The sequence below is a fragment of the Canis lupus genome, chromosome 10 (genome assembly GCF_011100685.1).
Source record: "Canis lupus familiaris isolate Mischka breed German Shepherd chromosome 10, alternate assembly UU_Cfam_GSD_1.0, whole genome shotgun sequence".
Taxonomy (NCBI): Eukaryota; Metazoa; Chordata; class Mammalia; order Carnivora; family Canidae; genus Canis; species Canis lupus.
Window position 1 is genome coordinate 24,387,403 of NC_049231.1, and position 281,746 is coordinate 24,669,148.

Here is a 281,746-nt window from a genome sequence, read left to right on the forward strand (position 1 = left end):
ATTAAAAATGATGTTCACGTAAGGAGTGCGTCCTGGCGCTCCGAGCACTTTCACATCTAGGTCTGGGGAGCGGGGCCTCGGTCTCCCCCGGGAATGCCCCCCACCCTTCCCACCCCCGCTTAGCACCCAGCGTATCCCACCGGCAGCTTCCTCCTTGCCCCCGGCGCCAGCCCCAGCCCCAGGCATGAAGGGCACAGGCCCTATCCTGGCTCCCCCGAAGCTGGGTCATCCCTGGCCCCTCAGAGCCCCTGCCTCACCATCTGGAAACCCGACATCATAGCGCCGCCCGTGTCCGGACCATTGGGAGGGTGTTTTGGGGGGAATTTGAGGGACAAAGATCATCAGAGACTCCTTTTCCCCCGAAAGACCCCAAATTAGTTATCTTTGTAAAACACTTCATCAGTGAACGAGAACATGAGAACACCGAGTGACACTCCGTGAGATGGGGTTTCAGCAGCAAAGTCCCTTCTTTCCTACTCAGTACCTTTGAGGTGATGATACCAAAGTGTTTAAAACTATCAGGTTCCGGCCTGGCTCAGTCGGTGGAGCGTGAGACTCTTGATCTCGGGGTTGTGAGTTCAAGCCCCACGTAGGGTGTAGGGATTATTTAAAAAAGTAACATCATAGGGTGCCTGAGTGAGCGAGCATGAGACTCGTGATCCCGGAGTCCTGGGATCGAGTCTCACATCGGGGTCCCCACAGGGAACCTGCTTCTCCCCCTCTGCCCGTGTCTCTGCCTCTCTCTGTGACTCTCATGAATAAATAAATAAAATCTGGGCAGCCCGGGTGGCTCAGCAGTTTAGCGCCGCCTTCAGCCCAGGGCCTGATCCTAGAGACCTGGGATCGAGTCCCACATCGGGCTCCCTGCATGGAGCCTGCTTTTCCCTCTGCCTGTGTCTCTGCCTCTCTCTCTGTGTGTCTCTCATGAATAAATAAACAAAATATATATTAAAATAAAATCTTAAAAAAAGAAATAATAATCTTGACTTCAGAGATGTAACCCCAAATAAGGAATCTGCTGAGGATTTAACCTAACATTTATCACCTTGGTCTGTTGGGGAAATTTTTTTTAACTGTGAAGTCGGGATTCAAGGCCTCCCTCTGCTTCTCATTCAGGAGTCACAAGTGACAAGGTTTGTCCGGGGTCAGGCACCTGCACACACCACCGACGCTAATCGCACACGCCTTTCGCCATGGCCTGTCCCTGACGCGTGCCTTCCTGGGCCCTAGGAGGCCGCGGGTAGATCACCACTCTGCCCCTCTGGCTTGGGCCCCTGAAGGCCGCCTCCCCCGCTTTGTGCTGGAGCAGGTGCAGCTGCCACATAGAAGTGGCTCCTGTAAGTGACCCCAGACCAGCCCCATGGGCCACCCTCTCCCAGGGACACCATCCTCACTCCAGATTCCCACAAGACTCAGTCTGCTCGGCCCAACGGCGGCGTGAGGGTTAACGAGGTGCCTGGCCCCGTGTAAGGGCTCCCAGGCAATACTGGCACCACCAGTGATGGGGGTGGCGATTTGGCCCCCCCTCCTCTCTGGGCTCCCGGCCCCCCCACCCCCTCACCACACACCCACACTCACACCCACACCCACCACCCCAGACCCACTTCTCCTTTGCAGCTGCCCTGACGCCTACACCTTCCTGCCCTGGAGTTGTTGGGCCGTGGGCAGAGGACAGAGAGGCAGTGGGCCAGGGCTCCTGGATGCCGGCCCACCCAGGGGGCTGCTGGAGTCCCTCGAGCCAGAAACCCGGGGCCAGCCTTGCTCCCCTTGCACCACAGCATCACTCTTTGCTCCTAAACAGCTTCTAGATGGTTCCCCTGCTCTGGACCGTGGAGTCCTGTCTCCAACTCCACAGCAGCCAGAGACAGGGTCGCTTCTGCAGCACAGCTCAGAGCATCTCTCCCTGCGCTCTGGTAGGGGCTCCCCAGGGCCCAGGAGCCTGACGCGGAGGCCCAGAGCATCCCTGCCTCCCCTCCTCTGCAGCATCCCCTTGCCTGTCTCCAGACTCAGCTTCCCCCTCTTCCCCCTCTTTGCCTTTGCCCTCGCCAGCGCCAGCTTCTCTGCTGGAAGCGTTCTCTCCCCCCTCGAAGCTGCTGAATCTGCTCCTGCCCCATCCAGGCAGCCCCTGCCTCTGTGCTCCCCAGCCCTGAGCTGGGATGGCCGACCCCATCCCCGCCGAAGCTCTCTGCCAGCCCCTGCAGACGGCAAGGGAGGCAGGAGGGGCCTGTGTGTGTGTCTGAGGCTCAATCTGAGAGACACGGGTGACAGGCCAAACACCAGAGAGTAGAGACAGAAGGGACCCCAGTGAGACTCAGAGGTAGGCAGGCCAGGACACACACAGCCCTGGGACCCATGGGTCTTGGTCTGTCTGTTCATCTATTGATCGGAGTCTCTCCCTCCTGCCTCGGATCTGGGAACTGAGCTGTCTGTCCTCGGGCCCTCGGCCACCGTCTCCCTCCCCCCGCTGTGTCCTCTACTCCAGCCAGAGCTTCCCCACTGTCACCCAAGTCTGACTATGGTGCCGTCTGCTGAAAGCTCTGCGTGGTTCCCTGGCTCCTTAACCCTCAGCCACGAGTCCAGCCCAGCCCCCGGGCCCAGCAGTCTCTGGGCCCCATCTCTGTCCTCTTCCGTCAGTCATGCTCCCCTAGATCTCGCTGGGCAGACACCTTCCCACCATCCCGTCCTTTCCGAAGCCTTCCAGCCCCCTCCATGACTGCTGCCGTGAGGCGCTGTCTCCCCAGCACCCTGGGCACTCGGGAAGCCTTGTGAACCGAACCTGCTCTGCCTGGGAAGGGCTGGAAGGAGCCCCAGAGGGGGACCAGGTGGGGTGAGGAGGACACGGCTGGTGGGGGTTGTCTGGGGCTGTGGGCTGGCCTTGGGGAGCAGGACAGAGGAGGCCACCCAGAGGTCCTGACTGCAGGGGCCCAACCTCTACTGCCCAGGAGCGCGGGGTCTGCGCCCCAGCACAGGGCCAGCCCAGCAGTCGTCTGGAGGTGATGGTTGAGTGGTTGAATGGAGGAACCACAGGTAGAAAGAGAAGGTGTGGGGTGCGGGGCCTTGCGAGTGGTCCCACCCCAGCAGGCAGGAGGGTGGGGCGGGGCCCAGTGGGTGGCGGCCCCTCCCGGTTTCCTCCTCTGGGAGCCGAAGCCAGGCTCAGTCCCCCGCGAGCGAGCGCTGGGCACGGCAGCATGGGCAGCGACAGGAGAGGCGCGCGGGGCCCGCGGGGCAGGGGCGCGCGGGGCAGGGACGGGCCGGTCCCCACGCGCTGCGTCCAGGCCGAGTGCTTTGACCCTCTGGTCCGAAACTGCGTGGCCTGCAAGCTGCTCCGGACGCCAGAACCCAGACCGGGTAAGAGCCGACCCACTCAGCCAGCTGGTCAGCAGGGGTGCAGCCCTGGGAAGGAGGGGGGGCCCCCACCGCGCAACCTGCGGGAGCCGCAGGCCACCCGGGACGGGGGCGGGGGGCGGTGACTGGTTTGATGGGGGGCTGCAAGCGGGGCCTCGTGGGGACCGGCGGTCACCATGTGGCCCTCACCTCTCCCTCTCTTGCCCTTCCCCCGCCCCCCGCCGGCCCTCCCTCCCCTCCCCCGCCCCCCTCCCCGGGCCCAGCCTCGCCTCCCTCCGCCCCTCCCCCTTCCCGGCCGCCCCTCCCCTCCGCCCCCTGCGCCCCCTCCCCGTCCGCCCCGCCAGCAGCCGGGCCCAGCAGCCTGGCGCCCGGGACGGCGCTGCAGCCGCAGGAGTCGGTGGGCCCGGGGGCCGCCGCGGAGGCCGAGGCCGCGCTGCCGCTGCCCGCGCTGCTCTTCGGCGCCCCCGCGCTGCTGGGCCTGGCGCTGGCCCTCGTGCTGCTGGGGCTGCTGGGCTGGAGGTGGCGGCGGCGGCTGCGCGCGGCGGCTCCCCCGGGGGCCCCGGACCCGCGCCCGCGCCCGCACCCGCGCGGTAAGTTCTGCGGGGCGGGGGGCAGGGAGGCGGGGCCGGGGCGCTCGGGAGGGGTGCAGCGGCTCGGGCCGGTTCCCCGGGAGGGACGCAGCCCTGGCCCCGGAGCCGCCGGAGCCCCACACAGGAGGCCGCTTCTCCCTTCCGCCGGCGCTTCCCATCTGCACTTCCTGTCCCGAGGGCCCAGCACAGGCCGCCCGTCCCCATCCCTGCCGGGGCTTGGGGTTTTTCTCAGTCGGGGCGGTCCCTCCACTGAGGCTTCCAGAACAGGGGTGGGGAAAAGCTGTCAGCCTTCCTGACCTTGCCTTCCCTGCGCCCCCTCCCCCAACTAGAGACCCTGGACAATGTCATCATCGTCCCCCCGGGGCCCCTTGATGCGACAGCTCCCGTGTGGCCTCCGGCCGGAGAAGACCCAGCCAACACCCCGCCTGCCCACAGCGTCCCTGTGCCAGCCACAGAGCTGGGCTCCACCGAGCTGGTGACCACCAAGACAGCCGGGCCTGAGCAACAGTAGCGCCGGAGGGGCCAGGAGGTGGCCCCTGTCCTCCCTGTGGGCTGTCAGCCAGCGGCCTGGAGGGTGGACTCAGGTCTTCATCACAGGGGCCACCTGCCCCTCTTCTGGGAACCAGGCTGCTCCTCAGCTAACCCTGCAGAACCACAGACTACAGGCCGGCCACAGGGCTCGGCGGCACAGAGCCTTTGGCTTCAAACCAGACCATCTCTGGCAGCCCTGGAAGGTTGTGGCTGAGCTCCTGTGCTTTTGAGTGGTGGGGGCGCGTCGCGAAGGAGGTTTCTCTTTCAGTGCCAGAAAGCCACCGTAAACCAGAATGAATCTAGGAAGAGGATCAAGTGGGAGGATGCTTAATTTATAGCTGGGTGTTGTATTTCTTTAATACTTGCTCTCAGAGTTGTCCCGCTTTTAACTGAGGCGAATGACAACCACAAGTAACCAACTGACTGGTTTGCTTCAGGATCTAATACAAGATGATTTGATTTTAACAAGTAGCCTGGGTTGTGCTAATTCTCAGGTATCTGTACCCGAGGGTCAACCCTGAGCTTGGCCCAATCTTCTAGGACCTGCGATGCCATTTTCACCCTCGTAGCAGCTCCCAGAGCCCCAGGCTTGCGCTTGGGAGGAAGTCTGGAGCTCCTCTGGGGCTGAACTGCGCACTCATGCTGGAGGCACACTGCCAGGCATCTCTGTCAGAGGCCACCTGGAGTCCCAGCTGCCTTCAAGGCACACTCAGCTGTACTCAGGGAAAGGCCCAGGATCCTCCAGAGGCTCCTTTGTTCAGAGGCCAGAGCAGGCCTGTGGCCTTGAACCAGCCTGACCTGACATCCTTTGAGCTCCCTCTCTGTATGGCCTGCACTCCTCAAGCACTAGGTCCCAAGTGCCGTGGTCACTTGGCCATTCTCTGCCAGCCCCTGGGGTCACCCATCATCCTGGTGGATTTGGTCCTCTGACAACAGCACCCCTTGCTCTCAGAATTCGGGCGAGACCATCTCCTCCAGTGGGCCACGCCGTACTCGGTCAGGCGCTGCCTCTCCTGCTGGCCCTCCTACACGGAGTTAGAACCTCCTGACCCGGACACTCCTTGGAACGTGTTGTAGTTTAGCACTCTCAGGAGAAGCACGGACTAGGAGTCAGAAGATGGAGTTTGGGGTACCATTAGGGCCTTGGCCATGTGCTGTTCCATGCGTCAGCTGCCTTCTGCCCACCTGTCCCTGACCTGCCCTTCCCGCCCCCCCTTCTCAGCCTAGAAGATGGTCTGGAGCCCCCAAATCCTGATACCCACATTTAAGTCTCCCCAGCCACCCTGTCCCTGAATGCATCCCAGGTGCCCCTCCCCCCGAGCTGCCAGGTGGCTGGGGCAAGGTCAGGTGGCCAGGCCTGTAGGCAGGAGGGTGGGAAGCAGGCCCAGGATGGGCCAGACATCCACTCCCCTTTGTCTCAGGACTGGGGAGTCTGGGCTGTTCCTGGCCCCTCCATCTCCAACTCACCTTTTCCACCACAGCCGCAGGCTGGGCCCTGGAGGTACAAATGGGTAAAACCCCTCTGGGGTCCAGACATGCAAACCTCTGGCCCCACTATGTCCCAGCCAAACCCCAGCTTCCCCTCTAGTCTCGGTTTCCATTTTTGAAAAGTTGTTGTGGGGGGGAGAGGTTGGATGCAAAGCGCTCCTCCAGGCCTGTGGCCCTCAGAGGAGAAGGACTTGAAAGAACCTTGAAGAAGCCTTGTCTCCACTCCCCCATTTTACAGACGAGGAGACTGAGCCCCAGGGAGGGAGAAGGCTCGGCATCATTGCTGTCCAGCAAATAACAGAAGGGTTCTCCCTTGGGGAAGAACCAGGAGCAGAGTGGGGGAAGATGTGGGCAAGAAGAGGGTCCCCGGGAAAGGACCCTACCACTCAGGGGCCTCCAGTCCCTGGTTCTCTGTCCTAATTAGCTTTCTAAGGAGACTTCATGAGGTTACTGCATTTGATCTTAGTGACAGCACCTGGAGGAGGGGCATGGGCATTTGTTTTTGTTTTTGGGTTTTTTTTTTTTTTTTTTTTTTTAAGATTTTATTTACCCATTTCAGACAGAGACAGAGACAGAGAGGACGAGCAGGGGGAGGGGCAGAGGAAGAGATGAGGGGAAGCCCATTCTGCTGAGCAGGGAGCCTGAGGACCACCACTGGGTGGGGTGGAGCCCGAGATCCTGACCTGAGCCCAAGTCAGACGCTTCACCGCCAGAGCCACCCAGGCGTCCCTTGTTTGCTTTTAAAAAAGTTTTCTTTTATTACAAAAAAATCGAGACATATATTTTATAGGCACTTTGGAAAGTTCAGGGCAGTAACCTAGGGTAGAGCCCATGGAGAAATGACCCATGACGCAGTGACATCAGGCCCCTGAGACATGGGTTCCATGTAATCGTATCTATCCCACACATATAAATTCGTATCTTGGCTATCATATCTGGTGAGTTTTCTCTTGTCTTTATTTATTTATTAATTTTTTTTTTTAGATCTTATTTATTTATTCATAAGAGACACAGAAAGAGAGGCAGAGACACAGGCAGAGGGAGAAACAGGCTCCCTGCGGGGAGTCCGATGTGGGACTCAACCCCTGGATGGGGATCACCCCCTGAGTGAAAGGCAGCCGCTCAACCGCTGAGCCACCCGGGCGTCCCCTCTCTTGTCTATAAACCCTTTGCCAACAAGGTTTTCAACATTTGCAAAGCTTTCCCCTTGAGCATTTGGTTGTTTTGGTGTTTGCTGTTGTAGTTGAGGCAGCAGCATCTCGTTGACATAAATCTTTGCCTGGGACTTTTTTTTTTTATGGCCCCCGTCAGTTGAATTGATGTCCTGAAAATCTAGACTAGTTCAAGTCCATGAACAGGGATTAGATGTCCCATTTTGCAGATAGGAACACAGAGGCCTAGAAGGTGAAAGAATCTGGCCCAAACTATGATATGCCGCGGCGGAGCTGAGCCAAACAGAGGCTCGTGCCCCTGCCCTGAGTGCCTGTGCAGAAGGCCAGTGGCCCTGGTGCCCTCCTTGGGAGCAAGCGACTCCAGGGATTGACTCCAGGCTTTACTCCTTGCTTTCATCACTACTCAAAGATTTCTCTGCCCAACCGGTCTCCTTTTGCTGTAAAAAGGACCCAAGATAGACTTTGGAAGAGCTGCCTGTTGGGGTGGGAGCTAAGAGAAGCAGCTCCCCCTCACCCACATCTGTGTTTCTGGCCCGTTTTTTTCCTGAAGGAGGGTCTGGTTTCCCTGAGGTCCCCAGGGCCCGGGCAGGTGGAGGCGGAGCTGGCTCAAGTCTCAGTTCCTCCTGGGGCTTCCTGCAGGCACCTTTCACTTCCTGCCCAGCAGCCCTTGGCTCCAGGCTCAGGGTGGGGGTGGGGAGGCCCAGCTGGGGAGGCCAGGGAGGAAAGACCTGACCTCTCACCTCTGGCTGTCTCAGCCCTTCCCTTCAGGAGCTGATGGCATCTCTCCGTGAGCCTGTCTCCTCATCTTCAAAATGGAGCCCAAGGGCCAACGAGCTTTCTGAGACTAAAGAGGTCATGTGGCAAGTAGGGTCTTCACCCTGGAGGGCCCCCATCTCCTTTCCCTGGGATGCAGACACTTCCTGCCTGGAGTCACCAACCATGAGAAATTCCTCTGGAAAGTGAGTTTCCCAGAGCTGGTCTGAGGCTCTGGACTCAGCACTTCCCATTCCTACCACTCATCCATGTGCTGCCCCATTGATCACACCAGAGTCGAACACACCTGCTCTGTGCCAGGGCCATTCTGGGCAATGCTTGGAGGTCAGTCTCAGGCCCTGCCATTAGGTCTAGTCCGGTGGGAGAGATGGAGCAGGACACGATGACAGGACAGGGTGATGATCCCTGCCAGGGCCAGGGGATGCTCCAAGCAGGTTGACTGATCCAGCATCTAGGGAGTGCTTTGGATAGTAGGAAGTATATGCCCTGAGTCTTGCCCAGTTTCCCTACTGGAATGGAGCAGAGAATTCCTGGTCCAGGGCACTGTGTGTAAAGGTGCAGAGAAGAGGCTGCAGAAGGGTCAAGAAGCAGAGCTCAGGTGGGGAGCTGGAGAGTCAGATACCTTGGCCTGGGAGTGCCAGGTGAGGCTGCATCAGAACTTGGCCTGTGCTCATGCCTGCCCCTTGGCACATGGGGGCACTGTCCTCAGGGAACCCCGGGTGCTTCTCCAGCCCCTCTGACTACCCTCTGGTCGCAGGGTGGGAATTCAGTCCATTTGCTCTCTTCTGGGTGGCTCAGGCCACATTCCTCCTCACTCAGAGCTGAAATCTGACCTCTCGGGTTCCCTGGGTGGCTCAGTGGTTTGGTGCCTGCCTTTGGCCCAGGGTGTGATCCTGGAGTCCCGATCGAGTCCCGCGTCAGGCTCCCTGTATGGAGCCTGCTTCTCCTTCTGCCTGTGTCTCTGCCTCTATCATGAATAAATAAATAAAATCTTAAAAAAAAAGAAAAAAAGAAATCTGACCTCTCTCCAATTTGTGCCTGCCCCCCAGATGCCTGGGGTGACCCCGAGGGTGGAGGTGGGGGTGGGGGAGGAACGACTGCCCAGGGTCCCGCAGAGGGCGGGTTGGGGAGGAGCCGGGAAGACGCGGGTGCCCCTGTCCCCGGGGTCTGTAGAGCGCAGGCAACGCTGCAGGGGTCCCGGGGCCAGAGGGCCTCTGAACCTCTCCTCCCTCCCCTGGGCTGCAGAGAATCTGGGACCCAGAAGATGACTCCGGGGCAGGCGAAAGTCTTATCTCCGCAGCTTCTGCGGTCAGCCCAGCTGGTGGCACCTAGACCTGCGGCCGCCGAGCGCCGGGGACAGGGGCTGCGGGACGGAGGGGGCGGGGCGGGGGGCGGGGCCAGGGACTGGGGCGCCGGAGGGCCCCTAGCCTCGGGGGAGGGGAGAGGAGCGGGGCCGCGGCGAGCAGAAGCGCGGGTTCAAGGCCGAGGGGCGAGGAGAAAGGGCTGCACCTGGCGAGCGGCGGGGCCAAGATCACCAGGACCCTCTCCAAACCCTGGATGCAGGGCATGGCCCCGGCTTTGGATCGAAGTGTCTGTGTCGAGGGGTGCAACACTGCCGGCCCCTCTCCTGGCTGCGGGCTCGGAGCCGATCTCAGAATTGTGTCCAGGGGCGGGCAGGCTGCGGGACAGGGAGGACTTGTTCCGGTGGGTGGACCGCGCTGTGTGGCCTCTGCTGAGCCCTGTCCTCTCTGAATCTATTCCTGTCGTTGGGACTCAGTGGCCAGCTCCAGATTTGCATGTTCACTGGGGCCTCTGCAGGGTCCAGAAGGGAGAGACTCTGGGGGGTAACCAGCGATTTCCAGGGGTGATGTTGGCTGGGCGACTCCTTGAGGCCGGGGAAGGGCTCGCAGGGGAGAGGGTGAGCAAGGACCTCGGACTGGAGGCTGAGCCCCAGCTCCCCTGCACCTCTTTCCCCCCATCCTGCTCCCCCTCGACCTCAGCCTGGGCGCCCCCTCCCTCCCACAGGCAGCTGGAGCCTGAGTCACAAGCTGCTCTCAGGAAGACAAAGGAGCCATGGGCCCTCCCCTCCCGACCCCCTCCCTCCCGGTACAGGCATAGGCATCTGTGCTATCTGTGCTAGCAGGGAGTCCAGAGCTCTCTAGAATCTCTGCTTTTTGGGTAACCCTCCATCATGGAAGAAATGGAAGCAAAATGGGCCTGGGAATGTGACCTTGGAGGCGTGCGGATGGTACCCATGGTGGCAATCACCATCTCAGCAGCCGGGTCAAAAAGGTGCAAGCAGCTCATCTTGCAAATGAGAAAAGAGGCCAAGAAAGGTTGTGGGTCCTATTAGAGCAGGAATTCCAACCCACCTTAGTCTGGCTCCAAAGGGAAGGATAAGTAGGTGCCGTCAGTGTGAGGGGCTGGAAGGGCGTTCCAGGAGCGGAGAGCCTGCGCAAGGCCTGGGAGCTCAGGGAGGAGGCGGGACGCATTAGGCCTCCTCTATCGTCTATCGGAGCCTAGGAACACTTCCCTGGGCCCTGGGCTGGGATCCTCCAGCTGCTCTCTCTCTTTATACTAAACTGGCCGGAAGGAGGTTTGGGACTCCGCACAGGTTCCAAGCCAGACCTTGGTCCTTCCTGGGTGTGTGCCAGTTACAGCAAGTCATTTCTGCTCACTGGGGCCTGGGTTTGTCTCTAGGAAATCCCAAGTTCCCTGGCCCAGGGCTGGACAGACTGGTCACTGGCCCACAGTCTAAAATGGGAACATTGAGGCCTGCCTCGAGCTTTCCTGAATGTCCATGACCTCTCAGGACCCGGAGCCTTGCACAGCCAGAGCTGGGCACCAGGCGAGGGCTCAGCTGTGAGGGGAGAACATGTGTGCACAGGCGCATCCACACCGACACACATGTGATGTGCGCACACATGTCCATGGTGGAAGGAAGACTCTCATGATCATGCAAGCCCCAGACATGCACTCGAGCTCACAGTCGTGAGCACACTTAGACAGCCTCGCACTCAAGCTGCCAGCGCTCAGAGCTGGGGGCGGGGCGGGTGCCCTTCAGGCACATAAATGCGGCTCCTCTGCCCTCCCCGTGGGGCTTGCTGCAGATGCCAGGGGTTATTTTAAGCTTGGATCAATGGGCGATTTTTGGTGACACAGGGTGTGTGGGGGGGTGGCAGGCAGAGGAGACAAGAGGCAGGTGCTCTGGTGCCTTGCTGTGGAGAGAGACCCCAGGGTCCGAGGAGGGCAGTTGGGCAAAGGGGTCACTCCTCAGCTGCACTGCTCCATTTCTAGATCACCTTGCCCAGCAAATGGCCAGACACCTGAAGGGCAGTGCCAGCTGAATGAATAGCCAAATCCCAGGGCTGAGTCAGCCAGCAGAGGCCTGTCTCTGCATTTGAACCCCCCTCCCCAGCCCCAGGCTGTGTGTTAATATTGAGAGGGCGGTAAGTGCCTGGGATAGGCCTGCCAGATGTGGGCATCTGTGGTTGCTGGCTGACCACCGAACCAGACTGAGATAGAGAGGAAGCCATTGGTGTGTGGAGGAGCTGGAGGCTGGACATCAGTCCTGGGGGTGGGGGGCTGGAATCCAGCCCCCAGCTCCTGCACTGGGCAAATATATATGGGCCCCGATGGCAGCGACAGGGGGTGGAAGCTCAGTGGAGCACCCAATGACGCCAGGACAGTGGGGTGAGAGAAGGGTCCAGGGAAGGGACATAACTCAGGGAAGAACATTGGGAGCTCAGGGCCCGGTAGGGTCACCCTACCTGAGAAGGGGCCACAGTCCTGGGAGGATGTGGGGCAGAAACAAGCCTGCTTAAACCTAGTGCGCAGCAATAGGGGAGGAAGGCGGAAGAAGCAGTCACCCTCAGGGTCCCAGTAACCAGGAGGGCAGTTTAGCAGGGCACGGTGGGGGCGCTGATACAAATCAGACAGTTGGTGCCATGGAGTCCTTTCTGGGACTACCCCACCCCACCCCACCCCGAGGAAGCAGGAATGAGTGCTCCAGAAAATAGAGCGACTAAATTCTAAACCGAATAATAAATGGAAAGTCTGATGGCAAAAAGTAAACCAGGCACTAAGAAACAGTATGTAAAGTGGGGCATATTTTAGCCTGTTGTCCCTGGTGATGGGATTAAGGCAATTTCATCTCATTGCTTTGCTCATCTATTTTCTTTGTCTCTAAAATTGCAGTAAAGGCTTCTAATGGGGTAGGGTCTTGGGACTGGATCCGAAGAGTTGCCGGTGGAGGAGGAGGGGGAGGCTACCTCCGGAGGAATGACCCTGAGGGGGAGGGCCTCTCAGCACTGAGACCTGAAAGGTGCCCGTCAGCCCCTCATCTCGGCAACACAGGGACTTGATCCTCCTTTACATGTAAATCCTCCCTCTTGCTCCCTCCACTTCCTCCATTTTAATAAGCTGATCCCAGTCTCCGAGGGAAGACCCGACGCAAAGGGGAGCAGGAAGGAGCCCAAATTCTTTATTTTACAAAAACTAGAGACTAAAGTCACTTCATTTGTTCATTCAGCAGATAGGACGCCGTGTGGGAGCACTGGGGAGAAGTGGACACTCCCCTGGCTCCCCTGGAGCTCCCATCCGGACGGTGGGGGGCATCATACTGGCCTCTGCCTCCTGAAAGGGATTATGAATCTGCCCTCCCCTCCCCCTCAAGAGTTTTTGATGTTAAGAAGAGAAACAGGCAGAGGGAAGCAAGGTGCCCGGTTCGGCCACATCTTCCAGTTAAATCTAGCTTCGAAACCCCAGAGAACAGCTCCGCACTGGGTGCACGGACCGTTCCACCTTCCGCCCCTCCTCCCGGGGCCGAGAGGGGACCCGAGCGTCCTGGGGGGCGGGGCGAGGGTCGGCGGATGGCCCCGCCCCCTGGCCCGGCCCCGCCCCCTCGCCCCAGTCCGGGTCCAGCCGGATCTCCTCCCCCTACGCCTGGGGTAGCGAGGACCCCCCGGGAGGACGCGGCCCAGGCCATGCCCATCGCCGCAGAAGTGGGGACACCTCAGGGCCCCAGGCCGGGGTCCACGGGCTTCTGGGACCCGGGCGCGCGCCTCGGGGCTAACGCAGCGCTCGGGGCGGCGCGGAGACGGCCGGCGCTTGGCCTCCGGCAGCGGCTCCGCGCGCGGGTCTCCTTCCCATTTGAGAGGCGGGAAAATCGAGGCGCAGAGAGGCCGAAGGGCCTGCCACCTGTCCCGCTTCTGTGTCGGCCAGAACTGACGGAGAGGACGGGAGGGGGCAGGGCGGGGGGCGGCAGCGACCCTCCGGGGCCTCGCGGTGCCCGGAGTCCCCGCACCTGTAAGGCAGAGGCGCACTCGCGCCCGCCTGTGTCCGAAGTCACAGCCCTGAGAGCCGGGGCCCGAAGGCCCTGGGGCTCCCCGTTTGAGGGGTGGCTTGGGGAGGCCTTCGGAGAGGGTCCCCGGCGGGGCGCCCCCTCCCTCCCCTGGCGGCGGCCGCGCTCCTCCCCCGGCCCTGCCTCCCGCCCGCCCGCCCTCCTCCCCCCGCTCCCTCCCTCCCCCGCCCGCCCGAGCCGCGCGGAGCCCCAGCCGCAGCCAGAGCGCGGGCAGCGCCGAGCGGGCGCGGGAAGGCAGCGGTGTCGGGCGGCCCGCCGCCCCCGCTAGGCCCGGGCCACGCACACCCGCCGGCCGGGGAGAGGCCGGGGGGCGCGCGGGCGAGGACTGGCCGCCCGGCCCGGGGCGTCCCGGGGTGAGGACGGCCGGCTGGGGTCCGAGGCAGCGCCGGCGGAGGACGCGCCCCCCGGAGGTGCGGCCCCGCGAGCCTCGGGCCGGGCTCCCCACCGCCCGCCCTGCGGCCCGGGAGGAGGGCGACGGCCGAGGAGGCGTGCGCGGGGCCGGCGCGGTCGGTGGGGGCTGGCGGGGCCGGCGCGGAGGCCGGGCGGCGGGGAGCCGCGGCGCGCAGCCATGCGCGGGGCGCTGTAGCCGAAGGCGCGGGCCCGATGGAGCGGGCCGGGGCGCCGGGGCTGCGCGGCGGCGGCGGCGGCGGGGGGGGCGGGGGCGGGGGCGGGGGCGGCCCGCCGGGGCTCCGGCTCGCGCTCGGGCTGGCGCTGCTGCTGGCGCGGCCGCCGTCGGGCCGCGCGGGGGCCCCCGAGGCGCAGGAGCCCGCGGCGCCCGCCACGGCGGCCCCGGCCGGGGGCGACCGCTGCCGCGGCTACTACGACGTGATGGGCCAGTGGGACCCGCCCTTCAACTGCAGCTCGGGCGCCTACAGCTTCTGCTGCGGCACGTGCGGCTACCGCTTCTGCTGCCACGACGGGCCGCGGCGCCTCGACCAGAGCCGCTGCTCCAACTACGACACGCCGGCCTGGGTGCAGACGGGCCGGCCACCCGCGCGCGCCCGCGACGCCACCGCGCCCCGGGACCCGGGCCGCGAGCGCAGCCACACGGCCGTCTACGCGGTGTGCGGCGTCGCTGCGCTGCTCGTGCTGGCCGGCATCGGGGCGCGCCTGGGCCTGGAGAGGGCGCACAGCCCGCGCGCGCGGCGCACGGTGACCAGGTGAGCGCGCCGGCCGGGCCGGGCCGGGCCGGGCCGGGATCCCCCCCACCCCGCCGCCTGGACAGCCCTCCCCGGCCCGTGGGCGCCCCCCTCGCCATCCTTCATCCTCCCCCGCCCCGCCCCGCCCCGTCCGCGAACTCTGGTCCTGTCCGCAGCCCCCTCCTGGTTTTTCCTTCCCATCTCTGTCTCCAGGCCCGTTACTCCCCCCACCCCCACTTCGTGGAGGGAGACAGCTGATACCGTCTCCCCTTGACCTTCCGGAGGGAGCTGGGTGCTGAGCCGCCCTCCCCCGCGGCTCCCTCCTCCTCCGGAGTGGGCGGGAGGGCACAGAGGCCGCACCCAGGAAAGGTCGGAGCCCACTAGCGGGGGGTGGGGGCGTGCGCTGATGTAGTGTTGGGCGTCTTGGGCCCCAGAGTAGGGTAGAGGAGGGAAGGGGCTTTTTCTGTAGCTCCCCTCCTGCTTCTTTCCCCACTTCCCTTCCACCCCATCCCCATAGCTGTGACTCAGGCCTGACCTTCTTTCCCTGGGGATAAGGCCTCCCCCACACGCCCCATTCAATACACCCCCCCATTCCAGGCAAGGGACAGGGTCTCTCCCTGTGTAGGAAGGCACTGGAAATGTGGGGGACACAGATTCATTGTTGCCGAGGCCAGGTGCTAGCTGAGCCTGAGCTTTGTGTTAAGTGGGGTCTTAGCTAGAATGACGACTCTGGGATCCTGTGTCCTCACCCTGGAACTCTCACCCACACCCCCACACTCATGCCCACATGCTTTGGGGCCTGTGCCTTCCTCACTTACCCAGGTCTGTGCTCCCTGGGGTGTGGGACAGGCTGGTTTTTAGAGGTGACAATGATAGAGAGAAGCCCCCATGCCTGGGTGGGCCTGCGTAGGCCAGGTATGGATGCTTCCGCCTCCTAGTCTTCAGGGGCACAGGATGAGGGTTTCCTTGGCTCCGCGCAGCACCCCCGTCTCCCAGACCACTTAACTTACTGTGTCCCGGCAGCCACAAGGTGGAACTGGGATTGGACCCCTGACCTCAGCCACTGTGCTGCTGCCTTGGCGATGTGGAGGCTCTGGTCCTGAGCCCTGGGTGCTGTGGGGGCAGGTCCTGAGCTTGAGTCCTTCATGTCCGGCAAAGAGAAGACAGGACATGTCCTTGACTAGAGTGAGGGCAGCAGGAGCTGAGAGCCGTGATGGTGTAGAGGGGGCGGCCGGGGCAGCCTAGCTGATACATTCACCTAGGGCCCTCTTCATCTGCAAGGGACGGGGAAGCAGGTCTGGTGATGCTTCTGGAAGAGCTGGCCCACCCATGATGTGCTGTGTGGCCTAGGCCAGTCCCTTCCTCTGTCTGGGCTTCAGCTCCCACATGCCCTCTTTTTTTTCTCCTCTGGGGAGATCTGAAGCCCCACTTAGGCTCATGTGTGGGTGTGTGCTGAACCCCTGTTCTCACTCTGTTGAGATGATGGTCAGCTCCCCAAGCTCACAGGGCTTGGAGGGGAGCTGGATCTGTCCCTTGAGAAGTTTGTGCAGAGGCATGAAAATTACTCAGGTGTTCGGGATCGATGGCAGAGGAGCGCAGAGCTGAGAACACAGGGGCGGGCAGCGGAGGGCTGGGGACCAGAGGTGCAGCTCGGGCAGGTGTGTGTGTGTGTGGGGGGGGGACACACGACTTCCCGACCCTGCCACATTGCAGCCAAACTGCACCTACCCCAGAGGGTCCCCGTGCTTCCTCCTGCTTCAGCCACTGAGGCCCCAGCCCCCTGAAGGAGGGAGGATCAAACTGCCCCAGAAGAAAATCAGAGATTCTGGGCACCAAAGGCAGCTGGGCGGAAAGGCTGGGACTGGCTGTCATCAGGGAAGGCTCAGTCAGACGCTGTCACACCTGGGTGGGGCTGGGTGTCCCGGTACCCAGGAGGCTACCCAGGAGGCGGCTGCCCAAGGTCACGTAGTCTTTGGTGCTGGGCTGCCAAGGCGGGATCTCCTGGCTCCTCCCTCCTTTCTCGTCTGTCTGTCCTCCCCTCTGCGACCATGTGGCAGCTTTGTGCCAGCGGAAGCCTCTGCTGCAGGAAGGGAGTTAGGTAGGCAGGTAAAGAAGGCTTCCTGGAAGAGGAGGGACTCTGGTGGGGTGTGAATGAGTAGGAGTTTTGTGGAAGGAGATGGAGGAAGGTCGTCGGCACAGAAAACAGCAGAAGCAAGGAGCCTGAGACGCTTGCAGAGCTCTCACTGGGAGAGGAGGCTCAACTCAGAAGGTCTTAGGGATTCTGAAGAGTCTTTGAAAAACAAGGTAGCCCAGGTGACAGGGGACCCATAGCATTTCCTGACCTGCTCTGGAAGTGGCCATGTTGGGGAAAGGAGATGTGGAAACCTGATGTGTAAGATCAACTGCAGGGCAGAGAGGAGGCCCAGGGAGGTTGAAAGAGTGACGGAGCGGTGGTGGCCGGCATTAGCTAGGCCGAGGGCGGGCCAGTGGGGAAGCAGGAGGTTGGGAGGACTGCCTCTCATCACTCTTTCCCCACAGGACACTCACAGAACTTCTAAAGCAGCCGGACTCCCAGGAGCCACTGCCTCCACCTCTGGGCCCACCTCTGGGTAGCTGTGTCCAGGTGCAGATGAGTGATGGCCCCCCCCGGGGCTCCCCCAACCACACAGGTGTGTAAGCGGGCACAGCGGCCTATGTCGGCCTATGTCACGGGCCTCCCTTGTCTTGCTGTGGGCCCGAGACCAGGGGAAGTGGGGCGCTGAGGGGCAAGAGGCTCTTGGCTGTTTCGAAATTTTAAGGAGCTGCCTGCCTCTGCAGGTGTGTGAGTGTGGGTGGGGCAAGCTGGTCAGCTCCCCGTGGTAAAGAGGGACCCTCCAAGGTGTCCTGCAACTTCCAGGCACAGGGATGCGGTGAGGAAGGAAGGTTCCAGGTTCAGGGATCCTTGGCTCAGGCTGTGGTTCTAGGCCTTGGCTCAGCAGTGCCCTGGGGGCTGCCTGGCACCAGCCTGTGGATTCCATGGGGTCTTTTTAAACTCCAGGCTGGAGTCTCCCTCTTGGCCTCTTGCTGGTGAGGCAGGCTTCACAGCAACTTCCCCTCCTCTCCCCTCTGCGGGTTGGAATTCTCAAACCTTAACTGTCTCCTGAGAAGCAGGTCCTGGGACTCCGTGCCTGGCCCAAGCTGGACAGGCTGGGAGCCATCCCTTAGGCTAGCAGCCACTCAGGGCTGGCTGCTATTATTCAGGTTATTCTGAGCCAGGCAGGCCCTGCCCCAGGCCCTGGAGAGTCTGTCAAGAAGGTGGTTTGGGCTCCCTCTCCTCCAAGCAGCCCTCCCACAGGCTCTCCTTGAAGTGCCGGTGGGGAGAGGACAGTGAAGAGGTGGTGGTGCAGGTGGAGAGTGTCCGCGGGTCTGCAGGCCGGGTCTCATTTCCCCTTCCCCTGCTCCAGACAGGAAGCGCCCCAACAACATGCCCCTGGGGTCAGCGACCCCCGGCCCCCAGCGTGGCCCCAGGCTGCAGGGCGGGGGCAGCATGACGCTGCAGCCCTATGCCAAGTATGCCACCCTCAAGGCCGCAGCGCTCAAGGTCGCAGGTGAGTGGCCAGAGAGCCCCGTGCCCCGAGGGGAGTGGGGAGCGCCGCACCCAGAATATCCAAGCTCCTAGGTTACAGGGCTCGGGGTCCCGATTCCAGTTCCACAGCTCCCACCCTTGTGGGCCAGCGCTCCGGCCAACTTCTGTGTCGTGCCTATGCAGCCAGTGGCACACCGGTCCCAGCCTGGCTGTCAGAGCCCAGGCCCTGCCCCCGCCCCCCGCCCCCGGGCCTGACCTCGCTCCCCGCGCCCTCACTGTCCCCGCAGAAGCCACCCCACAGGACTTCTACCAGCGTTTCCCCACGGCGGAAGCTGCCCCGCTGACCCTCCCGGCGCGGGCCCCGCGGCCCCGCGAGGACTTGCCTGCGCTGCTCGACGCCTGCCCCTGGGCCCCGCCGGGCTACGCGCCCCCCGCCGGCCTTGCCCCGTCGGGCCACTACAAGGCCTGGGTCGTCGGCCGCCAGCCCCGGCCCACCCCCCGTGGCCACCCGGCGGCTCAGGCCTCCCAGGCCTCCCCGGGGCCCCAGAGGCCCGGCCACGCGCCCCGGCGCCAGTTCAGCGTGGAGAAGCTGCCTGAAGCCTTCAGCCCGCAGCCCCCTGCCCTTTATGGCAGCGCCGGCCGCGGGCCCCGGCACCTGAGCACTAACAGCAAAGCCGAGGTCACCGTGTGAAGACGGGGCGCCGGTGCTTCTGGGGGCCCTCGCCTGCCTGGGGGGGCGCGGGCCGTGGAAGGCCAGCCTGCCCTTATGCCTGCCCCAGTGTACTGGGGCCTGGGAGCCTGCAGAGCTAAGGGGCCCACTGGGGAAGGCCAGGGGTTCCGATCTCCGGCCCTCGCCCGGGTTCCTCATGTAAATAAAGCCTTTTGTGGGGCTCCCATCCCTGAGAATAAAGGAGCCCTGGCTTGGCCCTGAGAGGCACTGATGGTGGAGGCGTTGGTCATTGACTGGACAGACGGCAGTATGGGCAGAGGGCACAGCATGTGCAAGAGCAAAGGACTGCTCCTGAGAGCTGCCAGGCAGGTGTCCTGGGAGCCGGGGAGAAGTGGCTGGAGAGGGTAGTCAGGGTCGATTGCCAAGCTTAATGTCCCACACCAGTGGGAGCCATGGGAGAGGGGGCAGTTGGGAGGCCCCCTGGGAGGGTCTGTGCCCCTTACCGGAGATGAGCCCCCTCCAGCCAGTCACTCTACATCTTGAGTTGGTTGAGCCCGGCTCATCCTCATTGACATAATCTGGCCCTGAGCCGGCACCTGGCTTGCAGGCCACTTGGCCAGCTTGGTCCAGGGCCGCCCCCCTAATGGGTGTGGGCGGTGGGCCAAGTGGACAGCTGGTGCTCAGGATGGGGGAGCCTCCTCCCAGTAGCTGCTCTGGGAGCAAAGAGAATGGGGATGCTGGACACGGAGCCTTGGCAGTGCCCCACTGGGGGTGCTCGCACATGCTCGGCACTGCCAGTGCTCCCCCTCCCCGCCAGGCCGGCTCCGGGTACCTAGCTGTGTCTCAGGGCATTGCCAGCAGCCTGGGTGTATTGAGTTTCTTTATGCCAGGGACAGTTGGGGAGGTTGAGGTCTGGGTTATGCCCTTCACTGTGTGGCATCAACGAAGCCGCCCAGTTGGCCCTCAGTTTCCCTCCCGTGTGCCCTGGGCATGGTATATACTGTTTTACTAACCGCAGCCACCATCTGTTGCTGCTTTCATTTAATTCTTACAAAAGCCCGGTGGGTGTGTTCCTTTACAGATGAGGAAATTGAGGTTTAGAGACCTAAGTAACTTACCAAGGTCACCCAGGTGATTAACTTAGGACTCTTCTGTCTTCTGTGACTGAATCGATGCATGGCAGGCAGGGCGGTCTGGGGACAGGAAAGGTAGTATGAAGGCATGTGCCGGGGGGTGGGGTGGTGGTGGTGCTCCTGAGGCACATGCAGTCTCAGACCCTCCTCCTGCCCGCAGGGCTGCCCTGAGGCCCCCCCACCCCCAGCTCTTCACCTGGAGGAGGGCCCGCCTCACTATCTCTTCTGGCTTTTGAGGAATCCAAGGCTCAGAAACCTCAGGACAGGAAAGAGCCAAGAGTCCACAGTCCCACCTGCAGCGAGGGCTCCTAGGGCTTGTAGGGGAGACAGTCCTCGCACCCTCAACTGGGGGTGAGGTGCCCCCGGGGCCTATCCTGCAGCTGTGTAGAGAGCCAGGGGAGGAGGGTGGGCGCTGAGTCACCGAGCCTGCAGACTCCTAAAAGGATCAGATTCCTGGGCACATGGGCCACCCACAGCTACCCACCCTGGTGACAAAGGCCCGAACTGGGCTTTGCTGGGAGGTGGGTGCAACCCCTGCTCATTTTCAGTCCCAAGGACCCTAGGTCTCCATCCCAAGGGGCACGAAGCTGAGGCTATGGGTAGGGCCTGGGCTGGACCTGCTGTAGCTGGGCCTCCTGGCTGCTCTGGCCCTTGGGGCAGTGGAGCTGCTGGGACCGCCCTCCTGTGACGGGGGCGGCTCATTTCTCAGCCAGGTCCGGTCGCAGACTTTGCCCTCCTTGACCCTGGCCCATCCCCAGTCACTTGTCTCCTCTTCCAGCCCGCTGCTCCTCGAGGTCTTACCCCTCGTCACTCACAAGGTACGGAGCTGTAAACCGGTACTTTGTGTGTCGTACCACTGACCCTGGCCAACAGGCATGTGGGGACTCAAAGGCAGAGACTGTCATCCCTGTTGTGCACACATGGCAAGAGGCTGAGGTGATGTCTCTCTGGGTGACCCAGCTAGGATGTGACTTGCAGGCCCGGGAGGGGACACTAGGGGGCAGCCCACCCAGGAGGGGAGGGATTTATCCTGGAGGCGGAAAACACGCCCGGGCTTAGCACCCAGAGTCCGAAACCACCGCAGCCATGAGCAGCCGGCTGTGTCCTGGACAGTGACCTCTGACCCCAGCAGCTCCTCCGGCTGCACTTTTATCCCAGACCCCGTCCCAGCCCTGCACTGTTGGGAAAGGGCCGCGTGAAGCCTTCCAGGGGCCTCTCAGCAGAGGGAGGGCATCCTCCGTCCCGGACCCACCAGAAGCCCAGCCACGCAGCCACCTGGCTGGTCATGACAGCAGTCACGCTACAGACCCTCACACGCCTCATGCTGGGTGGTACCAATCTGTGTTTATTGAATCACCTACATCCAGGACACAGTGAATGATTCCATATCAAGGAAGCCATAGGTGTATCCCCGTCAGTGAAAGACCACCCCCTCCCGCCCCTAAACACTAATGAGAAAAGGCACGGTATATACACATGACACAAGGGCTGGCTCACCCGGCGGGCACAGGCCACAAATTAGTGTGTGGGGGGATGGGGAGCAGGGAAAGACGGGTTCAGTCCAAGCTGAGCCACCTCAGCCCACACTTGGCGTCAGGGCAGCCCCTGCCATGTGCAACCCCCAGTCCATGCGGGGCGGGGGGGGGGGGGGGGGGGGGGGGGGGGGGGGCGGGAGGAGAGGCCCTGCCCTCTCTCTACCCCCACCCAGCCTGAGGTGGGAGGCGCACAGGCGGCCCCTCTCCGCCTCCCAGCAGGCTCTGGGGTCTCAGGCAGTCCTTGGGTCCTGGTAGAAACAGCCTCGGGGGAGGCACCAAGCCAGGGATCCAAAAAAGGGGATGCACTCTTCCTCCCAGGACCCCTAGGAAGGTAGAGAGCCTCATCACTAGCGTCCACCTCGCGGAGGGCCCTGTCCCTGGGGAGGGACTGGGGGTTGGTCCCGGCCACCCCCGCTTATTTTCAGGTCATGAATTAGGGATAAAAATCGGCCGTGGAGGTAGGAATTGGGGTGGGAGGGCCTCTGGTCCTCAGTCCTGATGGGTGGCTCCGTCTCTCCCAGCCCCCCGGGGCCTACCCTGAGCTTGGGCTGCCATCCCAGGGGGCGGGCAGTGGGAAGGAACAGGACAATTAAATACGATACCATTTATTTTTTAAAAAAATTAAAAAATAATGCCAACATTATTTCATCCAAGCCCAGGCCTGCCCCCTCCCGCCGCTCACTTGCCTCCCCAGGGCTGGGCTCCCCTCCTTCCCCCGCTGTCCTGTGTAATGAGGAGAAAACAATGAACTGGCTTTGTCAGGCACAGGGGAGGGGACACAGACCCAAGGAGAGAAATAAAGATGCCACAGCAGCTCAGCCCTGCATCACGGCAAACCCAAGCACATGGATATAAAAACATCTGTATAAAAAGGGGGAAGGGGCGAGGGGGCACCGAGCCGTGGGTGAAGCACTCTAGTGCCCAGGGGCCTCCGTCCCCCACAGGGAAAGCCTGATAAAAAACAAGGAAGCAGGAGAGAGGTGTTCAGAGAGAGAGAAGCTGGGGAGGGTGGCGGGCTGGGGGCAGGGGGCCAAGCAGCTTGGGAGCCCGCCTGCTCTCCCGTCAGGGAACTCAGCTCCTGCCTCCACCCTGGCTCTCTTCTCCCAGACCCACGGGGCCCTGGACCACAGGCACCTTCCCGCAGCAGCTTTGGGGCTCTGCCCAGGGGCCTGCCAGGCTCCGGTGGTCCAAGGGCCTCGGCAGGTGACAGCTCCGAAGACAAGGCTCAGCCCACCCCTCCCAGAGCGAGCAGGGAGAGAGAGACCGCTGGACAGGGAGGAGGGAGAGACTCAGAAGGAGGAGGGAGAGGGAGGCGGGGCGCTGAGGGGACAGCGCCCGGGGGGTCAGGAGGCGGCGATGGCCGTGCCGCCCCCCAACTTGACAATCATCTGCTGGCAGTCGTTGCAGGAGCGTCGGTCACCCGCCTTCTCCAGGGTGCGGGCCGCCTCAGCCAGCAGCACCGCCCGCTGGCCGGGGGAGGACAGGAAGGACAGGGGAAGGTGGCGGCAGGCCAGCAGGATGGCGGTGGCCCGCTCTCGCTGTCCGGGCCAGGTGTCCACCTCTCCTGTGGGAGTGAGCAGAGACGGACAGGAACCACTCACCCAGAGCCCTCCGTGATGCAGGCGCTGCTGCAAGGGCTTGCTGTGGGCTCGCTTATTTAACCTCGGCCCACTCAGGACGGTAGGCTCTGGTGCTCCCCTGGCTCCCGGAAGACAGGATGTGTGCGTGGCTAGCACCCCACATGGTGTGGCTCCAGGGCCCCGCACTGGGACAGTGTCTCCAGCCCTCCTGTCCCCACTCTTGAGGCTGGAGCCACAACCCGACCAAACTCCGGCCCCACAGGTTCGGGATCCTTCCCAGCAGCCCACGGAACCAGGCCTCAGCTGCTTCCATTCTCACACCACCTCTGAGACTCTGTAGGTGAGGACGTTCCCTGGGGCTCTGCCAAGGTAAGTGCTGGGCTGGGGCCCCACTTCCTCCCTCCCCTTCCTCCCTCCCCCACCAGGCCTAGAGCTGGGGCACAGGCACACTCACCGAAGGCACACTCACCGTGCTTGGTGCTCTGAGCAGTCCGCCGGCGCAGACTATGCTCCAGTAGCTGGTGGGTGCGGGTGGGGCTGGCTCCTGCCATCAGGCGCACAGTGGCTTCATGCAGGAACACCTGGGGGGTGCAGAGGGGGCCGCCTGTTTGTTCCCCCTTAGGTGCCTCTCTCTCGGCATCTTGTCTGCCACCCCCCATGGCCCTTCCCTCCACACCCCCTGCCCGGCTCTCCCCTGGGAAGTAACCACTGTCCTCACTCTGCCCTCCGATCCAAGCCAGACCCCTGGAGGAGCAGCAGGGAGACTGAGTCAAAAAAGAAGCAAAGGAACTGCTCCCCTCTCCTGGAGACAAAGAGCACTGACATGCCCCCCGGGGTCAGAGGACCAGAGGCCTGGGTGCAGCCTCAAGTCCTGGAGGGGGTGGGGGGGGGTCGGCTGGAGGAGAGGGAGAGCTGGGCTGGCACCAGGGAGTTTCCTTCAGAAAGCGAGGCCTGAAGAAGGTTTCCAGGTGAAAGTGCCGCTCTTCTGTGAACACAAGTCATTGGGGAACGGGAGGCAAGGCCTAGATCTGTAATTCTCTAACATCTCAAGGCTCCTCCCTACCTTCATGTCTCCATCTGTGGGGAGGGTCTGGGGTGCTACCCAGGAAGGCCATGGAGGGGGGGTGGAGGGGGGAGCCGCTAAAGAGATCAGCAGTGGGGGAGGTAGGACGGCAATGGTGCTTCACGAGGAGGAGGCCTTTGATGGCCCCTGAGCAGATCAGAGGCCCCTGAAACTTGGGGCGCACTTCCTCTTCTCCCCAGCGAGGGTTGGGTCAGTGCTGACTATGGATGTCTGCCCACTGTCTGCCCTGGCTCACCCCACACAGTGGCCAGTGCAACCCTGAGTGGGCCTGATGAGCAGCCTTGCTTTCTCAGGCCCTTCCTATCTCACTGATGCTTTTGGCGTTTTCACTTGAATTTTTAGAAAATAATTCAGGCAAGAATATGTTGAGTACATTACTCTAATTAGCAATAAAAATAAAACACACAAAAAAAGTATTTGGGTCCAATAAGCCCAATTATACAGCTACCCTCGGAGACTTCTCAGATCCCGTGGCCACCACCAAGGGGGTGCTGCGTGCAGCCAGGAGGCAGAACCAAAGCCCCCAGTGGCTCAGAAAAGAATTAGATGAAGTTGTAGGGTGATTTTCTCACTCTGATACCAGTTAGAAAAACCAGAGTAGAGCCTCGTCCGTGCCCTTCCCACCCATGCCAGTGTTTGACCTCGGAGGGCCAAGGCTGCGGCCCCACACTGGGCCCCCCGGGTTCCAGGGCCTCTGCCTGCCTTCCCCTGGCGGCCGGTGCGCCTCACCTTGCGGTATGCTGGGCGGAAGCCGTGAGCCAGCCTGCGTAGGCTGCCCAGGTCCCGCTGGAAGCCAGCCAGTTCAGCACCTGATGCGTGGTACGTCTCGCCCAGAGCCTGGCTGGCGCCTGCCTGCTTTTGCCAAAGTGCTGTCCTCAGTGACAGTAGCAGGTCACAGGTCAGGAGCTGGACCACCTGTGTGATGAGCCACAAGGGAGAAGGGTGACCGGCCCGTTGCTGGGACAGGCCCCGCCCAGCCCGCCACTCAGCAGCTCCGGGAGGAAGTGGAGTGTCCCCGAGGAGTAGCAGCCTGGAAGACACTCTGCAGAGAACAGCTGATGGGCGAACTCGAGTCACGGCACCTAGTCCTTCTCGTGGCCCCGGGTGGGAGATCTGTTCTTCCCATTCTGTGGATGAGGAAGTGAGGCCCAGAGAGGGGCAGTAGCTTGTGTGTGGGATACACACGGGGCAGGGCCAGGAAATAAATCTGACAGGATCTGACAGGAAGGCTGGGGTTCCTCCCACCTCGCAGGAGCATCCCATGGCTGGCCTGGAGGCTGAGATACACAAAAGGTGCCACGGCCCTGCCAGTACAACAAGTAGGATCAAAGGGCCTGAAATGGCAGCATAGCCAGGGGATGGAGGAGGGGAAGGAGGAGCGGCTCACTCCAACAGAAGGCAGCAAGGCTTAGCCCAGGTGGTCCCTGCAGCTGGGGAAACAGGAGCCCAAGAAGGCGGAACCACGGAGCCATGGAATGCTTGGGTTTGGACCCACTGACCTAAACCAATTGTGGTTTTGCCACTGACCAGCACACGACTGAAGCTCTCAGTCTCCTCATCCACAACATGGCACCACAGGCTGTTGTGTTACAAGAGAGCACTGTTGTGGGTACCATGCCCAGCCTTGGGAAGTACTGTAAATGCCAGCTGCTATTGGGCACGGATGCCACAGGTGTGGGGCACGGTAGAGAGATCCTCTTGTCTGCACGACACCCACGAGGCTGGGCTGCCTGCCTGCCTGGCTCCCACCAGCACCAGGGTGAGGAGACAGCCCAGTCCTTTTGGAGAGGGGTCACATGTGGACTCCCCCAGGACCTTCCTCTTCTTCTTTTTTTTTTTTTTTTTTAAGGACCTTCCTCTTCTTGCCCCTTCACCAGGGCACTGGACCCACCCTGGACCCTGCTTCATGTCCGCTCAGTGCCCCTGACCCTTTGCCACACTGTTTTCTGGCTGATGACAGCCTCAAGGGGACACAGGTAAGGCTTTCCTCTTCAAACAAAACCTGACATTTCTAAGAGGTGAGTGTTGGGGGAGCACCTCTGGGCAGGGGTGGCAGCCTGGGTTGGATTCTGTCCTTTGAGAGATGCCATGATCCAGGGGGTCTCTTTCTTCCCGGCCCATTCTCCCATAAAGAACCACCACCCGAGGGTGCTACGGCCTCTCTCATGTTCCCCAAACTCAGCTGAGACTACCCGGTTCCCTCACGAAGACAAACTCTACAGGAGACCAGCAGAGGACAGGTGCAATGTGAGATGTGGCTCTTCCACGGGCCTGTGCTCTTGGGCCCTCTCTGCACGTTGCCTGTCCTGCAGGGCGGGCCCGCTTCCTGGGTTCACCCCAGTATCTGAGACCACTGACCACCTCTAGCCATAAATGCCAGGCTGGCCACTCGGGACCAAACCTCGGTGAGTCTCAGAGTCTGACCATAGCTCGCCCCTCCCTCTATGGAGTAAAACCATGCCCCTCCTGAGGGAGCAGGTGACGTTTTGCTTTTAGTTGTGTGCATTCCTTCCCTCCCCTCTCCCAGGATGGCCATGCCTCGGGGTCCAACACTGACAGCAGTGCCCTCTAACAAGGCATAGGGAGAAGTCTCTCGAGGGCCAGGCAGGCCTCCATGATGCACTGTGGAAACATTGCACGGGTACCGCCAGAACATGCAATGCAACTACAATGCACCACAGCTGCCCGCTAGGAGGTGCCCGTCTGGCCACGGAGTGTCCGGGGTGGTCAGTCAGCTCAGGCTGCGTGTGTGGCAGGTAGGCGCCCATTCGCAGGCTGGCCCTCAGCAGCCTGGGGGAGTTGTGCAAGTGGCCTGGAGTAAACGCAGAGCCCTGGCCAGCAAGATCTGGGACCCAGCAAACTCAGCAAAAGTGCAGGTGAAAACATGCTTGCCTGAAGGACTCAAAGGGGCCCCGACTGAGCCAAGAGGCTATGTTTGGGGGAAAGGGACAGGTGGCTGGTTTGTCTCCTACGTAGCCCCACACACTGGGTCCGAGTGCTCTTACCCACCACAGCTAAGCACCTCCCCGAGGCACCAGACAAGCCCCACTCACGTGGTTGAGGGTGAGGTCGCAGGTGGCCCCGCTAACGTTGAGGCTGCTCCACAGGTGGCCGCTGGCCCTCTCACAGTGGCAGAAGGAACTCTGCTGCCCATCCGCCTTCCCCAAGAGTGAGGTGTGCATGGCTCTGCAGGTGTGGAAGACGGCCTTCACCAGGGGGCTCCTGGCCAGTGAGAGGGAGGCAAGAGGCAAGAGGTCAGTGAGCATCACCGGGGTAGCACGAGGAGGAGCCTGAGCTGGTGACACGTGGGCCTGTCCACTCCAATGCTGCCATGATGACCCCAGATCCGAAATACCAGCCCTGGATGAGGACGGGCACCTCCTTCATCCAAGGAATGCTGGCAGAGCCCAGGCCTGGCGATGCAGCGGTGAACAACCCAAGTCCCTGCCTGCGGGCACGCACTCTAGCACAGGAGTCAGGTAATAAATGCACTGGACACTGAAGATGGGACGCCAGGTGGTGTAAGCGCCAGGAAGGAAAGTCAGGCAGAGGAAGGAAGAGGCATCTTATAAAGGATGGTGGTCAAGGATGTCCTCTCTGGAAAAGTGATTTTAGCGGAGACCTTAACAAACAGAGGAGTGAGCTGTGTGGCTTTCTAGGGAGGATTCCGGGCAGAGGAGCAACAGGTGCAAAAGCCCCGAGTCTCTGACACACCGGAGAATATCCGGGGGCCAGCGTGGCTGGAGGGGAGGAAACAAGGAGAGCAGAAGGAGGGCAGGCCCTTCTCAGCCCAGCCGTGGCCCTGTTCCCCACTCCCACCCCCACCTCTGCCTGCTACAGGATGTGGGCATGCGGAGCTCACCTCCTTCCCTTTCACATTCCTGTGCCTCTGTTGGCGTGGATGCAGGGGCGTGCCCGTTCTCACCAGCCTGTCTCCTGAAACTTAGTCCTCCTGCTGTGCCCCTGGGCTGCCTTCTCCTGTCCTGCCCCCTATTAGCCTCCTCTGGGTGCCCACTGAGTCAGGCCCTTCGTACCCACCTCCGGTTCCCCTGACACCAACTTGTGGTTGATGGGCCTCCCTCCCTCTGGCCCAGACACCTCCCGGGGAAGAGAGGCGCCGGCTGCCTCACGGAAGTCACGGCTGGCCTGGCAAAGGCAATCGCACCAGGTGCCCACAGGAGAAGAGCCTGTGCAGGTCTGGCCACTATCTACCCGCTCCTGGCTGTAATTTGCTCGTGTTCCCTGCTGCCTCTCAGAGCCTAGAACCCAGCTGGCACTGAGGGGGCCCTCAGTTAAGCATCCACCAAATAAATGATGGAATCATGGAAGAGGTCCAGGAGGCCCGGAAACAGGGCATGTGGCCAAGAGGAAAGGATCAGAGACTTGGGCTCAACCACCAGGACTGTCACTAAGGAGCCATCTAACCGTCAAACAATCTATAAAGTGGCCAGAGTCCCACTTGCTGCCACCTCTGGGGGCATAAAGTATTGACTCCATGATTTGCACCTGCTGAGGGGCCATCCCCTCAGAAGCTGGGTGTTCAACTCTCTAGAGAAACTAGTGTCTTTTCATAGAGCAGACTGGGGAGAGGCTGGGGAGGGTGGGGGTGGGGTCCCACAGCATCATTATCCCTAAGGACCCCAGGGTGACTGAATTCTGGGTGAGGCATGTCTGCTGAGGGTCTTAGCTTGATGCCAGGGCTCTGCTGCTCACATGAGGGGATTTTGGACAATTTCCTGCCATGTCCTCAGACACACTGGCTGGGAGACAACACACACAGGGTAGGGTGCAAGGTAGGTGCTGACAGATCGGGGTGCCGACAACAGGTTACTTAAGTGAAATGGGGGTGTCAGACCTATCTTAGAGAATCTTTTTTTTTTTTTTTTAAGATTTTATTTATTTATTCATAGAGACACAGGCAGAGAGAGAAGCAGGCTCCATGCAGGGAGCCCGACGTGGGACTCAGTAACAGGTCTCCAGGATCACACCCCGGGCTGCAGGTGGCGCTAAACCGCTGTGCCACCAGGGCTGCCCTACCTTAGAGAATCTGCCTAGACATTCTTTTCTCAGCTCTTTCCTGCTCTCCTGGTTAATAGTCTGCTTGACAGGAAATGTTCCAGCCTTGGCTCAGAGGACAGGACCTGCTGGAGCATTTTACTATTTCTCTGGGGTTGCAGAAGATGTTAGGGACACTCAGTCAGAAACAGCCAGTGTCAGCAGGCGGTGCCAAAGGCATCCAAGAGGCAGGCGTGAGTCTCCCAGGAGGAAGGTCAAAAGCTCTCCAGTCATGCCTTGTGCTACAGGCCCAAGGCCCTTTGAGTGATGGCTAAGGTGGGTAGAAGGAAAATGGGTCCAGTGCTGGCCACAAGAGAGGGATCCTCGGGGCCCCTCACAGCCCGTGCTGGCTGGGAGCCACCTTCCATGAGCTTCCAAGGATGCCAGGAGCCACACTGCCCTCCCTCTAGCTTGTGGCTCCACAGACAATGGGGGAGGTGGCCCTGGAATCAGTAGATAGCTGCAAGGACAGCACAGGCACGGACGGGGTGCTTGCCAAGCTTGGTGTCTCCATGCCGCCCTCTTCCGCTGGCTCTCTCCTTCCATCTATCATGTAGTCCCTGGGCTGCCTGACCTTTCACTCCAACGACCACTCAGACTTGCCTGTTCCTGCTAACACAGAACAGTGGGCCTGGCACCCCTGGCTTTAGGGAATCCCCTGGAAAGAAGCAAGTAAGTCGTCAAGAAGGCTTACGTACTCTGTTACTTCCAGGGCTTTGGGGACACGCTCTACTTCGGTAAAATGAGTGCGTACAGCTGCGTCGTCTCCCTGGAGCCAGCTGATGGCCACAGTGATGGCGGATGTCCACCACCGACAGATGACATCTGGACCTAGGAGGGAATAGTACCAAACATTACTCTAGCACCATAGACCTCCGGCACTCAGCCTGGCTGCCTGCGCCGTGTGCACGAGCCATCACTACCATCTGGTAATGGGCTGGGGACCTTTGGGTTGCCCTCTCATGCAATTCTGGTGGGACACGAGTCAGTACCATCTTTTGGAAAGTGTTTGGCAATCTGTATGGAGAGCCTTAAAGATGCTCACTCCTATTAATCTAGTAATCCCATTTTGGGCAAGCTATCACAAAAAATTGGCCTAAATAGAGAAAAAAAGTAGAATAAAGATGTTTACTATAGTATAATTTTTTAAAAAAGATTTTATTTCTTCATGAGAGACACAGAGAGAGAGGGGCATAGACAGACACAGAGGGAGAAGCAGGCTCCATGCAGGGAGCCCGATGTGCGACTCGACCACGGGACCATGCGACCATGCCCTGAGCCAAAGGCAGATGACGCCCAACTACCGAGCCACCCAGGCATCCCTGTAGTATAATTTTTAAAAAAGATTTGAGAGAGAGAGAGAGAGAGAGAGAAAGCACATATGCACACGAACAGGGAGGAGGGGCAGAGGGAGAGAGAGAATCAAGCAGATTCCTCTCCCAGCAATCTCACCACCCTGAGATCATGACCTGAGCCAAAATCAAGAGTCAGATGCTCAACCAACTGAGCCACCCAGGTGCCCCTGTAGTGTACTTTTTCAGTAAAATGCTGGAAACCTGAATCTCTAAGAGTCATGAAAAACGGGGCTTCTCAAGTGTTTGCAGTAAGAAGCTCTTGTTAGAATCTTTAGTGTTTCCCTATCAGAGGCTCAGTTTTCTCAGCTGCAGGACGACGGTGCTAGTGGTCTCACAAAGCCAGGGGTGGGTGGTGGGTGGGGGGCGGAAGTGTTAAGTAAGATAAAAGGTGGAAGAGCCTTGCTTCTTTAAAGCTAGGCCATCCGGTTAGGGATCATGATGGGGCAGCTCCTTTTTTCTGAAATCCTTTCCTCCCTGGGGAGAATGGCCAGGAGAGAGCTTGACAGCCTCTGTCTCCCAGCAGCCTCGAAACAGCTGCTAGGCCATCATCCTGATGGCAGTCGAGAGATGGAAACAAAGAATGTCCTGGTGCCAATTCAGTCAGTGGCTTGCACCAGCTCAACCAATGGGTAGCTGCAGAGCAGTACAGATACCTGGATCAAAAAGTCTCTTCAGCAGACAGCGTCAGACCCAAAAGCAGCCCTGGGACCACTGTGCATCAGAGAGTGAGCCGCCACTACTTGGACCACTTGCTGCCCAGTCTGGGTGTTTGGGAAGATGTCTGCCCCACTCGGCTAGGGCCCGGGAAATATATTCACTGTTCACCGTCATACTTTGAGGAGAATCATTATTTCCTATCTCCAGAATCCCACCTAGCAGGGTAACTATGGGTGGGGGCTACGTGTGGGCCACAGACCAGGGAAGAGTCTCCGGTGCATACTCATCACTGCCCTGGAGCCCCTGGGACAAAGGGGCTGTGAGGAGTGAATTAAGCAACATGAGGCCCGCAGAGCCACCCTGTAGGGTGCTTACCAAGGGCCGACTTGAGCACGGAGCTGCTGGAGAAGGGCGGGGTCACAATCCCCACAGAGTCCACAAAAGAATTCAGTAATTTCAGGTACTCCAGAGCATTAGAGAATTCGCTAGAGAGAAAAGAAATGGCTTTACTGTATATTGGGATGTACAGAAGGCCCACCCTTGTGGCTGGCACCTGTGCCCCAGTTCTGAAAGCCAGTGGCCATTGTGGCCCCTTACCCAGCCCACACCAAGCACACCCTGAGCCCTGCCCCCAATGCCAGTCAGTCTCCACAGGCCTTCTTTGCCTGTCCCTGGGTCGCTCCTGATGCTCCAGCCTTTCTCTTTCTGACTCCTCCCCTCAAGGCCTAATTCAAACATCATCTCCTCCCACAAAGCTGCTGATGTCACAGGACAGAACTGCCCTCCCTGCCCTGCTCACGTGCACTCTGGGCAGGACCTGGGCTTTGTAGGGCAGTGACCCTGGCACCTGTCTGCCCTAAAGGTCTTGTTACTCTGAGGAGGAAAGACCATGCTCAATTGCTGTGTAAGAGAAAGAAACTGCTTGGCACACTGCGTCCCCCAGACGGCTGCCTTTTGCTCAGCCTTCCACATTCTACTCCTATGCCCCCTACAGGCCACCCCTCCCCACCCCAAAAAGCAGAGCAACCTAGCCACATCTCTGATCTGCTCCAAGAACTGCCTCTGCTTGGTGGAGGTATGGGGAAAGGAGGAGGGGAAAAGCAGCACACTTGGCGTGAGAGAGCAAAGAGGTCAGGTCAGAGCTCACTTGGGACTCTCACAGGGCTCCCAGGTTTGAGAAAAAAAGACCAAGGAATCATTCCATTTCCCTGCAGACCCTGCACAAAGGCTTGTTTCCTGCCAGGTGTGTGAGCCTGGCAGATGACCAAGGCAGGGGCGCATCCGGGGAACGTTACCAGCTCTCTTCTTCCTGGTCTCCAGCCTTCTTCTTGGCCTGAGGCTTCACCAGTGATTCAACTGCTCGCTCCAGTAGGTTCTTGCAGAAGGCCTGGTGGACCTGTGCGATGGGGTCAGCTGAAGAAGAGGGGAAAAGCCAAAAGGGTCAGCTGGTCTTATCGTGAGCCCATTTTGTCTTTGCAGAGAAATAAAGGGTGGGGAGAGGGACCTGAGGAACAGCTCTCCTCTCTGAATGAGGATCAAAGCCCCTTCTCAACCAAAGTCTGGAACCACCCTGTTAGGTGGCCGGAAGGTGGTGGAGAGGTGTGTGGTGCTGTCTCCTGGCATAGTACTTAGTACTTCAAGGTTGGGGCTGCAAGCCTCATCAGTAAACAGAAAATGGGAGGGACAGTCAGCCAAGGAGAACAAGGATGTGGCCACTGCCTTGACATGACACAGAAGACCTGTTTTCCAGACCTCTGTGGCCAGCGATGGTCTGCAGTGCTTGCAACAGCTGTCATTACCAAGTCCCCAATGGCAGGCCTGAAGCAGGGTGGCAGCAGCCCCTTCCTTCCCCTCACACGTGTAGATGTGGGGGCCTCCATCTGACAAGGATGGGGAGGCAGGGCACATTCTGGGCAATGAGGCCTAGAAAGAGCCTGTGCGAGGCGAGAAGGCCTGTGAAGTCTGAAGTGTAGACAAAGCAGACTGTGGGGATGGAGTTGAGACTAAGTATTGCTTTCACTTTTATCCTTTCTTTTTATGTCATGCACCATTCTTATATTGAGCAAAAAGTTATCATTAAAAAAAGGGGGTAGGGATCCCTGGGTGGCGCAGCGGTTTGGCGCCTGCCTTTGGCCCAGGGCACGATCCTGGAGACCTGGGATCGAATCCCACATCGGGCTCCTGGTGCATGGAGCCTGCTTCTCCCTCTGCCTGTGTCTCTGCCTTTCTCTCTCTCTCTCTCTCTCTGTGACTATCATAAATAAATAAGTTGAAAAAAAAAATTAAAAATATATATAAAAAAAAAGAAATTTAAAAAAAAAAGGGGGGGGGTAGCAGAGGCTCACACACAGACCATACCTGCAGAACATGCCTCACTCTCCCCAGGCTCCCACTTTAGAGCACGCGGGGAGCAGAAAGCCACTGGCTGCTCAAGTCTGAGAGTGGGACAAGTCGCCTCCAATCACTGTCAAACGCCAGGGACTGCAAGCCAGTGTCTCCTCTGCTGCCTGGAGCCCTGTCGCCACCACCACTGAGCACTTGATGACCGCTTGTCATCTACTGCTCTCTAACTGCTCCTTATACACATCTGCTTTCCAGGGGGCCCAGAAGGCGGGAGCCAGCGAATAGTAACTCCACACATCCTTCCTGTGTGTCTCCAAAGCAGCCAGAACGAGGGCAAGAACAGGGTGGGGAGGTATGGACCACAGGCTTTGAATGTCAGAGACAGGCAAGCTGCATACCGAGCCTAGCTAACCAGGCTTGTGGCGTCCCCGAGCTTTGGGGAAAACAAGACTGAGACCACCTGTGTCCCCATGTGTTTGGAGCACAGTCCCCCTGAAGTACTGGTGGCTCTCGTGGCTGCTGCCAATCCCCAGTGGCTGCAGAATTCTCACCTGGGTTCCTCTGAGCACAGTAGAGACTCTCCTTGGCAGCTGACTTCACCGACCAGCTCCGCTCCATGAAAAACTTCTGGCCCAGGGGGTGGCACAGCCAGCGCAGTGAGTCAGGGACGGCGCTGCGCTCCGGGCCACACAGGCTCTGGGCTCTACTGAGGAAGTAGCTCTGTGGACAGACAAGGACCAGGGGTGATTTCAGGGTGGCAGAATGCTGGCTGCAGCCACCCTGGGGTCATCAGAAAGCATGACGATGGTGGAAATAGGCTGGGGAAAGAGCAGCGGGAGGGGCGGGAACCCCACCCCCATCCCCGGGAGTAAACGCCACCAGTGAAACTAGAGCAAGTGGCTCTAGTAGAGCCTGCCGGGCACGGTGACCAGGCACAGCCTGCAGCAGGAGGGATGGACAGGGTTTCAGGGTACCTGTGGGGACCTGTGGCACCCTGCCCTGCTCCGTCTGCCTCACCCCTCCTGGAATCTCCCTCTGGCCCTGCTGGCATTCAACCTGCAGGGATCGGGAGGGGGTGGATCGTGGGGGAGAGGTCACAGGGGCCCCCCAGCTGCATTTCCACCTGCAGCCCTGTGAGGGCCTGTGTCCCAGCCAGGTGGCCCCTTGGATCCTGGGGCTTTTCCTTCTCTGTCCTTTCTATTACTTATCTCTTAGGATATTTTTAGGCAAAACTGTGTTCTGCTTTGACTGATTTTTCATCTCTTTTAGTTCTGAGTATGAAGAGTATAGAAAAGGCACACAGCAAGTGGCTAGTGTTATTTATGTCACAGTTACACTGGAAGGCACCAAAGTGAAGGGTAGCAGCCCCGAGGCTTGTCTAAGGACCCAAGCAGGCATGTATGCATATGATGATGTCTCCCCCCCACCCCCAGAACTGCCCCTGAAGGGCTTTATTTAACCCCCTAAAGGGACCACCACATCGTCCCTAGACGATTCCTGGATGTGAACACCAGCATGAGAGGGAAGGCCAGGAAAGACTTTGAGAGCCTCTTCGCTGGGCAGCTCGAAGCCAGTGCCCTCATCTTCCAGGATCCTCCTCTACCTGCAGGTAAGAGGCTCCCAGGAAGAACTGCAGACACGCTGTCTCTCCATGTTTTCAGAAATCCTGTCAATTACTGAGTGAGGATATTGTTACTCTAAAACCCATGATTTCCAACCCATAAAACTGCTCAATGCAGGCTCATCTGAATGAGGAGCTGAGCAGAGAAGGATGGGAGGGAGGGAGGCAGAAGTACAACCCCCAGGGCTCAGGAAGCCCAGAGGGGCCACTGGGACATGCTCTCGGCCTTCGGCCTTCGCACTTCCTCCCTGGCGCCCATGATGAGGGCAGCGCCTCTGTGTCTGGTTCAGCGTGATGGGTCTGACCTTTACTGGGCTCTAAGTAGCCATCAGCTAATATAACGGCTTCAGAAGACTTGAATGCCAGGGTCAGAAATAGCACCGCCAGCCAGAGTGCCACTCAGGGAACAGACAGAGATGATGGACTCTCCTGGGGTGGGGGCGGGAGATCTGGAGAGTGCTGCCTGAATCTGAGAGAAAATGACCCTGGCCAAACTGCTCTATGGAGAAACTCTAGTACAATCACAAATCTTCCCCGAAGTCTCTCATCATGGGGCCAGCAGCACTAATGGCCTCCCCTACTCTTTGCAGACCGCTGTATTTGAGATGGGACACTGGAGAACAAGTGCGGAGGAAATCCATGACCACCTCCTGACTGTCAACAGAGTGCTTTCTGAATCTGAGCCGGTAACTGCAGTGGAGGAGCCTGAACTGAACAGAGGTTAGGGGTGGGGTGGTGGCAATCCCGGGGCCTCTGAAGTCAGAGAACCTTCTACCACTTGCCTGATAAGCAAGGGAGCAGGGCGCTGCTTCAGGGTAAACTGAAAACCACTGGTTCCTCAGAAGGGCCCAAACGTCACCAAATGAAGCAGCAATAAAGCCTGGTAGGTGGTTTTACAAGAGGAACCCAAGGAATGATTAAGGAAATCATTAAGTTAGAGTACATTTTAAAGCTTAATTCTTAAGAAAAACCTTAGTTTTAAGACATCTGTCTCAGCGCCCGTGCGTGTGTGTGTGTGAGAGCTGGAGTTTAGTGGTTTGAATTAATAAGACATATAAATCCTGGGATATAATCATCTACAGTATAATTTCTAGAAGGCAAACTGAAAGAATAACTTCTGTTGCTCTTTTAATTTTCTTGGCATTATCACTCTATGATAATTTCCCTAAATTCTTTTTTTTTTAAGATTTTATTTATTTATTCATGACACACACACACACACACACACACAGAGGCACAGACACAGGCAGAGGGAGAAGCAGGCTTCATGCAGGGAGCCTGACGTGGGACTCAATCCTGGGTCTCCAGGATCACGCCTTGGGCTGAAGGCAGCACGTAACTGCTGAGCCACCTGGGCTGCCCTAATTTCTCTAAATTCTACAGACACCAGAATCCACCCAAGCTAGGCCTATGAGCCCCCCTTCCTCTAACTCATCTGCTAACTGCCAAACTGAGCAGCCATGTCAGGAGACTCAGAACTGCTTAGATCCTGAGAGCCACCCCGAAGTCCCAATTCCACATTGTCTTCCCACACCAGGCTTACCCTATGGTTCTCAAACTGTGTGCCAAGGTACCCCCAAGCACCACAGGGAGCCTGCAGGTGCACCACTGGATATTTCACATTTCTTTTTTTTTTTTTTTTTTATATTTCACATTTCTGAGGTAAATATAGCCGTGCTCCACATGAGTCAGACACCACTTAAACTACTAAGTGGTGGTAGTTTGAAGTCTCGATGTGAGACTGCACAACCTTCCTTTGGATGATGTCATAGCTTCACGAAGCTGAGTTTTTAGAGGCTGTTGTAGTAAAAAGCAAGCTTTGGTGGTGTTACCAGAAGTTGGTGGTGCTACTCTGATTTCAAGGCTTGAGAAGGTTTGCAACACCCAACAGGCACATGTATATACCCCAGCAATTATTTACAGTTATCAAGAATAAAAATACAGGATGCCTGGGTGGCTCAGTGGTTCAGCGTCTACCTTTGGCTCAGGTCGTGATCCCAGGGTCCTGGGATCGAGTCCCACATCAGACTTTCCACAGAGAGCCTGCTTCTCCCTCTGTCTATGTCTCTGCCTCTCTCTGTGTTTCTCATGAATAAATAAATAAAAATCTTTAAAAAAATAAAAATACTATTTCTTCTTTCAACTTTGTGTCTATTTCTTTATTGGCTACTAAATTGTTAAGATCTAAATGTGTATTAAGATGCCTGTACATAACTAATTAATAAACAGAACAGTTAGGTATTTCTTTTAGCCCAGGGCAACCATGTAAAAATTACTGAGGACACAAAGGGTGCCATGAACGGAGAAAGACTGGGAACCTCTGGTTTAAACCATCTTCATAGAGGCCAGCCTTCTGCTTGCCCTCAAAGCCCGACTCATCTGCTAGCTGACTGAATTCAGCTGCATTTGACTGAATTCAAAGTTTCTTCCTCTTTAAGTACTGTCTGGGTCTGCTAGTCTGGCACCTCTCAAGAGAAGCCAACAGATGAAAGGGGTGGTTACTTTCCTAGAAATCAGTTCCTCTTCTTTGTCCACCTTACTGAAATGCAAATCTGGCAATACCATCGGTGTTCCAGATATTTATGCCCTCTGAGCGAGCTTGCCACTTTGAGAGATTTCACCTCAGGGGAGACTCATACAAGTGGGTGAGGAGAGTGTGTGGTGACACTGCCGGCAGCACCGTAACTGCATCTATTAGAGGCAACTGAACATGCCCCGGCAAACGTGCTAGAGTACCAGGTACCTCTCTGTGGAGTAAGGAGGTAGCAAAGAAAGAGGCCCACGGCTCATTGTTTGGTTGACAAAGCAAGTGGCAGAACAGGGTTTCTGGTAGGATCACATATTTTTTTAAAGATTTATTTGTTTATTTATGATAGACATAGAGAGAGAGAGGCAGAGACACAGGCAGAGGGAGAAGCAGGCTCCATGCCGGGAGCCCGACATGGAACTCGATCCCGGGACCCAGGATTGCGCCCTGGGCCAAAGGCAGGCACCAAACCGTTAGGCCACCCAGGGGTCCCCTGGTAGGATCACATTAAATAGATAATGCGTGTATGTTAGTACATGCAAGGAGGAAACTCCGAGGAAATACACAGTGACTGCTTACCCTTTGTTAGACACATCAGATGTTTTTGGGGAGAGGGGCTCATGGGCAGGGACAGTTTCAAGAGCACCATCTTCCTGATCCTCGGCTGCCACACATATACCCTCCTCAAGCAGGCTGAGTCCCTCTGAAGCGTAGCTGCGTCTTGGCAGTAAGGACAGTCAAAACCCCAGGGGGGGGGGCTTTCAGTATGATAGGATGATCTCAACATTTATAGGGGAAGGTAAAGGGCATAAACTAGTCACTAAAGCTAGAGGGCTGACACTTCCAGATATCAGACACATTAGAAGACTCAACCATTAGGGTGTGTGGTGGTGGTACATCCAGAAGCAGACTCGTTACACATGGGCACTTGATTTATGACAAAAGTGCCAGTTGGTCCAGTGGGGCAATGACAAACATTTTAATAATAGAGCCTGGGGCAGGGAGATATCCATATAGGAAAAAAAGTAGATCTTGCATCTCTACCTTCACCTCACACAAAAGTCAATTCCAGGTGGATATGGGTTTGGGTGTGGAAACAGAAAGTACAGCGACTGGCAAAAAACCCAGTAGAGTGTCTGTAACTGAGACAGGACAAAAATGCACTGAACAGGACAGAAAGTGTCTGTGATAGGAAAGACTAAACGTCTGATTTCACGAACATTAACAACTTGTGCTCATCAACGGACATCATTAAGAGAGAGATTAGGCGGGACCCCTGGGTGGCTTAGTTCCTTGAAGGTCTGACTCTTGTTTTCGTCTCTGCTCATGATCTCAGGGTCGTGAGATAGAGCCCCAAGTCAGGCTCTGTGCTCAGGGTGGAGTCTGCTTGAGATTCTCTGCTCCTCCCCCCTTTCCCCCACCCCCGCTCTCTCTCTCTAATATAAATAGGGGCACCTGGGTGGCTCAGCTGGCTAAGCATTTGACTCTTGGTTTTGGCTCAGGTCATTATCTCAGTGAGGAGTCTGCTTGAGATTCTCTCTCCCTCTTTCCTCTCCCTGCTCGTGCTCTCTCTCAAATAAATCAATCTTAAAAAAAAAAAAATCTTAAAAAAAAAAGAGAAACTAGGCAAGCACAAGAGGGAGATACACACAAAGCACATATCCAACAAAGGATCAAAGCCAAAATAAATAACCTTGAATCAATAGACAGACATGTAAAATAAACAGGTAATACACTTGAACATGATTTTCACAAAAGAAATTATCCAAATGGCCAATGAAACGGTGCTCAACATCATTAATGCCCTGGAAATTACCAATGAAAACCAGAAAGGCCAGAAATGATACTATCATGTGTTTGGAGAGGATGTAGAACTGGAACTTTCTTTCATACACTGCGGGAGGAGTGGAAACTGGTATACCTGCTCTGGAAAACTGTTAGGGGGCAGCCCAGGTGGCTTGGCGGTTTAGCACCAACTTCAGCCCAGGGCCTGATCCTGGAGACCCAGGATCAAGTCCCACGTCGGGCTCCTTGCATGCAGCTTGCTTCTCCCTCTGCCTGTGTCTCTGCCTCCCACCCCCCGTCTCTCATTAATAAATAAAATCTTAAAAAAAAAAAAACAAAACTGTTAGGCGTTGTCTACTGAAGCTGAACATACGTGTAACCACTGACCTAGCAATACCATCTCTAGAAGTGCAATCACCTGCTCACCAAAGAACGAACAGGGATGTTCACAGCAGTGCTGTTCATAGTAACCAAGAATAGGAAACAACTCAAAAAGTCCATCTCTAAGTCTAGGCACAGAATGGAATACCGTAGAGCAATGAATCTTACACACGACACTGCGTGAAAGCAGCTGGACACATATACTACATGCTGTGTGACTCTCCTATAACGTTCCAACACAGGCAAAATACCTAAGTGATCCGGATGGTGGTTACCCTGGTGGGAGGCCTTGGCAGTAGGGGGAGTGTGCTGACTGCAGGGGGCCCAAGGGATGCTTCTGGGGTCCTGGTTCTGTTCTGTTCTTGATCTGTCTGCTGGCTGTATGAGTATATTCACTTTGTGAAGTCACTGAACTGTGTACTTAGGATTTGTGTACTTTTCTACATGGATATTATACTTCAGTAAAACGTTTACAGAAATAACAAATAAGAGGCAGATTAAATTATGGTGCCAGAATTCAGAATAACAGTTATCTTTGTAGGGGGCAGTGTGAACAAAAGCCCGTAAAAGCTTCTGGGGGTGATGGGAAGTTCTACTTCTTCTTTCAAAGATTTTATTTTTAAGTAATCTCCATACCTAATGTGGGGCTCGAACTCACAACATGAGATCAAGAGTCACGTGTTCCACTCACTGAACCGGCCAGGCGCCCCAGAAGTCCTACTTCTTGATCTGGACAACTGCTGTTACATGGGGGAGTTCACTTTGCGAAAATTCAACAAACTGTAAATTAAAATGCTCACATTTTTCTATATGTGCATTGTATTTTGATACAACTAATGTGTTCGAAATGCTTTCTGGGGGCAGAAAAGTTACAAGTGGGATGACATTGACCCAGAGCACTAGGACAGACAAACAGGATAGGGAAGCAGCCTAGCCCACACCTCCTGCTCTCAGCCTAGACTAACCTTGCCCAGAAAAGTCACCCTCACTTCCCTAAGCCTGGGTCAAGAACAGGGTGTTCTCTGGGCAGAACAAGAAGCCTCATTCCTAGTCTGGATTCCCTGCCAGACTGTGCGCTCCCTGAGGACAGGGTGAATGTTCTGCTCTCCACTGCATTTCCACTCTAGGGAATGCCTGGTACGGAGCAGGGACTCTGACATTTGCTGAATGAACATCAGTATCTAAGGTCCCTGAAACAGGACTGAGACACAGAGAGTACACTGGGCTTCCTCATGCCCTCTGTCACCTAGATGAGGGTGACACACTTCAGGAAACATCAGTGTCACCACAGGCCACGTTCCTATTCATCAGCTCATCGGTGCCATTCTGGAGATAAGGCAACAAATGGAGATGTCATCTTTCTGTGCTGAACATGGCTGATGCATTCAGCAGCCTCCTCGAAGCAGGCACCGAACAGAATGTGCCTCTTTCCGCTGAAGTAAGAGAAAGCCTGAGGTCAGCAGATGCTGTGAGCTAGCTGATAACAAGGACTGTGGATTCGCCAACAGTGAATTCCCAAGGCTGGCCCTATGCCAGGCACAATGGAGGCGCCTGAAAACAGCTGTTCCTGCCCTGGGGCTGACCTGGGCTCCTCCAAGACAGGCACCATTTTTCATTTCAGGACTCAGAGTGCTGGGATTACTATAAGGAATGCAACTGCTACCTTTGGTATGAGTAAAAACACCAAGAGACACAACCAGAAAATGTCAAAAATTTTTATGACCACTTGGAAGAGCAGGAGAGTCATATATTTAACCCCCTGAATATGGGTCACTGTATCACTGAAATCAATCTTCTTTCTTCAGGCACTGAAATGTCTGCTTATGCTTCTAAGGGCCAGGAGGGGTTCTGTTGGTTTTTTGCTTGTTTGTTTGTTTTTTTGTCTCTTTTGTTCAGTGCCTAAATATTTGTGAAACGACCCACTGACTGGCTATCTAACCCTCTAGGTAGTCGGCCCCCAAAGGCAGAGCCCACACCCATTTTTGTATCTTAGCTCCTGGGCAGGGAAGGGGGCTTCATGCAAGTCCCCAGAAGGGAGCTGCAGGGTACTCACCGCCAGGAAGCCAAGCTTGCCTCCACACTGGGTCTTGAGCCCCATGGCGGCAGTCAGATGGATCTCAACCAACGTGCTCGGTGGGATTTTCTCCTCTGCACATTCCGCCAGGTTCACGGCGCACAAAGCCATGTGTACATCTGAACAGGCGGATCCCGCAGGAAGCTTCCCTGTGGCAGGCAGAAACAGACACTGATGTGGCTGGATTCCTCCAAACCAAGCTTTTTTTTTCCTGTTTTCTGTAGTGCCATTGCAGCAAGAGCACAAGGACGGAAGAAAGTGCTTGAACTCTGTCATCAGATGGTCCTGGATGGGATGCGAGGCTCTGAGACCAAATAGCTGTGTGCTCCTTTCCACCTCACAGGTTGTTGGGACAAGTGAAAATGTATGTCAAGTGCCTGCCACGTGGCACATGGGCTGTGGAAATGAGAGCAATTATGACTGCAGGTCGTTGAATGGGACTCAGGTAGGCACTTCCACACTTTCCACATTCTGCTGAAACATCTTGCGTCTCCAAACATGGAGAGAGGTAATATAAATTAAAAAACAAAACAAGAGAAACCGACATGAATTTCTTTTCACTGTAAAAGAATGCACGGTATGTAATAAGCACATCCCTTTCCACGGGGGAAATAACACAAATCGGCGCTGATGGTGGACACGTCTTGGGTGAGCAGGTGGATGGCTAGAAAAGGCTTCCTACATGCTCCCGCGTGAGGGCTGCAGTCATGTGGTGTGACCCTGAAGGCAGGGGCCAAAGTGCCCCTGCACGGGTATGAGGGCCCATCGAAGCCATGAGGCTTCCACACTGTTGAGCTCGCTTTGGTCCTTGCTACGGGGCTGGGAAGGCACCAGGGCACACGAGCTTTACTGAGGGAGGCTGCACTTCGGGGGCGGCCCCTTGTCAAAGGTCCAGACAGTGGCCACGTCAGGCCTCCTGACCTCATCAGCCCCACGTTCTTCCCCCCTGGGGCCACCCTGTCTCCCTCATCTTTCTATCAGCCCCTACATTTTGTTCTGCACAGACATCAGGTATCTCTCTCCCCAGGAGACACCAGCTGGCTTTCTCTCTTCAGGAGAGGGAGGCTGGGCGGCAACAAGGGGATCACGTTTTAGTCACCTGTCCTCTCAGTGCCTTGAATAAAGCCAGGCCCACAGAGTGCTCAGCAAACGTGGAGGGAATGAGTGATGTGAACTACTCCAGCTGGAACTCTCCAGAACATGACAGCTGGGAGAACACAGGGAGGGAGCTGGTTCCATCCCCCAAGGGCACACTGAGAGGTCAGAGAAGAGTGATGCACGGTCTGCAGACAAGGGCCCTCTGTTGGAAATCACCATGACCCCAGGTGTGAAAACCCCACGGCTGGCCCCACAGGTCCCATCTCCCATTCATGTCACCTGGGGCCTGCTAAGGCCCCATTTCTGGGCTGCAGCTCCCTCATCACCAGGGCACTTCCATCACCTTCCTAGGACCACATCCCACTGCTGCTTTCTGACCTTCACTGGATATCCCCATGGCAACCTCCCTTCTCAAACCCTCTGACTTTGCTTCCCCAACACCAAACCTCTCGGGCAGCCTCTACCTGACTTGCCCTTGGCCTGCATGTAGTATGTGGTGTTTTCTGGGTCCCCTGAAGGTCCCCTTCACCAAAAGCCTCTCATCAGCAAACTCCGTTTTCTCACTGTAGGCCAGAGACCAAGCCCTATTCTTAGGCTGCGGAGCCAGCACATCCACCGCCGCTCATCATTCTCCACTAAACTGCTCACCTTCTCCCTGGAAAACTGCTCTTTGGCCTGTTTCCCTCACCTTTATTGGCAGCAACACCATTTCCCCAAACTCTCAAGCAAGAAACCAGGGAACCAACCTTGCCACTCCTTTCCTGCCCCTCTCATCCCATGGCTCCCCAAGTCCTATCAGCTTCTGCTCTCTCTCCTCCTGTCACCTCTCGTCTCCAGCTGTATTTGCTCCTACCTGGACTCCTCGACGCAATCCTTAATCCTCTCCACCCACCTCCTACTTGCCAGCAGAGTGAATCCACTCTCGTCAGAATCTGATGGTGTCATCACTGTCCGAATGCCCCTCACTGCCTGGCTCCCATCACCCTCCCCTTGCCTGGCAGCTGGCTCCAGGACAACTGAAATATTCTTCTCAAGAGCCACCCCAGATGGGGTTCCTCCCTGGGAACATCCCTCTGCCTGGAAGGCACACCCCCTTCCACACGGCTGGCAAACTCAACCCATCCTGTTATACAAAGCCAAGACTTTCCAGAAAGCCTTTCCTGAAACCCTCCTCAGCAGTACACCCCTGCCCTGCAACTGAAGCCCGATTCTTCTCCTACCTCTACCACACTAAATCATAATTCACTTGCTGACCTGCCTGCCTATTAGCAGAGCAGCAGTTGAATGAAATATTTCACTGAATCTAAGATGACATCAATTTTAAGTCTACTATTAAGAACCACTAAGGAAAAAACAGTGCCAACTCAACCATACCATGCCACCATATAAAGAACATAGCCTAAACGTAGAGACATTAATGTGAAAAGATGTGCATCTTAAACTGATGGGCTACAGTAATGAGCCACCTTTGTGGCCATGGTTGTGGGTGGAAGGTCCGTCCCACTGTTCTAGGGCAGCAGTGGGAAGAGGGCTCTGATGGGCCAGAGAACTAGCAAACCCAGCCAAGGTGGAGAGACGGCATCGGGCACCCTGAGGCCAGCCAGGAAGCAGTGGCCACCCCTCACCAGTGATGTGCAGCTGGTGCAGCCTGTGATAGGCCAGGGCCGCGTCCCGGGCGCTGGCCTTCGCCTCGTCCTCAAAGCCTGCGGTGGTGGCCGGGGCAGCCCGCCGGTGCTGGAAGACCTTCTTGAGCAGCCAGCGCACCAGGCGCAGCTTCTGCAGGCTGTAGCGGATCACGTTCCAGGAGAGGCTGCAGGCCAGGTCCAGGCGGGAGGTGGGCAGTGTGCGGCCCAACACCGACAGGCAGGTTTGCAGGTTGGCTGCAGCAGCTGCAAAATCCCCCTAGAAAGCAGCGAGAGGCGTGACATTCACTGGCCTTGCTGTGGCCTTTTTATTTTGCTTTATTTTTTAAATATTTATTTATTTTAGAGAGAGAAGGGCAGAGGGAGTCAGAATCTTAAGCAGACTCTCTCTGCTGAACTCAGAGCCTGATGCGGAGCTCAATCTCACGACCCTGAGATCATGACCTGAGCTGAAATCAAGAGTCGGACGCCTAATTGACTGCATCACTCAGGTGCCCCTTTTTATTTTATTTTCATTTTTAATTTTTAAAAAGATTTTATTTATTTATTTGAGAGATCACGAGCAGGGTGAAAGGGCAGAGGGAGAAGCAGACTCCCCGCTCAGCAGAGAGTCTGCTGTGGGATCAATCTCAGGAGCCTGGGATCATGACTTGAGCTGAAGTCAGACAGACTGTACCACTCAAGCACCCACCTCTTTTTATTTTAGCAAAAACTTTTACTTTCCCTTCACTCCCTAGTTTACCAGAGTAATACATGCTCATTGAAGAGTCCAGGAAAATTCATAAAGCTAAAAAAGCTAAAAAAGGGATCCTTGGGTGGCGCAGCGGTTTGGCGCCTGCCTTTGGCCCAGGGCGCGGTCCTGGAGACCCAGGATCAAATCCCATGTCGGGTTCCCGGTGCATGGAGCCTGCTTCTCCCTCTGCCTGTGTCTCTGCCTCTCTCTCTCTCTCTGTGACTATCATAAACAAATAAAAATTAAAAAAAAAAAAAAAAAAAAAAAAAGCTAAAACAGTAAAAAGAAATCACCTGTGACTTTACACCCCAGGAAGAATGATAGCTGACATTTACACGTATTTTCTTCTCGCCTTTTACTAAATTGGGATTGTACTCTGGTCTACGTTGGAACAAATACTACTCACAATTTCCCACAGTAGCTTTACACATAAGATGATAAAGTGGATATAAATGATCATTTTTCAGGCTAATGTTATCTTTTAGGCTTTTCGGTTCTCAAAGTGTGGTTCCCGGAACCAGTAGCATCAGCCCCTGGGATCTTGTCAGAAATGCAAATTCCTGGGCAGCCCGGGTGGCTCAGTGGTTTAGCGCCACCTTCAGCCCAGGGTGTGATCCTGGAGACCTGGGATCGAGTCCTACTTTGAGTCCCACTTCAAGTCCCACCTAGGGCTCCCTGCATGGAGCCTGCTTCCTCCCTCTGCCTGTGTGTGTCTCTCTCTCCCTCTCCCTCCCGCCCCCCTTCTCTCTCTCTCTGTGTCTCTCATGAATAAATAAATGAAATCTTAAAAAAAAAACAAAAAAGTAATGCAAATTCCTGGTGCTCTAGCCCGACCCTGCGCCACCTGCTGAATCAGAACCTCTGGGGTTGGGGCCCTCCAGGAGATTCTGTTGCCTGCTAAAGTCTGAGAACCACTGTTTTACACAAATACCTGGCTAGACTACTATAACCAAGGATCTAGATAAACTACTCTTGGCCAGCCTGAGAGGGTCTAGTGGAGAGTCTATGGCCCTGTACTGAACACCTGTTTCATCACTGGCAAACAAGGAGACTGTCCTCTCCCTTCCCCTGTCCTGCAGTGGGCACACCTGTACTTCCTTCTGGCATCACTACAGGAAGTGGTCAGTGCAGGGGCAGCACCTCTCTCCTGGCTGATGAGCAGCTTCCAGCACACTCTGGTCCCGACCCACCTCAGCCTTGCCTCCTGGTCCCTTCTCACCCCACTTGTGAGCAACATGGCTCAGACAGAGGCCACCACAGCTCCAGACTCCCCCACCCTGGTGTCAGTGTCCCATCACCTCCTCTCCACTTTACATCTCAAATATTTCTGGAATCAGTTTTTCCTTTCAATTCTGGGCTCTTGCCACCTCTCCTCTGGTCTATTCCAGGAGTCCCCAACTTACTTCTGTGCCCCCTCATGCACCCCATCCTTCACGCAGCTGCCAGAGTAACAATCCTGAAACATGGACCTGAATCTGCCTCTAGGATATACAGCTTGGAATGCTTTTTTTCTAGGAATAGTCTCACTTCAAGGGGTAGGCCCCTAACAATGACATCTGTATTCCAGGTGCCACAGCCCTAGGCATGGCTTACAGTTCCAGGCTGGTCAGTCTGGTTCTCTCTGGTGGCCATGGCATCCTGTAGGAGGGGAGAGCCGGCCTGTGGTTTACTGAAACTGAGGACTGTTCTGGCTCTTGTTTCTCTGAGATGTGACGTTGAACTCTTCTTTCGATGCTGTGAGTTGCCCCAGAATCCTTCCTATAAATTCTTTGTTGATTTCAACAGAAAACTTTCAGCTAATTTTTCTGCTCAAAAACCTTCCTGGATTTCTCCAGAGAACTGGGAAAAAAGCCCAGTTACTTCGACTACTAACTCCAATTTGGGCCAGAGATACAATATCAGCCTGAGACCTCATTTGTCCCAGATATATCCTGCACTCTGGACATACCTGTCTACCTGCTGGTCTCCAAGTACCCCATCTATTCATGACTTCTCCACCTAGAAGGTCCTTCCTGCTTCTGACCGTGTGGCTCAAGCCCCAGATCCTCTTGACCAGAACTCGTCCCTTCTGTCTGAACTCCCGTAGAACTTTACTTTTCCTCTGTCATAACCCAGACTATAAATTGATTATCTCGTGTTCATGCAATAATTTACACATAGAAGTCCTCTCCTCTGCTGCCTATGACCATCAGGGGCCAGGTCCCTTCCTACTCTTATCACCCACAAGCACCTACCACAGGGCATATTTATATACCAGGGTATTCGATATAAGTTGCTGAGTTATCAGCTGCAGAACTTACCCTGGCGAGGTCCAGGTCGGCCTGCTTCCGGTGTCTCCAGAAGGTGACTGAGGAGCGTGAATGTGGCCGGATCACTGGCTCTCCATGGACCAGCAGCTTCACAAAGACGCTCAGGACAATCACACCATTTATCAGCCATAAGAGAAGCGTTGGCATCATCCAATCAAACCAGCCCCCAGAACCTAAAAAGGAAGGTCTCCACTGAGCCCATGAGGAACGGCCTCCTAGAGCAGCCCTAGGGGACTGCAGGGCATCTGACTAACCCCCAGCATTTAACAGGTTAGAAGCCTTCTACCTCATTTTCAGAAGTGTGTGTAACAAGATTGCTTCATTTAGTAACAATGTCTAAATGCTTTCCATAAGAATAAGACATAACCTTAATCCACACAATAGGCAAATCTGGAACAGTTCTGTAGCCTAAATAGGAGCCCCGTAGCCCCTATCACTATGGAACTAGGTACCATAGCTAGATAACAAAGATAGCAAAAATCACCGTCAATCAAGGTGGGTTTGATTAGACCACTGATTTCATGACTCGGACAAAAATATCACATCTCCTTCAAATAGGTACCCTCCCTTCCCTTATCCCCAACCCCTATAATAATAGAAGTGTAGGTTCCTGATTTCTTCTGTTCTTACTGACGGAGCTTGGGTGTGCCCTGTTACTTCCAAATAGGGACTTATGCCAGTCCCTATCAGGCCTGCTACAAAAGCCCTTTGGAACCTGGTGGATAAGCTGAGCAGTTTGTACACATAGGGCCCATCTCCTGTCACAGCTGCCCACCCACGCTTGGGTGGTACAAGGGGTCCTCTGCCTACCTGACTCAAGTGACAGGATGCTGCGGCCAGAGCCGGAATATGGGTGCTGGTCAGAGCTGTGGGCCCCTCCCCACTGCAACAGGGCAGTCAGGGGGTTAAAGGAGAGGCAGAGGAAGGTGAGCACACAGAGCAGAATCCGAGAGCGGTCCACCATGCCCAGCGCCACGGGAGGAGAGTCTGGCTCATCTTTGACCTTCAAAACAGGGCCAAGAGGTTGGAATTAAATACTGCATGGGTTTTTATAGCATTTTGCTTTTATATGAACTGGAGGCAGACCATGAGATTTAAACTTGAGACTACAAAGTCAGACGGGAGGGCAGCCTGGGTGGCTCAGCGGTTTAGCACTCACTGCCTTAGCCCAGGGTGTGATCCTGGAGACCGGGGATCGAGTCCCACATCAGGCTCCCTTCATGGAGCCTGCTTCTCCCTCTCCCTGTGTCTGTGCCTCGTTCTCTCTCTCTCTCTCTCTCTCATGAATAAATAAATCTTAAAAACAAACAAACAAACAAAAAAACCAAAGTCAGACAGGAAAAGCATGGGACACAGGTAAGAAGCCCATAGCTCTCCCTCCGACTGCTTCTCAGACACTGGAACGCTCATCCTCTTGCCACCTGGGAAAAGAATATGTTCCGAAGACCAGAGGGAGAGGAGTCCTGTTTATAAAGGAGAGCACAAAAGAGAACGTTCTGCAGGATTCTGTTTCTGTTTGTTTTTTTTTTTAATAAATGTTCAATATCTTTTTTTTTTTAAGTTTTTAAAAAAATTTTTATGTATTTATGATAGTCACACACACACACACACACACACACACACACACACACACACACACACACACACAGGCAGAGACACAGGCAGAGGGAGAAGCAGGCTTCATGCAGGGAGCCCGACATGGGACTCGATCCTGGGTCTCCAGGATCATGCCCTGGACTGAAGGTAGTGCTAAACTGCTGAGCCACCGGGGCTGCTCTTCTGTTTCTGTTTAATTCCATAACAGGCAAGCTAATCTAATCTAAAGTGACGGCAATCAGAGCAATAGCTGTCTGAGGCTGGAGAGGGGTGTGGGAACTAACTGCCATGGTGTATGAAGGAGCTCTGTGGGTGATGGAAGTGTTCTATATCTTGATTATAGTGATAGTTATATATGTGTATACCCTTGCTTTTCAAAACTCCTCATACTGTATGCCACTACTTCATGCTACTGTAAAATAGGGGTTTTATCTCATGTAAATTAAACACCAACAGACCTGATTAAAGACCATACAACTGGGGTGCCTGAGTGGCTCAGTCAGTTGAGCGTCTGCCTTCAGCTCAGATCATGATCTCAGGGTCCTGGGACTGAGCCCTATGTCAGGCTCCCTGCGCAGTGGGGAGTCGGCTTCTGCCTCTCCCTGCAACTTGCGTGTACTCTACTCTCTCTCATGGTCTCTTCTCTCTCTCTCAAATAAACAAAATTTTTACCAAAAAAGAAACAAAACAAAACAAAACAAAAAACCATACAACTTCAGTATGGATCTATTTACAGGAGTTTGCCTGTGGTAAAACCAGGAGGCTGCTTTTCTTCCCATCCCCGTCCTACAGAGGGAGGACTGGAGAAAGGAGCCCTGTCTGCCCAGGGTGCCCAGAGAGAGAGGCAGGGAGGAAGGCTGGAGCCAGATCTCTCCCAACTTCCAGTGTGCACATACTACACCACTCCTTTTCAGTATTTTAAAGCCATCTGAAAATTTCTTCTGATGACAGATGCCTAGCTAATTCAATGTATACATCATATGGCCTTCTGTTACCAAACAGAATCACATTTACAAAGTATTTCACAAACAGAGCTTCGTCACTAAGATTAAGAACATGATACTATAAACAGTTTGATCAAAAACTCAGGCTAGAAGGGAAGTTTGTGCTTTTGAAGTTAGAAATTGCCAGTGGCCTCCACGGGTTCCCAGGACTACTAGATCATTAGGCTTGAGCCTCTATTGGCTAATTCCATTAAACCACAATTGCCAGGGGCTTTCTTTGACGATGAAAGGCCCTTGGCTGGAATGTTATTTGTTAGACTGGAAACTGTAATCATTTCCAGAAGAGGGCCCAGAGGCAGCCTTGCCCTAAACCAACCGAGCAACATCAAAAAATGGTCTTGCCAGGCCCATTATGAGTGAGGGATGTAATGAGGCGCCTCCGGCAACTCCTAGCACCCGCATGACAGCTGCTGTGTGTTCCCATTCTGGATCTGGCCCTTATTCCTCTCAGATGGGCTCTTTCAGCAAGGACCAGTTAAACTGGACTACACTGAACCAGTTAAGTGGATTTTGTGGGGGACACAGTAGGACCTAATTTCACAGAATTCCTATTCTCCTGCCCCAGTCCTCTCAACACCTGGCCTGCCTCCCTATCGGCAGCTTCTCCACAGTTAACTTAGGAGATATGGGAGAGATTCCAGGGATCAGAGGATTTCAAAAGCTCATACCTTTGCATCATCCAACAGAGGGCTTCCTGGCTCGGAGTCGATGGAGTAGGGGGAGAAACCAGCCTGGGACCCTGAGTCAGAGGCCGGAGGGGACATCAGAAGGATATTCTGATTGAAGTCTTCAATCTTTAGCTCCACATCATTGTCCACCAGGCTGCCTAGGTCGATGCCCTTCAGGAGCTCTGCAAAGAAAACCACATCTGGCAAACAGTCTGTTTGTAAAGAGCCCCCGCCTGGGTGCCTGGACCAGGGCTGAGCTGGGTAAGGGGCACATGGTCCTTGCTTCTGCTTCACCCCCAAAGGTACCTTGTACACAGCATCCGTGGGCTCTCCCCAGTGCCTAGCATAGAACTTCTACAACCAGAAGGCCTGATAACCCTTCTCTCAATGAGCACACACTCACTGTTTTTCTGATTTGCCAGCTTCAGCACCATGTTCTCCTGGCGTAGTTTATGATTGACTTGCTGCAAGTACTTGATGTAGTCAATGGCCTTCCTCAGAACACCAGACTTGTGCATCTGGGAAGGAAGCCAGGTAAAAACACAGTGGCATCACTGCAGGTGGCACAATGAGAGTGGGGAGGCCAGAGCTCATGGGGTGAAAGCATGGCTCCGGACTGAGATGCTGGGCTCAATCACTGGTTAGCTGTGCTACCCAGGACAAGTTACTCAGCATCTCTGAACCTCCTTAAAATGAGGATAATGATGATACATGAATCATGAACTTGTAGTGAGGGTAAAATGAGATAATACATGTACAGAGAGTAGCCCCCGATCTGGTACATAGTGACAATAAATAAATATTGTCACTCCTCTTTTCTTTTTTCTTTTTTCTTTTCTTTCTTTCTTTCTTTCTTTCTTTCTTTCTTTCTTTCTTTCTTTCTTTCTTTCTTTCTATTATTATTATTATTTTTTTTTTTTTTAATTTATGATAGTCACACAGAGAGAGAGAGAGAGAGAGAGAGGCAGAGACATAGGTAGAGGGAGAAGCAGGCTCCCGGTGGAGCCCGACGTGGGATTCAATCCCGGATCTCCAGGATTGCGCCCTGGGCCAAAGGCAGGCGCCAAACCGCTGCACCACCCAGGGATCCCTCTTTTTTTTTTTTTTTTTTTTTAAGATTTATTTATTTATTCAAGAGACACACACACACACACACACACACAGACACACACAGACACACACAGAGGCAGAGACACAGGCAGAGGGAGAAGCAGGCTCCATGCAGGGAGCCCGATGTGGGACTCAATCCTAGGACCCCAGGATCACGGCCTGAGCTGAAGACAGATGCCCAACCGCTGAGCCACCCAGGAGTCCCTAGTACTCCTCTTTCTTATAATAATCCTAGAACCAAAACAAACTTTAAAGAAAACAACTGACAAAAAACCGGAGCACTGTTGGATAGCCATCTTAAGTTATGTTAGCACATTTCAGATCTATAGGCTATGAGGAAAATCAAATTTTCTTTTAAAATAGAGATGATAGGGCAGCCCCGGTGGCTCAGCGGTTTAGCGCTTGGGGTGTGATCTTGGAGACCTGGGATCGAGTCCCACGTTGGGTTCCCTGCATGGAGCCTACTTCTCTCTCTCTCTCTGCCATGAATAAATAAATAAAATCTTTAATAAAATTTATAAATAAAATAAAATAAAATAAGAGATGATGAAGATAAATAGGTAAAACACAAAAACAAATAAACTATGTGACAGAAGACACATTCACTGAAAAACTCAAAATAATGAACAATCTATTCCCTCTATTTGCTGTTGGTTAAAGACCTGATCTCCATTTTCTTTCTTCCCTGCAAGGTAAAAATATTGCTAACCACCCATGAACACAATTAAACATATGCCAGCAACACCACCAGCTGATTCCAAGGTACATACAATCTGCACCTGACTGCCAGTGAGCAGTAGGCAGCCCTCCACCTGGGGTCCTGGGATCCATCATCACCACAGAGCAGAGTCAAAGGTCCAGCCAGGTTGCTACCTTCCCAAACCCAACAGTTCCCTTATGTTGGTTAATATTGTATAATCTTGAAAAAACCCCAAGATGCTACAGAAAGAAAGCACCTCTAACCATCCTTACATTCACTCACTTGGACCTGGGTTTTCCTAAATTCCTAAGGCAAAGATAGGTAGATGGGGAGATGATGGCCCATGAAATACCGTAATGCTTGGCACCCACCTTGGCATCTGTCCCCATGACCAGGTCCTTCAACTCAATGATTTTGTCATTAATAGAGGAACGATACCGCTTCTCAATGATGTTGTGTGTCGTCCGCCTCTCTCCTTCTTTGGGGGGCTCCAGCTGCTTGACTCCCCCAGGCACCTGCTTGATGGGCACTTTCTCTTGCCCCATCATCACAGGCATTGTGGTCAAAATGGTTCCATTGCTGCCCACAAGAGTCTAGAACAGGCACAGACACAGAGCAGAATTAGCCCATGGTTAGTCTGAATGAAGCAATCCCAGAACACAAACCTGCAGCCTTGGCCATGTGGCCTTGCCCGGTCTGATGCCCTTCTTGGCTGGATTAACTCAGGCCCCAAGAAACCTCAGGAGCCACAGTATCTGAGTTACTAAGCCCCATTCAGAACCGCTGTCAACAAATCACACCACAATAGGATTAATGTGGGTAAATATATTTTAACCTTTGGTCTCAGGGTACTTGAAAGATTATGATTTCTGCTTTGGTGTCAAACCATTTAGCCACCTCTGAGCTCGCATAAAATGTACCATATCATTCTGGCTCCAAGGCAGTTTCTCCTGGTGTAGGATACATCTCTTCCTCTCACATGACGGTAAAACCACTTGCTGCCTTTCCTTATATAATTTGGCCATCAACAAGCACAAGAGCAGAACCGATAGAGCCATTCTACTGAGTAAACAGGCCAACTGTAGAGGCTCCTCTTTCCTCAACTCTGCTTTCCCCTCTCTGTTTCTATTTTTTACTCATTTTAGCTTTATTTTCAAAAAATGGCTTCAATATCCAAATGGCTAACGAACAAATAAAAAACCACCCAACTTCATTAATCACTAAGAAATAATTCTCACATAATAAAAAAATACACATTTTAAGTATATAGCTTGATACATTTTTACATAGGGATATAATGTATGTAACCAAGATAACCCAGACCAAGACACAGACGATTCCTATCCCCTTAGAAAGTTCTCTTGTGCCTCTTTCCAGTTCTGTCTGCCCCTTCCCCCTCTGTGATCACTGCTCTGACCTCTATCACCACAGCTTAGTTTGGCCTCTTTTAAAACTTCATATAAATGCAATCATCAGCATGAACTCTTTTGTGATAGGCATCTTTTGCCCAACATACTATTTTTGAGGTTCAGCAGTCATATGTATCAATAGTTCTTTTTGTACATGTGTTATTTCCAGTTCTTGGCTCTTATGAATAAAGCTTACTTTCAAATTTTGATCACCTATTACTCTATCAGACTCTCTTGCCATAACATACCAAAGTGGCTGTGACCCTGCAACCCAAGGATGGGGGCCTTCCGTGTCCCTCAACTTATAGCCCCTCCCTGCCTGATGGGTGTAGGGTCCCTCAGAAGTCAAACCTCCATCAGCAGGACCTAAGAGGCAGACATTCCTGTGTGGAGCTGCTACATGGGAACCGGGGACCCTCTGCTAGTCCTCTCTCCTCCCTCAGTCCCTAGTACTCCCATATAACATGCATTGATGGTACTTCTCAAGGCAGTGGGGAGGGAACCTAAAAGGGGGTGATATTTGCAATCTGACACATTCCATAGAGCTTCTGCACCTACCCACTCTGTAGAGGTTTTGTTAACATCTCTGGGGCCTAACACCTCTAGGAAAGGAGGGGGTGGAGGGAGGAAGGCAGCTCTTACTGGTACTTGAAGGGCAGCTGTCTGGATGGGGGTGGTGAGGGCGGTGAGGGCTGGGTTCTGGACTGCGGCCATGACAGGGCTGCCATCTGTCTTTAAGGTGGTCAAAACAAGGGAATCTGTCTTGATGATCTGAGGCTGTACCAGGACCTGGACAGAGAATGAAGAAAAGGAAAAAGGAAGGCAGTGTTATTTTTTTTCTTTTGCTTTAGGTTCTTTCCCTCCAGGAAAGAAGAAAAAATAACATTTCCCTAAAACCAAGAACACAACTTGATGACAAGGAGAAAGAGTATAGCTAAAGAGGGTCTTGGATTGGAAGGCTGGAAGGCTTCAAGGAGAGTAACGCCAGGGCCTGGCAGGGGCAGAGTCTGGGGATGGAGGATGGGACAGAGGGCTGATTTTCGACAAACCCAGCAAAACCAGGAACAGGGCTGAGAAGCAGATAGGGGAAAAAAACCTGCGGTTTTTTTTTTTTTTTTTATAGATAAATTACCTTGTTAGTGAGAAACTACAATCCACCGTAATACATAAATTCAAGACATTTTGGCACATCCCTTTCCAGTTACCCATGACCGGGGTAAATAATCCACCTCCAGGGCAGCCCGGGTGGCTCAGCAGTTTAGCACCGCCTTCAGTCCAGGGCGTGATCCTGGAGACCCGGGATCCAGTCCCACGTCAGGCTCCCTGCATGGAGCCTGCTTCTCTCTCTGCCTGTGTCTCTGCCTCTCTCTCTCTGTCTGTCTCTCATGAATAAATAAATAAAAATCTTAAAAAAAAAAGATTAAAAAATAATAATCCACCTCCACTGGGACTGTGCGAGGGCCAGTGTACCTCCCCAGATGCCATCCCAGCTAGGTCTCCATGCCCAGCTCACCACGGCCTAAACGCTGCTCCCTTACACTCTGTTGGTCCTTCTTAGTATGTATACCACATCTTCAAGACCAGCCCCCAGCCCCACCCAGCACCCTCCTGAATCCTCATCGGCTACCTACCGGGACCTGTTGCACCTGGGGTGCAGCAACTGTCTGTACCGTGGCCGGGGCGAGGGTCTGCAGCGTGCCGTTGGCTGTCTGTGTCAGCACCCTTTGGGCCTGTACCGTCTGCACCTGCTGCTGGATGGTGACTGGCTGCACCTGGGAGGATGTCACTAGGCTTTGGACTTGAGGCTGAAGGACTTGGGAGAAGAGGAGGGAAAAGTCACACAGACGAGGAATGCATTATGTCACTGTAGCTGCAGTAGCCACCTCGGATGGGGTGCCTTAGAACGAGCCCGACTCCCCACCTGCTGCTGAAGAAGATGTACACAGCCATTTACAGGCTGGTCTAGATAACAAGAACATTCCATGGGAGCTGCATCAATTTCTGAGGGAATGAGAACAGATTATTTTATTACTCTGGGTGAGGGGTGGACGTGAGGGGAGCTTAATCAGCAAAAGACTGCACCCAGTAGAATTGATACAGAGAACCAACAATTCCATACGGCTCCATTGCTCCTCGTGGAAGGAAGAGAAAGTGCACTTTGGGATGACAGTGCATTTTGGGATGACAGTCTCAGCTTTTTGCTTTGCTGCCTCTCTGTAGGCCCTAAACCCTCAGAAGCCCACTGAAGAACTTTAAGATCCTTTGAAATTCAGAGTAATACTAATCCCACCTGGGGCTCCCCCAAAGGGTCCGAAAACGGATGGAGGTCTGGAGGGAGGTCTGCCGCAAAGGCACTGGGCACAGCCCAAAGAAAGTCACTCACTAGCTCACCACACACTGAGGGCCTGCTGAACGGAGATATAGCACCTGCTCTAATTCATAGTCTCTGTAGTGGCTGCTCAGGAGATGTTTGCTGAATGAATAGTTCTCAACTTCGAGGTGCCAAGATCTGGCTGTTGTTCAGGTAAGTCTCTAGACTCACTTTATTCAAGCCTCTAGCTCCAGTTACCAGCACGGCCCTGCACCTGCTCTGCTTGTTCCATTCTTTGACCCAATATCCTTGAAGCAGGCACAACAGATATTAGGGTATCTGAAGAGGCAGAGTGTGGACTATCCCCACACCACGGTCCTTGTTGCGATTACCCAAAACTCAATCAGAAGAGGACCAAATTGCCGATTCCATCATCCCCAGAGAGGGATGTGGTTGCAACGTGGCACATAAACTTTTGAACCAACCAACCACCATCATCTCTGACTTCTGAATCACCTTGAAAGCTGGTGGCTGCATTCTGGTATATCAAAGGCTGCTGGATGATCCTCGTCTGCGGAGCGGTGCTGAACGTGGGGGTGATCATCACCGTCTGCTGCGGCAGCTGGGCCGGGGGCGGGGCCGGGGGCTGGGGGCGGGGCTGAAGAACAGGCGTGGCCCGCGGCGGGGTAGGGACCGTGGTGGGGGGAGCCTTGACCTGCAGGGCGGGAGCCTGCGGGGAGGCGGCGGCGGGAGAGAAGGCAGGTAGCGGGACCTGGCTGAAGGACCGCGACATTGCGGGGTCCCCCACTCCGCCCCCAGCACTGCCGCTGCCATTGCCGCCGCCGCCGCCGCCGCCGCTGGGGAAGGAGCTACACAGCTGCTCGGAGAACAAGTCAGGGAACTCTCCAACTTGATTGCTGACAAACTGCAGCATCTCTGGAAAGAAACGAAAAGGAGTAATTTTATTGCCATCCAAAATATCTATTAACTTCCAAATTTGCTTAAGAAACTGAGGCATGGGGGCGCCTGGGTGGCTCAGATGCTTAAGCGTCTGCCTTGGGCTCAGGTCATGATGTGGGGGCGGGGGCTGGTCCTGGGGTGGAGCCCATAGTCGGGCTCCCTGCTCGGTGGGGAGTCTGCTTCTCCCTCCGCTCCTCCCCCCACTCCTGCTTTCAGGCTCTCTCTCAAACAAATAAAAAATCTTAGAAAAAGAAAAGAAAAGAAACCGAGGCATGCAAAGCTAAAGGCTTTCCCACGAGCACAGCAGAAATGGGTCAGGAGACCCTCACCTCCCTCTCAGGAGGAGAGCCTCCTGAGCTAAGGTGGCCAACCGAAGAACAACAGGTCAGGATTCATCTGTCTGATGTTCTTTCTCCCCACCCCACCTCCAGGCCCTTTCCACTAACTTTCCTGATTATATCAGGCCAAACAAGAGCCACCCCTGGGCTAGGTAAGTATTGCTTTTGGAGGTTATTGCTGGTCTCGTTTTACAGTTGGGGACACTGGGGGAGGAAAGTGGGTAGTCTCTGTCCTAAGGATTTCAAGCTCAGTAGCCTCAGGTGTGAGGCCACCGCCAACCCAGGACTGCTCCCCATGACAACGCATGGAATCAGGAGGTCAGGAGGTCTGGCCAGACCCTAAACTGCTCTCACCTCAGGCAGCCTTCCTTCCTCACCACAGGTAGCCTCTGGGGCTTCTCCCCAGAAAGCGCATAGCCCTGGGCACTTGGCACTGTTGGTACCCTCAGAAACACTCAGGGATGATGAAATCAATAGCCTCCAAGTCCTGGAACTTCAGGGGGTGGAGTGGATGGAAAGATCATAATGGAAGTCCAGAACAGGGAAATAACTTGGCCAAGGTCCTACAGCTCATCAGGGCACAGCAAGGACTAGGACCAGTTCCTTGCCTCCCAGCTTCAGGCTCTTCTACTGCACCAAGCACACTCACTGCCAGAAGGTTGGGGCAGAGCAACCCCGGCCCTGGATTCTGTGTTCTAGAGGGCCCACCCTGGCCATGCGCCTTTTCTCGGGGCAAAGAGTTGTGGGACCACTGGGATATGTGTTCCAAGTACCTGGGATCCCTAAAGTTCCCAGCCCAAAGGGCCCCAAATCTCTTCCCCTAGTTCACCCTTAAATTTACCAAAACCCAACTTAATCCACAACTAAAATTCATCTCTTGTGACTCTTGCCTCCCCACAGGGCTGGTCCCCATTAGAAGTCTGGAACCTTGGCTTTCTCATGGGTATTTTCAGACCCAAGGTTCTTCACACTGCTTCCATTCCCTCCCCTTTCCTCTCTAAGACATTCCCAAGGAGCTGCTGCTTGTTTCTGAACTGTACACCCTCCTCTCTAAACATTCAAGGTCGCTCGATGCTCTGACTTAGCCACCAAAACACCCCAAACCAAAAACAAACAAAAAACACACCAACTCTTTTCATTCTCCCAAACCTTTACCAGCCAAGTCCATCCCACCTTCCCAGGTCTCTAACAGTGTGTGGACGTGCATATGCATGCACATGCTCCTGTGTGGTGGTAGCGGGTTGGGGCTATGAAGAGTCCTGTGTTATGCAAGCAGAAAGCTACTGGGGGTTTCTAGGATGACCATACAGGACGACTGAAGTTTAGCAGTTCATTACTTCCAGCGTTTCATCAGTTCAGCCTGCTGACAAAACAGCATCTTATAAGATTAAATGACTATGTAGTAGTATTATTTACCAACACCTCAACACTGCTGTGTCCCCTCGACACTCAGCCTGCTGTGTGTGGGAAGGAGAAATGGGCACATTGCCACAGATATTGTAATTGGTACCAACCAATTCCAGTTCCTTGTAAATGATTAAACTAAGAAATGTCCTTAAACTCAGCACAGAATTTAAACAAAACACACTTTAGTGCTAAACAATCCAAGCACAACACAAGATTTATAAAAAGTTTTAAGAAAATGCTTAAAAAAAAAAAAAAGAAAAAAGAAAATGCTTAAGAGAAACCTAATAACCTGTTGAACTTTCCAGAATGCCCATAAAGTTCTTACCCTGTGGAATCAGCCCAGAGGTGTTTTGTGAGCCAAAAGAACGTCAATCCCTGATTGACTGTTTTCATCCATGGAAAGCTAAGGAGGGCACAAGGCAAGAGAGGCCAGAGGCCTGGCAGATGGGCACAGACTTCGGTACTAGGTAGGGTCTCAAGAGGGCAAGTCACCTCTCTACACGCGGGTTTCCTCACCACAAAAGGCTGCCTTAAGAATACTTGGCTTCTTTGTTGTGAGGATTGATAAATAATTTGTGCAAAGTGTCTGGTGAGAGGCAGACCCTTATAAGGGTCCCTGTCAGTGGTAATTCCAGAGCACCTACCGCCTGGGCACTTGGCTCCACTGATCTCATCTAGTTGAGTGTTCTCTAAAACCTTTTGCGGAGAAAGACTTGGGCTGGCATGGTGAAATAACCTGCAGAGGTCCTAAAGCTTGTTCACAAAGCAGGTTAAGAGAATGGAGGCAAATGGGATGCAACGACTTAAAAAAAATAAATCCTTTTCAACCCACACATGACAAGCTCCGGTGGTGTTATCTGCAGCAAGGCAGATAGGCACTGGGCTGAGACGCACAGAGGGGCCCCTTAAGACCAAGCATTTGAAGGAAGAAGTGATGGGAAGAGGCTCTTTGAGCCCCAGCTCCAGCAAGGCAGGTGGGGCCTTCCCAGGACCCCATCTGGTCTGCAGTGACAGAGGAGAGGAGGCCCCACCAGCCAGAACGAGGCCTGGAGAACCAAGATGCCAAAGGCCCACCTCAGGTACAGTTTTGCTCTAAAGCTCCAAGCTGTACCCGTGGGAGTATCCTAATGTCTCGTGTTCCCTGCTCCAATCACTGGAGTGCCGCAATTATAGAGGTTCTCATTTCCTCTGAGAGCAGTGAAACCCAGAAAAGAGAGGCCTGGAAGAAGGCACAAGCTTTATGGGGCTTTGAAAATGAAGTTCCAGATCCTGCACGATGAGCTGTGGTCACTAGAGCGGAAGGCCAAACTTGGGTGGGCCTCCTGGGAGCTAGGCAGGCCACCCTCTGGCCTGCAAATCCTAGCTTACCCAGCAGGGGTGCTCCTGGTAGTTACCCTCCTCAAACAAGCTACAGAACTATTTTTTAGCTGTTTTTTTTTTTTTTTCTTAAAGATTTTATTTATTTATTTATTCATGATAGACACACAGAGATGGAGAGGCAGAGACACAGGCAGAGGGAGAAGCAGGCCCCATGCAGGGAGCCCAACATGGGACTCGATCCCGGGTCTCCAGGATCACCCTTGGCTGAAGGCCGTGCTAAACTGCTAAACCACCCAGGCTGCCCTTTTTAGTTGCTTCTTGAAGGAATAATTTTGTTGCATCAAGGAAGCGGGGCCCCAAGAAATTACTCCTGAGTTTTGGTCTCTTTAAAGCTTGTGATCAAAATCCGAGACTGCAGCTGTCACCTGTGCATTGCAACCAGTCATGAGCCTCATCCGAAGAAACCCCAAGTTCATGTGCACTTTATGGAGCTTGCAACATGGAGGTAACATCAAGCACTTTGCCCTGCCCAGCTAGCAACATCTTCCTGAGAGGGAGGTGATCTGAAATCTGGGCAGATTAATTTTGGTCAGGAGTATAGAATCTAAAGCCCCCAAATGAGGTAACATAGTCTCCAAACTGCATAGTCATGTCAGCCAACATCCTTTAGCAGGAATTTGCTACCTAGCCCAGGTATGTGCTGAGAGAATGATTTTAAAAAGGTCACTGATGCTCTTATATTTCGTATTTATTACCCCCTTGTGTTAGATAATTTTTTTAAAAGATTTTATTTATTTATTTATGAGAGACACACACAGAGAGACAGAGGCAGAGACACAGGTAGAGTGAAGCAGGCTCCATGCAAGGAGCCTGATGTGGGACTTGATCCCGGGTCTCCAGGATCAGGCCCTGGGCTGAAGGTGGCACTAAACTGCTGAGCCACCCGGACTGCCCCTGCCCAGATAATTTTTTTAAAAAAGATTATTTATTGGCGAGGGAGAGAAGGATGGGAAGGGCAGAGGGAGAGGCAGGCTCCCCACTGAGCAGGGAGCCCCCATGTGGGACTCCATCCCAGGACCCTGAGATCATGACCTGAGCCGAAGGCAGATGCTTAACCAACTGAGCCACCCAGGCACCCCAGATAATGTTTTAAATAACTACCTTTTTTTTAAAAATCATAAAAGTAAACTATTAAAAAATTTAGAAAAAAGTTAAATGAAAAAAAAGTCCAGCAATTCCACCTCCCTGGGGCATCTACTTGTCAATGTTTTGATATGTCCTTCCTATACATAGGCATGGCTTGCTTGTGCACACAAGCACACGTGTGAGAACAGTTTTAAAAAAGTGGGATCACACTGAAGATGCTATTTTGTACCCTGCCCCCTTTATTTAATAAAACACAGAAAGTATTCAGTGTCAACCACTGTGGATTTAGCAGCATCCTTTGTTTGAGTCCCTCAGTACTGTATTGTAGCATATTGTATCAACACACTAGAATTTATTTATTTATTTTTTAAGATTTTATTTATTTATTCATGAGAGACACAGGGAGAGAGAGAGAGAGAGAGAGAGAGAGAGAGAGAGAGAGAGAGGCAGAGACACAGGCAGAGGGAGAGGCAGGCTTCATTCAGGGAGCCTGATGTGGGACTTGATCCTGGGACCCCAGGGTCATGCCCTGGGCTGAAGGTGACGCTAAACCACCGGGCCACCAGGGCTGCCCAACACACTAGAATTTAACCACTTAGTGATGACAAATGGCTGTTTTCAATTTTTTAGCGTTAGAAACTTTTTTTTTTTAAAGGATTTATTTAGGAGAGAGAGAACATGAGTGGAAGGAGCAGAGGGAGAGGGACAGCTCAAGCAGACTCTGAGCTGAGCACAGAGCCTGACGTGGGGCTTGATCTCACAACCCTGAGATCCTGACCTCAGCTGAAAGCAAGAGTCAGATGCTTAACCAACTGCACCACCCAGGTGGCCCCAGCATTACCAACTCTTACAAAAATCTTTTCCCACTGATTTGATGATTGGGATAAATTTCTAGAAATTGACTGGCTGGGTCAAAAGACAGGTATGTGTGCTTTGGGGAGGATGTAACAACCTATGCTTCTGCCAGCATTTCCCCACATCTGCTTCTGTCATCCAGACAGTGGGGAAAGAACATCAAACTGTTTCGGCTTGGATGAATGAGCGCTAATGAGGTTGGATGTCTCCTGCCAATTTTATTGACTATTTGTATTTCTTTCTTTCTAAATTGCCTGCTCTTGATCTTTATGCATTCTTCTATTGGGTTGTCTCTTTTTACTGATTCAAAAAAATTTCACATACTATGAGTATTTCCTCCTTATATATGTGCATATATCTGCCACACTGTTATTTTTATTGAAGTATGGTTGACATACAATCCACTTTATTTTTCTTTTAATTTGTTGAGAAAAAACAGGGGTGGGCTGGGTGGCTCAATTGGTTAAGCATCTGCCTTCGGCTCAGCTCAAGATCTCAGGGTCCTGGGATCCAGCCCAGCCTCAGGCTCTTTACTCTGTGGGGAATCTGTTTCTCTCCCCCCACCCCCATTTTCTCCCCCCTGCTCACTGCTCTCTCACTCTCAAGTAAGATCTTCAAAAAAATTTTTTTTGTTGAGAAAATGTAATGCCACAGTGATTACGTTATCATGCCCTAGCCCTATAACTTGGGGTAAGTTTTACTTTTTTGGGTCAGTTTTCTCATCTATAAAATGGGGTTGAAATTATACTTACCTCATGGGGCTGCTAAGAGAGAGGTTGCATGGAATCTAAAGCACAGTGCCTGGCACTCAGTAGTATCTAGTGCATGTTATTTGTGGCAGGTTTTTTTGACAGTCAGTTTTGCAAATGTGAATTTGTTCCAATGCATTTGGCTATATTAGGGAACAATTTGGGCATGTCACGAATTTTGTGTTTACTTATGCATGAGAGAAACACTAGGAAATGCAAAACACACCCAGCTGAAATGAGCCACATAGGGGTACACAAAATGAGCACAGGTGCACACCTCAAACATCTACCAGCTTTGTCAGGTCACAGCATGTATTATGAATCATAACCATCCACATCTGGATCAGAACTTTCCATCGGACTGCAGACATCCCTTCGTCCATCACCTCACAATAACTCAGAAGCTACAACTTCTAACACTCACTTCCACAAGCAAACCTCAGGTCTTTTTTAGGGTAAGGGGCCCCATTTCTTGTGGTATTTCATATTTCTTACTGACTTAATAATCTATAAAAGTAAGCTGTTTTTTTATTAGGTTTTTAGCTCTTAGTTTTTTCAGTTTTTTTTTCAATCACTTCTAAAGATTTTGAGTGTTGTGACCTGAATCCCATTTCCCGGGACGCCTGGGTGGCTCAGCGGTTTAGAGCCTGCCTTCGGCCCAGGGGCGTGATCCTGGAGTCCTGGGATCAAGTCCCAGATTGGGCTCACTGCATGGAGCCTGCTTCTCTCTCCGCCTCTCTCTGTCTCTCATGAATAAATGAATAAAAAATCTTAAAAAAAAAAAAGAGTCCATTTCCCTCATAAGCCTTTTGGTTTGCATCACATGATTTTGCTCAGTGCAGTGATTTTTAGGAATGTATATGTTGTATTATAGCAGAACTGACTATATGCAAATGCTAATACTGTGTAGTGTAATGAAATTACCTGGTTTTTGTGTTACACTGAAAAAGTTCCTCATCCCCAAGATTATAAGGACATTCATCTAAACTTTCTTAATTTAGTGTCGTTCATTTAATCTTTCACATTAGATCTGCCCAACCAACATAAAAGACAGAGTAAGTGTGGTATGTAATGTTTGTAGGCTACTGGGAATCAGATGGACCACAACCAGTGAGCAAGAGGTAAACACAAAAGTTAATCCCAACAAGTATGCTTCTTTAAGAAACAAGTATCCTGGGATCCCTGGGTGGCGCAGCGGTTTGGCGCCTGCCTTCGGCCCAGGGCGCAATCCTGGAGACCCGGGATCGAATCCCACATCGGGCTCCCGGTGCATGGAGCCTGCTTCTCCCTCTGCCTGTGTCTCTGCCTCTCTCTCTCTCTCTCTCTGTGACTATCATAAATAAATAAAAATTAAAAAAAAAAAAAAAATTAAAAAAAAAAAAAAAGAAACAAGTATCCTGCACTCAAGCTGATGATCCTATCTTCCCTCCTAGGATTTTTTTTTCTAATAATTAAAAAAGAAATCAAATGTAGACTAGTATCAATAGTATTGACCTGAAGATCAATAGTGAGATAGCTTTTCCTTTCTCTACCATTTTGCTATCTGTAATCACCACTGCTTTCTCAGGACCTCAAACATGAGTTACCCCCATTCAAGTCACCCAGAAGGGCAGTTCAGGAGCTGGGCTGACACCTACACCCTTTGCTGTAGAAACCTTGGAATGCAATAATATAAGGAACGCAGGGACAATTATAACAAATTCAAGCAAATTCGTGCCTAAAATCACTCGAAACACCAGGGAGCACATTTGCTAAGAAGCTCATAGCACAGGGACAGCATCATGTACATCAAGGGAATTCTGGGTCACCTTCCTGGGAGACAGGGAGTCTGGAGGAGGGCTGAATGACACCGGATGGCAAACTAGTGACTCAGGCATCCTATATTTTAGGCAAGGGATGAGTACACTCTTTTTACTGGCAAAGAAACCACAAAGGAAAATCGGGCAGGGAGGTGGGATTCTCAAATGCTCGTGTTACATAACACAAATGTATCACTGCATATATCAAATATTACATAATGAAATAAAACATTTGAAAATTAAGAGTAAAAGAAAGCATAAAGGGAAGCGAAAGTCATTCTCCAATGGTCTTCTGGTCTGCTCTGTCTGACTCTCTCTCCCTATCTGCCAGGCTGGGTGTCAGGGGCAGGTTCAGAGAGTCCCAGCTGGGCCGGCCAGTCCTAACTTCTCTGTCCAACACAGCAGGGCCCCCAAGCAGCTCTCAGTTTCAACCAGGAGAATGATCTTCAGCATCACCTTCAATTGGTCTTTCTTTCCTCTGCCAGAAGTTTTTTTTTTTTTTTGCCAGAAGTTTACTATGAACTTCTGGCAGGTCTCCTTTCATGGTATCAGAGTTCTCTTTGCTTAACTTGTATACTCTACCTTGATTTTAACTGCAACCTCCTCCCTAGTGACAACTGTCTTCTTTGAGTATCTTGTTGGTCCAACAGTCTCTCAAATCAAATCTCTCAAATCTCTCAAACACAAGCTTCAAAGCTTCCTACCGATTGCTCCCTCCTACTCCAAAGGATTTCACTTCCCACTCTCCTTAGCTCATCATCCACCTGGGGAAAATACCCACACCCTTTTCTGCACATACCTTTGGCGGGATTAGGGAGGGGATCCTTCTCTGTGACTGCCATGCCTCACCTTTTCTGCTCGTTACCACCCTCTTCCTTTCTGAATTTCACAATTCTATTTCAAAATCACTTAAAATTACTCTCAACCAGGACACTCTTCTCTATCTCAGATCCAGCCATCTTTGTGCTCTTGGACCCATCTGTGATTTATTTGTTAAGAAAAATTATCTGAGGGGGTGGCTCAGTTGGTTAAGCATACCCTTGATTTCGGCTCAGGCCTCAGGGTGGTGAGATCATGCCCTGGCTCCTTGCTAGATATGAAGCCAGCTTATGATTCTCTCTCCCTCTGCCGCCCGCCTAACTCCTGCTTGCACACGCGCGCGTGCTCTCTCTCTCTCTAAGATTTTATTTATTCATGAAAGACAGAAAGAGAGAGAGAGAGAGAGAGGCAGAGACACAGGCAGAGGGAGAAGCAGGCTCCATGCCAGGAGCCCTACGTGGGACTCGATCCCAGGACTCCAGGATTGCGCCCTGGGCCAAAGGCAGGCGCTAAACCACTGAGCCACCCAGGGATCCCACATGCTCTAAAAAAAAAAAAAAAAAAAAAAGAAAGAAAGAAAGAAAGAAAGAAAGAAAGAAAGAAAGAAAGAAAGAAAGAAAGAAAGAAAGAAAGAAAGAAAGAAAGAAAGAAAAAGAAAAGGAAAGGGAAAAAGAAAAAATTACCGAAACTTGAAAATAAGGCCAAAAAAAAAAAAAAAAAAAAAAAACTGTTCCTTTAGAGTCATACTAGAGGTAGTCATGTCTACCCTGTCTACACAAAGGTCATCTGATATGCTGTGTAAACATAAACTTGTTTTGACTTTTTATTTACTATGGATTAGGCCCACATTCTGTGAAGTTAGATGTTCACTTATAGAAAATCGATAAGCTGCAAATGATTTAAAAAAAGATGAATTCAAAGGCTTTGTTTTTTTATTGCCCTGTAGGACACTGACCAGTTTTGCATCTATATTTGCAATCTTATTACTGCATCCTCTTTTAAACTACATAAATATCAGTTTCTTACATTCTCTTTGGATCCAGTTTTGTCATCCTGACGGTTTTCTCATTAATAATGTTAATAAAAAAAAATAATAATGTTAATAAATCTCTGATATGTGCTGATATCAGTCTAAGAGTAGGTTTATAACATTAAACAATTTTTATTTTGCCACATTGCATGTAATAAGTTATATTTTTAAATGCTTTTCTTATATTTTATGCTTCACAAGTGCACAGACAAACTCTGTTCCCCTGTACCTTTCCAAGCACTAACCACTCTGGCAGTTAAAATAAAACTGGAATCAATTCACTGAAATGCTCCCCAAAGCAACTTTCAGGCAATCTGTAAAAATGGCAATTATGCTTTATGAACCAAAACTGGAAGGGACATATCACCTCACAATGGGACAAGATATTTTTGAAATCCAGGTTATCCTGGAAAATCTGGACAAATCTGCAATTTCTGCAAAGCTTCTACTTTTGGTGGAGTGGGTACGTAAATGCAAAAGGATTTAAACATGTTGAGCACCCACTGTGTGCTGGCCTAGAGAGATGATAAAAAAAACTCCTTAACCTCAATGAGTTAGTGCAAGTGACATAATCACAGCAGCAAGGAAGACACTGGGAAGGGACAATGGAACAGCTTCCTGAGGGAACTAGACTGAAGGCTGGTAGGCACCCAAAATGAATTCTAGGCCCAGGGAATCTCACAAGCCAAGGCTTGAAGGCACAAAGCTAGCATGGTGGGCTGTGGAAGAGAATGGGCAACTGGTAGGGCACCAGGCTGGCCAGGTAGGTCAAGGTCAAATCATGACAGGTTCTATAGCTCATGGTGATGAACTTGGTCTTTCTCCTCATTAAAACAGGAAATGCCACATCAAGTCATCCAACAATGCTTTAGGAAGGGGAGGCCTCTCTAGCTCAGTGGTTGCTCATGGCTGGTTTGTACAGGGAGGGTGCTGGCTTCCCTAGAACACATCATGAACACATTAAGTATCATCCTAAGCACAAACTTAGGACTGAATTCTGACTTGAGAAGATAATATCAGAATAGCTGGAACAAAAACTTGGGTAACTTCAACTGATGAAGAGAATCTTCTGAAAACTGATTCAAGAAAAGTTCTAGTTATATGCGAGATTCTAGAAAATGGCCCACACCAGGAAACAGGCCACCTCCTAGGGACTTTGTGAAGGGAAGTATGGCAAAGAATCATAGTAAGGGAGAAAAGCAGGAGGTCAAAAAGCTAAAAACCAAGAACGAACTGGAAGGCCAAACAGAAAAGGGATTCCCAAGTATAAATTCACATAGAACTGGCTGAAGAAGACCTGGCTATTGGATTAGCAACACTGGGCCATGAATCTAGCAGTGCAACTGTCAAGCTGCCTTTGGAAAAGAAATCTCCCTGAGCGTCCATTTCCTTTAGATACGGGAATTAACCAAACTCTGATACAGGTATATATATCACATACACACATGTGTATGTGTATACATAAATGCACACACACATATATATATTTTATAAACATATATATGAATATACCCAGAACATAAAAAAGTATTTGATTCTTTCATAGTGTTGTTTTATTTTTAAACATAACAAATATGAAAGGGCATCATCTCCAGGTTAGATTCTAATTTAACCCTTGAATAAAAGCCAATGGTCACGCTATGGATTTTTTTAAAAAAGATCTATTTATTTGAGAAAGAGACAGCATGAGCAGGAGGGGCAGAGTGGGGAGAAATTTAAGCAGTCTCTGTGCTCAGCACAGAGCCCTATATGAGGCTCGATACCACAACCCTGAGATCACAACCTGAGCTGAAACCAAGAGTCAGATGCTTAACCAACTGTGCCAACCAGGCGCTCCACATTATTGATGTTTAAAAGCAAAAGTAACTCAGTGATGAAGCTAATAAACTTATTTTCTAATTAGATATCACACTTATATTTTATTTAAAAGTATAGAGGTGGCTATGACTAAAATTAATTTCTTATTGATTCTAGGTGAACAACATAATAATAGCTATCACTGACACCTACTTAGTACTTTATATAAATCCTAAGACCAGTATTATTCTTTTGCTTTTCAAGTGGGGAAAATAAGGTTCAAATAAATTAAATTACTTGCTGGAGCCCCCCTCTTAAGATACAAAGTGGCTGAACCAAGATTTGAATTGAGATCGATTTAGGTTTATCTGAATCTCCCCTCTATGCACACAATTTTCCCCTATAAAACAAACATTTCTTGGATTTTACATTTATGCTCATCACAACCTGGAAGAGAGACGCAAGAGAGACTTGAAGTGACAATAAAATAAGGAGAATTTAGAGGTGTGTGTGTGTGGGGGGGAGTGCTTATGTAATCCATCTCATTATTTCCAATATTAAGTTCAATGTGAATGGAAGATTAATCTCAAGGTAAGCATGCATGTAACTGACTCACCGGGGGAAGAGGGGAGAGATATTTTTGCCTGGCTATTTGTGTTTTGTGAACATACCCTCCTACTCAAATTACATTATTCTCCAAATGAGACTTTCTGCCTCGACAAGATGCTTTTTCAAGTCTCTCTCCTTTAAAATACAAAGCAAATCAATAAAGACACATCCTTTAAGATATGCAGTCAACAAACATTAACAGAGTTTGCTATGTGCCAGACACAAAATTAAATGCCTTCAAGAGGCATGTGTTCTGATGGCAAAACCCTGTATAAAACATCTGCCATGGCCAGGTGCCAAATGTTAGGATAAAAAGAAGGTGCACAATGTGAAAAGTACCTGTAGCTTATGTTGCTTAAAAAGCTTTTGTTGTTGTTGATTTTTACTGCTATTTATCTGGTGTTTGTGTGTAAGTATACATTTATATGCAAAATTTAAACGTGACTTTTTTTTTTCTTAACTGGAAAAGAACCTCATTAGCACTGTCACTCAGTTGTTTTTGCTTTTAACACCTTGCTGGCACTTTCACACATATGGTGGTATATAATCTTCAAATCACCCTGTGACGTAACTGTTTCAAGTACTCTTTTTTTTTTTTTTTTAATTTTATTTATTTATTTACGATAGTCACAGAGAGAGAGAGAGAGAAGCAGAGACACAGGCAGAGAGAGAAGCAGGCTCCATACACCGGGAGCCCGACGTGGGATTCGATCCCGGGTCTCCAGGATCGTGCCCTGAGCCAAAGGCAGGCGCCAAACCGCTGCGCCACCCAGGGATCCCTCAAGTACTCTTTTTAAAAAGAGTTAGTATATATAAAGCCCAGAGAACAGTGCCTGACACAAAAGTTCTTGAAAGGTGGTGGTGGCGGTGGTTACACAGAAGAAACAAGTCCAAGTCCAAAGAGGCAGTGACCTGCACATGGTCGTAGGCAGGTGGGTAAGAGTGTCAGTCTTCTCTTCCAAAGCCTGTGATCGTTTTGCAAGCACCCTGCACCAGAAGTTGCCCCAACCATCACACCATGAAGCTTCCTTTCCGGATGCCCCGCCTCATGGCCTGGGCTCAGAATGAATGCTGCAGTCAATAACCAAAGGCCGTACCACCCATGCAAGAGCCCCACCCTAGGTCCCAGCCAGCAAACCCAGGCCTCCAATCCTTACCTAAGGTCAAATGAGAGGCGTCAGTTTATTGGCACCCCACGTTTGAAAGGCTGTCCCTCTTATTCCACTCATTACTTTGAAATGCCTACTCTTAGGAAGAGGTTAAGAAGAGACTCTAAGAACGACAACTAAGATGAAAAAATCTGAGCCAATTAGTGGTAGCAATAATATAGTACATAACTGTTAATATTTACCAAGCTCTCACTATGTGTCAGCAATTGTGTTAAGCGCTTTGCCTAGATTTCCTCATTTAATCTCCACAACATTCTGAGGTAGACACACACCAGTATCACCTCCATTTCGCAGACAAGGAAAATGAGGCACAGGGAGGTTAAGTAACTTGTCCAACATCACCCAGTCTGCAGGTGATGGTGCTGGAATTTGAGGTCAAGCTCTTAGTTGCCACACCGTACAGATGCTTCGGTTCTATTATTGAATGGACGTCACCAAACAGAACCTGGCACCGGGCAGATGGTCATTTAGTGCCTCACTCACAAATGAGAGCCAACATCCCCCACTGAGAAAGGGAAGGACTGTCATCTCTGGTCTTCCCTTATTTCCTGGCTCTTCACCTGCTCTGCCCTGCATCATATTGCTTTCACTCTCCTGGAAAGAGTGAAAAGTAAACAAATTGCAAAGAGTACAACTCCAAGGAACCGACCGATACTGTATGGTCCTGTTCTAGAAGACAAGGGCATCACACTTCACAGTGGCAGGTAACCAAGGGTCCATGAAATCAATAGCGAGCTGAAACCACCCTCCTGACTCTTTTGGGGGCAGAGTCTCCATTGAGGGGATTCTCAACCGTGTTCGGTCCTGAAACCAGCCAGGAAAAGGTGAAAGACCTCTATAACCCACCACCCCATCCTTCCACTCACTACCACCTCCAAACCTCCCTAAGACTAAGGACAAAACAAATACTTGCAAAGTAGGTTATTAAGTTGTGCTACAAATACCCAACCAGCACCTGCATATCCTGTGTGTTATGGTGTTGAGAGCTGGAGGATGCTAAGCACCTACCATGGCTCCAGCTCAGAGCAAGGACTCCAACGGGCTGGTTCCCTTCCCACCTCCCCATCTCACAGGGAAGAAAAAGCCAACCAACTCCCATGCACCGTGACAAGGGTGAGAACAGACAAGTGCCTCACAAAGAAAGGGCTGTCAGAGAGTAGAGACAGCATGGATCCATGCTGGAAGGCAGTGGATGAAGAGGTTTAGGAGTTAGAAGGAAGTATTGTAGGCAAAGGAAACAGGCTGAGCAAAACCACAGCACCAGGAAATGCCCTGCAAGCAGCTGAAGTGGAGAGATAGAAGGAGCTGCTTCTAATTAACTTGTGAAAGGCCTTAATGGCACCCTTAGGCATTTGGCTATTATTTTGGAGGTAAGGAGAGACATAGGGAATGTAGTGGACATTTGCTAGTGGACATTTGTGGGTTGTCCATCATTCAACGCATCAGCACCCTGATATTCCTAGTGGAGAACCCCCATCAAGTGGTCTTGGTAGGAGGTAAGGCTTTCTGTCACCCAGCCTGGATTCGTGCATACCCCCAACTGGGAGTGACCCAGGAAAGCAGTGGGGTCCTAACCCAGTTGCCCCTGGGCTATCCTTAGCTGAGCCTCCCTTGGTTCTGGCCCATTTTCCAAGTTTGGCTCTGCAGCTTCTCTGGCCAGTTCGTGCACCAGTGTCCTTCCAATAAATTCCTTTTCTGTTTAGGCTACCCAGAGGCAGTTTTTGCTGCTTATCACCCAGACTCTTGAGAGCACACTGAAGCAGCAGAGGGAGGGAGCTGATCAAAATCGTGTTTGAGAAAGATAACAGTTATCAGGACTGTGGCCAGCCCATGGCCTACACAGCCAGGCCGATGCCTTTCAGAAGGGCTAGTCCCTCAGCCTAGAGCATGACTCCTCTCTCCTGCCCCTTTAGCCTTGAGGCCTCAGCTTACAAAGTACCTCCATAAGAACCTTCTCTGATCCCACCTCTCCACTCATTCAGTGCCCCTCCTGGATGTCATCCCAGACCTGTGGGTTCTTAGACACTTGGCAGTTCAAGAACCTCAGTCCTACACTGTATTCTGGCCACCCTGAATCATGTTCTCAGAGTGTGCCAAATTATTCTCAATGAACACCCTGACCCTAAAGTTCTATCCCCTCATCCTTCACATCTCGGCTCAGATGCCAAAGTCTCTGTGAAAATTTTGCTAATTCTGTTCCTTAGTGCTCAAAAAACTTGGGAAGGTTTGTCCTTCTGTTAAGACCTCTGTTGCATTTCGCTTTGTATTTGGTCAGGTTGTTTGGAGCTCAGCTCCTTGAAAGTTGGGACTGTTTCACACTCACCTCCAATACCCCCAAAGAGTCTAACACCGTGCTGGGAATATGCTGGTACTCATTCATGCTGAACTGGTTTGAACAAATTTTAAAAATTATATTTAAAAATTTTTAAATAACTTCTGACCAGAGCAGGGGCTCCTAGACAGGCTTCCTGAGTCAGGACACCTCCCACCTCATTCCCACAGGGCAGGAAAGAGTATGGGAACCCACGTTAGAAGGCCCAAATACAACTCCTGACTCTGTCAGCATGGGAAACCTTGGGCAGTTCATTCTATTTCTCCGTCTCAGTGTCTCATCTGCAAAACAGGAATAAAAATCAAGCGTCTACCTCACGGCACTGTCAGGAAGATGAATGTATCTGAAGGACTTTTGTAAAGTCCAAGGCTTCACCATAAATTTCATACTTAGCAAGAAGCATTATCTTCCCCTGTTGCTGTGGGATGGTGAAGGCCTGAGCTGGGCAGACACCAGTTTAACAAGGCAGCTCTACATCTGGTTTGGCAGACGGAATTTCATCACTGGTCCAAACCAGACTCTGAACCAAACAGACAAGTTCCACAGGCCAGATGATAAAGCCAGATTATAAGGGCCATTTAGATACATATTCATTAGCAATTCCAAAGGGCCTAAGTAATGCAGAAAGAGCTCTGCTTTTCCAGTTTCCAAGCCTGTCAATGGTTTAGGATTAGTTTCTAAACAGAGGTTCCCCAGGGAGTCTTACCTGGAGGCCCAGCCTCTGAGATCCTGCTACTCTTTAAAAAATTCCATCATGTCAACAAGTTTAACCCTTGAATCCTGTGGTCCAAGAATGGAACACTTTCCCCTGCACTCTGTGACTACTCCTTTGTGTCCTGCCCACCACAACTACAAAAGCCCTTTCAAAAGGGAGAAATAAACATTTCAAAACCATATCCTAAAAAAGGCCCTTTGGTCCTAAGAGTCAACTTGAGATGTGAAGTTCCTCATTCATTCTCAGATATGGTCAAAAGAGAACGTCAGTTCCTGCCTTCTTCCTTTTATAGGCTTTGGCTCGATTACTTCTTGCGGCACATGTGACGTAGCTATCTCCAGCCTCCACCTCACAGCAGAAACTAAGACTCAGAGAAGTACTGTAGGACCCAGGGAAGTCACCTGAAGGGCAGCACAGAGCAGACCCTTCTAGATAAACACAAGTGAGAAGTGAGCAGAGGCTCCTCAGTCCCCCTGGCCTTAGCCCACCACACCATCTTGTGTTTGCAACTCGGAAGCTCACTTACATCAGACAGCACAAGGTGTAGGAAAAGGACACAGGTGTTGTTGGAGTGAGGCAGGTCTGGATTGAGGTCACCACTCTACCGTTTACTAGTTGTGTGGTCTGGGCCTCAGTTTCTCATCTGTAGCGTACCACAGAATTGGGAGAAAGGATTAAAAGCAAAAACATATTAGGAGACAACGTAGACAAAAGGCCATATGTGCTGTGTGAAGGACAGGGTCCTTGCTTCCCCTGCCAGCGCTGCACACAAAGCCCAGCACAACACATGCCCTGGGTAAAGGTCTCAGCTGCAGGGCTGCTTAGACACTGCGAGGCTCACGGCTGGTGCTGCAGACACAGTGATTTCAAAACCTGCTGAAGGATGGAAAAGTAGGGGCAACTGCAGAGGCAGTCAATAACAACAAAGAAAAAGACGAGTCACATTCTCTGAGAGAACACCAATGACTTTTAAAGTTCAAAGGAAGGTATGATGAGAACGGGGCTATTCATAACAAATGATACTTCCTAAAATGTCTGCCAATTTTGGTGAAAAGTCATCATAAGAGAATTCGGGTGAAAGGAAACAACTTCCAGGACACCATTTATAGTGATGGAAAGCCCCCAAAATTTTTTCTGAGAGGATGCACTGAAATTGCAGGGCAGCAAGGGTTGCCACCATGAAGCTATATGAAAGAGCACAGCCAGAGAAGAGAGTCCCAACGAAACAAGGTAAAACAAATCATTTTTCAAGTCCCCCAAAGTAGAGAGCTGAAAATGAGGAACTGCTGTACATTCAGGAGTTTTGTTTTGTTTTGTTTTTTAAGTAGAATCCACGCTGGGCCTGGGGCCCAAACCCACAAGCCTGAGATACAGACCCAAGCCGAGACCAAGAGTGGGAGGCTCAACAGACCAAGCCACCCTGCGCCCCAAGGATCAATTTGAAAAGTAAAGAGAGTGAGCAAACCAGATGAACGATCGCTCCAAGAAACCAAAAGTGGCAGAGGTCACAAGCACCAGGGTCCTGGGCAAGCAAAGAGAACATCTGAGGCACAGGACGGGATCATTCAGAAAGCTGGTTGCTACTCATTGACTATCCAGGAGCCTCAAATACAGAAATGTCAAGTGAGGCTCTGGAGGCCAGGACAGAGGGGTTTGTATATGTGTGTCGTCGGGGGCTGAGGGAGCGCTGTGAGCTCTAGAATGGCACACAGGTGGCAAAGACAGGCAGACTAAAGGGACAGAGTTCTGGACTCTATCAGGAAACTGAGGGGAAACAGGCCCTCTTCTACACGCTGATGGTGATGTGAATTGGTACATCCACTGTGGACAGAAGTTTCCTAGGATATCTTAAAAAAATTTTTTTTTAAATTTTTATTTATTTATGATAGTCACAGAGAGAGAGAGAGAGAGAGGCAGAGACATAGGCAGAGGGAGAAGCAGGCTCCATGCACCGGGAGCCCGATGTGGGATTCGATCCCGGGTCTCTAGGATCGCGCCCTGGGCCAAAGGCAGGCGCCAAACCGCTGCGCCACCCAGGGATCCCTCCTAGGATATCTTAAAACTGCAAACCCATGGGGCCAGAACAGAATGTTAGTTCCTGTCTCTTCCTTTTATACGTCTTATATCATCTGATTCTTGCAGCATCTGTGATGTAGGTATCACCACCCCCACTTTGACCCAGCAATCCCATTTTTTGTCATTTATCCCACACTTAGATCTGCATGTGTATGAAATTCTGAATTTACAAAGCTAGTTACCACAGCATTGTGTTTTTTTTTTTTTTTTTAAGTTTTTTTAAGTAGGCTCCACATCCAGTGTGGACCAGCCCAACACAGGGCTTGAACCCACAACCCTAAGGAACAACACCTGAGCTTAGATCAAGAGTTGGATGCTTAACTTACTGAGCCACCCAGCCGCCCCAGCATTGTTTGTAATAGCAGAACTAGAAACACCCTCAAATATCCACCATAAAGGGACTGGATGAATGTGTTACAGGCATCCATGCAATGGAAAACCATGCAGCAATGAAGACTGGAAAGATCTCTAATATATACGGTTAAGTGAAAAAAAACAAAGGTAAGATGCAGAAGAACAAAGCCTGTCACATGCTACCCATTTGTGCAGAAATAAAAAGGGGAGCGAATATTAAAATCCACACTTATCTGCTTATATTTGCATTAAGCAAGTTTTGAAAAAGGTAAAAGAAACTGAAAAATGAATTACTTATGAGGAGGCAGAGTTGGTAGATGCTAAGCACCAGGGGGAAGGGCTGGGAGCATGACTTTTCACAGTACCCTCTCACATTTTTTTATTTCACCATATGAACATCTTGCCTTTTTGAATAAATAAAAATATTTTCCGAGTAGTAAGTCCCAATCAGCACAGCAATCTCAGCAAATGTAAAGCCCTGGAGAGTTTCCAAACTGGAAGGGCCACAGCTGGTCTTGTGAAGGAGCTGTAACCCACCTCGTGATGGAGTCCTCTTTGGGAAACACACACCAATGAACTGACTCCAAAGTGACTTGCTCCTACGCATTCAGGACAATAGTACTTATGTTATGAAAAGCTGCAAATGACGCAAACGTTCCACGGGATGTGGATATGCAAGGGCCTGCCTATTTGGGTGGATTACACTGGATTATATGGCTATTCCACCTCAACTATTTCAACACCTAGCAACCCCTACGTAAAAATGTAACAATTTGTGCACACATTAATAGAACTCACACAGAATCCAGAGGATACTGACAATCTGATAGTCAGAAAGCGCTTTCTGAATCAAGCTGTTAAAGAACTTTTTAAATTATGAAATGGAGAAGAGAAATATATATATATTTTATGCCAATACATGAGCTGAGTAGGAGAACGACAGAAAAGATTGTTCAGGGGGTACCTGGGTCATTCAGTGGTTGAGCATCTGCCTCTGGCTCAGGTTGTGGGGTTCTGGGGTCGAGTCCCACATCAGGCTCCCCACTAGGAGTTTGCTTCTCCCTCTGCCTATGTCTCTGCCTCTCTGTGTCTTTCATGAACAAATAAATAAAATCTTAAAAAAAAAAAACAAAAAACTGTTCAGTAAACATTAGGCCAAAGGCCTGGGTGTGAATGCAGAACAGTGTTTGTCAAGGGCATACATAGCCAGACAGACCCCGGGAGGAGTCAGTGATCTGAGCAACCTCAGAAAACTTTATGTCCTAGGAAACTGAACTAGAGATCAGGAGCTAAAATGAGGTAGGAAATAAACAAGCTGTGAGCAACAGCAGCTCTTCCCACCCAAACATTAGCTACAGGGATCTATGTTCAAGAGTCAAAACAAAGTTTAGGTCTTGAAAATGATACACCCAAGGGTAAAAAGTAGATCTGTGCTTCACCTTACTGAGCAATTTCCCCAAATACACTCCCTAGAGAAGCCTGTAGTAGGTTTCCATCCCTCTCCTGACCTGGGCCTCCCAATGGTATGCTGGTCACACCAAACTCCCCATGGATGTGGACACCTGGCTGGGGGCCCACACAACACCCTGGGCTTGAGGTGCTATCCTTTATCAGACACACCTTTCCAGAGCGCCTCTCCAGTACTAGGTAGTGTCAGGGTCTCTGCCAAAGACGGGGCTGACTGCAAGAATGAAGACAGCAGAGGACAAGGCAGTGCTACCCAAAGGCTCAGGAACTGGAAGTTCCTTCGCAGGCTGGGGCTCAGCATGGACTAGCCATAGGAGGACTACATGAATGTAAGTGCCTGACAGAGTGAGCCCCCCAGAGCCCACCATGTAGGTACAGTGGCTGACAATCACTCACATCAGTGTATGTTACCATGGAATTCAGAATACCAAGGATAAAGAGCCTATAAACTTCCAGAGGAGAAAACAGGTGGCACACAAAAGATCAGGAATCAAATGGTATCATATTTCTCAACTACCAAAAGCTAGAAGACAATCAGGAAATGCCTTCCAACATCTGATATAAAATTACGTCCAACCTAAAATTCTATTTTTTTTTTTTATTTTTTATTTATTTATGATAGTCACAGAGAGAGAGAGAGAGAGGCAGAGACATAGGCAGAGGGAGAAGCAGGCTCCATGCACCGGGAGCCTGATGTTGGATTGGATCCCGGGTCTCCAGGATCGCGCCCTGGGCCAAAGGCAGGCGCCAAACCGCTGCGCCACCCAGGGATCCCAACCTAAAATTCTAAACTAGCAAACTGGCATGAAATCAGAATAAAGATGTTTTAAGATAGACAAGGCTCCATCCCACCCCCCAATTTCCCTCTAATGTAACCTTTTCTCAGGAAGCTACTCCAACAAAACTAGGGAATAAAAAAAACAAGAACCAGGGAATGGGGGCCTCAAGGTCACCGCTCCCTACTGATGGCTAAAGCAATCCCAGGATAAGTGTGGGACAGCAGGGGATCCCTGGGTGGCGCAGCGGTTTGGCGCCTGCCTTTGGCCCAGGGCGCGATCTTGGAGACTCGGGATCGAATCCCACGTCAGGCTCCCGGTGCATGGAGCCTGCTTCTCCCTCTGCCTGTGTCTCTGCCTCTCTCTCTCTCTCTCTCTCTCTCTCTGTGACTATCATAAATAAATAAAAAAATTAAAAAAAAAAAAAAAGTGTGGGACAGCAGAGCTAGACAAATATGACATGGGGCAAAAGGACGGAGGGCTTCAGAAGAGACAGTGACAAGGGGGATAAAATCAGATCAGGTGAGGAAAGTGTAATAAAAACTAAGGGAAGGAGAGCTTCCCTTTTTATCCCAATAGGGGGATAAAAGCAACTAACCCCCTATTGAGAATCTCTGTCACAAGAATTAGGGCTGAATTCATTGCAGGAACATGGAAAGTAAGCAAGTGAATAACTGATGCTATTGTAAGTCCGAGGAAAAACACAAACAGCAACAAAAAAAATGTAGAGGATCTACACAAGAGAAATAAAAACGTCTGCCCAAACAAAGCTTGTATACAAATGTCCCTAGCTGCTTCATTTATAACAGCCAAAAAGTGGAAACAACCTAGGTGTCCACTGACTGATGAATGGGTAAATAAGGCATGACGTATCCACACAAGGGAACACTATGCTGCAACACAGATGAACCTCAACATTATGCTAAGTGAAGGAAGCCACATCTTGTACGAGTCCACGTAGGTAAAATGTTCAGAATAGGGCAAATCCACAAAGACGAAGGTAAATGAGCTCACTGAGAGTGATCTTCAATCTTTTCCAAAGAAAACAGCTGCCTCAACTTGCTGTCACCCACTCATTCCTGACTTCCTTCTGGCTTACGTAGACTTGACCCCTTCATCCAACTGCTCTGTCCCATGTCAGCCTCCAAACTGCCAAATCCCGCAACTCCTTTCATGGCTTTGTCCTCCTTGCTGTCTCTGCAGCACTATCCCAGTCATCATCCACTACCCAGCCACTCCTTGAGAAGCTCTCCTTCCCTTAGTTTTCATTACACTTTCCTCACCTGATCTGACCTCTCCGTTCTATCTTCTCTCTCACCTCTAGCCTCAACTCCAGTGATGACTCCTCAATCTCCATCCTCAGTTTTGACCTCCTCCTGAGCACTGGCCTCGGATTACCTTGTGGATGACCACCCCACCCCCAGCACCTCAATTTCTGCCCACTTAAGACAAATGTTTATCATCTCCCTAGACCAGTTCTTCCTGCTGGCTCCTGAACTTTCCCAATGCCCCAGGATCAAAGCTGTGATGGAATCTTAGAATTCCACCTCTACTTTGCCTTCAGGGTGAGGCCTTCGCTGAGGCCCCATTGTGTTAGGTCCACCATCTTGCATGATGGCCACTTCCTATCCCAACCCCATCACCCTTAGTATCATCATCTCACACCTGGAAATGGCTGCAGTTCCCTCCCACTGACCTGGTCTCCCTGATTCTAATCTTCCTTGCCCATCGCCACAGTCAAATTTTCTTAAAATAAGTGGTTGGTGTGTCATCACCCTACTTAAAAATCCTCAGCAGTTCCCTCTGTACATTCCACAAAACATGTGCATCAGGTATGAAGACTCTCCAGTTTAGCTCCAACTCACCTCTCAGACCTTATCTTCTACCGTTTCCTTACACACATCATAAGAGTCCAAGAACTTGCAAGCAATCCTTTATCTCTAAGGCAGCTTGATCCTCCTCTGCCATGTGCTTGTCACACTGATTCTGCTACCCACCCTTTTGGGTCTCATAAGAAGGACACCTCTGTCACTGTGCTTTTCCTGATCCCAAAATGAGAAACCAGAAGACTTGGTTTATCACAATCCATGAGGCACTTTCTCATAATACAGCTATCTGCCACAAAAGAAAGTACTCTAGATATCCCATCATGGGAGGGGTGGTGCTGATAGCCTGGGACAACAGAGCATCCTGCAGTGGAACAAGGTCCTGGAGACCAACATGTTTCTTTGTTGGGCCTACAGTATGCTTCTTTAAAACAAACAAAAACTACTTTGAGCCAACATTTTAAAATGTGGATATTTCACAGATGACAGATCCCTTTTCCAAGAGGCTTCCCTTACCTACCTAGTCTAGTCTGCCCTAGTCATTCTCTAGAATACGGGTCCATTTTATTTTCTTCATGTATCCTGCCAGAGTGTTCATTTCAGTTATTTATTCAGCTTGTGTTTATTCCCTCAAGAATTTATGTTCCCTGAGGGAGAAGAGAATGTGTATGTCTTGTTCAAATCTCTCCTCGGCACTCTGTCCATCAAATGGGTCCTTAGAAGCCACCTAAGAGATGTGCTGGACAAATGAATGGATGCGGCCTCCTTGGACTCACATCCTCAAAGGACCCTCATGGATTACCGCTGGAATGATGTTGCCCAGTGAAGCATCCTTGCCCACCTGGTTCCTGGAGGTAGGCATGAGAGCTTGAGGTTCCAAGTACCACCCCCCAACCCCCATCACACACAAAGTATGCGTACTCATATTCATAGTCTTTTCTTCCTTACCTGACTAGCTCCTAGAAGCAACTGATCTAACCCAACCCCAGGGGCTGTGTCTATCTAGTATAACTTAGATAGTTCTGCCCAAGGTTGCTGGACTTATTCAGGCATTCGGCAAGTATTTAGTTCTAAGTGCAAGAAATACAGCATGAAGGAAACAGAAAGATCTGGCCCTCATGAAGCTGACATTCTGGAGGAGGAATGGATGTAGAATTCAGGGATATCTGTAATTGCAGACCACTGGCCTTCACCCCTGCCCAACCCTTCTTGTGCTCCAAGACCCCGGTCAAAGGCCACCTCCTTGGTGTGGTCTTCCTGGTATGAGTCTACCAAACTCCTTCAGTGATGACTTTCACTTACTGCTCTGAGCAAATATAAGCTATTCTATCCTGGCATTACTAGTTTTATTGTTGTTCATCTTAAGCTCCATGAGGCCATAAAATTCTCTTTCCTGTCTCTCATGTTCCCTACAGCTGAGAAACCACAGCTGGCACTTGAATACTTGTTGACCAGTTTGGACAGGGAGTCATTTTTTCCCAAATCTGGTATGGGGACCTGTGAAGCCACGGAACCACGGTGGTAGTTTCCATAAGGTATATTTTACTCAGAAGACTATAGGGGAAAGGTTAATATTTAACCACTTGGGAATTCAACACATTAGAAATTAATATAAATAGGAATCAGTTATGGAATGAGAAGGCAAAATGCACATGAGTTCCTTCGTGTGAGCTTGCTGGTGGGCAGCCTTGGACATACTTCTTACTGGCTAGGTAACCTTGGCTAATAAGTTAATGAACCACGTTGAGCCTCTGTTTCAGGATTTATGAAAGGAGATGAGAGTAGTATAACAGATGTTATTCTACCTGGCGAAAGTGTTGTCAAGGATTGAGACTATTAACATGTATGGAGTGCTTAACACCGTGCCTGGCACATAAATGCTTAAAATATGTTAGCTGTCCTTGTTAAGTTCCAAGAACCTCTCTTCTCCATTTGTTAATACATCTCTATTTAGGAGCACTTCATGGAAAAATCTGTGGTTAGATTTGGGGTTTCAATTAAGGGTCTTATTAGCTCACCGCCAAGAGGGCCAAAAACAGAAGGCAAGGACAAGCCAAGGGGTTAATCGTCACAGAAGCAAAATGAGAAACAGATCCTTTTCAATTAGCTGCTGCCACTTATCTCTCCCTCTAGAAGAGAATCTTCTGCTGCCTCAGTGTCTTCATCTGTACAATGGGGATGTAGCCACTGTTTCTGCCTGCAAGACTGTAGTGAAATCCTGGACACGACAGCACTTTATAAACTAAGAGCGCAATGCACTTGAGTCACTGCTTAAAAGCATGGGTTCTGGACAATCTCAGGTGAGTGACCTTAGACAAGCAAACATCTGGCCTCAGTCTCCCATGGGGCCCTAGTGAGAAGTGAAACAATAAAAAGAATTTGGGGACTACAACACCAGAAGAACCCAACTATTGAGTTACTATTATGATTATTAACCTATTCACTGGACTCCTCACTACCAAGAGTCAGATGAAAGCCTGATACAGTGACCCCAACACTAGCCCAGGAGATGGGCTCTCTAACCAGCTGGTTGACCTTGGGCAAGTAGCTGACCCTCTCCAAACACTGGGTTCCCATGGTCACAAAATGAGAGCATTGCAAGAGAGAATCCCTGGGCTCCTACCAGCTCTTCCACTCCGCTGTTAAGGTCTCCGGAACAAAGGCTACCCGCTCCCCAGCCTGTCCCCGAAGGGCCACAACTCAAAATTCTCGCTGCTCAATTCCCTTTGCAGCGCGGCAGCAGGAGCGCCCGGGTCTCCACCCCGGAGAGAAGTGTCCACACTCCGCCGCCACCGCTCGCTTCATCAGCAACTTGCTTCTGCAGCCGCTCCCTGCCCAAAGTTTCCCTGAGCGCCAGGGGACCCGGCGGCGGGTCAGCCCCGGGAAGCCCAGAGAGCAGCGCGCGGAGCCTGGGGACCCGGTTTCGGTGATCCCCAAGCCGCCCCCGCAGCCGGGCGGGGAGTGACAGGTGCGCCGCGGAGCTGCGGGCGGCGGGAGAGCGGGACCCCGGGCGGCGCGTGTAGGCGCGCAAGGGAGGCGGCGGCCGCGGCTCTCCTCAGGCTGCTCCCCCGGGGCTCGGGACGCCCCCGGCTCCGCGCCCCCGGTCCCACGACCCTAGCTCCGCTTCCGGACACGCGGCGCCGCAGAACCCGGCGGCCGCGCGGGGGCCCAAACTCGCAGCGCTCGGCAGGGCTGGGTTCCGCCGGGCCGACCGCGCGTGCCGAGCCTTCCCGCGCGCCAGGGCTTGCGGGGGGTGGGCGCACGCGCACCCGCGCGCCGCCGTAACCCCTTCCTCCCCGCGCGCCCCCGCACTCCCACCCACCCACCAGCACTCACCGTCGATGTCCCCCAGGGTCAGCTCATCGCCCAGCTCCGTGAGCGTCTCCATGGTCTCCAGATCGCCCAGCTCGCCGCTCTCGTCCATCGCCCGGCTCGGCGCGGAGGCCCCCCTGCCGTCCCGCTCAGGGAGACGCGGGGGCGGTGCAGCCGCCACCGCCCATGACACCCGACAGTCCCCTCCCGGTACCGCCTCACCGGCCGGTGCCAGCCGCCGCCATGTTTGCGCCGCGCGGGAGGGGCGGGGCGGGATTCCCCCGCCCCAACCCGCGCCCTCCGCGGCCCCGCCCCCAGGCCGCGCGCCCCCTTGTTTGTTGTCAATGGGACCAGGCCCATCGCGGCCAATCGGCGAGCGAAGCGGCGCGTGGGGTGATGGCGCGTCATCGATCAGCAGCTTAGATTTGCATAGCGAGGCCCCACCCCTCGCGGGCCCGTAGCAAATACAGAGAGTAGGCCCCAGGTCCTCGGCCCAGCCTTCCTCCCCACGGTTAAAGGCGCCGCTCCCTTTTCCGTTGGGTTTGCCTCGGCAAGCTCTCGCACCCACGGGCTGGGGGTTGAAGGGTTAACACTCTTCGCCCCCGCCCGCTGGCCGCCCCCGGAGCTGGGAGCACATTACGTCATCTTCCCAGCTGCTCCCCCGCCCAGCCTGCCCGGGAGAGCGGGTAGAATCAAACCTGGCCCCCCAACACTGGGGCCCCGAAGAGTCTGGATCTTTCAAGTCGCTATTCCTTGCAAGCTTCTTAAAAAGGTGGAAACGGAGGCTCGGCGCGGGCCGCGAGCTGTCCCGAGTGCGGAGTGCATCATACAACCTCTAAGCCTCAGCACCTGTCGCAACCACGCGCCCACTCCGACAGTCCTCACCCCGGGCGCCTCAGAAGGCGGCCCTGGGGCGCCCGAGACCACCAAAAGCCTCCTGAGGCGCGGCCCAGGCACGAGCGTTGTCACGGTGCCGCAGCCGCACAGAGTCCCACTCCTTCACGCGCCCTGTGGCCCCATCCTGCAGTTGATCACGGTATAAACAAATGTGCAAACTAATAGGAATTTACCCTATAGAATAAAAGCATGAGTGCTCAAAGAAGTGCCCAAACAGGTTAGTTCAAAGACGTTCATCACAGACCCTCTGTAACTGGGACAAATTGGGAAGCCCAATAAAGCAGTGGATGAACAAATTACAGCCACACGATGGGATACCATGGCATCATCAAAGATGAGGTACATAAATGTCTATTTATTGACCAAGACTCTCACAATATATTGTTAAAAAGGAAAAGTAGGTTTCTTGTGGTCAAGAGGGGAGAGCACATAGGCCACGTGGAGGCAGACAGGTGGATCCAGTGTGGCCTTGGGCTGGCTAAATAACTGCTCTAAGCCTCAGTTTTGTCATCTCAAATGCAGGGGAAACAGTGCTCTCTCAGTTTTGAAGATTAAACGAGATCATTTGCACATTCATTCGACAATATTTATTGAATGTCTCTGACAGGCAAAAAGTGGCAGTTCCTGACCCTCTGAGAGCTTCCGGTAGTGAAAGAACAGACATTAAACAGTAAAAAGCAGACAATGGCACAAATCATCAAGGGAAAGTAGTGGGTGTGATGCAACTAACAAAGGACTCTGACAATTCAGAAGAAACCTAAAATTTTGAGGAATCGTGTCTCACGTAGCCATGGGAACAGATATGGACAAAGACCCTAAGGCAGGAGCTGCTGCTGCCAGTGCACTCTTGGCATAAGGCCTGACATACTGTATGTGCCCATACACAGCAGCTATTGTAACCAACAAAATAGAGATGTGTTCACATTAAGAGTTAAAAGGCTGGAAAAAAAAAAAGTTAAAAGGCTGGAAGGTCCAACAGCTGACTGTCAGTCATTGATTACAGGGTGGTTGGATTTAGGGTTAATTTTATTTCCTCCTTGGTATTTCAGCATTGTTTAAATTACTTCTTATAATGAACATGTATAACAAGAAAAAGGTTGCCTATTTTGGGGGGAAAAAAGGACAAGAATGTTTCTTCATTGTTCACATGTAGAAGAGCTCACATGCAGACTACACCTACTAGTCTTACCCTGAGACAGAAAACCAAACCCTGCTGCTCTGCTCAGGACCAGGCATTGACTTGGGCAGTGCCACCTTTGACTAAGCCTCTTGCAGGGCTCCCCACACTGAAGGGTGACTGTCTGCTGGCCTACCATAAGTCACTTTGGTCTAGTGGTCTCCCAACCCAGAGAAGAGGGCTGCATGAACAGGGAAGTAGGCACACCCTACTCTCACTCTGTGCTGTCCCAACTCCCAACTGGACCTGTCCAGAGGCTGCAGTGCCTAACAAAGTGGCCTACAGAGGCACACATGAAGGCTCAGTAGAAACTGCCAAAGAAAGGTGGCTTTGCTGCACCCAGCCTCAGCAGAACACTGGCATTCTCCCTGTGGCCCTGGATCCCACCTAACTGAACATCTCTTCCAGTTGGCACTTTGTCCTGACTGGGAATACAGAGACTGGCTCTCGGGGCTGGAGCAGCCTTAGACACGTCACTCCTTAGGACCTAGGTTCTCAGGGATCCCTGGGTGGCTCGGCGGTTTGGCGCCTGCCTTTGGCCTGGGGCGCGATCCTGGAGTCCCAGGATCGAGTCCTGCGTCGGGCTCCTGCTTCTCCCTCCTCCTGTGTCTCTGCCTCTCTCTCTCTCTCTCTCTCTCTATCATAAATAAATAAATCTTAAAAAAAAAAAAAAAGGGACCTAGGTTCTCCACTTGAAAAGGGAGGGAGCAGACAACCATATATCCAGAGATATACCACATACTGGGCAATTACTACAGGCCAGAGGAAGTGAACTTTGCATATCCTTTTTCATTTACTACCTTTGACACCTCCCTTTTTAGGGCTTTGCTCACCGTGCCCCGTGCCCTTCCTCCTCCCCCAGATTTAGTTGTCACCTCCTCCAGGATTAGGCAAGAACATGTACCCTACGGATTGACACAGAGATTAGGCTTGGGGATGGGAACTAGTAAGTTTGGTTTTGGAAAAACTGAAACATAAGGACTTAGGGTTATAAGGGGCAAGAGGGCAGGTGCCATCAGCTTTGGAGTCTCAGAGGATGCAGCTACTAAGAAAAAAAGAGCAGAGAGGAGAGATTTAGCTTAAAATGTTTTGTTTAAGGGGCAGGTGAGGAAAGAGGAATCAGGAAGAGACAGAGCAGACTCAGACTGAGGGTAGAGAACCAGGACAACATACTAGCCCAGAAGCCTGGAAGGATCATCTCAGAGAGCTTCCAACAGCATCTCCCTGGGGGCACTGACTGAGGAACCAGGGACAGCAGACAAAGATGTGGGACTGGGATGAGGAGGAACAAGGGCTGTGGACCAGGGAGATTTTGCCCCCAGGGGTCATCTAGTAATGTCCAGAGACTGCTACTAGCATCTGGTAGGCAGAAGCTAAGAATGCTAATATCCTACAACACTCAGAACAGCCATCCTTATATACACAACAAAGAATTATCTGGCCCTAAAGGTAAATAAATGCCACTGTTGAAAAACCCTGCCTCTGAGGATATAGGGGAGCTCTGAGATTCTCCAGGGGTGCCTCAGATTGGACTCTGAAGCTCAGCAGACAGGAACAATATCTAAGACCATGCTGAAAACACCAGTGAAGACAGTGTGGCTACTAGAACCGCCCTCATCCCCTGCCCCACTGGTAACTCTAGTCCCAGCAGCCACTACCTCCACCAGCACAACTCCTATTATGGTTGGTACATCTGGTTAATGGCACTTTGCTCAGAGGACTGAATACTAGCTGCAAGGAACCACGGCCTCTATACTTCCTGACAAGGAAATCGGAAGGCTCTGCCTACAGTTAAGACTTGAGGTGGAGTTCCAGGAACAATTCACCAGTGGCATCAAAGGGAAGGAGAGAGGGGGAGAGCTGAGTGGTTCTGTTTCTTTCTTTGAAGGTGTCAGATGGGGAAACTTGGGCCCATTTGAGGATGGAGAGGCTGAAGGTGTAGAAGGTAGAGCCTAGAAGGAGAGGGGAGCCAGACAGGACAGAGGTGAAGATAGGTAAGACTGACCCCTCTTTAACTATACATACAGGGTGACATAAGACCCATCAGAAAAGAGCATCTGTCACTGAGAAGCCAGGCCCCAGACTCAAAGAAGCAGTTTAGGGCTGGGCAGAGGATTCAGACTAAAATTCATTTTGCCAATGAAGCCACAGCACAGGGAAGGGCTGGGTCAGGTCACTCAGCAAGTCTGAGGGGCGGAGACAAAACTCCCATCTCTCTTGGACTCTTATCAGAGGTGGGGGTGGTGGTGGAGGGTTCTGGGATAGTCATGTGTTTCTCCTCTTTTAAGAGACAGATATGACTTGGCAAGGTCAGAGAAACAACTGGAATTCCCATCGGAGTCCCTCCTTCCTCTGCCTGGGAGAAGCATGATTCAAGGGTAGCTGCCCATTCAGGGCCTAATTCCCTCTGCAGATTCCCTGCTCTATGGCCCCTGGTCTCTGCTATGGGGAACTCTCCATCTGACCAATCCAGTTTGGGGCAGCACTGCCATTGCAAAGCACAGCCTTCTGCAGAGCTACAGCCTGTCCCCTGACATCCTCTACCCACAGGCCAAGGGACTTCTAGGGTTGCCAGACACTACATGTTGACTCTACCCTGCACCTGCTCATGAACGGTCTCCAGAGATCTGAGGACAGAGATCATGTTGCTCACTCCTTCATGAAGGACAGTGCTGAGAAGGGAATAGGAGAGCTAAGCCAAGCCCCTGCTTCACTGCCTTGCCAGGGCCTAGGGCTCCTTGTAATGAGGTGGGAATATCCTTTAAGGTAGTCTCTACATCTTGGAGGATGCCTGGTCCCCCTACCCAGGCCCCTGCCCCACGAAAGGGTTCACAGCTCCCTGGGACCCAAACCAGCCTTGGTTAGCTCGGAGGGTTTGCTGGCTTTTATTATATCACTGCAGGGAGCTGGGACCTGTGCTGGGCAGCTTAGTGCCACAGTGGGGCCAGCAGCAGGCATGGCACTTCCACAAGTGGCTCAGAGCCTGGTTTTTGCTGCCTCCTCCAGAAAGGTGGCAGCCAGCTGGCCAGCAGTCCTAACCCAAAGGGAGAGTCCAGCTGGGATCCCTTCAGCATCCCCCAGCATCTTGATGTGGTTTGATTTGCAGCATGGCATCCTCTGAAGGCCCCCTTGGAACTCCCTCCAGGGAGGCCCCTGGGAGGAAATCCAGCCCTCTGTGGCCCAGTCACTTCTGTTAGGGCGCAGAGCCGGCTCCAGAGGGCTGAGGGAATGCCACCTCCTCTTTCACAAGGGCCAGCTCTCACCACCAGTCGATACCTCCACCTCTTCCTCTGGACTGGTCTCCTCCTGGCCCCTTGAGCCCTGGGCTGCTCATGGCTATAACTCAGACTGGGATCTTGAGATCCGTGGGCCTTTTCGGATCTCTTTCCGCTTCTCCTCTTTCTTCCTGCGTTTCTCCTCCTCCCTCAGGGCTTTCTGGAAAGGGTCGGTGCTGGAAATGAACTGAGAGAAGAGCAGAGCAGTCTGGTTTAGTCTGCAGGCAGCAAAGAGTTTGCTCTGAGCTAGGCTGCTGTAGGCTTGTGGTGGTGGGAAGATTGCTTAGACTCAGGCCCTGTCCTCATGGAGCCTACAGACAAGGAGATAGTTCAATAAGCTTGGGAAAAGCTGCTTAGAGCATTTTGAAAGATATCCAGGAGCTCACCAGGCAAACAGGATGAGAGAGGGGCAGGTGCTGAGGTGTGAACCTGCATGGGACATCTGCGAAACCATAAGCAGACTCCTCAAGGTGAGGCGGCTGAGTGCCCAAGATGACCATAGACCCACCCCTCTCCCCCACACCCTGAGGAGGGGAGGGCACCAGTGAGAGCAGGGACTGTGGGCATCCCGCTGCTTTCAAACAAGCTGCAGAGAAGCCCAAGCATTGGAGTACACAGAAAGCAGTGGGTCAGAGGTCAAACTGACAACCCTGAAAAGGAGGTGGAAAAGAAGATGGTAGTGCCCAGGCTCTCGGCTTCCATGGTACGTGGATGGTGGTCCTGGTGAAGAGACAGGAACACAGGGCAAGCCAGGGTGGGAAGAAGAGGATTTCAGTGGAGGCATTCCTCAACTGCAATCCCCAGGGCGTCTGCTCTCTGCAGACTAGCTCATCTAAACCCACGGCTTTTGTTACGTGTATATGTCAGTTGCTGCTCAAATCTACATCTCCATATCTAAACGCCACTAGGATATCCCAAATATGCCCCACACTTGGTATGCCTCCATCTCCCCAAAACCCAATCTTCTTCCAGTGTCCCTGTCCTCAAGAACAGCAGGGCTCCATGCTGCCCCCCTTCTCCCTCCACGTGGAGTCCTTGGCCAAGGCATGGCTCATTATAACTCTAAGTCTCTCCCAAACTCATCTATTTCTCTCCGTCTCTCCTATCACTAACCCCATCACCATCTCCACTTCCCTCCCAATGACTCTCCGGGCTTCCTAAGGCTCTCTCCACCCACTCTGGTCATTCTCTAGTCATTCTCCTCACTGCAGTTAGTTCTTTTCGAAATGCAAATCTGCGGGGATCCCTGGGTGGCTCAGCAGTTCAGCACCTGCCTTTGGCCCAGGGCGAGATCCTGGAGTCCCGGGATCGAGTCCTGCGTCGGGCTCCCGGCATGGAGCCTGCTTCTCCTTCTGCCTGTGTCTCTGCCTCTCTCTCTCTCTCTCTCTCTCTCTATCATGAATAAATAAAATCTTTTAAAAAAAGCAAAATGCAAATCTGACCATGTCACACTCCTGCTTAAACCCTTCTGTGACTCTACTCTGCATTACTCTCAGGATCAAGTTCCAAATGCTGCATCTGCAGGCCCATGCTGCCTACCCGTGTTCCTCCCTCACACTCCCTGCCTTGGGTTCTTGGATGCCCTGGTCGCTCCCACTTCAAGCCTCTGTACATGCTGTGGTCCTGTTCCTGCCCCCTTTGCTACATTAGCTCCTGCTCAGCAGTCACCACTCTCAGGGACCTGCCCTGACTCCTGGCTGGGGCTGGGGCTGGCTCCTCCCTCATGATCACATGCTTCGTGCCTGCCACCACCCCCCCCCACCCCCCCCCACCCCCACCCCGCAGGACAAGGACAAGAGGATCCTGTCAGGTGTTGCTCACTGCTATACCACCCCCTAGCACAGGACCTGCCTGGCTTATATATATATATATATATATATTTTTTTTTTTTAAAGGTCTTGTGTATTTATTTCTTGAGAGACACACAGAGAGAGGCAGAGACACAGGCAGAGGGAGGAGAAACGGGCTCCATGCAGGAGCCTGATGTGGGACTTGATCCCAGAACTCTGGGATCACGTCCTGAGCTGAAGGCAGATGCTCAACCACTGAGCCACCTAGGCATCCCCTGCCTGGCATATAGATGGCACTCAGTACGTTGTTGTTGTTTTTTAAGATTTTATTTGTTTATTTGAGAGAGAGAGAGAGAGAGAGAGAGAGAGAGAGAGCACACAAGCAGGGAGAGAGGCAGAGGCAGAGAGAGAAGCAGACTCCCCGCTGAGCAGGGACCCTAATGTGGGGCTGGATACCAGCACCCTGGGATCATGCCCTGGCGAACCAGATGCTCAACCACTGAGCCACCCGGGCATCCCAGTATGTATTTTTTAAATAAATGAATGAACCATGTTAGAATATGAAATGCAGCAATAGTACCCCAAACTCATGTTAACTCTGCTGTGAAATATCCCCATTTATTTAGGGCAAATGTGACAAATGTTGATCAAGGTAGAAATTAAAAACAAACGAAGGTCTACCTGCAGAGCAAAGTACCTGCCACATTAGATTGAATATCTGGAAGATGGGGTGAAATCAGAGAACTGTGGCCCAGAAAGGGTAAGTGATATGCTTAAGTCATATAGCAAGTGGGAGGCACAACTGGAACTAGTCCCCAGGGCCTCCCACCTCTCTGGACAGTGTTCCCCCCTACCACACTCTGCCTCTTATCCCTATTAATTAATTCTGATCTTCTTGAGATGGGTGAGGAGCTGGGAGACTCCCCAAGTCACAGAGGTGTGGCTTCTGGCTGGGGTAGAGGAAGTCAAAAGATCTGGGCCCGGCAACCCCAGAAGGCTCAGCCTCACCAGGGGAGCCCAAACCTGACTTGGTCAGAAGAGAAACACTGCCTCTCCTTTTCCCAGACCCCCTTCCCACTAGGCCTAATGCCTATTTTATTTTAAATTTTTTAAAGATTTTATTTATTTATTCATAGAGATACAGAGAGAGAGAGAGAGGCAGAGACACAGGCAGAGGGAGAAGCAGGCTCCATGCAGGGAGCCCAACGCGGGACTCGACTCAGGGTCTCCAGGATCACACCCAGCGCTGTAGGCGGCACTAAACCGCTGCACCACTGGGCCTGCCCTAATGCCTATTTTAAATTCCTGATGTTAGGGGTGCCTGGGTGGCTCAGTGGTTGACCATCTGCCTTTGGCTCAGGTCATGATCTCTGGGCCTGGGAATCAAGTCCCACATTGGGCTCCCCCAAGGGAGCCTGCTTCTCCCTCTGCCTATGTCTCTCCCTCTCTCTGTGTGTCTCTCATAAATAAATAAATAAATAAAAACGTTTAAAAAGAATTCCTGAGGTTAACCTCAAGTGGGCCCTTTGTGCTGCCTGGCAATCTGGGATGTCTCCTTGGTCTGCTCACTCAGCCATTCTCCTAGACACACTTTGAGCCCCCAACCCTACTCCACTCCTCCCCCACACACCATTGTAGAGGACAGAAACACTCACAAGACAACTTCCACAAGCTCCTACCTCCACATCCATCAACCCAGCTGCTTCTGTGCCCACACTGCTCTTCCAGGCACCAAATCTCCCCTGCCTTACTTGCTCAGGGATGAAGCTCCAGCAACTCTCCCGCTCCTGCACCATCCATTCTTCTTCCTTAATGTGCTATTTCCATCAACATGCCAAAATGCCTAGTCTCTCCTACCTAAAATTTCCCCTGGAATCCACACTCCTTCCAGCTATTCTCCCATTGGTCTGTTCCCCTTGAAAAGAAAGCTCTTCAAAGGTAGTCTGCATCTGCTGTGCTCACTTCCTTGACTCTCATTCTCTTGAAATCTAATCTCTGTCCCCACTGCTCCACCAAAACAGCTTATATTAGGATCTCTGATAGCCAGTGTCCATATTCCTAAAGCCAGGGGCCAGTTCTCAGGCCTCATGCTCCTCGGCCTTCCAGCAGATGCTTGCTACAAGCCATTCACTCTCTCTTTGCTACACTCTCCTCACAGGGACTCTGGGAAACAATCACCTCCTGGGTTTCTACTCTCACACTGTCATTCTAGGACTTCTTTGCTGGTTCCTCCCCAGCCTCCAGAGGGCTGACGTCTGGGACGTGCCTGCAGATAGAGGTGGGAGTTCATTCTAGTGATGGGTACCTAAGAAGGAGGAGAGGACATCCCAGAACACTCCCTGGCATGGAGAGTACATGAGGGGAGCTGAGTAAACCTGAACTGCTGCTGGTAGGACAGGTCCCTACTGAATGCCAAACAGTGGGTAAAATCTTGAGAATGTCCCCAGCCAACAAGAAGTAAGGCAAGCATGTTACTGCTATGGTAATTTCCAAGCAGAGCACACTGGGACAGAGCCAAACTAAATCTATCCTATATCCATTCTCTCTGGTGCATGCTCTCACCCTCCTCCTGTGTCAGAGGCATTCCTGATCTACAAGGCAAGGAGAGCCAGTGTCGCAGCAATAAAGCATCCCTGTGGGTGCCCCTCACTGAAAAAGGCAATTGGCCACGGCCTTGAGTGTCCCTGCATATTCTTGCTGGATATGCTCTGACTGCTCTTACACTGGCCATTTATCAGGGTTGCAATGGAAGCAAGCAACCTCGAGGGATGTTACATGACAGGGTGACAGCAACCCTAGTAGGAAAACCCACATCTCCCATTCTACTGCCTGAAGCAAAGCCTCTGGTTCAAAGGGGGCCTTGATTCAGAGGTTCCACTAAATACTGATGCCTGATCCACTAATTGTTCACCTAAATTAAGAGCTAATGGCACTGTCCAGAAGAGTTAAATAGCCAGTCTGACTGCTATCCTTTGAAAGGCCTGCTTCTAAAGTTGGATCTTGGCTGGTATCTGGAAACTTGGATTTTGGGAGGGCTCTCACCACCTTAAGTGATGAGTGACTCACTGAGCCTAAACTTTGCCAACAATGTGGTTTATGCTGAACACGTGCTTTTCCCCTGGTTGTCTGGAATTCTGGTATGCACTGGGCTGTAGGCGCTTAAGTGACCAGCTCCTGATAAAAACCCTAGGAACCGAGTCTTTAATGAACCTCCCTGACAGACAGCTTCTCACATGTCACATCTTGTTGCTGAGGGAATGAAGTATGTCCTGAAGAACTCTATTGGGAGAGGACTCTTGGAGGCTTATGCCTGGTTTCCCTCAAAATTCACCCTATGAGCCTTTTTCCCTCTCCTGATTTTGCATTGTATCCTAAATTACAGCCATGAGCAGAACTATACACTCATTCCTCATCAAACCTGGGGGTGCTCTTGGGAACCCTAGACACTCTTGTCTATTGGCAGCAGCAGCCCCAGTGACAATGCTGGAAGACTGACTGCAACAAGGCCAGTCAGATAATGATCAGAATTAGAAGCCACCAGCCTTGCCTAGATAATATTCCTAATATCATGCACATCATATTTCTACTGACTGTCATTATGCTAATGGCCTGCCACTCAGAAGACTATGGATGGGCAGATCAAAGACAACCATTCCTCTTTGAGGCCACAAACTATGAAAACAAATAGTGGTTGATAATTTAATAATCCAGATCACTTGTTTAGATGCCTGTCATAAGGCCCATTCCCTGATGAGACCAACCAGAATCAAAACACTGATCAAGACTATAATGCCCAGTTAACTAGCATTGCCACCTAAATGCATCATTGTACTAGACTGGCGACATACCTTCCACCAGGGACAGGAGCAAAGCAGAGGACTCTGTATTTCTGACTTGACCACCTAGAGTCCCTGGTTGGAATGGTATGACCTGAGATCGTTAGGATAATAACCACTTGGTTGGGTATGCTCCCTCTAGTACCCCTACAGTGGCCCATGTGGCCCATGATGGATCAGGCCCATGCAGAGAAGCATGGCCTGATCTCCCCAGGAAAATATGTGTCTTTGAATGTTTTGTAAAAATGCTCTTGTCCCATTCATATCTGACCCTTCTGGAGGAAAGAAAGTCCAGGTGAGAGTAGGGGACAATTAGAGAAAAAGTGGAATTGTGGGTACTGGGATGTGGCACACTGATTCTGTAGCAATAATCTTAGCATCTGGGGAAGGAACAATTAATCCTCTTGGTCTCTTAGATCTAGCCCTGCCATTTGGCAAATAATTCTAGAGTCTGCCCAAGCCAAGTGGCAGCTGCAGCTGACAATCTGATCAGCTGTTGGGTATGTTACTCTCAACCTTGTGATAGGAAAACTCTTATGGATATGGTCAGTAGTGAACTATTTTAATGTGCCCAATGCCATCAAAAGCAGTTCCCAAAATGACCCTGTGCAGACATAGATGGCAGTACAACCTGTTTTAATCTGATAGATAAAAATCCATCTGCTTCTCCTGATGCCTGAGTGCCCTTCCATTATGCCAAGTAGGGCAACTGAGGCTGCAACTCCATAGTGATATTGCCCTCAGGGCTCAGGTCAATAATATAACGATGATTCAAATCAAGTAGTAGTATGTGGGAAGCAGTGGGCCATGAAATGTCTCTTTACTGGGGTGCCTGGTGGCTCAGTTGATTAAGCATCAGACTCTTGATTTCGGCTCAGGTCATGATCTCTCAAACCCAGGGGTATGAAATGGAGCCCTGAGCCCCAATGTCAGGCTCCATGCTGGGCATGGAGCCGGCTTAAGATTCTCTTGCTCTCTCTCCTCCTCTGCCCTCCCACCCTGTCCACTAACACATGAATGTGCATACTCTCTCTCTAAATAGAAAAAAAAAAAAAAAGAAATGTCCTTTTGCTGGGGATAAGGGCTGCTTTGGGTCCATTTATTGCTCCCTGTAACTACTGACAATGACATCAAGGATGTGTGGACGGTAACGAGTAACTGACTGGCCTTAGAGCACATTCTGGTTGTCTAACTTAAGACCTACTGGCCCACCCACGACTTATCACAGCTAGCTGAATCTGCAACACTAGAGGGTTGAGCTCAACACTGCAGGCTGGCTTCATTCTGTTGCTCAGAGTCCTATTATGGAAGCTTTAATCTAATGGCAGTATGAAACAAACTGAACATATTTGGTCCTAGCCTCTACCTATCAGATCAATGAGACTGAATAGCACATTCATGTGGAAATTTAAGTTAAGCTAAGAGGGCTGGGGAGAGGGTGTGGGGAGGGATGGGGGACACTGTGGGGGAGGCAATCAACAAGAGCCCTGAATATCCCTCCATGTTCTCACTGGGTACACCAAGAAAGAAAAGCCCCGATCACTCTGTATCTGGGCCATTTGTCAGGAAAGCTTGCAGAAAACTGGGAAGGATGACATGACAACTGCCCCTCTAAGAGTAAGTTTGCTTCTATTCACTATAAAGGCTATAAATATTTCAAGCTTGGTATTTTTCAGATTCACACAAACCCACTGCATGCATAGCATCTGCACGGGTGACTTGGGGAACAAGGGGAACCCATATGACCAGGCCAACAGTCTGGATACTGTTTTTGCTATAATAAACTCTGATGTCTCTGACCTCTCAGCATCCATGGAACAGTAGCAGGCTAAAATCCTAGGTCCCTCGAAGACCCTGACACATCTCCCTACACCAGAGTTGAGAGCCTGTGATTTGACAAGTCCAGTCCTCCAGCCTTTCCTGCCCCTCTACCTGATTCCCTTCTCCCCTCTACTGTATGTGTCCCCATCTGTCATCCTACCCTGCAGCTTCAGCCCTCAGAGCCCACCTCTGGATGAAAGCATATGCAGGAATGTGAGACAGAAGCCTGGCTGAGTGCTCAGAAGCTCAAGGGCAGAGAAGCATGGCCTGATCTCCCCAGCATCCACTTGATGTTGGATGCCTATTATACATCGGGATGGGTGTGTTTGCAGCCTCTGACTGCCTCCCCTACAGCTGGGGTCCATATACCATGAAAAGACAGAGAGCCTGAAACGAAGACAGGGCTTACTCAAAGACACCAATGAGCAAGTGATGGAATATGGATTCAACCCCAAGTATGTCTGGCTCCAAGTTGAAAGCCCTCATGCTCCAGCCCCTATATGACCTGGCTTCCCATGACCTGGCAGAGGCAGACCACACATGGCCATAGGCCCCAAGAGCTTACCTCTGGGCGGTCTACTTTAAATGGGTTCTGGAAGTCAGAGTCTTTCTCACTGATCCCCAGCTCCTGGGCCATCTATGGATGAAGAAAAATTAGTCATCCTCTGCCTTCTCCTGACTCCTTACCCACAGCCACTCCCTCCATGGTGGGACCCAGGCCCAACGCTTAGGCAGATGTGAAAAAGGTGATGACCCCTAGGGACCCAGGTCACCACAGAACTCCCTGAGATAGCATCTCAAGGCGCCCTGAGGCTTATCACAGAAAGCACAACCAAGGGCTGACATTCAGGCCCAAATGAAGGCAGATTCAAGGTTCACAGTACACCACCAGGCAGAGGGCTCCTGAACCTCCTCTGCCCTAGTCCTTACCAGGCTAAGGATGGGCGAGTGGGGCCCCTGGTCAAACACGCCCGACTGGTTGCAGAAGCTGATGCCCCAGCGGATAAGGAGGTTCCAGTTGGAATTGTGGTCAAAGTAGTGGTGCACAATCCTCGGGAAGCGCAGCACCACATCACCGAAGAAGGCTGTGTTCTCCACTACTTGGGAGAAAGCTGGCAAGAGGATCCTGATGAGTGGCCTGGGCAGATGCCCTTCTGTTGCCCATCTGGCCAGCCCCAGCCACCCTACAGAGAGTAGAAGCCCACTAAGCCTACTAATCAGACAAGGGAACTGTGCCCACTATCCACAGGTGCTGACCACGTGTATAGTGTGTGCTAATGGCTGTAGGTCCACCAGATCAATGAATCCTCAAAGCCACCTTGAGGGAGATAAGGCTGCTGTTCCCATTTTACAGACAGAAAATGAGGCTCAGATGGCTGGTGAGTGGCAAATCTGGGCTGCAAACCCAGGTCTGACTCCAAAGGCCATGCTCTTCCCCCTGTATCTCATTTGTTGTGGGGACCAGAGAGACGGGTGCCATTCTGCACATGAAGACACATGCGTCACATGAGGCTTGGCTGGATCTTATTTCCCCAACTTGGCCTTTAAATATCCAGAGCCAGGCCCCACAGTTAACACAACTGTAGTATGTGTGAGGGGTCATGACTATTAGGACAACCAGGGAACACATTAGGGTTTTGGCGGTTTTTTAAATCGCTTTCCAGTTTTATTTTATTTTAAAGATTTTATTTATTTATTTGAGAGAGAAAGAGAGAGAGAGAGCACGTGGGCACGCAAGCAGGGCAGTGTCAGAGAGAAAGGAGAAGCAGACTTCCCACTGAGAAGGGAGCCCAATGTGGGGCTAGATTTCAGGACCTAGTATCATAACCTGAGCCAAAGGCAAATGCTTAACCAAACTGAGCCACCCAGGCACCTCCCAATTTTATTATGTTTTAACTACTTAAGTTCTTATATTAGGGGATCCCTGGGTGGCTAGGCGGTTCAGCACCTGCCTTTGGCCCAGGGCATGATCCTGGAGTCCCGGGATTGAGTTCCGTGAAGGGCTCCGGGCATGGAGCCTACTTCTCCCTCTGCCTGTGTCTCTGCCTCTCCCTCTCTATCATGAATAAATAAATAAAACCTTAAAAAAAAAAACAAACTTATATTAAAATAATTTTAGGCTTCCATCATATATTATAAAATTCCTTCACTTGGCTTCCCCTAATGTCTTCATCTAATATAACTATTGTACAACTATCCAAACAAAGAAATTAACATCGATATTAATTATTAGACCTTATCTGAATTTCACCAATTTTCCCATTAATGTCCTTCTTCTCATCAACAGATCAGTTCAGACTAAGTTAGTATGTCCATCATGGCAGCAGGTCCCCCCACAACCTAGGCTATAACTACATACCCAGCCCTGCTATAAGTCCCTGTTTGAGCCACCACTGCAGATAAAGCCCAGGCAGCCCTCACCAGCACTGGCCAGGCCACACAGAGAGATAAGTAGATGCCAGGTTGGGTCCAAGACAAGTGGAGTGGGAACCTCTGGGCTTCAGAACAATCTTGAACCTCAAAGAGCTCAGGAGTTAGCTTGGTTTACAGGTTTGCAAGAGCAAACTACTTGTCCTCTTTTATCTAGAAAATGGAGGCAATGGTGCCTTCCTCTGAGAGCAGAGATTTGAGGTGATGTTTGTAAAGTCCCCACCATTTGACATTTAAGTGCTATTTCCATCTTTTCCCAGACAGTATAATCTAACCAGTTTTATTGTTAGAATATAACCACTTAATGGGGGGGGGGGGGAATTACCACAGGAGAACAATTCTTGGAAGAGGAGATAAGAGGACACAGAACATTATCTTATCTGTTCTTCCCAGTGTCTCAAAAAGGATTTAAGGGAATTGGGGCTTTAAAACAGTAGTAAAGAGCACTCTTAACTGCCCACACTGGCCAGTCTCTTCAACAGAACTGCTTTTTCTCCTATAAATAGGAACAACCCTTGCCTTCTCTACAAGGGTCAGGATGGTAGAAAAGGCAAGAATCCCTGAGGTGGGGTCATGGGCAGAGGCTTCTCTGTTTCTCATGCCCCAAGCACAGTACAGGACAAAGGAATATACCCACATCAGGGGCCCAGAAAACTGGCTCTGAAGCCTAGAAATGCCTGGAGAAATATGGGACAAGGTGTTGTAAGAGGATACTTCCAGAGAAAAAAAGTGAGAAGAATAGGAGGGAAGAAGCAGCTGTAGAAGATTAAGGTAGTGGGGAGGAGGAAAGGGTAGGATTGGGAAGACCATACCATCCTTCAGTTTCTCGTCCTGGGGGAAGGGCCCATCTGGGAGCACATCTGCAGCAATGAGCACTGTCCGTGAGTCCTCCAGCACCTGAGGGAACCCCACCTAGGCTGAGCGGCTTTGCAGAACGCTTCACAGATGGCCCTATTTATTTAAACCCTATTTCAAATCTTGTGCATATAGTTCCCCCTCATTGAACACCATCCCCTTAGGGAACTCCTACCCATCATCAGTGCCCAGAACAAAGACTAGGCCTGCCATGAGCTACCCCGTGCCCACACGCACCTTAAAGAGCCCCTACGCACCTTAAAGAGCCCCTTGAGCATGACATCAAGAATCTTGTACTGCTGGTGAACATCGTTTAGCTGTGCCAGGTTTTTCAGTGCCAACAGCTGTTCTCGTCGTTTCACCTCAAACATCTTCTTGTCTGAATAGCATTAAGTTAAGGGGCTTACACCCATACTCCTGCCTGGATAATCCACTGGTCCCAGTCCAGAGGGCCCATTCCCAACCAGCAAGTATCTGCAAGGGCCATAGATGCCCATAGCTGAGACACTCCCCCTCCTCCCACCTCCAGGGAAGAAACAAACTGAGAGGCACAGATATCCTGCAATGTATCGTTTGTCCATTTCACACAAGATTCTATATCCAACACCCTGAACACATCCCTTAGGAACTGGCTCCTGTCCTCCCCTCCCATGGTCTTCCTGCCACCTTTTACAACCATTCACTATTCCCAGAACCTCCACTCCTCTGCTTATAATGTACACTTTGCCTGGAATGCCACCACCCCTTTCTCCATGAGTTTCTGTTCTTTTAAGACCCAGTTCCAAAGCCAAAGCACCGTGTATCTACATGCCTCTCCTTCCTGTCCATGGTTCATTAGTGCTGATTACAGAGTCCAGCGTAAGGCCTGTGAATTCCTCAAAGACAGGGACTGACTGGTCCTGACTCTTCTCTGTGTCCCCAAAGCCTGGCCAAAGTAGGGAGCCTAGTATACCAGGGCCTGAGTCTTACCCACAACATGCAAAACACATGCACAATCCTCAGAGCCCCTGTGGGGGTTGCCTTGCCTTCTCCATTTAACATATGCGGAACCTGAGGATCAGAAGAGAATTGACTTGATCAAAGTTTGGTTAGAGAACCTCACTTTTTCTCCCCTGTCCCCTTAGGCTGCGTCTGCTCCAACCCTGGAATCCAAGGGGTTGTGGGTACAGAAAGACTGTTTATAGATCTCCTTAGAAACAGCTCATTAACCCCCTTGCCATCCCAAAGGATACAGATTTCCAGACTAGGGTCCAGGGAGGTTTTCAGGGCGCCTGTGACTCCTGTCCCAGACAATAGCAGGATGAAGAAGAAGGCCAGGAACTGAAGAAGATCCATAGGTAAGATCCTAGAGCTAGGAAAGTAACCCAGAGAGAGGTGAGATCCAGAGCTTGGTTATATAAAACACAGAATGCAAGTGAATGGCAACTTCCTGACATAACATGGCCTCCAAATACCACAAATTCAGTTTTGGGAAGCCCTGGAGTACCAGTCTCGGCCCAGGGCCTGTGACCAACAGACACACAAACACTGTGGGATGGTAGAAAGGATGAAACAGGTAATATTGGTAATTTAGGGATGCTTAAGGCACAGGAGTCAGTGTCTAGAACTGTGGGCTGGAGCTCTGCCTCTGACTGTGGGCCCTCAGGCAAATTGCTCAGCCTCTGAGCCTCAGCTTTTCCACCTGTAAAACAGAGATAAGAAAGTCATCTCCTTGCTGTAGGGAGAAAGGACTGGGTGAGTATTAGCCTGGGGAAAGAGGGGCTGGTCATTATTTCCTTTCAACACATCCCATGCTGGATCCCAAGAAATTATCTGGTTAAGGAAGCCCAGGCAGTCAGGGGACATATGAAACTTGCAGTTTCCCTCCCTCTCTGACTTTTATCATCAGAACAAAAGAAATGAGGCACCTGCTTGGCTCACTCAGTGGAGCATGCAACTCTTGATCTTGAGGTTGTAAGTTCGAGCCCCACACTGGGTGTAGAGGTTATTTAAAAATAAAATCTTTAAGAAAAAAAGAACAGAAGAAGGGATGTAGGGCAGGAAAGGAGGCAGCACAGGCTTGGGTAAGAAGGCTGCCACTCATTCACTATGGAACCACGGGCACCACAACACCTGTTCCTACTGGAGCACCATTCCCTAATTATTTTCTGAGTACCACACTCATTTAGAGCTGGGAATACAGCAGTGTCTAATACAAACAAAATCACTGCATTCGTGGTACTTTTGTCTGTAGTAGGGGAAACAATCAATAAACTTGTAAAATAAGCAGAGAAGGATGAAGGAGTTGGTGGGATGCAATATGAAACCGTGGTCAGAGGAGGCCTCCCACTGAGATGAGAGCGGCACAATTTTACCAATGTGGAAACCAAGGCACAAAAAAAGTGAGGTGACTGCCCAAAGAACTCAGCTATCCGCAGGCTAAACCAAGATTCTAAATGTACACAGGCTACCTCAAAGCTGCCACTGTTCTATCAGGACACCTGCTCCAGGGGAAAGATGCTGTTATTGACAGAGCCTGCAGAGATCATTCAGAGAACCGCCTCGGAGCCATCCTACGAAGAGGAGACAACTGAAGCCTTAAAAATGGGAAGGAGTAGCCCAAGTGCACCCAGGACCACCTGCCTTCCACGTGAAGCTCTAAACTCAGGGAACCAGACCTGGGCTAGGGCAGAACTTGAAGCCTGGGGGTATTAGACAGCCGGTAATGACTGAAAGGGAAAAGAAGTTGGGAAGGAAAACCGAAAAAGCGGACTTCGTGGAGGCGGATTCTGCTTTTTCTAGTTACTCCCGCTCGCCCTGCCTCTCAATCCCGCCCCGTGCGCTCCCAGCGCTCCTCCTGGTTGGGTGCTGGGTACCTACTCCGAACCCATTCTGTGAGGGTGGATATGGCGACGGTGGGATCTGAGCCGGCCACGCGGGCTCGCGGACCCGGCTTGCTGCCCCGAGCCCTTTGGGTCTCCCCAGGGGAGAGAACGAGTCCTTCCAACAAGAAGTGTTCGGAGCCCCGAGTCTCATCCCCCTAACCCAGCAGCAGGTTCAGGGCCCCTGGTTCCTGCCTCCCCACCCCCCACCGGGAGCCCGCCCTCCCCCGACCCCTGCCCCCACCTACCTGGCCGGGCGCTGCGGGAAGGGGCGCGCGGGCAGGACTTCGGCGAGCAGCCCCGCTCCACGACCCGCGGGGCGAGTAGCAAAGGCGCGGGACCTCACACTAGGCGCCAGCGGTAGCGCAGGAACCTCCGAGCGCCGCTGCCGGCCAATGAGCGCGGGCCGCGACCGCCGCCCCGCTGACCTCACTTCCGGCCCCGCCCCCCGCGGGCCGAGCGCAGCGAAGGGGAGTCGTGTCCCGCCCACCCCGTGCCGGGCGCTCGGGCTGGCCGCCGCGTCTCCTTCAGGTTGGAGGAAGTGAAGTCTGCGTGGGGTCTGGGCCCGACTCAAAGGGCGCGTCAGCGGACTGGGGCCCTGACCGAAACTTTCCATCAGCTGACAGTGTTAAGCCGAAATTGACCGGATCGGTTCGGTGGGTCACGACTCGCTGTTGTTTTTCTAAGAACCCTGCAGTGCGAAGTTGGCGCCTCTGCTCCAGTCCCACCAGCTTCTAAACCCAGTCTCGGGGGCCTCCCTATCCGTTCATTAGGCCGGAGTTCAGTTTTGTGCAGGGTCGGTACAGCCAGACCCCAGGAGTAAGGGTGGGCTGCCCAGTTCCCGGCACCCAGAGGGGGTGGGGGTGGGGGACCGGGAGGCAGAGGCGCGGTGGGCTGAGCTGGGAGCAGGAAGCAGGCACAGGTGTGGAGAGCCGACAGTAAAAGAACCGCACACGTGGACATAGAAATACAAGTGCTGGGGAGAGCCCAGGGAAACACGAGGGGCCTGCTTCAGCCAGGGAACAGTGGGGGCTCGGCTAGCGAGGCAGATTTGCCCTGCTCAGCCTCCTTACCTGGGCATTGCACCTCTCTCCACCTTCACATGAGGTGAGGCAGCAGGTAGAGTGCCTCTAGGGCACTTGGATCGCACGGGTAGCAGTAGCAGGTAGCGAACACTTAGCCTTTCTCGCACTTCTAGCCCCGTGGATGGCCGGCCGGGTATTTTCTGAGTACAGCTGAGGCAACCGGCTGGTGCTTCTTACATGTTACCAGGACACATTCCTTTCTGAAGCAATCCACTATCTGACTGGCAGAGTTACCAGCTCCAGGGAGTCCAGAGAAGTTGAGACTGAAATGTTTTTACAGAGCCAACAGAGACATGCGAGTGTATCATTTTATTTCCTTATTCCATGTCAACAATGGAGTAAATGGCTACAATTGTCATCCATTTGCCCAATAATTCTGCTCTGATTTTCTCTTCTCTCTGTTTCTGGGCCTTCGAGTCATGAGGGTCAGTCTCTGATGTGGGACAGGGATACAGCCACTCCTCCCAGGTAACTGGCAGAACATGAGAGGAGAACAGCAGAAAGGTAGAGCCAACCATGGGAGAACCACACTTCCAGAGCCCAGAATTCTTCAGAATTGTGGGCTGGATTCTAACACTGGGACCTCAACACCTGGGTAGGTAGTTGCTATTTAACAGAACCGTTTCAGGCACAGGGGAAGGAGGAGGGACAAGGAGGTAGCCAGTGGGGGTGCGGAGGAAGCACGACCACACAACACCCACCAGCTCCACTGGTGTCTGGAGCACCACAACCACCCCAGAGGGCCTCTAGCCACTGCCCACAGCCCCAGTCTTTCTCGGGGACAGGTCAGTCATCAAGCGCGTGCATACATGCACCATTAGGCTGAGGGAAGCACCAGTATGAACTGGGTTTGGACTACTTTCTCTAAAACTCTTGGGGAAAGACTGGCTCCTTCCTGAGTTTGGTGATGTGGCTTTGGAGACAAACAGGGGTCACATCTTAATGCTATCACTGTGTGATTCTGGGCATGTCATTTAACCTCTCTGGTCTAAGTTACAGCTATGCTAACACCTCTACCTTCTGTGAGGATTAGACACAGTGCATGTAATGTGTCTGGTCCTTGGTGGGAATTTAAAACAGTAAGTCATTGTCCTTGCTATCACTATTAATTATCCTCATTAACACATATACTTTAAAGGACAAGGCTACAGAGAGTGTCACCCCTCTGAAGCATGATGCCACAGCCTCCCATAGCCTGGGTGACCTTGCCCAGACCAAGGCTCCCAGATGCAAGAAAGGATACAGCATGTCCAGGGGCGGCTGGGCGGAGGAGGTGCTGGGGGTAAGGCCCTCCAACGAGGTCTGCAAGGTCTGAGCCATGCTGTGATCAGCCAGGAGGCCCATGCTCTGGACCTGAGAGAAGGTGGCAGGGAATACAGGCCTCAGTGGCCACTCCATACAGACCCTCTCTACCCTCTACCCTCTGCATTCCTGGCTTCCCATTGGCCGCTGTGGCTAGAGCGCCCATTCTCCATAGTGAAGATGGTGGTGAGTGGATCTAGCCTTATGGTGGCTATACAGCATTCCCTTCCCACCCACCTGCAGGAAGAAGCTATGCAGAGCCTGAAGTGTGGTGTTCGACAGGGTGGAGAGGTCAGTCAAAGCTGCGCCTTGCAGAACATGATCCACCTCCTCGTGAGAGAGGACACTGCTGCTCTGGAACCGCACAAACTAGGCCAGGGAGAAAAGCCCCAAACACACAGAGATTTGGTATCTCCTTCATTCACTGACATTTCCTGTGCCTCTGCTGTGTTTGGCACTGGGCTGAGGGCATAGATCTGAAGCCCAGAGAACCCTGCCTTCAGGAGCTCAGGGTCAGTGGGCAGAGGTGGTGGGGTTGTATCATAGAAGAGTGGGGTAAATGAGGCAGACTGTGAAACCCTGAGAGTTGGTCCTGCTGACCCCTTCAGTACTCTTCCCCTCACTCCCTGGCCTGTCACCTCACACTCATGGCCAAAATAGAATACATGTGGTTACCCAAATATACCACCATGTGCTCGTGTCCCTGCTTTCACTTCCACTATCTGGAATATTTTTCTTCTTGGCCTATTAATCCTTCAAGTCTCAGCTAAAATGTTACCTTCCTGTTGAATGTTCTTTCATTTCATTAAAGAAATACAGGCATTAACTTAGTGCTTACTACATCCTTATTCACCTCTCCCTTCTGGCTCTGGCAGAAGCTATTACAGTTGACCTTTGAACAACACAGGAGTGAACTGCACAGGTCTGCTTATACACAGACCTGTATATTTATTTGGGGTAAATATAGTACAGTACTGTAAAAGTAGTTTCCCTTTATGATTTTAACATTTTTTCTAGCTTCCTTTATTGTAAGAATACAGTATTTAGTACATAGAACATGTGAAATACGTGTTTATGTTATCGGTAAGGCTTCCAGTCAACAGTGGGCTATTAGTAGTTAGTATGGGGAGGGGGAGTCAAAAGCTAACATGCAGATTTCCAACTGTGAGGGGGTCAGCACCCCTAACCCCCATAGTATTCAATGGTCAACTGTACTCTTCTCTGTGTTCCCATACCAAATACTGATTTATTCATTGATCCACTTCACTATCATTCACAGGCTCACTTTGTTGTTTATTCAATAGGCACTTACTGCATTCCAAGCACTTAGCATATCTTCTGTGCCACTAATACTGTCTTGTTTTAACTATTAGTTTCCTTATCTATATCCTTCTCTAGACTGAGGGACCCTTAAAAGCCAGAGCATTTGGCTCAGTGACCTCTTTGGTCCCTAACATAGGATCTAGATGTGGCAGCAGGCCCTGGCCAATGTTTCATGTGTGAATGAATTAGAGTATTTGGGTCTTTTGGGGTGAAAAGATGTGGGTGTTTACAGGAAATTCTCTGAGCAGGCCTCTTGTAAGGTAAAGGCCCACCCAGCCCCTCTACTTTCTACCCTTCTACCTGGACTCTTCAAAAACACCCAGCTAATGACATTCTTCACCCCACAGGACTATCCATTCTGTACTTACCAGGGTCATGAGCCTCAAGATTTCAGGTCTGAGGAAGGAACTCTCTCCAGCATCCAGGAGGGTAAACAGCAAAAACCGATTCCAGGGCTGGGAGACCACATGAAATGCTATAGGAAACATCAGTCGCCCTGGGTTGTTACTGCTTTTCCATAGGCCTTGGAACATTGATGAAGAGGAATTTCTTTTATTGGCTTAAAAAGGGGCTGCTCAGCTAGAGGCAGGGCATTGGACAAACTGGCCACTGGAAGTTTCTTTTTTCCCTGGGCTTCTATCCACCTATGCTGCATGGCTTAGGGAGACCACATATCCCACTATTGTGGGAAGGGTTCTGCAACTTTGGAGCTTTTGTGATTTTGGTTGGGCAGGTTACTTGACCTCTTTGGACCATAGTGTCCTCATCCATATAATGGGCATTGCAATGCCCTTGCATGTTGTGAAAAGAATTAAACAAAATGAATGTAAATCAAAAACCAGAGGTTGGGAGTCTGAGACAGAAAGGTGGCAGGGGCTGGCCAGCCCTATGGGAACATCAGAGAATGGGGAGGGCTTCTACCAATGTCTGGGCTCCGGGCATGCAGGTAGTCAAGCAAGGCTTCCAGGCAGCCAACACAGGCATAAGACAAAAGAGGGTCCTTCTGTAAAAAAAATAAACAAATAAAACCCATTCGTGTTAAGTTTTGCTACCAATGAGTTTTGATACCAACCAAGAAAAAATCATTTGGTTTTCAGAATAATTTGGATTTCAGAATTTCAGATTTGGGATTGTAACCCTGTAGATAATCAAGAAATGTTTGTTGCTTTCATCTCTAAACCACACATGGAGCATAGTGCTTATACTGACGATTTACCTACATTTATCTACATTCAAGAGACTGTTTCAGAAAAGGAGAGGCACCTGGGTGGCTCAGTTGCTTAAGCTGCTGCTGTTGGCTCAGGTCATGATCTCAGGGTTCTGGGATAGAGCCCCATGTCGAGCCCCACTTTGGGCTCCCTGATCAGCGAGGAGTCTGCTTCTCCCTCTCCCTCTGTACACGCCCCCACTCCTGCTCTCTTTCTCAAATAAATAAATAAAATCTTTAAAAAAAGAAAAGAGAGACTGTTTCACGGTTTCAGAAAAGTGGTTAAGCCCTGAGCCCCACTAAGAGATTCACAGATTACACTCTGTAAGAACCTCAGTTTATCTAAGCCAGTAGGTTTCAACCTTTTTTTTTTTTTAAGATTTTATTTATTTGACACAGAGAACACAAGCAGAGGAAGAGGAAGAAACAGGCTCCCCACTGAGCAGAGAGCCTGACACAGAGCTCCATCCCAGGACCTTGGGATCATGACCTGAGCTGAAGGCAAATGACAGACTGAGCCACCCAGGCACCCCTCTTTCAACCTTTTTTTCAAGCAGAACCTTACATCAAACAAAATTTTATGCTCTAATAAGGATACCAAAAGATCTCATTATCATCAGGCATTAGGGAAATCCAAATGAAAACTACCATGAGACACCACAAAAACCCACAAATAGTTAAAAAGACTGACAATACCATGTTGGCCAGAATCTGAAGCAACTGGAACTCTCAACTTCTGGTGGGAAAGTAGAATGGTGCAGTCATTTTGGAAAAACAGTTGGATGGTTTCTTATAAAGTAAACATATACTTACCTTATGTGGTAGGCAGAATTTTAAGACAAGTCAGTCTCCTGACCTTTGCCCCCAGATTTTACTCCTGTGATTATGCTACGGAATATGGCAAAAGGAAGATTGTTTGGGCTCAATCTAGTTACACCAACCCTTGAAAAACAGTTTTGTCTGTCTGGTGACAGAACCAGAGAACCTGAAGGTGTGAGAAGGACTCAGCATGCATCATTGGTGGTTTGAAGATAGAGGGGCTGGGTAAGGAAGAATGTGGGCAACCTCAAGAACCTGGAAGAGGCCGCTGAGGAAGAAGTGGATTTTTTAAGATTTTATTTATTTATTCATGAGAGACACAATGAAAGGCAGAGACACAGGCAGAGGGAGAAGCAAGCTCCATGCAGAGAGCCCAGTGCAGGACTCCAGGATCATGCCCTGAGCCGATTGCAGATGCTCAACCACTGAGCCACCCCGGCGTCCCAAGAAGTGGATCTTTCCTCCAGATAAGCACCCAGCCTGGCCACCACCTTGATTTCAGCCTTGTGAAACCCTGAATAAAGAATTTGGTCAAACCCACCCAGACTTCTGAGTCTGAGTAGAGAACTGTGGGATAATACACAGTGTGGGGCTAAGCCATTACATTTGTGGTAACTTGTTACACACATTAGAAAGTGAGTATGTCATTTGACCCAGCAATTTCACTCCTAGATATGTACCCACGAGAAATGAAGCCATATGTCCACACAAAGACTTATAATTCAGTTTAAGAACTTTATGCATAATAGCCAAAAATTTAGAAGTCCCAAATCAATAGGTGAATGGATAAACAGTTGTGGTATAGCCATATAATGGATGACTACTCACCAATGAAAAGAAATGAAGTACTGACACACATGACAATGTGAATGAGCCTCAAAAGCATTAAGCTAAGTGACAGAAGCTAGACACACAAGACCACATTTTGTATTTTATTTATATAAATTCTAGAAACGGCAAAACTATAGTGACAGAAAGCTGATCAGTGTTTATGAGGGACAGGGATAGGGAGAAGAGATGGACTAAAAGGAGCACAAGGGAACTTTCTGGAGTGATGGAAATGTTCAATACCATGATTGTGGTAGTGTTTACAAAACTGTAAAAGCTCATTTAATTGTACACTTAAAACCAGTAAATTTTGTTGCATGTAAGTTACATCTCAAAAACATTTGCATTTTTTAAAATGCAAAAACTAACCCCCAAAGAGGCTATGCTGTCTTCACACTGTTCTTTGGAAGGCAGCAATGTGGTGGTTAAGAATAGGGGACAGGAGCATGTGGGTGGCTCAGTTGGTTAGGCATCTGACTTTGGCTTGGGTCATGATCTCAGGGTCCTGGGATTGAGCCCCTGAGTTGGGCTTCCTGCTCAGCAGTAGCAGGGAATCTGTTTGTCCCTCTCTCTCTCTGCCACATGCCCTGCCGATGCTCTCATTCTCTCTCTCAAAGAAAATCTTTTAAAAAGAAAGAAAGAAAAAAGAATATGGGACAGACTTGGGCTTGCATCCTTGCTTATTAATCACTTACTCTAGGTGACTCTGGCTAAGGTCACTTATCCTTGCTGACTGGGGATAAGAAAAAATTACTGAGTTGCTGACAGGGTTGGATGAGAATGGGTATAGACTATTCAGCCAGTGCTTGACACAGAGTAAACAATAAAGGGTGAGAGCAGCCTCATAAAATGCACAACAGAACACTCCCCTCTTTAACAACCCCTGGGTTTTCTCCACAGAACCCCTAAGGCCTCCAAGGCACATATTCAAATGTTTGAGCTAATCTACTCACCTCATTTTATAGCTGAGAAAATGAGAGCCAGAGGGAAAAAAAAATACTTGATCTGAGGACACCTGTACATATCAATAGGTGGCAGGTCTAGAAAACCCTAGGCTTTGTGCCCTTTCTCCTTCTCCAATCTAAAATTAACTCTTAACCAGTGGGAATTTCCAGCCTCTTCCCAAATACCCAAGACCACTTGGTATAATACCCAGCCACTGCCTTTGGCTTCCCCATCTGGTGAAGAGCTGTGGCCTGAGTGTCACTCTCTGACCCAGTGTCCATATTACCTTATATACCCAACGAGGGCCAGCTGAAAGGTGGATGAAGAGCCAAGGCCATTGGGCATTAGGAAAGCTAGGTACTACCACTCAGGTAACAATGGCACCTGTTCACAAGATGCGCATCTTGGAACACTGAAAGAACATGGATTTTGTAGCCAAAGAGACTTAGGTTTGAATTCTGACCTAAAAGTGTGTGACCTTTGACATGTTACTTACTATCTCTGGGACTCTGTTTCCTTGTCTATAAAACTGAGATCAGGGGCACCTGGTTGGCTCAGTCGGTTAGCATGCAAGGTCTTGATCTCAGGGCTGTGAGTTCGAGCCCTGCATTGGACTCTGCACTGGAGCCTACTTTAAAAAAAAAAAAGAAAGAAAGAAAAAGGGCATCCCCGGTGGCCCAACAGTTTAGCACCACCTTCAGCCCAGGGTGTGATCCTGGAGACCCAGGATCGAGTCCCACATCAGGCTCCCTGCATGGAGCCTGCTTCTCCCTCTGCCTGTGTCTCTGCCTCTCTCTCTCTCTCTCTCTCTCTCTGTCATGAATAAATAAAATCTTTTAAAAAAAAAACTAAGATGTAATTTCTACCTTACAGAGGAGTTGTGGTGAATAAATGACATGTGCCAAGTGCTTACACAGAGTAGGCACTCAGTAGATGTCCCCTCCCCACCTCCTACTCTCCTAGAACCTTAACCTGACATGAACCTCTGCTCTTATAAGAATGATCCTTGAGATCAAAACCTCACGTCTTGTAAAACTAATTAGCTCACTGATTTCCAAATTAGTAACAACATTCCACTCCCACCCCGATCACAAAGCCAAGTCTGAGCACAAGGAAAAACTGCCTCTTCCCTGCCCAGGCCCACACTTACCCTTCCCCAGGTTTCCACAGGAATGTAGCAACTGGACTGGAATCCAGTTACACAGTCCTGCCCCACGAGAAAAGGCAAGCTCCACCTCCTGGCCATGGTCTCCATCTCCAAAAAACCCAAAACAAGCCTACTATATTTCTATTCTGGAGACATTCAGAGATTTACAATCCTGGTGGCTCCTCTAAGAACTAAGCAGAAGGGAAGTTTGCCCTGGCTTCGCCCTACTCCAATGTAAATCATGCCAGTGACCACAGCCCTTCTTCAGACCTTTCCACTGCTGCTACTAACCTCCCTTCTTTCCCCTCTGTGACCCAGCATAATGAACTCTGGACACCGTCTCCATCCTCACTGCAACCAACACTTCCCTGCTATGCTCCATTCCTGGGGGAATTAAAGCAGTTCTCATAGGCCCAAATCATTTAACACTGAAAGACTCCTTTTATTTTAGATAGAGAAATGGAGGCTCAAGATTCATCCATGTTGTAGCATGTGACTGCTTCATTACATTTTATGGCCACACAGTATTCAAGTGTGTGTACATACAATTTATTCATTCATCAGCTGGTGAACATTAGGGTTGTTTGTACTTTGGAACTATTATGAATAGTACTACTATGAACATCTGTTTGTCTACACAAGCTTTTGTGTAGACAAATGCTTTCCATTTTCTTGGGCATATACCTGGGAGTAGAATTGTTGGGTCATATGGAAACTCCGTGTTTAGTTTTTTGAAGTACTTCCTGGTTGTTTGCCAAAGTAGCTGCATCATTTTGTATTCCCACCAACAATGTATGAGAGTTTCACTTACTCTACATTCTCACCAAAATTTGATATTATTTGATTAGCTATCCATCCCAGTGGGTGTGAAATGGGCCTCACTCATTTACTTGGGTCACTGCAACAACCTCTTGCTCCACAGTCCCCCCTGCCTCAGGCTTTTTCCTCCCTCTTCCCTACTGAGGTTGCCAATGATCAGTCTGATAGAAGCCCTTGGTGGCTTCTCTCAGCACTTCTTGGCCTGGTATATAAGTTACTGACTAGCATGGCCCCTGCCCAGCTCTTCACTGTCATCTACTTCTCGTTGCCCCCATTCCCCACTGCACACTTCTATATCATGTACTTTTACTCATTCTGTCTTCCCCGCCCAGAATGCCCTTCCCTCTACCTCTTCCTAGACATTGTTTTAGGCTGAATTCAAATGTCACCTTCTCTGTGAGGCCTCCTCTGACCCCTGCAAGCAGAAGTTTTTGCCTAAAAAAAATTTACAGTTTTATGGAAGAAGACAGAAATGCAAATCACTGATCATATAATAAAATATGATAAATGCGATCCTCATTACAGGGTTGAATAAACCATTCTGGAGCTCAGAAGTGGGGGTGGGGGAGAGAAAGAGGGGAGGACAGACAGACCTCCTCTATTCTTGGATTACTATGGAATAATGTTTGCTGAATGTATAAATGACTGAACAAATACAGAACTATTTTTAAACAGCAAACCTATGGAAGGGTCTGAAGGAGGCTTAGCTCCAGTCCTGGGGGAAGGACAGAGAAACAAAATGGCTCTTCCATATACTTCCTTGGGTTAAGGGCAGTGATAGAAAGGTCATTATGGCTGAAAGCAGAAGGCCAGGGAATTTCTCAGGAGTGTGTCATTGAGAGAAGGGAGGAAGGGGCTACTTGGTCCTGTTCATCAGGGACAGTGACTGTGAGGCTGAGAAACTCAGGCAAAGACCCAGGAGCCTCTTCATGAGGAATTCATGAGTTATTCAAGTTGATTCCTCTTTCCAAGGACTGGTGAAGATAGCAAAAAACTTCTAGAGATAAATAGTATATTATTCTACTTAAATGAGCTACCTAGAATAGTCAAAAGAGCCAAACAGAGAAAGCAGAACAGTGGTTATCAAGTGATGGGGAGAGGGGGCAATAGGAAGTTATGGTTTGATATGGACAGAGTTTTAGTATGACAAGATGAAAAGGTTTTGGAGATAGAAGGTGGTAGTGTTTGTATAACAACATAAATATATTTACTACCACAGAACTATACCTTAAAATGATTTTTAAAATGGTTAATTTTGTTATGTAATATTTTAGCATGATTAAAAAAAACTGCCAGGGGCACAGAAGAGTGTCCCAGGCCTGGTGACCCCTAGGCTCGGGCAGGGGAGGTAATAGTAATGGTGGTACAGGAAGTCACTGACCCTTTAGTGTTTAGGCTACTGGTTTAAGGAAAGTGCTTCAATCATTCAAGGATTGGTTCAAATGCAACCTCTCCTATAGACTTTCTTGATTCAAATAATAGGTCATTTTGGCATTAATTGTAATCATTAGTGCTTCCTATAATCTGTGTACTTCAGCTAGAACCATATTATATTCATTTCTGTGTCTTCATTCATTAATTCATTCATTCAACAAACACTGAATGCTAATTTGGTGCCAGGGTTTATGCTGGATATTGAGTATAAGAGAGTCATTTTTCTCTTACTTCTGAATGTTAAAATAGTAACCTCAGCCTGTTAAAAACATTGGAGAAAAAGCATTTCTCCTTGCTCCCACATTTAACTGGCTCCTCTTCACCCAAGGAGAGATTTATCTAACAGGTAAAATGCTAGCTTAACATTTACTGTGCCATCAGAACAGGATCAAGGTATTAAAGGTCATGCTCCCATAAACTTAAACTTTTTTTTTTTAAGATTTTATTTATTTATTCGTGAAAGACACAAAGAGAGAGAGAAGCAGAGACAGAGGCAGAGGGAGAAGCAGGCTCCCGGGACTCTGGGATCATACCCAGAGCCAAAGACAGGCAGGCACTCAACTGCTAAGCCACCCAGGCGTCCCTAAACTTAAACTCTTAAGATCACGGCTAGGTGGCAAAGTGTCCATAAAGTAAACATAATATCCTTGCCTATGGGCTTCTGATCTGGCCTGGGAGAAAAGAGAGTGGTTTAAACCTTTTAACACTCTTTTTTTTAAGATTTTTTTATTTATTTATGAGAGAGAGAGAGAGACAGAGAGACAGAGAGAAAGGCAGAGACACACGCAGAGGGAGAAGCAGGCTCCATGCAGGGAGCCTGACGTGGGACTCGATCTCAGGTCTCCAGGATCAGGCCCTGGGCTGAAGGCAGCGCTAAACCACTGAGCCACCCGGGGTGCCCCCTTTAACACTTATAAAAGCTCTCTTTGGGGGAAAAAATTATATATATATATATATATATATATATATATATATACACACACACTCTCTCTCTCTCTCTCTCTCTCTCTCTCTCTCTCTCTCTTTTTGGAGAGATATAAAGATACTACAATGTTAATAGTGGAATCTAGGTGGTGGGTGTGTGAATGTTCCACTATAAAATTCTTTTACCTTTGCTCTATATGAAAAATTCCAGGCCTAAAAAGCCCATATGACCTGAAGTCCCAGCTACATTCTACTACAGTGTTTACGAGAAATAAAGCCAATGTTTTGGTTCTCATCTGATTCCTGATTTCTCATCTGGTTTTGAACCCACAAGGGGAATAAAACGCAAAGATTAGTCAAACACAGTTCCTTCCTTTAAGAAGGAACTTCTTTCATACCAGTGAAGACTGGTATGAAAATGGAAACGTACAACAGAGAGAGCTAAAGGTATAGAGCCTTGTGCATAGATGTGCTGGCAGGACAAGTCTCAGCAACCACAGAGTCAGCACAGAGCCACTCCTGGAGCGTCCTCTATCTCCTTTACATCTCCAACTTTTTCCATACTGTGCACAGGCCCAGTAGGGATCAATACTTAAACATAATCTCCCACAATCAACAGCCATATTCTATATGCACAGTAATTATCTTGACACCAAATAGATTATACTCAAATCAAGGCCTTCACCTCACCCCCAGGAAGTTTCTATAACTCCTCTCATTCATTTGCTGGCTCCTCTCACCTCCCTCCTCTTGGCCGATGAATGACTTGCTATCAAATCATACCAGATCTGTCTCCTTGGACAAGCTCCAAAGGGCAAGAAAAGAGAGTCCAAGTATAACAGAATAACATCTAGGGCTTCAGTCACCCCATAGCAACCAGCTCATATTTGAAAATAATACACAATAAGCTCTTTAAAAAAAGAAGAAAGTCCTGGAGAATCAAGGATGAGAGACAGGTTATGAGACCAGGGACAGCAAATAAGTCCATACCAGAGAACAAAATAGTGTTGCCATCAAGATCAATCCCATTTCTGATGCCCCCTCTGCCCTTGGGGAGGTAAGACAAGTCACTTGGTCTTTCTAGCCCAGCTCAAGCACCTCCTCCAGGAAACCTCTGACAGCTCTGCACTAACCCTACACTAGCCCATTAGTTACTCTGAACTCCCACAGTGCAGTGTGTCCCTTTACCCCAAAACTGATCACAGTGTTATCACCTTTTATTTCTCTGGCAGCCCCTCCCCAAATGTTCACTCGTCAAAGGCAGGCACCTGACATATTTCCATGCCCTCACCACTCTTCACAGTATTTGATGGCTGGATAAACAATGAACTCCAAAAGTCCTCTAAGCTGTGAAACATAAAACCCTTTGGGGTAAACATCTACTGTCTTGGCTTACATGAAATTCACCCTTCCTTTTTCTGTGAACAGTTTTCTTTTGGAGAACCATCCTTCTTTCATGTTCAGTCTACACTGAGTTATGGAAAGCTCACCATATGTCCCATCCTCTGGGAGAGGGCGCTGTCCAAGCCAGGTCAACCAAAGCATCCCATGGCCCAGCCACAGCGAACAGCACATTACCCGAGCCAGGCTAATGAGACTCAGTTCTAGGTACTGTTGGGCAAGAGAAAGTCTCTTGCTCCTGGAAAGATATAAGCCAGGTGCTTTTGTTGGTTATCCTACCATCCCATGAGAACAAAGCTGAGATGAATGCAGAACCAAGACTGGAGACAGAGTTCTGATAACACTGTCTGAGCCTCTGGGATCTAGCTGGGCCTGAAGCCAGTGCTAACCCCTGACCTTCTCAGTTATGAGCCATTTTGAGTTTCATTTCTATCACTGTAACTTTAAAGGTCCCAATTAATCCACCCTCCAATCCTGGAGGAAATACCAGGTTCTTGACAGGTAGCCATCTCTTCCTATTGTTCTGGATAAAGCAGGCTCCACCAACAGGCTCCCACTCAGCAAGCACCTTACCTGCACCAAGAGGTTCTGCAGTCCAATGACCAGGGACAATACTTGTGATGTTCCCAGTGGAGCTAAGACAGTGTTCTCAGGGGCCAGTGGTGGCTGGGCCTCTGAGGGCACCAGGGTCACAAAGGCAGAGGAAAAGCTTTGTTGCAGGGCTGTCCGCAGGAAGCATAAGATGGCAGCTGAAAGCAAGAAATCCCTTACACCCAGTCTCTGCCCCCTTCCCCACGTCCCACCTAGCTTTATCACAGGGGGAAGAAAGTGGAGATAACAATGGGGTGACCATAGGCTGGTCTGGTGGGGGATAGCCCCATCTCACAGCCAAAGGGAAAAGCTCTTCTTTTCCTGCTAGCGGCCCCTGAGGCCATACCTGAGAGCAGCGCAGCCTTTTTCTTTGGGAAGCTGAGGACCTTCAATACTTGGTCCAGATCCACGGACAGTGTCTGGTGAACCTGGTAGGACGGGGGTAAGGGGATAGCTCCCACAGTCTGGCAGCTTGAGCAGAAAATAAGCTGTCCCAGTATCTCCCAGGTACCCATACATACCCACTACATTCAGAGGGACAGAGAGGACAACACAGTCTTGTGAGCCCACCAGTCCTAGATTCAGGAGTGTGAGGAGGCAAATTAACCTGTACATAGAAAACCTTTCTTTTCCCAAATATCCCCCACTGTCTCACTAGGGAGCCTCACTGGCCTCATCTGTGGTTGAGTCTCCACCTCAGCCCAGCATCCAACTAATTTAGATCTAGAGTCAGACAGAATCAAAACCCTGGCTCTGCCACTAGCTAGCCATGTGGTCAAGGGGAAATCACTGCCCGTCTCCCAGCCTTTCTGTATGAAATGGGAACAAGGCCACCTGCTTTCACTCCCTCCAGAACTACTGTGAAGAAGAGCTGAGGATCAGCATTAGTGAATGTGCTCTTTAAAGCCAAAGCAATGTCCAAACTGAGGGGATACGTTCAAAGCCAAGTCTGCTCTGCTCTCCTTACCCAGAGAACACATGCTGCTTCAAGGCAGGAATTACTTCTCTACTGGATCTATCACAGTCTGACACAAAGCAGTTCCTCAATAATGCTTGTTGGCTAGTGAAATCAGCAGGTTCTAGGCGGAAGAACCAACTTGTACAAAGGTATTGAGATAACATACTAATATAAGATGTTAATAGAGGAAACTGTGTGGGAGTTATTTGGGAACTAACTCTCTGTGCTATCTGCTCAACTTTTCAGCACACCTAAAACTGTCTTAAAAATAGGGATGCATCGGGCAGCCCCGGTGGCGCAGCAGTTTAGCACCGTCTGCAGCCCAGGGTGTGATCCTGGAGACCCGGGATCGAGTCCCACGTCGGGCTTCCTGCATGGAGCCTACTTCTCCCTCTGCCTGTGTCTCTGCCTCTCTCTCGCTCTCTCTGAATGAATAAATAAATAAATCTTTAAAAAAAAATAGGGATGCATGAGTGGCTCAGTGGTTGAGTGTCTGCCTTCAGCTCAGGGTGTGGTCCCAGAGTCCCAGGATCAAGTCCCACATTGGGCTCCCTCCCCGCAGGGAGCATGCTTCTCCCTCTGCCTATGTCTCTGCCTTTCTCTCTGTGTCTCATGAATAAATAAATAAAATCTTAAAAAAAAAAAAAAAAGGCCATTAGAGGTGCCTGGGAGGCTCAAATGGTTAAGCGTCTGACTATTGGCTTCAGGTCATGATCTCAGGGTCCTGAGATTGAGCCCCAAGTCAGGCTCCACACTCAGCCAGGCTACTTATCCCCCTCCTCTTCCCCCTCCCCTTCCCTCCCCTCTTTCTCAATCTCATAAATAAAACAACTTTTAAGAGGACAATTAAATTAAAAATCAGGGCAGCCCAGGTGGCTCAGCAGTTTAGTGCTGCCTTCAGTCCAGGGCGTGATCCTGGAGAACTGGGACTGAGTCCCACATTGGGCTCCCTGTGTGGAGCCTGCTTCTCCCTCTGCCTGTGTCTCTGCTCCTCTCTCTTTGTCTCTCTCATGAGTAAATAAATAAAATCTTTGTCGGGCTCCCGGCATGGAGCCTGCTTCTCTCTCTGCCTGTGTCTCTGCCTCTCTCTCTCTCTCTCTCTCAGTGTGTCTATCATAAATAAATAAATAAATAAATAAATAAATAAATAAATAAATAAATCTTTAAAAAAAATAAAAAAAATTAAATAAAATCTTTAAAAAATCTTAAAAATCAATTGATCAAAACCAAACCATCAACAGTATGGAGCTGTGAAAGAGTAGTGCTGATCTGGATAAGAGCTAACAGTTGGTCAGAGGACAGAGAAGGAGGATAGAATGGCAGAAAGTAAGGCTGCAGAAGGGCCAGGTAAGCAGGGTCTCAGCGGCCATGTGGAGAATGCAGAGACTGGCTACAGGGACAAGAGATGTGGAGCTAGGGAAAGGGGAGGAGCCAGGAGACTGAATAGGCCACATTAGTGGTGAGGATGAACTATCAGGCCTGAGCTAAGGGAGTGGGGAGGACTTAGAGTGGAGGTGGTTAGTAGGTAATTGGCTGGGTGTAAGCTGAGGACCAGGGCAGAGCCAGGGACACAGTGCAGGCTTCCATCCAGACAGGTAACTACAGCGGTACAGGTGGGCCCAACAGCCTCATACAGAAAAGCAGAAAAGGTTCCTATCCCAAACTGATGCATGGTCAACGACCAGAAGACTTACTATAGTTTAGATTTGCCACAGCCTGATGCCATCTTAGAGGCCAAACTTTTTGTTGGTTGGTTGGTTTTTTTTAGAGGCCAAACTTTAAAAATGACTTCACTTCTACACAAAGAAGCATGTGCCTGGCCCTAGAATGGCACAGAGTTGGGCACAGGGCAAAGATACCTCAAAGGCTAGAAGATGGTTTCTATCCACAAGGTGCAGTCAGGCTGAGGAAGGAGACACCTGAATGTGGAGCAGCCCACAGACGACCTCCTGCAGGGCTCTATGATGACAAGGTCCTACACAAGGGGGTGGGGAGGGACTGAGAAGAAAGGAGGTGCTCTGTGGCTATGTCCACTGTTCCCTTCCCCAACAATCAAAACGACAGCTTACATATGTGGCATTAAACAGCTTACCACCCAGCACAAGATCATAGGCTGGCTTCTGTCTTCCTGTCCAATCTGACCATCCACTCTGTACATTCTAATCACACAGCACCTCACCAGTCTCCAAGTATGTACACTATGTCCTAAATTTTTGTAGTTTCATGTCATTGCTCAAATATTCCTCTTTACTTGGAACATCTTTTCCCCACTATCTTTGCCTGGTACAGTCTTACTTACCTTTCAAGGCTTTGCTTAGAGACTACAAGTTTCCCAAGTGTGGGGTACATGGTGTATTTCTTATTTCTCTGTGCTTAGAACACAGACTGGCATGTAGGTTATCCATATATGGTAAATTAATGTAAACCAACCTGACAACAACCCTGGATGTTTTCTTCCCCATTCCATAGGCAAGGAAACTGAAGTTCAGAGATCAAATACCTTATGAAGGTTACTCAGCTAATAAGCCACAGAGCTAGAACCAGAACTCAGGAACTTTGTCACTCCCTTGTATGCTACCCCATGCCCCAAAGCCACAGGAGTTAGTGACTAACCTGCAGACTGGCATAGTGCTGCTGAGCAGAGAAAGAGGCAGTGAGCAGCCAGGCGGAGCAAAGGAGTTCAGTCCTGGGAGAGTCTACCTTGGTCCAGGTGAGTGCCAGAGTCTTCTCCAGAAGTTCAATCAGGGCGGTACTGCTAAGGAGTACTGCAGCAGCTGTAGATGGTTTGGTGAAGCAAGGGCCACAGAGGTTATGCAGGAGCCCCGGCTCAGTGCCAGCCTCATGATTAGCACCTGAGGGGAACTTCATGCACACATAGTGAATAAACAAACAGATCAGTTTGAGGCTTTAAGGGTTCCAACTTCATTCTCAAACCACAGGTTATCAGAACCAGAGGGACCTTATGACCATCTGGCCCAGCTATATCCTCCCCTTATATATTTTTATAAGAGGAAGAAACTAAGGGCAGCAATGGCTACAGACACTACCCAACACCCTTTTCTCTTCGTTGTCTCAGCTGGGGCCCCAGCACCTCTTTTCTGACTGCTCGGTGTAGTCTGATGAAGGCTCCAATACAGGAAGTTGAAGGAGGGCTGCAGGATATCCACATCAGCAGGGCTGCATTTCCCACACAGCTTGCTCACTGCAAGAGCCCCAGGCACCCCTCATGTAGCACTCTATGTTTTAAATGCTTACCAGCACTCACAATTCTCATAGGTTATCTTTAACCTATCCTTCTGCTGGCTAATGTCAGATGTCAATCTGTCAGTCTTGGGGACCAAGCACAAACTAAGTGTCCCTGGTAATACAGCCAATGGAAAGAAACAAACACAGACAAACCTGAAGGTATGTTCACACTCTCATCTAAAAAAACTTCAGGCAAGCAGCCCTCAGCTGTACTTAGAACAGACTACACAGGGGATCCCTGGGTGGCTCAGCGGTTGAGTGCCTGCCTTAGGCCCAGGGCATGATCCTGGAGACCTGGGATGGGATCCCACATCAAGATCCCTGAAGGGAGCCTGCTTCTCCTTCTCCCTGTGTCTCTGTCTGCCTCTCTCTCTCTCTCTCTCTCTGTCTCTCATGAATAAATAAAATCTTTAAAAAAAAAAAAAAAACAGACTACTCAAGTTGAGGTGACCTACAGGCATCCTGTAACAGCATTCCTGCTGGCAAAGACTCCAGGTTGGAGAGTCTGCAGAGGTTATCCAGGCTAACCTGCCACTTGAGCAAGAGAAGATCCAGCCTCTGAAATCTTCCAGCAATGGGTACTCACCACCCTCCCAGGGGACTCCATCACCGTCAGTGTGCAGTTCCCTTAACGTGCCATATTCTCTCTCTCACATCACCCTCATCTGACCAAATCTTTAACTCCTATTCAGCAATTGAGATTCAACTCAAAGTTTATCTCTTCCATAAGCCCTCTGTAACCTCTCAAGGCAAGACTAGATGCCTCTTCAGGCTCCCCTAGCCCTCCTCAGAGTAGTTTCTACACTGTAGATATCTATAGAACACATGCCTTTCCTCCTAAGATTCAATACTCTCTGCTCCCCTGCCCACCATCCCCAATACGAAATCTATCCAAGTCTCCACTCACTGTGTTGGCAGCCAAATCATACTTGACTCCTAACTGGCTTGTGGTCAACTAGACAAGCAGCCCCCCTCCTACCCCTGTCCTCCACCTACAATGCTCTCAAATAAAAGACTCAAGGATTATAAGTAAATGTATATTACATTTCACATGTATATTTCAGATCATCATTTCCCCCTCCAGAGGCCCTTTTGACAGCAGTTTGATTTTTGTCACAGGCAATCTTCCTTCCCAGCTGAGTGTTATCCTTTATCTGACAGATAGGCTGGGTCCAACACCAGGCCAGGCCTGAAGGCCCTTTTTAAGCTTGACACTGATCTCATGAGGAGGCCTGGGCTCCAAGTGAGGAGAAACCATCCTCATCTGTGGCCACGACACCTGACAGTCCGCAGTACTGAACACACACCATTTTTCCTATTGATTTCAGTATTTCCTCAATAAATCTTCCTAAGAATGCTGCCTATTGGGGCAACCCGGGTGGCTCAGTGGTTTAGCGCTGCCTTCAGCTCCAGGGTGATCCTGGAGACCCAGGATCGAGTCCCACATCAGGCTCCCTGCATGGAGCCTGCTTCTCCCTCTGCCTGTGTCTCTGCCTCTCTCTCTCTGTCTCTTATGAATAAGTAAGTAAAATCTTTAAAAAAATGCTGCCTATGAAGGGCAACTACACTAATCAGTAGTGAAAGGTCCCAATGTGGTTTGGTATGGGTGGAAGAGGTCTAGAGAACTGTAAAGTAGATCATTAGATTCTGAGTCAGTTGTGGAGTGAGGTGGAGAACTGACCTTGTGCCAGGAAAAGTGAGTCTACACAAAGAGTTCCACTGGAGGTCTCTTGCATGCCAAGCATTGTGAGCATTCCACATCTAGTTACCCCTTATTTCAACCCTAAATCAGCTAATTACTACTATTTAACTTGTAAGGAACCTAAAGCTAGGTGATTGCCCAAGATTGCATAGCTAGTGACTGAGAATAAACCCACGCATTTCTGACTCTAGAGGTGTATCTGTCACACAATGTTCTGTTTTTGTTTTTGTTTCATTTCCCAAATAGTCCCATAGTACAACTAGAGAAAGATCTAAAATGTCCCATAGCAAGAAACCCACAGGAACAGTGACCCACTAGCTTCTTCCAAAGGGCTGAATGATGGAATAAAGGAGCATGCCCAGCCCTGGGCCCTTAAGCCCTGTCCCAAGCCCAAGCACCTTGGTGAAGAAGCTTCATGGCCATGCTGTCCAGTTCTTGCTCTGACATGTTCTTCAGCTGCACTAAAGAAAGGAGGCTCAGTAGCAATGGCAGGTTCCCTGAGGCTGTGAGGAACAAGGAGGGCTGATCAGGACACCTGATACTCAGATCACCCCAAGGTTGGACAGATACCCTACCCCTTTGTAAATATTTGTCGGGATTCACTCCTACTTCCTGCCTTCTTCTTAGGGCACAGGGGCAACTGACATATTGAGTGGCAACTCTGGGTTGGGTACCAGAAATTTGATATCTCAATCCCCCTTGTGAAATAGGGATTATTTCTATTTTGTAGTTAAGAAAACAGGCTGAAAGGCTGAGTTACTTCTCCAAGCTCCCACAGCCAGTTAGTAGCAGGGCCAGGACTTGAACCTAAATCTGAGTTCAACGTCCACATTTTTTCAATTTTGTTTCCACGAAATCTCATGGCTTTTATACATTATTATCGGTTAGACAGGAATTATCCTTTCCTGAAATGGAAGGACTCACCTCCTCCAGACACCCTTAAATCTACCTCCAAACTTCCATCCTCAGTCAGGACTAGATCAAGTGAACCACAGTTCTCCTCCCACTTCCTCTTAATTGCTTGGAAATTTTAAAATTCAACTTTTTAAAAATAGGAAAAGAGAACCCAATGCCAACCTTTTCAGTGTCTTTTTACTGTACCAAACATCAAACTTCTTTGACTCTAAGGAGTCCCATTCCAGATTTAGAAACTATCCTTCTGTATCTCACTGGCAGCTTCTAACACATTTCAGATCCACTCCTGTGCGCTGCTGCTGCCTTCCTGGCCTCCCCCTTATTTCCCTCTTTCTTCTTCTCAACTGAAGGTTACCATTCTTGTGACAAACAGCTGTAAGCACATGCCATGCAGGGTGGGGACATGCATGCATACACTGAACACACCCACCTATGCTAAACAGAGACATTAAACATAAACATATGTAACACACACACACATACACACACACACCAAATATGCTGAGTGCTCACTCTTTGATGAGAGGAAGGAGGTAAAGTTTAGCTTGATGCCACACTGGCCTTTTATTTTGCAAAGAAAACTCTGATTCTTTCTCCTAGAGCAGACTTCATCAGGGCAGAGATGCCCACTCCTGAGTTTCAGGTCAAAACATGCCCCCCATAGCTGCAGACTGACCTTCTGAGGGAGAGGCCCCATGTTCCACCAAAAGATGCTGTAGGATCAGCAGGAAGTGGCCTCGGATGAGACCACCCACTTCAACATCCTCATTCCTCCTCAAAAACATTCTTAGGACAATTAGTACCTTGTGGGCTGTGTCCACTGAGCTGGAATAGATGAGATCCTGAGCAGGAGAAAAGGAAGCCAGACCTCAGAGAATATCATAGTTGGGACAGTGAAGAAGACAGAGACTGGGGAAGGACCCAGGATGATGGTGTCATAAAACATGGGGAAGGGAGTGCTCCCTTACTTGACACCTGTTATGTATTAATCTGCTGAACAGGTCCATCCTAAATAGGAAGAAACAGCCTCAGAGAGATTATGTGGTGTGCCAAAGGTCACATAACCCAGTAAGTGGCACAGCTAAGATTTGAATCTCCTACCTCCAAGTCCAAATATCTTTCTACTTTCCAGGATGCCTTTCTCTGACAAATATAAGTTTTAGGGTCAAGAAGAGGTTTTTTCAGGACAGAGGACCTGAATGTGCCTTAAGGGAGGAAAAGAGAGGGAGGTGGTGATGTCACAAGGCAGGAAAAGGATAGGTTAGGACAGATTCAGGGCACAGGAAGGGAAGCGAAGACCAGGTCAGGCCCCTTCTCTTCCATGGCATCTGGCTATTTCTGCCCCAAGCTGTAAAGGCCTTGGGTTCAGAAAGTAGGAAAGGACATCATTTTTTATTTGCTCTCAGAGTTATTTTAATGAGTATATGTTAAAGGCAAAGCCAGTCAGAAGTCACACCAGAGACTATCCTACTGATAGCTCCGGCACCTACCAGCTCAAACAAGCCAATTCCTTTGGACAGGTTAACATGCTGAGTGCTATGAATCCAAGGTCACACACAGACTCCCTTTCCAGGGAGGACAGCTGACACATAGAGACATGGCTACAGGGCACCCAGCTAGACAACTCCAGATGTGCTGATCACTGAGTGACACATGGGCATCAGGGCTTGGCTCTTCACAAATGTCCATAGCTGCCAGAGTAACAACTATAAATCAACAGCAACTGCTCAATCAGGCACTGTAATGTATTCAAATTGTAGCTGTATGTTTGCTGATACATTATCTGTATCTTCCTAATAACTCTTCCAGGTAGATGTCACCCTAATTTTTCAAATGAGTAAAAAGGCAAATTAAATGGTCTGCCTATTAAGACAGCAGTGGCACTGTAAATTCTACTACACTATGAGTTAATGAAAAATACTGATAAGATTGGCTTCATCTTTGTCACCTTGCAGGGACTCAGAAAGCATCTCTGGAAGGAAAGGATCACAGAACAGGAGGGCTAGAGAGACTACTGGTTCATTTACATCAACCCTTTTACTTTACAGGGTATGAGGCTGAAGCCCAGAGGAAGCATGATTTGCCCAAGGTCAAACCAATTTCCTGATCCTGCTTCATCACCAGCACTTGGCTTTCTAACCAGAGACCTGGTCCCGCAGAATCCTGAGTTAAATTTTAATAGTCCAAAAGAAAGACAGCTACTCAGCCTTTGGTGGCTATGGTAAATGCAGGGGCGGGGGGGGGGGGGGGGGATGAGTTGCACCCCACTGTGTGGGTCAGTGGGGAAAGCTCTGGGTGGAACATGGCCCAGCTCCTGTTCAGAGCTGTCCAGAATTTTCTGGGGTTGGATCAACTAGGGTGATGTGGCCAAGGAGGGAACAAACAGCTTCTGTGACATTACCGTTTTTCATATTTAAACAACCTACATGAAAGACCACCCATTGATAAGAGTGGCAATTAACACCTTTGTTTTCAGCTGTTAATTACCCATGTCAAAAACAGAAATTGGTACCAACATATATTTTTAGACTCTTCCCCTCCTGTGGCTAGAAGCTGGAGAGAAATGGTAAGAATTATATATATAAACAGACAGCAAAGTTGTTCCTTGCTATTCTTTTTCACCACTGATGTTTCCAGGATCCAATTTAGTGAAAATCTCATTAACTTTAGGCTCCAATCACAGTCATGACCCTTGTAAGTTACATGACCTTGAACAATTCAATAAGCTGCTCTGAGATCAACATTCTCTGATTCAGAGTTAGTCAATGATCAGCGAATGATATCCTATGGTGTATAGAATAGAAAGAGTGTCCCTACGTAATCTTTCCACATATTATTCCCATATATTTATCCACATGTTATCTCTACTTTATACACAAGGAAACCAAAGCTCAGAAAAGTCTTCATCTTCCTGGGTCTCTACATCGGATCCAGCCCTAAGGATAGATCCTTCCTGTTGAACTCTAGGCCAGCAAAGTACAAGGCTCCTTCTCTGCCCACGAAGGAGGGGTGGTGTGTGGTTCACATTCAAGGACAAAAACTGAGTCACCACAACAAAGGGTGGGGCACCTGCTCAGCTTCCCTGACACAGGGTCTATCTGAGGATTTGGTCTCTCGAGATTCATTTTCTATTTGGCCTTTTTAAGTACTTATGTTCCTTAAAGCTAGTAACCTAAGATAAGTCTTCAACCAGAGAGGGATCTTAACCCTAGAAAAACCCAGATTGAAAAAGAAAACTTAGGGGAGGAAGATAATGAGCTCCGTTTTAGACAGAAATGTCTAATAGTTAGCTTTATGGAGCTGGAGCTAAGGAGAAAAGTCACGGAGAAAGAGATTTAAGTCATCAGCATATAGCAGGAGGCAACCAAATCCATGAGAATTATTGACACAGCCTAGAAAGAAGAAACTGAATAAAAAGAGAGCCTAGGAAAAAAACTTTGAGGAACAATCAACTTTCAAGCACTAGCCAGAAAGAAAACCGTAAGAGACTGAGAGAAGCACCAAGAAAGGTAAAAGAAAAATTAAGGGAGTTTGTATTGCCAAAACCAAGAATGTGCCAATAAAAAGTGGACAATTGTAAAAAAAATAACAGGTCATGTTAAGATGAGAAAAAGTCCACTGTAAGTAGTCACAAGAACATTGCTGTTGATCTTGGTAAGAATGGTTCAAGTGTCAATGGAGGCAAATGCCAATAAGTGAGGGAATAAAAAAAATGACAATTTTGAGAGCTAGAAAACTACTTCTAGGAATTTGACTGTAAAGAGAAGGACAAAAACATGGAAAGGGTTAGGAGGGCAAGGACCAGTGAGAGTCTGGGTCCGAGTAGAAGATAACCAGAATAACCAGGAGTAAGTCTATAGGGACTTAGACTTGCCTACCACTCCCACAGTCCACGGTCATGATCTGAGATTTTTTTTTCTAGTCTCACCATTCTTTGATTTTCTCCTTCCAGTGATGCTTTAGAAGTCTCTACAAGGTTACAGATGAAACAAGCATCTGTGATTTCCTCAACGGCAAGGACCAACCATATCTGAATTATCTTTGTATCTCAATATCTAGGGCCTAATAATAAAAACCAAATAAATACATGATAAGAGAAAAAGTGAACAACTAAACTCAGGGCTTCTAAAAACCTGCTCATTCCTATCTTTCTCCAATCTCAACTCATGGTGACATACCCTCCATGCTCCAAAATCACACCAGACCACTCATTCACTGTCCCTGAATCGCAGTAAGCACTTGGATGCTTGCCGTGCTGGCCTAGCAGGATTCTCCCCCAACACTTTCACTTATCAAATCTTTTGCAATATATGACAGAAATTACACCCTTCTAACCTCCCTGCCACCCAAGCACTCTGCCTTACTTTTATTGCCACACTGTTATGACAGGTATGTTTGGTTTGTTGTGTCTGATTCCCTCCCTGGCCCATAAGGTAGGTTGTAGTTCCAGTTCCTCCCTATACCCTCCCTGCTCAAATAGACAGCTCTCCTGTTATATAGGACACTGGATCAGGGTTTATTTCTCTCTTGTTCTCAGAATTAGCTCAATTTACTGGGAAGAACATTAGACAGGGAGTCAAAATCTGGGTTTTAATCTCAACTTTTGTGACCTATGGAAAATTTTCCTAAACCTATTTCTTCATTTGTTTAAAAAGAAAAAAAATATTTCAGAAGATCTGCTTTTTTTTGAGACTTTGTCTAGAACCCTAATTCAAAGGGTCAGCAAATATTTATAAGTACCTACTGTGTATGAGAAACCAACCATGAATGCTTCATCTGGCAAAGAAAATCCAGTATCTCACTTTGTCCATTGCTACTTTCCCTGGCACCCATCTTGCCTTCCTCCTCTATAAACTGATTATTTATTTTTAACCCATTGTTTCTCCTTCCTTGCTCCTCCGAGAAAGAATTTGAGTCAAAGCCTGAATGCAGCCCCTATCAAGCCAACACACATGACCTCACAAGATGACAGGTATCCAGGGTGGAAGGTGAAGATTTAAGTTTGAGGGGGATGTGTATGCATGCATTTGTGAATATGGACATTAGTACGTACCTAAGGAAGTGAGGTATACAACATGAAGGTGTTATTTCTACCACAGTCACTCTAATAGTCCAATAGAAAACACTCTAAGACTCTCTGTTTATCATAAATAAATAAATAAATAAATAAATAAATAAATAAATAAATCTTTTTAAAAAGTGGGGGGGGATCCCTGGGTGGCTCAGCGGTTTGGCACCTGCCTTTGGCCCAGGGCGCCATCCTGGAGTTCCAGGATTGAGTCCCACGTCGGGCTCTCGACATGGAGCCTGCTTCTCCCTCCTCCTGTGTCTCTGCCTCTCTCTCTATGTCTATCACGAAAGAAAGAAAAGAAAGAAAGAAAGAAAGAAAAGAAAAGAAAAGGAAAGAAAGAAAGAAAGAAAGAAAGAAAGAAAGAAAGAAAGAAAGAAAGAAAGAAAGAAAGAAAGAAAGAAAGAAAGAAAACACTCTAAGAAACCATGTTTGTTGATGATTAAGAACATCGTCCAGGAAAGGGCAAAGTTGGTGAGCTGGCATTGAAAGCAGTGGTTTTTTGTTTTGTTTTTTTTTAAGATTTTATTTATTCATAGAGACAGAGAGGCAGAGACACAGGCAGAGGGAGAAGCAGGCTCCACGCAGGGAGCCCCACGTGGGACTCGATAACAGGTCTCCAGGATCACACCCCAGGCTGCAGGCAGCGCTAAACCGCTGCGCCACAGGGGCTGCCCGAAAGCAGTGGTTTTAAACCAAGTGTCTCCTATGCTGCTGTTCTGTGGTCAGTCTGACACCTGCCACTAGTAGTCACTCACTAAATACAAAGTGTCAAATGGTGCAAATGATTTTCTTTTTAAAATAAATAAATTACAGCAGTTACTTCTGTAATAAAATAATGTCACTTTCATTAATTCAGTTTCTTGAGTGGATGAAGAAAAGATACCACTAAAGCTAGCATATTAGAAACTCCAGACAACAGGCAGCTGATTTATCTGATATACCTGATAGAAATTATAGGAATGTCTTAATTCATAAAAAAAAGTGCTAGAATTTCTGACAATTCTGGATTTGCCCAAGGGAGTGCACTGCATACATAACATTATCCTGTGAGTTATAGCAAAAAAAGAGGCCTGGATCCTCTACAATCAGCCATCTCCATGCCCCAAGGATCTCCTCTGATATTTAATCCTTGTTAGTAGAATCTGCTTGAAAAAAGACAGGGAGGTGAGAGGGAATGGTGACTGAGGTCAGCATTTCATAGTTCTATCTCCTGAGAAATACAGAGGGACAGATCTCTCAGTAAGCAGCCCTCCATCAGACTTAGAAAATTCTGAGTATGGATTTATAGAAACCAGGCACCTGCCAGCCAAAAGGACCTCCCATTCACATGGAAACAGCAATAAATCTGGAAGCAGGCAGAAGCAACTGTAGTTGCCTCTGACCTCAGTAAACCAACTCCCAGAGAGGGCCCCACCACCTGTGAATGCAGAAAGGAGGAAGAGGTCACCTACTAGCAAAATGAGCAGGATGCTGGGGCTGCTTCTGAGCATGTGGAATAGGGCTGCTAAGCTGGCAGGAAGTGGTGACTGCCCAGCAGAGGGGACATCATCCAGCTCCTCATAGCTGCTCTCTTCCCAGGAGAACCAAAGTTCCAGGACACGGTGCCCAAACCTACTCATCAGCGCAGGATACGACAGGAAGAACTTGAGCAGGAGGGGATGGTGAGTGTAAACCAGGTGTAGGTCTGGGATGTCCTCTAAAAATTTTCTGATGGCACTGACCACAGCCTAGAGAGAGAGAGAGAGAGCAGAAAGAAAAGAAAGAAGAAAAGAAAAGAAAAAAAAGAAAAGAAAAGAAAAGAAAAAAAGAAAAGAAAAGAAAAAAAAAAAGAAAAGACTATAGAAGTGAAGGAAAAGAACTGAGGAAGTAATGCAGGCACAGAAGGTGAAATGTCCCTCATTAGTCCCAGCATTATTCCTTACGTCCTGTCGTTACTTCACTCATATCTCGAATCGAGCTCTATCTCTCGCTCCTCTCGACCGCAATCCGCATACTCCAGCATAGCAGAAAGAAAGAAATCAAAAAGAAAGAAATTAAATAAATCTTGCAGAGGACCCAAAGAGCCCAACAAACATAGCCAAGATGTAAGTGGGAAAAATGTATTTGGCATCTCAGTACTCTAGGACATCTTCAGTGGCTCATCCAGTGCCCTCTGGTGAGAAGAAAACTCATTGTGCTTACCTTGTAACAGTGGTTCTCAAATTAGAGTGATTTTGTTCCACAGGAGATTTTTAGAAATGTCTACAGACATTTTTTATTTTCTTGATTTAGGGAGTGCTACTGGCATCTAGTGGGAGAGAGCAGGGATGCCGCTGAATATCCCACAATGCACAGGACAGCCTCCCACAGAAAAGAATTATGTTGTGCAAAATGTTAATAGCACCAAGGCTGAGAAACCCAGCTCTATAATGATACTTACCACGGTGTGCTGTAATTATCAGTGTAGGTGTCTACCTCCCATACTAGACTTGAGCTGCTTGAGGGAACAGACTGATGCAGATTAATCTGTGCACCGGGCATAGGACCTGGCACAGAGGCGGTAAGGGCATATGTGTTGAATCATTTATTAACCCTCAAAAACCCATCTCTTCCCATTGCACATATAGCAAAGCTTAGTCCTTAATATGCTATTCTAAGAGTTTTATAGTTCGGGCTGTTTCATTTAGGTCTGATCCATTTTTTTTTTTAGATTTTTGTTTTTATTTATTTATTCATGAGAGACACAGACAGAAAGAGAGGCAGAGACACAGGCAGAGGGAGAAGTAGGCTCCATGCAGGGAGCCCGACGTGGGACTCGATTCTGGGTCTCCAGGATCAGGCCCTGGGCTGAAGGCGGCGCTAAACCACTGAGCCACCCAGGCTGCCCAGGTCTGATCCATTTTGAATTAATTTTTGTGTACGCTGGGACGCCTGGGTGGCCCAGTGATTGACAGTCTGACTGGCTTGGGCCATGATCCTGGGGTCCTGAGATTGAGTCCTGCATCGGGCTCTCCATAGGGAGCCTGCTTCTCTCTCTGCCTGTCTCTGCCTCTCTCTGTCTCTCATGAATAAATAAAAATATTTTAAAATAATAATAATTTTTAGGTATACTAGGAGATAAAGGTCCAACTTCATTCTTTTGCATGTGGACATCCAGTTGTCCTAGCACTATTTGTTACAAAGACTGTTCTCCCACTGAATTGTCTTGGCATCCTTATAAAAAAAATATGTGGGTTTATTTTTGGAATGCCAATTCTATTCCATTGATCTAGATGACTATCCTTATGTCAGAAACCCAGTCTTGATTATTCTAGTATTTTTTAAGGGAAAACTACTGATCACTATTTACCAGGATTCACAATAAACAATATATAGTTGGGGATTCTTTTTTAAAACCACTCAAATGAAGTATGAGTAACATTTTTTTTAAAAAAGCCATACATTTAATATATATAATTTGATAAGTTTGATTCACTTAGAATTTTTTGTGTCCTTCTTAAATTTATAGTCCTGTGGTTCTTAGAAAAGACTTTTTTTTCACTTGTGTTCTTATGGCAGTTTCCAACATTGTTTTATTGTTGTGGATTCGGAGATTATGAAAAATTTTTCCCCCTCTAATGTACTGGAAGGAGTAGTAGAGTTAGAAAGTTTGTAACCATTAGGATATGGACAGATTTGGGCAAGAATTCTCAATAAATGTTAAAAATGTTAAATATATATATATATAGTTGGAAAACATTCTGATTACTACAAAGTTATTGTTTTTCCTAGCTTCTGCTGAACCAGTAACCGAAATACTGAGAAAATTGAGCCTACAGGCAATGAATGAGCTGGGGTAAAGAAAAAACATACAGGTCAGGAATTTAGATTACAGCAGTTTGTTCACTCATTTATTCCAGCAGATCCTAAACTGCCAATATCTCTAACAATCTAATTATGATTATGTTTCCATGAATGAAATCTTAGATATTGGGATGTCTGGGTGGCTCAGCGGTTGAGCACCTGCCTTTGACTCAGGGCGTGATCCTGGAGGGTCCTACATTGGGCTTCCTGCATGGAGCCTACTTCTCCCTCTGCCTGTGTCTCGCCTGTCTCTCTCTGTGTCTCTCATGAATAAATAAATAAAATCTTTAAAAAAAAAAAAAAAGAAGTCTTAGATATTCCATGAATCATGACCTTTTAGACAAAACAGCACAGGGATTTCAACTTCTTGAAAAGGAATGCTTTACTAAAAGGAACCGTTAAATGTCCATTTAACTAAGTTTTGCTCACCTAATTAAAACACACCAGGACTTGTCTAGTTTTCTTATCTGAGTGGGGAGGTTGTGATAAAATTTTCCTCCCAGGGGTTTTACAAATAAAGTTGCATTCACATAACTATAGATACAGATATGGATTCTGATACGGCTGCTTTTAAATTGTCCAATTTAAATTGTTTACATTATATTTAAATTGCCCAATTAACTACAAAATTTGAAAGGTTAAGGTTTCAGGAAAAATTTCAATTTAACTTTAAGTGATTTATTTCTTAGTTTGCTGAAAATGATGGCATTCCAGAAACATGGGCTTATCCATGTTTATGAAATGTTCTTTTTGTTTTGGTAAATGTGAAAGAATGAAAGAAAGCCAGAGAAAGAGACTGGAAGGAAGAAAGGAAGGGGAGGGAGAGAGAGAGAGAGAGAGAGAGAGAGAGAAGGAAACTATTTAAGCATGTAATTTAATGTATACACACACAAAAAAACCCAAGTAAACAAAAAGCCCAGAACTGTCCTTAGGCATATGGGAAGTAAACACAAATTCTGATTCAGTAACAACTATGAAGATTTCCCCCAACACTTAGAAAAGGTGTTCTTGAATGCAGGGAAATAATATACCATAGTCTCAAATATTCTTTTTTTTTTTTTAATTTTATCTATTTATTCATGAAAGACAGAGAGAGAGGCAGAGACACAGGCAGAGGGAGAAGCAGGCTCCCTGCAGGGAGCCCGATGTAAGACTCGATCCCAGGACTCATGCCCTGAGCCAAAGGCAGACGCTCAACCACTGAGCCACCCAGGTGCCTCGCAAATATTCTTTTCTGATAAAGGAAGCAACTACAGGAAACTTATTTGTTCAGTGTAACTAGTGCTATAGATGCAAAAGAACCCTAACAACTCCCCCAATACTACTTCAAAACCAACCTATCTAACTGGTTTTTCATTAGAATGTTATTTCTTCACACTAATAAAAAAACAAGACCCACATATATATACACATATATATACATGTACATATAAATTATATATATATATATATATATATATATATATATATATATATATATATATATATATATATATATATATATATATATAAAAGGCAATATAACAATTATGGAACTTCACTTTCCGGCCAAGAATGCCAAGTTAGTCTCTCTTCAAAAAAAGCAATTACAATTTAAGAATACTTCATATTTGCCTCTTTTGCCAGCACCATGTCTGCCTCATCTGAATCTTTCCATTTCATGAGAACCATGAATTCTCCCCCTGCTGTCTAGCAGATTATTCATTCAGATCAAGACCTCCGGCAAAGCCTCTTAGTTTATCAGCAGCATCTTTTCTTCTCTGATTTGCTATCATCAGATTCACTCTCAGATTTTCTTTCTGTACCATCTTTTTCTTTACCAGCTTTTTGAGAATTGAGAAATGTTTCAATTAATTCTGGACAATTTAAATTTTCTTCTAATTTCCAGGTACTGTCAGCATCTGTAAATCCCTTCCACATGAGGAAATACTCTACCTTCTCATTCATTGCATTATTGTCCAGTACTGTTTCCACCACAAACTCTTCAGGCTCTGCTTCTTCTACTTTGTTACTCTTTCATTCTGTTTCTTTTCCATTTTTTGCAATGTACTCTTACTGGAGGCCATTTTTTATTGCAGACTTGAAGAGCTATTATTTACCACCTCCAAGCAGCTCTTCTTACATCTACAGAATCTCCCTTGATTACTCCAGTTTTGTAGTAAGTTTGAAATAAAAAAGTGTGAGTCCTCCAACTTTATTCTTTTTCAAGACTGTTTGGTTACTTTGGGTTCCTTGCATTTCCATATGAATTTTAGGATCAGCTTGTCCATTTCAAGAAGGGAGAGAGGGAAGGAGAGAGGGAAGGAGAGAGGGAAGGAGGGAGGGAGGGAGGGAGGAAGCGAGGGAGGGAGGGAGGGAGGGGCAACTGGGATTTTGATTGGGATTATGTTCAATCTACAGACCAATTTGAGGATTATTGCCATTTGAACACTATTAAGTCTTCTTTTTTCCCCAGTTTTATTGAGATATAGCTGCTATATAACATTCTGTAAGTTTAACATATATGATGTAATGATTTGATAAATATATATATTGTGAAATGATCACACGTATGGCTAACATCCATCACCTCACACAGTTACAAAATATTTTTCCTTGTGATTAAAACATTTAAGCTCTACTCTCCCAGTGATTCCCAAATATGTAAAATAGAATTGTTAACTATAGTCAGTATGTTGTACATTATATCCTAGGATTTTTTTTTTTTTATCTTTTAACTGGTTATGGTCTTCTGACTCATGAACATAGGATGTCTTTCTATTTGTTTAGGTCTTCTTTAATTTCTTTTAATGATGTTTTATAATGTTCAATGATCAGAAATGTACTTCTTCTGTTAAATTTATTCTAATGTATTTTATTTCTTGATGCTATTACAAATGGAATTGTTTTCTTTTTTTAAGGTTTTATTTATTTGAAAGGAGAGGGGAGACCGAGAGAGTAACAGAGAGAGAGAGCACGAGGGGGAACTGGAGTGGGCAGAAGGAAAGGGAGAAGCAGACTCCCCAGAGAGCAGGGAGCCTGATGTGGAGCTTGATCCTAGAACCCTAGGATCAGAGCTAAGGCAGATGCCTAACCATCTGAACCACCCAAGCACCTTGGAATTGTTTTCTTAAATTTATTTTTGAGCATGTTAAAGACTTAAATCTACCTTTCCAGCTTCTCTCCACTCTGTCTCTTATATGACTTATCTAAGGCATACTAGATTAGACTAGACTAGACTTTCTCCCTTGAAGGGATAGAATAGAAAACTTCCTACTTCTGTATCTTAATTCTCTCCTCAATGAAGCCTCTCCTGATGCCGTAATCAGATACAATATCTTTCTCTGTGTGTTTTCATACCTCTTGACCAGTCCTCCAGCTCCAGGAAAGCACTCATTGCTGTTACTGCCTTCCTATAGAGAATCTTTTGGTCTCTCCTGCCAAATTGATGCTCCTTGAGGGTAGGGAACATGTTTGATTCACCCTAATCCTGACAAGAGCCCACATGGCACCTGTCAAGTGGTCAATCCACATTGGGGAGTTATTATTTAATGGGTATAGAGTTTCAGTTTTGCAGGATGAAAAGAGTTCTGGACATGAATGGTGGTAGTAGTTACCCAATATTAATGTTCTTAATGCCACTGAACTATACGCTAAAAATCGATAAGATGATAAATCTTGTTTGTGTGTTTTACTACAATAAAAAATCCTGAATGAATAATACATAAAGACAAAAAAGTAAAATTGGTTAAAAAATCAAGCTGTGATGATGTATTATCATTTATATATTTATATATAATTTTTAAGCATGCAAAATAATGTTATATATCATTTATGGATTCAACCCTAGAGGGAAAGCCTGGAGCTCCATGGGCTTCTTTAGTTTCCACACCACCACTTGTAGATATGTAGAGAAGCCTCCCAAATCCAATCTTACCATTATTATTAGTCTTGAAACGGTCAGGACTATTCCAATCCTATCCTTTTCTCCCATTTACATTAATCACCTCAGAAAGTCCGGAACTTCTAGATGATCCCATATGGCTCAAAACATGCCCTCTTCTGTTCCCATCTCCCACTCATTCCTAGCTCCCAAAACCCTTTCACAGTGCCCTCTAGAAGTCACTCACAGTTATCAGCAAATTCCTTGTTCTCTGCCTCTTCTTTGAATGTTCCGAACCTTCACCCTGTTGCTTTGATCCTCTTCCAGAAACCTGTTTTGCCTACAATCTCTCAAGCTGAGGCTATTTTTGCTCCCATCTCCCTAGTTCTTGAAACATGGCCTCTAAATTCTCTTCTCCTTTCTAATCACTTCTATTTGCCTCAGGCAGTCATGCCCCTAGGTCCTACCATTACCAAGAACTGATGTTCCTCAATAATCCTAACTCAAGTATCCCACTTTACCACCACTCCGCTATCTTTCCAGCTCATTCTCTCTACTATTTCAATACAATTCTTCAGCCTCCATCAGAACCAAAAAATCTTTGGAAATATCCTTTTAGGCGAGCTTGGGTGGCTCAGCGGTTTAGCGCCGCCTTCAGCCCAGGGCCTGATCCTGGAGACCTGGTATTGAATCCCAGGTCAGGCTCCCTGCATGAAGCCTGCTTCTCCCTCTGCCTGTGTCTCTGCCTCTCTCTCTCTCCCTCCCGGTGTCTCTCAAGAATAAATAAAATCTTTAAAATATATGTCCTTTTATTCTCTTATTCTTATAGTTCACACTGATCCATCAAGAGATTCTCTTGGGGATCCCTGGGTGGCGCAGTGGTTTAGCGCCTGCCTTTGGCCCGGGGCGTGATCCTGGAGACCCGGGATCGAATCCCATGTCGGGCTCCCGGTGCATGGAGCCTGCTTCTCCCTCTGCCTATGTCTCTGCCTCTCTCTCTCTCTCTCTCTCTCTCTGTGACTATCATAAATAAATAAAAATTAAAAAAAAAAAGAGATTCTCTTGGCTCTAGTTTTAAAATCTATCCAGAAGATAATGCTCTTCATCACCTCCTCTACTATCTCTTGTCCAGATTATTGCTGTAGCCTCCTAACTGGTTTCTACACTTCCACCTTGTACCCTTTTGGTCTATTGTCCTAGCAGTCAGAGTCATCTTTTTTAATTCAGCCATGAATCAAACCATGGGACTATATGAGATTAGCAAAGAAATAAATTTAGAGAGAAAAGCAGAGCATCAAAGACTGAGCCCTGGGGCACTACAACACTTAGAGGTCCCGATGATAAGAGAAAATCAGCAAAAAACACTAAGATATAACTGCCAGAGAGGTCGGAGGAAAATCAGGAGTACACAGCATTCTAGATGCCAAATAAAGGCAATGTTTCAAAAAAGAAAAAAGAAAAGAAAAGAAAGAAAAGAAAAGAAAAAAGAAAAGAAAAGAAAAGAAAAGAAAGAAAAGAAAAGAAAAGAAAAGAAAAGAAAAGAAAAGAAAAGAAAAGAAAAGAAAAGAAAAGAAAAGAAAGAAACATTGTTGACAAGTCAAGTAAGGTAATGACTAAATATTGGTTACTGGCTTTAGTCAAGTATCTGTTACTGGTGACAGATGTGGTAGGGGTGAAAGCCTAACGGGTAGGTTCAAAAGCAAATGGGAGAGCAGAAAGCATATATAAGCTTAGGGCATCTTATCAGAGTAGAAAACCCAAATTCTGCCAAAGACTATGAGGGTTATGTCAAGGACTCAGGAGCTACCCTGAATGGCTCCCACTGACTGAAGATAGGATAACAAAAGGATAATAACTACAGTAGATTGAAACATGCCAAATATTTTTAAATCCATGAGTTCATAATGACACTAAAAATAAATCTCTTTGCTCCCCTTAGGGAATTCTAGACAACCAATTCCTTTTTTGTAAAACACTGTAATTAAAAGGAAAGACTCAAATATTCAACCTATGCTTCCTATACAATCTACCATTCTGAGTAACTGAATAGTTGATAAAGGAAGCTTCTTTTTATGCAACTATCCCAGTTAATAAACAAAGACTAAATTACAGAATTAAGATAGTATTATTTTGCAACCCCTAATGAATTAATAGTAGGCAATGATCACCAATGGCTTTAAATGTCACAAAAAAAGATATAATCGGATATTTATATCTAGGTCTACTTTATTGAAAACTCATGCACTTCAACTACAACTTTCTGCTTCCATTCAAATTAAACCAGGTCTAGTTACATCATTTTTGCCTCAACAGTAATCAAAAAGAGGCAGAATTATGGGATGCCTGGTTGGCTCAGATGGAGGAGTGTGTGACTCTTGACCTCAGGGTCATGTTTGAGCCCCAGGATGGGTGTAGAGGTTAAATAAAATTTTTGAAAACCTTTTAAAAAGAGGAAAAATTCAGTCAGTGAAGAAAGAGTATCTTTAGGTTGAGGCTGAAGTTCCATATCTGAGGAGTAGAAGCAATATTCAATGAAAGAGGCAAAAGACTTAGTGATGAATCAGATATAGTCCTTGATCCATAAGAATTTATAAAGAATCTGGAAAGAGAAAACAACCACTAACAAAGTGCTCCAAGATCACCTGATCACCCACTTTGATAAACTGTTTATAGAAATATATACCTCACACTTTTCTCTTCCTTTTCAAACCAGAGGTGGTGCTTCTAAGAAAAGAACCTTGGGAGTTGGTCAAGTCTGAATTGGAGTCCTGGCTCCCCCATCAATTAATTGTGTGATCTAGAGAAAGTTACTTTAACCCAAGTCTTGATTTTCTTACCTGTAAAAAATGGAAATAATAATCTTCCTCTCAGGACTATTGAGAGAATTAGCTAAATTATAAATTACATAGGCTCTGAACAGGTCAGCCCCCACTCCCTCCCCATTCCACCAAGACTCCTTCTCCCTCTCTTCCTATCTCTCTCTATATATGTGCCACCATGGTCTCTCAAGGACCCATGATATAAAGGATATAGGGGGAGGAGGAAGAGTCCCAACCATTTTGGTGCATACCTCATCTAGTGCTCTGTCTTTGTCCTGACAGAGTGAAACCAGATAGATGGAGGCTCTGAAGACCACCAGTGGAGGGCGCTCACCCTGGTCCTGCAGAGACAGGAGGAAGCTTTGCACAGCCACAAATAATTCTGCCTCTGAGACAAACCTGTCAACCAAGGAGAGTGAGTGAAAAAGACAGAAATGGCTGTCCTGCCTTGCCACATCTTCCTGCTGCCTTCTGTCCTCTGCCCCAGCATGTCCACAACCCAATGACACCTTTGCACAGAGCATGCTACATATACTTACAAAACATTGTCATACACACACAGCACATGGTTCTATGCTTTGCACAAGGCCTTGTTAGGGGCCAGAGACTCCACACTAGTAACTAGGAGGTGAAGGGTCTGCTGACTGGCCTAGCACTGTTAAAGAGAAGAATGCTACTTCTGGGGTTTAGGAGTCCTTTTTGGCCACCAATCCATTACTCTTTATCATTAAACATTGATGTGTTCAATGGGCTACTTTCTGGGAAAGGGATACATCTATGCTTGTATGTGCAAGGGAAATGGGGGTGAGAAGGAGACTGACTTTTTTTGGTGAAATATAAGAGGCATATACCCTATTATACCTTTTGAATTTTCCACCATCACTTCACTACCTATTGAATTAAGTTCTAAAAAAATTAAACATTTTAAAATGGGTAATACGAAATAACCATAATGTCCTGGAACAGAAAAGGAACAGTAGAGGAAAAACTAGCGAAATTCAACAAGAATGCCAAAACCACTCAATGGGGGAAAAGACAAGCTTTTCAACAAATGGTCCTGGCAAAACTGGACATGCAAAAGAAAGACACTGTACCCTCACCTAACATGATATAAAAAATATTCCCCGGGATGCCTGGGTTGCTCAGTGGTTGAGTGTCTGCCTTCAGTTCAGGGCATGATACCAGGGTCCTGGGATCGAATCCTGCATCAGGCTCCCCATGGTTAGCCTGCTTCTTCCTCTGCCTGTCTCTGCCTCTCTGTGTGTCTTTCATGAATAAATAAATAAAATATTTAAAGAAAAATATTCCCCAAATGGGTCCAGGCCTAAAACTATACAACTCTTAGAAGAAAACATAAAGCAAGAGCTTTGCAACACCAGATTTGGCAATGATTTTCTTGGATATGACACGAAAGGCATAGACAACAACCACAAAAAAATAGACAAATTGATAGTTTTCAACCTCTGGGTATCAAAAAATGCCATCAACAGAGTGAAAAGGCAGCTCAGAGAATGGGAGAAAATATTTGCAAATCATGTATCTAATAAGGGATTAATATTCAGAATAATAGAGGACTCCTAAAACTCAGTAACAACAAAACTTGGTGATTCAAAAATGGGCAAAGGACTTGAACAGATATTTCTCCAAAGAAGACATATAAATGTCCAATAAGTATAGGGAAAGGTATTTAACATCACTAATCACTAGAGAAATACAAATCAAAATATGAGATAATAACCTCACACCCATTAGGATGGCCACTGTTAAAAAGCAGAAGATAACAAGCATTGGTGAGTATGTAGAGAAATTGGAACCCAGGCAGCCCTGGTGGCGCAACAGTTTGGCACTGCCTGCAGCCTGGGGTGTGATCCTGGAGACCCGGGATCGAGTCCCACATCGGGCTCCCTGCATAGAGCCTGCTTCTCCCTCTGTCTGTGTCTCTGCCCCTCTCTCTGTGCCTATGAATAAATAAATAAAATCTTTTTTTTAAAAAAGAAAAGAAATTGGAACCCTTGTACAGCATTAGCAGGAATGTAAAACAGTACAGCTGCTGTGAAAAAGAGCATGCCGTTTCCTCAAAAAATTAAAAATAGAACTACCAGATGATCCAACAATCTGCATATATACCCAGAATTGAAAACAGGGTCTCAAAGAGGTATTTGTATACCCATGTTCACAGCAGTATTATTTACAATAGCCAAAAGGTGGAAGCTGTCCACGTGTCTGTCGGACAAATCTATAAGCAAAATGTGGTATATACATACAGTGGAGCATTATTTAGCATAAAAAGGAAGGAAATTCTAACATGTTATAGCATGGATGAATCTTGAGGACACTATGTTAAATGAAATAAGCCAGTCACAAAAAGATATATATATGGCATGATTCTACTTATATGAAGCGCTTAGAATAGTGAAAATCATTGGAACAGAAAGTAGAATAGTGGTTGCTGTTGGCTGGGAAGGAGAAATGTAGAGTTATCTAACCGGTACAGAATTTTAGTTTTGCAAGATGAAAAGAATTCTGGAGATGAATAGTGGTGATGGTAGCACAACAATATTAATGTACTTAGTACTCCTGAACAGTACACTAATAATGGTTAAGATATAAATTTTATGTTTGTGTATTTTACCACAATAAAAAAAATGGGGAAAATGCCAGTGTACCAAAGTTGATGTCTTAGTACCATAGTCGTGTTAACATTAGGAGAAAATTAGTGAAGAATTCTCTATTCTTTGCAACTTTCCTATAAATCTATAATTACTCCAAAATAAAATGCTTATTTAAGAAATAAAAATAAAATAAATGATAGGTATAATATAAATATTATACAGCTACTAAAAGTATGAGGTAGATCTATTAATACAAACACTAATATGAAAAGATCTCCAAGATAAATTGCTAGATTAAAAGACAAGTTGAAGACCTTATATAATATCCCATTCTGTATATTGGAAAAAAAGAAGCATATGTTTGTTTGCTGATACACAGACAAGTTCACACAGGGTACATAACAGTAGTTAACTCTAGCAGGTGTATGGAAACGTACATTATGGACAGCCCAGGTGGCTCAGCAGTTTAGCGCCACCTTCAGCCCAGGGCCTGATTGTGGAGACCCAGGATGGAGTCCCATGTCAGGCTCCCTGCATAGAGTCTGCTTCTCCCTCTGCCTGTGTCTCTGCCTCTCTCTCTCTGTGTCTCTCATGAATAAATAAATAAAATATTTTTTAAAAAAGAAATGTGCTTTATTTTAACTTTATACCCAACTATTTTACTAGAATATTTACATGATTTTTAAGAAAAACATTCTAAGAATCACATGGTCAGTAATCAAAAGAGTATGTTATTGGCATAAAACAGACACATAGACCAATGGGATAAACATACAGCCCAGAAATAATCCCATGCATATACAGTCAATTAATTTACAACAAAGGAGCCAAGAATATACAATGGGGAAAGCACAGTCTCTTCAATAAATGGTATTAAGAAAATTGCACGCCACATGGAAAAAAAAAAAGTGGTCCAATCTCTTATACCATACACAAAAATTGACTCAATGTGAATTAAAGACATGAATGTAAGACCTGCAACCATAAAACTTCTAAAAGAAAACACAGACAGTAAGCTGCTTGACATCAGTCTTTGGGATGATTTTTTTTGGATCCTATACTGAAAGCAAAAATAAATGGGACTATTGCATTTTTTTAAGATTTATTTATTCATTTATTTGAGAGAGAGAGAGCAGAGTGAGTGAGAGAGAACATGAGTGGGGGTAAGGGGCAGAGGGAGAGGGAGAAGCAGACTCCCCACTGAGCAGGGAGCCTGACATAGGGCTCGACCCCAAGACCCTGGGATAATGACCCAAGCTGAGCCACCCAGGTGCCCCAAATAGGACAATTTCAAGCTAAAAAGCTTCTGCAAAGCAAAGGAACAACAAAATGAAAAGGCAATCTATTCAATGGGAGAAAAATCTCTGCAAATCATAATATCTGATAAAATATAATATTCAAACACATAAAGGACTCATACAACTTAATAGTAAAAAAAATTAAAAATAAGTCCAATGTAAAAATGGGCAGAGGATCTAAATAGACATTTTTCCAAAGAAGACATGCAGGTGACAAACAGGTACATGAAAAGATGCTCAACATCACTAATCAGCAAGGAAACGTAAATCAAAACCGCAATGAGGTATCACTTAATATCTGTTAAATGGCAATTATCAAAGAAACAAAAAACAAGTGTTAGCAAGGATGTGGAGAAAAGGGAATACGTGAGCACTGCTGGTGGGAACGTAAAATTGGTGGAGTCACTATGGAAAAGAGAATGGAGTCACCTCAAAAAATTAAAAATAGTCTATCATATGATCCAGCAATTTTACTTTTGGGTATTTATCTGAACTCAGGAAGATATCTACACCCCCATTTTCACTGCAGCACCATTTACTACGGGCCATGGAAAAAAACCTAAGTGTCCACTGGTGGATGAGTAGATTAAGAAAATGTCCTACATACACACTCAAAATGGAATACTATTCAACCATTAAAAAAAGGGAATCCTGCCATTTAAAACAACATGGATTGACCTTGGGACATTAGGCTAAGTGAAATAAGTGAAAGGGAGAAAAAAATAACTGTATGATCTTACTTATATTTGGTATCTTAAAAAAAAAACTGAACTCATAGATACAAAGAACAGATTGGTGGCTGTTGTGGCTGTTAGTGATGAGAGTTGAGAGTAGGCAAAATGGGTGAAGGGTACAAACTTCCTGTTATAAAATAAAGAGACCTTGGGGATGTAATGCACAGCATGGTGACTACAGTTGATAATACTGCACTGTATATTTGAAAGTTGCTGGGCACCTGGGTGGCTCAGGCGGTTAACCATCTGCCTTTGGCTTGGGTCATCTGGGATCAAGCCTGCACAAAGCTCCCTGCTCAGCAGGGAGTCTGCCTCTCCCTCTCCCTCTCCCCCTCCTCCTCCCTCACCTCTCTCTCCCTTGGCTCCTCCCTGCCCTTCCTTTCCCCTCCTTCCTACCCCCTGCTTGTGCTTTCTCTCTCTTTCTCAAATAAATAAAATCTATAAATAAATAAATAAATAAATAAATAAATAAATAAATAAATAAATAAGTTGCTAAGATAACAAATCTTAAAACTTCTCAACACCAGAAAAAAAATTTGCAACTACACATGGTGATGGATGCTAACTGAACTTACTGTGATCATTTTGCAATATATACAAATATCGAAATCATTATGTTGTACACTTGAAATTAATGTTATATGTCAATTATATCTCAATTAAAAAAAAGAATCACATGGGTCAAGTGATTTTCAATGAGGGTGCCAAGACAATTCAGTGCAGGAAAGAATAGCCTTTGTAACATATGATGCTGCAAATCTACATAAGCTACATGCAAAAGAATGAAGTACTGATATGTGCTACAAATATTATGCTAACTGAATGAGTCTCAAATATATTATGCTAAGTGGAAAAAGCCAGACACAAAAAGTCATCCATCTATGTATAATCCATCTATAAGAAATATTCAGAATAGGTAAATCCATAGAGATAGATCATAGATTGTTGTTCCTAGAAGCTAAGCAGAAGGAGGAACAAGGAGTGAATGCTTAATAGGTATGAGATTTTACTCTGGAGTGATGGAAATGTTTTGGAACTAGAGAGAGGTGGTGGTTGCATAATGCTGTGAATATACTAAATGCCACTGAACTGTTAACTTTAATATTAATTTTATGTTATAGGAATTCTAGCTCAAAAAAATTTTTTAAGCTTTGATTTTAAAATTTTGATAAATTGTACAGTAATTTTTTTTTAAGGAGGGGGAGGAGCAAAGGGAGAGGGAGAAAGAAAATCTTAAGCAGGCTTAATGCCCAGAGCAGGGACCGAGGTGGGGCTCAATTTCAGGACCCTGAGATCATGACCTGAGCCAAAACCAAGAGTCAGAATGTACCACCCAGGAGCCCCTTAAACTGTATAGTAATTCTTTTTTTTTTTAAGATTTTATTTATTTATTGGAGAAAGAGAGAGAGAGTGCATGAGCTAGGAGTATGGGGGAGAAACAGACTCCCCGCTGAGCAGGGAGCTCAACATGGGGCCTGATCCCAGGACCCCAGAATCAGGACCTGAGTCGAAGGCAGACAACTGATTAAGCCACCCCTGTGTAGTAATTCTTTTTAAATATTTTAATTGAGAGACAGAGAAAGCATGTGCACAAGCACCAGGGAGGGGAGGGACACAAGTAGGAGAAGCAGGTTCCCCACTGAGCAGGGAGCCCACGGGGCTTGATCCCAGGACTCTGGGATCATGACCAGAGCTGAAGGCAGACTCTTAACCAACTGAGCCACCCAGCTGCCCTATTTAGTAATTCTTAAAACCAAAGTAAACCACTAATTTTTTTTCTATGCACAAACAATACCTTTTAAGCATACTAAAAAAACTTCATTACCATTCTAGGCCTCTGCTTTCAACACCCTGATTACCCAGCTGCCTTAACCCTCCTCCAACATGTGAGCCGCTCAGGAATACAACCCATTTCTCACTTATCCGTGTCCCCAGTGCTCAGCACCAGGTTTGGAGCAGATGTCTCTGTGAATATTTATTGAACTAAATTGGGCTACAGATGAGAGTCCTAGGATGCATTGCCAGCCACTGGCATGGAACACTGACCTATCCTCGTGGATGTAGGCCAAGTAGAAGAGGAGCAAGATGCAGTACTGTCTCTGGCGAGCAGTTTTCTCCATATACTGGCGATCTGATAAGAAGGCAAGGCTTTCAGGGTTCCTGCTGCTTATGTGGGGCAGCCCATGTTGTAGGAACGTGGATACCACAGAGAGTTCTGGGGAAGAAAGAAGCAAGAGAAAGCCACACAGACAACACAGGAAAGCAGATAATCAGCATATAAGTATCTACTATATGAAGAGTACTGCAAAGGGTAGCAGGGTACATGCAAGATAAAGGGAAATCAGAGTTTCTGCTTCCTTTATGCAGCCTTCAGTCTGCCAGGAGGGATGAAAGGTAACATGTGAAAGAACATGGATACAATCCTTCATTCATTCACTGACAAATGTTCCCTGAGTGGCTCCTCTAGGCCAGGCTGTGACACATAGGCCCTATCTCCAGGAGCTGGTGGCTGAGAAAAGACATAATGAGACGGTTATAGGACATGTGAGCAAGTACCCTGTTCAAGCATGGAGGAGGGTGTGACTTGTATCACCTGGGGTTTGGAGGACAAGCTCCAAAAGGAGGGGACTGTGAACGGTAAGCAGAAAACAGGCAAAAAAAAGTGAGAACAGAGAATCCTGGGCACAGGAAGCAAGGTGCTGAAAGGCCCAGAGGCATAAGAGGACATATTTAGGACGCAGCAAGGAGTTCAGGCTGACGGAACCAGTGATGAATAGATATGGAGTCTCAGGAGTTGCAGAACTATGTGATATTATTTGTAGCTTGAATGCTGAGTGAAGAATTTAGATTTTATCCTAAGAATACATTTCCTATGAAACCTCTGTTTCAGAAGAAAGGAAAAGACTTCAGAGTTTAAACTTTCAATAAAGTCAACTTTATAGAAAATTCACTATATTACCCTTATTTTCCACATTTCACCACAGATCAGAGGAATCTTCATCACTGTGAAGCAATGATCATCACTTCATCACTTCATCACAGTGCCCCACAGACTGATGTTTGGGGACCACAGCTGAAGTCCAGGGTGTTAGGATGATAAGACTTGGTTTTTGGATAGATCTTTCCACCAGTGGATGGAGATCGGTTGGAGGATGAAAGACCAAAAGCAGGAAGCCAAGTGAGAGGTCAAGTGAAATCTGTCCTACCAGTACAGTGGACTTACGGCCAACTGGAGGGTGAGGATGGAGAATGTCACACAGCAATCTAATAGCAGAGCCAGGTCAGATCTCCTAATTCTAAGTTTAGGTGATTTCTCCACCAAAGCACACTATGATCATTATCGTCAAAATGAAACTAATATTCTTGAGTTTCATATATCCACACACCCGTTCTCCTGATATATAAAAGAAAGAAGCAGGCTGCAATGTAAGTAAGGTCTGCTGTTCTTCCTGGCACTCAGATCTGACAAGGCAGATATGTGGCAAATATGTGTCCTGTTTCCAAAAGAGAGGGCGCTGTCAGCAGCAGTGAGGCTAGCAAGGTGAGCACAAGAGGTGCTATGCAGTGGCTGCCAACGATATCTTAGGCAGCAACCATGGCAGAAGTAGTTGTGCTCGCCTCTCTGCAGGCCAGACCACACCTGAACAGGCAGAGAGCAGGACACCACGCAGAGAGGAGTGGATGCTATAGTGTGGGAACTAGGAGCCAAGCCATGTTGGAAGGAATGAAAATATTCACCTAGGCTTCTGTCTCTCTCTACACAGCGTCAGGAAAAAAAGAAAGAGGAAGAGAGGTTTAGGAAGTAGGGAGACATGACACATCTTCATAAATGTAAAAAAGAGGAAACATGGTCAGCACTACAAAGAAGGTATCATCTTTGCTGAATGAATGAATGAATGAATGAATGAACAGAACAATGATTAAATTATTTTATGTTATACCAAAAGAGGTCTAGGATAGACGAACTCTTTAGGGCAGAGAACACGTCATAATTATCACTGTGTCCACAGCAGCCCTGAGGCCTTCCTGGCATAGCAGAAGTTCAGTGAATATTCGATAGAGGGAAAAACTTCAGCTCTCAGCCCTACATCTGCTGTTCCCCCTCTAGACTCTGAAGATACCTCTTTTAACTTACTCAGACCTCTGCTAACATGTTACGTACTCACAGAGGCCTTCCCTAACCACCTATCTAACCTGCATCTTCTCCCTCCATCACCCTCTATCCCTTTGTCCAGTTTTATTTTTTTCATAGCATTGTATCTGTGTGTTTACTGTCTACCTCTGTCATCCCATAAGGTCAGAACTTTGAAATTCTTTAACCAGCACCTGGCACACAGAAGATGCTCAAGAAATACTTTTTGAATGAAGAAACAAAGAAGTGGAACAGGCCATTCAAAGTATTTTGAGAAGTCTCTGGAGGTAACAAGCAGAGAGCGAAAAGTCTGGTGTAAGGGAAGTTACAGAGGAGATGGCCAGGATGAGGAACTAGGCTTGATAAGCTTTGGGGTCTTTCTCAACCTTTTGAGTCTAAGGATCCAGCAACCTCAGGTTCTTATTGTTTTCTGACTCTATTATCTCATCTCCCTAGGTGTTAACCTACAGTCCCACCATTCCATGACTTCATGGTTCCTCTGGGCAGCTTCTAGCAAAGAGGACATAATTATTGTGATATTGACTCACTACCCAGCTAATCAACAAAGGCATCCAGACTGTAAAAGATCACCACTGACCTGATGAATGGTCAGGCTGCAGCGTCTTACCTTCTTTGGAAAGTGGTTCTGTCTTCTCTGGAGCTGAGAGGAGGTTGAGGATCATGTAATAGAGGAAGCTGGAACATACTTGATTTAGGGCTGAGTGCCTTAGAGGGTGGAGGGGAAGAGAGAACAGGAGAGAGGATGTTGCAACTTTGGCTGGGACAGCATTATCCCTGCCATATACCGGGGCACCACTGCCTTGTGCCAGAGCCCAGTGAAATTCTAGCCATCTGTGGCCCTAGAAGAAGAGTTCTGGAGGTAGCTGTGAATAATAAATATGGAACCTGCTGCCACAGCTGTAACTTAGACACACAAGCATTCACTAAAATTTAACTGAAAAAATAAATCAAGGAGGGCTACTGAACTCCAACTTAACAAACCATACTAACAAAAAATGAGTGCTGCTAAGCCAGGAAAGGGCTTGGGAATACTAGTTTAAAACGAAGCTATTGAATCAAGACAAGTAGTCAAGAACTACCTGTCCAAACAGGTAGTTCTTTGAATCCAGACAGATCCCTGTGTTTGTATTCCCTCCTGAAGGTTGGTGTTTTATTCAGAGATATGCAAGGAGACTTAGTGCATTATGGTCACCTTGCAGGCTGTAGGCAGTAACAAATGGACTCTGTCAAGTAAACGCAGAGACAGGTAGAAAACCATAAATGGGAAGGAAGAAAAGGTTACTCTAGAAAATGTAACAAGACAGAGACTGAAGTCTCTGGGGTTTTTTTTTGTTTGTTTGTTTGTTTTGTTTTGTTTTCACTTTTTTAAGATTTTATTTATTTATTCATGAGAGACACAGAGATAGAGCACAGGCAGAGGGAGAAGCAGGCTCTCTGAGGGAAGCCTGATGCAGGACTCAATCCTGGGACGATGCCCTGAGCCAAAGGCAGATACTCAGCCACTGAGCCACCCAGGCATTCCAGAAGTCTCTACCTTGAACAAGAGAGCTTCTCCTCTGGAAATGCTCAGCTAACAGTATCTAGAACATGACTCTCTCTCTCTCTCTCTGGTCTCTTCTTTCATTACCTTCTGAGGGCTTCCATTTCCCCATTTGTACAACGACTGGGGTTAGACAAATGATCTCTAAGAGGCTTTCCAGCTTTGATGTAACAGATGCCCATCCAAATATCACATGGAATGAGTGTCTCAACAGAACCAGATTAAATAAAAGTTGTAGAAGCCCGTCTAGCTCATACCACCAGCTGCTGAGCAATTCTGACACTGTGTCAATCCCCCCATGAAAAAACCACACCAGTCAGAAATTTCTACTTGTCCAATCAAGGACACTGGCTGGTTGGCACTAATTTTGCCTGAGACCATACATACCTCAGACTGCTGCAGAACCTGGCCTTCAGTTCCAGGGTTAGTCGTATGAACGATGAGGAAGCTTGGGAGAAGTGGGAAGAAAGCAGAGAGTAACTGTTTGCTTGTTTGTTGTTTTTTGTTTTGTTTTGTTTTTGTTTTTTAGATTTTATTTATCAATGAGAGACACACAGAGAGAGGCAGAGACACAGGCAGAGGGAGAAGCAGGATCCATGCAGGGAGCCCGACGCGGGACTCGATTCCTGGTCTCCAAGATCACACCCTGGGTCGAAGGCGGTGCTAAACTGCTGGGCCACCAGGGCTGCCCAGCTGTTGTTGTTTTTTGATAGATTTATTTTTTTAAATTTTTATTTATTTATGATAGTCACAGAGAGAGAGAGAGAGAGAGAGAGAGAGGCAGAGACATAGGCAGAGGGAGAAGTAGGCTCCATGCACCAGGAGTCCGATGTGGGATTCGATACCGGGTCTCCAGGATCGTGCCCTGGGCCAAAGGCAGGCGCCAAACCGCAGCGCCACCCAGGGATCCCCGATAGATTTATTTTTTAAGATTTTATATCTTTATTCATGAGAGATACACAGAGAGAGGCAGAGACATAGGCAGAAGGAAAAGCAGGCTCCATGCAGGGAGCCTGATGCAGGACTCAATCCCAGGGCCCCAGGATCATGACCTGAGTCAAAGGCAGACATTCAATCACTGAGAGCAGTTTAAACCAGACTTAGGACACGCTCATCCTGGCTCATACTGATCACATCCTCTACTACCTTCCCAAATCAAATTCTCTTCTAGCGATCTTCCTCTCAATAAAAATCACCATGACCCACCTAGATGGCAGTTATAACCCAAGGCATTACCCTGAGCTGTTCCCTCTCCCTCCTACCCCACAGTCAACTGGTGCACATCCCCTAACACTGCCTTAGTTCCTATCACCAGACTGAGTTAATGCAAGAGATTGAACTGTTTTCTCCAATCTTGCCTCCCTCTAACTCATGGTCCACACTGATCCACAAATGATCTTTCTAAAACAGAAATCTGACTCTACCAATCTTATCTAAGACTCAAAGCTCTGGAGCACATGGGTGGCTCAGTGGTTGAGCATCTGCCTTCAGCTCAGGTCATGATCTCAGGGTCCTGGGATTGGGTCCTGCATCAGGCTCCCTGCAGGGAGCCTGCTTCTCCCTCTGCTTATATATCTGCCTCTCCCTCTATGTCTCTCCTTCTAAGAAAATAATCATAGTACATACTTCTAAGGGTTTTATAAATGAGTTCATACATGTAAAGCACTTAAAGCAGTATCTACCTGGGGTGCCTGGGTGGCTCAGTCGGTTGAGCATCTGACTTTTTTTTTTAATTTTTATTTATTTATTCATGAGAGAGAGAGAGAGAGGCAGAGACACAGGCAGAGGGAGAAGCAGGCTCTATGCAGGGAGCCCAATGTGGGACTCGATCCTGGGACTCCAGGATCACGCCCTGGGCCAAAGGCAGGTGCTAAACCGCTGAGCTACCCAGGGATCCCCAGAGCATCTGACTCTTGATTTTAGCTCAGGTCATTATCTCAGGGTCCTGGGATCAAGCCCTGTGTAGGCCACCCTGCTCAGTCAGAAGTCTGCTTGTCTCCCTCTCCCTCCCCCTGCTCCCATGTGCTCTTTCTCTAAAATAAATAAATCTTTTTTTTAAGAAAACAATATCTTGGGGTGCCTGGGTGGCTCAGCAGTTGAGTGTCTGCCTTCGGGCCAGAGTGTGATCCTGGAGTCCCAGGACTGAGTCCTACATTGGGCTCCCTGCATGGGGCCTGCTTCTCCCTCTGCCTGTGTCTCTGCCTCCTTCTCTCTGTGTGTCTCTCATGAATAAATAAATAAAATCTTTCTAAAAAAGTCTGTTTCTGGGCAGCCCCGGTGGCTCAGCGGTTTAGCGCTGCCTAGGCCTGGGTGTGATCCTGGAGTCTCAGGATCGAGTCCCACATCGGACTCCCTGCATGGAGCCTGTTTCTCCCTCTGCCTGTGTCTCTGCCTTTCTCTCTGTCATGAATAAATAAAATCTTTAAAAAAAAATAAAAAATAAAAAAGTCTGTTTCTTAAAAAAAAGAAACAAAGAAGACAGTATCTGACAATAGTAAGAGTATAATAAATGTTAGTTATTAGTTATTAATTATTATTACCTTTCTCTCTCCTCCCTTACTGTTTTTGGCTCTTTTCCCCTTCCCATTCTCACCATCACTACTACTTTCTAAGGAAAATAAAGCAGACTCTGACTCTCACTCCTGGGCTTATTCTGCAGATTGAAGTATTTACAAGGTGACTACGGGAAAAGTGAGAAAGGAAGGTTTATGCTTCGGAGGAAAAAAGGACTAGTAAGAGAAGAAAATAAATAGATGCAAGAAGGCCTGGAGATGGCTAAGGTAGTTGAGAGCCACAGGGGTTCAATTTTAAGAAGGCAGTTCAGCATACAGATAGACAGCAGCTTTCACATGGAGTGCCACCCCTTACCAAGGCATCTGGAAGTATGTGGGGAAAATTTTCAGGTGTCAAGATGACTGGGGGTACTTCTGACATTCAGCAGTCAGAAGTCAGAGATGCTAAACATCTTGTGAGGTCTGAGTATGAAGTATGGAGAGCAATATGGAAAGACGTGTGCTGTGGGCTTTGAGGTAGAACTCCTTGACATTCTCAGAGAAGTATCAGTAAATTTGAGAAGTTACTTTAAGTACCTTTGATTGTTGGATGGTATTCCCTTCCACCCAACACTAAGCAGAATATGGATATGGACTCTGAGTGATTACATAAACCTCCTGCCCACAGGAAGTGGGCTTTCTTTGAATATTCTGAGCACCTGCCTCCCTCCTGACTTTCACACTTGCCTGCTGCCTACCGAGCTTCTTGGAGAACTTCTCCTTCATGTGAGGGACGATGATAAAGAGGCTGTGTAGAATCGAGAGGAAAACTTCCATCAGGTTTGGATGGGTGGCCTGTTCTGAGTGTCTCTGCAAAGAACCAGAAGGAAGAACACAGCACACCAGGACTGAGTCTCTGAAGAAGAAAGTATCAGCAAAACTGGCATGAAATCTAGCAATAGTAGACTAACCCCTTTCACTTGAAGGGCACAAGAAAAGCTAGGGAACCTGAAGTCACAAGCCTGCATCCAAGGCTTATATCCACCATTTAATAAGTTGTATAAGACGCATTACCTCTGGGCTTCTGCACCAAAAAGAATAAAACAGGAATAACAAGACCTATATCCCAGAAACAAATGATATCTGATTGTAAAAAGTACCTTCTAAACTATAATGCAGAGTAACACTCAAGTTTCTTTCTTTTTTTTTTTTTTTTTAAAGTAGGCTCATGATCAAGAGTCATGCTCTACCGACTGAGCCAGCCAGGCACCCCTCCCTGACACTCAAGTTTCTAAGACCATTGCCATTAGTAATAGTCATATGGTTTACAAACTATCTTCACTTTTTTTTCATATGATCTCTAAACACTAGTCATTAGGCAGCTTGATGTAGCAGACAGAGCTCTGGATTGATTAAGAGTAAACAAACTTGGGTTCCAGTCAAGCTCTGCAAAGTCACTGTTCCCATGGGTCAGTTACCCTCCCCTCTCAGTGTCTCAGTTCCCTACATGTAAAAGCTAGAGTCTCAAGGATGTGGTTCTTAAAGATACCTTTCCTTTGGTTTTTAAACAACAACAAAAAGGTTTTTATTTAGAAAGGTAATAAAGGGACACCTGGGTGGCTAAGTGGTTTGGCACATGCCTTCGGCCTAGGGCATGGTCCTGGGGTCCCAGGTTCAAGTCCCACATCAGGCTCCCTGCATGGGGCCTGCTTCTCTCTCTGCCTGTGTCATTGCCCACCCCCTTTCTCTCTCTGTGTTTCTCATGAATAAGTAGATGAAATCTGAGAGAGAGAGAGAGAGAGAGAGAGAGAGAGAGAGAGAAAGAAAGAAAGAGAGAGAGAGAGAGAGAGAAAGAAAGAAAGAGAGAGAGAGAGAGAGAGAGAGAGAGAAAGAAAGAAAGAAAGAAAGAAAGAAAATGTATAAAATACAGAAAAGTAGAAAGAATAATAAAATAATTCTATCATCTAGTTCTAGGTCTGACTAACACTTCATAGAAAGAAGGCAGAACAGATGAGGAAACCATCGTGAAACACTTAAGTGTTACTGCTTAGTGAGTGCCAATCAGAGCATGCATCTAGCCTATAGCTCCTGATGGTTACCCACCTGAAGACTCTGGTAGGCTGGCTTAAAGGCTTCTTCCAAGAGGTCTCTGCCCCCAGAACCAGAGTTCCGCTACTGAAACTCCCTGCTGCTACCTACTATTTCCGGTAGGTGTTTGGAGGTACCCTGACTAAAAGGCACTGCAGAATCACAGGATGTCCAAACCTCAAAGAGGACAAGACTTATTACCTAAAGTCAACCAAGCAGTCAGCTGCTCTGGACCCAGCTTTTCCTACCACCTCCATCTCAAGTCAGCTCCAAACAAAGCGCTTTTGGATCAGGTCTCTCTTTAGAGTGGCCAATCTCATTTTACAGAATACATGTGTTCCTTAGTGAAACTTGAATCACCACTGTTCTTTACTAATCATAAGGACACACTGGTTCAAATTTCAGTATTGTTGTCCACTTGCTTTACAACTATTGGAACATGACAAGCTCATCTTTAAATTGGGATAATTATAGTACCCATCTCATATAATCACTAGGATGATCAAATTAGGTAATGAATACGAAGCACTTATCACCCCATAAACACTATTTATTATTTTACTATTACTGCTTTCTATTTTTTATTAAGAGGCATGTATTAATGTAAAAGAAGAACACACTTTGGAGTTTTTTGGGTTTTGAGGGTTTTTTTAAGATTAAAACAAATTTTTTTTTAATTTAAAAAAATTTTAAGTAATTTCTACACCCAACATGGGGCTCAAACCCACATCCCGGGGATCCCTGGGTGGCGCAGCGGTTTGGCGCCTGCCTTTGGCCCAGGGCGCGATCCTGGAGACCCGGGATCGAGTCCCACGTCAGGCTCCCGGTGCATGGAGCCTGCTTCTCCCTCCTCCTGTGTCTCTGCCTCTTTCTCTCTCTCTATGTCTATCATGAATAAATAAATAAATCTTTAAAAAAAAAAAAAAAAAAAACCCACATCCCAAAGCCAAGAGTCACACACTCCACTGACTGAGCCCGCCAGGTGCTGCTACACTTTGTTTCCAAAACCAAAGGAAAAATGCCTAAACAACAGTATTGTTGTTCTGAGACCTTCAGAAGATCTAGATGAGTACTTGCTGTCTGTCTCAGCCTGGCTCAGTATCATACTCTTCTCCTCCTCAAAATTCATGCTATCTGTGGCTCAAGGGAACTCACCATCACCATGGGGATACAAAGGGAGTCACAGGCACTAAGAAGAAATTCTGAGAAGGCCTCCAAAGTGTCTTCCTTCTCGGCACTGGGAGCTGTGAATGGATTCTCCTGGGCTGAAGGCTCACTCTGGAATTCCACAGCCAACCTAAGAAATCAATATGTGAGTATATCCACTACTACCTATACAACATAAAGGTTAGAAGCATCCTCCCAGAGGGACACCTGAGCTCAGGGTTCAGGGAAAATATCCCCATCAGCAGATCTGGAGACAACTCGAGAGGCCTCAATCATGGAGGACTTGGTCCTTAGCTACTGCTCCAGCTTCGTGCTCCCCACCTCCTCTCCCATAATACATGACTCTTCTACTCTACTACATGTACTTCCCTGAACATACCATGCTACTTGCTATTTCACATCTCTTTACCTTTACAGATGCTGCTCCCTCTCCCAGGAATGTCCTCCCCAGATCTGTGAAAACCTAATGAATTCTCCATATATATCCACAAAACTGCCTCTTTCCCAAGAGACTGTGAGCTCCTTGTGGGCAGGAGTCAATCTGACCTTATCTTTCTACTCCCACTGTCTAGCCACAGGCTTGACACATTATTTGGAAAGAGGAACAAAGCTGAATGAGACACATCCTCAATGTAGAGTAACAAAAACTTCACCAGGAGGGAATCTTTAGAAACCTCCTACTCTATCTCCTCCTCCTCAAACCTCCTCTCCATACCCTTACACACACACATCCCCAACCTCTGTCCCAGCCAAAGCATTCTCACTATGCAACAAAGCACCAAAAATCAAGCAAACTTCATCCTTAGTCTGATTCTCTTCCACCTTCACCCTCCATAATACTGCCTCAGAACACAGAGGGCCCCTCACCTGCAGGCATTTCTAAACCCCTCCAGGGTGCTCAGGAGGAATTTTCCCCTTCGAAGAATGGCCTTCCCAGAATCTCTACTGGAGACATGGCCCTGAAGTGAGAAGGAGACAGGGCACCTATTAGCCAAGTACCTACTCTGTGTCCCAATTTGTGCTTGGAGGACCACAGGCTTCTTCCTCTCACTGGAGCCTGGCATTCCCACACACATAACACTTTCCAGGGGATCCTGGTTACATATATCCTTGCAGATTTAGTCATCTAACAGCTCTGGGGGAACATTAATCATCTGTCTCCCGGTGAACCACAGGACTGCTCTTGTTCTATTATATGCAGAAAGCTGTCACAGGCTGGTGGACATTAGCCTAACTGGCTCTAATGCCCATGTTAGTTGCTTCCAAAACACATGAAAATCCCACCCTATCAGGTGTGATAAACTTCGTTTCCAAAGTTAATTCTGAAAGACATAACAAACATCCATATTACCCATATCTTTCTGATATTTTAAATCCATGGACCATTAAAAGCCAACACATTGCACATTGGTCAGATTCTTTCTAAGCTCCTAGTGACTCCAGCCTTAAATAATTTTGTGAGCATGTTTACCATTAACTGCTTGGATGATATAAAAGACAAAATGGTATAATATAGTAGGTTTGGGTACAACTTACTGGGTTGTACTATTTGGGATTTACTATCCAAATCAGATACTTGCTAGTTTTGGACCTTAGAGAAAAATTAGTTAACCCTGTGGCTTCAGTTTCCAAATCTGCAAAGACAAAGACAGCAATTATTAAGCTTCACAGCTCTGCCATTAAGGGGGAAAAAATAACATCTCATTATAGATATGTGTGCATGAGAAAGAGCTATAAAGAAGCATATAAAGGTAAAGCAATTATCTTCTTAACATGATCTCCAGAAGAGACAGGCTGCATACAGTGTACTGACCAGGGGCCTCCTGCTCAGCGGGGTCTGGGAAAAATCTGCACAGCGACTCAGCATGGCTTCAAGCAAGGCTCGCAGTTCCCTGTATTGCACAGGTGGAGTACTCTGATGGTCCTTCCTGCAGCCAGAGAGACCAGCAAGCTTAGGGTAAGATAAGGGTATTCCAAGACACCCTCAGGTTCTTAAGCAATGAGGGACAATGTGATGGATCAAAATACAGGTTCAGGATCTGATCTGATAAAAATCCTTGCTCCAACACTTGTCTAGCTGCATGACTTTGTGCACATTCCTCATCCTCCCTAATCCTCAGTTTCTTCACCTACTAAATGAGAGGTAATAGTACTTTCTTCATTAAGTTCTTTTAAGGATTAAATTTGATAATGTATGCCAACCACTTAGCATGATGCTTAATAGATAGCCCTTTTAAATGACAGTGTTGACTATTATTGCTGTTATTAAGGAGACAGAGGGCTTTCTCAAAACGAAGTACTATCTAGAACTGAAGGTGCCTCAAGAGATATATATGGCCACTGTCCTCAAATTAGTAATACGCTCTCATGGGGAAGAGAGACCAAATTTGCTCTCTGTTACCGTGGTAAGGAAAACCACAATCTACTTTCTAAGAGTCAAACTCTATAAAGGTAAAAAAAAAAAAAATCTAGGCAGGGTGAGCTCCCCATTCTTAGAAATTATAAGCAAAGACTAGAAACTAGCTTTGGAGATTCAATCATTGTGAGTGTGGGGTAAATATGGAAAGTAAGACATAGGGTCCATTTGAACTTTTATATTCCATTGATTCAGGGAGGCAAGAGTCATAGACTAGTCTAATTGTGAGCTCCAAGAGGCCAGAGACCAACTCTGTCTTTTCATTTTACTTAAACAGAGCTAGATGCATTATAAACTAATGATAAATTGTAAAAGATGTTAAATGAATGAATGACTACTTGACAGGGTATAAAGTAGCTGTATTTGTTTCCTAGGGGTACTGTAACAAATCATCAAAACTGCATGGCTTAAAACAACAGAAAAATTTCCTCACATATTTCTGGGGGCTAGAAATCTAAAATCAAGGTTGGCTCCCTCTAATGACTCTAGGGAAGAATCCTGCCTTGCCCCTTAGCTACTGGTGGCTGCCAGCAATCCCTGTCATTCCTTGCCTCATAGCTGCATCATTCCACTTTCTGCCTCTTCTTCACATGGCAACCTTTCCCTGTGTGTGTGTGTGTGTGTGTGTGTGTGTGTGTGTGTGTTACTATATGTCCAAATCCCCCTCTCCTTATAAGGGCACCAGTCTTTGGATTTAGGAGCCCAGATTATATGACTTCATTTTAATTCAATTATATCTACAAACACCCTATTTCCAAATAAGGTCACATTCACAGGTTATGGGTGGGCCTGAATTTTAGAGGGACGCTATTCAACCCAGTGCAGTAACAAAGGAGAAATCTATGTCAACTCTCATCACCACGCCTTTTTTGAACACTAAGAGTAATTTGTTGGGCCTTCTAACAGGCCTTCAGTTTACTGTTGATAGTTAAGGCTTTTCTAAAAAATAATTTATTTACTTGTTTGTGAGAGACACAGAGAGAGAGGCAGAGACAGAGGCAGAGGGAGAAGCAGACTCCCTGTGGGGAGCCCAATGTGGGACTCGATCCCAGGACCCTGGGATCAGAACCTGAGCTGAACACAGATGCTCAACCACTGAGCCAGCAGGCATCCTGATAGTTAAGGCTTGATTTTCCTTTCCTTCTTCATTTCTAGAAGCTCTAAGTTTCTATCCATATTGATTGCCAAGCCCTGATTCCACTATCTTTAAATTCTTTTCAGCAGTTCTCATTCCTCATTCCCTCTTCCAGTGGTGCTTCCCAGAGACTCAGTGAACCACTCCACCTCAGAAGGACCATCTCAATACACATTCTGGGAAATTGACATGAAAAGTAAAATCATCCAAGGATTAAGAACTAGCCCCCTATTCAGCACTCTCTACAATTCTGACCCAACCAGCTTTCCCAGCTTCTTCATGTATTACTCACCTTCACATAACCTTCTGGCCAGACTGGTTACTATACCCTAAGTAATCCCCTAACCTTTCCCATGCATATTGTCCTTCCACAAACCTAAATCTCGCTCATCCCTCTTAGCACAGCTCAAACACCACTCACCTCCTGCCTGAAAGGTGCCACCAGTCCCCCCATAACACTGATCTCCTGGGAGACTTCCAGTTCTACATGGGCACCTCTAATTGAACTGCTCTTACTCTGTGCCTTTGTTACTGTTAGTTTACTCACCTCACCCTCACTTGGATTCATGCCCCAGATTTAGAGACTCAAATCCAGGAAAGGACAGAGGTGGAAAAGAAATAGACTGAAGTCATTGTAATGTAAATGTCATTTTTTGTTTCCATTTTTAGAACCAACCTAGTGTCAAATCAAGAAGATTTAAATATGGTTACAGAAGAGACTATAAATATTAATAACGTTTACCATGTAAAATTGAAAAGTACAGCTGACTGACCCTGAAAAGCAGAAGGTAGAGAGGAAAAAGGAAAAGCTTGGATGCTCATAAACTCAGCTAACCAAGCAGAGAGTCAAAAGATACTGCTTCGAGTTGAGGGAACAAGAAAAACAAGATTTAAGTATACGATCTAAAGATTTCAAGACAAAATATTAACTAGCAAAAATGCCAAGGAAATGTAGAGAAGACAAAATAATATGATCTCAGTCTTGGCCTTTCTTACTGGTGACTCAATTAATAATGTCCTAAATTGACAAATGAAGAAACAGCATTATATAAACATATTATCTAGATGTAGGGGGATAATTACCCAAACTAAAATCAAAATGAGTAAAGACCTTAGGATCTCTTAGTCTTACCATTCATTTTGATATCCTTCATTCAAATGCTTTCAGGAGTAAGGTATATAGTAGTGAACAAACTGACAGGGTCCCTGACCTCTTGGAGATTATATTAAAGTGGAAAGAGACACAAAACAAATGAATTAGCAAGAACTATCAAGTGTCTGGTAGGTGTTATAACAACCTAATGGGTAGGTTAGGGAATCATGCTCTGAATGCAACCTGAATGATGGGAAGAAGTCAGTCATGCAAAGATTTTAGGGAAGAGCATTTTGGGCAGAAAGAACAATTTGTAGGAAGAAAATAGGGGGAAAGTCTGAACTAAAACAAAAGACTGAGATTTTTTTTTAATTATATCCATGAAATGAATAGAGTAAAATGCTATTTAAAAATATGCAGATGGGGGGATCCCTGGGTGGCTCAGCGGTTTGGCACCTGCCTTTGGCCCAGGGTGCGATCCTGGGGTCCCAGGATCAAGTCCCACGTCGGGCTCCTCGCATGGAGCCCGCTTCTCCCTCCTCCTGTGTCTCTGCCTCTCTCTCAATCTCTGTGTCTATCATGAATAAATAAATAAATAAATCTTAAAAAAAATATGCAGATGGAGCACATGGCTGGTGAGTGGAACAAGCAATTCTTGATCTCAGGGTCATGAGTTCCAGCCCCACATTGAGCGTAAAGCTTACTTTAAAATATATATATAATATTTAAAATTTTTTTTTTAAATCATGCAGAGAATTGGAAAGAACTCTTCCAAACTAAAAATATAAAAGCAGGAGTGCCTGGGTGGCTCAGTTGGTTGAGTGTCTGCCTTTGGCTCAGGTCATGATCCCCGTGTCCTGGGACTGAGCCCTGCATTGGGCTCTGTGATCAGCCAGGAGACTACTCCTCCCTCTCCCACTCCCCCTGCTTGTGCTCTCTATCTCTCTGTCAAATAAATAAATAAAATCTTTTAAAAATATATGAAATCAAAAATAAAACATACAATAAGAGGGTTGAAAGATAAAGTCAAGAAAATTTCCCAGAAACTAGTGTATAATGACAAAAAGATGAAGAGCTGTCAGAAAAGAAAGACAATTAGAGGACCAATCCAGGTTCAACATTTGAATGGCAGTTCCAGAAAGAGAAAACAGAGTAAATAGCATACTGGAAAGAAGAAATTCAAGAAAATTTCCCTGACCTAAAGGACAAGTATCCCCTGGCTTGGCCTAACCCATGGGGCATACAAAGGTAGAAAGTTCAGCCTGCCTAGATCTCTCACCTTAGAAAGGCAGAAATGGCCTTCAATGCCTCAGCAGCCACCTCCAACACAGGGCTTCTTACTGCTTCTTGGAGAGCACGGCCAGCATCTCTACATATGGCTGAGCTTGTGAACAGCTTGATCTCCTCTGGCTGCCTGAGAAATGATAAATTAATAACAAATAAGTGAATATCTATCACTGATGCCACCAGGAATAAATACTTCTTTCCATCTCCAGTCTGGCCCCTACAGGCCTGACACCCCATCACTTTGCTCACCGAGTCAGGATTTCAGCAAAAAGCAGCAGGCCCTGCTTATGTAGCTCTGTGTTGTTCATCTTCAGGCTTCCCTGTAGACTCCTCACCACTGACTCGATCCCTATCTCAAAATGACATGGCAGAGGCCAGGGATCAGTGCTTGGTAGTTCCTTCACTGCCTGCCCAGGAAAAGTGAGAGGCTCTGGACAGCGTACATTTGCTGGTGGCCCCTCATGGAGGAGCCCTGACAAGATCAAACTGATGGGATAGGACTGTGAGATCTTTGAGGGCAGGCACTTATCTGATTCATCTCTGTCTCCCTGAAACCCAGCATAAGCCATAGCACAGGCCCTTGAACTCAAGGTATTTAGTAAATGCCTACTGACAGAGTTGTGCCTTTCCCATTAGTCACACTCCTATTTCTTCTCAAAGAATCAGGTCAGAGCTCCACTCCTAGGAAGCCTTTCCTAATCCACTCACGTAGAGCTATGGACCTCCGCTGAGCTCCCACACCTCCTATACCTCAATCTAGCAGAGCTCCAGTTGGTTCATTTGTATCTCTCTCCCCTTCTAGAGGACAGGGACTACTTATAAATGTGGTCCCATCCTGGTGCCTGACACAGAACAGGAACACAGAATATAAAATGAATGATTGAATGTGCCCAGTCTAAAAATCCAGACATGATATAAAAAGTCCCAAACCAAAAAAGTATCACCAGGAATGAAGAGGATGGGACAGTTTCAAGAAACCATGAAAGAGGGCAGCCCCAGGGGGCTCAGCGGTTTAGCGTCGCCTTCAGCCCAGGGCGTGATCTTGGAGATCCAGGATCGAGTCCAGCGTCAGGCTCCCTGCATGGAGCCTGCTCCTCCCTACCTGTGTCTCTGCCTCTCTCTTTCTTCATGTGTGTGTCATAAATAAATAAAATCTTAAAAAAAAAGAAACTATGAAAGAATGAATCAGCTAAACTTAGGGACTAACTAGACAGACACATATCTGGGGGACAGGAAAAGCCCGAGTCCAAGGCCAGTAAAATTGTTCTTAAGGTACAGCAGGAATTCATTCAGGGGCTAATAGGTATACCTTTCTCTTGCCAAACATACATATGTCTGCTAATCAGTGAAGGGAGCTGTCTGGATATCACTGCTTGCATATGGAAACTGATGAGTTTGGGCTGATGGAAATGACCAGACCCAGTACTCCTCTCCAAGGTGCAGGCTAGTTCCCCATCATTCCTACTGATGCCCAGCTTCAAAGTACTGACCATCCTAGGGGTGTGTGGGTGGCTTGGTCAATTAAGTATCTGACTCTTGATCTCAGCTCAGGTCTTGATCTCAGGGTCATGAGTTCAAGTCCCACATTGAGCTCCATGTTGGGCATGTGGCCTACTTAAAAAGAAAAAAAATAAATAAAAGGTTGACCACCACCCTACCCAGAGCTAGTGTAGGATTCCCACTACCAACCATACACTGTGTGGCACTTGGAAAAGAAGAGTGGCTCTTCTGCCAGGAGTATCAGGCAGTTGTAGCTAGACCAGACAAGCACTTCACTGGAAGAGGACAGGTGCTCAAAGAGGAACTCTGGCCAGGAGAGGGGAGAAAACAATAAATTACAGTTGTATGACTATGATCTCTTCACTAAAGCTAGAGTCTTGGATTTATTCAGCATCTCACACCTTTACTTCATCTCTTTACGCACCCTCTCCATGAGATGTGATCATGAATTCACAGATAAACCTGGAAAATAACCTCGGGGTATGGTCTAACCTCATCTTTTTAACAGTTGAAGAAATTGAGACCCAGAAAAAGGTATTGCTAGTGGTAGAGGTGAGACTGGAACCCAGGTCTCTTAATTCCAGGATGCAGAGAGAGGTTTTTAGAGCCAGAGAGGCTGACTGCATATCCCTTCTCTGCCAGTGACTAGCCTTGTAAATTTACACCAGTTATTTTCCTTCTCTGATCCTCAATTTCCTTATCCATAAAACAGCCAAGTTGAGGACCTAAATGTGGCAATGCTGACAGGGCACCTTAGGGTATATTTCCTGGTCATAACAAGTCATGAGAAACATTAGTTCCCTTTGTCTTCCTGGTCCACAGGTCTTTCTATCACTCCATACTAGGTGTTATCCCTATCAGTAACAGATTGCTCATGGTCATCTAAGAGAGCTGTAGCAAAAAGATTCACTTGATGAGGCCTATGAGTCTGGAAGTCCCAGACTCTGTCCTATACAACTGAGCCTGCCATCAACCCATCTCTCCAGTACACATTATCAAAGGACCCCAATATGATTGTTGCTGCTGTGACTCCAGGGTCTCCAGTCAGAACTCTGGGGTCCTCAGAGGAAAAGATTAAAAGGAGCTCCCTACCTGGAATGTCAGCATGGATGAAGGCCGGGGCATGCTTCACTGGGGAGTGGACAAGCACCGCAGTTATACAGTGGGCACTGGCCACCTGCAGAGTCTCATCTCTAGAGAGGAGAAGCTGGAGAAACAGGCAACAAAAAGTGCCACAGTCACAGCACTGATGGGTAGAAGGCGGCAGTCTGAGTGCCTCCTGCACTATCCAGCATAAGGCACAAGGCTGGTGCTCAGGGAGAGCACTTATGGATCATGGAAAGGGGTCTCTATAAAGAACAGCAGGTGGGAAACAACAAAAGAACACAACGACATCAAAGAACACTAAAACCATCACCAAGAAGGGTTTGGGCTTTCATTGACAAAAGTACTTTCACAGCCCTCATCTGGTTTTGATGCTTGCAACAAACCTGATAAGAAGGGAAGGTTCTACTATGAGTCCCCTTTACAGACTGTGCTAAAAATAACTAAAAATGCAGGCATGAGGCTGTTATCCTTAGAAAGCCCCGTCTATAAAGTTGGCCACTGACTGGGTTTCAGATGTTGGGTTTCAGGAGGGCTCCTGCCACTACTAGAACCAATGGGAGTGACTCTCTGTGACTAAACTATTTGCACAAACAATGGTGTCTATGCTGAATACCTGTCATCTTTCTGGGAGTCTGGAACTTTGGAATGTGTTAGCCAGAAGGTTCTGACATGACCAGTCAGCCCCCAATAAAAATCTGGGGCACTGAGACTCTAATGGGCTTCCCTGCCAGGCACCATTTCATATGTTGCCACAATTCATTGCTGGAGGAATAAAGTGCATCCTTGTTTGACTCCACTAAGAGAGGATTCAGAATCTTGTGCCTTGTTTTCCCTTGAACTTTCCCTCTGCCGATTTTGTTCTGTATCTTTCACTGTAATAAATACTAGCCATGAATATAACTATCTACTAAACCTGTGAGTCCTCCTAAAGAATCACTGAACCAAGGGGTGGTCTTGGAGACTCAACACACAGAGGAAGGAATTAAAGCTCAAGGAGGTTAAGTCACTTACTGCAGGCCACACAGCTAATGAGTGGCAAAGCTAAGGCAGAAACCCAGGTCAGCCACGTCCAAATCTAGGAGTCTTCTTACAGTGGGGTTTTAGATCAGGTTACTCCTCTACTCAAAATATTTCAATGAATTTCCATTGTACCCTGGATAACATCTAAACTCCTACTGGACACCTTACCTATTAGGAGTCCCATAACACTCTCAGAAATCAAGGAAAGGGTTAACTGCAACCGAAGACTTTAAGTGTAGGAGAAACTAGCCTCCTGTGGGAAAACGGCGAGTAAATATATATCATGAGACAAAAGAGTGTGTTCCTGGTTTTAAAGTTTCAGAGGAAAAGGACTAAGTCCCAATCATATCTGATAGAAATGCATCTGAGCACTGCAAACTTAAACCATCTCAGTCATCTTAGACTTAAAAATGGACACATAATTGACTAGTCTTCTGTTAATATGTAAAGGAGTTTCTAGATAATCTTAATCTTTAATGTGTTCTCTTTTATATAGAAAATGACATGTATTTCAAGATGCTATTGATGTAAGGCAAACCATTATTTTATATGCCACTAGGGAAAAAGAGCTATAATTAAACTATGACACACCGTTGATGATAAAATGTCTCTCAATTTCAGAGCTGCTAAAATGTGAAAAAAATGTCTCTTACAAAAATGATATTCAATCCTTAAGCAAAACAATGATTCTGGTTAAAAGTACATACTCCTCATTGTGTTGAGAAAGAAACACTCCAATTCTACTTTTCCATTAAAAACAAAATTATGAAAACTTATCTTTAAAAAAGTCCTAATTATTTACCATGACCCATCAGGACCTGCATGATATTCCCTCTAGACTCATCTCCTGCCCCTTCACATCATACCCACCATCCATCCCATTGGTCTCCATCTGCTTTTAGAACGTATCAACTATCCCTCTGAGGTATAACTAACCACTGGCTTACTTTAATTCTTCAAGTGTCAGCTCAAGCATCAACCCTTCAGAGAGGCTCTGCCTGACCACCCAACCTGTAGCTGGCCTTCCTCACTATCTCATCTCCTATTTCCTTTGTAGCAAAACAAGAATTACTTTGCTTGCTCACTTACTCGTTCATTACCTGCCTTTCCCACTAGACTGTGCAAAGACATGGAACTCATCTGTTTACATACCATGATATTCCCAGTGCTTAACATAGTGACTGACATATAACATTAGTGCTCAGTGTATATCTGACTAAATGAATGAATCAACACTGCAATAGCAGAGCCACAAACATTGACATTATATTCCCAGGGACCTGAATTTTGGAAGAATAAGTTGATTATCAGCCAAAGGCAGGAAGGAATAACATTAGACTCTGACAAAAATGCCAGAATAGAGGTAAAGGGATACATATTTTGGTATTTTGTTCATTCTGAATTTTTTGCATTAACTTTGATTTTTTTCAAAAAATTGTATTAAAATACTAGCTATCTTGATTGCTGAGTTTTTTAGCATTCCCTTATATTTTGCACCAAAGGCAAGTGCCTCCCTCATCTAACCCTAGCCCCAATCTTGCTGGTTGCTGTTGTAAAATAATACATTGACCATCCAAAATTGTCAAGAGAACAGTCTCCATATATGAATGGAGGCTAGGACCCCTAAACCAAGACTCCTATCTCTATAAAGTCATGTCCCCCTAGGAAAGTGCTCTCTAATCTCTGTCCCTGCCACCATTATGCTGCCTTGGTGCACTGTGAGGACACAAGACCTTGTGCCCTGCTGAGCCTGGGATCAAATGTTCTAATTAGATGTTACCATGGACTCCAGGATGGCAGCAACAAAATGAGCACAGAAAAGAACCCATATGAGGTTTTCTGGCTCAGATACACAGGACTTGCTCTTCAGAGTTCACAGGCCCTGCATGGGTATTTCTAGAGGCATCCCAAGGAAACAAGGAGGAGCGGTTTACACTGGCTTTTTAATACCTACCTTATCATATCCCCAACTCTCCCTTTCCCACTTCTGATCAGGGTTCCTCCTCTTTCCTACAGAAGAAGTGCCACAATCTGGTCAATCAATGATATCCCCAATATCAGATGAGGATAAATAGTTCTGCCAAGCCCTGTGCTGAACACTGCAGAGAGATCCAGCCAGACTCAGGTCTTGTCCTAAAGAAACTCTAAATAGATCAACCATAATATGGTGAAGTAAGCACTGTGACATAAGGCACTTTCTACCTAAAGGAACCAAGAGGACAGGGAACCCTATAGACCTTGAAGGATCAAGAGACAAAGGAGAGGAGAAAAGGCTTTAAAGGCAAAGGGGAAGAACACCCACACAGGCACAGAAACAGGCTGTCCTAGTACACGCAAGGCCAGTGAGAAGTTACATATGGCTGGAGCACTGTGTTGTGGGGTGGAAGAGATAGGCTAATAAGGCTGAAGGGGTAAGCAGGATCCAGAGAAAGAGGGCTCTAGGTACCAAGCTAAGAAGCTTGAGTTTTATCCCTAAAACAACTGAGACAGCATTGTTTCTGTCACTGCCTGTATTCTGCATTATTAGCCAGCCTAGACATTAAGATGTGTATCTGAGGATTCACAACTGAAATAAAACCTACAGTTGACCCCTGAGCAGTATGGGTCTGAACTGCATAAGTCCACTTACACATGGATTTTTTTTCAATAAATATAGTACAGAACTATAAATATTTTCTACTCCTTATGACTATCTTAATAACACTTTCCTCTAGCTTACTTTAAGAATACACTATATAGGGCAGCCCGGGTGCCTTAACAGTTTAGCGCCACCTTCAGTCCAGGGCATGATCCTGGAGACCAGGGATGGAGTCCCACATCCGGCTCCCTGCATGGAGCCTGATATGGGACTCGATCCAACAGCCTGGGATCAGGATCTGAGCCGAAGGCAGGCGCCCAACTGCTGAGCCACCCAGGCGTCCCAAATAAATAAAATCTTAAAAAAAAAAAAAAGAATACAGTATATAATACATATAATATACAAAATTTGTGTTAACTGACCGCTTATGTTATCAGTAAGGATTCTGGTCAACAGGGTGCTATTAGTAGTTACATTTTGGAGGAGTTTAAAATTATATGCAGATTTTCAACTGCACCAGGGTCAGTGCCCCAAGCCCTGCATTGACCCCTTGGGTCAACTCTATTTTCAGTACTCTAATAGCACATTGTTTGGACCAGTAAGAAAATACCTTGGAAATCTTAGGTAGGAGTGATACAAGGTCCAGGAACCATTTGGGCTCCCTTGTTATTGAATCTAGAGACCAGGAATCACAAGACAATCACCTTTTTGAGCACCAAAGGCAATGAGGTCTTTCCTGGTGTCCCCTCAACACCCTCCGTACTTTCTGCCAGTGCAGACTTGTTCATGATTAGAGACACAAAGAGATCATACTTCAGCAACTGCCTCAGCAAACCTAGGAAAACAAAAGGGTCAGGAGGTGAGGCAAAAGGAGTATAGGCACAAGAGTATACCCAAGGTTGCCCCTAATACATTCCCTGGAAACTTCTTCATGTCTCCTTAAACATCCCTGAGTGTGTGTGTGTGTGTGTGTGTGTGTGTGTGTGTAAGATTTTACTTACTTACTTATTTGAGAGAGCACAAAGCAGGGGCAGAGGGAGAGGAAGAAGCTGACTCCCTGCTGAGCAGGAAGCCAATGAGGCCCAATCTAGGATCCTGAGATCATGAACTGAGCAGAAAGCAGATGGTTAACCAACTGAGCCACCCACACACCCAAAGGCAACATTCTTAAGATGTCACACCAACTCTAGGCATCTGTCACAGTTTGTGCATCTTATCTCCCAAACCCATGACTTCTACCTTACAAAGCAGCAAATTTCTCCACCACTAGAGAGCTAACAAGTCTTTTTTTTTTTAATTTTTTAATTTATTTATGATAGTCACAGAGAGAGAGAGAGGCAGAGACACAGGCAGAGGGAGAAGCAGGCTCCATGCACCGGGAGCCTGATGTGGGATTCGATCCCGGGTCTCCAGGATCGCGCCCTGGGCCAAAGGCAGGCGCCAAACCGCTGCGCCACCCAGGGATCCCCGAGAGCTAACAAGTCTTGAAGCAAAATCTCAAAAGCTTTCTCTCTTTTCTCTCTGGTCCTATGTCTTACCCAAACAGTTGATCTGTAGCTCCTTTGTCTGGGCACCATCCAGGGTGGAAAGGAAGAGAGGACACAGCTTCTCCCGGAAATGGCCCAAAAGCATCTCAGCTGCCACTGGTGAGGAGTATAGCTTCCCATAGAGGTAACAGACAGAAGCTTGCACCCCTTCATTGGGATACACTAAACCTCTCAACAGATGCTCCATCAGATCACCTGTCCAGAAAACAACCAAGGGGCCATGGAAACCTCACAATGTCAACCGCTATATAAAACTCCAAACCATTGTACCCAGTGGGGTAGTAATGATAATCCCTTATAATCCCCCATAATAAATGATTTCTGGGCACTTAATCAAAAGGGAAAACCAAGACTTAGAGAAGTTAAGTGATTTACCCTTGGGTAAATACTCTGTGAGATATTCATTTGCATTTTACTGATAGAAAAAAAGTACTTTTATATTCCAGAATTAATTCCTTCTTTCACCCAAAGGAGAGTTCAGAAGTAGGTACTTAATTAGTTTGAGTTAACATAATGAACAAAAATAGCTCAAGATCAGAGTCAAGAAATACTTTTTTCAAGTTGGCCAACATAGAGCACATCTTGCAGACAGGAAAACTAAAGCCTAAAAAAGGAAAGTAATGACTTCCCAGGTGTGTATAGTGAATGGATCACCCAGATACAAGTGTGATCAAAGCAGGTAAAGGGTAGTGGCAGCTTTTCCCCAGAGGTCACTCACTGTGCTCCATTACAAGCTTGTCTGCCAGGAGAGGGACGGCATCCACCAACTTGCCGAGAAGGGTCAGGGTGGCCAGGCTGCCTCGCATGGAGGGCATGTTACACAGCTATAGAAAGTGAACACACTCCATTCTATAAATTAGGATCAGGACAGATTCCCCCACCGAAATGCATCTTCCTCTATCCACACCAAAGCCTATACTGTATACGTCTCTCAACGCAATCAGTAATCAGCCCCTTTAACTAAGTGTCTATCTCCCCTATTGGACTGGGAAGACCTCCAGGAAAGGGGCTGAGTCCAATTCCCCTCAGAGTGCTCAGTACCTCGCTCAGTACATGACTGTTAAACTGAACTAAAATTAGCATATTTTGTCTTCTACAGAGCCTGAAATTGCAGGGTGAAAGTTGGGAACATCATAAAGACAAAATTCTGGCTCAGTACAGAAAAAAAAAGTATTATCATTATCATAGCTATTATTGAACACTCTATTTGCCAGGCCCTATGCTTGATGGTTTACAGGGAGAGTTGATAGTATGTTTTTCTCCTGTTCTAGTGACTAGCTATAGCATCTTAAGTAAGACTCTTAACTCCCCTGGTGGGAAATAATAATAGTATCAACTTCATAGGGTTGTTAGGACTAAATGAGATACTGCAAGTAAACCACCTAACAATGCCTTGCATATAGAAAGTGCTCTAAAGGGTTAAGTGGTATCATCATAATGACAAGTATGGATATACATATAATTGTATATAATTATGAATTCAATCTGGTGTATAATCATATGGAGAGTAATAATAATGAAATTATAATTTAGTATAATTTTTTTAAATTTATTCATGATAGACACAGAGAGAGAAAGGCAGAGACACAGGAGGAGGGAGAAGCAGGCTCCATGCCGGGAGCCCGACTCAGGACTTGATCCCGGGACTCCAGGATCATGCCCTGGGCCAAAGGCAGGCACCAAACTGCTGAGCCACCCAGAGATCCCAGTATAATTTATAATTACATGTTGTTCTTGGGGTTAGATGAGCATCTGTCTTCCTTTTGCAAAAAAATAAAAAATAAAAAGTGATTCTGATATTATTCCTAAATCTTTTTTTTTAATAAATTTTTATTTATTTATGATAGTCACAGAGAGAGAGAGAGAGAGAGAGAGAGAGAGAGGCAGAGACACAGGCAGAGGGAGAAGCAGGCTCCATGCACCGGGAGCCCAACGTGGGCCAAAGGCAGGCCCAAACCGCTGCGCCACCCAGGGATCCCTTATTCCTAAATCTTAAACACAATGCAAGTTGCTTGTTGAATTTGTGTTTTTGACTATCTTGAAGAAGGCAGGTTAACTACTCAGTGCTCACCTTAGATGCTGATAAAAGCAAATGAATTCAGTATAAAATATTGTATACAACTCCAGCCAAAAAAAAATACCAAGCCAAGACATAGTAAACAGATTTCCTTGATAAACTGATCAGGGAAATCTGTGTTGTACTTACAAGAGTATAGAAAATAGCCATGGAGGGGCAGCCTGGGTGGCTCAGCGGTTTAGTGCCACCTTCAGCCCAGGGCATGATCCTGGAGACCTGGGATCGAGTCCCATGTCAGTCTCCCTGCATAGAGCCTGCTTCTCCCTCTGCCTGTGTCTCTGCCTCTCTCTGTGTCTCTCATGAATAAATAAAATTTAAAAATTTTAAATAAAAAAAATAAAATAGCCATGGGATGATTATGTTTATGTCAGCACACAGAGGTAGCATTTGGAAGGTTGAAGGAGGAAGGAGGGAAGCTATAAAAGTAATGGAGTAGCATCAGAAAACCCAGGCCCTACCTCTGGCTCTGCCACTGACTCAGTGACCTCACTCAGGCAGGTCCCTTTCTCTCTCTGTATTTCAATCTCCCCACCTATCCATCCAAAGAGGGGTGGGCCCAGCTCTGATATCTGAAGATTCTGAGGGGTACTCAAGAACCCACAACTATTTACTGACCTCTTTGTGGCACTCATCCAGCAGGCAACAGATGGTCTGTTCTAACTTCAGCTGAGTTGTAAGCTGGATAAGAACTGAGCAGACACAGTAGCATTACTAATCAGAAGACAACCCCTGGCCCATATTTCACCTTTCATAGCCCTTCTACTCAAAGCCATTTTCTTGTGGTGTAGTCTTTTCTATCTCAATTGTGTACATATCCAAACCAAAGGATTTCTGGCTTCTTCATTGTTTTATATCAGTGGTTCACAATTAGGCTGCACATCAGAATCACCTAGGAAGTTAAAAAAAAATACTAATGCTCAACTCCCACTCTAGACCAATCAAATCAGAATCTCTAGAGAAAAAGCCTAAGCATTTAGACATTTTTAAAGCTACTTGGAAAAAGAAAAAGGAAAAAAAATAAAGCTACTTGGGTAAGTCTACTGGGAAACTAAGGTTGAAAATTTTATATTATCTCTACTTTTTTTTCCTCCTCACAATTTGCTCCTTCATATACTAGAAAACAGAATTATGGGTGAGTTCCCATGCCAATAATTGCCTATATTATCTCTCAACCCCAAACTCATCCTTGTATACAATCATTTGTGATGCTTCTGCTGGTATGTTTGAGGAGCGGTAAAGAGGCTGGCTCTGCAAGTCTGGGAAAAGCTACAAATTAGATTCAGCTGTTGCTGCAGGAAGACTGCCACTTCCCAGGTAAAGAAGTACTCTAAAATGATAGAAACATGAAGAAGGCAAGCAGGAAACAGTGGGAAAGAAGCAAGTCCTGCTTTCTCTCTGGCTTTGCAGTCTCTACCAAGTACCTACCACCTCAGTAAAGTTATTGGGGTCTGATGAAGGTGTCCAAGTTACACTGGCACCATCCAGAGGTGGATGGCTTTAGGATTATAGCCCCACTCAAAAGTGGCTAAATGGCGAAGGGAAATCTCCCCATTCCTGCCAGTAGTCAGAACTTCAAGCGGTACATTTGTTTGTCCACATTATTTAGACTGAGAGACGGTCAGAAGTATATACAGTTTATGACCTGTTTATGATCTGTTACAGCTGCTGTGTGGTTGGATGGTCATGGATGGAGAGGCAGCCAAGCAGCAACTTCTCCTCAGAGAAAATTTATGTTTTAATAATTCCAACCTCCTTTTGTTTCCCCAGGTCTAAGGGTGGGAGCTGCTTTCTGAAATTGCTACCTCTGTGAAAACTTGGTGTTCTCTTTTTGCCTCCAGTTAGCCAGTTAACTATTCTTTAAAGTTTTTTCCCATTGAAATAACTTGTGTGGTTTCTGATTCCTGAATAGACTCTGACACAATTCTTGCTCTTTCTGCAAGAATCCTCCTATCCCAATGCTCTTGTCTTCTTTCTCCTTGAGCCCTTTAAAGTTTATTGATTTATTTTAGTAATCTCTATACCCAACATGATGCTAGAATTCACAACCCCAAGATCAGGCACTCCACTCCTTGGGCCCTTTATAAGTAAACTGACACAGTTCCACAGCTTTTTTACCATCACCTATGTGCAGACAACTTCCAACCAACCAATGTAGATGGAATGAAAACAGAGTTTATACATGCCTTTCTAACAGTGTTTATCAGTTCTCATTATTTGCCACCCAATCTCTCCCCCGGACTGTAAACTCTTAGAGGGCAGGAACCATGTCTTACCTATCTATGCATTCCTAGTGTCTGATACCGTACATGGTACAGAATAGGTGCCTGAGAAAGAAGTGCATACTTAGTAATTGACAAGTGAGTCTTCTTGATCTGTTTCTAAAATGAGACATTTATTTCATCAAGGTCTCAAACAACTAGAGCTGCAATTCAGGCTAACATCCCCAGCTTCAAATGCTAGGTAAACAGAGTTTCACCTTACCTTCAATACAGAGGTCTGTAACACTCCCATCTTCCACATTGCATAATAGCTCTTGGAGCCAAGACAAGAGAGAGGGGGATGGTTCATAGTTAAAAGAGAAATCCACAAAGGCACGCTGTAAATTCTAGACTAATAGCAGCTTTAAGCAATGTCCCAGATAAATGCTATCCTCAACACCAAACACCTAGACTTTCAGTGACCAGAGCACTCTGGCTTTAAAAGGATAAAAACAGTCAATGTGGCGCAGCATAAAAACTGAGTGCTCTGGAGTCTCTAATAGACCTGGGGTAAAATTCCAGTTCTGCCAGTTGTTAGCTATGACTTCTCTTAGCCTTGGGGATCATCCTCTCCCCCTTAAAGGACTGTCTTGGCAGATAAAAGCCTGAAAAGCCTCTAGCACAGTAAAGTACCTAATATGAGTTAGCTCCTCTTCCTCCCTGAAAGGGCTCTTTCCACAGGACATTATAATTGTATTAAAAGAAGGGACCTTTTAATCCATCTCAGGCACAGGAAAGGGGAAGTAATTCAATCAGGGTCACACCAGGACAAGGGAGTCTAGTCTGGATCTTCTGATCCTGTTCAAAGACCAGAGTGGACTCTTTGAAAGATAGCACATTTCCCATATTCATATTCACACTTTTACTAACCTCTTGGGTGTAGTAAAGCCAGTTACCATACAATGCATCATGTGTCTTAGAAATGGGATCATTTCTTCATCATTATGACAAAACAATTTACTAATAAGTTAAACTGCTGCATGGCAAAAAACCTAAAGACCAAGACCATTTCTCCAAACCCAAATGTACATGCTATCCATGCAAAATTAATGACAAGTTTCCCCTTTAATCTTACCAAAAAGCATGCTTATGAAGTGGATACAGATTCTCTGGTCCCGAGCCACCAGCGGCATGACCAGGGAGGCATGCCTCAAGAGAGCATCTTGGAAGCAGGACAGCACATGCTTCTTACGCACCAACTTGAGGCAGATGAAAAAATATTCAGTAGCAAGCAAGTCTCAGCCATTCTGAACCCAAACAAATAATCTCTAAACATAATTACAAGATGATTTTGGAAGGTTCATCTAAACTATGGTAAGGTCATAATCCCTGAAGAGAGTATAGGAAAGGGCATCATTTACACTCAGGAATCCATGTATTTATACAGAGGATTATACATGAGCTAAGATTTCTACTACCCTATATTTACAGAGCACTTTACTATTCACAAATCACTCTTTTGTCTGCTAGCTCATTTAAACCTAACAAGTTGGCAAAAATAGGTATTATTGTCACTACTTTACAGATGAGAAAACAGAGGCCCAGAGACATTCCTAAGGACTCAAATCTGTCTCCAACCAGCTCTTGTCCAAGGTTAGTACCCTTTCCACTTCAACAGTCCAGGAGAGTAATTCTGGAAACCCTGCATGAGCCTCAAAGAGGTCAGTAGAGGGGATCCCTGGGTGGCTCAGCAGTTTGGCGCCTGCCTTTGGCCCGGGGCGCAATCCTGGAGTCCCGGGATCGGGATCCGGTCCGCGTTGGGCTCCCGGCATGGAGCCTGCCTCTCCCTCTGCCTGTGACTCTGCCTCTCTCTCTCTCTCTCTATGTCTATCATGAATAAATAAATAAATCTTTAAAAAAAAAAAAAAAGAGGTCAGTAGAGAAGTGCGTCCTTCCATTCAATATGGACATAAGTCTTCACAGTCAATTTACTTCCCAGTACAGGGAACTGGGTAGTAGCTGTGTAAAGTGCTCAAGACAGTAGCAAAAGTTTGATTTAAAAAAGGGCAGGGGAGGGGGAATGCACCAAGGATAGAGCAGGAACATGGGTACAACTAACTACATCACCCTTTCAACTGGGGAGAGCTGAAGCTAAAAAAAAAAGTGCATTCAATAAAAGATGAAGGTACATCTCCTGTTGCCTGTAACCTGTGTGATTGCAAATCTCATGTATTCCTTCACCAGTTCCTCCCACACATAATACATTAAGCTAGTGATCTAAATGAGTTACTCAAAAAATTTCGATGACTCACTGTCACCCATCAGATTAAGTCCAAGCTCTTTAGCTTGGATTCAAACTCTTGGAGGAACTCATCTTAACCTGGTTTTTCAATCTCACTTCCCTCAACTTCCATTCTAACACTCTGATTACTTCCCCAAACCCATCCTTGCTAATACTTACTTCCTGGCATAAGCTCCCCCATCTCCTCTGGTCTAAATATTAAATATCACTCATTTTCTCAAGCCTAATTCACATGCTTCCTCCTCTAAAAAACCTTTTCCCAATTTCCCTCCCTATCCCAGCAGCAGTTGACCACAAATATGTCTATTTACTAAATTCCCAGTAATTTTTAGCCTTCTCATTTTCTCCCCCACATCAATCTTCTTTCTTTATCTCTGACTCACTATCCAAGAAGGGCAGCCTCAGAACTTCTGGCCTGAGTGAAATCTCAAGTATAGTCAGCTAGCCGGCAGTTCTCAGAGCATAGCCTGGGAACCCCTGACGGTGCCCAAAATCCTTACAGAGAATACAAAAGATCAAAATCACTTTCATATAATACTAAAGATGCGGTTTGTTATTTTCACTCTTTTTCTTTCACAAGTGTACAGTGAAATTTTCCAAAGATTACACAAGCAGTATACAACCGATGAAATGCAGACCAGCTATCTTAAGTTAGACATTAAAGAGACTTGCCAAAAATGTAAAACAAAGCCATTCCTTTCCCCATCTTTTTGGTTTTGGAAAATATCATTATTCTTATTTAAATTACTTCTGCCACAGAACTGTACGCTTATAATGGTAGATTTTACATCATGAGTATTTCGCCACAATAAAACCAATTATGCTAATATGTAATCGACTTACTACTATTCTTAAAGTAGTATTTTGAAATTGTTTTCACTTCTAATACAGTAAACATCAGTGGATACGACCCACATAAAAGAAGCTCTTTGGGATCCTCAACACATTTTACAAGTGTAAAGGCACCCTGAGAATAAAAAAACTTGAGAACCATTGATCTAGCCCATTCCCTCTCCCTCCAAGGCGGGAATTCCCTTCCCACGAATCTGAGAGGAAAGAGATCTCCCGCACTTTTCTTGGATGCCTCCACGGACACGAAGTTCATTACAAAGGTGGGTAGGCAGTGAGGAAAAAAGGCATCCCATTTTCCAGCCAGCTCTGCTTATCAGAAAGGTCTGTCCCTCTTCACCCCACACTGCCTGGCTTTAACTTCACGTGTCATCTCTGCCATCGCAGAGTCCAAGGCAGAGACCCCTCCCCCACACTTATACCCTCAGAAGTCTGAAGGGAATGAGGGGCCTCCCCCGCCGCGCGAGTACCCGGCCATGGGCCGAGCCAAGGCTAAATCCTGGAGAAATGGCAGGGCAGCCATAGAGAAGGGAAGGGGAGGAGGGCATGCGTGCCAGCGAGTCCCGGAGGGGTGGGGGCTTGGGGTGGGCACGAATAGGCCTAGCTGAGGCACAGAGCCAGGCGCAGAGGCCAGTCTGCAAAGGGCTACTCTGCTCAGGGCGGGGCGGCCTGCGGGGTAAACCGAGGCTGAGGTGGAGTCGCAAAGGCGGCAGCTGTGTCCTGGCGAGGGAGCAGGCCCGTTCAAGGGGTAGATTTAACGAAGCGAGTGGGCCCGGTTTAGAAAAGGTGCGTCTGGTTCGAGGGAGTTGGTCTGGGGAGGGAAGGCCCAGTTTGGTGGGGGGAAATACCGGGGCCCCATTCGCACCGATACGCAGGGCTCCGGCAGCAGCTCCAGCATGCAGGCCAGACAGAGGCGCGGGGGCACGGGCAGCAGCCAGCACGGGTCATGCCGGTAATGAGCCCTTTCGAAGAGCAGCGCCGCCGTCTCCTCGTCCCTCCCGGGCCCGGGAGGGCCTCGGGCCGCGTCCCTCACAGCCATGTCTTCCCCGGGAACTCCACAGCCACGGCACCAGCACCGTTTCCCGCGCAGCGTGTGCGCAAGCGCACTGGAGAGACCGCCCTCCGCCGCGCGCCGGAAAAGCGAGGTAATGCGCCTGCGCAACCCGAGTGCTACAAGGTCCTGCAAGCAGCCGCCCACGAGGGCGTCTGAAGGGCGCCGGCGAGGACTGGCGGGTGTCTGCTCAGGACAAGGCAGTTTGCTGAAGGAGTCCTCAGGGGTGCTCCCTGCCCCGTGGGGAGCTTGCTGCTCCCTCTTCTTCTGCCCCTTCCCCCTCATGCGTTCTCGCACTTGATCTATCTCAAATAAATAAATAAAATCTTTAGGGGGGGCGCCTGGGTGGCTCAGTCAGTTGAGTCCGCAGGAGTTCGCCTTCACCATTCTGTAGGTTGAAAAATATTTATAAAGGAGCTATCATTAAGCTTGAGAAAGGAAAGAAAGGAAGGAACTCGACTATCAAAAAATTAAACGATCTCAAGGATCTAAAAGCTGTTAGTATTATTTTAAATTTACGTGACCCCTTCCTCGAAGAGTCTAAGACGTTTCCCATTAGATATCCTCTCACAGAGGGCTGCAGGGCACTTGAAGCTTTGTGAGCAGCAAGGAACACTGCAGAAGAAAAGATTGTCTACTGTTAGACATATTAGCTGTAAAAGTCTATCAATCTACAAGGACTTATTTAGCACCAGAGTGTCCAGCAAATGGCTAATGGTGATGGGGGTAAGTTCAGGAGGTGTTTTCTACATTCAGAAGCAGTATGACAGTACAAAAAATTATTTCCATGGCAAAATAGTTCAGAAAACAATGGTTTATTGCGCAGTGTAGCATTATGAAGTAATGTTTGAGATAAATAGGTACTAACACGGACAAGTTCTTATTAAAACTGTGCACAAAAGATGCGGAATTATGTATACAAGTATGTGAAATAAACAAGCAAAAAACATTTATTCAACACATCTTAAGTACATTATAGCAGTAATACATAGTCAACGAAGGCAATGAGAAAAAATTATATTTTGATATATTTTCTTTTAGTCTATAGATTTTTACAACAGTAACATACAAAAGTTTGTAAACTGCTTCTCCCAAAAGAAAAACATATGTACATCTTCCATATCATTAAATATTATTCTGTATATTCTTTTTTTTAAGATTTATTTATTTATTTATTTATTTATTTATTTATTTATTTATGATAGACACAGAGAAAGAGAGAGAGGCAGAGACACAGGCAGAGGGAGAAGCAGGCTCCATGCCAGGAGCCCAACGCGGGACTCAATCCCGGGACTCCAGGATCACGCCCTGGGCCAAAGGCAGGCGCCAAACTGCTGAGCCACCCAGGGATCCCCCTATCCTGTATATTCTTAAAAAGTACGTATCCTTTTTGACAAAGTTTTGAGCCAGGAACTGTGCTAGGAGTTAGAGGATTCAAAAGTGAGCAGGAGGGACTCCTGGGTGGCTCAGTGGTTGGGCATCTGCCTTAGACTCAGGGTGTAATCCCGGAGGCTAGGATTGAGTCCCACATCAGGCTCCCTGAGAGAAGCCTGCGTCTCCCTCTGCCTGTGTCTTTATCTCTCCCTGTGTGTCTCTCATGAATAAATAAATTTTTAAAAATGAGCAAGAGACCATTCTTGTCCTCAAGTTCAGTCGAGGAGACAGATGAGCAAATTATTGCAATAGAGTATGTTTGTATTAGTTATCTATTGCTGGGTAACAAATGACCCCATGAGATAAGTTGAATGGTGACCTTCAAAAATATGTCTCCATGTCTGCTATGGATTGTGCCCTCCAAAATTCAAATGTTGAAACCCTAACGTCTAATGTGACTATATTTGGAGAGAGGGCCTTTAAAAGATATTTAAAGTTAAGAGGTCATAAGGGTGGAGTTCTAGTCCCATATGACTGGTGGTCTTATAAGAAGAGGGAGAGGGGCACCCAGCTAGCTAAGTCAGTAGAGCATGTGACTTTTGATCTCAGGGTTATGAGCTTGACCCCCATATTGGGTGTAGAGATTACTTTAAAAATATTTTTTAAAAGGGGGGCACTTATTCATTTAAGCTTCTGCCTTTAGCTCAGGTCATGATCCTAGGGTCCTGGGATTGAACCCCACGTCGGGATCCTTGTTCAGTGGGGAGTCTGCTTCTCCCTCTCCCTCTGCCTGATACTACCCCTGCTTGTGTTCTCTCTGTGTCAAATAAAATTTTTTAAAGAGAGAGAGAGAAAGAAAGATCTCTCACTTCAATTTCCATATACATGCACCAAGGAAAAGCCATGTGAAGACAGTGTGAAGGCAACCATCTGCAAGCCAGGAAGAAAGTTCTTACCAGAAACTGAATCAACCAGAACCTTGATCTTGGGCTTCTAGTCTCCATAACTGTGAGAAAATAAATTTCTGTTATTTAAACCACCCAGTCCATAGTATTTTGTTGTAGCAGCCAAAGCAGACGTATAAAATATCCCAATCCCCAGGATTTGTCCATGTTACCTTATTTTGAAAAGGATCTTTGCAGCTGTGATTCAGAATCTTGAGGGGAAATCATCCTGGAGTATACAGGGGACCCTAAATCCAATGACAAGTGTCTTAAGAAGAGACACACAGATTAAAAGAAAGAAGCAACGTGACCACGGAGGCGAGTGGAGTGATGGTGCCACAAGCCAACAAACACCTGCAATTCCCAGAAGCTGAAAAGAACCAGTAATGAATTGTCCTCTAGAACCTTTGGAGGGCCTTCTGACATCTTGATTTCATACTTCTGGCCTCCAGAAGTTGTTTTAGGCCATCAGGTTTATGGTAACTTGTTATAGTAGCCATAGAAAACTAATATGCCCCCCAAACTTAGCAGCTTAAAACAACAAACATTGATTATCTCATAGTTTCTGTGCACCAGGAATCTGGACACAGCTTATCTAAGTGACCCTGGTTCAAAGTCTCTCACAAGGTTTTGGTTATCTCGAGACTCACTAAGGCTGAAGGATCTGCTTCCAAGCTCACTCATGTAATTGGTGGCAGGATTCATCTCTTCAAAGGCTAAGTGAGGACCTCACTTTCTTTTTTTTAAAATTTTTATTTATTTATGATAGTCACACAGAGAGAGAGAGAGAGAGAGGCAGAGACACAGGCAGAGGGAGAAGCAGGCTCCATGCACCGGGAGCCCGACGTGGGATTTGATCCCGGGTCTCCAGGGTCGCGCCCTGGGCCAAAGGCAGGCGCCAAACAGCTGCGCCACCCAGGGATCCCAGGACCTCACTTTCTTGACAACTATTTTCCGGTGGCCTCAATTCCTTGCCATATATGCTTTTCCATTGGGGCAGTTAACAACATGGAGGATGGCTTCCCTCAGGAAGCAAGCAAAGGAACTAGAGAAATGACCAAGATGGAGTTACAGACTTTCTAACCTATTCTCAGAAGTGACATTCCATCATGTCTGCTGTATCCTAGCTGTCAGAAACCAGGCACTAGATCCAATCTACAGGCAAGGAGAGAATATACAAGGGCATGAATGCTGGGAGGTAGGGAGCATTGGAAGTCTTCTTAGAGGGCAGCCCTGGTGGCCCAGCAGTTTAGCACCGCCTTCAGCCCAGGGCGTGATCCTGGAGACCCGTGATCGAGTCCCGCATCTAGCTCCCTACATGGAGGCCTGCTTCTCCCTCTGCCTGTGTCTCTGCCTCTGTGTCTCTCATGAATAAATAAATAAAAATTTAAAAAAAAAAGGAAGTCTTCTTAGAGCCTACCTATCACAGTATAAATGCTGTAGTAGACGTAGGCATTAATTGCTATGGAAACACCTTTGCAGGCAGCAATGCATAGCAAGAAAAACATCAAAGCAGTAACTAGGTAATAGGATTATGGATTACTTTTCCTTTTCTGAATTTTCTAAACTCTCTATGATGAGCATGTATGGGTTTTACAATGAGTTAATAGGAAAGTTAAATAAAAGGGAAGAAAAGAAAGGAGAAAGGAAAGGAGGAAGGGAGGATGGAGGAGAGGGAGGGAGAAAACCTGAATTAAATTCCCAATTCCAGCACTCACTGATCTGGACTCTGTGAATCTACCTCCACATGCTGAAGCTGCCTATGGGAATGTCATAAGACATAATGTCTTTTGGCTCAAAAGTTTCAGGCTTGATTAAAACAAATAATTGGGTCCAGGATGTCTCCCTGGTGGGACAGGCAAGACAACAAGTAATAATGGTTGACAGTGCTTGAGAAGTGGTAGGAGGGATGCTTTTTCCATGAAGTATGTTCATGGGCAGCAGAGTTCCAGGTGGGAAGATGCCCCGTGATCAGTTCCTTTCCTTGTGACTAAAAGACAGTGTCTAAGTGCAGATCGCCACCCCTCCTCACAAGCAGCTGAGGCTCAATTTGAGTATCCCTACTTCAATCAGAATTATCTTGGACCAGGGCAAGACAGATCCATGATAGAAACCTCAGTAAACCTACTGTGGGGGGCTAGGGAAAGGAACATGTTAAGGAGATGATGACATTGGGTTGACCCACATTCCCAAAACCTTCAATACCGTAGAATAGCTTCTACCCCACCCACAAAATATCTCAACCTCCAAAAGGGGACACTCAGAAAATATATGCCAGAAATATGAGAACCCCAACTGGGCCCAAATAATCTATTTTATTAGAAGCTTTTAGGGTGAGCAGACCATTCTTGTGCCTTCTCTTATGTGTTCTGAGGACCTTGGGCCTGTGGCCTACTTTCTAAAGCCATGCTGGAGCAGAAAACATCTCCAGTGCTTCACAAAACCAAACTTCTGGGGGATCGATGCATTCTGTGGAGCTCCATTTAGGTTCTCAGGTTCCCCTTGACCCCGGAAACTCTCTGTCTTAGGAAGAGTGGCCTCGGCACAGTAGTGACCTGGTGGCTGAAGGTCTCTCTTCAGAGAAATATGGACTCCACTGCTGCCATCCCGTGTATGTTGGTCACCCAATTTGGGAAGCAGGGTAGGATCAGGATCCCTCAGGCTCAAGTTGGGAGCTGAGTGCCGAGGCTTGGCCAGGTGTGAGGAGCAGGATACCTTGTTTAGAAGGGTCATACTCAACCTTGCTGCAGCAGAGTGGAGACTATCTTTGAAGCTGGAGGTGTTTGTGAAACAGGAGGAAGGCTGTTGCCCAGCCTGGCTGCTCCTGGCAGCCTCCAGGCTTCCTCTTCTCCCATGTGTAGGCCACTGACATTTGAGACTGGGGGGCTTAGGGGCCTCCTGGGATATGCGCTCCTTCCTCCAGTGGTCATGGCCCGTCCTGGGGTATGAGGTCCTCCCTCTGCAGGGAGCCATCTCTACCATCTGGGAGGCTCCTGGCCCGACCATTTTCCTGTCTCTGCTGTTCTCACTGGGCAGCTCTGGGCCACACCAGCTCCTAGACTGTGCTGCAGGCCTAGAGCTCCTCCTGGGAGCGGCAGCAGCCTTGGCTCTAGGAGGAACCTCTTCCTGGACATCTAGTGGTTCTCTAGTGCCTCCTGGTGGCCTGACTCTCCCAGGCTTTTCAGAATGGATGGAAATGCCCATGGACTTACACTGGTGTGACCCACATTTCTCCAGAGCTGTGTCCTGGGTGGGAAGTTTTGGGCTTTTTCTTTCTGGGAGCTGAACTCTCTGGGATCTCTCAGTTGACTTAAGACCTGGCCTGAAGCCCTGGGCCTCAAAATGTCTTTCCTGCTGCTGTTGGAGCTCACGGGCTGTGTATAATCCAGGGAGCCTCACGCCAGCAAGGGGTAGTGGGCACGGTTCTAACAAGTTAAAGAGCAAATGGGACTCCAGGATCCTCTGGGGGAAGCCCCACTTCAGGTGTACTATCTTCCATCGCATGAGGGACTCCAGGAGGAGCTGTTGACTCTTTTTGAGGATTGGCCCCTTGGGCGGGACAGTGAGGACAGTGGGAGCACCCGCTAGAGCTGTGGCAGCTTGAGGGGCTCGGCCACATAAGACAGAGGAGCAGGCGGAGGGCAGGCCCAGGGGTGCAGCCAGAAATTCTCCAGATTGTAAGTTCTGGAGTTGCTGAGTCAGGCCAGCAGTCTTCCCTGGATCCACCACCCTTTTATCCTGTTTTTGGCTTCTCCAGGGTTCAGGTGAGGCCTGCTGGAAGGCTAGACTGACCCCCGCTCTATGCTTCTTGGCAGAGGCCATGCTCTGGCTGACCAAATGCTTTCCCTCCCCACTGGCTTGCAGGGAGAGTTGACTCCAACTGGGGAGAGGCTTCATCTCAGGACAGAGAGCAGAGGTGTCTGGTGGTTCTTGTGCCATGGCCTCATGCCCGGAGCCAGTGATGGCTGGAGACCCCTCACCCTCCAAAGAGTCAACTAGGAGACTACCTTTAGCAGCATCTTTTTCTCTGACCTGCTCTTCGTTTCCTCCCCTTGGAATATGAGGACCTCCCGCCGCCGCCTCAGCTCTGCACTTTCTCTGGCTCCGTACACCCTGGATTTCTGCAGCATCCTCATCTCCATCCTTGTTCTGGTTCCCTGGCCCTTGTATCCGGATCTCTCCATCAACTTTACTTCTTACCTGTCCCTGGTAATCTCCCCCCGGAGCCTGGGTCTCTGTACCATCACCACCTGTGGTCCCTCTTGGGTTTCTCTTCCCTTGTATTTCAGTCTCTGCACCATGCTCACTTCCCACCTGCTCCAGGTTCTTCCACTCTGATGAACAGCTCGTTTCATCAATTTTGGTTGTTATTAGTCTCTGGGGCCCTCCCCTAAGTCCCTGGACCTTTCCATTATCCTCACTTCCAGCCTCTCTCTGGCTTCTTTTCCCCAATGTCTGATTTTCCTCCTTCTTTCCTCCAGTCTGCTCCCCATTGCTCCTTCCTGATGAGTGGCTCTCTCTAGTTTCCCTAGCTAACCGTCCTTGGTTATCTCTCTCAGACCTCTGGTTCTCTACAGCATCCTCACTTCCAGCCTGAATTTCTGTTCTATTCTCACCTCCTGGCTGCTCCTGGTTCTTCCACTCTGATAAATGGGTCTTTCTATCAATAACACCTTTTAACTGGCTCTGGTTTTCTTCTCTAGGTTCCCAGGCGTCTGTATAATCCTCACCTCCAGCTTCTCTCTGACTTGTCTTCTCTGGAACCTGAATTTCTGCACCATTTTCATCTCCAACCTGCCCCTCTTTCTTCCATTCTGCTGAATAAGTTTGTCCATCAATTTTACTTGTCAATTCTCCCCCGTTTTCCGCCTCAGATGCCTGGGTGTTTGCACCATCCTTGCCTCTAATGTATTCCTGATTTTCCCACATGGGTGTGTGAATCTTGGCATTATGTTTACTGCTTAACTGCCCCTGGTTTTCTTCTCCAAGTTCCTGGATCTCTTTACCGTCTTCATCTTTAACCCTTCTATTTCTCTTTTCTAGTGCCTGAATGTCTATACTATTCTCATCTTCAAACTGTTCCTGGTTCCTCCTCTCTGGTGGATGGGTGTCTATGTGAGTTTCACATCTTAATTGTCCCTGACTCTCTTCCTCAGGAGCTAGTGTATTGGTATCGTCCTCATCTCCACCTTTTCTCTGGTCTCTTTTCTCAGGTGCCTGAGTTTCTGCTCTAAGTTCGCCTCCAATCTGATCCTGATTCCCCCAACATAGTATCTCACATTCTCTGTCCATTTTGCCTCCAATCTGATCCTGATTCTCCCAACATGATATCTCGCATTCCCGGTCCATTTTGCCTCCAATCTGATCTTGATTCCCCCAACGTGATATCTCACATTCTCTGTCCATTTTGCCTCCAATCTGATCCTGATTCTCCCAACATGGTATCTCGCGTTCCCGGTCCATTTCGCCTCCAATCTGATCTTGATTCCCCCAACGTGATATCTCACATTCTCTGTCCATTTTGCCTCCAATCTGAACCTGATTCCCCCAATATGATATCTTGCATCTGTCAATTTCACTTGCTACCGGTCTCTCGTCTCCCCACCATGCTGTATGGATCACTACCCAGTCCTCCTGTCTTATCTCCCTGAGGTTCTTCCCTCTAGATAACTGGGTTTCCCCAGTAACCTCCCCCTTTCTCAGGCCTTGGTTTCTCCAACCCACTAAAAGTTCATGTCTTAGTTGTTTCCAGATCTCTTCCCTAGATGCTTGGATCCTCCCAGCTTTCTCACTTCCACCCTGATCCTGCTTTCCCCACCCTGGGGTCAGGATCCCTATAACATTCTCACTTCCAATGGATTCCTGTTTTTCCCACCCCAGGGCCTGGGTCTCCACACCTTCTTCTTGTTTTACTTCTGCCAGGTTCTCCCTCCTAGATACCTGGGTTTGCATATCATTCTCACCTCCAACATGGACCTTGTTTGTCCACTCCTGTGCCTGAATTCCTATACCAGTATCATCTCTAATCTTGTCTTGTTTTCCCCAGCCGGGCACCTGGTTTTCCTCACCATCCTCACTTCCAGTCTGGTCCTGCTTCCCCAATCCTTGGGCCTGGGTCTCTCCTTCATTCTCTTCTCTGGCCTCTTTCTTGTTCTCAAATGCCTGGATCTCTACAGCATCATCATTTCTACTCTTATCCTGGTTCCTCCACTCTAGCGTTTGAGTCTCTGCATCAGTTTTACATCTTAACTGTTTCTGTTTTTCTACTATATGTGCCTGGGTTTCAGGATTCTCACCTTCAGCCTCCCTCTCATTTCTATTTCCTAGTTCCTGAATTTTGGCTCTATTCTCAATTCCCATCTGGTCCTGGTTCTTTGACCCTAGTGTCAGGATATCTCCATCAGTTTTACTTATTACTAGTCTCTGGCTTCTCCACTCCAGGACCTTAGTTTCTGCATCATCCTCCATCTCAAAGTTCATTGGGAGTTGCCCCACAGTTGCTTGAATCTCCCAAGTATCTTCCCCACTACTCTCTGTCTGGCTTCCCCACTCTAGAGCCTCTCTGACTAGCATGTGGTTCTCCCTCTCTGGTACCCAGGTTTTTTGTGAGCAGCCCCAGGACTTCCAGGTGGACATTCCCACTTGTTGGTTGGAAGGATCAGGCAAGAAGTCTCTGGAGGAGAACTGCAGCCTCTGAGACGAAGGGAGGCTTGAGAGAGAGGTGGCTAAAATCATAGGTTTGAGGTGAGACCTCATGCTGACAACAGATTCCAGTGGCATCAATTCTTCCTGGGAGTGGACCAGCAGCTGCTCCATCCTTTGGTACCTGTCCAAGGGTGAGGATAGTGGCTTGCAAATCAGGTGAGTCTGCTCATCACTGAGACACCAGGGTACCTGCCATGCTTCCCAAGAACTGTCCTGAGAGAGCATACAGGTGCTTGAAAAGGATGTGGTGCAAAAGAAAGGCTCAAAGGGGGTGCAGAAATCCCAAGATGAACCCTGACGTGGGTGCTGCCAAGAGAGCAGGTATTGGTTCCATGATTCCTGGAGGCTCCTCCTGTATTCATGTCTCTTCTTTTGTGCCCATTGTTGGACATGAGCATCCAGGCCACTGAAATCACTAAGGCTGAAGAATTCACGGGTCATCCTGAAACAAGTGTCATGTCTCGTGGAGGGCACTGCCCACTTCTGCAGTGGCACCTGTTGTTAAGAATGGAGAAGCAAAATCCTTGGTCACACATTGTCTCATCTAATGCTCACAGATTAGAATTATAATCCAATATCCAGATGAGGATGCTAGGGCTCAGAAAAGAGGGAATCACTTCCCTTAGGGCATTCAATCAAGAAAGACAAAGAGTTTACTCCAGGCCAGGCACTATTCTTGATGCTGGGGTTACCAGCATGAACCAAGACAAAGTCCTTGTCAGGAGCTATCTTCCAGACATGGAAGATACAATAATCAAGTATACAACATGTTAGGTATTATTCTGATGGAAATAAAAATAGAGTGGGTATGAAGTTAGTTAACTCCTTTAGACAGGCTGGTCACAGAAGCCTCTCAGAGGAGGTGACATTTGACTGGAGACCTGAATGAAACAATAGGCAACCAAGTGACATCTGAAGAAAGAGCACTGAAGGCAGAGGAAATGTTAGTGCAAAGGCCCAGAGGTCAGAACAAGGTCATGCATAAGAACATTAAGGAGTCCCTATGCCAGGGCATCTGGGTGGCTCAGTGGTTGAGCATCTGCCTTCAGCTCAGGTCATGATCTTGGGATCCTGGGATCAAGTCCCACCCACATTGGGCTCCTGTCAGGGAGCCTGCTGCTCCTTCTGCCTATGTCTCTGCCTCTCTCTGTGTGTATCTCACAAACAAATAAAATCTTTAAAAAAAAAAAAAAAGGGGAGTCCCTATGCCAAGAATGGAACAGGTGATGAAGAGTGCTAGGAGATGAGGTCAGAGAGGAATGTAGGACAGATCATGCTGGGCCTTGGATTTATGCTTAGGAGTTTGAATTTTATTCTGAGTTTGACAGGGAATATATATTGGTAAGAGCCATTGCAGGATTTTGAAGGGCAAAGGGCTATGATCTATTTTTAAATGTTAGTTCTTGCTCACAAGTATAATGTTAAGCCAGGTGCAAAAGAATACCTACCATATGATTTCATACAGGCAAAATTAGCCTAGGTTATTAGGAATCAGCATAGTTCTGACTGCAAGCTTCTGGCCTGCAGTAGTGGTATTTCTTAATCTGGGTGCTGCACATGGATGTATTAAGTTTGTAAAAATTCATTGATCTATACACATATAATCTGTGTATGTGTATCATCCTTGGATTAAAATTTTAAAGAAGAAAGAGAAAGAAAGAAGGTCATTCTGTTAGCCAAGTGGAATATTGTCTGTGCTTGGATGAGAGAGGCCACAGGAACCAGGCAGAAAGCAGTGCTACAGTGTAGGTGAGATATGAGCAAGGCTTTGCCGAGGTGGCTGTGATGAAGTTTTGAGAAGTGATCAGATGAGATATGGTTTGCAAATAGAGCCCATAGTACTTGTAGATGGATTGAATGTGTGGAGTGAGGGAGAGAGACCAGGGTGACAGATGGATCTGGGGCCTGGTGATGCTTTCCCTGACCAGTCTTAAGTTCCCCCATGTGATTCATCTCTGGTACATAGGGCTTAGAACAGGGTCCTTGTAATAAGTGAATGAGACCATCATGGTGCTGAGGGAAGGAGGTGTGTGGGATCCCCTCACCTTGATGACCTTCTTCATGCTGGGATGGGTCCTGGTGATCTGCTGCCAATAATGCTGGACCTGCCAGATCAGAAAGAGGCAGAGCACCAGCAGGTTGCCACAACACCGAGGGTCCCTACAGCTGTGATCCTCAGAGAGCAGGCCCAGCACAGGCTCCCACTCAGGGCCCTGGAATGGCCCCACCACAACACAGGCTCCCAGCAGTGGCAGCAACATGACGAAGCTTAGGTGAGCAGGTGGTGTTAGTTGAGTTGGAGGGCAGGACTGGTATGCCTGACTCAGCCCGTTTGGGGTGAGGTAGCCCCTGCCTCATAGTACCCCTGTCACTGAGGCTACCTCACAAAGGAGCCACAGCCTCAGGTCCAGCTCCTGAACCCAGCACCAGAGCTGGTTAACATGCCCTCAGTGCAGGCAAGAACCGCATTGGGGAACTGCCAAAAAGAAATTAAGAGGAAGAAGAATTTGTTTTAGATATCCTGTCCTCCAGAGTGAAGAGATTACATTCCCCCCATGTGTGATGGGGTGATGTAACTTGTCATCTGCATGATTTCTTTCTTCCTATTAGGTATTTTCATCCATGTGTCCATCTGTCCATCCAATACCAAACATTTAATAATGAACACTGTATTGGACATGTGTATTCTCATTTGACCACCCAGCATTCCTTCCTCTTTGCTCAAAGTATTCTGGGTTTTTTGTTTTTTGTTTTTTGTTTTTTTTTTTATTCTGGTTTTCTATTGGGGATTACCTTTCCCATCTCAGGATCAGTGATAGTAGAGGAATAAATGCTACCCTGAAGATTGTCTTTCACCCAAAGTTTATATTCAAAATATTGAACAGTGGAGCAGGAAGGAACATCAGCCTAATTAGAAGGGCCAGGCCTTAACCTTTTATATTTTTTAAGATTTTATTTATTTATTCATGAGAGAAAGAGGCAGAGACACAGGCAAAAGGAGAAGCAGGCCTCTCAAAGGGAGCCTGATGCGGGACTGGATCACACCCTTAACTGAAGGCAGACACTCAACCACTGAGTTACCCAGGTGCCCAGGCCTTAACCCTTTAATAACTGCATTGTATGTATTCCTGAGCATTCCAGGAGAGGGGCATCACCTACTTACCAACCAGCTGGGATGTATTTCTCTATTTTAAGAACTTAATATGTCACATGATGTATCCTGGCTGAATGTCACCCCAGCTTATACCTGATACTCTCCCATAGATCCAGGACAATCAAGGAATGCAGGTGTGTGACCTAAGCTTGGCCAATTGGGCTTTCTCTACCAGGGCTCTTAATGTCAATAACAGAGATCCAAGGTGGGAATAGAAAGATGGTGAGAAAAAGAAAAAGAAAAGCAGCCCATGACAGCTAGGAACTGGCCCATTTCTATCAGTCAAGATTTGGTGTTCCTAGGAGCTGACCCTTGGTATTCACCTGTTCAACATAAATGATTTCATGGGTTATCAACATCAGACAAAACCACTCTGTGATAATCAAGACAAAAACAAGATCATTCTTTAATCACATTTGAACACAGACAAAAACACAAACATTATTGAAACCACAAAAATCACCAAATTCCTCTTATCCTGGCTAATATGAGTGACAATATTTCTTTACCAATTACAGCTTTAGCCCCACTTTAAGAAAAAAAAGATTTTATTTATTTATTCATGAGAGACACACAGAGAGAGAGAGGCAGAGACATGGGCAGAAGGAGAAGCAGGCTCCATGCAGGGAGCCCAATGTGGGACTCGATCCCAGGTCTCCAGGATCACGTCCTGGGCTGAAGGCAGCGCTAAACCACTGAGCCACCCGGGCTGCCCTAGCCCCACTTCATTCCTTCTACCTTATAGATAAGATTATTAAGACGCCTAATCATCTTAGGGGTTCCTGGGTGTCTTAGTCAGTTAAGTGGCCAACTCTTGATTTTGAGTCAGGTCATGATCTCAGGGTCAAGAGATCAAGCCCTGCATTGGGCTCCACATTAAGTAAGGAGTCTGTTTGATATTCTCTTCTTCTCCCTCTGCCCCACCCCTGCTTGTGTGCTCGCTCTCTCTAAAATAAATAAATCTTTTTTTAAAAAATGGTGACCATCACAGAATTATTCGCACTCTCTGGTGGCATCTAATCCAGAGCAAATCTCACAATCCCTTAGACACTCCCTAAAATCACCTAATACAACCCAAATCCTACAGTAAATACTTTCTAACATCCTCTTATTGAGAAGGCTTATCATTCCTCATGTACATTCTCCCTTGGTGCAGTAAGTAATAAGACTATAAGATGTGTTCCTGCTAATCCTTGGCTGGAGGGCATTGACAGTGGAGTGAGACTGTAGGGCTGGTTCTGCTCTCACAACCAACTCCCCTGGAATCTATGGGCTTCATGACAGAGTTTTTCCCAAATTCCTTTTTGGCTGCATGCCCACTACCCTTGGGCCAGTCATAGTGCCAGAAGATAGGTATCCAGAGTACCCAAGGAATCTACAAGACCTGCTCTCATAGAGCTCTAAGTGTGGTTGAAAAGGTGGATACCAAATAAGGGCAAGGTTGGCAAGTGGTATACAGGCAAGTGCACAGAGCTGTGGGTCTATCCAGTGGGGACAGTTACCTGGTCTAGGTGATCAGGGAGGCTTCACTGAAGACATGATGAACAGGAGTTAGCTAAGCAAAACAGTGGAGCACATTACTCTCAACGAAGGGTGATGGATGGGGTTGGAGAAATCAGGGTAGAAAAAGAAGGTAGGCAAAGCTGTTTTCATGGGGATGCAGGTGGGGACTGGTGGAGAGGGAACTGGTAAGCTATGGCAAGGATTTAGGATTTTAAGCACAAAAGTGTGGTAAAAGACAAATTTCTAAGACAGACTGATCTTGAGCATATGTCAACACAACTTATAGCAAGGGAAACAACAAAACACAAAGGGTGACCTAGCTTTAAGGGAATTTGGAAATTGAGCCATTACAGTAATGATGTACTGTCTCATTACAGTAATAAAAACATCAGGGATGCCTGGGTGGCTCAGTTGGTTAAGTCTGCCTTTCGCTCAGGTCATGATCCCAGGGTCCTGGAATCGAGCCCCGTGTCTGGCTCCATGCTAAGCACGGAGTCCGCTTCTCCCTCTCTTTCTCCTCATGCTCTCTCTCACACACTCTCTCTCAAATAAATAAATAAAACCTTTTTAAAAAATCAAGTCCTGATCAGTCTTTACTGAGGAGACCTGAGATATGATGGTCCTAGGTGCCAGGTAGGCCAGATTAACAAATGGAAATTGTTATAAAGGATATTTAAAAAGCAAATAAGGTCACATCTAGGACTATAAATTGGAATTATGTTTAATTCCCCAACAATGGGGGCAGCCCCTGTGGCTCAGTGGTTTAGCGCCGCCTTCAGCCCAGGGCATTATCCTGGAGACCCAGGACTGAGTTCCACGTCGGGCTCCCTGCGTGGAGCCTGCTTCTCCCTCTGCCTGTGTCTCTGCCTCGCTGTGTGTGTCTCTCATGAATAAATAATTTTTTTTAATTCCCCCAACAATGGTGGCTGACATGTCCCATTAATATGGAAACATAAACAGAATCTGAAAAGTGAGCAACAGAATCCAAACTACAGGTTCTACTCTTACACAAGAACCATCTATGGGCATTTCTTAACTTGGAGACAAATTTTGTTCTTTGACAAATTGTATAAGATTCGCATGAGGTGAAGTTTGGTGGAGCAATTTTTTATGTAATATATGTTCCATCCTGGAGCCAGTTCAAACCCATCCTGTTGCCCCATACTGCAACTGGTCTAGGCATAGCAGCCAGATTTGGCCGAAGTAACCCAAGCCAATAGCCAAAATCCCAGTCGTGGGATTGGACAAGAACCCAAGGTCTAGTTCTGGTTCAGCCACTGCCTCACTGTATGACTGTGGGCAAGCAGCTTCCCTTCTCTGGTCCTTAGTATCTGTAACATGAAGAAATTGCTGCATGATTCCTAAGGGTCCTGCTAGGTCTCTACCTCTAGGTTTCCAAAATAATTAACTAGAACTAGCCTGTAATGATCTAGTTTGGGTTAGATTCAAATGGTCCCAAGATGTGCATCATGTTGGAGAGAAATGAGTAAGGGCCCTAAGGATCAGGAAGGACTTCTTGAAGGTGGTGAGGCATGAGTCTACCTTTAAATAATGGAGATTTGGAGCAGCATAAAGAAAAGAGCAGTATGCTGGGCAGAAGAAAATGTGTTCTTCGACATATCCAAACTCAAGCTGACAGAAACTCAACCCTCACCCGCAAACCTGCTCTTCTTCCTGAATTCCCTACTCAATGGATTGTTTCCGGTGGACTCTACGTTTCCCACCAGTATTGTAGCAAGGATAGATAAATAAGAGGGCGCCTGGATGGCTCAGTTGGTTTAAGCATCTGCCTTCTGTTCAGATCATGATCCCCCGCATCTTGGGAGAGAGCCCAAGGGGCTCCTGGGCTCTGGCTCAGCAGGGAGTCTGCTCCGTCCTCTCGCTCCTGCTAGAGCTATCTCTCTCAAATAAATAAACAGGTAAATAAAATCTTAAAAAAAAAAAAGAAAAGGATATCTTTTTTTTTTTAATGATAGTCACACACGGGGGTGGGGGAGAGAGAGAGAGAGGCAGAGACACAGGCAGAGGGAGAAGCAGGCTCCATGCAGGGAGCCCGACGTGGGACTCGATCCCGGGTCTCCAGGATCGCGCCCCGGGCCAAAGACAGGCGCCAAATCGCTGCGCCACCCAGGGATCCCGAAAAGGATATCTAAATATGAAGAAAAACATTTAGGATTACCCATCATTATCTCCATGCCATTCCCTCGCCAGTGCAGGGTCAAAAAGACGATTTCTGAAAGCACAATAACGTGCTCAAAGATAAACAGGCAATGGAATGATGATACCGCCAAAGATTTATAATATAATGACAACAAAAATAGCAAATTGCGATTCCTCTCCCAAAACCTACGCGATCTCGCAGGCGCCTTTAGAGCTCGAGATCCGCCGGCTTCTCGTGACGTTACTTCCGCTTCCTGCCGCACGCGGCCATTTCCACTCGTCCGGCGCGACTTCCCGGCCGCGGCGCGCGCGCTCCCGTTCTGACGTCGCCGGCGCTCCCTGAAGGGTGGCGGGACCGCGGAATCGCAGAGATGGTGAGTCCCTGCGCCTGGCGCCGGGGCTGGGAAGCGGGAGCCTCCGGGTTCAGGCCATGCACTAGCCTGCCGGGGCTTAGAACGGAACGTACGCTGTCTATGCCCCCCGCCCCCTGGGGTTAGACCTCCGGCGGCCGAGAACTCCCAGCTGCCGCGCCCCGAGTGAGAGCTCGGGCAGCCGCGGCACCCCAGGAGCCCCGCTCGAGGTTCTAACTTGGGAAGCCTTAGGGCCCCAACTGCCTTGGTCGGGGGTACTTTCCGGCACTCTGTGCACATGGCCGAAAGTGTCAGGGGGTGGGGTGGAGGAGTCCTGGCCTAGCGTGGGAGAAGGAGACCAACCCACGTGGGAGAGAGGAGAAAGTTGGATGAGAAAACTTGGTTCCATCTTCTTTTATTTTTTTTTGGGGGGGGGGAGATCGCTAGAGGATGGTATGGAACCCTGGGTTCAGTCAATCTCCCCTACCCTAACTTCCCCCTTTTGTTGATGTTTGGGAGAGGGAGATTTGGATCTCCGTGGGTCTGCGCCTGTAGTGCCCGCCGCGAGTTACACGTGCCAGGGACTTAAAGGAGCCTTTGGCGTTTGTGGGCTGTGGGAAATGTGGAGTGACTCCAGACTCCGGCCTAGGGTTGACGAAAGGCTTCTGCGAGGCGGTGGTCTGAGAAATCAGAGGTCCTGGAAATCGGTAGCACCACGTGCAACTTCTCTAAGCTGTCGGTGGTTTCCAGCCTTTAATCAACTCCTGTAGCTTGGTACCTAGTTTTGTTTAGTACTTGGTAAGAAGGAAGAGTTTGCAAAGAGCTTCCACTTAACATAGTGAGGTTTAATCCTTCCAGCGGAAGAAGGATTTCCTTCCTATTTTGAAGCTAGTATATGGCTGAGCCTAGAACTTGAAGCTTCTAAACCAGCTCATCTTACACAATTCCACGAAAAGTTTTGGAGGAAGGTGGTCTCAAGTTGAACTTAAATTTCTCTCAACTGTTAAAGTGGGGATAAGATGCATGAGGATGTTGTGAGAGTTGAATTAAATGAGATAATACAGGGGTGCTTGGGTTGCTCAGTGGTTTGAGCATCCGACTCTTAATTTTTCTCTTGGGTATGATCTCAGGGCCCTGGGTTGGGCATGGCATCTGGCTCCACGCTCAGGGTGGTGTCCGCTTGGGATTCTCGTTCTTTCTCTACCTGCCCCTCCCCCTGCGTGAGCTCTCTCTCTCTCTCTCTCTCTCTCCCTCTAATAATTTTTAAAATTTTTGTTTTGATTAAATGAGATAATGCATGTTAAACACCTAATACTTGGTATGGTGTTAATGAGCACACAGTATTTATTGTTAAATCAAAACCTTGTGGGGTGTTTTTTTTTTTTTTTTTTTTTTTGTTTATTTGTTTTTTTAGCTTTCTGGTGTACAGGGAGACCAAATAGATCAAGCTAGGGATGAAAATTAGCTAGTGGGATCCCTGGGTGGCTCAGCGATTTAGCGCTGCCTTCGGCCCAGGGCATGATCCTGGAGACCGAGATCGAGTCCTGCATCGGGGTCCCTGCATGGAGCCTGCTTCTCCCACTGCCTATGTGTCTGCCTCTCTTTCTCTCTCTCTGTGTGTCTCTCATAAATAAATAAATAAAATCTTTAAAAAAAATTAGCTAGGAGAATATGATTTCATTCATTCACTCATTTAAATAACCCTTGAAAAAATTAAAGGTGGATAAATATGCACTAAGCAAATTTCAGTTACTATTCATGAGCAGACCTTTTATTATTGATTGTAATTAAAACATAAGGTGAGGCCTCTGATAACTTTTCCAGCTCCTGAAGTCTTCCCTTTTTGATATTTTGTTGAGAGTTGAGAATCCTAAATTCCAGAGATGGGTTGTTGGAACTGCATTGGAAATACCTGACCAAAAGCATATTTTTTTTTAATTTTTTTTTATTTATTTATGATAGTTACAGAGAGAGAGAGAGGCAGAGACACAGGCAGAGGGAGAAGCAGGCTCCATGCACCGGGAGCCCGACGTGGGATTCGATCCCGGGTCTCCAGGATCGCGCCCTGGGCCAAAGGCAGGCGCCAAACCACTGCGCCACCCAGGGATCCCCCAAAAGCATATTTTTAGGAGTGATTGGAAATAAAGTGTTGTTAGGTCCTTTATTGTTGATGTACATAAGATTTTGATAAGTCAAGGACATGTCTTGAAATCTCTCTGGTGGCCACCAAAAGAATAAAGACTTATAACCCCAAGCTGGTAAAGGGGATAGTAGAATGAAAACCAAAGGAAGTAAAGAAAGAAAAAGAAACATCAGTTGGAACAAATAGAAGGCATAGGAACGCCCAGGTGGCTCAGTGGTTGAGCGTCTGCCTTTGGCTCAGGACTTGATCCCAGTGTCTGAGATGAAGTCCCACATCCGGCTCCTGCATGGAGCCTGCCTGTTCTCCTTCTGCCTAGGTCTCTGCCTCTCTGTGTCTCTCATGAATAAATAGAATCTTTAAACAAACAGAGGGCACAAAAGAAGGATTCGAATCTAACATATCAGTACTTTATAAATATGGAAAGTGCTCCAGTTAAGACATTAAGAAGAATGGTAAATGTACACCAAGTTAAAAGGTGTGTAGCCTCTCTAAACATCAAAAAAATAGGTTTTAAGGTGAACGGCATCCATGAAGATAAACAGTGCTAAAAAAAATAAGGCATGAATAAAATAAAAGTGACATAATTACAAGAAGAAATAGACAAATATGCAATTATATAGCATTTAAATATATAAATGGTAGACAATGAAGCCCGAACATCAGTTTGGAAATAGAGGATTTGAACACTACCATCAATAAACTTGACCTGGTGGTCATAGTGAATCTAGTGAATAAAATTATGTTGGAAATCTGGGATTCCTGGGTGGCGCAATGGTTTAGCACCTGCCTTTGGCCCAGGGCACAATCGAGTCCCACGTCAGGCTCATGGCACGGAGCCTGCTTCTCCCTCTGTCTGTGTCTCTGCCTCTCTCTGTGTGTGTCTATCATGAATAAGTAAATAAAATCTTAAAGAAAAAAAATTATGTTGTAAATCTGAAAACAGAACTAATCAATAATGAGAGTACCATACTCCAGAGTACGTAGGATACAGCTATAAAGTATTACCTGGACCTTAAAATGCTTATGTTGGAGGGAAAGGAACTATAAAAAGGAAAAGAATAAAAGGACAAAACACCAAACAAAAGCAGAAATTAATGAAATAGCAAATAGATGCAACTGTTGTAGGGTAGACAGAAGATTTTCTTTGTGAAGTCCCCTCCAGTGAGATTAATCAAGAAAATAAGCAGAAGAGGTATAAATAGGAGTAACAAACATGGAGGCATAATCTGCAGATATTAAGGGTATTACGAAGTTTGATCACTATAAATATAGAAACTGAGATGAACAGTTTCTATAAAATGTTAAAATGCCTGGAAAAAAAGTATCAAAATCAATTTAAGTAGAAATAAAACTGAAGAGCAAAGAAAGTTTTTTCATGAAAAAAAACATATCTGGTTTTGAAAATACCTTTGAGATCACTTATGTACTATAAAAAGTTCATCACCTGTTTGAAGTATATATAGTTCAGTGGTTTTTCATATATTTACAGTTTTGCAATCACTGCTATGGAATTTAGAACATTTTTAACATCCCCCCTACACACACAAAAAACCTTATGTCCATTTGCTAATAGATATAAAAATAAAACCTATTTAAGTTGATTTTTATCTCAGGAATGCAAAAGTGGTTTAACATCAGAAAAATTAAAGGAAAAAAGTTTTTTTCATCTGAGTCAGCACAAAAAAAATCTGATAAAATTCCACACCAATTTGTTTAATAAAGAAGAAGTTCTTGATCGTCAGGTAGGATAATCCTTACCTGTTCCTCCTTCGGGAGGGCAGGGAGGGCAGCTCGGAACATGATGATTGGAGCTCGCATGATTCGTGATTAGCGTCTCTGCGTAGTCGGGACTTGCAACAAAGAAGAAGTTCTTAATACAGTAGGAAATACTGAATTTTCTTAGCCTGAAATCTAGGAGCAAATCTTTTTTTTTTTTTTTAATTTTCTTATTTATTTATGATAGTCACACAGAGAGAGAGAGGCAGAGACATAGGCAGAGGGAGAAGCAGGCTCCATGCACCGGGAGCCCGATGTGGGGATTCGATCCCGGGTCTCCAGGATCGCGCCCTGGGCCAAAGGCAGGCGCCAAACCGCTGCGCCACCCAGGGATCCCATCTAGGAGCAAATCTAAAAGATATTAAGCCTTTTGGAAAAATTGTAAAGCCGTATTGAAAGTCTAAGCTACGTATATATATTTCAGTGATTGACAGATTCTGCATCCTGAGGGTCTTTTTTTTTTTTTTTTTTTTTTTAATTATTCATGAGAGAGAGAGAGGCAGAGGGAGAAGCAGGCTCCATGCAGGGAGCCCGACATGGGACTCGATCCAAGGACCCCAGGATCACTCCCTGGGCAGAAGGCGGTGCTAAACCGCTGAGCCACCTGGGCGCCCCCTAAAGGTCTTTTACTGGAATTGAGATTATATCAATCTACAAATCAGATTATCCCAGCCGATTTTTGTGGTCCCTGAGAAGTTGATTCTAGAATGTATGGAGAACAGCGGACCAATAATGAAGAGACCTTTTCCCCACTTGGGGGAACTCTAGCCCTCACTGGGACCGCCGCAGTGTTTTAAGGACCAGGCGTTTTGGTGCAGTCTCTCTTGATGTCATTTCCGCTGACGTCACCCCGGGTCACTTCCTGCTTCCCTGCCGGTGGGTCATTTCTGTGTCCTTGCGGTACCGGGCAGGAGACCACCGAGGCAGGCGTGATGGTGAGTGTTCCCACCAGGCCGTCACCCTCCGGTCTCCGCCTAGGACTGCGGTGCCGCGTGCCGCGTGCCGCGCGCCGCGAGGTCCAGCCTCCAAAACCAGGGTTACATCGGGCCGCCGCAGCGGACCGCTCAGTGCTCACGATGAGAACGTGGGGTGCGCCCGAATTTTATAGACAAACAAGTTTATTTATAAAAAGAATCATAGGGAAAACAAATGAGAAATTAATGAAAATGGTTGAACTCGAGAGGTCGGGATGAGGAGGAAGGGTGGTGGTATAAAGCAGCGCCTATCCAGTTCATTCCGTACATGGGTGATTTTGAAGCAAAGCCAGTGATGTAGCATTTTATTTATAGGTATTAAAGTATCTGTGAAATTTAGGGTTTTTAGCAACTGCAATGCCATTATAATACCCCCAAATTTAATAATTCCCCGTAACATTAAATATCTAATATTAGAATCAAAGACTTGATCAGATTTCTATCCTTTTGTTTTACCCCCAAGACTACTTGAACATAGATGTTTTGTTCTTAAAGAGGGGTGAGGATCACATGGCATCTTGTGATATTGGTAGCTGATGTCTGGATTAATTAATTAATGTGGGCTGCTGGGATGGTGAGATTTGATTGAATCATTCCATTAGATAGAATAATGATGCAAGAGAAAGTTGTCATCTCTTTGTTACCTAGTGATACATCTGTGTAGGAAAGGCGGACAAATGTTTTACTGTTTACCAGTTTTCAGAATACTTAGTTGACTAACATAGCTTTGACTTTGGAAACATGTAGGTGTTTTATATATTTGAAAAGTAAAATCTTAGTTTTTTTAAGCAAGCTGAATACAAAGGAACCTTAATTGTATATCAAATTGATAACCACAGGGGGGAAATTGACTTTAATAACTTGAATATAATACTCTGACTAGATGGCCTTAGATATATTCTAAGAACAAAAAAATGTTGACCTTGGTGAGCCTGTTGGTAGAGGTACCAACCATTTTGTTGGTACCAGCCATTTTGTATGTATTTTCGGGTCAGATAAATGAGAAAAGGAAGTTTGGAAACCAGGATTCTTACTGAGGAGAGTGGAAGATTTGAATATTGAATGGGGAATAGAGAGAGAAAATGTGCTACATTTCTAAAAATTATACCTTAATTTTGATTGAGCAAATCTGTATGACTCAAGTGGATACCAAGCCATGAGAGCTTACTTATAATCCATTTGCTATAATATTACCAAGCAAAGGAGAGGCAAATAAAAGTATATAAGCTTTAGTGTCCATCACTGAACTAGGTAATTGCTAAAAAATGTTTAAGCTGATCATTGTCTCTGTCTCAGTTGTTAATTGAAGTGTTTTAATTAATTAATTAATTAGTTATTTGATTGAAGTGACTGATCTGAAACATGTTTGGGTTCAGTTTGACTGATGCTTTAATGACTCTCCCACCCCTGCCCCACTTCCCACCTCACAGACTGAGGCTGATGTAAATCCAAAGGCCTACCCCCTTGCAGATGCCCACCTCACCAAGAAACTACTGGACCTTGTTCAGCAGTCATGTAACTACAAGCAGCTTCGGAAAGGAGCCAACGAAGGTAAGGCAGCCAGAGAGTGCGTCAGGTAGAGTGATAAAGGCACGGTCTCTGGCTTCAACTTCCCATTTGGAAAGCGGGCTGGATACTCTGGATTGGAACCTGTGGAAGGATGTAGGAGCAGCATTTTGGCAGCAGATGCTAACAGGTTAATGGACTAAGAATTAGTTTAGATCCACCAGTTGATAACATTTTGCAGCATTTACCTTCTAATGAGAATAAGAGTCAGGATTTGAACTTGGGCACTGTGGCTGCAGAGTCTGTGCTGTCGTCCTTACTCCAGTGTTAACATGAATGTGGTCAGTGGACTAGCACTGGGCCACAGAGGTGAGCAGTCAGGAGTAAGTGTTTCAGCAGTGCTGTGGGGTGCTGATTTTCCTTGGTGAGTTGGGTAGGATGTGAGCTTTCCAGAAGTGTTGCTCATGACAAATTGGGGTGGGTCGAACCCTGATCCTTCCATGATCACAGAGTTTGAGAAGTGCTCTACTGCAGAGCTTCGTGCTGGCAGAGCATGTGTGAAAGCTGTTCCTGTCGATTGGGCAAGAGGTAGTGGTGACTTGGACAAGTGGTAGCAGAGGAGAGGAAAGAAGTGGTCTGTTTCAGGATGTGTTTTGACGGAACTGGTGGGTTTGATGTAGGGTTTGAGAAAGGCATGGAGGAGGGCTGATGATTGAATCCGTTGTCACTTCCCAAGGCCACTGTAGGACACAGAAAATGCTTGTATCTGAGGAGTTTTGCCCAGTTTTCTTGCACCTGTGTTTCTTTCCCTTGGAAATTGCTTTGTTGTAGCTTCCATGCCCAAACCGCCCCATCACTTACTGGCTTCCTGTGCTTCTCTCCTCAGCCACCAAAACCCTCAACAGAGGCATCTCTGAGTTCATCGTGATGGCTGCAGACGCTGAGCCTCTGGAAATCATCCTGCACCTTCCGCTGCTGTGTGAAGATAAGAACGTGCCCTACGTGTTTGTGCGCTCCAAGCAGGCCCTCGGGCGGGCCTGTGGGGTGTCCAGGCCTGTCATTGCCTGTTCTGTCACCATCAAAGAAGGCTCGCAGCTGAAGCAGCAGATCCAGTCCATTCAGCAGTCCATTGAAAGGCTCTTAGTGTAAACCACTGGCCTCTGTCCCACTCCTCACTGAGTCCAGTCCTCCCCCTGGGGTTGTGTATCATATCGTCTGTTCGCATGTAGTTTCTCCAGCTACCTTCTCTTGTTATATTCTAGTACTAAATCCGGGTTTTGCATTTTTGTATTATTTTTGTTTTACAGGTGGTTCTCTGTATATTAATCCCCCACCCCACCTCTGTCTCCCATTCTATTCTCTCTCTACCATCCTATCCTCCCTTTTGAAAAATGAACTAATGCTGAGAACAGGCAGAAACAGAGTGGTGACACCATTCAGATGCAGGGAAGAGCCTCGTTAGAGATCTGGTTTGAGCTCACTTCCTGTTGCATGTAGGACATGGTGGATGTAAACACCATTCACTTTGTATCCTTTGTGCCTGGAGTACAGAATCATTCCATATGTGTTTGGTCTCTAGGGGATTATGGATCATTAGGGGAGAAAGCATGTATTCTTTGAGGTTGTTAGATGTGTGTCCAAGTGTCATTTGCCAATATGCTCCTGCTGTTTGCTTTGGTAATGTGATGTTCCCCTTTCCCCCAAATCCCAACCATGCCCCTGAGGGTGGCAGGGCAGCAGCATACCAAAGAGATGTGCTGCAAAATTCCAGAGGCTGCCTGGGTGAGTTAGACATGGGGCAGCTGATGTAAGGAGTTGAGAAGTGGCTACGAAAAAAAAGAGGGTCCACTGACGCTGGAATGAAGTCTGAGCAAGTCACAGAACCCTGACTGGAAGCTACAGCAGAGACATTGGAATCAAGGAAACATCCTCTCTGGTGAATGGAATTGTCTTCAATGGACACTTGGTACCAGCTCTGAGAGCCCTTATGCCTGTTTCCTGCCAGAATGTGGGTCAGATGTATGTATTCTTTATCATATCAGAAGGACAGTGCTAGTGTGTCATTCTTGTGAGCATTCTAATAAAGAAATATATTCATATTCCAATTTAAAGAAAATGTGATTCTTGATACATATCCAGCTAAAAACTGAATGAAGAATTGCTTAGCATTATTAGAATGGCTGTAGCTTCTCAATCTTTTTACCCAGGTGTGGAAAAGCCATTACCTCAGGTGATTTCTAGTTGCTCAGAGTGTCTTATACAGACACGATCATTTAGATGCTCTCGTGCTACAAAGGGTTCCTCAGCCATAGCACTACAGATGTGGTTTTGGGCTGGATAATCCTTTACCATAGGGGGCTGCCCTGCACGCTGTAGAATGTTTAGCAGCCTCTCTGGCCTTTACCCATTAGATGTTGGTAGCAATCTCTTACCCCTGACATTGCCAGATGTTCCTGGTGGTGAAGTCACCCCTAGTTGAGAACTTACAGAACTAGGGCTCCCAGTAGCCTTTGGCATGTGCTAGAGAGTTGGGGGTGAGGGGAAGTGATGACTGAAGCCACTGCCACCTCACCTGCCTCTTCTGTTAGGGTAAGCACTGCGAGATACTTGTACCTCAGCAAGGGAGGTTTTCTTGTGAAGTAAGGAGAACTGGATACCATAATAGGCAGATGAGTGAGGATTTTACTTAGTCCTTTTGCCAGCTTGGGAGCATATGCAGGAAACCACCCTGTCTTGCTAAGGCCTGTTCTGTGCCTCCTGGGCTAGTCATTGTCCCAGGTCATGCCAGTGTTTATAAATACCCCAAGCGGGGGGATCCCTGGGTGGCGCAGTGGTTTAGCGCCTGCCTTTGGCCCAGGGCGCGATCCTGGAGACCCGGGATCGAATCCCATGTCGGGCTCCCGGTGCATGGAGCCTGCTTCTCCCTCTGCCTATGTCTCTGCCTCTCTCTCCCTCTCTCTCTCCCGCTTGGGGTATTTTTTTTTTTTTTTTTTTTTTTTTATTTATGATAGTCACACAGAGAGAAAACAGAAAATCACTTATATTTGTGGGTGGTAGAGTTTGAGATGCTTATTGTCTTTTGTTGTGTATGTACATTTATAATCATACTTTTTTTTAAGATTTTGTTTATTCATGAGAGAGGCAGAGACCCAGGCAGAGGGAAAAGCAGGCTCCATGCACAGAGCCCCATGTGGGACTCGATCTCAGGACCCCAGGATCACGACCTGAGGCAAAGGCAGACGCTCAAACACTGAGCCCCCCAGGTGTCCCTATAATAATACTTTTAAAAGACAAATAATTTGGGAGGTGCACGAAGATCAAGAATTCCGACCTCCACCTTGTTGGAAATGGCCATCTCCACTAGAGCCCTAAGGAGTGGGTTGGGGCAGGGACTCCTGGGATCTTCATCCCTAAGGCCCAGTTTACTCTGGAGTGTTAGTCCAGTTGCCACAGGTACACTGAGCATTCGAAGAGCTGGGTGTCCATCTATCATCCTCTGAAAAAACTGGCCCTTGCCTTTTGCCCCTACTCCTAGTGGCCTTCTGCCTTTCCACTATGTCCTGACTTGGCTCAGTGTTTCACATTTGGTTTCTCGGACATTGTGAACCTACTTTCTTCTGGTATCTGGTGTTCCTTTATTGCTCTGGTGGCTTTCTCTTCATGTTCGTCTTAATTCAAGCATCCCTCTATAGGGCCTGAGGTACAAACCACCTCATCTCGCCTCTTTCCCCTAGTGCTGTGACGCTTGATTTTTAACTTGTCCTTAACTAATATCAGAGGTGATTTTCCAATTATTGCCCTCATTAGAGAGCAGGAATTTATGTGATGCCCTAGCACCTGTGGCAGTGCCCTAACAGATGCTGCAGAAGTGTGGAATGAGTAATTCCTAAAGCCTAGAAACATGTAGGCAAGAGGGACATTTAGTAATTTCCAACTAGCCATTTATGAAGGTGGTTACCGAATTTTGCATATAAACATTCTGGAGAGAATCCAATAGCTTTCATCGGGTTTGAAAGGGTCCTCTGATCTCAAACACTGGTTAAGAACTTGTTTTATTTTTTTAAGATTTTATTTATTTATTCATGAGAGACAGAGAGAGAGAAGCAGAGACACAGAGGGAGAAGCAGGCTCCATGCAGGGTGCCGATGTGGGACTCGATCCTGGGTCTCCAGGATCACTCCCTGGGCCGAAGGTGACACTAAACCGCTGAGCCACCCGGGCTGCCCAGAACTTCTGTTTTAGAATCTAAAGTTTGCTGAAAGGACCCATGATTAGGGGATGTTTTTACACTTAACAATAATGATCTTGCTAAAGGTCATTTGTAGTATGTTAAGTACTGAACAATGCATTTTCCAAACTGTGATAGGGAAGGAAGAGGAGCTTGTTCTAGACACTTAGTATCACCCCACTTCCCTCTCAATGTCAGCTAAGTTACATGTTGAAAAATCAGGCATGTGTCTCTGGCTTTGGCAGACATTTCTGCTTATAGGAGGAAGCCAGGGGTGGGTGGGTAGTATTGCTTGTTCTCTTCTGAAGGAAGAAAAAGAAAGCAAGTCAGTATTTTCCATGATGTGCTACAGCAGCCAGCCTCCAAGATGGCCCCCAGGGAACCTGACCTGGAATTCATGCCCTGTGCAGTCACAGCCCTCACCAACTCGGAACCAGACTGCATGACCAACACGGCGCAAAGATGTGTGACTTCCAAGGCTCCGTAAGACATTATATCTTCTACCTTCATGTCTTTGGATCACTGGATATGAGGGAAGTCACAGCTGTGTTATGAAGTCCTTTAGGCAACCTGTGAAGAGGTCCGAAGGTGTCTACCCAACAGCTAGCGCTAACTGCCAGCCATGGCAATGAGCCTCTGTCTCATCTATACTCACAGGATCTTAATATACAGAGAGGACTGTAATAAATTCAAGGAGAGGAGAGGTTGATGCCATTGGAAGAATTTACTACTCACATTTTCCAAGAGAAGGAGGCATGCGTCACCACACAGGGCCACAGGGGAAGCACCCAGGATTTGGCCAGGAGGTAGAGCAAGAGCAAGGGGAAAGTTTAGGGCACAGCTGGTATCGGGGTTTCTGTGGCAAAGGCAAGGCAGGGCAGAGGTGGCCAGTCAACAATTCCAGTGGGCTTTGGGCTATGAGTGGTTTCCAGTTGCTGTGTTGCTGGCCTTGGGATGATTTAGGGCAGCAGCAAGGTTGGTAAGCTGTTTGGCTCACATGAGAGAGGCATGCTGGCAAGTAGGTTAACTATGTTCAGGAACTAGCTAGCCCTGCAAGGGGCAGTCTCTCCCCAGGCCTATAAGCACCCCTCATCCCAAATGTCAAAACAAGATAGAGAAAATTAAAATTAATCAGCCTTCTTGTAAGTGGATCCTCCAGCCTCAGTCAAGCTTTCAGATGACTGCAGGCCTGGCCAACATCTTGAATACAACTTCATGACTGACTTCAAGCCAGCTTATCCACTCCCAAGCTCCCTACACAGAAACTGTGAGAGACAATAAGCGTTCGTTGTTTTTAAGCCGACAGTTTTGGGCTGATTTGTTACATAGCAACAGACAATAAGGTTGTGGGGATTGGTGGTGACATCGAGGGCGTGAGGCTCTCAGGTCAACACAGCAATAAATATGGACATGTCAAAACTAGGGTCATGACAACACTGGAGGTGCTGGCAGGGCCCAAAAGGGAAATGTTCCCAGCTGTTTCCGAGTGGCCAGAAGTGTATCCCACGTAGGACTGACCTTCATACTGATGCAGTCAGTTACAATAAGGATTATTACACATTCAGGGACAGTTTGGGCACAAACCCAGAAAGGCTGGATAGTCATCCAGCTAAGTATAGCAGGTGTGTGTTTTCCCCCATATGGATTTGAGGTTGGAATTTCTAGATGAGGGAGAGGAAGTGGATGATTAATCTCTCTCAGAGGTCGTGGTCATCCTACTTTGCTTTCTTTTTTTTTTTTTTTTTAATTTTTTTTTTAAATTTATTTATGATAGGCACACAGTGAGAGAGAGAGAGAGGCAGAGACATAGGCAGAGGGAGAAGCAGGCTCCATGCACTGGGAGCCCGACGTGGGACTCAATCCCAGGTCTCCAGGATCGCGCCCTGGGCCAAAGGCAGGCGCTAAACCACTGCGCCACCCAGGGATCCCCTTTTTTTAAATTTATTTTTATTTTTTTTATTTTTTTATTTTTTTGCTTTTCTATATATATATATATATATAAAGATTTTATTTATTCATGAGAGACACAGAAATAGGCAGAGACATAGGCAGAGGGAGAAGCAGGCTCCACACAGGGAGCCCTATGTGGGACTTGATCCCAGGACCTGAGCTAAAGGCAGAGGCTCAACCACTGAGCCACCCAGGCGCCCCTTCTTCTAATATTTTAATAAGACTTTAAAACCAGACATACCAGGGCGTGATCCTGGAGACCCCGGATCGAGTCCCACGTCAGGCTCTCTGTATGGTGCCTGCTTCTCCCTCTGCCTGTGTCTCTGCCTCTCTCCCTCTCTCTGTCTTTATGAATAAATAAATAATTTTTAAAAATAAAAAAATAAAACAAGACATAACCAGGTGTTTCCTCTGCATCTGGTCTGGAGGTATACATCCATATGCGAATGTGTTTGCTTGGTGCTCCCCAGCTGCAGCCAGCTGCTGCTCCACCTGCCCAGGGGGCCGCTCAGCAAGGACTCGCCCCCTCCTTCCTGCTGGCGGCACGCATATGCCAGTTCACTGCCCCCTCCCAAGCCACCCCCTGCCACTCCCCCAGCAGACTGAAACCTGTTTGCAGCCAGAGGGGTTAACCGGCTCAGAGCTACTACTTACCTCCTCAGCACCGTGTTACATATTTTCTCATTTTCACTATTCCACGTTATCACTCTTGTTATAAATATGAGAAAACTGTGGCTTGAAAGGCTAGGTAAATTGCTCAAGATGCACATTTACTAAATTTGACTTAAGAGTTTACAAAAGCCCAACCAAATTACGTTTGGACATTTCTTCCCTCCTGGAGGATCAACAAGCAGAGAAGACAAGTGTCATTAATTCACAGAGATCGTACAACTGCTACGTATCACAGACCTCAGATGGTTTTTTTTTGTTTTAATTTTTTTATTTATTTATGATAGTCACACAGAGAGAGAGAGAGAGAGAGAGAGGCAGAGACACAGGCAGAGGGAGAAGCAGGCTCCATGCACTGGGAGCCCGATGTGGGATTCGATCCCGGGTCTCCAGGATTGCGCCCTGGGCCAAAGGCAGGCGCCAAACCGCTGTGCCACCCAGGGATCCCTTTTTTTTTTTTAATGGTTATTTTTCTAACATCATTCACACTACCTTGAGCTCTTTCATTCTCTTCACTTTGTAAAGATAACCCAGGAAAAGGAGCCTGGACTTGGGTAAAGTCCCTCAGGAGTGCATAGAAAAGCCTGGAACTCACTCGCCAGGAAATCCAGGGTTTAAAACAAAGGCCTAGTAGTGGTACTCATTCTTACTCTCCTACTTGTGACTAGCCTGATTTGCATCTATCTTTGTAGTATTAGTAATATCCTCTAGAGCCTAGGGTTTCCAAGCATGCTGCATTTAAGAGGCATGGTCTAATTTCTCAACAAGAATGAGCACTTACTGTATTAAATGACTTTGCATTATCTTCCTGTAGCCTCAAAAGCATCTAAGTGGAGAATTAATTTCCCTCTCCCCCAGAGAAGGAAAGAAAGTCAAACAAGAACATAGCATCTGCTTTCCAAGTAAAAACAAAACAAAAAAACCTTGTAATGCTCAGAGTACAAAGAATCCAAAACTGAAAATCTTTTTTTTTTTTTATTTTTTTTATTTTTTATGATAGGCACACAGTGAGAGAGAGGCAGACACAGGCAGAGGGAGAAGCAGGCTCCATGCACCGGGAGCCCGACGTGGGATTCGATCCCGGGTCTCCAGGATTGCGCCCTGGGCCAAAGGCAGGCGTCAAACCGCTGCGCCACCCAGGGATCCCCAAAACTGAAAATCTTACAAGAATAATTTGAGTCTTCCTATGTCTCATGAGATGCTTATTCTCATCCTAAAAGACACACACCCTACAAATTCTGAATCTCTAGCCATCCTTGGTGGATGCAAAACTCTTCCAGATGTTTTCCTTCCTTCTCTCAGGATAATTCTTCAAAAGCAGTAGCAACAGAAAGAGCAGGAAAGGTACAGAGAGGATAGAAGATGGATGGTGTTGTAGGGGGAGGGACACACACAAAGAGAAAGACACCCTGCTCCTCTTCCCCCTTTCCTAATACTAGGAGCTCTCCTCATCTTACTATATATAGCTCCCCTGAAAAATAGGAGGAACAACTCATTTCACTTATGCTGGAACCCAAATTCTCAGGGCAACAGAAAATGTACGTATCTTCATATACCTGAATGTCACATTAAGACAAATGCAGCATGAAGGGGGCTATTTACTTATGAAGCAAATGGTACCAGGATTAGAAATGTTACATTCTTTTTTTTTTTTTTTTTTTTTTAGAAATGTTACCTTCTTATGGTCTCTGAAATCTGATCTTTAGATCTGCCTTAAAGATGCAGTGAAAGAGATCTTAAAGATCTGCCTCCAATAGGTAGGAGGCCAGAAGATGGGAAGACTATTGCTAGAGCTTGTCATTTCTGAAGTATGTTCACCTGTCCTTAATTGTTACACTCTGCTGCCTCCACGGATATGTTTCCATTATGATGATGATGTGCTCCTAATGGGAGAGAAAATTAAGCTGATAGCCAGTGGCAAGTGATCTCTGGATGTGAGGCAGACACATCTTTCTCTTTCACACTAAAGAACAGTGTATAGTACAAAGTTAGGGATCTTTATTCAGACAGTAAAGCACAGCAAAGTGGGAGGACTATGCGGTCTCCATGGCAACAGAAAGTCTCCACTAAATGTAAGGTCCATAAGTGTAAGGTCCTTGGCTTTTATCAGGCAGACTCTTCCTGGTTCAGGAGAAACATATTTTAACTTGATGAGAACAAAACTAGGCAGCCTGGCTGTAGTGCAGAAGGGTGGCTGGCTGGCTGGTCAGTTCTTCTGGAAGTGCTTAGTGAGTATGTCCAGCAGCTCCTGCTTCTTCAACCCACCTTTCAGCCCACACACCCTGCAGGCTTCCTTCAGCATGGGCACAGTGAGCTTACCCAGCGTGCCCTTGTTGACATGGGCCCTCAGCTCCTCTTCAGATAACTCCATCTTGGGCCTTTTGCTTCCAAGACCTTCATCATCTGGGGGGGAAGATCAAGAGGGAGCGATTGGAAATACTAACAGTGGCATCCCGGTTACACTACACAGGCGCCCTCCTGTGATCTGAGCTCCAGTTAACCATGTTCCATAAAGCTATGATGCCTACCTAGAACACCATGGGAGGGGGGTTTTTGCTTTTTTGTTTGTTCTGTTTTTTTTGTTGTTTTTTAAGATTTACTTATTTGAGTGAGTGAGCACGCACATGGGGTGGGGCAGAGGGAGAGGAAGAGAGAGTCCTAAGCAAAGCAAACTCTGCACTGAGCCCAACATGGGGCTTGATCCCATGACCCTGAGATCAGACCTGAGCTGAAACCAAAAGTTGGACACTTGACTGACTATGCCACTCAGATGCCCCTGGAAGGTGTTTTAATAAGGCAGCTTCACTGAAGCATAAAGTCAAAACTGCGCCACACCTAGAAGAGAGTTCAAAGTAGTGTAAGTGCCATCAGTTTACCCAAAAGTGGTGCTCACTCTGGTTAGGTCCGACAGTCCATCTGTCCGTCCTTCCTCCCTCCCTCCCAATAGCATTTACAGAGCACTGGGTAAGGTACTAAGGCACCATGCCACGTGATCAAAGTACAGACTGAGTCAGATAAACAATATAAAAAATAACCCAGCTCCTTACCTTGTCTCCGCTTGGGAGCTTTTCCTTCAGGACTGTAATCTGGTGGGTAGACAAGCTCCTTAAACTCATTCACCAAGGAGCCCAGTCTTTTATCTATTGCTTCAATCTTAGGCACTAGAAAACAAAACACAAGAGTGGCCAGGTGAGTCACAAGTCCTGACTTCCTGCCCAGTTCCAAGTCTATGTGGACAAGAGGAGAAAGCTCCTAACTGCTACAGTTAGGGAAGCCAGGGGAGGGTCTAGGAGGAGGCAGCTGACTCGGTGAAAGCATTCAATGAAGCCTCTCTAATATTGATCAAGTACCTTCGAACAATTGCATTTGATGAGCACTTACTACAGCCAGGCACCTTTCTAAAGGCTTTAAACTTATTTTTTAAAATCTAATCCTCTAGAGGGTAGGTAAATTCTTCTCCCTGTTTTACAGAAGAAAGCCAAGAGGTTACATGACTTGCCCAAGGTCAAATAGCTAGGAGTGATAGAGTTCAAGAACAGGGCTAGAGCGCGGCCCTAGTGCGGTTTAGCGACGCCTTCAGCCCAGGGCAGGATCCTGGAGACCCAGGATTGAGTCCCATGTTGGGCTCCCTGCATGGAGCCTGCTTCTCGCTCTGCCTGTGTCTCTGCCTCTCTATGTCTCTCATGAATAAATCTTAAAAAAAAAAAAAAAAAAAGAACTAGGCTAGAGCCTGGGGTTCCAAACAAGAGTCCATGCCCCCAGTGGGCTTATAGTCTGGTCAGGGTAAAGAGGGAGTAAAAGCATAAATGCAGGGATCCCTGGGTGGCGCAGTGGTTTAGCGCCTGCCTTTGGCCCAGGGCGCGATCCTGGAGACCCAGGATCGAATCCCACATGGGGCTCCCGGTGCATGGAGCCTGTTTCTCCCTCTGCCTGTGTCTCTGCCTCTCTCTCTCTCTCTCTCTGTGACTATCATAAATAAATAAATAAATAAATAAATAAATAAATAAATAAATAAATAAATAAATAAATAAAAAAACATAAATGCAGTAGGAGGCAATGCCATAAAGGAAAGGACTGAACAAGGCACATTGGAATGTAGGAGTCAGGAAAGACTTTCCACAGCCGAATCTGGAAAGCTGAGTGTTCTTCTTCAGGCAAATGCTGGTCCAAGCAGGAGAAGGTAGAGGTAAGAAATAGCAGGTGACATACAGCTTCAAAGCAGTATCAGGAGGGCAGGACCAGCAAGGAGGCTGGAAAGGCAGTCATGGTAAGGTCAGGGAAGCCTCAAATGCGCACCCAGGACTTTAGACATCCTGAGAACAGTGGAGAAACTCTGAAGGGCTATGAGCAGGGGAACAACATGATCCCATTTACATTTTAGAAAGATCACCCCGAGCTGTGTGTAGAGTATGAACTGAAGGAAGGGGAGACAGATGGCCAAAGTTGGGTGGGGAGAAGAGACCACAAACCTGAGAAGCAGCAGAACTGATAGATGGAATGTGAGGTGCAGGGGAGGCCAGGGGCATTGGGGTCCAGTTGGGATGGCAAGAGCATTCCCCAAGACCAATACAATGGGAAAAAAAGAGATCTCTGCAGGAAAAACAGTATTTTTGTTTTCTTTATTGTTACCTTACCAATGTATGGTTTGTAGAGCTTCTGATGTGAGCTGTGTCAGGGCAGGCATGATGAGAGGGGTCTCATCGCCTCCTCAAGTTGCCATGTTTGCAGAGTACTGATGGGAGCTCCTGGCACAAAGTTACAGCCCAACTGGGCTCCTGCTTAGTCAGAAGCCCCATGTCCTAGTCTACACGAGTGTCTGCAAGAACTCTGGTTTTCAACCTGGGAACCAGCTAGGACATTCATTCATTCATTCATTCTTTTTTTTTTTTTTAATTTTTTATTATTTTTTTTTTGTTTTTGTTTTTGTTTTTCAGCTAGGACTTTTAAAAAAATACTGATGTCCAAACCCTACCCTAGAGATTCTGATTTAATTGGTCTGTGCATGAGGCCTAAACAGCCAGATTTTTTTAAGTCCCCCAGATGATTCTGTCGTACGGCCAAAGTTGAGGACCAGTGTGCTAGAGGTAGTAGCATGTCTCAAAATCACCTGGAAGGCCTCTTATAAAGCACAGATTGCTGGGTCCCAACCTGAGTTTCAGGTTTAGTCTGCTTGTGAAAGGGCTCAAAGTTGGCATTTCTGACAAGTCTCCAGGTGATGCCAGTGCTGCTGGTCCAGGCACTCAGAACCACTGGTGTAGCCTGAGGAGGCCACCTAGTAAGAAGTAAAGTGACAGAAAGCTGGGGCCCAAGGTCACCTAGAGTGCTCCCATTTTTTAAAATATTTAATTAATTTATTTATTCATGAGAGACACAGAGAGAGAGAGAGAGGCAGAGACACAGGCAAAGGGAAAAGCAGGCTCCGTTCAGGGAGCCCAATGTGGGACTTGATCCCAGATCTCCAGGATCACGCCCTGGGCTGAAGGTGGCGTTAAACGGCTGAGCCACCCGGGCTGCACCCCCCTCCACGCCACAACCCCCAATGGCCTTTATCAGGAAGTCAGTTGCCTGGTCTCCAGCACTGCAGCGATGGACACAGGCTTTGGAACAGCTGATACAGATTTGATTCCCAGCTCTGCTGAGTACTAACTTGAGTATCCTTGGGATCTCGTGGATCTGCCTGAAACTCAGTTTCTTTATAGGTAAGATGGGGACTGTGATACGTTCTTAGGAGATACTAACCACATCTCGGCCCTGATACTCAGGAATTGCCTGGACACAGTTGTTCCCTTTTGTTCTATGGCATCCTCTCTGTTCCTTACCAGGGCCTCAGCCTCTTGCATCCTGGCTCCTGTCCTGTAATTTTACTGCAAGCTGTGTTTTCTCTTCCTGCCTATTTTCAAAAAACTTCTGGCTACTCTGGTTTTTCCTGTATCTCCTCAGCCCCTTCTTTCTGTCTGCTGCCACCGCCTTCAGCGTCCCCTCATGTCCGTGACTCCTGAGCCTGTGTCCCCAGCTCTGTCCTTTCTGCTAGGCTCTGGTCGGAACTGCAGCTGCCGTGATTGGTGGACATCTGCTCTAGGACCCGGGTCTCCTACCACTCAGACATCACACAGCTTTGACTCTTTGCTCTTTTATATTCTTCATTCACTTCTTTTTTTTTTTTTTTTTAAGATTTTATTTATTTATTCTTGAGAGAGAGAGAGAGAGAGAGAGGCAGAGACACAGGCAGAGGGAGAAACAGGCTCCATGCAGGAAGCCCCATGTGGGACTCGATCCCGGGACTCCAGGCACACCCTGGGTCAAAGGCAGGTGATAAACCACCGGGCTGCCCATTTCATTCACTTCTAATCCGATGTGTATCTGCTTCCCTCTGACACAATGATAATGGTTTTCTCTTAATAACTCACTGAAGCGACTGTTTTCTCACTTTCTCCGTTTGGCTTCATGACGCCATGCAATTTTGATTTTTCTCCTGGGCCTCCATTGACCCTACAGGGGACTCCTTTGCTGGGACTGCTTCCCTTTTTCTCCTCTAAAAATGGTAGTGCTCGGGGTTCCCTGGATGGCTCAACAGTTTAGCACCGCCTTCAGCCCAGGGCATGATCCTGGAGATCTGGGATTGAGTCCCACATTGGGCTGCATGGAGCCTGCTCCTCCCTCTGCCTGTGTCTCTGCCTCTCTCTTTCTCTGTGTCTCTCATGAATAAATAAATAAAAATCTTAAAAAAAAAAAAAAAAAAAAGGCCATCCGGAGAGATGGGCCACTTAACCCCAGCAATGCCCTCCTGACAGATCTGGCTAATGGTCATGCCACAGCACGGGTGCACTGGCTCTCATAGCTCTCGTGCTGGGGCTATTTGGTTTAGCATAAAAGAGATCATTAATACCTGGGAAGCTAAGCAGGTTACATTAATTGTTTGGATTCTTTCAATGTCTGTCAAGAGCCTTCATCAAACCCCATCTGTTTCCCACTGGCCATTTACTGACATCAGTAAACTCTGCATGTCCTTTTGTGAAATATGTAAGAGAATTACAATCAAGAAAGGGACTGGCAGCGAGCTCAGAGCTCAACCGAGGAGGCCAGGCCAATCTTCCTGATGCTGGGTAACAAGGAGGATCTTCTCAGGCAGAGCACATAAAGTCTGATGGAGAGACAGTAAGCACAGTGGCACAGAGCAAGGGCTCCAGGCCAGACTCCGTGGATTCTAAACCTAGATTCGTCGCTCACTACTTCGTGCCTCAGCAAGTCCCTCCCTTCTCTAGAAAATAAGGACAACAGCAGCACCTCTCTCATAGTTACCAGAATTAATGGAGTCAACAATACACAGGACAACAGTGCCTGGCATAAAGTGAGTGCTCAATAAACATTACGGATTTGTTTCCGTTTTTGTTTTTGTTTTTTACTTTTACCGATATCTAGTCACAAAGTGGCCTCGTTCAAAGGCAGGTCTCAGAAGTCTGGCACTTTCCTCTCTTCTCATTACAGAACCAGCCAAATCTTGGGGAACCTGGGTGGCTTAGTCAGTTAAGCATCTGCTTTTGGCTCAGGCCATGATTCTGGGGTCCCGGGATCAAGCCATGCTCAGCATGGAGCCTGCTTCTCCCTCTCCTTCTCCCTCTTCCCCAGCTCAAGCTCTCTCTCTTACTCACTCATTCTCTCTCTCTCAAATAATAAATAAAATCTCATAAACAAAAAGAACCAGCCAAATCTGTTCAGAGGCAGCCTATGCTGGTCTAGAAAATCTCTCAGATACGGCTGGAAGGACAAGGCTGAGTCTTTAGAGGGTGCTAGAAAATGCATCCACCTCTCAGTCCAGAGGGAAACCATTAGGAAAAGCTCCGTGGAAAGAACCACTGAGCCCCACCATAGCTGTCTTACGTGTCAGATCCTCCGCCTGCTCGGGTTCCATCAAATCCAAAGCCAGCACCTCCAGGTTCCTGAAGTGTTGCTGTAGCACTGGGTTCTCAAAGCTGTCACTTCTAGTAAAACAAGAATAATAGCATAAGTACACTGAAACATTGAAAAAAAAAAAAAAAAACAAATGAATAAAATTATTAAATAAACCCGACGGAGGCAGCACAGGCCCAGGGTCAGCTGAGAAAACAGCCCAAATCAAACAGCAGGGAATCTTCCCTCTTTAATCAACTTTCCTCTCTCCAATTTTCAATTTATTGGGAATCCAAGGACTAGTTTAAAAGGCAAACAACACCTGCCCATCTGTCTGTTATGAGCAACAGTGGGCATAGAGAGACACAGAGGAAGAGGGGCCATGGAAGTACAAAAACAAGACAGAGGAGGTGGGACATGGGGAGAGAAAGAACCTGAACACTTTCTTCCCCTACATAGCAGCGGCCTGGGAGTAAGACAATCCTCTCACTTCAGGAGACGGTTCCAAAAGAAAGCCTGAGATGGACCCACTACTCACCTGTAATTGAATCGGAGCTTCTGAACAATAGCCTTCATCTTGTCTATCTGCTCTGGGTTTGCCATGACTTTTTCAGTAAAGGGCACCTTGCGTTTATCATCAGCATAGGGTAAGAAGACAAGCTGAAAGCCTGAAGAAGGGAGATGAGTTTTCTGAGATTTGACTTCACAAAAGGTTTCAGTTATAGAATTGTCATTTGTCTCAACTCCAGATTCGCCTTCTGTGTCCTGTGAAGCTGGGGCTGGGACTGTGGGGCTGACAACCCGACTTCTCCTTTATCAGCTGATTCCTGTTACTGTCAGCCTAACTGACTCCCTCTGGAGCCTGCAGAGTGGAGAGGGAGGCAGGCTACTCCTTGCCATGCCCTCCTGTCCCTGCCCCTGCCGGCATTCACTAGGGCTCTTCACCTGCCAGTGGCAGTCGGTTCCAGGCTCCGGCCTTCTTACATGCCCAGAGCCAGTTGGGTAGTGCCCCCTCCCGGGAGGGCTGAGTCCCAGCTCCATCTGGCCCTTTGAGCTTCAGTCTCTCCCCTCGTCACCCGCCCACCACACACACACACATGCTAAAAGGAAAGTGGAAGGGTCATCAGGCTGATCTGTGTTCCAGTTTCTGTCAGGCTCAAAGAGTCTTAAAAATCTAGACTGGAACCAACTGTCGCTGCCAGGTGAAAGGCTGTTGCTGGCAATGCCAATGGCACTGAGCAAAAGGAAGGAGCAGGTCCCTTTGCTGGCCTCTGCCTTATGCTTTACCTCTAGCACCCATCACTGACAGAGCCTGACAGAGTCAGATGGTGAAGGAGGACACTGGGTTTGGAGAGTGTCCACCTCAGCAGAACAGAGCAGAACAGGAGGAGCTTGGAGCTGAGAGACAAGAACTCACTAACCGACATATAAAGCTATTCCTCAGCATTCTAATGACCAGGGTTACAAAAATAACATTTTCAAAGAGTTGGGATTCCTGGGTGGCTCAGTGGTTGAGCATCTGCCTTCGGCTCAGGTTGTGATCCTAAGGTCTTGGGATCAAGTCCCACATCGGGCTCCCAGTAGGGAGCCTGCTTCTCCCTCTGCCTGTGTCTCTGCCTCTCTCTGTGTGTCTCTCATGAATAAATAAAATCTTTAAAAAAAAAAAAAAAAAAAAGCTTTTTTTCCACAGAGTTACTTTATAGTTGTTTATTAGCATGGCTCAAGAAGAAGACTACCTACCATCTTTTGGCTACTTTGTACTAGGCACTTATACATTTATTAACTTATTTCATATGGGAAACAACCCGAAAAGTGTTCCAGAATTCTCATCTTTGCAGATAAGGAATAGAAACAGAAAGATTAAATTATTTGCCCAAGTCAGCCAGGTAACAAGTGGCAGAGATGGGCCTGAGACTAAAGAAAGTACACTTTCCCACACATAAGAATAAATCAAGTCTGACCTCAAAAGCTATGGTCTTTCCACTAAACCTCATTGCCTTGGTGTATGCAGAGGACAAACCAAACATTAAACATTGCAAAGGTGGCAAACAATGGCTTTTAGTAAAAAGGTGTCAGCAGTTGAGCCAAAGACTTTGTCATGGGATTCTTGGGTGGCTCAGCAGTTTAGCTCCTGCCTTTGGCTGAGGGCGTAATCCTGGAGTCCCAGAATCAAGTCCTGCATCAGACTCCCTGCATGGAGCCTGTTTCTCCCTCTGCCTGTATCTCTGCCTCTGTGTGTCTCTCATGCATAAATAAATAAAATCTTTAAAAAAATAATAATAAAGAAAGAAAGAAACTTTGTCAATAACAAAGACTGCAAACAGTCTCTATGCAGCCAGTTCTCAACTGTGGATGCAGAGATGCCTCGTACAGTTGTGCACACTATGCACTGCACAACCATATTTGGCAGCTTTACCTGGCTCTGCATTAAATCCACCTGTGAAACTCTAAAAATACACCTTTCTTTTTTTTTTAATTTAAAAAAAAATTTTTTTTTAAATTTTTTTATTTATTTATGATAGTCACAGAGACAGAGAGAGAGACAGAGAGGCAGAGACACAGGCAGAGGGAGAAGCAGGCTCCACGCACCGGGAGCCCGATGTGGGATTCGATCCCAGGTCTCCAGGATCGCGCCCTGGGCCAAACACAGGCGCCAAACCACTGCGCCACCCAGGGATCCCTAAATTTTTTTAAAATTTTTATTTATTTATGATAGTCACAGAGAGAGAGAGAGAGAGAGAGAGAGAGAGAGGCAGAGACACAGGCAGAGGGAGAAGCGGGCTCCATGCACCGGGAGCCCGATGTGGGATTGGATCCCTGGTCTCCAGGATCGCGCCCTGGGTCAAAGGCAGGCGCCAAACCACTGCGCCACCCAGGGATCCCCTAAAAATACACCTTTCCCAGGCCCCATTCTTGGAGACTCTGGTTCAGCAGCTCTGAGTTGGGACCCTATAAGGGATTCCAAAGTCTGAGCAAGGTTCAGGAGCACTGAAAATATCTTTCACATACCTGGGGGTGTCACTTGAATTTTCTGGTCATCTAGCTCCTCTTCTTGTGGCAACAAGGCCACAAAATAAGGAGGGATGTTCCGACGGGGGGTGTATCTGCACACTGCCATGACCTCCTTCTCCAGACACTTGGTGAGCAGAGCAATAAACAGGGTTGAGCTCCCTGGAAAACAAATGTCCCAGGGATGTGTATCCTAAAGGTATCTCTTCCTTTTTTCCCTCTTAGCGCATGTTAAAAGCCAACAATTTCTCTTCCATTTTCTTAAAAGGGCTTATGATACTTCAATAGGTAAGGTGTGAAGGGAAGTGGGGGCAGCAGACAGAAAGAAAGAGTAGGGACAGCAATGAGATTAGATGCCTCAAATACTCCATTTCAGAGTGTGAATTATTAACATTAGTTCCCTTTTACTATCTTTAGACTAATGATATAAGCCCCAGTTACTAAGAAAAGCCAACCAGGTCAAATCCAGGGGTTCATGAGCTATAGCACAGAGGAATATAGGTCTGGACAGCACAAACACAATGACCTAGTTCATACCACCTTTAATTGCCAACACTAGGGAAGAAACTGGGTTTTTTTTTTTTTTTTTTTTTTCCTTTTTAACTCTATCTGATGCCTCAAAGAAAGAACTCCATAGGAGTTTTAAAAATACTAATTCCTTAGCCCCTCCTGGATACTCACAACATATAACAGTGTATTAGAGGTCGTAAAGAAATCTTTTTAATTTTGTGTAGTCCCAAATTTCCAAAACTTATCTGAGCATGAAACACTTTCAAAATACCCCCTTGCAGGGATCCCTGGGTAGCTCAGCAGTTTAGCACCTGCCTTCAGCCCAGGGTGTGGTCCTGGAGTCCCGGGATCGAGTCTGCATCGGGCTCCCTGCATGGAGCCTGCTTCTCCCTCTGCCTATGTCTCTGCGTGTCTCTCTCTCTCTCTCCCTGTGTCTCTCATGGGTAAATAAATTAAATCTTAAAAAAAAAAAAAAAAAAAAACTCTCTTGTTACATCCTATCCAGTTTCCAAGCAGAACTACCTTCTGTTACTCATTTATTTACCCTCAGTCTATAACGTACCATTCACCAAGGACTCTTCAGGGTACACAAACAGGGAGGGCCTCAGGTAATGGTGCTTCTTCAGCATTATCAAGGGCTTGAAACCGATGAGAATCAAACCTGGTTCATCAAAGCGTTTCAGCTCTTCTGTTTCCTCTTTCTCTAGTACAATCTGACGATTCCCATAGTTCTGAAGGAAAGGGAACACAAGGGCCACATACACAGGCAACATGGAGATGCAAAATGATGGCCACATGACACTAGCAGGTTAGAATCAGCTTTCTTCTAAGGAACAGGTAGATGTCTCACCAAGGGCATCTGCCTCCTACCTACCATAGGGAATTAACATTTACTAAGTGCCAGCCAGGAATCTTATATTCATTATCCAATCTATCGTCTGTGTCAGTCCTAGGTGGTAGGTGTTAAAAACCATCTTATGGATGAGTAACTGAGGCTTCATGGTTGGAAACTTGCTCCTAGGTTATACAATCGAATTGGGCTTTAAACGACCATCTCTCTGGTGCTGAAGGTTATGCTCTTCAGGCATTGACTCCTTCTCTCAGTTAACAAATACTGAACCCTCAGCGTCATCTCTGACCCACAAAAGATGCTCAAACCATGCCTATTTATCAAGAGGACCTATATAAGGCACCACGGTGGGTCTGAGTGTGAGAGACAGACACACACACAAACACACATATTAGGGATCCCTGGGTGGCGCAGCGGTTTGGCGCCTGCCTTTGGCCCAGGGCGCGATCCTGGAGACCTGGGATCGAATCCCACATCGGGCTCCCGGTGCTTGGAGCCTGCTTCTCCCTCTGCCTGTGTCTCTGCCTCTCTCTTTCTCTCCGTGTGACTATCATGAATAAATAAATTTAAAAAAAAAAAAAAAAAAAAAAAAAAAAAAAAAAAAAAAAACACACATATTAAGTATTCCCTCCAAACTTTAATTTTGTACTGTGGCTGTAGATATACGACTAGTGGGCAGCCCAGGTGGCTCAGCGGTTTAGCACCGCCTTCAGCCCAGGGCATGATCCTGGAGACCCGGGATTGAGTCCTACATTGGGGTCCCTGTATGGAGCCTGCTTCTCCCTCTGCCTGTATCTCTGCCTCTGTGTGTGTGTGTGTGTGTGTGTGTGTGTGTGTATGTGTATCTCTGTCTCTCATGAATAAATAAAAAACCTTTGGAAAAAAAAAAGAGATACATGACTAGTAACAGAACTTAGCAACAGAGTCAAATTTGAGGTTAATGAACAAAACAGAGCCCTCGAGTTTTTTTGTAGGCACACTGGCTCAAGAAAGAAATTCCATGACCAGAAGAGCTACTGCCTATGAATAAACCAACATGGATAACTAGTTACTTCCAAAATGGAAGAGGAAATTTCTTGTCTTCTCCTTCAGAAAGTAGGACAGGGGATCCCTGGGTGGTGCAGCGGTTTGGCGCCTGCCTTTGGCCCAGGGCGCAATCCTGGGGACCCGGGATCAAGTCCCACGTCGGGCTCCCGGTGCATGGAGCCTGCTTCTCCCTCTGCCTGTGTCTCTGCCTCTCTCTCTCTCTCTGTGTGACTATCATGAATAAATTAAAAAAAAAAAAAAAAAAGAAAGAAAGAAAGTAGGACAGAACACTCTGGCTCGAGATTTGTGCTCCAAAACATTTCTCATGGGTTGAATCAAAATAATATTTAGTCACTTAGTTGATCCTTCTGGGTCCTGAACTTATGCAAAAAAATCTCAGATTTTCTCCCACATTTTGCATAATTAAAAAGGATGACTCATTTGATTTTAATTTTAGACATCTAATCCTTCCATCGATTGAACAAAGGTGAGAGAAGACAATGTTCTGCATTTTCAGTCTGTCCTTCAGATTAAGAAAGGCACATGTGTATCATTTCAAAGCACAGGAAAAATTTGATTGGAAGGAGGAAACTCTCCCCAGAAAAAGTGCACTGCACACCTAACATACTTTCCCTAGCTCATCTCCCTATTTAACTATGAAGCTTTTTCTGCTACTGTGCCCAAGTAAGGAATTCAACTGTTAGAGCAGAACAGAGAGTGGTCAAGAGCTAAAGTTTCCACTGACATCTCTTTTAAACATTGGTTCTAACTTTCTAGCTGTCGAGGTATCAATGATCTAGATGCTTGGGTGCCTGGCTGGCTCAGCTGGTGGAGGAGCTTGCAACTCTTAATCTCGGGATTGCAAATTCAAGCCCTATGTTGCCTGTAGAGATTACTTAAAATTAAAATCTTAAAAAAAAATAAATAAAAGATCTAGATGCCAGAGCTCCAAAGAGTAATGGCTTTGTGTTTTAACAGCTTAGCTACAAAGATGAGCACAGAAAGATATTTAACTGGTTAGGCTGATCAGTGTCTCCCTCCTTGTTAATTCTTCAATGAGACAAAATTCAATAAGAAGGCAGGCTTACCTGAGATCTCTTGGTGTCACTAGGCAGAAGCAAACTGCCCGTATTTACATTAAATGTCCGGGTTTTGGATTTCACTGGTTCATTGGTCTCCCGATAAAGCCTCACCGGAGCAGGTCTGACAGCCTTCTGGACCATATTATAAATGCCGACAGTGAGCGCAGTATCTTTGCTGAGCTTAAGCTTCAACCTGGAGGGGATTAAAATAAAAAACCATGGACTGAAAGATTTTGCTTTCCTAGCTAAAATTCTTTTGTGGTATCTAAGCCTTGTCTTATTCTCTCCAATAATCCAAATTCTTAGAATATAAATATAACATTTTTTTTAAAGATTTTATTTATTTATTCGTGAGAAACACAATGAGAGAGGCAGAGACACAGGCAGAGGGATAAGCAGACTCCATGCAGGTAGCCCAACGCAGGACTTGATCCTGGGTCTCCAGGATCACATCCTGGGCCGAAGGTGGCGCTAAACCGCCGAGCCACCCGGGCTGCCCAAACGTGTTTTAATAATACAGTAGTTTGGGATCCCTGGGTGGCGCAGCGGTTTGGTGCCTGCCTTTGGCCCAGGGCGCAATCCTGGAGACCCGGGATCGAATCCCACGTCGGGCTCCCGGTGCATGGAGCCTGCTTCTCCCTCTGCCTGTGTCTCTGCGCCTCTCTCTCTCTCTCTCTCTCTCTCTCTATCATAAATAAATAAAAATTAAAAAAAATAATAATAATAATACAGTAGTTTGCTACAATATTATCTTCAGAGTCTATACCACAAAAATTAGTTTCAGAATATATAACTACTTAAAATAATGATAAAGAGTGTACTGAAATAAAAATAATGATTGTTTGGGGGCACCTGGGTGGCTCAGTGGTTGAGCATCTGCCCTTGGCTCAGGTTGTGATCTGAGTCCCTGGATTGAGGCCCACATCGGACTCCCCACAGGGAGCCTGCTTCTCCCTCTACCTCTGTCTCTGCCTTTCCCTGTGTCTCTCATTAATAAATAAAATATTTTAGGGCAGCCCCGGTGGCGCAGCGGTTTGGCGCCGCCTGCAGCCCAGGGCGTGATCCTGGAGACCCTGGATCGAGTCTCACGTCAGGCTCTCTGTAAGATGCCTGCTTCTCCCTCTGCCTGTGTCTCTGCCTCTCTCTCTATCTCTCTGTGTCTCTCATGAATGAATAAAATCTTTAAAAAAATAAAAAATAAAATAAAATATTTTAAAACAAAACAAAACAAAACCCCAAAACATCTGACTCTTGATTTCAGCTAAGGTCATGATCTCAGAGTCATGAGATCAAGTCCCAAGTCAGGCTCTGCACTGGGCATGGATCCTGCTTAAGATTCTCTCTCCACCTCCCTGTGCCCCTTGCCCCCAGCTCTGAAGAGCATGACTGGATGTTCTCTCTAAAAATAAGTAAGTAAATAAATAAATAACGATGGTTTTAATTGAGCCCACCCAGCACTGTATCACTTTATAGCTATTTTCTCATTTAATCATAATAACCCTGTAATACTATACGATCTGTTGCTTCTGCTTGTCTAGTATCCCTTCTCCCTTCTTTTAACAATGAAAGCCCTTCCCCCACTGCAGTTTTGAGAGAATGTCAATCAAGGTGCTGTACCCTCCTCTGGTCAGTGGTGGACATATCTGGCCTAGGCTTAAGCCATCAGACATAATCTCAGAAGACTCTAGGTCACAAGCAGTGATGAAGGAAGGACCTTGTCATGGGGGATACTTTCTGATAGCAGTTCTAAAGACACTGTCATTAGTTCTTGCTATCTGGATTCCCAGTGCCACCTTGGTTCCTAAACTACCTTGATCAGAATTTTGTTTGAATATATGAAATTAGTCAAGAGTCATTTTCTGTTGTTTACTACCCCAAAACCTTATTACTGTCATTTTCACAGATGAAAACACTCAGAGAAGTCATCTAACTTTCCCAAGGACAGACAACCAGTGTTCAGGGGCACTTGGGTGGTACAATTAGTTGAGCGTATGACTCTTTGTTTCAGCTCATGCTGTGATTTCGGGGTTGTGAGATCAAGTCCCACACTGGGCTCCAAACTCGGCAGGGAGTCTGCTTGAGATTCTCTCTCCCTCAACCCCTCTCACTCGTGCCAAATCAATCTTTAAAAAGGGGTGCCTCAGGACGCCTGGGTGGCTCAGCGGTTGAGCATCTGCCTGCAGCTCAGGACGTGATCCCAGAGTCCCAGGATCAAGTCCCACATCAGGCTTCCTGCATGCAGCCTGCTTCTCCCTCTACCTATGTCTCAGCCTCTCTCTGTGTCTCTGATGAATAAATAAAATATTTTTTTAAAAAAGGGAGGAGGGGGGCTGTGTGGCTCAGTCAGATAAGCGGCTGCCTTAGGCTCGGGTCATGATCTCAGGGTTCTGGGATCAAGCCCCACATCAGGCTCCCTGCTCAGTGGGGAGTCTGCTACTCCCTCTTCCTCTGCCACTACCCCCTACTTGTGTGCTCCCTCTGTCAGATAGATGAATAAAATCATTAAAAAAAAAATTGTTCAAAGTCAGATATGTCTGATTCAGAGCTGATGGATTTTTCCATTAGGACATATTGTTCCGGGGTATTTATACCAACATCATATGCAGCAATAAGACCTCTTGAAAACATGTCCTATAATAATGAAATGTGCAAATATATTTACCATATTTTTAAAAAAAGGAATGCCTGGGTGGATCAGTAGTTGAGCATCTGCCTTTGGCCCAGGGCATGATCCCGCAGTCCTGGGATCGAGTCCTACATTGGGCTTCCTGCATGGAGCCTGCTTCTCCCTCTGCCTACATCTCTGTCTCTCTCTGTATGTCTCTCATGTCTCTAATATACCTTCAGATTTATTTGGTAATGGAGGGACGCCTGGGTGGCTCAGTAGTTGAGCATCTGCCTTCAGCTGAAGGCATGGTTCCGGGATCCGGGATGGAGTCCCACATTGGGCTCCTTGCGGGGAGCCTGCTTCTCCCTCTGCTTGTTTCTCTGCCTCTCTCTCTCTCTCTGTCTCATGAATAAATAAGTAAAATCTTAAAAAATAATAACAACAATTTGGTAATGGAGTATGTACCCACAGACGGGCATTACCACGAACACCCACCATTTAGTGATTTCCTAGTTTAAGCCTATTCTGGCTTGTTAGACTCGGTTGTCTAAAGGCTGCTGAAAGAGAACGGACGATAAATGTAACATTTTTAAAAATGTACAACCTTCAAAAGTAATTTTTAAAAATCGTTGTGTCCTCTAAATTTTAGTATACTGGGAAAAAAAAGCACTGGTCAATGTGGTCTACTCTGGACTCAGGCTTCAAATGACCTTGGTTCTATTTCTAACCAAAAATAGCAAATCCATCAGCCTCCCTACCAATCTTAAATTTCATATTTATGAACTACATTATCTTTCGATCCTGAAAATATCATAACTCTAAGTTAAAATAAAGTTACAGGGCAGCCCCGATGGCTCAGCGGTTTAGCACCGCCTGCAGCCCAGGGTGTGATCCTGGAGACCCGGGATCGAGTCCCACGTTGGGCTCTCTGCATGGGGCCTGCTTCTCCCTCTGCCTGTGTCTCTGCCTCTCTCTCTCTCTCTCTCTCTCTCTCTCTCTCCCTCTTTCTCTGTGTCTCTATGAATAAATAAATAAAATCTTTAAAAATAAATAAAAATAAAAAAAGATTAAATAAGTTTGTGTGTTAACAAAGAACTTAGGACAGTGCCTGGCACACAATAACCATGCAATAAAATAATTCCATTATTTGATTATAGTGAGAACATTAATCATTTTCTAGGCCTAAGGCATTATTCATTCTCAAACAGTTCCAATTTATTATTTATATCAATTATCCTATAACAACTCTTCCAAAAAAAAAAAAAAAAAAAAACACCTCTTCCACAGAATAAAACTGACACCTAACATTTGTAAATATTTACCATGTGCCCTGCACTATGCCTGGGTTATCTTATTTAATATTGATTAAATAAGCCATCCTATGAGGTGGTACAGTTTTTGTTCCCACTTTACTGAGGTCTAGAGAAGTTATATAACTTGCCCAGGGTTGCACAAAAGGACCACGACTACAGTCCAAGTCAATCTGACTCCAGGACCTACATTTAACCACTATTTTACTCTTTCCGTCATCCCCACCAAAATGTGTGCTAGATTTCCAAATTGTAATAACAATACTCCATTATTTCAGGAAGGGAGAAGAGATGCCAGGATGCTTGTGCAAGGAAAGAGAAATCAATCCTAAGGGGGAAAGGAGAGCCAAACTACAGCCATAGCAATGGGCTGGTTTGTGGTTTCCCTAAAACCATTTCATGAATTTTCTAGTAGAATTGTCAGTAATCTCTTAAAAACTGGTCAAAAAATTAAAATAAAATAAAATAAAATAAAAATAAAAATAAAATAAAATAAAATAAAATAAAATAAAATAAAATAAAATAAAATAAAATAAAATAAAATAAAAACTGGTCAAAAGCTACCAATGGTCATGTTCCCTTATGCTGAAACTAGTCTAAAATGAAAGTCTGATGTGAATCTTTAGAAAGCAACAAGGGGGAATTGGGGGGGAGCTCTTAGGATTCTAAAGGCAAAGCTCTCTAAAAGAAGGCAATTTAACAATCTGGATCCTGTTGGTCTCAAGTTTACAAGAAATCACAATAACTCAACAACAGTGACAATCACTAGCACTTTATCAGGTATTACTGTTAACCACAATTTACAGAGAAGCAAGCAGATGATATACTAGTGACTGCATCTGAGGACAGCAGCAAGCCACAACTGTTTATCCCAAGGAAGTGGAGTGCCGTGTTACTCTGAAGAACTAGCATACAAGAGAACCAAATAGTTTGTGCTATCCTGAAATAAAGCAAGTTTTTAGCCACACATAGTGGGGCACCGCCCAGAGGTAAGTAGCCAAGGAGGTCCATGCAGTGCAGTGCTTATGATTAGGTAGGGGATCATGGGCGGCTGGCCCAAGTTCACAGCACACCTGCAGAGGACACGCTTCCGGGTCTCCTTGGCACGAACCTTCCTCAACAGGTCTTCTAGCTTGCTCGATTCCTCAAAGTGAACCCCTAGGTCCTCATCCTCTGCTATGCTGATGATATCTCGGTAGAACAAGGATATGTCAAAACCCCCACGTTTCTTCAAGTGCATCAAGTCCAAGAAGATACCTGGGGCAAGGATGGACAAAAGTTGAGGGAAAACAATTTTCAGCAAGCAAGAGGTTTTTTTGGTTAAACCCAAATATGCAAAGAACTAGATGGACTATTAACATTTTCAGGACTTATAAGGGAGTCTGGGTAGATCAGTCGGTTAAATGTCTGTCTGCCTTCGGCTCAGGTCATGATTCCAGGGTCCTGGGATTGAACCCTCCATTGGGCTTCCTGCTTGGTGGGGAGTCTGCTTGTTCCGCTCCTCTCCCTCTCCCTCTGCCACTTCCCCTGCCTGTGTGCTCTCTTGCTTGTTCTCTCCTTCTCTCTCAAATAAATAAATATTTTTAAAATGTAGTTTCAGGGGATCCCTGGGTGGCTCAGCGGTTTAGCGCCGCCTTCGGCCCAGGGCGTGATCCTGGAGTCCCGGGATCAAGTCCCACATCGGGGTCCCTGCATGGAGCCTGCTTCTCCCTCTGCCTGTATCTCTGCCTCTCTCTCTCTCTCTGTCTCTCATGAATAAATAAAATCTTTTAAAAAAATAAAAATAAAAATAAAATAAAATGTAGTTTCAGGACTTATAGAATCACTAAAGGAATCAGATGCTATAATGACAACTTATTCAATATTTTTATTTTCTTTTTAAATAGGTTTCATACTCAATGCGGGGCTCTAGCTCCCAACCCCGAGATCAAAAGCTGCTCTACCTCCTGAGCCAGCCAGATGCCCTGACAACTTATTCAAACCACCACCATACATGGTAGCATAAAAAGTCAAGAAAAGCTCACTCTAGTAGAGCCCTGTAGAAAGTGAATGGCATTGAGGCATCTGGGTGGCTCAGGTGGTTAGGCATCGGGCTCTTGATTTCAGCTCGGATTATGATCTCAGGGTCGTGGGATTGAGCCCCAAGTTGGGCTCTGTGCTCAGCGCAGTCAGTTTGGGATTCTTTCCCTCTGCCCCTCCCTCTACTAGTATACACGCACGCTCTTGCTCTCCCTCTAAAATAAATAAATAAATATAAAAAAAGAAAGAAAGTGAATGGCCTCATCATTTTCATTAGGAATATAACACAGGTGTCTGCCCCAGCTTCATTTTATTCTTTCATTTCATTCTGAATGGAGAAAAGCAAATGTTTGACTATAAAGAAGCAATAAGGGACACCGGGGTGGCTCAGTGGTTGAGCATCTGCCTTCGGCTCAGGTCATGATCCCAGGGTCCTGGGATTGAGTCCTGCATCAGGCTCCCTGCAGGAAACCTGCCTTTCTAATTATCTCGTGAATAAATAAAATCTTTAAAAAATAAAATAAAAAGAAAGAAGCAATAAGATTCAGCGCCCATGTAAAAGAACAGGGAAAATGCCAACCTGTGTCACGGAGATCCCCAGCTTTGGTCCTGGCCCTGCTAGCTTTGGCACTGTCATTGCCATGGGGGTCATCTTCATTGGTGAACAGCATGATCCTCTTATGGCTCATCTTAACCTGGACATCGCTAAAGAGGTTGGCACAGACCCACAGCACCTCACTCAGTGAGTAGTCAGATCCATGGCCAATTAGGTCTTGGAAATGTTTTTTCCCGCGCTCCCCCTTAAACTGGTCAAGCTCAAGCACTCGTTTAGCACCTGGTCAGAGACAGGAAGTCAAATGGGCAGAAAAATCATAACTGCATCAGTGCTTCTTTTATAAGGCTAACAGAAGAGCCTAGGGTCCCGTTCTACCCCAGAGGTGTTTAACCCATAAGGTCCACATCCCAGGAAGAACCCCCTTGTGCAGGAAAGCATACATTTAGTCAAGAGGTCATCTACTTCCTTTCCCACATCCCTCTTTGTTCAGGGTCGTGACCTTCCAATGTAAGGGAAAAGCGGATCTTAAACTACTACTGACCTGGATTATCCAACTCCTGTAAGACGTAAATATTTTTGAAATTCACTGAATTTTTATCCTTCTCAGTACCATAGAACACCACTGCCAAGAGATCTTGATTACTGCTTATGATCTTATTGGTATACACACTCTGGATACACTAACAAAAATCAAAATAAAAATTCAATTAATATTTAACTTACCACTAAACTTAAATTCCATAAGTGCCTGGCACATAGTAGAACCTTAATATATTTGCTGAATTTGTACATGGCATCAGATTAAGACACGACCCCTACCTTGAGGAAAGTCAGGAATCAGTGAGAGGGACGGGCATATATACTATAATATAATAAAAGGCAGAGTGAGTTAAGTGTATAATGGAAGTATAAGTAGTTCTTGTCATAAGAAATCAGGGAATTAAAAACACATTACTCAGGAAGGACATCCTGCTATAAGAGGGAAAAACAGCCCAGTACTAGAATCAGAAAACCTGGATTTGTGTCCCCTTCATGTCATGTACTTAATTGACCGAGTTCGGACAGGCCATTTGATCTTCCCCCAAGTAGCCTGATACCAAGAAACATATGTAATTACATAAGTGAAATGTTTAAGCAAACAATAAGGAGATGTGACCCAACAATAAGTCCATAACTGCTAACAGCACCTTTTTTTTTTTCTGTATGTTTTTTTCTGTATGTTTTGGAATAAAATTTGCTTAATTACACAATTAAAGATGTCAGTATTCCAGGAAAATCCTGTCTACCCATTTAAAGTATTGTCAGCATCTGGTAAATCAGTGTCTCAGAAGAGCTGCTCAGTCAGTCCTGTGATCTACTTAATTCTGGGGGCCACTGACAACATCAAGTTTCTGAATCTGCAAAGCTGAGAAATAAAGCAACCATGATGATACCTCCCACCCTACTATCCAGGTGGTCTTACCTGGATGCTCATGTCAAAAGGAGTCAGTTCAACTTCACCCTGAGATTCAAACATGGCCCTAGAACCATCAACCAAAAAAATCAAACTATCTCTTCCTGAATATGTATATTCTCCTATGGGGGAAAAAAACAGAAGAAAATGTTTGCCCTTGAGTTCATATTTATCATGTTTATTATTCATATAAAACAAATAGATAAAAACCATGCCAGTTATAACGCCCACCCCTCTTCCCAAGAATAACCACTATCCTGATTTTTAATAATCATTTCCTTATTTATAGTTTTATCATTCAAGTGAACATTCCTAAACACTAGTTTTGACTTAAAAAAATATGTATCTTTGGGGGCGCCTGGATGGCATAGTCAGTTAAGCATCTGACTCTTGATCTCAGCTCAGGTCTTGATTTCAAGGTCATGAGTTCGGGATCCCTGGGTGGCGCAGCAGTTTGGCGCCTGCCTTTGGCCCAGGGCGCGATCCTGGAGACCAGGGATCGAATCCCACATCGGGCTCCCGGTGCATGGAGCCTGCTTCTCCCTCTGCCTATGTCTCTGCCTCTCTCTCTCTCTGTGTGTGACTATCATAAATGAATTAAAACAAAAAAAAAAAAGAAAAGAAATTCAAGGTCATGAGTTCAAGCCCCAAGTTGGGCTCCACATTGGTCATGGAGCCTACCTAAAAAAACAAAAAGTGTTTGAAGCCTCTTAATCTATAGATACCCCCTCCATCTTTGTCTTATATCTTATTCATTGAAGAATCAGAATGTTGGGTTATTTATGTACAGTTTTTCAGCATCTGGATTTTACTGACTGCATTCTTTTGGTGTAGACGGACATAATCCTTTCTTTCCTACTGAGGACGTACAGAGGCTTCATCAGATTCAGGTATTCTTTTTTCCTTTCTGTCATCATAGGTCATGCTGAGTTTTTTATAAAAACACTAAAATGTCTGGTTTATCTCCCTTTTTTTTCACACTGCTTTCTAATACAATAAATGTAATTACCCATCTGTAAAACAATACAGCGATTATAGGTCAAGAGCCCTAAACAAAAATTCTATCTTGACCCAGTGAATTCTACCTCTTAGCAATCTAAAAGGAACATTAGATATGGGAAACGCCTTATGCAAAATTTCCCACAATGTTGTTCATTAAAGTAAGAAATTGAAAATAACTAAAATGTCCAATGGCAGGTAGACTGAATAAATTACACTACCTTAAAATGAGTTATAAAGGGATCCCTGGGTGGCGCAGCGGTTTGGCGCCTGCCTTTGGCCCAGGGCGTGATCCTGGAGACCCAGGATCGAATCCCATGTCGGGCTCCCGGTGCATGGGGCCTGCTTCTCCCTCTGCCTGTGTCTCTGCCTCTCTCTCTCTCTGTGACTATCATAAATAAATAAAAAAATTAAAAAAAAAATGAGTTATAAAGACAACATAAATGTAGTTACAAGGGAAAATATATCTATAATACATTAAGGAAAAAAGGCAGAACACAAAATTATGCATGTATGTTTAAAATTCTTTTTTGAGGGGTACCTGGGTGGCTCAATTAAGCATCTGCCTTCTGCTCAAGTCATGACCTCAGGGTCCTGGAATTGAACCCCGAGTTGGGCTCCCTACTCAGTGGGGAGTCTACTTCTCTTGCTCCCTCTGCCTCCTCCCCACTGCTCATGCTCTCTCTCAAATAAAATCTTAAAAAAATATATTTTTGGAAGAAAACTGTTGTAAATTAAAATGAAAAGATATATATTCACTATGATTAACTATAAAAAAATCAGAACCAAAGAAAAACAGACATACATAGTTAAGAAATATCAGAATGAAAGATCTGTGAAGGAAAAATGCAAAATGCCAAAATGATGGTAATGGCTGTATTAGGCTAGTAGATTATTATTATTTTTTTAAAGACTTTATTTATTTATTCATAGAGACACTGAGAGAGAGAGAGAGAGAGAGAGAGAGAGAGAGAGAGAGAGAGAGGCAGAGACACAGGCAGAGGGAGAAGCAGGCTCCATGCAGGGAGCCCGACGTGGGACTCGACCCCGGGTCTCCAGGATCACACCCAGGCTGCAGGCGGCGCTAAACTGCTGCGCCAAACGGGCTGCCCTAGGCTGGTAGATTATATAGATTTCAATAAATTTTCCCTTTTATGTTACGTATCTCCTATGTTTCTCACTTTTAGTAAAAACACTTAAAATGTTCTTACCCAGGACTTAAATAAAAGAGCCTCGGGTAGCGCTGCAAAGTTCAAAGGGAGAATAGCATTTGAGATTCTCTGAAGAGAGAAGAGTAAGTAAGCCATTGGGCAGCAGAGACAGGGAAAGTCCTTAACACAGAACAGCATCCGTCAATGTAACTTACCACCGGCTTCAAGGCCGTCTTCTTGCTCTCCTTCTTCATCGCCCTCGTTTTTGTAATAAGACTCCCAGCCTGACATATTGTTTATTGCTCACTAAATGAAAGAAAGTTATGATCAGTGAGAAGCAAATTCAAACCTAAAAAATATCGACGCCTAGACTCCTTTGAAATCCTCCCTTAAGTCTGGAGGTCACTCGTGAGGAATGTGGATGCTGGATCTTACTGCCTCCATAGCTCGTCGTAATTACGACGCATTAGTATACGGTCACGGGCATCACTGTAGCGGCAGCCTCCCCTCGGCTACCCCCTAGTTAGGGCCGCTTCAGGGCCGGTGATGGCCCTCGGACTGGGATTCCGAGGCAGCCCACACCTGGAGGTCCCGTCCGGCCTCCGGCACCCTCTGAACCCACGGGATTCCTGCTCCAGGGTACTCAGTCCTCTAGCGGACCCACTGTACTGCTCATCCCGCCCCAGAACTTTCCCCCACTCCTCCGCCAGCGACGCCCCGCGGGGTCTCACACAGAGGCTGGCCTCAAGGCCAGCGGCCGCCTCCCACGGAGGAGGGAACGGGAACCAGAAACTATGTCTACCCCGCGGGTCCGCACCCCTTGTGCTGACGCTGCCCCCCGGGGAGCCTTGGAGGGACGCGCAAGAGTCAGTGAGCGAAGCAGGCGGAGGCCAGCCCCGACCGGAAAGCAAGGGGCACACCAAACAGCCCGAACCTGCCTACCTGAGGCACAAGGAAGAGATCAATTTGGACGGAGGCGGGGCGCCGCGCACGCACAGGCTCCAGCGCTCGCTCCCAATCAGCGTCCTTTACGTCATCACGCACAGTGCGCACGTTCCTCCTCAAGATGACACGCCCACTCCCGCCGCTCGCTTTCCTCCACGGTCTCTTACTAACCCGACCCGGTCCGCGAAAGCCCCGCCCCCTCCCGCGAAACCCCGCCCCTCGCCGCCCGCCGGGACGGTAGGCACATGCGCAAGAGTGCGTCCCCGCCCCCGCCCTCTCTTCCGCGCGGACCCTGCCCGTCCCCGCTCTGTCACCTCACAGTAGTCGTTGCCCGTGGCGGGTGCGGGGGCGCGCGCAGCGCAGGGCCGCCTCTCCCCCGCCCCTCAGGCCGGGCCTGGGCTCGGTCCCCCTCCCCGCTCCCTCCGCTCCCCACCCCCGTCGGGTACGGGAAGGTCCAAGCCGCTGCCGGGTGCCTGTGAGGGACTTCGTGGCCGCCGCCGCCACGGGTCCCGATGGAGCCGCCGAATCTCTATCCGGTGAAGCTCTACGTGTACGACCTGTCCAAGGGCCTGGCCCGGCGGCTCAGCCCCATCATGCTGGGTGAGGGGGCTGGGGGCGGGCGAGAGGGTGCCGGGACGCCCGGCAGAGGTAGGGAGGCCTGGACCACGGCTCCGGGAGAGACGCGGGGCCCGGAGGATGGAGGAGAGCCCGAGTGGAGAAGGGAGAGATCGGGGGCTCGGGCGCCTGGAGCCCCACTCTACCGACTTGACGTTCTGAATCCAGGAGGAAGGGATGGAGGAGTCACGCCCTCCCGCTGGCCACTCCGCGCGGTAGGGTGAACCGGCGCTGCATCCCGGAGGCTCCCCTGCCGTCCGCGGGGAGCTCTTTACACTCCTTCCTCCGCGCAGCGTAGGGGAGGGGAGGTTGCCTGCCGCGCGGTGCCCCGCGTGGTGAAAGGGACACTGCGGAGGAGATTCCCCGGGTGGCCCTTGGAGAGCCTTCCCTCGGTGCGAAAAGGAAACTCTTTTGCAGTCCCCGGGGTGGACGGGAATAGGAAGCCAGAGCCGCACGGGGGCCCAGGCACTGCTCCCAGGTGGAGGTGAAGCCAGGTCCGCTGGAGCAGGAACCCCAGGATTCATCAACTTCTGCCCTGACCATGCGGTCTTCCCCACGGGCTCTAAGTTCATTGCTTTTGCCCAGATGGTTAGAAAGCAATTTGAGAGGAGGATCGGATACTGTTGTGTCAGTAAGGATTAGTAAAGGAAGTAGATCGGTGGTGGTGCTCCGTGAAACTACTTAACTGCCGGGAGAGAAAACCAGCCCTCGTTCACTGCACATCAAACCTCGTTATAACCCAAGTACCAAAATGTCTCACCTAACATAGAAATTGCCGAGTTTGTGATTTATTTCAGGTGGTATTGGGCAGGAAAAGATTCCAGGAATTGAGAAAGTGAACAGCTTTGGCAACATCCGTTTGAATGGCTAGTTTTTCCTGGCTTTTATGGGCGCCGTAGAGAATGTTTTAGTTCATCTCGGTAAGACAAGAGGGCAGAAGTCAAGTAAGCAAGGCTACTTTGGAAGGCACCTTTTCAGTGTTTTTGAGTTTCTGATGTATCATAGTCGATTAAACTTAAATCTCTTAACCCTGGGCCAGTGAATGGTTGCTCATATTGGCTTCACATCAGAATCACCTGGGATGCTTGTTAAAAATATAGATAACTTTCAACGAGTTTTGTTCGATGGAAATAGAGAAAACAAAGTTGGAGCAGTTCTTTAAATATTAAGGTGTGTTTGAAGCAAAGGATGTATACATGATCGTGTAGGCAGATAATTATCTAGAAGAATAGTTAAGAAATTGAAACAGTGGTAACTTACAGAAAGGAAAACTTGATGCCAGAGGGCAGGAATAGAGGGGAGACTCACTATAAACTCGTTTGTACCTTTAGAATGCTGTACTACCCATATGTTATCTATTCAAAATAAGAACATTTTAATTATACAGATTCCAGAGCCTCATCACACAAGTAGTAAATAAGAGTCTCCTGGGGTTTTGATCCAAAAAATCTGTATTTTTAATAAGCTCTTCAGATAATTGTTATGTAGCCAATCTATTGTTGGCTAGAAGTTTGGGCCTAGATCATCCAGTTGTTAAAATGAGTAAGGTAAAGCTGAAAGTAAAACTTACAAAGTCACCGAGGAAGGTGACTAACACTACACAGATTACATCAGTCAAGTTCTAACTAAACTTCTTGGAACGGAGCCATTATTTGGTTAGTTTGATCATAGCCACAATTGCCCTTAGGGCTCACTGCTTCATGATTCAATCGACAGGTTGTTTTTTTGAGTGCCTACTATGTGCTAGTCCATGTGTTAAGCTTAACTGAGGACAATATATTGAGCGAAGATGTTCACTACCATCATGGAGCTGGTTCCTGGGGAAAATATTAAAAATAGGCAAAGAAAAGAATTATATAAATTATTTCAAATAATAATCGTGATAAGTGCTAGGCTGTGCAAGAAGCAATCAGGGTGCTGAAATAAAAAGTAATAAGAGAAACCTAACTTTAAATAAGGGTATCAGAAGCAGTGTGACTTAAGTTGGGAATTTAAGGATGAAGAAGGTGTCACAAGGAGGGTGGTAAGGAAGTTATAGTGTTCTAAGCATAAGGGGGATCAATCTACCAAGGCCCTGAGGTAGGATAGAGCTTGGCCTTATCCTGGAACTGAAAGAAGGCCCTTGTGGAATATCATGGGTGAAGGGAACAGTGCCATAACTGAAGGTGGAGTGGCTGGACCTGCCTCCTCCCTCTTTTTAAAAAAAGATGTAAAATCCTAAAAGCACCTCAGCCAAAAATGGGAACTTCACCAATTTGGCGCATCTGACCACAACGGCATTTCTGAGAACATCACCTTGCCTGCAAATCTAATTCTCTCTTCTCTATCCCTTTTTTCCCATATTGCTTTTTATGCCTTTTGCAAAAGTAATGCAAGGATTGTCAAAGCTAATAGTCACTACTTTCTAGAGTTGAAAACTTGTGGAAAATGGACATCGCCTTACTGGTTCATCCTGTCCAGACATTACCAGTCTTCAAGTTGGGTATTTCCCAGTTCTGGGTAGCCCTATATTGATTTCCCATTCCTAAATATATTCAAACCTTTAAAAACTCCATTTGATTCTTGATTTTTGCTCTAACTTCCAGAAGCATATTAATAGCTAGCATTTATTGAGAATTTACCATGTGCCAGGCCCTTTTTTTCTGAGTACTTCATGTGTGTTATAATCCTCACCACAATTTTCTGAGGTAGGTCCTGTTATTCCATTTTTCATTTAAGGAACCTGAGACATAAGGTGTTAAGAAATTTGTCCAGCTCACACAGCTGGTAAGTGGCAGGGCTGGGTTAAAAACACAGGCAGCCTGACTCCCAGAACTCATGTTGTCAATCATTTTGTTATGCCACATCTGCTGTAGAAGGTGTCCCTTTATAATTTTTCAAGTTTGTAAAGGCATCTTTGGCTAAATGTTTCAAATCTGGATGAGAAGAAGATCTGGGTTCAATGTGTATGTGCCATAAATCATAGATTTATGATCATTCCTTAGAGCCTTGATTTTCCCAAACTAGGGTAATTCATCAGTTGTATCTTCTTATTCTTGTTATGACAGTTCCTCATTCTAAGACCCCATGTGGGGCAGCCCAGCCCAGGTGGCTCAGCGGTTTAGCACCACCTTCAGCCCATGGCCTGATCCTGAAGACCCGGAATCGAGTCCCAGGTTGGGCTCCCTGCATGGAGCCTGCTTCTCCCTCTGCCTGTGTCTCTGCCCCCCCCCATGAATAAATAAATAAAATCTTTTAACAAAAGAAAAAAATAGGCCCCCATGTAGCTCTATTACAGTCATGACGGGACTAGAAAAAGCCCAGTATAATTCTCTTCTCCCCCAAACAGTGTAGACTCACGGTTTTATGCTGTCCAGTGTCAGTCTCCTAGAATTGCTTTCCATAAAGGTATTTCTGGTCCAGTGTCCTTTAATCACCATACAAATGGTCCCAGATTTATCCTTAGCGTTCTAATAGACAGCTGATTACACCTCTTTTTCATAATATACCATTTGCCTAAGATAATTAGTTATTATAATTGTCCTTTAAGTTCCTCCTTTTAATAATTTTGGCCGTTCTCTAAGTTTCATGACCTTTTTCTGTACTAAAGTAATAGAAATGCAGAGGTGTTTTTTTCTTTTTTAAATTGTGGTAAGAGTTACTTTATACTTGTTGATTGTTTTCTAAAGTTTTGTGTTCATCGATGTATCCCAGGATTACATACCCCCCCCCCCCGCCCCTGCAGGATTACTTTTTTTTTTTTTTTTTTTTTTAACAAGCCTACCAAAATTGTTCTCAGGTTTAAAGACATAGGATATAGAACATAGATATTTATTTTTTGGCAGAATGCAATCTAATGAATATTTGAGATTTTACTCTATACTCAGTTCATTGCTTAATTCTATAATACAAATAGTAATGAAATAAAAAACATGAATTCTGAGGGGCACCTGAGTGGCTCAGTTGGTTAAGCATTTGCCTTCTGCTCAAGTCATAATCCTGGCGTCTTGGGTTTGAGCCCCATGTTGGGTTCCGTGCTCAATGGGGAGTCTGCTTCTCCCTCCTTTTGACCCTCCCCCCAGCTCATGCCCTCTCTTACACACACACTCTGTCTCGCAAATGAATACATTAAAAATCTTTAAAAACAAACCATGAACTCTGTCCTCCAGTTTATTTGACTAAAAATAACAACCGTACACATGCAACATTAGAGAACAGCATAAAAGAGATTATAACTAAGATGGCAGAATGAGCAAGTGGTAAAACAGTTATTTTAGATTTTGAAAGAAGAGGGAGGCCATGGTGGGCTGGATGTGTCAGAGAGACTTCAAGAACCTTGAGCTGCTTGGAAGGCAGGGACTCTGTCTCCTTTCTCTGTATGTCCCCAGTGGCCAGTCAGAGTACAGGTAGTCAATTATATATATATATATTTTTTTTTTTTATTTTTTTAAGATTTTGTTTTATTTACTCATGAGAGATACAGAGTGAGAGAGAAAGGCAGAGACACAGGCAGAGGGAGAAGAAGCAGGCTCAATAATATTTTTTTTTAAGTAAGTTCTAGGGTGTCTCAGCAGTTGAACATCTGCCTTTGGCTCAGGGTGTGATCCCAGAGTTCCAGGATCAAGTCCCACATTGGGCTCTCTCCATAGAGCCTGCTTCTCCTCCCTTTTCCTATGTCTCTACCTCTCTCTGCGTGCCTCTCATGAATAAATAAAAATCTTAAAAAAAAAAAAAAAAGTTCTACACCCAATGTGGGGCTTGAACTCATGACTCTGAGATTGAGTTGCATGTTCTACTAACTGAGCCAGCCAGAAGCCCCACAATAAATATCAATTGTAGGAACAATTGAGACTTGAACTCAGACTTGAAGATTACATAGAATTTATTTGAATCTGAAGGAGTTTTTAAACTTTTAATGCCATCTATTTTGTTTTAGATATTTATTGTTCACTGTGTAAACTACTTTATATCTATCTAATGAATTAATTTAGTAATCCTGAAATTTCATTCTGGCAAAATGAAAACTGATGCATTTACAAGGCCCTTTTGTGATCCTTCTGCTTTTCTCTCCACCCTCACCTGTCTCCACATGCTCAACAAAATCAGCAGGAGCCTTTCTCCACTGGATTCCATAAGAGAATTAAGCTCTAGGGAAAATGATTTGAGTAACTGTTTTCTCAATTCTGCCAATAGATACCTTAGGGCATGAGGGCTTAATGCTTTTGCAAAATCCTGGTGGAAAAGGGCTGTACTCCTCAACAGGATGTAAAAACCCATTTAGCTCTTTTTCAACTTTTGGCTTTTCAAAGGCTGTGCCCTCTCCCCAGAATACTTTTGTTTGGCTTGGCTAACTTCTGCTCATCCTCAAGGTCTCAACTAACATGTCACTTCCTCCAGGAAACCTTCCCTGACCCTTACCCCACAAATCTTGGTCATGTGTCCCTAGTATGTGCTCATGACATCCTGTACTTCATTTAATAGCATTCATCATTCTGGTCTATAATTTCTTTTCTCTTCTTTTCATTTCTTTTCTTTTCTTAAGAGAGAACACCTGCAAGCAGGGCAGGAGTGGCAGAGGGAGAAGGGGAGAAGGAATCTTAAGCAGGCTCCATGCTCAGCACAGAGCTGGACGTAAGAGCTCCAGGTCATGTTCCCGAGATCACGACCTAAGCTGAAATCAAGAGTTAGATGCTTAACCAACTGAGCCACCCAGACGCCCCTATAATTGCTTATTTTCTCGTCAATGTACATACCCCTAGAACTGGACTGGAAGCTCCACTGAGCAAGAACTCTAGATTTATCCAGTCTAACACAGTGATTGGCGTTCAGTAAATACAGCCTGGCTGAATGGTGGAGAGTTGCAGACCTACCTCAGAGCATTGCTACAAGGCCTAATGACATCAAACAGTGATCAAAAGGGAACCCTCTCAGTACTGAAGAAAAGAACTCACAAGTCAGTTATTTTTATACTGGGAAAGAATCCTGTAGTGGCTCAAAGGAATTCCAGCATTAGAATATCAAGTAGTAAAAAAAAAAAAAAGAATATCAAGTAGTTTTAAATGTACCTTTTTTTTTGTCCATTTTTTGTACCTTTTTTTTTTTTAAAAAAAGATTTATTTATTTATTCATTCAGAGAGAGTGAAGAGAGAGGCAGAGACACAGGCAGAGGGAGAAGCAGGCTCCATGCAGAAAGCCTGACTTGGGACTCAATCCTGGGTCTCCAGGATCACACCCCGGGCTGCAGGCGGCGCTAAACCGCTGCACCACTGGGGCTACCCTAAATGTACCTTTTTTGAAGATTAAAATACCCTCTCAGTTTTTCACAATGTACTACATTTGATTTTGTGATAACCTTTCTCTGCCTGAAGGAAGGGAAAACCCTCCTGCCAATTAGGCATTTTTTTTTAATTCTTTACAATATTGGCACAGAGGCCCACTTATGTTATACAAATGTTTCCTTTTACCTTTTTCCCACCTAGATTCAATATTTATCCAGTGGCCCAGAGAAGAGCAAACTGATTTTTTTAAGTTAACATTAACCGCTTCATATAATCTGGAAGATGCTGAGCCAATCAGAAGATTAAAACACTGCCAATTAGGAGTGCCTGGCTGGCTCAGTCAGGGGAGCATGGGATTTTTTTCTCAGGATTCTGAGTTAGAGCCCCCACATTGGGTATAGAGATTATAAAAATATAAACTTTAAAAATGTTTTAATAAAAAGAAACATTGCCATTTGAAACCACTATCAAGGAGTACCTGCCTGGCTCAGTAGGTGGAGCATGGGACTCTTGATGTCGGGGTTGTGAGTTCAAACCCCATGTTCAGTGTAGAGATTACTTAAAAATAAAATCTTAAGGGATCCCTGGATGGCTCAGCGGTTTAATGCCTTTGGCCCAGGCGGTGGTCCTGGAGTCCCAGGATCGAGTCCTGCATCAGACTCCCTGCATGGAGCCTGCTTCTCTCTCTGCCTGTGTCTCTGCCTCTCTCTCTGTCTCTCATGAATAAATAAATAAAATCTTTAAAAAAATAAAATAAAATCTTAAAAATAAATACACTATCAATAACACTGTATATTAACTATACCGGAATTAAAATAAATGAAAACACTATCACTGGAGAAATTTGGGAGGTGAACTAGGGTTATGTTTGACTGCTACTTGTGCAGAGGACCCCGCTGGCCCATCACCAAGTAGACATCTGTTGAACACAGGCAGTATTCCAGATGCTTATCTGGAGCATGTCTTACAGCCAGCGTGGATGTCTGTGTGCTCCGTCCATGTTAATTGATGAGGAGGTGGATGGTGAATTTTTCTCCTTGGCTTTTTTTTTTTTTTTTTTAGATTTTATTTTTTTTATTCATGAGAGACACAGAGAGAGAGAGAGAGAGAGAGAGACGCAGAGACACAGGCAGAGGGAGAAAGCAGGCTCCACGCAGGGAACCTGACATGGGACTCGATCCTGGGTCTCCAGGATCACGCCCTGAGCCGAAGACAGGCTCTAAACTGCTGAGCCAACCAGGGATCCCTGGCCCTTTTTTTTTTTTTTTTTTTATTCGTAAGAGAAAGAGAGGCAGAGACACAGGCAGAGGGAGAAGCAGGCTCCATGCAGGGAGCCTGATGCGGGACTCGATCCCGGATCTCCAGGATCACATCCTGGGCTGAAGGCGGTGCCAAACTGCTGAGCCACCGGGGCTGCCCTCCTGGTTTTTTTTTTTTTATATACTAACTTAACTCTTATAGTCAGTGGAATGGTGACCAGTGCAGACCTCACTCCACATTCTTTGTTACTCATGATGAAAACAGGACTGATATCCATGTCTTCCATTTGTTTTCATGCACATACTTCAGAGGCCTTGAAATCAATGCATTAGATGTGCTAACAAGCTTGGAGACAAGCAGGCATCTGACCCACCCACTCTCTGGCCTGCTGAGGAAATCCTAGTTGGAAAATAATCTGCTTCTGTAGTGTGCTAAGCCTAATTCATGTTCCCACATGGCCTTGTGACCTAATTCAATCTCAAATCACCACCTCCTACTCAACCTACTGCTACCTCAGTATGGCAAAAAAATTTTTTTTAATCAGTTTAGTTCTACTTTCCAATCCCTGTCGGCCCTATGGAGGCCCTTGTTCTTTTCCTCCCCAAAACAGGCTGTTTCTACTTGAGCTGCTCCAACAAATACATCGTCATATTGTGTTTTTCTTTCTTGCTTCTATGCCGGACCAACCACGCATCTTTATTTACCTGTTTGTAAAATGATGTTAATAAATACAAACATTTGCCCTACTCTACTACACGAGGATGTTGTGAGAATAGGATAACTGTGAAGGAGAGTTCAGATTAAGAAAGGATGTAAGTCTGCTCGATCCACATTTGAAGATGCTTGTCCTAAATGGGTTACCATTCCCCTTCAGCATCCAGTGTGTTTCTTCTTATCTACTTCTGTGGAATTTCCACTCATTTTGGATGAGGGCAGAGCCTGCCCCATAGTCTTTTGGGGGCTACCCCAGAAACCCCAGTCCAGAACCCCTCTGTCCATTTGTGACCTTGTCAGTCAAAGTAGCAAGTCTTTTAGTGAAAAGCACACCTGTCTCCTAACTGGAGGACAGAACTCAGCTACATTTTATTTTCCTTGTTATTTCATTTAGCCTAGCAACACAAACACAGAGTTGAAACATTTATATGTAAAATAGACACAGTATTTCATATTAATTCCCTAGGTACTGAAATCTCTTCTTAGATCTTACCACCAATCCTGAGGTAAAATTTATCTTTTGGAGGTCTTTATACCCTTTTCCCCAAGGCCATTATACCTAATATAGTTTCCATTTATCAAACTTCTGGGTACCACACACTGTGATGCTTTATTTTATCTTACTTTTGGAAGAGGGGAAGAGGAGTAGAGGGAGAGAGAATCTTTTTTTTTTAATATTTTATTTATTTATTCATGAGAGACACAGAGAGAGAGGCAGAGACAGGCAGAGGGAGAAGAAGCAGGCTCCATGCAGGGAGCCCGATGTGGGACTCGATCCCTGGACCCCAGGATCATGTCCTGGGCCAGAGGAAGGCTCTAAACCGCTGAGCCACCCAGAGATCCCCAGGGAGAGAGAATCTTAAGCAGACTCCCCACTGAGCACAGAGCCCAATGCAGGGCTCGATCTCAAGACCCTGAGATCATGACCTGAGCTGAAGTTAAGAGTTGGACACTTGGGCAGCCTGGGTGGTCAGGGTTTAGTGCCACCTTCAGCCCACGGCGTGATCCTGGAGACCCAGTATCAAGTCCCACATCAGGCTCCCTGCATGGAGCCTGCTTCTCCCTCTGCCTGTGTCTCTGCCTCTCTATGTCTCTCATGAATAAATAAATAAAATCTTAAAAAAAAAAAAAAGTTGGACACTTAACTGGCTGAGCCCCCCAGGTGCCCCTTTATTTTTTTTTAAGATTTTATTTATTTATTCATGAGAGACACAGAGAGAGGCAGAGACACAGGCAGCGAGAAGCAGGTTTCATGCAGGGAGCCCGACATGGGACTCGATCCCAGGACTCCAGGATCACGCTCGGGACTGAAGGTGGCGCTAAACTGCTGAGCCACCGGGGCTGCCCTATTTTTATTTTTATTTTTATTTTTATTTTTTTAAAATTTTTATTTATTATTTATGATAGTCACACAGAGAGAGAGAGGCAGAGACACAGGCAGAGGGAGAAGCAGGCTCCATGCACCGGGAGCCCGACGTGGGACTCGATCCCGGGTCTCCAGGATCGCGCCCTGGGCCAAAGGCAGGTGCCAAACCACTGCGCCACCCAGGGATCCCCCTATTTTTATTTTTTAAGTAAGCTTTATACCCAGTGGGGGCTCAAACTCACAACCCTGAGATCAAGAGTCTCAAGCTCCACTGACTGAGCCAGCCAGGTTGCCCCCACACTGTGATGCTTTATATACATTATTGTTTGTGGTCACAAGTCTCTATTGAAAAAACTGAAGTTCAGAGAGGTTGAGTAAACTTGCCCAGGATCTGCTGCTAGCAAGAGGAGAAATGAGGGTCTGAATTTGTCATATTTTTAGCTGCCTCTGATGACACTGTAAGCAGCCATCAGTGGGTCGTCATGGAGGGGCCATGGTCTCTTTTGTCTCTTCCAAAAAAAGAATTAGGTTAAATGTTATCTCATTTAAAAAGTTTTCTTAAAGGAGCAAGATACTCATTCCATTTATGTCCTAGGTAAATTACAGAATAACTAGAGTGGTTTATGCAAAGGAAGCATATCCTCTCTCTTTCACGCGGTACTTAGAATTTCATCCTTTAGAAAGTCACCGGGCAGATACTGAAAGCAACGTTTAGCAATTAGTAATTGTTAACATGAAGTTATAAGCAAAGGCAAGTGAGTAATGTCTGATAACGTTCTCACATCTTTCACTGCCCTTCCTCGTCATCCTTAGCACTGGCATATAGTATCTCCCATTGACTACTGCACAGACCTCACTCAGTCTGCTGTCTCTATTGTCCGCCCTCCCGTTCCTCTTCACCTACAGTTCCCTCTCTTCCCTCTCTCTCTCTCTCTCTCTCTTTTCTAAGATTTTATTTATTGTGAGAGAGTGAGAGCATGAGAATAGGGTGAGGGGCAGAGGGAGAAGCAGACTCCTTGCTGAACAGGGAGCCCAACAGGGAGCAGGGCTCGATCCTGGGACTCTGGGATCATGACCTGAACCCAAAGGCAGACACTTAACTAACTGAGCCATCCAGGCTCCCCTACAGTTCTCTTTTATTTTATTTTTTTTTAAAGATTTATTTTTATTTATTTATGATAGAGAGAGAGAGGCAGAGACACAGGCAGAGGGAGAAACAGGCTCCATGCCGGGAGCCCGACGCGGGACTCGATCCCGGGACTCCAGGATCGCGCCCTGGGCCAAAGGCAGGTGCGAAACCACTGAGCCACCCAGGGATCCCTACAGTTCTCTTTTAAAAGACATAGGTGTCTTTTAAAAACGTGGCTCTGAAAAAAATAAAAAAAATAAAAAATAAAAAAAAAAAACGTGGCTCTGATCAAGGCACTCTACCATCTAGCAACCAAGAAGGCCCCCAGAGTTTAGGGCAGCCTTCTGTCCAAGCTGACCCTATTTTTGCCAGGGCACCTGCTGGCCGCTTTTCCTCCGAGAGTATCACCATCACTGTACTCTTTTCTCTAACCTTTCTTTATCCCACCTGTGTGTTCGCACATACTATTCCTTCTAGCAGAAACGTCCATTCCTGCCTGTACTTGTTCCCTGGTTGAATTGCAGCTTGTAAAGGTAGTTCCTTATCTTTATCATAGTAAGCATCTTATTTTTACCACTGTGTAATTTTCTACCACTCTATGATTAGAGCCTATCAACATTGTATTTTACTTAGCTATGTGTGTCTTTCACTTGATCTTAGCCAAAAGGCCAAGAAGCGATGTATGTCTCTCTTTCCATTTGACTTTGGGCTTCTTAAAGGCAAGACAGTGATCTCTTCATATTTTCCTATTTTCATTTCCATACCTAATACCATTTCCACCCATATGGAGGTATAGAATACATTTGCATTGACTATTCAGGTGGATGACAGTTGTTAGGTTTTGCTTTGTCATTTCCTGAAGGATCTCACCTATGCTCAATGAAGAAGTAGATGATAGCTTTTTTATACCATTGTTCTACTGTTATCTGTATATATGAGACAAATTAAAAAGGCAAAGTTAAATTGACCCTGAAGGGGAAAGAAAAGCAGACATAAAATTGGGGTACATCCATACCAGTGTTTTTTTATCTTGCATTCTGATGGATGCTGATCACTTTTCAACTTTCTTAACACAGCACAACATACCTGTATCAGGATCTAAGGACCTTATTGGAGGAGAATTGCATTCCTAGAAAGTGCCCCAAGAGGTTTATGATGAGTTACTTTTTTTTTTTTTTTTTTTTTTTTTAAGATTATTTCAGGGAAAGTCCAAACAGGGGGGAAGGGCAAAGGGAGAGAGAATGTTAAGCAGACCCCAAGCTGAGCGAAGACCTCAATCCCATGACCCTGAGATCATGACCTGAGCTGAAACCAAGAGTCAGATGCTTAACCAACTGTGCCCCCATCCCAGGTTACTCTGGGTTTAAGCCATGTTCTGAATTTACTCATGCGGGGAGGCCATTTAGTCTGGTTCCAAGTGGCTAAATCTCTTCTTTTCTCCACAGGGAAACAACTGGAAGGCATCTGGTAAGTTGGGTGGGACTCCTTATGTTGATTGGCTGGTTTATGAAACAAAGCTGTACCTGTGCACTTCAGGTTCCAGACTGTGGCTTCCAGCTTAAAACCCAGCTCTCTGTATCATAAAACTTACAAGTTCTTTTTTTTTTTTTTTTTTTTAAAGATTTTATTTTATTTATTCATAGAGACAGAGAGAGAGAGAATGAGAGAGAGAGGCAGAGACACAGGCAGAGGGAGAAGCAGGCACCACACAGAGAACCTGACGTGGGACTCGATCCCGGGTCTCCAGGACCACGCCCCAGGCTGCAGGCGGCGCTAAACCACTGCGCCACCGGGGCTGCCCAAAACTTACAAGTTCTAAAGCAGTGGTTCTCAACCAGGAGTTTTGTGCCCTGACCTCCCACCCCAGGGACATTTGGCAGTGTCTAGAGAGATTTTTGATGGGTGGGTGGTGGCCAGAGATGCTGCTATAAGCATCCTAACCATGCGCAGGACAGCCCTTCATAACAAAGAATGGCACTAGTGCTGAGGTTGATAAAACCTGCCCTAAAGAAAGGCAGAATGATGTCATGCCCACCCCTAACCAAGCTTTCTAACTACAGAAGTCTCAAGGGTCCCACATGACTGTCTTAAAACACATCAATCAATCAATCAATCAATCAATCAATCAAACACACATCTACTTTGGTCTCTCTGTCCTGGATCCATCCCTGTCAGACAAGATGGTGGCTGAGCTCTCAGTTCCATTAATGAGGAAACCATAGGTCAGTATTCCTTCTGGACTCCTAGAGCCTGCTGACATCTGGGATGACCAGAATGATCCTTTGCTTTGTTTGACTCAAACCAAGTAATATGAGCACTTTTGCTTATCATCTGTTCTTGCCCTCAGCATAGTCCAGGTTGACTGCTCCTGTTAGTTTTAAAAGCCTGGGAACACACCTTGGTCTACAGAGCTTTATTCTACTATAGATTTGTCAGTATCAGAGTGATTCTAGGGCCTCCCCTCTCTGCTGACATGACCTAAAGCTCAAGGAGGACAGTTCTGCCCCCAGGGACATTCAATAGTGTCTGGTTGTCACAACTGAAGAGGTGGGTATGGGGATGTAGGGGGGCACGATCCTGCTAAACTGCCTAGAATACACAGGACAGCCCCCCAGCCAAGAATTCTCCAGCCCCAAATGTTAATGGTGCCAAAGTTGAGAAACTGAATCTATGATATTTATGCCTTTGGTTAGTTATATAAGTTATTGACCTTGTAAGCCCTATCTTTGGGTAGAAATTACTCTCTTTGCAAGGTGGTATTTGCTTTTTCTCAGACCAGTTTTAAGAGTTCTGACTTCTCCTATCTCTTCTCTGCATTGCAGGCACACCTCCATAGTGGTGCACAAGGATGAGTTCTACTTCGGCAGTGGTGGTATCTCCAGCTGTCCCCCAGTGAGTGACTTCCCCCCACACCCTTCCCCAAGGTTCCTGGGGTTCCCATAGACCAGGAACTTTGCTACCACTCTGTATGTCTGGCTTCTATCCCAGTGGATGTCAACCTATGGCATAGTTCCTCATAACTACTTTAAACTCAACTCAAGAACACCCTTCCCAAGCCTCTTCTGTGTTCCCTCAGCATTTGTGGGTCCCTCTGGGTCACACTGTCTGTGATACAGTAGATCAGCTGTTCCTGAGTCTCTGTAGGGAGCCATGTGGAAGCTCCTTTTGAGCTGAGACTATGTCTTGCTCTCTGCCCTATCACCAGCTCCGAGCCTAGCTCCTAGAATGAACTCAGCCAATGTTCAGCCAAAGGAGGAGCGTTCTGAGAGGTAAAGTGAGTTGCCTCAAGTTATAGGGCCAGTAAGTGGCACCAATGCTAAAAGTCAAGACTCTGTCTCCAAAGTTCATGCACCTTTCCAAAAAATTGGTCTCTGAGCTATCAGAGTTTTCACAGGAGGTGTTCAACCAGAGACCAAGCCATGCACTCATTTTGATACTCATAAATGGAAAGTCATTCTTGGTTTCTTCCTCTCACTGGTTCCCTACCTTTTCTGGTAAATCCTTCATGAAGCCCAGTCAATTCTGCCTTGTAAATGAACCTTAAATCAGTCTTTTTCTATCTCTTCCCATATTTCCATCCATGCCACCCTCACATCTCAAGTGGACTGCAGCAATACATCATTCCTCCTTAGTCAGAACTCTGCACAGGGAGGCGAAGTGATCTTTTTCTTTTTCTTTTTTTTTTTTATTTTTTTAAGATTTTATTTATTTATTCATGAGAGATAGAGAGAGGCAGAGACACAGGCAGAGGGAGAAGCAGGCTCCATGCAGGGAGCCTGACGTGGGCCTCGATCCCAGGTCTCCAGGATCACGTCCTGGGCTAAAGGCTGTGCTAAACTGCTAAGCCACCCGGGCTGCCCCCGAAGTGATCTTTTTCAAAATGAAAAACTGACCATGGCATTCCCCTGCTTCAGTCAGAACTCTTCCCCACTGCTCTTGGAATAAAACCCAGCAAGCTCAGCCTGGCCCCCGGGCCCCATCTGATCTGGTCTCAGTCTCCCTCTCTGACCTTTTTTCAGGTTTTGCCTTTCCCCACTCCCACCCCCTTCTCCTTCCTAGAACATTCCGTGGACATTGAAACCTACCCTCTCACTTCAGTCCACCTCCCTGATCCTTGACCTGGTTCTGCCTCTCCATCCTTCAGATTGAGCTCAGTGTCAATTTCTCAGGCAAGTCTTCCCAGACCCCTCAGACCAGAAAGGTCCCCTGTCATACGTACTGATGTCATTCTGAACTTTTCCAGCAAGACCCTCATTGCAACTCATAATTATGCATTGGTTTATGAGATTTTTTTGTCTGCCATCCCCGCTAGACTATAAGCTTCACAAGGGCAAGGATCTCATCTATTTTGTCCATATCATACCCCAGTGTCTAGCATAAGGCCTAGCACATAGTCTCAATGCATGTTTGTTGTGGGTGAATAATAGGGGGTCGACTAGTGACCTTCCAGTCTCTTGTAATTCTGAGCCCACTATTCTTGGACGATCTTAATTATCCTGCTCACCATGCTTTCCCCAGTGCCTAGAACAATGTTAGGCACACAGTAGGTGCTCAATAATTATTGCATGAATGATTGATCTTTTCAGGGAGCTCTGCTCAAGGAGTGCTCTCCCTTATCCCCCAGCTCATTCCCAGCTCTGTCCTCCCCAGTGATCTGTTGCTTCACCCTTGGCTGGTTCCCCCTTGGCCTCAGTCTCTCCTTTGATCTGCTATGGCAGTCTGTTAACTCGAGGGTTTCTATAGGCCTTTCATGGGCCATTAAGTCCTTGCCTGGGGAACCCTATCACCATTGTTAGATTAGACTCACAGATCAAAATAGAACTGAATTATGGAAGTATTTGCCAGCCTGCCAGATTTCTCGGAGTCCTTCACATTTTCCCAGTCTTAGAAGGAACATCAAGTGTGTCACAAGGAAAAACTGGCTACATCCACTTAAATACAGGCATAGAAAGCTGGCCTGTCGAGCACTAACCATTTCTGGTTATCCTGTTGTGCCCTTGGGATCAGCCACATTGTGGACAAAGGGAGACTTCAGGTTCTGGATTTCTATGTTTTTTATCAACCGGATGAGTAAACAGCTTCAGGGGTCTGACCAGCCAGAGACTCAGCTTCCCAGGGCCCTACCAGAAACAAGTAGCCCAGCTTTTTTAGCCATGCCGCCAGCATGTGGCAATGGAGAGTTAACAGGAAGCTCTAAGCCATTGCAGCCTTGATACAAATAGGAACTAGCCCTCTCATCTCCCCTGGGTGCTCTGAAAGATAAACGTTGGAGCAGAGCGTTTGTGGTCTTCCATGGGAAGCCACATGAAAAAATTCAGTGGAGATGGTGACTTAATGATTTTCTTTGGGTTGGCTCTTTTAGGGAGGGACATTGCTTGGGCCCCCAGACTCTGTGGTTGATGTGGGGAGCACAGAAGTCACAGAAGAACTCTTTCAGGAGTACCTGTCCTCCCTGGGGGAGTCTCTGTTCCGGTGAGTGGAGACATGGGTGGTGGTTAGTTGTGTCTGTCCCCCCACTAGATGATTGGCCCCAGAGGGCAGCCACCAGGTCACATCCCCTAGAGCACTCAGCACACACAAAGTCTGGCCCAGTATTTGTTAAATAGATATGGAGAAAAGGCAGCCCTGCCACGGAAAGAGCTCAGCATCGTTCCAAGGCAGATAGTCCGTCCCAGCATAGCTTCTGCCGAAACTCTGAGGGAAGGAAGGGCTCTTTATTCCTCCTGCTTAAAATCAGCAGCTGCTGCTCTAAACCCATACTGGGCACATGTCTTGTCCTGAAAAATCAAAAACGGGGTTTGCTGAGGAGTCGGGGTGATATGTGAACTTGAGCGGGTTTTCTCTTCTTTTTGAGAAGCTTTAGACAGTCATAGTAGTGTTCAACTCTAACCCTCAAGCTCTGCTTCTGTGAATGTAAAGATTTTCCTGAGACCGCAAAGGAGCCATATATTTTGATTCCATCCTTCCCTTACAAAATCGGTGTCTTACGGTCCAGAGTGGCAAATCCAGCAGTCCTTTTGGAGTGTAAGAGAGAAGGAAAATGCTAGCCCTCGTACTCAGCTGTGCTCACCACGCCATTACTGGGTTTGACTTATCCCACATATGGTTCACTGCCCCTCTGACATGTTCCCCATACCTTTTCCACAATGTATAGGAGAGAGGCCTACAACATCTTTGAAAACAACTGTAACACCTTCACCAACGAAGTGGCACAGTTCCTGACTGGGCGCAAGATCCCTTCTTACATCACTGACCTTCCCTCTGAAATTCTATCCACGTAAGTGGCGTCAGCCTCTGACCCTGCCCCTCGGATCCCTGATCATGGTCAGCACCACTTGGCTGACCCACCTCTGCCCTTCCCTGCTCTCTTCAGAGTCCTCCCACTACAAGTGGGCCCTATCAGGATGGCACCAGCCAACATAGAGGGCCCACCCTTCCCTCCAGTCATTGGTGCTTGCCTGTGTGGCCTTCACCATCCTTGAACTTAGGCCAGCTCTACCCCAGCCTGAGTGCAACCACAGAACTTAGAAACCCACTTGTCACTGGCTCCAGCATTGGTACAGATCCTGGCATCTGCCTTTCACCTTGTTCATGAAGCAAGCCACTGCTTCCCAGAAACAGTTGCATAAAATGCCACTTTTTTTTTTTTTTTTAAGATTTTCTTTCTTTATTAGAGAGAGAGAACAGGGGCAAAGGGAGACGGAGAAGCTGGCTCCCTGCTGAGGAGGGAGCCCAATATGGGACTCCATCCCAGGCTTCAGGATCATAACCTGAGCCAAAGGCAGACACTTAACTGACTGAGCCACCCAGGTTCCCTAAAATGCAAATAGACAAGCAGAGGATAGATCAGAGATTTAGTAGGGTGGTTTATGCTGTAAATGTCATTTGTTGATCTTTCTTCCCCTGCACCATGGGCCCTTTCATGTCCTTAAAGACAACTTCCTACTGGCCTTCATATCTTGTAGTGCACAGTCGGCCCTCAGTTGATGTTTTCTTCAGGAACATGCTCTAGCCCCTCCCACCCTGATGTAGTCTGAGCTTTGTGGGGCATCATCCAGGCAGTGTTGCCTAAAAGGACACACGCACCCAAACCCGTCACACCCTTCCCTTCCTTTGCTGTTGATTATGTTCAGGCAGCCCCTACCCACTCCAGGACCGTATCTGTCTGCTAACTCTGACTCGGTTTCTCCTGAACTGGGGCCCTGTCCAACGAAGATCCTGGCAGGTTTAGCAGGCTTGGCAAGGTGAGCTGTTTATCACACGTGGGTAGGAACCCCACTTGCGAAAAACTTGCAGAGGAAATGGGACTGCCATGTCCAGCTGGTGGGGAGAGCCCTAGCTCCTGGCCCTGGCCTTGTCTGCCTGTTTCCTGGTGGGCGTGTTGAACACCACAGCCTCACTAAACGATCTAGGTTATGGTGCCCTAAACAAATAGAAGTAGTTGAAGAATGTTCTGGTTGTTATTGTTTGATGGGTGGAGTTCCAGGACTTGTCTGAATAAGGGCTAATGTATCCTGATTTCATCTGTTTATGCTTGAGAATCCTTCATTGCCTTTGAACCTAGACAGGATTTCCAAAAATGGCAATATCCACTGAAAAAAAAAAAAAAAAAAGAAAGCCAGTAACTGAGATGTGTTGTGGGCACCCTGATTTAAGGTTCTAGGAATTCTGGAAAGTCTCTAAGACTCCAGTATTTACAGTGTTCTTTCCAGCTAAGCTACTCTGAGCACAAACAGGGGAGAGGGGGCTTTAGAAAGTGGCATTAACGGCTTCTGGCAACCTGCAATTGTTGATTTCCCGAATATCCCCTGCACTCCCTAGAAGATACCATTTTCATATCCTCATTCCTTTGCCTCAGCTTCCTTCCTCAAAACTTATTTTTATCTTATACTGTGAAAATTAAAGATTCAGGTACTGAAAGGCCAGAAAGCTCTAGTTCCCTGTGCATTGCTAGCCTGTTTAAGCCATGGCTAACCAGAATCTGGCGAAGGTAGTAAAATGGCAGCATCTACCGAGGAGGGGGCCCCAGGGGTAAAAGGACAGAGCAGGTTGTCGTGAGAGCCCCTTGATGACCGTCGTGTGCGGGGTAGGTGAGAAAACTGAATGAGGCCATGGTGTCCTTCCTGGTGTGGCACCACCACCCCTGTGGGCACAGTTGTGACTGTCTGCACCCAGCCCACCCCAGCCCTGGGTCTCTTTTCTCCACAGGCCCTTCGGACAGGCTCTGCGGCCCTTCCTGGACCCCATCCAGATCCAGCCTCATGGAGGGAGCCCCATAGGCCGACCCAATGGCCAGAGTTAACAGGACTGCATGGGACCGCCCTGCCTCATCAGGGGCTTTTCCTTTTTAAACAAAACAAACCCTACCAGATTTCTATTTTATAATTTTACATCAGAGCTAACAACCAGGGGACGGCTTTTTAAATTTCCCAGGGAAGGAGATCATCAGGCTGCATGTAGGACAATGCTGCTAAGATACAGAACAAAATGCCATCCCTTCTAATAGTATTATACTAATTTATTAAGGCTGTCTTGTCTGTGAGTTCACTTTTGACGCTGCTTCCTGAGCGTCCTCCACACTGGAGAAAGGGAGGGGGTTTGTTTAAGCAGAAGGCAAGAGGCACAGTTTGGGGGAGCCCCAACCTAGCACCTCTTTGCAGAGAATGCCCATGCTCTACCCAGGTTGTTACCACCTGTGGGACCCAGGTGAGTTTTACAACCTCTGTGAAGTGGCAGTTGCAACATCCCGGAAGCAGTTACTGTCTGGTTTTTAAATGAACCAAAGGATTTGGTGGTGCACCTGGGACCAGTTTCAGGATGACTAACCAACCTAAGTGAACTCTGTAGCTGCAACCTCTCTCACCTTCCCTCCCTACCCCAAGCAAGGCCACGGGACCAGGGCTGGAGCAACCGGAAGCCTCAGGATCAAGGGAGAATGACAGCAAGTGTCAGGCCAGAGAATACAGGATAAAGCCATTCTTCCTTCCACCTACTGATTGCCAATCCTCTGACATCAATTTTGGAGCACCTGCCTTGCTGCCTACAGGCTGCTCTTCCTCAGCATAGCTCACCTGATAGTTACTGAAGGTTTGGGCTGGAACGGCAGAGACCCAAGCTTCATGTCTACAAGTAATAATGTAGGTTATTTGCAGTCACTGTACCTCCCACCCCACCCCCCAACCAATATGCAATATTTGGCTAGGGACCAAGGGGAAAGGACTCCCTGCTCTAGAAAAATATCCCTGACATAGAAAGAATAATAATGCAGAATCAAGGTGGCAAGAAAATTTCAAGTTATTTTCGATAGATTTTTTTTTTTTTTTTACATTATCCTCAATGTGTTTTGAAGTCACATGTTATTTGCATTGTCATTCTGACTTCAAGGATTCACTGTTGAGAGCCTGACTGGCCATTTTCCTCATGAGTTGCTGCCAGGAGCTTATAGGGAGGGACAGTCTGGAGATTTCTTATCTGGAGAGGCTTTCAGATTCCTTTTCTTCACATGCCTCCCTTAAGTTAGTTTTTAGGGGAGTGAATGTTGGGGAAGGGACTTAGAACTGCCAGGTGTCTGAATCCCAGCCCTGGCATCTGTGCGCCCCTCCTTGCCACAGCTCCTGCCACTTCTCAGACTTGAATTATGTTCTCTTTTCTGGGGTCTGGCCCATAGCAGGTGCCTTTGCTCTTCAAAAAGCTGCTGCTCATCTCTGGCCTCATCTCCTCCTGTCTCTGCCATTAGTCATAGCAGTTGGCACCATTGGGGTCTTGGCTAGAGGAAAAGATGGTTTTCTGCCTTAGTGTTTGCCTGTGACCTGACCAGGGGCACCTCCACGGTAACCAGCTGTGATGTCAAGCGACATTTTGGAGACCAGAAACCAGCAGGGACTCTTTAATGTAGACCCATGTGCAGAATTGGGCTCAAGGAGGATGGGTTTCAGGCTAGGTTTCTCTTGGAGGGCAGCTCATTGGTTTCTCTTGTTGGGCAGCCTTCTCCCTGCCTCCCACCCAATTTCTGTCCTTCTCCAGCTTGCCTTGCCCGGGCCTCTTTTCCAGGCTCCTGCTCCAGGCCTCTCTCCTCAAAACTCAGCTCTCTCCAGAGGGCACTGGGCATCACAGGCTGCTTCTCCCTTCTTCCCCATACCCAGGCTCAACTGGCTGCATTCCTAATAGCAGTCACTCCAGACCCAGTAGAAGTTAGCCAAACTGGCTACCCTAAGAAACTAAGTCACTCGGTACATTGAAAGCCCCCCCACTCCATGCCCAGCAGCCATTTGTGCCAATGCCTGTGCCCTAAGGATTGTGGGGAGAGATGGAGGGGCCAGCCAGCTGTCTACTCAGAGTGCCTCCAGGAAGGCAAGCTCACTCTCCCCACCCAAGCCCCCAGCACTCATTTTGGAAGCCTGGGATGAGGCTATGACCCCCAACCCCGTCCTCATACTTCTCGGTCAATCCCAGAACCCCAGAAGCATGCTCATTGTGACCAGCTAGCTCCACACAGGTGTGTGAGGCAAGCAGAGTGAGAAATGAGCCGTGTGTAATCATATCCTACACTGGACACCTTCAGGGAGGTCCATTGGTTTAAAGGGACAGAGAAGGTGGAGGGATGAGACCATCACCCCCCTCCCCAAAATAAAGCTATACCTTTGAGATTTCCTTTTTACCCTTGAAGTCAAACTAATAACTGTGTCTAGTACGGATGTGTTTGCTGGTTTTCTTTGGTGTTTTTTCTAATGCAATAAACTCATTCTGCCTGCTGCATTTGCGTCATGCTTGAAGGTCTGGGTATGCGTCCAACATAGCCAGGCTTCTGTCTCCCTCTGAGCTTAACTTTGCTGAATCTGGATATGCTGCCTTTGCTTGTTTGTAAGCCTTATGGTTAAGAAGTGACAATAACAGGGCAGCCCCGGTGGCGCAGCGGTTTAGCGCCGCCTGCAGCCTGGGGCGTGATCCTGGAGACCTGGGATCGAGTCCCACGTCGGGCTTCCGCATGAAGCCTGCTTCTCCTTCCTCCTGTGTCTCTCCCTCCCTCTCTCTCTCTCTCTCTCTCTCTGTGTGTGTGTGTGTGTGTGTATCATAAATAAATAAAAATCTTAAAAAAAAAAAAGAAGTGACAATAACAGGGATGAACGTATGACTTTCACCATTGGGTTACAAAAATAGGGAAAAGGCCCAGAGAGAATATTACTTGCCCAATGTCACCTTGTGGCTGGTGGTAAAGTAAGACTCAGAGCTGCATCTGCTGGCCCCAACTTCTGAGATCTTCCCCCAGAGGACTCTGGCCACACCAAGAAGTGTTTACTTCTGCTTTCAGTTTGGCTATAGGCTGGGTTCATGGCTCCAAGGCTCTCTCCCCACCTTGTTACCATGAGCTCCTTAAACACATGTGGGGGTGGGTAGGCAGCTCTCTGAGTGTCCCCTGGTACAACCAGACAGCAGCGTGACTGCAGGTGTCTGTAGATTCACTTGACCTACTTTGAGTGAGCAATTTCTACGGGCTGAGCCCATTCTAGGTGCTGTCACATGCAATGGGCTTGAGATGTAGATATTGGTCTCATGTTACAGATGGGGAAGACAGACGCAGAGAAAAAAAGTTGTCCAGGTGGCAAATGGCTGAGCCCTTGAATCTAGACCATGTTCTCACCACCGCACCCGTGAGACCTCACTGTTGAGGCGCTGTGTCTTTCCAGCATGCTAGCTGAAGAATACAGTGCTGTCTCTCCAGAGGACACAGAGGGTAGGTGGATTTGGCTGACATTTTCCCCCTCAAAGCTGGCATGTTCAGAGGCAGGAGTCCTTAAGAGTGCCTGGGTTTGGGCAGCCCAGGTGGCTCAGCGGTTTAGTGCTGCCTTCAGCCCAGGATCCGGGACACCCGGGATCGAGTCCCACATCGGGCTCCCTGCAGGGAGCCTGCTTCTCCCTCTGCCTGTGTCTCTGCCTCTCTCGCGAGAGACACAGCGAGAGAGGCAGAGACACAGGCAGAGGGAGAAGCAGGCTCCCTGCAGGGAGCCCGATGTGGGACTCGATCCGGGGTCTCCAGGATCACACCCCAGGCTGCAGGCGGCGCCAAATTGCTGCACCATCGGGGCTGCCCCTAAATAAATAAAATCTTAAAAAAAAAAAAAAAAACAAAAAAACAGTGCCTGGGTTTAAGTCCTAACTGTGCCACTTGGGAGCCAGTTTGTTAGTGTCCTTATCTGTAAAATGGGGTAATTGGTTCCTGTGTCCCTGTGAGCCAACTCCGTGCAGAGGCCCTGACCATTCCTCTCTGCTGAGGACCGTTTACACCATGATGCAGATGTGTACTACCTGCTTGTGGAGAAACTGGCAAGTGGTTTTACCTTTAGACTTTGTGACTCCTGGCAAGTCAATTGAGAGGGTTCATCCATCCCCCCAAAGGTTTACCTGGGAGCCTATTGTATGGAAAGTACCCCTGGGCTCTGTGTTAGAGATGCAGTGGTGAGCAGGACCAACAAGGCCCCTGCCTGGCAGGGGTTCTATTTTGGGGATGTGAGGAAACAGAGGGTGGAGAAGTTTGATAATCTCAGGTGGCATAGTGCTAGGGAGGAAATAAAACCTGGTGGTGGCGTTGTGTGTGAATGGGGAATATGTTAGGAGGTTGGGGAAGTCATGTGGCAAAGTGAAGTTTAATCTGAGGCCTAAAGGACAAAGATTAGATCTGAGAGAACATTCCAGGCGGAGGGAGCAGCGGGTGAAAAGAACACTAGAAGGACTGAACAGACACCAGAGTGGCTCGAGCATAAGAGCCGAGGGGTGATGGAAGTGGGGAAGGTGGAGGGCCTTGTAGGTGGGTTTGCTATGTTGAGAACATGGGTTTGCTATGTTGAGAACAGACTGGGGTGGGGTGGGGCAAGAGGAGCCGCAGAAAACCAGGGATTGCAGGGGGTGGGCGGTGGGGTGGAGGGGGAGTGGAGTAGTCAGTTAAGAGGCAAGGTGTTTTGAGTACCTGCTAAGTACCCGGAGCTGGGAAGAAGCAACCTGTTGCCCAGGTATTCAGGGTGCAGGGAGGAACGGACAGCCCCTGGGAAGCAGGGAAGGCCAGAGCTGTGGTGACTGCAGAGCCACTCACTGTCTGCCTCTTGCCCTGCATCTGCGAGCTTTTACTGAGCTACTCCAGCTTTGATCCGGGGTGTGCTTAAATATCTTGATTCTTAAAAATATTTTATTTATTTATTCATGAGAGACACAGAAAGAGAGAAGCAGAGACACAGGCAGAGGGAGAAGCAGGCTCCATGCAGGGAGCCCGATGCAGGACTTGATCCTGGGACCCCAGGAACACGCCCTGGGCCAAAGGCAGGCCCAAACCACTGAGCCACCCAGGCATCCCTGCTTAAATATCTTTTTTTTGGGATCCCTGGGTGGCGCAGCGGTTTGGCGCCTGCCTTTGGCCCAGGGCGCGATCCTGGAGACCTGGGATCGAATCCCACATCGGGGTCCAGGTGCATGGAGCCTGCTTCTCCCTCTGCCTATGTCTCTGCCTCTCTCTCTCTCTCTGTGACTATCATAAATAAATAAAAAAATTTTTTAAAAATATATCTTTTTTTTCCTGCTTAAATATCTTAATTTGTTTTTTTCCAAACTGATTTTTTTTGTTACAATATTATATATATTTAGAAAATGTAAGCAATCAATGAAAGTCCAAAGATGAGAGGAAAAAGTCATCTGAGGGATCCCTGGGTGGCGCAGCGGTTTGGCACCTGCCTTTGGCCGAGGACACAATCCTGGAGACCCGGGATCGAATCCCACGTCGGGCTCCCGGTGCATGGAGCCTGCTTCTCCCTCTGCCTATGTCTCTGCCTCTCTCTCTCTCTCTCTGTGACTATCATAAATAAATAAAAATTAAAAAAAAAAAAGAAAAAGTCATCTGAAATTCCATCGTCCTAAGAGATACTGGGTTTTGTGCACATCTCTGCAATGTTTCTGTGGATTTGAAGACACAGCTGCTAGACATGCTGTGTGGTACCTGCCTTTGTTCTCTCAGCCTGTAGTGAAGATCTGTAAGGCCCAGAAAGATGGAAGGAGAACCACTGAAGAGGGAACGATGGTGCCTGGTGGTATTGGATAGAAGAAGCTCTGAGAACATTCCAGCAAAGTTCCCCAAAGCTTGAAGGAACCATGAGGTAGGAATAGGCCGCTCATCACAGATGTATGCGTGGAGGCCGGACCTGCTCTGGAGTGGGATGGTGGTTGGAGGAGGAGGCCCTCCCAGGCTGGCAGGCTGGACCATGAGACCCATGTCTCCTCAAGCTCATGGGGGCTCTGGCCTGAGAGGGCAGCAAAGAACTCAAGAGGGACCTGGCACATCACTGAATGTGAGCAGTTGACCACGGAGCCTGGCTGCTTTGGTAGGGGGCAGGGGTTGTGGGACTGGTCCTGGTCTGAAGGGTTCCTGATTGCTCAGAGTCCCCCGCAGAGATCTCTGCTCCAATTCCCTCCGCTGGAGGCAGCCCGGCAGGGTGGTGCCGCAGGGAGAGAGGCGGACACCAGGTGGCGCTGTGCACGCACGCGCGGCCCAGACAACCACCAACCTTCACTTGTCTCCTACCCAGGGTCCCAGGAGCAGGGCTTGCTCCCCCCACCCACACCTCCACCCTTCCGCGGCCCCCCATAGCCACAGGGCAGTTGCTCTCACACTTATCAAAGCCCTCCCTTTTTTATAAAAAAAGTTTTTTAGGGATCCCTGGGTGGCGCAGCGGTTTGGCGCCTGCCTTTGGCCCAGGGCGCGATCCTGGAGACCCGGGATCGAATCCCACGTCGGGCTCCCGGTGCATGGAGCCTGCTTCTCCCTCTGCCTGTGTCTCTGCGCCTCTCTCTCTCTCTCTCTGTGACTATCATAAATAAATAAAAATTTTTAAAAAAAAAGTTTTTTAAAGATTTTAGGTACTTGACAGAGCATAAGTAGGGAGAGGGGCAGTGAGAGGGGGAGAAGCAAGCTCCCCACTGAGCAGGGAGCCTGACTGGGGACTCATCCCAGGACCCCGGGATCATGACCCAAGCAGAAGGCAGACGCTCAATGGACTGAGCCACCCAGGTGCCACTCCCTTACACCCCCCCCCCGCCCTTTTTTTTGGAGAGAGACAGTGGGATGGAGGGAGAGGAGGAAGAGAATCTCAAGCAGGCTCCATGCCCAGCACAGAGCTCCAGGCACGCGGGGCTGGATCTCACAACCCTAAGATCATGACTTGAGCCAAAATGAAGAGTCGATGTTTAACCAGCTGAGCCACCCAGGCACCCCTATCAAAGTCCTTCTTAAGCTTGTCCCTGGACGTCTCCAACCCTATACCCTGCTGCGAGTGAGGGCCCCTATCACTGCAAGCCATTTCTACCTCTAGCTCCTGTTACTGTTTGCTGGACGAGTCCTCAGAGCTAAAGGCCCTGCTCCAGCATTTCCTCCACAAGCCCTTCCTGACTTCTCCCCACACCACAGTACACCCTTCCTCCTGTGGGTGCTTCCTGGCACACTCCCACCAACTGGGGCACCATCCAGGGCAGGGCCTGGTTGTGATCACCTGAGTGCCCAGCATCCAACACAGGACCTGGCCCAGTGCCAGCATCTCCCGTGGAGCCAACATGGAAAGCAAGGGTGGGTCACAAGAACCCCTGGACTTGCATGCAGACCTACCTGGATTGAGCCTCTGACTCATAGAACCCTGATCAAAGCCTCCCCCTCTTTGGGCCTCAGCTCCTTTTTTTTTTTTTTTTTTTTAAGATTTTATTTATTCATGAGAGATCCAGAAAGAGGCAGAGACACAGGCAGAGGGAGAAGCAGACTCCCTGCGGGGAGCCAGATGTGGGACTCCATCCCACGACCCCAGGATCACTACCTGCGCCAAAGGCAGATGCTCAACCACTGAGCCACCCAGGTGTCCCTGGGCCTCAGCTTCTTCATCTACAGAATGAAGACTAGGGATCAGACAATCTCTACAACTCCTCCTGGCTGGACTCCTCTCCCCACCTCTGGCTCCAGAGGTGAGGAGTGAATCACCCAAGTTCTCAGTCCTGGGGCTGGGCTCTGATCCACAGAGATCACTAACCCCTGGTGGTGGTGGTGGTGGGGGGTGCCGGTCCTGCTCCCACCTCCAGGTGGGGCCCTGTCATCCCTGTCCCCACTGGCTTCTGTCCCAAGGGGGCCTGTGCCAACCCAGCAACAGTTCCCACCCCCTCCACAAACACCTCTGAGCATGCGTCCTTCCACCTGTTTAAATTCCATGGACTTGTTTATTGTGAAAACAATGTAAGCCCTGCAGACATTTTGAAGCCGGGAGAAAAAAAAAGCCAACATCCAGTCTCCCCAGCCTCCCACTGCCCCTGAACCCAGAGGGAATTAGAATCAGCAAACCAGCCCCGACTGTTCTTTGCAAAGCCTGTGTTAGCACATCTCCTCTCCTGCACCCCACATCTTCCTGACAGCCCGGGAGAGGCTGGCAGTGGGGACCCCATTTATAAATGAGGAACAGGCTAAGGGAGGGACCTAACCTAGGTCACCTCACTGGGAAGAGGCAGCCCAGGAGCTGTTGGTTTGACTATATACACACTACAGCATGACTGCCCCTCAGGCTGGGCCTGTCACCCTCAAAAAGTCACACTCCATGTAGGGAAAAAGAGAGTCAACACCCCACCAATATTCACTTAGCATATGATGACAGTTGGCCTTCCACCAAGGGGGCAGGGAAAACCATGAGCTTTAGAGGAGCAGAAGTGAATGTGAAACCTGACCATTCCGCGATCCTGGAAAGCCAACTTCATCTCTCTGGGGTCAGTACTGACATCTAGAAATTCCTATAAGGGTACTCACCTCAAAGGGTTCTTGGTAAAAGTAAGTGAAACACCCAGGGCAGGAGCCACAGTGTCCAAACCAAATATGAAAGCCACTGACCTCCAAGCCTCAGTCAAATGCCCGGCTCCAAAGAGTCAGAGCCTTCCTTCCTGAGCAGGATCCTTCCATGCGATGGTCTCAGGCCCCCTGTCTTCAGGCCTGGCTTTGTTTGGTGCTCTTGTAATGCCCTCTGGCCAGTCTTTCAAGCCCCAGTACCCCCAGTTTTACTCCTCCCTCTCCCTGGGGGCTCCCAGGGCCCCATCAGAGCACAGTTGCCAGGGATGAGCCTCTCAAAGGGACACACTGGTGGCCACCAGGGCTCCTCCCTCAGGTCCTCCTGGGTCTGTGCCTTGGGCAGCTCACCCCCCCTCTCTGGGTTTCTGTGGCCTTATGAACGAAATGGTTGAGGTAAGAAGTCAGGAAGAGACTCTTGAAAGGTATTTGTAAGGAAATGAGTTCACTACAGATCTAAGGCACGGGTGTGCTATTGCCGTGGACCCAATCCACAGGAGACAAAAACCTGTCCTGCCTCTGTGAACCCCATCCTATGGCTTCTGGATCCCAGCAGCAGGGCTGGGGCCCGGGTATCTGGAATTAATCAGTTCCTAGGAATTCTTGGGCAATGAAACAGGTATTGGCCATGAGATATGAGAAATTAATCTACGCAATTCCAGCCCCCACCCACAGGCTCTACACTCCTGGGTCCTGGGAGGGTCTCAGGTCCAGCCTGTGCTCAGAGCCCCAGGGACCAGATCCAGATGGAGCAGAAGGAGGAGGAACAGGAGAACAAGTTGGGTTTTCCTTCCCACGGAGATGATTCTGTTTGCTGTCTGTATCCAACAGAAAACAAAAGCTTCTTGAGGGCAAAGCCCTTGTTTTTTTCCGGGAACCCAGAACAGTGTGTAGCACAATGCATTTGTTTAATCAATGAACCAAACTCTGGTACAGGGCCTGGAAAAAAAAGATTTTTTTCTTTTCTTTTTTTTTTTTTTTTGTTTTTTTTGTTTTTTTGTTTTTACCGTATCATTATTTTTGATGTCCAATGTTTATAATATGAGGGCCGGGGCTGCTTTCTCCTCAACTCAAGTTTATAAATTTTCAATTGGCTTGTGAGGCCAATAGGGATACTACTTCTTGTCTAATTTGGTTTCTGGGAAGACTTCATTCAGGTCCTCAATGGTCACCTGATCAAATGGAATTATGTTCTTCATCTTCTCCAGCTCTTTTTCATATTCTTCAATCCTGGCCTTTGAGAGGGACAAAAACTCAGCACAGCTTTTCACATCGTCTTTTTCCTCAGCATCCACCTGGACAGTGTATTAATCCTCTGGCACAGGAACCTTCAGGGCATTAAACTTCTTCTCAAAGTCATCTACCAAGCCAGCCTTTGCCACATTGGCCTTGTAGTAAGCCCAGTCGATAGCAGGTGGTTTCTCAGGAAGAGTAGCCAACCCGGAGGTAAGCATCTCATTCCAGGATTTCAGGGAGTTGGCAATGGCCTTCTGGTTTCGGGGTATGATCTCCCCAAAAGCTACCCAGTCAATGGTTTTTAGAGCAAGTTTTCGCCCAGCCATCTTGAGATCCTTCACCGACCCCGGTGGCCCACAGTCCACAGCAGCCAAGATTTTTTTCTTTTGCCCAGCTTGACAATGGCTCCTCAGCAGGGCACAATTACTGATCCTTTTTTTTTTTTTTTAAGATTTATTTATTTGATGGGACACCTGGGTGGCTCAGTGATTGAGCCTCTGTCTTCGGCTCAGGGCGTGATCCTGGAGTCCAGAGATCGAGTCCCAAGTCGGGCTCCCTGCATGGAGCCTGCTTCTCCCTCTGCCTGTGTCTCTGTCTGAATAAATAAAATCTTAAAAAAAAAATATTTATTTGAGAGAGAGAGAGAGAAAGTGGGAGGGAAAGAGAGAGAGAGAGAGAGAATCTCAAGCAAGCTCTGTGCTGAGTGTGGTATCCAGCACAGGGCTCTATTTCACAGCTCTGAGATCATAACCTGAGTGGAAACCAAGAGTCAGATGCTCAATTAACTGCCACCCAGGCGCTCTAAATTTTATCTGATGTTTTGCTCATTGTGGATTTTTTTGCATTAATTTTGACTTTCAAAAATATTAAGTTAAAAAAAGAAAAAATTAAAATGCCATTTATTTTGCTATTTATTTTTATTTACATTTTTTTAAAGATTTTATTTATTTATTCATGAGAGACAGAGAGAGAGAGAGAGAGAGAGAGAGGCAGAGGGAAAAACAGGCTCCATGCAGGAAGCCTGACGTGGGACTCGATCCCAGGTCTCCAAGGTCACACCTTGGGCAGAAGGTGGCGCTAAACCGCTGAGCTACCCGGGCTGCCCTATTTTGCTATTTATTTTGGTGCTCTCCTGTTTTTGCCTGTGGCAGATAACTCACCTTACCTACCCACTGGTCTCAGCCCAGTGCTTCAATAGTCTTGGGCACATCCCTTTTGTTTTTCTTCCCTGAGTGGAGACAGTAATGAAGGATAGTTGGAAGAAAGGCAAGCAGGTACAAGGGCCTCCACCCACGCATCCCACCCCTGCCCTAAGAGGAAACCATCCTTAAAAGGATTTTATACCCACTCTGGAAAGAGCCCTCTATCCTTTCTCACATGATAGATAAATGACAAAAACCTGTTTGGGTGACAGGTGCATGGAGGGTTAATCAGGTTAAAACAGCCTGCCGAGAAGCCCATAAAAACCCTTAGACTGGGATCCCTGGGTGGCTCAGCAGCAGTTGAGCAACTGGTTGAGCGCCTGCCTTCGGCCCAGGGCATAATCCTGGAGTCCCGGGATCGAGTTCCATGTCGGGCTCCCGGCATGGAGCCAGCTTCTCCCTCTGCCTGTGTCTCTGCCTCTCTCTCTCTCTGTGTCTCTCATGAATAAATAAATAAAATCTTTAAAAAAATATAAATAACTGCAGGCACCAAAGTAAAAGAAATCCTGCAATAATAGTACCCTCTAGAGCTACCTTGGGAATGAATGAAATTATGTGGCCAAGTGCTCAGAGTGGTGGCTAGCACATAGTCAGGGATCAATAAATAATGATACTACTGGGGATCCCTGGGTGGCGCAGCGGTTTGGCGCCTGCCCTTGGCCCAGGGCGTGATTCTGGAGACCCGGGATCGAGTCCCACATCGGGCTCCCAGTGCATGGAGCCCCTCTGCCTGTGTCTCTGCCTCTCTCTCTCTCTCTCTCTCTCTCTCTCTCTCTGTGTGTGACTATCATAAACAACTAAAAATTAAAAAAAAAAATAATGATACTACTGATGTAGTTTTGGAATGTTGGTGAGGTCCAGAGCTGATGGTCAAGAAATAATTCTTTTTTTTCTTTTTTTTTTTTTTTTTAATTTTTATTTATTTATGATAGTTACAGAGAGAAAGAGAGGCAGAGACACAGGCAGGCTCCATGCACCAGGAGCCCGATGTGGGATTCAATCCTGGGTCTCCAGGATCGCGCCCTGGGCCAAAGGCAGGCGCCAAACCGCTGCGCCACCCAGGGATCCCCTTTTTTTTCTTTTAAGATTTTATTTATTCATGAGAGACACAGAGAGGCAGAGACATAGGCAGAGGGAGAAGCAGGCTCCCTCCGGGGAACCCGATTCAGGACTTGATCCCAGGACCCCAGGATCACAACCTGAGCCAAAGGCAGGCAGACACTCAACCACTGAGACACCCAGGTGTCCCAAGAAAGAATTCTTGAGACGTTTTTGGTGTAAAAGGATGATTTTATAAAAAGGTAGTTTTATTACAGCACATGGACAGAATTTGTGGGCAGAAAGCTGCTGGACTGGGGGCATGAGGAATGGTTGATTATATACTTGGGAGTTGAGGATGAGGAAAAAGGAGGTGTCTAAAAAGACTTTCATCTGCTAAAGAGGACTCTCAGAATACTGGAGGCCTTGTTATTGTCAAGTTAAGGTTGGTTTTCTCCCTAGAAAAGCATTAAAATTAAGATAGTTGGAAGTTTCCCCGGAGGAATGTCACACGATCCCACCTAGGAGGGAGGAGGTTGCAGGGTGTCAGCTGTGCTTTGTCCTTAGCTTGCCTGCTGCTCCTTCATCACTACTGTCTCCTCACTACTATCACTACTACTATCTTATCACTACTATCTCATCACTAGCATGACTATGACACAATCATCTCAGGTGGGGATTAAGTCCCCATTATATTGATGAAAAAACAAGTCAGGAAAGGTGACCTGTCCAAGTCCTTATAGTTAGCAGGGACCAATCTGCAATTTTCGTAACTCTGCCTCCAGTGATCTTCCCAGAGCAGCACAGTTACCAAGATAAAACCAACCAAACAAACAAAAACCCAACTATCAAGAGCATTGTACACTGAAGTGCCACTCAGAGTGTGGAGGCCAAGAAAAATCAAGGCCACTCCACCTCAAGTTTAGCATTAGCACAAGTACAGCCATCTTAGGCCCCTGTGAATAAGAGCTGAACTTTATAGGAAAAACTGCAGAATGAATCCCATATCAGAAAGACAACAGAGCCCACACCCGTGGTAGAAAGTCCCATATTATTTTTTTTTTTTTAATTTTTTTTTTGAAAGTCCCATATTAGAATGAGAACAGAGCTCAATGCCCTTAAGCCCCATATCAGAATGTATAGACCAGCCTATAAAAAACCCAGCTGTAACCCACCTCGGGGTCCAAGTCCCTGCTCCGCTGTGTCGGGTATACTTGGACCCAAGCTCGAGCTTGCTAATAAACCCTCATGCGCTTGCATAGGTTCGGCTCCTTGGTGGTTTCTCAGATTTGCAGTCTTGGGCACAACAAGAGGATATGGATAACGAAAACTGCCAGAGCTGATCACAGGCATCAGGGCAAGAATGGTGGGTGCAGCAAAAATGCCCGGCCAGGGTATCCCCTGGGAGCACAGAGGGAGGTAGGGGTGGGCTTGGCTCTGAAAGTATGGAAGGAAGCCAAAAAGGAGAGTCCCGATGAAGAGGAACCTGCAGTCAATGCATTTCCAAAAGAAGAAAAAACTTTGAAAGTCACCATCATATCAGCACCCGCAGACAGCTACTTTTTGTTGCAAGCTCTTTCCACACAAAATATTCTACAACACAGGTTTTATGGCTTCACAGAACTTCACCTCATAAATGGATTATAGTTAATTTAACCTCCCCAAGGGGATCCCTGGGTGGCTCAAGGGTTTAGCGCCTGCCTTCAGCCCAGGGCGTGATCCTAGATACCTGGGATCGAGTCTGGGATGGAGTCCCGCGTTGGGATTCCTGCATGGAGCCTGCTTCTCCCTTTGCCTGCGTCTCTCATGAATAAATAAATAAAATCTTAAAAAAAAAAAAAAAATTTAACCAATCCCCAATTTTTCTCCTTATTTTCTGCAAGTTAAATTGCTGGCTCATTTTTAAGACTTTGATGAGGGGGGATCCCTGGGTAGCAGTTTAGCGCCTGCCTTTGGCCCAGGGCGTGATCCTGGAGTCCCGGGGTCGAGTCCCACATCAGGCTCCCTGCATGGAGCCTGCTTCTCCCTCTGCCTGTGTCTCTGCCTCTCTCTCTCTCTCTCTCTCATGAATAAATAAATAAAATATTTTTTAAAAGAAAATTGTAAAAAAAAAAAGAAAATTGTTAAAAAAGAAAAAAGACTTTGATGAGGGAGCACAGGGCTAGCTGAGTACAAAGCACAAGCTGACACCCGGCAACCAGCCCCTCCCCCAGGTGACATTCCTTAGACACTCCTGGCCTGGCCGCCCTAAAGCTAGGGAAAAACAAATAGTTAACTTACAGAGATCACAATCCTGCAAGACATAAATCTCCCTCAGCTTACAAATGTTTTAGTAATTTACAAGAACAAAGCATTTTTATCAATATCCTAGCTTCCAGAAGGAAATGTAGATACAATTAAATGCAGCCTATTGACAGCTACTTGAAGTGGAGAGAGTGTAACATTTCTCCAGGAAGCTCCCAACTATCTTAATGTCAATGCATTGCAAGAAGGAAAAACAACCTTAACCTGACAAAGGCAAGGCCTCCAGTATCTTGCAGGTCCTCTTTAGCATATGAAAGTTCTTTTGAAAATTTCCCTTTTCCTTACCTCTCCCAACTCCCAAATATATAATCAGCCACTCCTCACAACCCCAGTGCAGCTCCTCCTGCCCACAGGTCCTGTCTCTGTGCTTTAATAAAACCACCATTTTGATCAAAGAAGTCTCAAGAATTCTTTCGTGGTCATGGGCTCCAGACCTCACCCCACCAAACCTCACCTGTACTCCAAAACTACATCATTTTGACGTGCCAATAGCTGTTTAATCAGTAACAATATCAAGCACATCTGTATAAATTCTCCTTTGGCGTAGGTCTGCCGAGCACCAGGTCCCATGTGGGCTCCATTATATTTATTATTTCTTTGCAGGTGCACAGCAACCTTACAAAGTAGGTGATATTCTTCCCATTTTACAGATGGAGACACAAAGCCTCAGTGCAGTGACTTGGCCAAAGTCACATAGTAGCGGACAACCTAGGACTGACCATAAAGTCAATGTGATGGTTAAATGGTTGCGAAAAGAGGGATCCAGGAAGGTTTCTTTAAGGAGGCAGACCATGAACTGGGCCTCATGCGGTGGACAGAATGACAGCGGGAGGAGTAAGGCCATCTGGCAAAGTCCAGAGCCTGAGCAAAGGCCATCAGATTACTTAAAGCTTAAAATTTGTAGGGCAAAGGGATTAGCAACGAGGGAATGAGTCATAGATGGCAGGCAGGGAGAATCGGGGACAGCTCGGGTCCTTGGAGTCCCGCCCCCGCCCCCTGCACTGCGGGGTTCGAGGCTCCGCCCCCGGCCAGCCCCTTCTCGACCAGATACACTCCGAAGCAACCCGCGGAAGCCCCGCTCCCCTCTTCCGGGTTCTAGCCCTCACTTCCCGCTGGGCCCAGGCCCAGGCCCCGCCCCCGTCTGGTCTGGGCCCGTCCGACCAATCCGCCGCGCTCTGCCCCGCCCCCTGCCCCGCCCCCTGCCCCGCCCCCTGCCCTCCGGACACAATCAGAATCAGCCTTCCTGAGTCCGCTCGGGCCCCGCCCCTCCCGCCGAGATCACGCCCTGATCACGCCCCTTCGCGGGCGGGCCCCGCGGCCCTGCCGGCTGGCCCCGCCCCCCCAGGCCCCGCCCGGTCCAGCCTCTTTCCGAAGCGGCTCCGGCGGCCGCATCCCCGGCGTCTCCCGCGCGCGCGGAGCTGCAGCCATGGCCGTCGCCGCTGAGGGCGCCCGCAGGAAGGAGCGCGTCCTCTGCCTGTTTGACGTGGACGGGACCCTCACGCCGGCTCGCCAGGTAAGGCCCCGACGTTCAGCGCCTCCCATCGGGAGTGTCGCGCGGACGCTCAGAGGCCCAAAGTGGTGACCCCGGGGCCCTCCAGGACCGAGTGTGGGATGCAGCGGTCCGCGGCCCCTGACGCCCCACGGCCGTCCGCTGGGAGTGATGGGGACCCGGTCCCCACGTCGCAGCCCCCGAGCACCTGCGCCCACCTCCTGCCCGGGAGCGTCGGGGCGGGTGGGATGCTGGAGGGAGGAGGCTGCGAGCGGGGACCTAGCTTCCCTTCCCCAGCTCAGGCTTCCTCTCGCCGAGGCCTGGTCCCCGACGCCCCCGCCTCCCCAGCCCCGGCTCCCGCCCCTAAGACACACCTGTGGCCCGAAGCTGGCTTCCGAGCCCAGGGTTTTAGACGGGGCTCGACACGCGCGCCCAAGCATCGGAACCGAGTGCGGGGGCTTGGAGCCATCCCACCCGACCTCTACAGGCCTGGCCTAGGTCTGGTTCTCAAGTTCCTCACCCACGTTACCTCCCAGCCTCCGTTCTGGAGGGAAGTAGGGCTTCTGTACCTTTTCAGATGAGTTTTGGGCTCCGCCCACCTGGAGGTGAGCATCCCGGGCCCAGCGTGGTCACTGTGAAGGTATTATGGCCCAGGGAGGGTACAGCTCTTCTGAAGACTTGTCACTATGTTGATCCTCCAAATTCTGCTCCACGCTCAGTTTTTCTAGCTTTACCTCTCACCCTAGGTGACCCCCTAGACTGGTCCTCACCAGCTGGGTACATAAAAATAAACAGGCCTCTTGCCAGTCCTGAGGGTATTCCGCTCTCCAGTCGGGCCATAAGGAGAACAACTGGGATCCCCTAGAGCAGGGAGCCATAGGGCTGAGCTTCAGGGCAGAGGCTGATGGGAGGCCAGGTCTTAACCTCCTCTCTTAGGTCCTGAATGCACCCCCCTGCCTGCCCTATGAGAGGGCCCTGGGTTAGGCTCTGGGGGCACAAGAAGGAATCAGGGTGCCCTCCCTCCACGGCCCTCAGGGATGGGAGAAAAAGGACAGTAGAGAGAGGGCAGCAAGGTCTAAGGCACAGCCTCAGTCCCTCCCTCTGACCCTTTGCTCCACTGACCCAGGAACCTGTACAAGAACACTGTGTTATTGCTGTCCACCGGTGTTAATACCAAGCCCTATCCTTAGTGCTTTTTTAAAAGTTAATTTTGGGGGTGCCTGGCTGACTCAGAAGAGCATGTGACTCTTGATCTGAGGATCATATTCTAGCTCCAGGTGGTATAGAGATTACTAAAATAAATAAATAAATAAGCTAGAAATAAATAGATAAATAGAAGTTAATTTTTAATTAGACACATATTCAGGATTCTCCTGTAAAGCATGAAAACAGAAGGCTAAAGTCCTCTCTGACTACATCAGAATCCCAGGCCAGCCTGGGTGGTTGCCTGTTGTGGCTTCCTTCCAGATCTTCATCTAGATTTCTGTTTTCTCAGAACAATATTAAGCAGTTTTTGTGAGCCTTTCCTTTCCTTTTTTTTTTTTTTTTTTTTTTATGAGTGATATATTGTGTGTGCTTTCTGCAACTTGCCTTTTTTTTTTTTTTTTTTTTTTTAAGATTTATTTACTTATTTTACAGAGGGGGCGGACAGGGGAAGAGAGTCTCAAGCAGACTCTGCATTGAGCATTGACCTGGAGTTGGGGCTTGATCTCAGGACTCTGAGATCAAGACCTGAGCCGAAACCAAGAGTCACTTAACAAACTGTACCACCCAGGCACTCCCTGCAACTTGTTTTTGGCAGTTAACAGCATGTCTTAGGGGCTCTCCCCTATTGGAAGCACAGGCCTGCCTTACTCTGTGTAACCACAGTATAGTATTTCAGAGCAGGTATTTACCATTCTCTGGTTGACAAGCCTGAGTTGTTTGCAGGCTTTCACTATGGTAAACCATACCTAGTGAACTTCCATATACACCCAGGCAAGAGAAGTGGAAATTCTGGGTGACAGGGTGCATGCATAAGTTTTCATAGATCTTGCCAAACTATCCTCCAAAGTGGTTGCACCAATTTACACTCTCACTGGCAGCATTTGATATGGTCATTCAATTCACTGTAGGCACTGGCAGCTTTAAATAGCTGAAAGTCTGAAAACATGGAGTGTAACTCATTAGTTTTCACTTCCTTGGGGAATCCTCATGTGATTAGTCACCAGCTAATTGCTTGTTCGATTCCATGAAGTATCTCATTTAATCTTAGTAGTGACCACCTCCATAGCAACAGGTTGCTACTTTGATCCCCCTTTTATAAATGAGGCAGTCACTAAGGCAAAGAAAGCAAAGCCAATTGCTCAAGATCAGCTTGCATTTGAGACTTGGGCCAGCATCTGAACCCATTGCTTCTAATTTTGAGGTCTGGCTTCTAAACCTTGAACTAGCTCAGATTCAGATGGAACATGGGCTCCCTGGATTCTGAGCACTGAGTGAGGGCCGAGTGGAGGTCCCAGACATGCTGACAGCCAGAAATCTTGTGCTTTCCCACCCAACCCCCTGCAGAAAATTGACCCTGAGGTGGCTGCCTTCCTGCAGAAGCTGCGAAGTAGGGTGCAGATCGGTGTGGTGGGCGGCTCCGACTACTCTAAGATTGCTGAGCAGCTGGGAGAGGGGGATGAAGGTAGGAGGGGCACCCAGAGCCAGTGCCACAGTCTGGGTGGAGGTGGGGAGTTCGGGAGTTCGGGAGGTCCTTGGACCTGTGTGCCTTCAAAGACCCAGCCCCGCTTATGTGGGGCAGAGGAAGTAGAGGAAACAGCCAGATCTCTCCATCACTGATGCATAGTGAGCACGGGCCATGTGCCAGGCACTGTGTCAGGCTTTGGAGAGAGGGCAGGGAACAAAGCCTGCAGAATCATGCCCTGGGATAGTTTACATCCTCAGCTCTCTCGGCTGAGTCTCTTGTGTTTACTCTTTAAAATGCGCATGGTCAGATTGAAAATGACCATGTGTTGACTTCTTTTCATTGCATGGTCACAACCACACATTAGGGTGGGCACGGTTATCCCATTTAATAGAGAAGGATTCTGAAGGCCCCCCGGGGACCCAGAGCATCTGTTCACAGCTGAGTTCCCATCTCAGCTCAGTTGAGGCAGACCTCACCAGTCCTCAAACCAGAAACTTGACTTTTCCCTTTCTCCTCACCGCCTTGTGCATTCTATCAGCCACTCTGGAAATATCTCCCTGTGTGTCCACGTCTGCATCTCCACCGACCCATCCAGCCACTTACTGTGGCAGCTAGAGCTGATAACTCCCCCCATGCAACCAGCCTTCCAGAACACTGATGGAAACTGGAAAACCCAGCGGCACCCCCTGGGCCGTCGAGCTGTGGGAGCACAATGGAAATGGCGCCCTCTGCTGGGGAGTCCGGGAAGCCTTCCAGAAGAAGAAGCGGGATCTTGGAGCGGGAAGGGGAAGTGAGGGGAGGGCCTTCCAGGCTGAAGGACCCTTGTGAACCAGGGCCCAGAGACTGACTGGCTTGTTCGCTTGTTTGGGAAAAAAGCTGAAGGTGAAGAGCCCAGGAAAGCAGGCTTAAAATGGAACAAATGGGCTTTGAATGGCAAACCAAGGAGTGTGGCCTTTATCCCCGTACTTGGCTCTGGGTGGTCTCACACTCTCTTTCTTCCTGGCTCCTATGTACCCCTGAAGTCATCGAGAAGTTTGATTATGTGTTTGCTGAGAATGGGACAGTGCAGTATAAGCATGGACGACTGCTCTCCAAGCAGGTCAGTACTCCCCAGGGCCTTAACCTGGGACCCTTTTTGGTAGTGGCACACCCCATGGGGGCCTTTGTCCTGGGATGGGGGAGGGTGTGTGCCCACCACACTCAGAGCCGCATGTTCCCTACCCAGACCATCCAGAACCACTTGGGGGAGGAGCTGCTGCAGGACTTGATCAACTTCTGCCTCCGCTACATGGCTCTGCTCAGACTGCCCAAGAAGCGGTGAGACCCCTCCCAGCCTTGCATCCAGCCTCCCCCGCCCCACCGCCACCCCAGGCCCGAGGGAGGACAGGGGCAGGTCTCTCAGATGGGACCTGTAGGTGCCAGGGCCCCAACTTATTGGTGTGTGGATTCTTGTCCCGAGTGAGGTCCAAGGAGGCAGTGGTCCCAGAGGGGGCTGGATTTGAATTCAGGGCCATTCTTCTCTCTGGTTCCCTGCCCTCCCTCTTGCTCCTGTGACCATCAGTGGAACCTTCATCGAGTTCCGGAATGGCATGCTGAACATCTCACCCATCGGCCGGAGCTGTACCCTGGAGGAGCGAATCGAGTTCTCCGAACTAGACAAGGTGCCACCAACTGTGCAACCTTAGGCTATAGGACCTGGGTCATGCGGCCTCTCTGGGCCCTTGCTTTCTCATCAGCAAGATGGATCGGGGGGTAGGGGGTGGCGTTCTGATTCAACCAATACCCTTTGGGACAGCCACCATGTGCCATGGTGTGGACACTCCTGCATCTTTCCCATATGGCTGGTTTCCCTCCCTTGGTGAGCAGCACCAGCAGCCACCACTTAGCCAAGGACATCATCTCTACCTTCCCACCCATGTGGAGCCCAGCAGTAATACCTCTTAATTCAGCCTCTGGAGTGGTCTCAAATCTGTTCACCTGTGTGTCTCTCCCCCAGGCTACTCCCCCCCCCATAAACCCTTGCCAGTCTGTCCTCCAGTGGTGCCACTGAGAGCCTTTTAGAGCCTGTCATCCCTATCCACTCCCTGCTTGTAAGGAGTGGGCAATGCTGCAACCCCTCCTATGGTACCCTGCGCCCTGAGGGGTCTGCCCAGCTCGGGTCCACCCCCTTCAGCCTTCTCCGTGCATCTGTTCTTGGAACATTCCAGTATTTCTCTTGCCTTTGGGTATGCTGCCCCTGCTAGACCTTGACTTGCATTTTGCTTGTCATCCCCACCACTCACCCGGCCTTTTCAGGAATGGAGTAAGTCCACCCATCCAAGGCTCTTCCCACTGGTGTTCTCTCTGGCCTTCTCTCCCCCTTGCTGTCTCCACTCCAACCACATCCTCCTTGCTGATTCTGGAGATAGCAGATGGAGATGGAGATAGCCACTTGGGGGCTGTGCTTCCACCTTGAACACATTTCCCTCTGCTCATCCCCTCCCCCTCTTCACATCTGCTCAGGTCACTTTCTCATCCATTTAACATTGCACCCTCTGCACTTCCTGCTTCTCTCCTGTCTTATTTCTCCCCAAGCAGCCATCACCACCCACTAATACACTCAATCACCTACTTTTCAAATCTTGGTTACTGTGTGTTTCCCCCACTGAAGCTGTAGGCCCCTTAAGGGCCAGGATTCCTGTGGCTGTTCACTGCTGGACCCACTGTGCCTGGCACGTGCTCAAGAAATACGTTCTGAATGAATGAAATAGGTGGTGTTGTCCCCATTTTATGAATGAGGAAACTGAGGCTCAGAGAGGGGAAATGACTTGCCAAGGTCACATAGGGAATTGGTTGCAGAGCAAAGATTTAAACTTGGAATTCCATCTGCTACCCTCTGATGTTTCCCTGAGGGTAGGACTCTCAAGGTTGCTCACTGACGCCCACCCCTGTTCTGCACTCCATGTCTCAAGGATTATGGTAGGCACTGCCCATAGGCATGGAGGCTTTTCTTTTTGGGGTGGTGAAGACTGACCACTGACCAAAGGCCCTTCCCATACACATATTGAGGGATGGCCTCTACTCAGGCTACCCAGTTTCGATCTCAGCCCCACCTCCTGCTTGCCGAGCAGCCTAGAAAAGTGGCTTTACTACCGTGTGGCTCCGTTGTCCCATCTATAGAGTGGGGGATAAGCACAGTCCCCATCCCATGGGCTGTAATTACTGGGCAAGGTGGAAGTCTGACACAACACTGACCCTTCCCACAGCTCCCAGGGTCTTCACTTGTCTTTCTGGCTCTTGTTTGCCCCAGTATGAGGGGAGGGCACAAACTTCCTGATCTGTGTGACCTACACCAGCCAGGATCCCATGTAAGTGTTCTATTCTCCTTCAGTCCTTCAGATCCCAAGGGCAGATAGTCAGTCCCCTTCCTTGGATGAGGACACTGAGGTCAGAGGCTAAGTAACTAAGCTCAGGGTCACAGTGCTGGTCCTTGCTAAGGCTGGACTTGACACACGGGGCCATCCAGTGGTCAGCCTGATTCTCCAGAGACAGGAGATAACAGCCATCCTGGGGCACCCTTAACTCTAACCCTGGGCCCATAGAGTGGCCTCTGGTGGGGACTCTTAACCTCCCTGGGGACCCACCTGCCTGCTGGGACAGCAAGGGTACAGTAGGCAGGGGCTTCACATCCCACTTTTCTGCTTTTCTAGGAGAGGGAGGAAAAGAGGGTTCATTCATTACCTCTCCATCCTTTAGCCCAGGAAATAGGCTCAGAAAAGTCACACAACCAGGCCTGGAACCCATGGGGCCTGCCTTTCTCTCTCATATTGGGTCACATCAGGCGTTAAACTCATGTCCTTCCTGGCCCACATCAGGCCCCAAACCACTGGCCACTGCCTGCCTCTCTCCATTCCAGTCCTACCCAACTTGGACTGACTGAAATGCAGGGCTAGCACTCTACTCCCCTGCTTCAAAATCTCAGTGGTTCTCAGTTCCCCCAGGATGTGTCCAGACTCTCTCCCAGGCCATCTGTGAGTTGGCTGTCCTATCAGGCTCTCGCTGCTCCTTCGGCAAGGTGGGGACTGCCCCTGCACTGCGCGATCCTTCCACCCGTGTGGTGCTGGCCCCTGTTAGCATGGCAGCCAAGATGCTGCCCTGCTAGGCCCTGCATGGCTGTTTGCCCGTGGCCCCAACAGGGCCAGGCCAGGGGTCCTTGGCCTAATGAGCAAATGCCTCCTTAGTCCAGGTCTGCAGATCTGCTGCGGACTTACAAGGTCCTGACCCAGGAGTGGGGTACAGCAGGGGACTCCTCAGCACTGCTGAGTCCCCCAACCCCCTGCACATAGGAGGTGCCCAGTCCACGTCGCCGTGTGGCTGGTGCTGTGGCTATGCCTGGCATCCTGCTGACCTTCCAGCACCCACTGCTGTGCTGTAACAGGGCTTCACCTGCTCCTGGCTCCTCATGCTCCTCTCTCATGTCCGATTTGCTTGTTGAGCTGGGGAGAGCAGTTGGGACTGAGCCCTGCCCTGAGGTGGACCTTGGGACTTGGGCCTGCCCCATCCCCTCAAACTCCTCCTCATGCCTCCACTCCAAGGGCTCCTTTGGATACCCTGACCACACCCCCATTGGCAGGTTCCGGCCAAGTTCAGTCACAGACTTCTGGATTCAGGCCCTGGCTCTGCCACCAAGGCTGGATGACCTTGAATAAGGCACAGCCATTCACTGAGCCTCGGTTTCCTCATCTGTAAAGGGGGGGTCACGGTATCCACCTCGGAGACCCTGAGCTCCCACAGTTGTGTGCCCAGCACAGGGCCTGGCACACAGCAACCCTCTGAGCCTCAGTCTGTTCCCTCCCCACCTGCAGAAGGAGAAGATTCGCGAGAAGTTCGTGGAAGCCCTGAAAACAGAGTTTGCTGGCAAAGGGCTGAGGTTCTCTCGAGGTACATCCATCCATTCATCCTGGGAAGGGTATGAGAGCCTGACACAGAAGCCAGTCCACGGCCTCGCTCCCAGTGCCTTTAGAAAGCCTTCCTGCCACCCCCCCACCCGGTCTTACCCACCGAAACCCAGTCCACACCCTGCCACCCTCCTAATTGCTCAGGTCAGAAAACCAAAGCATCTCCCTCAGTGTTTCTCCTCACCCTTTCCCAAGTGCAGTCCACTAGCAAGTCCCAGGGCCTATATCCAGAATGCTTCTTGAATCTGACCACGGTTCACACCTCTGCCAAATTAGTTCTTGGACTCGGGCTAACTAACATAGCTGTCCTCCCACTGCCTAGTGTCCAGAGGGATACCCCTGCTCAGAGCCCTTCCTGGACCCCAGGGCCTGCATGGCCTAACCCTTTCCCTGTCCCAGCCTTCTCTAGTGCTGGGAAACTCCATGCCCTTCTCCACCATAGCAGGCAAGGACTAGGCCTGATTCCCCGCTATTGCCACTCTGGCTCAGCCCTTAGTACCACCTCCTGGAAAGGTCTCCCCAGCAGTGCTGGTCTGGCTTGTTGACTGCCTGTTCTCCCCACACCAGGATCACAACTCAGTGAGAATCCTGAGTCTCCCATGCCCTGTGGCTGGCTCTGAGCAGGCACTCAAGGGTGGTTGAATGAATGAATGAGTGAGTGAATGAATGAATGAAGCACCTTGCCCAAGTTCACCCCATCGGCCACCCCTCTGTTAGTCTTGTCTACCACCCCCCCACAGGAGGCATGATCAGCTTTGACGTCTTCCCCGAGGGCTGGGACAAGCGCTACTGTCTGGACAGCCTGGACCAGGACAGCTTCGACACCATTCACTTCTTTGGGAACGAGACCAGCCCTGTGAGTGTGGCGCATCCAGGTGCCTTCCACCCCAAATTGTGCCCGGGTCAAAGCTAGGACGCAGGGCAACAGAGCACATTCCCAGGAGACTCCCTGAGAACAGCCTGTGTTCGCCAACCCCATTACACAGATTGGAAGACTGGGGCCTAGCGCTGGCTGGTCACTTGTCCCATGCCACACAGAAAATCAGGGCAGGTCTGGTGAAGACTGAAAAGATGGGGTTCTGGGTGGTTCTGAGGGGTAGGGGGAGAGGCAGCTCTGCCGGAGCCAATATGGGGAAGGGCCCCATGCCAGGGTGTGTGATGGGCCTTAGCCCTGGGCAACTCCTCCAGGTACCACATATGTATGTGTCTTCTCTGCCCTTCATTGTGTGCAGGGTGGGAATGACTTTGAGATCTACGCTGACCCCCGGACCGTCGGCCACAGTGTGGTGTCCCCACAGGATACAGTACAGCGATGCCGTGAAATTTTTTTCCCAGAGACAGCCCATGAGGCGTGACCAGGGCCCATGCCTGCTCCTAGGGACTGCTTCTAGGGATTTCCTGAGAACTCCACCCAGGCCTAAAGAGAGCCCCTGACCCTGGTGTTGGGTGGGGTGCCAGGGCCCCTCTGGCTCAGGATGCCTGCCTCATTACCTACCGCAAGGCCCACCTTGATGGGGCCAGGGTCCGCGTGGATAACCGTCCCCAGCCGGTCAGCGCCCAGCGGGACCAGCTCCGCCCTCCAACCCGACAGCCCTGGCTACAGCTGCTGCTTGTACTTGTAAACAGAACAGATTTCTGTCTATGCCGGGAGTAGGCATGTGCTTGTGTTCGTACGAGATAGAGCCCACCCTGCTTATCTGTCCCAGGCAGGGTGCAGAGCACTGGGGAAGGTGTGTATTTGCCAGAACTTTATCTCACAAATATTAAAGTTCCTGGAACAAGGTATGGTGTCCGTTCTGTCTGAAAAATTGGCCCGTCTCAGGTCATGTTACAACCGCACTTAACAGATGAGGGAACCGAGGCAGAGATGGCAGGGACTCCCCTCACCCCTCTGCCGGGTCACACAGGATGTCGTTGATGTGCTTGAGGAGAGTGGGCCGTGAAAGCCCTAAATAAAGGTTGTGTGGGGTACCCTCCCCAAGCCATTCCCCTGGGACCCAGACAGACAGAGGCATCCCTGGGCCAGGCTGAGTCACAGTTGAGGGTTTATTGCCAGTGTTAGGAAGGATGGGGGGCGTCCAGGCGGCTGGGGGTCTTGGGAGGATTTCGGACTCGACACTGCGGGGCTGTGGGTATGCAGGAGCCTGCCGTCCCTCTGCCTCCTAGGCAGCCACATCTTATCTCCTGGCTAGTGCCTAAAAATGGGGGGGTCTGCTCACAGGAGGGAGTCTTGGGGGCTCCCAGGAGTTAACCTGCACCGATAAACCTACTGAGGAAGCCAGGAAGTCCTTGTTCCTCTGGGGCAAGTCCTCAGGCCTTGTCAGAAGCTCCAGCTCAGAGTGGGGTGTCCAGCTGGGGCCGTTCCCAGTTTGTGGGGACCAACCTGGTAGGGATTGGGAACACGGGTGGGGGTGCACGTACCCCAACTGATCTGATCTCTACCCTAGGGCCTCGAGGAATCTGTGAGGCTGAGGATCCTTCTAAACAGATAACCCCTCATCCTGGGCATTTAGCCCCTGTTTTATTCACAGACCGGGTCTCACAAGGGTCACTGTCCCTGGCAGGCTGCCATTTCTTTTCCCATCAAATGATGTGTTCTCTAGGAAGGTGTGTGGTGGGGATGGAGGCAAAGCCTCTCCCAGGGCAGCCTAACCCCCCACCCAAAAGTGAATGCACACAAACACACATACACACGTACACACACGCACACACACTCCCCTCAGCCCCTGGCCGCTGGGGCCAGCAGTCCTACTGCAGCTTTAGAAAGAGGGTCCAGCAAGGGCCTGCATGGCTGGTGGTCTCAGGCTGAGGGCCATTCTGTGGGTGCCCGTGCCTGGCCCTGCCTGAGGGGACGTGCGTCTGTATCACCAGGTCCTCAGCAGCCGTCTTATCTGGGCCTGGGCAGAGCATCAGCGGAGTTTGTGGGTCGGGGCAAAGCCGGCTCCACCCAAGCTGCGAGAGATGTGCCCCCACCCCTCCGCAGATCTGTGGCTCAATGTGGCCTGGGGAGGGGACACAACCTTGAATCCGCAGAGCCATCGCTAGGCTGAGGAGAACTGTGGCTGGCAAAACCCAGACGCCAAAACCGCCTTCTGCCCTCAGCTCCTCGCCTGCCTCTCCGGGATGCTGAGAGAGAGCCGATGGAAGAAAGGAAGGCTGGGCCCATGGCAGTGAGGAGGGGTCTGTCTGACTCCAAGGGCTGCCCTCTCTCCCCTGCCAGAGGCTGGGAGGCTCCCCCAGAACCTCCCAGGCCTGGCTTCTGAGGGAAGGGGTACAGGCCACGGTGGGAGACCCAAGTCCAGGGCAGGGGTGTGAGTAGCAGAAGCAGAGTCTGGTCCCTGGGCCAGGCCTGGGGCAGAGGCAAGGGGAACAAGCTTGTAGGGATGGGCCCACTGGTGCCCCCTGCCGCCCAGGCCCAGGCCTGACGCGGGCCCTCGGAGGCTCAGTGGACAGGAGGGTGAGAGGGTCCTGTGCGGATGTGGCAGGGAGGGGAACGAGAGCAAGGACACAGAGGAGGCAGGTCTGCTGGCCTCCCCTTGGTCCAGCTCACACAACAGTCACAGGGCACTGGGGGGGAGGAGAGATGGAGGCACACGCTCACGGCCACGAGCACAGACAGACAGACGTGTATGCTGAGGCCGCCCAGGGGATGGGGTCAGCCAGTGCAGGGGGGCCTGGAGCCCGCTGCTGCCCATCTACCCTGTGTGGCTCCCCGCCCGCCCGGCGCCTGACACATGAGCCACCCAGCCTAGGAGCCCACGACCTGGCCGGACCACGTCTCGTGGGGAGTGTGTGGGGCCAACTGGGTGAGCACCACCTCCACGGCCTGGAACTTCTGGTTCTTGGGTGGGATGGGGCACATCTTGTAGGTCACCTCGTCGCCTTCCACTGGCACGTACTCCCCCTCGATGCTGGTGGGCGGGAGAGGGGCATTGTCAGCCCAGCAGCAGGCCCTGCTCCCCGACCCGCTGCAGGCTGGCCTGAGGGCCTCCTCCCCCCTTCTCAGAGCTCCGGCTCTCTCATCTGTAAAATGGGAACCCAAAACGGTGTCCCCCCCCCCCCCCCCCCCCCGTCTATTCTGTTTGGGGATTGAGATATGAAAGTCAAAGGAAGTGCAGAGGCAAAAAAAAAAAAAAAAAAAAAAAAAATGGAAGTGCAGAGGCCTAGAGAAGCTCGGTGCCCACCAGGTCTTGCCCGGCATCAGGGCGGGGGGCCTGGCCTACATCATCCCTCCGGTATCTGTCTACCCTCCGAGCTGAAGGACCTGGGGGCTGGCCCAGCCCTCTCTGTTCCCATGATGCTGGATCCCACAGATCAGCCAGTGGTTCTGGGGGTCCTGGGGCCTGGGCGACCCCTTCCCACCTGGCTCCAGCCCTCTTCCTCCTCCCACACACCTGCAGCCCCTGCAAGAGGAGGAGAAAGATGCCAGAACACCGACTTAGGCCAGCCAGGGGAGAGGCCTGGAGAGGCATTTCTTGAGGCACTGCCTCAAGGAGTAGGGAGGTGGGAGGGACAACTCAGATACTCACTCAGATACATGCACAAAGATGTCCTCGGAGCCATTTTCGGGGGTGATGAAGCCGTGGCCCTGGGAGCGTGAGAACTGCTTACAGACGCCCTTGAACACTGGGCCAGCCGAGGCACGGGCTGTCCTGAGGATAGAGCGGGAGGGTTAGAGCTGTGCCCTGGGGACTCCCCTCCCTGGACTCCCATAGCCCTCCCACAGCCCTGCCTGCAGACCCCATCCCACGGTTGCGGAAAACCCTCCCCAGGCCAGAAACTGCACACAGTTATGCTCTCTTGTGGTCCTGTTGGATAATAAGGAGACTGAGGCCCAGAAAGGGGAACTGGCCCTCCCAGGGTGAATAGCAAGTGGGTCTCCAGACTCCCAACCAATGTCCCTCTCTGCACAGCACCCTCCCCTCCTGAGATTATTTGGGCTTACATGGGCTCCTGTGGTAAGAGTGAAGAATGCCCAGCCTAAACTTGAATACCTCTCAAAATGGGGAGCTCACTATCTATTGAGGTCATAGTATCCTATTCACTTATTCGTCACTCATCCACTCATTCATCATTTATTAAGCATCTGCTCTATGCCTGGCCTTGGGTTGAACACAGGGGACAATCAGTGCTTGCCATCAAAACCCTCTCCTTTATTTATTTATTTATTTATTTATTATTTTTTTTAAAGCTTCTCCTTTAGGAACACCCAGCTGGCTCAATGGGCGGAGCACACGACTTAATCTTGGGGTCGAAAGCTCAACCCCCACCTTGAGCATAGGGTTTACCTAAGGCAAAACCAAAAACCTCTTCTTTGGCCAAGGCAAGTCAGGCTCCCTTGTGGTTTCCCCAAATCACCTCCCCTGTGTGACCCGGGCTAGTGACCTACCCCAGAGGCCCAAGGCTGGTCTCTGCCTAGCCGACCCACCCCTCACCAGAGGTCAGCACCATGCTTCCGTTCTGGTCTGTGCTGACCTAGGTACCTGGAACACCCAGCTTCCTTCTCCACCTAACATGTCTTGCAAACCTACTAGGGCCTCGTCCTCCCTGACGCCTGACGCTGTGTCCTCTCCCCCAACCCTGCTGCATAGAGGTGAATGGTAGACGAATTCCTTCTGGACTGTAGGCAGTTTTTGGGTGGAGACTGTCCCATTTATCACTGGATCCCCTGGTCAGGTGTTCAGCCAATCTTAGTGGAGCGAAGAATGAATGAATGAATGAATGAACAAACACAGTAGTTACTGCAAGGCCCGTACACAGCTCCCCTGTCCTTGAGTGAGGACAACAGGGGTTGGACAAGGCTAGGGCTGGAGCCCTGTCCTGGGGAAAGATCACCGGAGCCTGGGCGATGGCAGGTACTCACGCTGAATATGTCCTGGTCCGCTTGGTGGGCAGAGGACTGGGCAGGTCCCGGGATGAGACGCCACCGCGCTCCCAGACCCTGCTGCCCTCCCGGTGGAAGGGGAAGGTGGGCCAGACAGGAGATTTGGGGGAGTGGAGAGGGGGCACCGTTGGGGGTGACGTGGGCTCAGAAGTCATGGCAGGTTCAGCGAGAGAGCCTGGCGGGCTCCCGGGCGCTGGGGCCGAAGAGCTTGGGCGTCCTTGCGGGCAGGGCCCGGCCTGGCCCTGCTCGGCAGCCACACCAGCCACAGGCTCCGTCTGGAATGGGGAGAGAGGGGTACAGGTGAGTGTGGTCCACAATGAGCAGCTCCTGGACTCCAGGCATGAGTCTGGAGGTTTGGACCTCCTTGCCAGTCCTCACAGAGTGACTTCAGGCCGCTCAGGAGCCCCCCGTGACTCAGGGTCCTCACCAGAAAGACAAAAAAAGTTCATATAACCTTCGTATGGGCTGAATGCTTTCCCCTAAAAGTTATATGTTGAAGTCCTATCCCCCAACGTGGTGGTATTTGGAGATGGGACCTTTGGAGGTCATTAGGTGTGGGTGAGGTCAGGAGGCACCCCACGACAGGATGAGCACCCTTGTAAGAAGAGACCCAGAGCCTTTGCTTCCCCTCTGCCCCGTGAGGACACAGGGAGATGGGAGCTGTCTACAAAATAGGAAGAGGGCACTAGAACCAGACCGTGCTGGTGCCCTGATCTCAGACTTGCAGCCTCCAGAACCGTGAGAAGTAAATGTCTGCTGATGGAGCCCCCCATCTGTGGTATTTGGTCACACGGGAAGGTCTGAAGTCCCTCCACCTTGAAGCTCAATTCTCTAACTCCAGGGGCCTTGGAGGTGGGATGGGTAAAGTGGCCAGGGATGGTCTGGAACACCATTTGGCATAAGAGTTAGCAGCTTCAAATCTGCACACCTGGGTTCGAATCTCAGCTTTGTCACTGTAACTCGGTGCCTTCAGCAGGTCCAACACAGCGGGTGGGAGTGTGGGCTCCGGACCCAGGTGGGAATCCTGCCTCCTGTACCCAACTGGCTGTGCCAGCCTTGATCAACACTCTTAAACTTTGAGTCACTTTCCTCTGTAAAATGGGAATAGTGCTGGTTCTTACTTCACAGAGGGGTTGCTGTAAGGATTCAATGACTCTTCATGTCGCTGGGGCGCGGTGAGCCCTGGGGGATCTTGGTGAGTGCTCCTTAGCCCTACTCTCCTCTGCTCTAAAAGGAGGTTGAGAATACTCACCATGCAAGGTTGAGGAGGGGTCGATGATTGAGTAGGTGACAGCACCCGGCATCTCAGAGATACCCAAAGAATTGCCATCATCAAATGCTCATCAATAGA

At 48.0% G+C, this 281,746-nt stretch overlaps 10 protein-coding genes, 1 long non-coding RNA gene, 1 other non-coding gene and 2 pseudogenes across 42 annotated transcripts in view; 7 read left to right on the plus strand and 7 right to left on the minus strand.

Moving 5' to 3' along the window:
- Nucleotides 1–922: 922 nt before the first annotated feature.
- TNFRSF13C (TNF receptor superfamily member 13C) lies at nt 923–4,937 on the plus strand. The gene is made up of 3 exons (XM_038550385.1): nt 923–3,348; nt 3,690–3,935; nt 4,265–4,937. The coding sequence occupies exons 1-3, from the start codon at nt 2,997–2,999 to the stop codon at nt 4,444–4,446; spliced, it is 780 nt and encodes a 259-aa protein (XP_038406313.1). The 5' UTR covers nt 923–2,996; the 3' UTR covers nt 4,447–4,937.
- Nucleotides 4,938–12,771: 7,834 nt separating this feature from the next.
- On the plus strand, nt 12,772–18,657 carry SHISA8 (shisa family member 8). The gene is made up of 6 exons (XM_038551565.1): nt 12,772–13,207; nt 13,440–13,772; nt 13,921–14,422; nt 16,940–17,070; nt 17,845–17,988; nt 18,254–18,657. The coding sequence occupies exons 1-6, from the start codon at nt 12,772–12,774 to the stop codon at nt 18,655–18,657; spliced, it is 1,950 nt and encodes a 649-aa protein (XP_038407493.1).
- A 3,236-nt stretch (nt 18,658–21,893) lies between these two features.
- SREBF2 (sterol regulatory element binding transcription factor 2) lies at nt 21,894–102,552 on the minus strand. Of its 5 annotated transcripts, none has more exons than XM_038550387.1 (25): nt 102,394–102,551; nt 100,517–100,635; nt 99,542–99,663; nt 99,242–99,326; nt 96,930–97,111; nt 96,565–96,636; nt 57,214–57,283; nt 56,864–57,088; nt 55,668–55,849; nt 54,679–54,825; nt 52,999–53,220; nt 51,221–51,335; nt 50,818–50,999; nt 48,360–48,552; nt 47,541–47,722; nt 44,490–44,766; nt 41,746–41,915; nt 33,930–34,098; nt 32,331–32,448; nt 31,411–31,520; nt 29,722–29,854; nt 27,022–27,190; nt 24,698–24,883; nt 23,354–23,465; nt 21,894–22,868 (listed from the first exon to the last, which is right to left on the minus strand). In XM_038550387.1, exons 2-25 carry the CDS (start codon nt 100,617–100,619, stop codon nt 22,648–22,650), a joined length of 3,747 nt encoding a protein of 1,248 aa, XP_038406315.1. In that variant the 5' UTR covers nt 100,620–100,635; nt 102,394–102,551; the 3' UTR covers nt 21,894–22,647. The 5 variants fall into 5 exon arrangements, with proteins under 5 accessions (XP_038406315.1, XP_038406314.1, XP_038406316.1 ...); XM_038550386.1 differs by having other exon boundaries at nt 96,930–97,183; XM_038550388.1 differs by lacking the exons at nt 96,565–96,636; nt 96,930–97,111 and having other exon boundaries at nt 56,864–57,283; nt 102,394–102,550.
- MIR33A (microRNA mir-33a) lies at nt 26,584–26,644 on the minus strand. Its single transcript, NR_049219.1, has one exon. It is a non-coding gene; the product is annotated as a microRNA mir-33a (primary transcript).
- A 53-nt stretch (nt 102,553–102,605) lies between the features above and the next one.
- LOC119873621 lies at nt 102,606–106,897 on the plus strand. The gene is made up of 2 exons (XR_005365547.1): nt 102,606–102,801; nt 103,344–106,897. It is a non-coding gene; the product is annotated as an uncharacterized LOC119873621 (long non-coding RNA).
- Nucleotides 103,525–176,656, minus strand: MEI1 (meiotic double-stranded break formation protein 1). Of its 14 annotated transcripts, none has more exons than XM_038550393.1 (31): nt 176,424–176,656; nt 173,543–173,666; nt 172,691–172,741; nt 170,825–170,898; nt 168,851–168,956; nt 168,124–168,327; nt 167,290–167,420; nt 162,973–163,087; nt 162,070–162,186; nt 160,630–160,729; nt 160,373–160,507; nt 156,263–156,377; nt 155,317–155,408; nt 154,438–154,579; nt 151,953–152,064; nt 149,090–149,150; nt 147,770–147,867; nt 145,056–145,224; nt 138,617–138,764; nt 129,314–129,589; nt 123,468–123,633; nt 122,275–122,379; nt 120,020–120,130; nt 119,542–119,702; nt 116,317–116,398; nt 115,953–116,128; nt 106,777–106,858; nt 106,224–106,330; nt 104,770–104,901; nt 104,474–104,583; nt 103,525–103,702 (listed from the first exon to the last, which is right to left on the minus strand). In XM_038550393.1, exons 1-31 carry the CDS (start codon nt 176,595–176,597, stop codon nt 103,657–103,659), a joined length of 3,822 nt encoding a protein of 1,273 aa, XP_038406321.1. In that variant the 5' UTR covers nt 176,598–176,656; the 3' UTR covers nt 103,525–103,656. The 14 variants fall into 14 exon arrangements, 13 of the variants coding, with proteins under 13 accessions (XP_038406321.1, XP_038406319.1, XP_038406327.1 ...); XM_038550391.1 differs by having other exon boundaries at nt 106,224–106,378; XM_038550399.1 differs by lacking the exon at nt 129,314–129,589 and having other exon boundaries at nt 106,224–106,378.
- Nucleotides 133,212–133,750, minus strand: LOC102152978 (annotated as a pseudogene).
- Nucleotides 176,657–181,199: 4,543 nt separating the features above from the next.
- LOC100683920 lies at nt 181,200–187,955 on the minus strand. The gene is made up of 2 exons (XM_038550404.1): nt 187,678–187,955; nt 181,200–186,127 (listed from the first exon to the last, which is right to left on the minus strand). The coding sequence occupies exons 1-2, from the start codon at nt 187,891–187,893 to the stop codon at nt 181,319–181,321; spliced, it is 5,025 nt and encodes a 1,674-aa protein (XP_038406332.1). The 5' UTR covers nt 187,894–187,955; the 3' UTR covers nt 181,200–181,318.
- A 4,716-nt stretch (nt 187,956–192,671) lies between these two features.
- Nucleotides 192,672–201,303, plus strand: SNU13 (small nuclear ribonucleoprotein 13). 2 transcript variants are annotated; one of them, XM_038550406.1, is made up of 3 exons: nt 192,672–192,823; nt 199,123–199,243; nt 200,085–201,303. In XM_038550406.1, exons 1-3 carry the CDS (start codon nt 192,821–192,823, stop codon nt 200,345–200,347), a joined length of 387 nt encoding a protein of 128 aa, XP_038406334.1. In that variant the 5' UTR covers nt 192,672–192,820; the 3' UTR covers nt 200,348–201,303. The 2 variants fall into 2 exon arrangements, with proteins under 2 accessions (XP_038406334.1, XP_038406333.1); XM_038550405.1 differs by lacking the exon at nt 192,672–192,823 and adding an exon at nt 197,498–197,653.
- On the plus strand, nt 196,678–196,836 carry LOC119873832 (annotated as a pseudogene).
- Nucleotides 201,304–208,021: 6,718 nt separating the features above from the next.
- XRCC6 (X-ray repair cross complementing 6) lies at nt 208,022–231,610 on the minus strand. 2 transcript variants are annotated; one of them, XM_038550408.1, is made up of 13 exons: nt 231,448–231,610; nt 230,721–230,811; nt 228,365–228,477; nt 227,444–227,582; nt 226,927–227,181; nt 225,401–225,584; nt 220,416–220,602; nt 218,014–218,182; nt 216,942–217,103; nt 214,471–214,600; nt 213,924–214,024; nt 209,093–209,206; nt 208,022–208,448 (listed from the first exon to the last, which is right to left on the minus strand). In XM_038550408.1, exons 2-13 carry the CDS (start codon nt 230,794–230,796, stop codon nt 208,252–208,254), a joined length of 1,827 nt encoding a protein of 608 aa, XP_038406336.1. In that variant the 5' UTR covers nt 230,797–230,811; nt 231,448–231,610; the 3' UTR covers nt 208,022–208,251. The 2 variants fall into 2 exon arrangements, with proteins under 2 accessions (XP_038406336.1, XP_038406337.1); XM_038550409.1 differs by having other exon boundaries at nt 231,323–231,452.
- Nucleotides 231,611–231,732: 122 nt separating this feature from the next.
- Nucleotides 231,733–256,601, plus strand: DESI1 (desumoylating isopeptidase 1). Of its 11 annotated transcripts, XR_005365548.1 has the most exons (10): nt 231,776–232,050; nt 242,845–242,952; nt 244,237–244,258; nt 245,614–245,683; nt 248,154–248,263; nt 248,946–249,068; nt 249,925–250,035; nt 251,674–251,928; nt 254,351–254,522; nt 256,421–256,601. XR_005365548.1 is itself a non-coding variant. In XM_038550410.1 (8 exons), exons 1-8 carry the CDS (start codon nt 231,963–231,965, stop codon nt 251,855–251,857), a joined length of 816 nt encoding a protein of 271 aa, XP_038406338.1. In that variant the 5' UTR covers nt 231,776–231,962; the 3' UTR covers nt 251,858–253,546. The 11 variants fall into 11 exon arrangements, 9 of the variants coding, with proteins under 9 accessions (XP_038406340.1, XP_038406344.1, XP_038406338.1 ...); XR_005365549.1 differs by lacking the exons at nt 249,925–250,035; nt 251,674–251,928 and having other exon boundaries at nt 256,421–256,600; XM_038550410.1 differs by lacking the exons at nt 254,351–254,522; nt 256,421–256,601 and having other exon boundaries at nt 251,674–253,546.
- Nucleotides 256,602–266,761: 10,160 nt separating this feature from the next.
- PMM1 (phosphomannomutase 1) lies at nt 266,762–276,294 on the plus strand. Its single transcript, XM_038550419.1, has 8 exons — nt 266,762–266,927; nt 269,454–269,571; nt 270,597–270,673; nt 270,800–270,891; nt 271,136–271,235; nt 274,419–274,494; nt 275,252–275,367; nt 275,744–276,294. Exons 1-8 carry the CDS (start codon nt 266,841–266,843, stop codon nt 275,864–275,866), a joined length of 789 nt encoding a protein of 262 aa, XP_038406347.1. The 5' UTR covers nt 266,762–266,840; the 3' UTR covers nt 275,867–276,294.
- Nucleotides 276,295–276,539: 245 nt separating this feature from the next.
- CSDC2 (cold shock domain containing C2) overlaps nt 276,540–281,746 on the minus strand; it is a 10,116-nt gene continuing 4,909 nt past the window's right edge. Inside the window, exons 2-5 of one of the 2 annotated variants that reach the window (XM_038550421.1) lie at nt 280,375–280,670; nt 279,041–279,163; nt 278,906–278,914; nt 276,540–278,422 (exon numbers count right to left, since the gene is read on the minus strand). In XM_038550421.1, the coding sequence (XP_038406349.1) occupies nt 278,260–278,422; nt 278,906–278,914; nt 279,041–279,163; nt 280,375–280,670 (591 nt within the window). In that variant the 3' untranslated portion in view covers nt 276,540–278,259. The remainder of the gene's footprint in view (nt 278,423–278,905; nt 278,915–279,040; nt 279,164–280,374; nt 280,671–281,746) is intronic. The other variant, XM_038550422.1, reaches the window with a different exon arrangement.

What these genes read in the sequence shown, in the direction of transcription:
- TNFRSF13C (XM_038550385.1), top strand. Translation starts at nt 2,997, where the DNA reads ATGGTTGAGTGGTTGAATGGAGGAACCACAGGTAGAAAGAGAAGGTGT. An exon ending in GACGCCAGAACCCAGACCGG is followed by an intron (nt 3,349 to 3,689) that starts GTAAGAGCCGAC and finishes CCGCCCCGCCAG; the next exon opens with CAGCCGGGCCCAGCAGCCTG. An exon ending in CCCGCGCCCGCACCCGCGCG is followed by an intron (nt 3,936 to 4,264) that starts GTAAGTTCTGCG and finishes TCCCCCAACTAG; the next exon opens with AGACCCTGGACAATGTCATC.
- DESI1 (XM_038550410.1), top strand. Translation starts at nt 231,963, where the DNA reads ATGGAGCCGCCGAATCTCTATCCGGTGAAGCTCTACGTGTACGACCTG. An exon ending in GCTCAGCCCCATCATGCTGG is followed by an intron (nt 232,051 to 242,844) that starts GTGAGGGGGCTG and finishes TATTTATGATAG; the next exon opens with AGAGAGAGAGGCAGAGACAC. An exon ending in GTATCTCCAGCTGTCCCCCA is followed by an intron (nt 245,684 to 248,153) that starts GTGAGTGACTTC and finishes TGGCTCTTTTAG; the next exon opens with GGAGGGACATTGCTTGGGCC.
- XRCC6 (XM_038550408.1), bottom strand. Translation starts at nt 230,796, where the DNA reads ATGTCAGGCTGGGAGTCTTATTACAAAAACGAGGGCGATGAAGAAGGA. An exon ending in AGACGGCCTTGAAGCCGGTG is followed by an intron (nt 228,478 to 230,720) that starts GTAAGTTACATT and finishes TTTCCCCCATAG; the next exon opens with GAGAATATACATATTCAGGA. An exon ending in CGGAAGCGTGTCCTCTGCAG is followed by an intron (nt 220,603 to 225,400) that starts GTGTGCTGTGAA and finishes AATCCCCTCCAG; the next exon opens with GTTGAAGCTTAAGCTCAGCA.
- SHISA8 (XM_038551565.1), top strand. Translation starts at nt 12,772, where the DNA reads ATGGCCCCGCCCCCTGGCCCGGCCCCGCCCCCTCGCCCCAGTCCGGGT. An exon ending in GCGCGGCGCACGGTGACCAG is followed by an intron (nt 14,423 to 16,939) that starts GTGAGCGCGCCG and finishes CTTTCCCCACAG; the next exon opens with GACACTCACAGAACTTCTAA. An exon ending in CGCAGCGCTCAAGGTCGCAG is followed by an intron (nt 17,989 to 18,253) that starts GTGAGTGGCCAG and finishes CTGTCCCCGCAG; the next exon opens with AAGCCACCCCACAGGACTTC.
- MEI1 (XM_038550391.1), bottom strand. Translation starts at nt 176,597, where the DNA reads ATGGCTGTGAGGGACGCGGCCCGAGGCCCTCCCGGGCCCGGGAGGGAC. An exon ending in CAAGTGCCACACAGTGTATG is followed by an intron (nt 160,730 to 162,069) that starts GTTGGTAGTGGG and finishes ATTTTGAGATAG; the next exon opens with GGATCGAGTCAGTGGTGAGG. An exon ending in CAGCCGCCCCTGGACATGCT is followed by an intron (nt 103,703 to 104,473) that starts GTATCCTTTCTT and finishes ATGTTCTGCCAG; the next exon opens with TTACCTGGGAGGAGTGGCTG.
- SNU13 (XM_038550405.1), top strand. Translation starts at nt 197,546, where the DNA reads ATGTCATTTCCGCTGACGTCACCCCGGGTCACTTCCTGCTTCCCTGCC. An exon ending in CCACCGAGGCAGGCGTGATG is followed by an intron (nt 197,654 to 199,122) that starts GTGAGTGTTCCC and finishes CCCACCTCACAG; the next exon opens with ACTGAGGCTGATGTAAATCC. An exon ending in TCGGAAAGGAGCCAACGAAG is followed by an intron (nt 199,244 to 200,084) that starts GTAAGGCAGCCA and finishes TTCTCTCCTCAG; the next exon opens with CCACCAAAACCCTCAACAGA.
- PMM1 (XM_038550419.1), top strand. Translation starts at nt 266,841, where the DNA reads ATGGCCGTCGCCGCTGAGGGCGCCCGCAGGAAGGAGCGCGTCCTCTGC. An exon ending in CCCTCACGCCGGCTCGCCAG is followed by an intron (nt 266,928 to 269,453) that starts GTAAGGCCCCGA and finishes AACCCCCTGCAG; the next exon opens with AAAATTGACCCTGAGGTGGC. An exon ending in GCTGGGAGAGGGGGATGAAG is followed by an intron (nt 269,572 to 270,596) that starts GTAGGAGGGGCA and finishes GTACCCCTGAAG; the next exon opens with TCATCGAGAAGTTTGATTAT.
- SREBF2 (XM_038550386.1), bottom strand. Translation starts at nt 100,619, where the DNA reads ATGGATCTTCTTCAGTTCCTGGCCTTCTTCTTCATCCTGCTATTGTCT. An exon ending in GGACCCTAGTCTGGAAATCT is followed by an intron (nt 99,664 to 100,516) that starts GTATCCTTTGGG and finishes AATGCTATTCAG; the next exon opens with ACAAGAAGATGTTTGAGGTG. An exon ending in GCTGGCAAATCAGAAAAACA is followed by an intron (nt 51,000 to 51,220) that starts GTGAGTGTGTGC and finishes TTTTCTTTGCAG; the next exon opens with AGCTCCTGAAGGGCATCGAC.
- LOC100683920 (XM_038550404.1), bottom strand. Translation starts at nt 187,893, where the DNA reads ATGTTGCTGCCACTGCTGGGAGCCTGTGTTGTGGTGGGGCCATTCCAG. An exon ending in GCATGAAGAAGGTCATCAAG is followed by an intron (nt 186,128 to 187,677) that starts GTGAGGGGATCC and finishes TCTTAACAACAG; the next exon opens with GTGCCACTGCAGAAGTGGGC.